This window comes from Hemitrygon akajei, chromosome 14, assembly GCF_048418815.1.
Source record: "Hemitrygon akajei chromosome 14, sHemAka1.3, whole genome shotgun sequence".
NCBI lineage: Eukaryota > Metazoa > Chordata > Chondrichthyes > Myliobatiformes > Dasyatidae > Hemitrygon > Hemitrygon akajei.
The window spans coordinates 62545742-62834099 of record NC_133137.1 but is presented as its reverse complement, the minus strand read 5'-3'; the positions used below and the strand labels follow the sequence as shown (position 1 = coordinate 62834099).

The 288358-nt window shown below is 40.7% G+C and overlaps 2 protein-coding genes across 5 annotated transcripts in view; both read right to left on the bottom strand.

The window, feature by feature from the left end:
• Nucleotides 1-129803, bottom strand: part of LOC140738636 (anoctamin-2-like) — a 134193-nt gene extending 4390 nt beyond the window's left edge. The window contains exons 1-26 of one of the 4 annotated variants that reach the window (XM_073066230.1): nt 129306-129803; nt 118810-119003; nt 114863-115189; nt 103993-104091; nt 90278-90426; nt 88977-89031; nt 88062-88113; nt 87371-87426; nt 86521-86562; nt 86169-86233; nt 81928-82062; nt 80363-80523; nt 66595-66677; nt 61639-61650; nt 60391-60462; nt 58636-58716; nt 26080-26154; nt 25678-25879; nt 23283-23394; nt 22268-22325; nt 22041-22141; nt 19446-19597; nt 16046-16198; nt 15878-15930; nt 13547-13725; nt 10220-10325 (exon numbers count right to left, since the gene is read on the bottom strand). In XM_073066230.1, the coding sequence (XP_072922331.1) occupies nt 10220-10325; nt 13547-13725; nt 15878-15930; nt 16046-16198; nt 19446-19597; nt 22041-22141; nt 22268-22325; nt 23283-23394; nt 25678-25879; nt 26080-26154; nt 58636-58716; nt 60391-60462; nt 61639-61650; nt 66595-66677; nt 80363-80523; nt 81928-82062; nt 86169-86233; nt 86521-86562; nt 87371-87426; nt 88062-88113; nt 88977-89031; nt 90278-90426; nt 103993-104091; nt 114863-115189; nt 118810-119003; nt 129306-129333 (2802 nt within the window). In that variant the 5' untranslated portion in view covers nt 129334-129803. The remainder of the gene's footprint in view (nt 1-10219; nt 10326-13546; nt 13726-15877; nt 15931-16045; nt 16199-19445; nt 19598-22040; nt 22142-22267; nt 22326-23282; nt 23395-25677; nt 25880-26079; nt 26155-58635; nt 58717-60390; nt 60463-61638; nt 61651-66594; nt 66678-80362; nt 80524-81927; nt 82063-86168; nt 86234-86520; nt 86563-87370; nt 87427-88061; nt 88114-88976; nt 89032-90277; nt 90427-103992; nt 104092-114862; nt 115190-118809; nt 119004-129305) is intronic. The other 3 variants (XM_073066231.1, XM_073066232.1, XM_073066234.1) reach the window with 3 other exon arrangements.
• A 33170-nt stretch (nt 129804-162973) lies between these two features.
• On the bottom strand, nt 162974-285581 carry vwf (von Willebrand factor). Its single transcript, XM_073066229.1, has 52 exons — nt 285450-285581; nt 285081-285138; nt 284630-284803; nt 284414-284516; nt 282495-282703; nt 275198-275322; nt 270790-271003; nt 267880-268002; nt 267671-267782; nt 266247-266293; nt 264140-264276; nt 263917-264055; nt 259644-259744; nt 259373-259568; nt 252486-252701; nt 250241-250481; nt 249426-249520; nt 246468-246628; nt 246284-246387; nt 239849-239987; nt 236449-236583; nt 236201-236347; nt 235336-235476; nt 235137-235235; nt 232053-232209; nt 231015-231173; nt 227739-227871; nt 225300-226657; nt 223546-223665; nt 218062-218205; nt 217785-217928; nt 216480-216641; nt 216299-216345; nt 215302-215479; nt 211838-212058; nt 209144-209336; nt 204030-204377; nt 201903-202114; nt 200122-200224; nt 198883-198957; nt 196553-196657; nt 193219-193421; nt 189400-189549; nt 187601-187714; nt 187135-187318; nt 186473-186513; nt 182505-182612; nt 178205-178303; nt 174268-174396; nt 172869-172908; nt 172000-172103; nt 162974-165226 (listed from the first exon to the last, which is right to left on the bottom strand). Exons 2-52 carry the CDS (start codon nt 285136-285138, stop codon nt 165041-165043), a joined length of 8433 nt encoding a protein of 2810 aa, XP_072922330.1. The 5' UTR covers nt 285450-285581; the 3' UTR covers nt 162974-165040.
• Nucleotides 285582-288358: the final 2777 nt, after the last annotated feature.

Genomic DNA, 288358 nt, shown 5'->3' with positions numbered 1-288358 from the left:
ACCAAAATCAAACATCTTGGCTTTAGTTTCACTCAGTCCTTTGATTTCTGTAGATTTGGACCACACATTGTCTTTATTTGTCAATGCACAGTTCCAAGCTTCCATCGGCAGATTAGCACTGGCAAGGAAATGTTAATGCACTCGTATTACTGATCTGGGTTTACTGCATCACAGCAGTCATCAGGGTCTGTCGCGTCACATGTAGCTACAGATGTGGATTTTCTTGTCATCAGGTTCTCAAGATCCTGGGTTCAATACTCTCTCAATAAACTTGAGCACTAATAATCTAGGCTATGGTGTGCATGCAGCCCAGCTAGCATTGTAAAAGACATTTTTTTAATTAAATGGAGACATGGGAAGCAACTTATGTGGTTGCCATACGCATAGCTCAGACTGCTGTAAATCTGATCCACTATGTTAAGTCGTTTGGGTTGATACTGCAGTGTAGTAGAGGTAGCAATGTACTACTAGGACTGCTGCCTCTAAAGAACTTGTGACATAAATTCAAAGAGATTTCACTTATGTAAGGCACATTGAAAGTGGCCCGTGGCCAAGGGAGAAGGACTAAACTAAATCAAAGATTAGGGTAAGCAGTAAGCTTCCCGATGAAATGGTCCATGAAAGGAGCCGAGATTAAGTAAGGAAAACAGATGGGATTTCTTTTTTTTTGTTTTCATTTTATCCTATTGGATAATCAAATCCAATATACCGATATATCAATCGGTGTATAGGAGGGATATTGAAAATCTGGCTGAATGGTGTCACAACAACAACCTCTCACTCAATATCAGCAAAATCAAAGAACTGTGGGCCGAAGGGCCTGTATTGTGCTGTAGGTGTTTTTAAACTGATTATTGATTACAGGAGGAAGAAACCAGAGGTCCATGAGCCAGTTTTCATTTGGGGATCAGAGGTGGAGAGGGTCCTTGGTGTTATTGTATCAGAAGATATGGGGCCACGTGGAAGTGTAGTGATTAGCACAACACACTACATACCAGTGACTCAATTCCCGCCGCTGCCTGTTCTCCTTGTGACTATGTAGGTTTCCTCTGGGTGCTCCAGTTTCCTCCCACAGTCAAAAGACGTACTGATTGGTAGGTTAACTGGTGATTGTAAATTGTCCTATGATTAGGCAACAGTTAAATTGGGGAAATTGCTAGGTAGGGCAGCTTGAAGATTTGTAAAAGTGTAGACCGTGCTGTATCTCAATTAAATAAAAGATCTACCCTGAGACTAGTATGTAGTCCCATTACAAAGAAAACACTACAGTGCCTTTACTTTCTTCTGCAGATTCAGCATATCACCTAAAACTTTCACTAACTGCTATAGATGTACAATGGAGAGCATCCTGACTGGTTACATCACAGCCTGCTATGGCAATAATGCACAAAACTGGAAAAGCCTACTAAAAGTAAGGGGCACAGCCCAGCACTTCATCGGCAAAGCCCTCCCCACCATTGAACACACCCTTATTACCCTTAAACCATAAGGGCTCCTGAACCAGTGTGGATAATTTCACTCATCTCCACTCAGAACTGATTCCACAACTCATTTTCAATGACTCCATGACTCATGCTCTTAGTTTAATCTATCTATCTGTATATCTTCTTCTGCACTTTGGTTGTTTGTGTCATGGTCCCTTCTGACAATCGCCCACCTGGCTATTTACCTCAGGAATTGGGCCTCAATCACCTCGTTTAGTTTCCAATCATTCCCAGCTTCCACTAATTACACACACCTGCTTTCCATCAGCAAATGCAGTATAAAAACCCTGTGACCACAACAAGGTGCTGCCAGTTCATTGGTTAACTCTGGTAAGAGTGACCTTGTTTCATGGTTCTTAGGACTGCCAGGTCTAGGTAAAGCATTGCTCCTGGATACTGACTCCATACTTGCTGTGTTAATAATGCCTCCTGACTCTGCCTCCACGCCTGTGTTCCGCACTTGGGTTTGTTCTACTGCCACACCCTTGCAACAGTTTGTCAGTCTTTGTGTGTAGTTCTCATTAATTCTATTGTATTTCTGTGTCCTACTTGGAATGCTTACAAGAAAATGAACCTGAAGGTACTTTATAGTACTTTTAGGTAAAGTCATGGTACTTTATATTGAACGTTGAACATTGACCATGCATACTAATCCTATTTTGTTATCAATCGTATTTTGTTATTCCCATAATCCTATCTAAACCTGCAAGATCCAGCCAGTTGCCTACCCAAATGCAATTGATAGTGGCCGATTAACCTACCAGCTGAATGTATGTGGGAGGTGGAGGGAGACTTCAGCAGCCAGAGGAAACCATGCAGTAATGGAATAAAGATGTAAGTTTCATATAAACTGCACCAGAGGTCAGGGTTAAAATTGGTTCTCTTAAAATGCAACTCGATTATGAGAAAATCTGCAGATGCTGGAACTCCAAAGCAACACTCACAAAATGCTGGAGGAACTCAGCAGGGCAGGCAGCATCCATAGAAAAAGAGAAAGCAGTTGACATTTCAGGCCAAGACACTTTATCAGGATTGGAAGAAAAGATGAGAAGACAGAGCAAGATGATGGTGGAAGGAGAGGAAGAAGTACAGGGTGGTAGGTGATAGATGAAACTGGGGGTGGTAGGGAGGGGGTGAGGGATGAAGTAAAGGGCTGGGGATTGTTTGGTGGAAAAGATGAAGGACTGGAGAAGGGTGAAGTGTATACGGTAGCTCTATTAGCTGAGCTGCCCCATAATTCTAAAAACATTAAAGGAGATATAGTTAAGAAACAATGGTACCCACCTTATCCTTTCCTTTCATCCCCGCAGTACCATAATCCCCAAAACTCGATTGTGAATAAATCCCCAAGCATATCATGAAGGATCACACCCACCATGCTTAAGGGCTGTTTGTCCCACTCCCATCAGAGAGGAGGCTACACAGATTTTACGCCAGGACCAGAAGACTTGGAAACTTCCACAAAGCCATCAGGCTATCAACAGCTCCACCATTAACTCACCCCACCACTACCACATACACATCACCTAGCACTGCATTATGTATATATCATCAGTGCAGCAGTCTTGAGCCTCAGGACTGGGTGTGTCTGCACCATGTTTTCTGGCATTCCAAGTTACAGACCAGGAAATTCAGGATTGATATGTCCATGTGAAAGTTTGTCTGCTAAATTCTAGCAACTCTACAGTATATGGAACTGCTGGCTGAACCTGGGAAAATGCTGACCTAGATGTGGCATTAGCTGCTTGAGAAGGTATAAAGCATTGGTCAAGAGAGAGTGCAGACAGAGCAGACTGTGAGATTGCCAACAGGTATTTATGTACATCTAGGTATTCAGAATGAGAGCTCAAGAAGTGACCCAAAATACACCCAAAGTGCTGGAGGAGCTCAGCAGGTCAGACTTCTATGGCAAGCAATGTTTTAGGCTGAGACCCTTCAACAGGACTGGAAAAAAAGAGATTAGAAGTCAGAATAAAAAGGTGGGGGGGGGGGAAGTAGTGGAATTTCAAGAAATTGACGTTAAGGTCACACAGGTCGGAGGAGCACCACCTTACATTCTGTCTGGGTAGCCTCCAACCTGATGGCATGAACATTGATTCCTCGAACTTCAGGTAATTACCCCCCCCCCCCACCCCCCACTTCTACTTTAGCATTCCCCATTCCTATTTCCCTTTCTCACCTAATCTCCTTATCTGCCCATCGCCTCCCTCAGGTGCTCCTCCCCCTTCCCTTTCTCCCATGGCCTTCTGTCCTCTCCTAACAGATTTCCCCCTTCTCCAGCTCTGTATCTCTTTCACCAATTGACTTCCCAGCTCTTTACTTCATCCCTCCCCCTCTCCTGGTTTCACCTTATATCAACTACCACCCTGTATCTCTTCCTTTCCTCCCTCCACCTTCTTACTCTAACTTCTAATTTTTTTTCCAGTCCTGATGAAGGTCCTCAGCCCAAAACATCATCTGTTTAATCTTTTCCACACGTAGTGTCTGGCCTGCTGAGCTCCTCCAGCATTTTGAGGGTATGACTTTCATTTCCAACATCTGCAGATTTTCTCTTGTTGCGATTCAAGAAGTGAATAACTTCTCCGCCCTGCATTCTGCACTACCAGTTTTCCATGTCAAAGTGACACCATCATTCACAAAGAATACTGCTTTACAGACAATCAGTTCCTTGCAGTTACCTGAATTACTGATACAAAGCACACTAAGGTAGCCTGCAAAACATTAATCACATTGATTCTCTCTCCACAAGTACTGATTCAACCTTCAAGAGATATCAGACAGTTGCCCACATTCTTTCTGAAATCAACAACAGCCTCAAATAACCTTCAGGAATAATCAACGATAATGGATCGTAGAAGCGATTAAGCCATAATTAAGGGCACACAGGCTGACTGAAGCATGAGCCCTTCAGTTAAACACTCTGCCCTAGGTAAATGACCTACTGTCAGAAAGTCCCATTATTAGCTTAGTAAACTGCAGAGCATTAGGAATCATGGGACAAAGGAGTTTGCAGCCCAGAAGCCCAATAGTTCTATGAATAGTTCACCAAACGCTTCCCCATAAACATTACTTCCTGCCATTTTCCCATTCTGCTGGATATTTTACATTTGCCTCAAACTCCATTTTTACATTTTGATTCTTCAACTAGATCTTAGAACAGTGGGGTATAACCATCCAATCCTGTTTTGACTTGTGCTCCCCTTCAGAGGAATGGAATGGAAAGGGATCACAACATTATTGACTGGCTACCCACACAAAATGCTGGTGGAACACAGCAGGCCAGGCAGCATCTATAGGAAGAAGTACAGTCGACGTTTCGGGCCAAGACCCTTCGTCAGGGCTAACTGAAAGAAGAGATAGTAAGAGATTTGAAAGGGGGAGGGGGAGATCCAAAATGATAGGAGAAGACATGAGGGGGAGGGATGAAGCTAAGAGCTGGAAAGTTGATTGGCAAAAGGGATACACTGCCGGAGAAGGGAAAGGATCATGGGACGGGAGGCCTAGGGAGAAAGAAAGGGGAGGGAAGCACCAGAGGGAGATGGAGAGCAGGCAAGGAGTGATTGTGAGAGGGGCAGAGAGAGAAATGAAAAAAGAGGGAAATAAAAGAGGGAAATAATAAATAAACAGACAGACAAATAAACAAACAAACAAATAAATAAATAGACAGACAGGTAGATAAATAAGGGATGGGGTAAGAAGGGGAGGAGGGGTATTATCAGAAGTTAATATTTATGCCATTAGGTTGGAGGCTACCCTGACGGAATATAAGGTGTTGTTCCTCCAACCTGAGTGTGGCTTCAGCTTGACAATAGAGGAGGCCATGGATAGACATATCAGAATGGGAATGGGAACTCACCACTGAAAAAAGCAATTGCAGTTATTGCTCATGCAATCCCTGAGTATGATAGATTGTTCATAACTAAAGTTGTTAAAGCCTATTACGTTAAAGAAATGGACATAGATCAACTATTATCTCACTGAATGGTCCAACAAATTCAATGTGCTGACTAGACTTTTTAAATATTACACACTGATTAACATGCCCCTTCAGCCAAGCCTGTGAAATGTTCCCCAGACAATAGTGATTGTCCAGATGAAGGATCTCGGCCAGAAACGTTGACTGTCTATTTACCTCCCTGCCTGACCTACTGAGTTCTTTCAGCATCTTGTGCGACACATCAGTGATTGTTCCATAGCAAAAACTGAGGAAGTATTCAACCAGGGGAGAATACTGCACTGAAGTGCAATTATACTAATCCACACAAGGAAAGCTCCCTGACTATAATCAGCTGATGCTGGGGACACATTTCTTAATGCTTAATAAATGGAAAACTGAAAGAAAAATCATCGAAGTCACTTTTCCACCAAGTCAAATATCAAGCAGATTGCAAACTCATCTGCTTTTAACCTGGCTGTGGTTGTAGTGAAACCCTTCGTCATTCTCTGCTACAATCAGTATGCTTGTGACAGCCTGTCAGGCCAAACAGTCACTTTCTGCTTCCAAGTGTGAATTGGTGATGGTGAAACAAGGTCAACAGAGCACCTAAAACCTGTGTGGAAGGTGTGGATGGCAAACAATTTCCCCAGTCAATTATATTTGAGGTCTATATTCTGTGAAGTGTACAAGACTTGGGGTTAAGTGACCTACAGTGTCCGATTTGGTGCATTCTTGTGCTTTACTGAGCAGAGTATATGACTAAGCAACATGACTAATATGACCATTGTCAAGTTATTTTGGTAATAATTATGATCTGAATTGAAGTTACCTCTCTGATTGGTTTGTCCTGCAATGGCTTGTACTGAGGATGGGAACCTCGAGAGAGGATGAGAAAAAAGAGCCAGGTTGCCTGGTGAAATGAAACACTTGTTCTGTGTTGCTCATTCTCTAGGTTATGTGTCAGGAACAATGAGTGACTGATTGCTTGAAAGGAAAACATTGATTTCATCTTGTTCGAAGTGAAACATGATGCTTTGCGTGATGAAATATGCAAAGTGCACCTTAAATGTGCACCTTAAAATGGCTGACTGGTGCAATTGGTTCCAATGAACCTTATCTTGAATTCCATGAGCAAATTTTCATTGCAAATTAAGAGTGGAATTCATTTGCTTTAAACATTAGCCCTTCAAAGCAACTGCCTACCCAATACTTCTCATGATCCATCTTCTCTTCCTATACCAAGTTCTCGTTTTATCTTTACTGAGTACTCAGGCCTATCATTATTTCTGGTAATTTAATTAGGGCTCTTTTGATTTCAAACTATCGTTAGTTTCTTCTATCAAAGACTTGATTACTTTTCCTTTGGGTTCTTGTGCTTGGTTGAATATTGATGCTGATGGTGACAATGGTCACAGTGTGGAGAGGTTATTTGGTTTGTATTGGGAATATGAATTCTCAGGCTGCTCATGTGAACTGTCTTTCAGTCATGGAGTCCATGTTGGACAGGTGTGTGACAATACCTCTCTCCCATGCTCAATCCATAGTCTCCATAGTCTTCTTCTGCCTATGGTCACTGCTGATCTTTATACTCTGCCTCGTGTCCCTCAGGCAGAGAAGAGAATGCCTGATCTTTTCAGGGATGCTCTTGAACTTCTAGGTTCCTCTGTTCTGTAACACCCTGTACAGATCTTTTCCTGGTTTGATCTCCCAAAGTTACGAGCATAAATGGAAAGGATCTTTGCACTGTTTTGTCCTTTGTGTGTATATATTATATTTTTAAAACCCTATTATCTGTATTGAAAGCCATTTGTCAATCTTCCCTTAGCCCACATACCCAGCTGATCAAAACCCTCTGCAACTTTTCATAACCTTCTACACTGTCTACTGCACCACCTATTTTAATATCATCCATAAGATTATTAATCGTGCCTTGGACATTCCTATCTAATTATTTGTATGTAAATTAAAAACCAGAAGTCCCTGAGGCACACTAGTAGACACAGGCTACCTGTCTAAGAAACACACACACACACACACACACACACACACACACACACACACACACACACACACACACACACACACACACACACACACACACACACACACACACACACACACACACACACCTACCTACCTACCTACCTACCTACCTGGTGGAACGCAGCAGGCCAGGCAACATCTATAGGAAGAAGTACAGTTGACGTTTCGGGCCGAGACCCTTCCTCAGGACTAACTCTGTTTCCTACTTCTGAGCCAATCATGAATCCAATCTGCTTTCTCCCCCAGAATCCCATGTGATCTTATCTTCTACACTAGCCTGCAATGGGGGAGCTTGTCAAAGGCTTTTTTAAGGTCCGTATCGACAACATCCACTTCCCTACCCTCATCTACACTGAACTCCAAGAGATTTTTCAGACATGACTTCCCACACACAAAGGTGTGCTGACTGTTCCATATGAAAACTTATCTCTCCAAGTATTGGTAGATGTTGTGCCTCAGAATCCCCCCCACCAAATTTCTCACTAGTGATGTCATTCTCAGTGGCCTGTGATGTCCTGGCTTGTTTTTAAAACCTCTTTTTAAACAAAGGAGCACATTAGCCACTCTCTAGTCCTCCAGAATCTGACCTGAGCCATCGATGAAGCAAAAGTCTTTGAAAGGGTCTCCACAACTTCTTCTCCATCTTCCCACAAGGTCCAAGAATGCACTAGGTCAGGCCCTGGGGATTTATCCACCTTAGGGCACTTTAAGGCTTCCAATACCTCCTCCCTGCTAATTCATATGTGGTCCAAGAAAACATCAGTTACATCCCTTATTTCCTTAACTTCTATTGTTCTCCCCACACTAAAAATTGAAAAGCAATAGTCATTAAAAATCTTACTTATTTCCTTCACTTCCACTTACAGATATCTATGCTGATCTTTAAGGGAACCCATTCTCCCCCTAGTTATGCTTTTAATCTTAATATACCCGTAAAATCACTTGGGATTTTGCTTCATTTTGCCTGCCAGATCTATCTCATATCATCTTCTTGCCCTCCTAACTTCCCTTTTACGTGCACTCGTTCATTGCTTGTCATCATTACGGCAATCACTAGTTTCCCCAGTGCTCATGCACAGTGTATGCCTTGAGCTTTTTCTTAACTAGAGTTCCAATACCGCTTATCAACCAGGTTTCTGAAACCTGTCAGCTTTGCTCTTCACCCTAACGGGTACATGCAGGCCCGGATCTCTTGACATCACATATTTAAAGGTATCCCACTTGGAAGACACTCCTTTCCTTTTAAAAAATATTGCCCAATCAAGCACTGCAAGATCATGTTTATTGGCTCCAAAATTTGCTCTGCTCCAGTTCAGGATCTTAATTGATCAATCAACCAATGACTTCTCTGTAATTATTTTAAACTAATAGAATTATGGCTACTAGACTCGCCAACAGCACTTTGCCTGCTCCATCCACCACAAGTGGAACTTTCCGGTGGTTAAACATTTTAATTCCGATTCCCTTCCCCATGCTGACACGTTAGTCCATGGTCTCCTCTTGTGCCAAGATAAGGCCATCCTCAGGGTGGAGGAGCTACACTTTATATTCTGTCTGGGTAGCTTCCAACCTGATGGCATGAATATTGACTTATCCTTCCAGAAAAAATATTACCCCCTCCCCCTTCTCACTCTGACCTCTTCTCACTTGCCTATTCCTTCCCTTGTGTTGCCTCCTCCTTCCCTTTCTCCTATGATCTACTCTCCTCTCCTATCAGATTCCTTCTTCTCCAGTCCTTGTCCTTTACCACCCACAAAGCTTCACCTATCACATTCTAACAGGCCGTTTTCCCCTCCCCCCACTTTTTTATTCCTCTTCTTTCTCTGTCCTGAGGCAGAGTCTTGGCCTGAACCATCTAAATTTAATTCCAGAGAGGCTACCCGTCAAGCTGAGGGCTGGTAATGGGGACAGGCTCCCATTACCTAAAAGTGTTCCTCATGGCGTGCACCTCAAATAGCCTTTGACAACCAAGTCCAACTCCTGGCCGTCTCGTGTGGCTTAGCCTCTAAGCCCAGCGGGACTGTTTCTACTGACAGGAGAATGGGTGAACGCGGATCCTGGTGCCTTAAAACCAGTGCTTCGGATAGATGGAGCTCATCAGCCTTGGAAGGAAGTCCATCTAAGAGAGGGAAAACTCTTATTTCAAACCTCCGTTGCCTTGCAGCCTTACGCACTCATGGGAAAGGCTTTGGGAGTAAACCCTGAGAACAAATCTGGAGCTAGAGTCCCTAAGGCAGTCTGACGTTGTCTTCAACCCCGCTATGGCAACTCCTGTGACGTCACCGGTGGCAAGCTGTATCGGCCCTTACCCTTCCCTTGGACAATATCGTTGTCATGGAGAGGGGAGACTTGCTGCTTGGGCAACTGCCGGTCTTCCATACAACCTTGCCCAGGCGTGTGCCCTGGAGAGGCTGAAGCAAGACTTTCCAGGTGCAGATCCATGGTCTCACGAGACTAATGGATGCCACCCACCTGACCAGCTGAGTTCCTCCAGCATTGTGTGTTTGTTACCTTTTCCAATTGCCCAACCTCATTTCCCAGGAGGATGATCAATATAGCATCCTCTCCAGTAGGTCCCTCTATATATTGATTAAGAAAGCTTTCTTGAACCCATTTAGTTTGAACTAAGTTCTAACCTACCTATAGCAATTGACCTCTTGAAAATACTTTTATTTTTAGAGAACCTTGTTGACTTTGCTACAATTATTGCTCCACTTATATACTTGTACTGTTAGTCTAACTACAAATCACTTACCTGGAAGATAATAACAAAGATCAAGCGAGCAGCCAGGATTGTCCAATACTGCTTGGAGTAGTCATATGCATGATCAGACCATGGTGGCTCTCTGTAATCCTTATACCTGTAGTAATGCATCAGCGTGGGAGAGAGTAAAGGTTCTACAATTAGTTAAACTAAACTGCAATATTATATAAGTAAGAAAGAATATTTACACAGTTGTATATTCACAGAAAAAATGTTCTTTTGAAGAAAAACAAAAAATATATGATTGTTGGTAGGATCAGATTCTGCAGTTTGAATCACCAAGAAAAACTGACAAATGGAGGTCAATTAGCATTAGCATGTGCAGTCTCAATACCAAATACACAAGTGATGGGATCTCCATCTCTTTTAAATGTTTTGCTGTGATTGCAGTCATTAGCAACTTGAATCGCAGATCACAGGCCCATCATTGATTGAAGAGCTATTTCTACAGCTCAATTAAAGTAAAATATTGCACAAAGCATTCCTTTTACCAGCTAAGTGAGAACTTCACATTGCTACACCAGTTAAGAAAAAGAATATGGAGGGAGACACTAACCCTGAGTGAAAATTTTTAAAAATATTCAATTACTGGAAATCTGGAATAAAAAGAGAAAATGGTGGAAAGCTCAGTGGTTAGACAGCACCTTTACAAAGAGAATCAGTTAATGTTTTAGATCAGAGACCCTTCCTCAACTCTGAGAAAGAAGTTAGTCCAGTCTGTATAATCTGGTCTACTGGGGGGGGGGGGCACATCCCAGTAACCAAACTATGCAACATTATACAGACTTTACAACATTGGCAACACATTACACCAAATAATGTGTCTGCCCCTTAAAATCTACATTTTTTCACCCTATCAGAAAACTTCCATATTCCACTCACTGCCATCTCCACCATCTGTAAAACATGAACTAACTTCTTTCCCACTCCTGATGAAAGATCTTGGAACTGAAACACGAACCTTTTCCACTCTTCGTAGATGCTGCACATGCTCTGTATTTAGTAGACACTGTGAACTTTAGATTTGGAGTTAGTACCATTGGGTGGGGACTGGGGTCGGACATCTTTGTACTTTTAGCATATCTCTAAATGTGAAAGCATAGTAGAGCTCTGAAGCTGTCCAGTCAAATTTATCATCACTGATGTGTGTCATGGAAGCTGTTGTTCTGTGGCAGCAGTACAGTGCAAGACATAATCATTACTATAAATTACAAAAGTGCTCTACAACAAAATGCCAGGACAACCAAACTCAAAGTCAGTTACTTTCCCCAAGCAGTAAAACTGATCAACACCTCCACCCCCACCACTACTACTTTATCATTTCCTCTCAGAGTCTCCTTATTTACAGAAAGACACTTCTGTGCCTAGCGACACTTTATGGGCATACAATCAATCTACGTACATATGTAATATCGTATGCATTTATATTTATTCTATTTTTTATTATTGCATTCTTTATAGTATTGTATTTTTTCTGTACTGCATCGGATCAAGAGTAGCAATTATTTTGTTCTCCTTTACACTTGTGCACTGGAAATAACATTAAACAATCTTGAAAACAAATAACTTGTGCAAAAGACAAATAACAAGGTGGTATTCCAGAGTCCAAGGATCATTCTGAAATCTGATGGCAAACAGGAAGAAACTGCTGTTAAAGTGTTGAGTGTGGGTGTTTGTGTTCCTGTAGTTGCTCCCTCTGGAGTAATAGCTTGGAAGCTTCAGAATAGCGACCAATTCTCTGCGGCAAACTCAAAAGGAATTTATGGTTCTGACTGAGAGTGCAGTTTCCTGGAATAGTCCAGTACTACTGGATAAAGAGTTGACAAGCAAATCTGGCAATGAACACTTCAGTATCAAAGCTCTTTCCTTGAATGTCAAGGAAGGGCTTCCCTCAAGATTGTTGACAGTCTATTTAGCAAAAGAGATATAAGCTCACTTATGAATTTTGCTATTCTTTTGCTAAATGAATTGATGGCTTTAGCCATTACTCTAGCAGTGAACAAAAACTGAACTTCCTTGACCCACCTCAGAACAATAATCTGAAGAGATGTAAGTGACCTGTTGTATCAAGTGGTGGCAAGATATCGGAATCAACCTTGATCAGAACCTGGTGGCTACATTTCATCGAGGTACCACTTGACCTTTTCTTAGCCTTATTGTCTTTCCAGCTCTTGGATGGAGATGTGCAAAAGAGATCATCTCCATCATCTCCTGATCATTGAGTCAGCCACACATAGAAGCCAAACTGCTTCATCTCCACCTGTGGAAGGGCAGAACTCAGCCACTGGGGCACGAGACAGGAACCGATAGTGAAGGTGAATAGAGGGCAGAGGACAGGTGTAACACCTTGAATCAGGTACCGACTTTGGTGTTCTCTGTTACCAGAGAGATGGTTATCGTCTTCAGGGGAACACGCACACTCACACTCCCCTCTACATTGGCGGCACAGCCATGGAGACTGCAAACAGTTTCAAATTCCTCAACCTCTCATTGTCCTAGAACCCATCCTACACAGTCAAGAAAGCTCACCAGGAGGAGGCTGAAGAGAGTTGGACTTTGCATATCAGTAATCATGTCATTCTACAGATGTGGAGTAGGGAGCATCCTTACAAACTGCATCACTGCTGGGTACAGAAACTGCAGTGCAGAGGACAGGAGTACTCCACAACTGATAATCAAAACTGCCCAATGCATCACTGGCACCACCCTACCCACCATCAAGGACGTATATACAGAAAGGTGCCTGAAAGGGCAAGTAGGCAGAATCCTACATACCCTGCTCATGGGCTGTTTGTCTCACTCCCATCAAGGTGGAGGCTATGTAACATCTAATCAGGACCACGAGACTCACAAACAGCAACTTTCCCCAGGCTGTAAGACTAATCAAACCACTAACTTCATCAGAAATTTACTATTTCCTGTCAGTATTCAATAGGTTTCAATGAGATCTCCCCTCATTCCTCTAAACTCTAGTGAGTATAGGCCAAGAATCAAATGTCATACATACATTAAGCCTTTCATGCACGCCCAGAATCGTTCTAATGAATCTCCTCCAGACTCTCTCCAATGCCAGCACATCCTTTCTTAGATAGGGGCCCAAAAATGCCCAGAATACTCCAGTGTGATCTGACCAATGCCCTACAAAGCCTCGGGATTACATCTTTGCTTCTAATGCTCTTGAAATGAATGTTAACATTGCATTTGCTAACACAGTATACTGGAAAGTTATATCTCAGCTTGAAGGTTAGAATAAGGCAGGCCTTTTCTGAGAAAGACAGTTATCAAGCATCAGCAACAGTTGAAAATATATTGAATTACCTGCAGACTTTAATGTTGGTGAAATGTGATGATTGGGGATGTGTACTCTGTTGAAATTCACTGATATTGAAGTATGACAAGGTATGATTCACAAAGCCATGCATACTGCCATCATCACTGTACATGTATTGGTAAGCAAGGCGTGGGATGAAGTCTGAGGTGATAGCGATTACAAATGCCTGGATGATACACAAATAAAATATTTTAATGCCATAATTCAACAGATGCAAGATAATTCCAATGTTAAACTAAATAGGGTTACTGTCCTCTCTCAGTAACGGACATTGATTTGTTGTACAATTATATGAGACAGGTATTCGCTAACAGTTGCAGACAGAAAAATCCCTTTCAGTCCATTGGGTCAGCAAGGGCACATTCAAATTTGTCCCTCTTCCCTGCATGTTCCTCCATTTATTTATCAAATTGCATTACAAAGATCTATTAAACATACACATCCACTGTCTGCTCAAGCACTACTTTCCACTTCCTCTCTGAAAGACATATATTCTGTTATTTGTTCTTTAGCCAATGCTCTTACGTCAGTGGTTATTGACATGTAAGTTATTGGAAGTAACTTGTCCGTATATACTCCATTTGCTCCTTCATAATTTTATGAATTATAGAGTCATAACAGCACAGAAGGTGAATATTTCATTGATTTTTATTTTTTACTCTAATAGTTAATTCATTTATCATGGTCCTACACTATTCCTTGGAGAACACCACTAATCACCATTTTCCTCTCCAAAAAACTACTTGCTTTTTGTTCATAAGCCAACTTTTTTGTTTACCTAAGCCGACACCGATCATTCCTTTGCATTTTTCTAACAATTTTTTTTTCTGTGGTACTTCATTAACACACTTTCTCAAAATCTATATAGACACAATGATTGCATTCCCTTCTATCAATTCTCTCTTGCCTTCTTTGATTTAGAGACAACCCCAACTACTTTATGACTAATCCATCACTTCTAGGACTTCTAATAAACATCCTTGTGCCATCTCCAAAGCCTTCATACTTTTTGCTAAAATGCCGTGCCCAAGATGGATCAAACCAGTATTTGTTATAAGTTTGTATAACGTTCAACCCTTTTTTTTGCTGTGCTTATATCATGTGGAATGATTGTTAATCATAGCACATATATCATTACAGAATCTGAATATCAACAATACACATCTGAAATTTTACATTTGAAAAGTTTGTTGGCAGGAAAGGCATGCTCTTCTTTTAATTGTCCACTCTGTTGTTTCTGTAAAATCCTTTCAATAGTCCAGAATTCTGGTGTGTGGATGCTGAATACTTTGGGAAGCCTGACCTAGAGCTTGATTATCTGAATAACTCAGGATTAGAGCCATTCTTCAGTTTCAAGCATAGTTCTCCCTCTGCCTTGAAGCATCAGATCACTAATAGGAAAAGGTGCATCCTCTAATACAACATTAAGGGGAGGTTTTCCACTGTACAATCTGCCTGAGGACATCTCAATTAGTCCTGAAATGAGATCAAGATTGTTGCTTTTTCACTAAGGAAGTTTACATTGAGCTCTGCCAATTTGTTAATGTTACTTTCACAAGGGAATATTTTCATTAAGTCAACAAATCTAAAATTGCCCTCGGTACATCAGTTGAGAGAATTCCTTAGAAATCAATGTTGGAAAATATAGCTTCCTGCACAATTTACTTGTGATTTTTGTTGATGGATACCACAACAGCATAAAAAACTATGAAGAAAGAAAGAAAATTAATGGACACATAACAGGTAGAGCCTGTGTTAAATTTGCTTCAAGTTAAACAAACACAGGAAGTTACTACTTGAACAGAGAGTCAACATTTCTAGAACTTTCAAATTAAACCTGCCATGTAAGCGTTACATCATTTGACTTTGAAGGAGGCTATTTGGCTCATCAGGTTCCATCCGTGAAACTTCCTGAGCCGCAAATTCATCTCTTCTTATTTCCCGGTATCTCTTCGACTTTTTCTATTTCATAATCAAATTTCCTTTGATTCTTTTACACTTACAGGAGTCAATTAACCTACCAGCACATCCTTGCAGGAGGGAAATGAAGCAACTGGTGAAAGCCCATACAGTCCCAGAAAAAAAACTCCACGTGTACAGCACTCCGGGACAAGTTAAACCCAGGATTCAGGGTTTATTAGTAGCACCAATAAGAGCAGAATTTTCCATTCACAGATTAGATAAATGATAATTATTCTGATTTTACTCTACAAATTGTTTAATAAAAAGACAATCACTTCAATTATGGCTAAACCCTGTGTAATATAAATGAAGATTCTATTTGTTTAGTGAAGTTAACAGGAAGTTTACTGACTTACATTGATGATAACTGAGAATTTCCCCAGTCCACTCAGAATGTTATACCAGATTCCTATTAGATAAAGAAGACACACTTATATAAAAACACAAGACCATCAGTGCAAGTCAAATTCACAGACATGATTTCCAATGAATTGCAAATGTATATTTTTTTAGTGCAGACGTACCTATGTCTTTTGCACGCTCTGCATTTGGCCTTCTTAGCTCAGTGACAAATTTTTTGGCATCCAGCCGTATTTCAATGATGTTGTTTAAAAGTGCAAACAATGGTGCCAAGGGAAAGGATGCGACAAAAAGCGTCACAAATCCAAACTGGACAACTGGAAAAAATAATGTTTATTAAAGCCTCTCAACGTACACAATTTCAGTTCTCTGTATCATTCAATTAAGTGTGGAGTGACGAGAAAAAAACGTTGATCTCTACACTACCAGCACACCACAATAATAGATACCATTTGTGAAATCTACACCATCAAATTACACGGCTTGTCCGACAGTATCTCCCAAATCTTTTATTTTTATCCGTCTAAAAAGAGAACAGGTGGTTGGGATTGAAATCAACTGTGTTCTCCTCCAAGTCATCCATCATTATGACAAAGAGATACACCAGCATTCCTCCAAGGTCACTGAGTCTACGTTGTGTAACCTACTGCTTAACAACTTTCAGACAGGCTGCAGTGATTCAACTTACCACTAGGTTCTCAAGGACAGTTGGATTTGTAGAATAAAAATTCCCCCGAAAATTATGTCTACATATGCTTAGCCAGCCTCTTCTTAAAAGTATTGGCACTATTCACTTCATCCACTGCCTGTGGTGGTGGTTTCCATATTCTCAAGATTTTTTGAATAAAGAAGTTCCTTTTGAATTCCCTGTTGGATTCCTGAGTGACCATCTAACATTGATGGCTTTTTGTTATGCTCTCATCTCATTGGCAAACATTTTCTCTCTATTCACTCTGTCAAAAAGCATTCATTATTTCCTTGATCTTTATCTGGTCATCCCTTGTCTTAAGAGGAAAGTGAGCCAATCTGTCCACCTTTCTCTGACCCTGATATATTTGGTATCATCCTTACATAACTTCTTTGCACCTTACTTAATGTTTCAATTTCCTCATATAAAACAGAAATCGACATTGTATGCAATAAACATAATCTAGCTTAACCATGGTTTACACAGATTAAGGAAAACTTCCATTCTTTATAATTACATACATAAACCCTGCTGCCCAGTTAACCTTGGCAACCAGTGATAAAAACTGTCAGTAATTAGTGTATTGTACTCCAATATCATTTATTCCACTATCCCACAAACTCACATCTTCCAAATTATATATGGTCTCTCAATTTTTCCTCCTGAAGTGCAGCAGGATGCACTTTTCAGTGCTGAACTTGTTTCCCACTATTCACCCATCCTGAGTATTCCCTCACATCCCAATTTGTTTTCATCCATAAATTCAGAAATTTAGAATGGGGTTTATCCTCTTTTAGGTTTTAGATTTTTTTTCCAGGAGAGGAGCATTGCTACCAATGTCAATATTTATTGTCCAATCTTCGTTGCCTCTAAAAATAATGGTGACGAGACAACTTCTCCAACCACTGCAATTGTTCTCATGGGAATTTCCTGGATTCTGTTGGGGTGGCAGTTCCAGGATTTACACCGGGCATTAACAATTTATTTCATAGTCAGGGTGGTGTCTAACTTGGTGAGAATATGTAAGCCTTCAGAACTGAAGCTGGTGTGTAATTTGGATGTAAGATTGGCTTCTGGGATGGTGAGTCAGGAGGAAGGTTATTTTGCTGAAGATGGTTGTGAATACTTCAGCTTTAGTTTCCATGTTCATGCAGGACCCCATCATTACAGAGACTGGGAAAGTTTTCAGAGATTTTTAATTGTCCCCTGCTTTTCACAATTAGACATAGCCGGGCAGCAAAGCTTTAATATGATGTTTATTGCATGTTCCCCCCCCCCTGTTTAGCATAAATCTACTCTTTGTGCTGCAGCTTCATCAGATTGGTAGTTTATTTTTATTTTATTTAATGCATACTGTTTCCCTCTTTTCAATTTGTTCATCACTCATCACACATTTTGTTTTGAATATCATGATATATAATTAATTTCTACAAATGTACCATGGAGATTCCAACTGGTTGCATCACCATCTGGTACAGAGGGGCCACCGCACAGGATTGGAAAAATCTGCAATAAATTGTAAACTCACTCAGCTCCATCATGGGCATTTACCTCCGCAGCACTGGGGGCATCTTCAAAAGGCAATGTCTCAAAAAGACAGCATCCGTCATTAAGGACCCCCATCACCCAGGACATACCCTCTTCTCATTGCTACCATCAAGTAGGAGATACAGGAGACTGAGGGCATACAGTCAAAGTTTTAGGATCAGTTTCACCTCACTATTTTGTTTATTTTGTTCTCTTTTTCTTGCTCTCTTTTTGCACTACTTATTTAACTTAATTAGATATATATATGTGTGTGTGTGTGTGTGTGTGTGTGTGTGTGTGTTTATATATATATTTCTTATTGTAATTTATAGTTTGTTATTGTTATGATGTATTGCAATTTACTGCTGCCACAGAACAACACATATCATGAGAAATGCCAGGGATATTAAATCTGATTCTGGTTCCGATTCTGCAACATTTAGGTCATTGTGCTTATCCCCCTATTTTTATTTCTTTTATTTTTTCTGCTTTATTTTTCATTATTAGATTCAAGAGGAGATCCTACTCTGTTGCTTTTTTTTGGTAAAAGGAGTAAATAAGAATCCTGTATATATTGTAGGAACTCGATTCTCTGATTGGCTTTATCCACCTCTTCTTGCCTATCAACAACAACAACAGCAATAGCACAGAATTATTACTTTACATTTTAAAAAAATAATGGATTTGTTTATTTATTCATAAGCCTTTAGATCATGTGTCCTCTTTGTTTATCAGCGTCATCTATGAATGGATTCAAGAATTGTCTTCCTTACAAGTTTCTCTGTTTCTACTACCTTATATTATCACCAAAGTATGCCTGTACTCCACTTCTGAAATGTATAGCTCACATTTCTAATTTCTCTGCACTTACATCTCTGTAATCCTAAGTATGTCTGGGATTCGTGATTTCCTCCAGCTCCCCTGCTTTATTATGGATATTGTACATTTTGCTACACCCACAATCTAATTCTTAATTCAAATCAAGTTATGGAACAGGAGACTAATAAGATGATGATCTTTCTTATTAGATGTCTATTCCATAACATGTTTTACACCCTTGCTATCAATGGCTTCCCAAACTTTACAGTGTTGTTGCTCTATTTCACTGAATTCAGTGGGAAAAAAATCACTCCTTCTCATTGTATACTGTCATGCAAAATTAAAGAAACCCCATCTTATCATGCAAAAAGCCTGAACAAGCTGTGAGTTTTTTTAATCTAATAATTAAATTTGTCTTATTCTGCAATGTTTCGTTCATCTCATGAGACAAACTTTCCAACCACATTTCGAAACTGGTAAATCCATTTGAAGGTATATAAGCAAGGTTCACAATCAATAAAAAAACTCACTCATCTCCATATACTCTGGCGTCAGGCCAGTAAAATGCTCCAAATTATAATCCAGATGCCATTGCTGTGGTTCTCTAATAGCATCTGGGCTACTCGATATGTTGGTTTCAGTCCTTTCATCCTTTAGTTTCCTGAACAATTTTTTCATCCTCCTGTGGAAAAGCCAAAATTAATATTTCCATAACTGAGGCACAAAATTGGAAACATGACCTTTGATAAGATCATGCATTTGGTGCAGCAGAATGTCAACTCCACTCTAAAATTATAGCAATCTAAACATTTATAAATTAAAATGGAATTAAAAGAGCATTTTAGAGTCAAATTCCTTCATGTGTGCAGTATAAAATGCTTGAGCACAGTGGGCCTTTTACCTACTAATTTGCCATTTAATTCAATTTTGCAAACATCCTATCAACTTTTGTGTGTAGCTGCATAAATAACCTTAAAACTTTCTGTCACTCATTATAAAATAATGTTTATCTTTCTCATATTTATAGTTTCCATCATGATTGCAACCTCATCATTGTTCAAGATCAAAACACGGTCCAGGACAACAGCCTATTTGCGTGGTCAGCCAGTCCAAATTCATTTCCTCCACCTTCAAATTGTTTTCAAGCTCGACAACACCATCCAAGCATATAATCTCTTATCTTGTAACAGATCGAGGAGAGTAGCAACTTGGAAACATCATCACCAGTAATTTCTCCTCTTACTCAGGCAACATCCTGACTTGGAAATGCGTCACTGTTACCGGCTCACAGCCCAGAATTCTGCTGGAGGATTTCTTCCACTGACAGCTTGTAGCAGATGAAGTTGGCAGATCATCAACAAGTGCACAATTAGCAACATTGCCAAATGGCCAGTGGTACTGATGGCTGCAACCCAAGCATCCTGAGTAATGAAAGGTGCTTGGCTCCTCTAATTTTGCCCAGCTTTCTGCTCCAGCACTATCTTTAATCAAAAAGATTCCATCCTGTGGCGCCTAGAATAGAACATTCTATGTAAAACTCCCAGTTTGCCAGTCTCCCAGATGGATGGATGGATTGAAAATACTCAGAGATTTTGCCCTCAAATAACCATTCTCCTTCACTCAGAATCCTTCACCACTATGATTACACAAGTGGGGCAGCACAGTAGCATAGTGGTTAGCACAAATCTGTACAGTACCTGCGACAGGGGTTCAATTCCTGCCGTTGCCTGTAAGAAGTTTGTACATTCTCCCTGTGACTATGTGGGTTTCCTTTGGGTGCTCCGGTTTCCTCCCACAGTCCAAAGACATACAGGCTGACAGATTAATTGGTCATTGTAAAGTATCCCATAATGTGTGTGTGTGTGTGTGTGTGTGTGTGTGTGTGAGTGAGTGTGTGTGTGTGTGTGTGTGTGTGTGAGTGTGTGTGTGTGAGTGTGTGTGTGTGTGTGTGTGAGTGAGTGTGTGTGTGTGTGTGTGTGTGTGTGAGTGTGTGTGTGTGTGTGTGTGTGAGTGTGTGTGTGTGTGTGTGTGTGTGTGTGTGTGTGTGTGTACACCCTTAACTCCTGGTGGAGTCATTGGGGCGCCGTCGTGACAAGCTTTTTGCACCGATCTTTTTGGTGATTGGTCATCATACAGTGTGTGTCTTGGGCGTCTGAAACCTGGCGGAGCCCATCCCTCTCCAGGTTTTTGGAGCCGGCTGGATTCGAACTCGGGAGACTTTGCTCTGAAGTCCGGCACTGATGCCACTACGCCACCAGCCGGCCTATCCCATGATTAGGCTCAGATTAAATCAGGGGATCGCTAGGTAGAGTGGCTCAAAAGGACAGAAAGGCCTATTCTATGCTATAAATAGATGGATGGATGGATAGATAAATAGATGAATAAATAAATAAAGAAGTAAATAAACAAATAAATAAATAAATAAAAAGCATTTTATTACATTAAAAAATGCCATGTAGTTGCAGTCTTAATCTTTCAGCTTGGAAGAAACATCTAGTCTGGCTTCAAATCTTACTGCTTATTTCAGTGTTCCTCCCAAATATGGCAAGATATAATCCAACAAGTTCCCACCAGTATTTAACACAGGTTGCAACTGTTTATGTCTGAGTGTTGACCAGGGTCCTCAACTCTGCTACACATTACTTAAATCAAGTCTAATCTTGTTCTCCCTGAAGAAGACAATACTATCATGACTGTAGGTAGAAACTTGGTCAAAGGATAGATCCCAAAGACAATAGACAATAGACAATAGGTGCAGAAGTAGACCATTCGGCCCCTCGAGCCTGCACCGCCATTTTGAGATCATGGCTGATCGACTACTATCAATACCCGGTTCCTGCCTTGTCCCCATATCCCTTGATTCCCCTATCCATAAGATACCTACCTAGCTCCTTCTTGAAAGGATATGAGACCAATTTTCCCCTCTATATTATTGTCCTGATTTAATGCCCATACATATCAAAGAGATATTTCAGGTCTATCGATATAGCTAGCAACTGGACAAGCTCACCAAGGCTTCCTTTGCTGTCTTGCATACAGAATATAAAGTTGCAATATGAGGTAAAGAAATATCCTTTTGGTTAGAAAACAGTTGAAGAACGAACAGAAGCAGTGACGGTACGTACGGAACTCCAATTTCGAAGAGATTGTTTTGAATAAGTTGCTTTCCGAGCATAATAATGCTGAGCTGGATACAGAGCTCAATCAGACAGCCTCCAGGGGCGCACTGGTTAGAAGTGAAGGGAAAGTGAAAGTATTTTATCTTAGAGCATATAAAGCATTAAATTTTATATAACAAATTCCATAGAATTATTCAATGTTGTAACACTATGCATAAAATTTGTCCTCCTACCTCTTCCATTCGATAGTTGTGAAAGACATAAACATATTTCCCAGGTCGACCAACAAACCTGCCACGAAAATATACTATTAACATGTACTTCAACACACAACTGTGCTTGTCACATTGTTTATTCATTTTAATATAAATGTCATATATACAATTATATATTATAATATAAATTTAATATTCATTTTAATAAATTTATTCACTTTAATACAAATGATGTATATAATTATATATTTTAATATAAATTTAATATTCATTTTAATAAAAGCAGTAAGTGCATCAGGTGGTCGGTTAAATCATAACATTGTGGCTTCACCCCAAGGTTAGACCGTCCACAACAATAGCAGCATACTGTACTATTACTTTCTAATGCACAGATACTCCTCAGTGAGACTAACAGCTGAGGATGAATAAGATGCTATTTTTGTGTTCCTTCTGAGAATATAAAATACAGCAGACACTCATCTTATGCAGTAATGTAAAGCAAATTTCCATCATATCAGCAGCCAATTATACTCCATATACAATTCCATTGACTTCAAGTGGCATGCATACCAACAAAAGCTTGTATTTATATAGCAGCAAGATATCCCTAAACAGGAAAACTATCAAGTAAAGGTGACCTGGGTAGCACTGCCAATTACCACTTCCTCATGAGAGAAATTTATATCAACAATTTGGTTCAAAACATAAAATCCTTAGAATTTCTTATTGCTCAGATCAATCACATCTAAATTGAGGAACAAAGTGCCAGTTCAGTTGAAACTGTACCAAGTTAAATAAGTCAATTATTTGGAATGGGCGATAAGCTTAGAGTCCAGGCAATCAATACAAGCACAGCCATTGCCAGCTTTCCATTCCTTTTAAGACTATTACCTGGAACGTCCTTGGTGGTTTTCCTGATCAACTTTATTGTGCAGGAAGTTTGAGATAAATCTCAGAAACACCAAATTAACAACCTTCTTTTAAGATTATACTATTTATTCTTTTCAAAGAATATGAAATCATTGAAATTTACCGTCCTTTAAAAAAGGCCACATAGAAAATAGGAGCATAAGAGTTGACAAATTTTAACAGGAATGCTTTCAGAATCAATCTTTCTTCAAAGATCTTTTCTGTTTTGGGGACTTCTGAAAAAACAAACAGATAACAGGTAACTCTAAGCATATTTAATAGGTTTTGATGAGGTATAAGTATCAGAAAATGTTTAAAAACTATTAATACTCATCTTTTAACTCTATTTGAATATCATGCTTCACAAGGCTTCCTACTTTGCATGAAAGTTGAGTCATGAGAGTGGGAAAGACTCTTTGAAGTTGTGCCAAGTCTGAGCCGGGGTTTCTATGGGCTTATCCCGTTCATTGACATACAATGCATTAGACTGTTAAGTATATTTCAATAGCAAACAAGTCATACAGCATGTTATTACCAGATATTTATCAGAGTTTTAGTAAACTTGGTCATTAATTTGGTTTAATTCTTTTCCCATCCACAAAGCCATAATCCAGTAGCCACTTTATGCTGAGATTATTATCTCAGTCTATTGAGATACTACGCAGAATAAGCCCTTCTGGCCCTCCGAGCCATACAACCCAGCAATCCTCCAATTTAATTCTAGTCAAAACATGAGGCAATTTACAATGACCAACAAACCTACCAACTGGTAGGTCTTTGGACTGTGGGAAGAAACCAGAGCACCTGGAGGAAACCCACATGGTCATTGGGAGAGCAAACAAACTCTTTATAGGCAGCACTGGGAAATGAACTCTAGTCAGCTGTACCACAAAGTATTGTGCTGACCACTATGCTACAGTGCCACTGTCATGGAGCACACTCCAGCACAGCCATCTGCCTCAGAGACAGAAATCTGGGGCTTCAGGTCCTACTCTAGAGACTAGAGGACAGATGTGCAGTCTTATACTAGAGTGGAACGCTGATGGCGCGTTGCAAAACGAAAGGTGTCATCTTGTAGATGAGGACTTAAATGAAAATTCAGTCTGCTCCTTCATTGAATACAAACATTCACATGGAACTTGTTCAGGAAGTGTAAAGGAGGTACTACCATTGTTCAAGCTGCAGTTAACCCTCAAAATTATTACATCTAAAGTGCACACAATTAAGCTCTGCTAATCCAGTGGAGCTGGACTGGTAACTTTTTGGACTATCTGATGTTATTTTCCTTTAACAACATTTCTAATGCATGTTTTTTTTAATACAACACAGCAGCAGAGAAAACCTCCCTGTGAACCTGGTTAATTTAAATGGAGAGAGGGAATCAAAACCAGATGAGCTTGGGAAACAGGACCCTGATGAGTTTGAAAGGATTACTGGATCCAATGCCCCAGTGTTTGAAAGGGAATGTGGAAACCAGTGGTCTGGTATGTTAAAAAGGAACACATGAAATAGGAAGCACCAAGTTTAAAGGGAGTTCAGGAACAAGAACTCCCGATGTGTCAAAGGGAATATAGAATCAGATGCCAAACCATTGGGATTTCTAAGCAATGGGAGAGAGAATGATCAGAGCTTGTCTGTAATAGTTCATTACTCTGATGCAGTATCTGAAGGAATGATGGCTACAGATTGTCTCCCACCTCACAGTGATAATTATCCTTTAAAGGTACAGCATTCGATACAGGCTGGTTTGGGACCTTGCAAAAGCAGTGACCTGGTGGCAAATCTTTTTTATAAGAAGAATCTGCATCTGTGCAGAGCCACGTCATATTCATAGTTTATGCCCAAGTGCTTCATGACGAGGAATTATCTCTAAAGTGCAGCCATTGTTGTTACGCAAGCAAAGCTGCCCACTGAACTAAGCTGAGTGGTGTGGGCCAATGGAGAAATGTTGAATCGGACACTAAGAATATTTTGCTTCGTTTCAGTGTCCTGCAAGCTTCATATCTGCGTGGACAGGTACACTGGACAGTGAGCTTTATTTTCATGTCTAAAATGAAGATCTACATAGTCTGGCCATCTTCTCCCTTTAACTCAGGTCTTCTGGCCCTATTAACCCGCTCTACACTCTTCCCAAGTTGGCCACATTTTAGCAATAAAAAGGCAACCAAAGCTGCACACTGTGCAATTCTCTTCATATTTAAAAACCATTCATTCTTTAACATATAAAAATACAGTGATCTCTAGTCTAGAATATAAACAGTGTGTAAACCTCCAGACTATAGCGTCAATGTCCCAGAAATAAACTTTAAAGAACTATAATCCTCTAGATGTGTTTTTATCCCATCTGAACAAAAAAACTTTTTAAAAACTGACATAATAATTTCCTTTATTGTTTTAGAAACATTAACCCCACTCATTACAATCTTAACAATGTGGACGAAGGAATGACCCCAGAAGGTTTCAGTGACACCTCACTGATTCTTTGGCTCCTTCTGGATGGACCTTGTCAGTGGGCATACCCATTTTAGTTAGCCACTCAGCAACAGCTCCGTAAATCTCATCCAGGATAAGGATCAGCAAAAGGTTAATGATGACGGCAGTTGTAGTCACCGTGACCCGGATGTTTGACTTGCTGCCCTCCGTTGCACTTATGGCCATGGCTGTGGCTATGGAGATTCGATATATAATGACTCCAAAGACAGCAGAAAATGTCAGACCGATCTGCACATAAAAGAAAAGCAGTCAGGAATATCGGCTTTCACAAACTTCACTCTGGGCAGCGTTACCTCCAACAACAGCCCTTGCTCGGCTTGAGGCACTTCTCATTTTCGACATTTTTTTAAAAACACAAATCTCAAATTCCATTTAGTAAAATGTTGCTTCAGACTGATACTGTAAAAAGAAAGTGCCGCTGATCCTACCATGAACAGAATTGAGACAAAGTTCCCCAGGTAGCCAAGAACTCGATCCCGCCAGGTCAGCTTGTCATTCTCAGCCTGTTGGTTGGAAAAGGTGTGGTTAGAGGGAAAGTAAAGTGTCAGTGGAGTAATTAACAAGCAGTCATGGAGAGGCTTTGCTATGATAGTCTGCTGTAGTTTCTGTATGTTGTGAGCATCCTCTCACCGTGTATAGAAATTACAGAAAAGGTCATTGTCTATCATCACTACAGGGCTTACAAAGTGACGGGCAGAAAAAAAAACATCCCAGATACTCAGCGAGCTGCCTGTTCTAAAAGCACCCTTCGGGAAAGTTCTAATGTTTTAAAATAAAAACTTTATTCCAACTTCAGTGTTACTTCACCAGGAAGCTAATCTGATCAACCATTCTAGTTACCTCCCCCACCCAGTTACCTCAGTTACTGCACTGTACTGTAAACACTTTAAACCAGTTTTCATAATGCTGTTTACATTGTAAATACCTCCATATCCATACTTCTAACTTTATTTTTATATCATTCATTATTCTTTGTAATTTCCAGCATTTGAGAAACTTTTATGTTTATAATTGTTGGATTTTTTGTTGTTGTTGCACCAACAGGCCTAAGCAAATTCCCAATACAGGTGAATGTATCTAGTGAATAAAGTTGATTCTTGATCCTTGATTTATATCAGAGCAAGGTTAGGGGATCAGTAGAAAATAAACTGGAGTTGCATTGGTATAGTTTCACTTCCACGTTGCAGTCCCATCTAGAGAGACTAACAATACCTCAGAAACTGTCCTAGCTGGGTCTCAATACCTCCTCCTGTAACTGGATCCTGGACTTCCTAACAGAAAGTCCGCGTGGGTAGCAATATCTCTAGCCCTTTATGCTGAGCACTGGCACTCCCCAGGGCCGTGAGCTCAGCCCACCACTGTTCACATTGCCGGTGCACGACTGCATCGCAGGATTCAGCTCAAACCGTATCATCAAGTTTGTGATGACACAACAGTGGTTGGCTTCATCAACAACGATGCTGAGTTGGAGTGCGGTGAGGAAGTGGAGCCATTGGCAAACTGCTGTGAGAGCAACCTAAATCTGAATGTAGGGAAGACCAAGGAAATGGTTGTGGACTTTAGGAAGGTGCAGATGAACCATCTCTCTCTGTGTATACATGGCTCCTCTGTAGACAATGTTAACTGCACCAAGATATGGGGATTCACATTGCAGACGACCTCATCTGGTCCTTCTATATCACCCTGCTGAATAAGAAAGCACAGCAGCACCTCCACTTCCTGTGGATATTGAGGCAAGTGAGGAACTTTCTCCCATTTTAACTGAATTTTACAGGAGCACGATTGAGAGTGCATCTACATCTGGTTTGGGAGCAGCCAAGCGTCAAACTTGAAGTCCTTACAAAGGACTGTGAGAATGGCCAAGAGGATCAGAGGAGTGTCCCTGCCATCCATCAGGGACATCGATCGGGAGCGCTGTGTACGCGAGGCTCTTAGTATTATTAAGGATCCCACCCATCCATCCAGTATCCTCTTTGACTTTCTACCAACAGGCAGGAGACTACAATTCATAAAAACAAGAATGGTCAGGATGAAAAACAGTTTCTTCCCCCAGGCCATTAGGCTTCTGAACTTCCTGCTGCATCGTATTTAAATTAACACTGAATAATTTCCACCGTACCCTACTATATGTAGACTCTGACATAGGCAAATAGTTGAATGATAAATGGAAAGTAATGAGGGAGGGAAGCTTTAATTGAGATTGGAGTAGGTGAGAAGTTTGGGTCGAAATGCCTGTACTGTTCTATGGTCTATGTAATTACAAGTATTCTTCAAGCCAAATTTGCAAGTTTTAATTGCAATACATCACCTGCCTGCTTATGTTTGACATTATCTACTGACTGTGTAATCATCACTGCTTGTCTGTCTGTCTACTGCATCTCAGAATCAGAATCAGGTTTATTATCACCGGCATGTGACATGAAATTTGTTAACTTAGCAGCAGCAGTTCAATGCAATACATAAACTAGCAGAGAAAATAATAATAATAATAATAATAATAAATAAAATAAAAACATAATAATAAATAAACGAGTAAATCAATTACATATATTGAATAGATTTTTTTAAATGTGCAAAAATAGAAATACTGTATATTTTAAAAAGTGAGGTAGTGTCCAAAGCTTCAATGTCCATTTAGGAATTGGATAGCAGAAGGGAAGAAGCTGTTCCTGAATCGCTGAGTGTGTGTCTTCAGGCTTCTGTATCCCCTACCTGATGGTAACAGAAAGAAAAGGGCATGCCCTGGGTGCTGGAGGTCCTTAATAATGGACGCTGCCTTTCTGAGACACCGTTTCCTAAAGATGTCCTGGGTACTTTGTAGGCTAGTGCCCAAGACGGAGCTGACTAGATTTACAATCTTCTGCAGCTTCTTTCAGTCCTATGCAGTAGCCCCTCCATACCAGACAGTGATGCAGCCTGTCAGAATGCTCTCCACGGTACAACTGTAGAAGTTTTTCAGTGTATTTGTTGATGTGCCAAATCTCTTTGAACTCCTATTAAAGTATAGCCGCTGTCTTGCCTTCTTTATGACTACATCAATATGTTGGGACCAGGTTAGATCCTCAGAGATCTTACATTAAAAATCAAAATTGCCGGAAACACTCAGCGGGTGAGGCCTCATCTGTGGGAAGAAAAACAGAGTTAACGTTTCAGATTGAAGTTTCTCTGCCCACAGGTGCTGTTTCGCCTCCTGAGTATTTCCAGCAAAAAGTTTTTATTAACTTTTATATTTGCAGCACTTGCAGTTTCATTTTGACTTTCTGTCTTATTTATTTTGCTTTCGTGTGTAGTTTGCTAACTATTACTTGTCTATTGCTGACTTCAGAAAACGTAGTCTGTTGATTACTACATTATACCCATGGAGACAATATAAAATTGGAGGAACATTATAAAGTCTGGACTCACATTGGCAGGACTGTATTAATAACTATTACAACAGTAATTCCGTGTTCACAGTAGTGGATTTTTCCATCTCTCAATTATCCTCCCTAAGACTATATTGTTTGGATGCATTTCCTTTCAAAAACCTTCCCACAGTCCAAGCCTACAGACTAACTTACATTCCACAATTTGTTCTTTAATAATTTTAAATAAAACCAGGAAATGTTCAGCAGGCCAAGCAGAATCAGTGGGAAGAGAAATAGAGTTAATGTTCCAGGTCAACTACCTTTCACTCAGAAGGAAGAAACACACCAGTTTGTTACTGGGCACTGAAGGCAGAAATTGTGAAGTACTGATAATGATTCATGTGTCTCTAAATGGGAGAAAATAGATGGCCTGGTCCATCTATTTTCTCCCATTTTGAGATACTCACGTCATTTTCAGTACTACATTCCTTCAAGTCTATACCATCATTCAGTATAATCGCGGCAGGTAGTCTACGTTCCTTATTTTAGCTGCCTTGCCATATTCTTTGATTTGTCTAGTTCCAATAAGTAATCTAACCCCACTTTGAATATATTTAACAAAGTCAAGTTCATTGTCATTTAACTATATACATGTGTACTGTCAATGGGACAATGTTTTTCCAGTCAAGGGTGTAAAGCACAGTAGTACACATAACACATCCATAACATACGATAACAGAGAAAAGTTACAAATGAATTACACACAGATAAACAAAGTGGTGCATAAATTAAGTATTGTAGGGTACAATACAAATTATCTGGTGACACTTTGAATTTGATGCAACAGGGAATTCAAGAGCCTAACTGGTTTGAACTACTTTAGGCAGCAGAGTAGGAAGCAGATGGAATTATAATTTTGTTTCCATTTTCTCATAGAGTATCATATAAGTCATGCAACATAAAAGCAGGCCTTTCAATCCACCAACTGCATTCAGACCATCAAGTACCTACTTACATTAACTCTCTTTTATTCCCCTCACGTTCCCATCAAATCTCACAGATCCCACCGTACACTTGCACACAAGTAGCATTTTTACAGTGGCCAGCTCATCTCTATGCAGCACATCTTTGTATGTGAGTTGAAACAGGAGCTACCAGGACAAACCTACGTACAGAGGCACAGAGAGAATGCACAAGCCTCAATGGGCAGCACGTGAGGCAGCAAATGGTCTCGAAAGTGTGGGGGTAATTTAGAACGAAGGTAATTGTGCATGCAACATTGAGAAAGGATTGAATTAGAAAATCATTAGTGGATGAAGAAGTGGATGAAGTCAGAGAGTAAAAGAGGATATAAAGTACAATAATATTTCCGTTTAAGAAACTCATCACAGAAAAAAAGATATTGGAAGTATGTGAAAGACGTAGAGATGGTGAGAAGGATATGGAACTACACTGGTCATTTCTTAATCCAGTTTTGGGCAGCATGGTAGCCTAATGGATAGCGACAGTGATCCAAGTTCAATTCCCACTACTTTGGGGAGGTTGTACACTCTCTCCCTGTGACCATGTGAGTTTCTTCTGGGTGCTCCAGTCACCTCACAGATTCTGAAGGCATACAGTCAATTGGTCATATGGGATGTAATTGGGCAGTATGGGCTTGTTAGGCCAGAAGGAAGTGTTACTGTGCTGTATCTCTAAATAAATCAATGAAATAGAATCAACGTCAAAGGCTATTTTGGCCATGGACCTGCTACTTCAATATTCAGCAATGGCTGATGCTCACGGTGTCAGTTAGCCTGGCAATGTGAAAGGCCCTCTTTTCCATGGCCCTTTTCAGTACCAATCTCAGGTGAGGCTGGGGTTTGGGAGGGTGGGAGGATTGTATGGTGAGTACTGGTGAGGCAGCTTTTTGGGGAAGAGGACAACTGAACTATGTGGAGGCTGGTAACAGGGATGCAAAGTTTCAGTGAGACAGATGGAGGTTACTTATTTGGCATAGGGCTGTCCCTGTTTTGTGTGAAGTCTGTCAAATGTATCTAACGAGGTCTGTGATTATATATACAAACTGAGGAAGATCTGTACCAGCAAGGCGGCTGGACCGGATGGAGTTTCCCCACGATTACTGAGGGCCTGTGCGACTGAGCTGGGAGAACCACTACAGCGCATCTTCAACATGAGCCTGGAGCAGAGAAGAGTACCCAGACAGTGGAAAACATCCTGTATTGTCCCGGTACCGAAGAAACCACAACCAAAGGAGTTGAATGACTTCAGACCTGTTGCCTTGACGTCGCACATTATGAAGACCATGGAGCGGCTGATAATACAGAATCTGAGGCCACAAACCAGGCACGCCCAGGATCCTCTTCAGTTTGTGTATAAGGAGAAGGTGGGAGTGGAGGATGCTATCACGTATTTGCTGCACAAATCACTCTCTCACCTAGAGGGGGTCAGTTGTGCTGTGAGGATTACATTCCTTGACTTCTCTAGTGCCTTTAACACCATCCAGCCCAAGATCTTAAGGCACAAACTAACGGAGATGGGAGTAGACTCTCACATGGTGGATTGGATAGTGGACTACTTGACAGATAGACCTCAGTATGTGCGGTTGGGAGACTGTAGGTCTGACACGGTGGTCAGCAGCACAGGAGCGCCGCAGGGAGCCGTACTCTCTCCGGTCCTGTTCACCCTGTACACATCAGACTTCCAATATAACTCGGAGTCCTGCCATGTGCAGAAGTTCGCTGATGACACGGCCATAGTGGGGTGTGTCAGGAATGGACAGGAGGAGGAGTATAGGAAACTAATACAGGACTTTGTGATATGGTGCAACTCAAACTACCTGCGTCTCAATATCACCAAGACCAAGGAGATGGTGGTGGACTTTAGGAGATCTAGGCCTCATATGGAGCCAGTGATCATTAATGGAGAATGTGTGGAGCAGGTTAAGACCTACAAGTATCTGGGAGTACAGTTAGACGAGAAGCTAGACTGGACTGCCAACACAGATGCCTTGTGCAGGAAGGCACAGAGTCGACTGTACTTCCTAAGAAGGTTGGCGTCATTCAATGTCTGTAGTGAGATGCTGAAGATGTTCTATAGGTCAGTTGTGGAGAGCGCCCTCTTCTTTGTGGTGGCGTGTTGGGGAGGAAGCATTAAGAAGAGGGACGCCTCACGTCTTAATAAGCTGGTAAGGAAGGCGGGCTCTGTTGTGGGCAAAGTACTGGAGAGTTTAACATCGGTAGCTGAGCGAAGGGCGCTGAGTAGGCTACGGTCAATTATGGATAACTCTGAACATCCTCTACATAGCACCATCCAGAGACAGAGAAGCAGTTTCAGCGACAGGTTACTATCGATGCAATGCTCCTCAGACAGGATGAAGAGGTCAATACTCCCCAATGCCATTAGGCTTTACAATTCTACCGCCAGGACTTAAGAACTTTTTAAAAGCTATTATTAATGCTTTTTGAGATAGTGATTTAGATGCATATCATATTTTTTACTGAGTTAAGTATTGTATATAATTAGTTTTGCTACAACAAGTGTATGGGACATTGGAAAAAAAGTTGAATTTTCCCATGGGGATGAATAAAGTATCTATCTATCTATCTATCTATCTATGTATTCTTCAAAAGTCACTGAAGACTGGTGAAATCCCTAAGACTGGAAATGGGCTAATGTTGTCCCAGTATATAAGAAGGGTGACCACACTGACCCTGGTAACTATAGACCAGTAAGCTTAACATGTATTGCAAGGAAGATAGTGAAAACAATAATAAAGAATGAGATGAACAGGCAGCTGATAAGAACAGGCATACTGGCAGAAAGCCAGCATGGGTTCAGAAAGGGGAAATCATGTTTTACTAATATGGTGGAGCCCTATGAAGAAGCAACAAAAAATTATGATAACAATAGTGTGGTTGATATCATCAACTTGATCTTTCAGATGGCTATTGACAAGGTACCCATGAGAGGTTAATAATCAATTTACAGGAGGTAGGCATTCAGGGTAAGATGTGCGAATGGAAAGAGTTGGCTCAAAAACAGGAAACGAATTATGATGAGAAAATCATTTTCACACCTAGAAGATGTTAAAGTGGGGTTCCGCAGGGATCAGCTTTGGGACTACTGCTGCTTCTAATTTACATTAATGATTTGGATAAACACATAACAAATAAACTAATAAAGTTTGCTGATGACATAGAATTAGGGGGACTGACTGATAACATTTAGACAGCAGAATCAGTACAGTTAGATCTGAACAAAATCCAGATGTGGGCAGATAAATGGCAAATGAAATGTAATGCAACTAAATGTAAAGTATTATATGTAGGACGTAGAAGTATTAGATATAAATATACAATGGGGGGTCTTGAGTTAAAAAGTGCACTGTATGAGAAAGATTTGGGCATCCTGATAGACTCATCACTATCAACATCTGGACAATGCACAGAAGTGATTAGGAAGGCTAATAGAACGTTGGGCTATATAATGCACAGTGCAGTTCTAGTCAAGAGAACTTCTTAAGCTGCATGATGTGTTTGTGAGACCACACCTTGAGTACTGTGTACAATTTTGGTCTCCATTTTGTGTGTGGGATTTGACGGCACTGGAGAGAGTCCAGAGAAGGGCGACTAGACTCATTCTAGGTTTGCAGGGTATCAGCTATAAAGAAAGATTGAAAGAATTAAACCTTTTAGCCTGAGTAGCTGGAGAATGAAAGGAGACATGATAGAAAGGTTCAAAATCATTAAGGGTATAATTAAGATAAATGCTACTTCAGAATTAATCCATCAATGTGGACACGGAGCCATAGGTGGAGACTGGTTAAAGGGAGATTTCAGACTAACATCAGGAAGCATTTCTTTACACAGCGAGTTGTGAACACATGGAACAAACTACCTAGTCATGTAGTTGAGAATAGAACCTTAGAGACTTTCAAATCTAAACTCAATAGTTATTTCAACACAATATGTGAATAGGAATTTGGCAGGCTTTGTTGGGCCAAATGGCCCATTTATGTCAAAAACTTTCTAATGTTCTAATGTTTTAAAAGTTTGAGAGGTGGAGGATCAACCAGTTGATGCTTTGGGAAGGAAGATAGGTTCGAGTCAGGAAACAAGAAAGCCAACATATTCTGTTCCTGGAAACATAAATCTATTATATACAGCCCTGGGGAAAACAGCGCCACATGTCAATACTGCTAGCCACAAAGTTTAACACAAACAGATAATTGATGAAGACAAACTTGAGTTGATTTATTTGGACTGGTGGAGGCTGAGTGGAGATCTGAAAGAGATTGAAAAGATTATGAGAGCATAGATAGAGAAACAATATCTTTTCCCCAGGGTTGAAATGTTTAATAACAGAGGGCATGCATTTAAGGTGAGGGGCAGTAAGCTCAAAGGAGATGTGAAGGGCAAGTTTATTTACACAGAGAGTGGTAGGTGACTGGCATATGCTGCCTGGGGTGATGACGCATTGGGGAATTTTAAGAGATTTGTAGATAGGCACGTGAATAAGAAGGTAATGGAAGGAAATTGACATCCTGTAGCCAGAAGTGATTAGTTTAGTTGTCCATTTGATTACTAATTCAATTGGTTCAGCACAAGATTGTGGGCCGATAGGTCTGTTCTTGTACTATACTGTACTGTTCTCTGTTTCGACCAGTATGGGGTTTCACTGTAAGTTGACTTTAGCTTGTTTGATCTACCGTAGATTCCGGATTTTAAGCCGCTACTTTTTTCCCACATTTTGAACTGCTTTGAACTTTGCGGCCTTTAATACGGAGCGGCTAATGCATTATTTTTTTTCATGCCGCCTCGTAAACATTTTGCCTCGTAACAGTAGACCAATAAAATTGATGAGTAGTTCACAGAGGTCCAATGAAATTGTACGATAAATCAAGTGCACTTTCACAATTAAATTATTGTAAATCAGTCATTTGTACTCACCCTCATCAACATGGAAAACACTCGAAGAAAAGCATTGTGCTGCCTTTATGGCAGTTATTTAGTTTATAATATTTTCGCTTAGTAATTCATTTTCTAGTTAAAGTTAGAAGAGTTTTAACTATATTTGTTTTCTGTACTACATCGCGGGATGCTATGACGTCACACCCGGTTTCGCCTCGTCTTGTGGGATACCAGTTTGCGATAAACGGAAAGGAGGGGGGGAGCGGCGGAGCCAAAACGCTGCTTTTAAGTTAAAGGCGATCAATAACTTTTCCTGGTAGGCTGCAGTATATATATTTTTTACCAGTCGTTAGGAGATATTGGAATGTTGTTCAGTAAAGAAGTATACGCAACGTATATTTAAAAGTAGCCGCGTTACGGGCACGGTTCGAAAAAAAGCATTTGCAATATGTATTTGTTTTTGTTACCATATGGATTTAATTAAAAGTTAAAAAATCCTCATGTGTAATATCTTTCTGTGTAAATATCTCATATTACAACGTGGGACACCTGCGGCCGAAAATCCGGTGCGGCCTAAAATCCGGTGCGGCCTTTACAAGTAAAAAATTGATTTTATTTCTAAAATTAGAGCCAGCGGCTTTTAATCAGGTGCGCTCTGTAGTCCGGAATCTACGGTATTTTTCACCTCTAAGCAGGTAACAGATCCACTGAGTGGAAGTGGCCATAATAATTAAAGATGCTTTTTGGGTCCAAAACAACACATACAAAATGCTGTAGAAATGAGACGACACTTGACATTTCGGGCCAAGCCCCTTCTTCAGACAATGAGTCCAAATCCCATTGGTTTCCCATTGCTCTTAACAAAATCTCTAAGATTCCTCTTGTTTGGCTTTTTAGTCTAACTTTATGAATTGCAGGGTGGTTGCAAAGAGAATTACTGTTTTCTGAGACACTGCATAATAACAGGAGTAAACAGGCAATCTTTATGGAAAAAAGGCTAATTCGCTTGGTTACAACTGATACAATTACACAATACAGAAAAAAGTGACTTCATTTTCCTCATATCACATGGTTGTTGGGAAGCTGTAAAGTAAATAAAAAACAACTGGAACAATCAGATGAAATAATATATTCTGGTTTTATAAACTGGATGATTCACTTTCCCTGTCCAAGCAGAACTGTTTAACCACAAGCAGGGTGCCCTTTGGTATCTCAATCATACAAAAATATCATTATGCATCTGTTGCCATTGCCAGCAAATTATTCATATTCAGTGAAGCATAACTAAGGCAACAAGTCAATTCTAAAGACCAGCCATTAATAAACCACAGTAGTGTCTCTGATTATTTTCCCTGCTAGGATCATCTCCCCGTCATTTACAGTATAGGAAAATCTACTTTCTAAGTCTTAGAGCACTTGAAGTTTATTGAGCCAGTGCTGACTCTTGGAAAGTGTTGCCCAAGCACTCACGGTCACGACCATTCACACGTTTCACTGTTCTTCTTCTTCATGCATTGACAGGGGGAGGGAGTGCTAATTTAGGAGTTACAGCTTGATCATAGAAATTATACTGTGGATTTGTGTGGGGAGATTGTTTTTCTCATGCGCTATGTGAATGGTTTGCATTTGACATATTTGAAACTAGCAGACAATGCGAAATATGGCAATGTGATCTCTAGTGTGAAAGATGGCCAACAAATTTAACCACAAGTGGTTCTGCATATGATGGAAATGCAGAGCAACACACATAAAATGCTGGAGGAATTTAACAAGTCAGGCAGCATCTATGGAGAGGAATAAACAGCAGGCATTTTCGGCCGAGGCCTTCACCAAGACTGGAAAGGAATGGGGGTGAAGCCAGAAAAAAAAAGTGGAGTGAGAAGCCAGGAATAGGTAGGTGGAAAAGATAAAGCCTGCAGAAGGAATCCAGTAGGGGAGCTGAGTGGACCAGGGCAAAAATGGAAGGAGGAGTGAACTAGCAGGAGGTGATAGGCTGGTGAGAAGAGAAGGGGTAAGAGGGAAGCCAGAAAAGGGAATGAAAGAAAGAGGGAGGGGTGAAGTTAGAGAATTCAATGTTCATGACATTAGGTTGGAGGCCACCTGAGGGTGGTTTCATTGTGGCAGTAGAGGAGGCCATGAACTGACATATCAGAATGGGCATGGGAAATGGAATTAAATGGGTGGCCGCCTGAAATCCTGCCTTTTGTGGTGGACAGAGCAGCGGTTCTCCATCAGCCCCAACTTTAGGAGCCTACAAATTTAGGATTGCAGACGGAGTTTATTGAAATGGGCAGACGCACCTCAGAGTTTGGTAATGCAAAGTATGAAGTGATGCACATCAGCATGGAGGGGTCATGTAAAATAAATGAATTGTTTCAGATAGGCTATAAGAGCAATGGAACATGGATGTGGATGATAAGTTACGCTTAAATTTTAGAAATCTAGATACAGCCAATGGGGAGAAATTATTAAGTATAGCAGGTAGCAAACATCACTGATCTACAAACAAAATTATCTGAAGAGAGATGAAGGAAAAGAGATAACATTTCTCCACCCAGTCAGCTCTCATGATTAGGAGCACATGTCCTGAAAGAGTGGTGAAAGCACATCCCACAGGAATTTTCAAAGGACAACTGAACTCAGGACTCAGAGTTCTAGAGGGATACCACATAGAAACTGGCCCTTTGCCAAAGCGTCAGTACCAATAATCAAACACTGATACAAAGTTCAAACTTGAAGGGAAGGTAAAGGTTTACAGGGAAAATCCAGAGACTCAGCTTTGATTTGGTACCACTTCCAATGATCCAGCAGAAACACTATAGGCCAAATCAATAGCTAGAGCGCTGCTGAAGCCAATATTTCTGTGATACACGTTTGTCCTTTACCAAAACAGATGAGTTAAAGATTTTTAAAAAAGCGTGAGGCTTTAGAGTTGTCATCTCACAAGTTCGATGACCTGAATCCAGTCCTCACTTCCTATGATCTGTGTTTGGGACTGGCACGCTGTCCCTGATACCTCATCAGCTTCCTGTGAGAGCACCATATCCTCCCACATCCCAGGTAACATAGATAGATAGATAGATAGATAGATAGATACTTTATTCATCCCCATGGGGAAATTCAACATTTTTTCCAATGTCCCATACACTTGTTGTAGCAAAACTAATTACATACAATACTTAACTCAGTAAAAATATGATATGCATCTAAATCACTCTCTCAAAAAGCATTAATAATAGCTTTTAAAAAGTTCTTAAGTAGTTTACTTAAATACATTAAATACAATCAACCCCGGCACTTTAACATATCTTACTCCTGGCGGTTGAATTGTAAAGCCTAATGGCATTGGGGAGTATTGACCTCTTCATCCTGTCTGAGGAGCATTGCATCGATAGCAACCTGTCGCTGAAACTGCTTCTCTGTCTCTGGATGGTCATAATTGACCGTAGCCTACTCAGCGCCCTTCGCTCAGCTACCGATGTTATACTCTCCAGTACTTTGCCCACGACAGAGCCCGCCTTCCTTACCAGCTTATTAAGACGTGAGGCGTCCCTCTTCTTAATGCTGCCTCTCCAACACGCCACCACAAAGAAGAGGGCGCAAAGAACATGGCCAATGTAAATTATACCTCAGTGCAGGTGAGTGTCGGGCAAGTTCAGAACAGATCACAGGGAAAGACCTACGGGAATGGGACAGACAGAATTAATCTAGTAATTAGTGGAGACTCAGTGGGCTGAATGGTATTGAGTATCATGGGGAAAAGAGAAGCAGCTTCTCCATCTGGAAAGGTGTGTAGTTATTCACTTTAAAAAGCTGGACTTGAAGGCAGAGTACCCAGGATTCCTACAGTGTGGAGGAACAGAGGGATTTTGGGGACAACACCTATAGATCCCTCAAAGCTGTTATACAGGTTAATAGGATCGATAGGATGGTATATTCAGGTTATACAGGTTGATAGGTTGACAGGCTGATGGGATGGGGAAGAGTGCCTGGTGTGTTAGCCTTCATTAGTCAGGGAAATTAATTTAAGAACAGCAAGGTAATGTTGCAGATCTATAAAACTCTGGTTAGACCATATGGCATACTGTGTTCAGTTCTGGTCACCTCATTATAGGAAGGATGCGGAAGCTTTAGAGGGGGTGCAGAAGAAATTTACCTGGATGCTACCTGGATTGGAGAACATGTCTTATAAGGAAAGACTGAGTGAGCTGGGGATCTTCTCTTTGGAGTGAAAGACGATGAGAAGCAACATGATAAAGATGAACAAGATGATACAAGGCATTGATAGAGTGGATAGCCAGAGACATTTTCCCAGGGTGGAAGTGGCTAATATAATTTTAAGTTGATTGGAGGGAAGTATAGACAGGATGTCAGATGTAGTTTTTTTTACGTGGAGTCCTGGGTACATAGAACGCCCTGTCAGGTGTGGTGATTGGGGTAGATACATTAGGGACATTTAAGGGACTGAGACAGGCACATGGGAAAAATGGAGGGCTCTAAGGGAGGGAGCAATTAGATTGAACTTGGAGCAGGTTGAATTTAGATTGAACTTGATACAACATTGCAAGCCGAAGAGCCTGTATTTTGTTTTACTGTTCTCCGTTCTAAATTGACCCTTTTTAATGAGTTTCTTGTAGTGACTAGCAGAAGCAGAATCAGAATCAGGTTTAACACATAGTGAAATTTGTTGTTTTGTGGCAGCAGTACACTGTGATACATAATAACATAAATTACAAATAAAAAATATATTTAAAAATTAAATTAGATAGGTTGTGCAAAAAGATTAGTAAAAATAGTGAGGTAGTGTTCCTAGGCTGATTCATTGTCCATTCAGAAATCTGATGGTGGAGGGAAAGAATCTGTTCCTAAAACTTTAAGTAACACATACAAAATGCTGGAGCAACTCAGCAGGTCAGGCAGCGTCTATGAAAATGAATAAACAGTCAAGAACTTGGGCTGGGACTCTTCATCAGGACTGGAAAAGAAGGGGGAAAAGCCAGAAGGAAAGGGTGGTGGGGGAAGGGGAAGCAGTACAAGCTAAAAGGTTACAGGTAAAGCCGGACTGGTCCACGTGTTCTCTACTGCCACTATGCGGCCACTCTCAGCTTGGAGCAGCAACCCCTCATATTTCGTCTGGGTAGCCTCTGGTTTGATGACATGGACATCAATTTCTCTAACTTCCGGTCATTTCTCGCCACACCCCCTTCCCTCTTCTTCCATTCTGCATGCCGGCTCTCCTCTTACCTCTTCTCTTCTCTTCACCTGCCCCTGGTGATCCATCTCCTTTTCTTTCCCCCATGACTCATTCTCCGCTCCTATCAGATTCCTTCTCCTTCAGCCCTTTGCCTTTTCCACTTATCACCTCCCAGCTTCATCAACCATTCAATTCGTTTCTTTCACAACTAATTTTCCTCTATGTATATCTGATTATTCTTATGACTTGATATTCTTAGTCGAGAGGTGGCTGTGCCCAAGGATATACTTGGTGTAGAGCTGAATAATGTTTAATGTTTCACCCGAAACAAGTCACCTCAAATATTGCAGCCCCTCAGTTCTTCATTATGTGTTGACATTCCAAGGTGAGTGCTTTTTTAACCAATGGCCTTTTAAGCTCCAAGATGCTAATTGCTAAAATCAATTACAATTTAAGTATTTCTGTCCCAGTAAATGAGACAGCAGTTGATGGGGTTTTTTGAAGAGGAAAATATTGGTCAGAAAACTGAATAAAATTCTGGGTGTTGCTTTAAAATAAATGCCAAGGGGCTTTTACATGTACCTATAACAGAAGAGATCAAGACTTTACCCCTTATCCAAAATTTCAAGTTTCTATGCAGATGGGTAGATTGTCTACACATGCACACCCCCTAGTGGCAACATTCACTTCAAAATACATCCTTCTGCATACTCAACTGTGACAATTACAAACTCCAGTGAACTGAAAACCTTTCTGTCATAAAATTCTAATATAATGTACAGAATCATGAATAACACGAGGTGGGGATTATAATTAAAAGGCATCTTGAGCTAAACATAACTGTGATTTCTCAAGTAATGGTGAAGAGTCTAGTGACATAAAAAGTGATTAGTCTGCAAACCAATACTTCTGATGTTGGTCACATCTTGTATTATTCATTACATGTGCATTCAGCAACCTCCTGTATGTTATAACTGCAACATAAAGGCTTGGGTTGATTGTGAAACACAGTGAGAATTCTACCTCCAGGGTGTCTCACTCAAGTCTAAACCTGAGTCCAGCCTCAGTCTTGAGTTAAACTAAGTTTACAAACTGTTAGGCTTGAAGTACAAGTTCAGCACATGGCAGGATTTCCCAAGATACCTCCTGGCAGCTGGTGCTACTGTTAGAAACACAGCTTTGTAAAACATTACTCCTTGGCTGAGAAGCAGAAAGTGGATTTAACACCATAAATTCCAAGAGCCAGTTCACTGGTGCTAGACCTCCCCAGGCTTGGCATACTCCACCAAAATAACAGCAGCTGTTTTTTGATTGAAATGCTTCCCTTCTTCGGTTCAAACCCGCTCAGACTGGTCTGGGTCCTATGGTGGTAATTAAAGGATTATTTGTCACATGAACACCAAGACATACAAGGAAATTGGTCACTTTGCATCAGGGACCAAGACATCCACACAGAAACAGCTGATTTGGTATCTGGCTGCTTTGAACTGTAGCAGAGGTACTAGAGGGAGTGAGTCTCAGAATGACACCTGCTGCACCCCAAGGGAATCAGTACAAAGAAGATAATTGATCTGAGTATCTCAACAACCGAGCATAGTTCCTCTAATACGAAGGCATACAATGGCTCCTACCCCAACAGTTTCCACTTCTTTCCTACCCATTGTTGCCCTTAATCTCCCAATCTCATTTTTAACACTACTTAAAATTCCCAAGCTGGTGGCAGAAAATACGTATTGTATTTCTCTCAACTCTGTTCAAGCTATGAAACTGAAACTATCTGTGCTGATACCTCTGTTCATGGCTGGCCTTGAACTCTATTCACAGATTAATGTGCTTACATTCAGAATCTTCTGTATTTGGGATGAGACTTCTCTACTAAACTATAGGGTATTGTGTTATAAGACCATAAGATATCGGAGCAGAAGTAAGCCATTTGGCCCATCAAGTCTGCTCTGCCATTCAGTCATGGGCTGCTCCAATTCTTCTGGCCATCCCGACTCCCCTCCCTTCTCCCCATACCCTTTGATGCCCTGGCTAACCAAGAACCTACCTACTTCTGCCTTAAATGCACCCAAGGACTCGGCCTCCACAGCCGCTCATGGCAACAAATTCCACAGATTTACCACCCTCTGACTAAAGTAATTTCTCCACATCTCTCTTCTAAAGGGACATCCTTCAATCCTGAAGTTGTGCCCTCATGTCCTATGTGTGCACAATAAAGAATTTTATTTCCCAGTAGGCAATGCGTATGGTTCACCCGGAACCGGAAGCTTCAATAGAGACCTGGCCGCATGCGCTCAGTGTTGAGGACAGCTCAGTAATAAAATTCTCTAGTGATTACCCATGGCAAGTTTATCTTTATTAAGACCAAACATAGCAGGTATGACTTAACTGTTGTGACTCTCAGTTTTGCATCACTCAATTCAAGCTTCAAGATGATAGTTTTAGCATATATCCTGCCTCAGATGATGTCACCAATTTAGCTCTGACTGGAGTTCTGCTTGACCCAATAGCTGCTCCATCACACACATCATCCCCTCATGACCCTGACTCCAACTATGCCTCTGTTCAAACTGACTTCCCTACTTTTGTCATCTTCACATTTCTAAAACTCTTTTGAACTGTTTCCCATCATCATTCTTCTGTAAATCTGACCTTGTCCAAAACTCCATTTTCCATGTCCTGGTCTAAGTCTTTTTCACCCACTACTCCAATATAGGTTCTCCTTTCTCCTTACATCACAAGAAACTGTAATACATACAGCTGGCCAGAAGATGTCACTGCACATGAACCCTCACAACATGGCTTTCAGTGTCTTTGAAGAAACCTTTTCAAAATTCTGGGATCGAGAGCAAAGTGTTCTCTAATAGACATCTGGCTAGTATTATACACAAAATGCTGGAGGAACTCAGCATTTCACCAATCAACTTCCCAGCTCTTTACTTCGCCCCTCCCCCTTCCTGATTTCACCCATCACCTTGGGATTCTTCCTCCCCTCCCCCCACCTTTTAACTCTACTCATCGTTTTTGTCTCCAGTCCTGCTGAAGGGTCTTGTCCAGAAACATCGACGGTTTACTCTTTTCCCAGCCTGCTGAGCTCCCCTAGCATTTTGCGTGTGTTGCTTGGATTTCCAACACCTGCAGATTTTCTCTTGTTTGTGATTGGCTACTACTATCTTTATTTTTGTCCCTTTTCTTTCCGCCCAGCTATTAATTCAGTGCACACATCAGATTGCTGCTGTGTGGAAGAGGATATTGCCAGGTTATTGCATGTTCCTTCTAACTGCGATGCCTCAAAGATCAGTTAGATCTTTCACTGAGAAAAAGGGCATTACTATCTCACAGCTTTCTGTGTCACCCACTCCACCTGTAATGAGAGAAAGCACAGCCATCCCTTGTTTCACTCCTTAGATGTGGACCTTTCATTTCTCAGATTCACAGGGACCCTCAGCAGCTGGAAGGGACCTACTAAACAGGATCAGAGCATGCATTTAATTCCTAAGCTTTGGTGGAGTCACATCTTCCTTTCATTTGGAGTCTCTTTGTCCCTATATCTTGGAGTACTGTATTCATTTCTGGTCACCTCACTACAGGAAGGATGTGGATACTATAGAGAGAGTGCAGGGGAGATTTACAAGGATTTTGCCTGGATTGGAGAGCATGCCTTATGATAATAGGTTGAGTGAGTTTGGCCTTTTCTCCTTGGATGAGAGGTGACCTGATAGAGGTGTATAAGATGATGAGGGGTATTGATCATGTGGATAGCCAGAGGCTTTTTCACAGGTCTGAAATGGCTAATACGAGGGGCATAGTTTTAAGGTGCTTGGAAATAGGTAATGAGGGGATGTCAGGGGTAAGTTTTTCATACAGAGTGGTGGGTGTGTGGAATGCACTGCAGGCGGCAGTGGTGGAGGTCGATACAATGGGGTCTTTTAAGAGACTCTTAGATAGGTACATGAAGCTTAGAAAAATAGAAGGCTCTGTGGTAGGGAAATTCTAGAGTAGGTTACATGGCCGAGGGGCCTGTAAAGTGTTGTAGAGTTCTATGTTTTATGTTCTATGTTCTATAATTTCTGCCATTATTAGGGTTATGGCACCTGTCACAAATTCTCAAAATACCACTTTGAATAACACCAATTTCTGACAGTTGAGGCCAATAACGCAACAGAAAGTGTTGTCACCTCACAGTAATCCGAGTTCCATCAGGGACAATTTTGTTAACTAGTGAAGAGTGAGCTTTGAAAATGGAGGTAAATTCCTACCTAATGACCTGCTGTTTACTTCATTTCCTTATAATTTCAAGTTTTAATTTATAAGCCATTCTGACCATGTTTCTCTCAAAAACTGAATATCCACAGATCTAACTGACACTTGTGATTTCAAAAGACTTTTGTTAAAAAAAAACATTCCTTAAAACAGGGGTTCCCAACCTGTGTCCAAGGACCCTTCGGTTAACGTTAGGGGTCCATGGCTTTAAAAAAAGCTGGGAACCCCTGCCTTAAAAGGAATTCAATCATGCTTCTTCAATGGGAGAGGAGTTTGATGGAAGATCAGAGATGAAATAGGCCACAAAGGCTCAGGAACAAAAGAAATCCAGGTAAATAATTAGAAGTTAATTCAGATTGTTGAGTTGATTTATTTTAAAATGTTAGCATTCTTGTCAGAAATATCATCCACCCCATACTGGGTGGAACTAGAACGTAAATGCCCCTTTCTGCTCATGTACTGTATCGTTCTGACAGATTTTGTGATCATTTTGTGGATTTGTATTTGGAGCGATCTTCACCGCCTTGGCATGTTCTCAGTGCTTCACAGCCAAAGCATTGTTTGAAATACAATCACTGTTATAATGTTGAATTGCATTCATTAAGCTCACAGAAACAGCAATAAATAATCATCAGCTAAGTGGTTTATTGATTCAGGCAGAGGGTTAAATAAAGTGTTAATGTCTCACTGGAAAGTTGGGACCTCTGGCCACATTACCCTCTCAATCTTGAATACAAAAAACTGGAGTTTCAGCCCACTTTAAAACACTGTAGTGAGTTGGAGATGGAAATGGTGTTAATGAGCTATGGCTGACACCCCAATGAAGGAGCTAGTCCCAAAGGCACTTCCAACATTATCCAGCAGTTTAATATCCTTCCCCAGAAGGATTTAGGAGATTGTCTACTAATTAAGCACTAATGTGACACCATGTCTCCATGGAAAATCTAACGTCGGGTCCTTGGACGTACTTGATAGAAGTTAGATTCTGAATTCCAATATCAATGGTGGCAATCAGTTTGAAACTGATTGGTAAAAAATATCGAGTGGCTACTTCACTGGCCAGAGATTTAAATCCTTTCTGCAGAACCTATTAGGGAGACAATCTTTCTTATGTTCTTGAAGAGTTCTGGGGAAGGTGCACTGGCAGGATTCTATTTCAAAGCAATTCCTTATTGCTGACACAATACACTTCATATTTCAGAAGTGTGGCAGTTATCATCTGCACCTGTGGCAGGATAAAGGATTATCAACAAACATCATAACACTTAACAGACCCATGAATACATCCTGGTTTTGATTTGAATAAGTCATGCATTTCCAATTACAGTAGAAATGTGCACCAAAGCAGGAGAGAAATCATTTTAACATGGTGTTACTGACTGCTTTCTGTTAGATGATTCTATTGCCTATGTAAGCACAAGCAGGTGAAGGTGGTTGGAAAGTGAGGAAGGCCCTGGGACAGGAATGACAAGTCTTTGGTTTATACACATACAGTTGAGGTGGAAATTTGTTCTATATGGTGCAAAAACTGGGTGGTGGGGTGGTACTACCAAAGGAGGTGTAAGGTGCTCCTTCCCTCTGCTAGCCTGAAGGTCACAATTGGGCAAGGTGTAGCACCTGCTTAGCACCCCAGTGATCAGGGTCACATGAAGCTATGGGAGCACGTGGTCAGATTTTGTTGTCTCTCCACTTGGGACATTGTCTCTCCTGTTGTGTCTTTCTTCTGGGCCTGAGGTTCCCTGTCTTCAAAGGCAACATAGGGTGGGAATAAACCTAATTGTTATCTGCTGCTCCAGTTCATGTGACTCAACTATTTAGAAAGATCGCGAGATAAATGAGTTGAAACTCCATGGGCTCTGAAGCGTCAGCATTGACTTACTCCTATACTGTCTCAATAGTTCTAGTAAAAACAATTTTCAAAAAAAGTCTAGAAACATCTCTTTCCATCAGACTCAGATATCCAATCCCACTTTTAGGAAAAGTTAACAAGTTTTTTGTCTTCATATAATCTTCTTCTTTGATGAACTTGACTGCAGTTGTTAGCACAAATTCGTCTAACACAGTTCTTAGTCCTGATGGAAGGTCTTGGCCCAAAACATCAACTGGTCATTTCCCTCCACAGATGCTGTCTGACTTGCTGTGTTCCTCCACACTTTGCTTGTGTTGCTCAATATTTCCAGCATCTGCAGAATCCGCTATGTTTATATATTGCCCAGCTCTCCATTTTGGTGCCGTAGGGTACATTATTTTATGCAAAAGTGGACCAGTTCTTGCTATGACACCACACTATACAGTTTCCATATACTGTAGGAACCAATGATTCGAATACGGAAGCAAACATTTTGTTTTGGAGAAGTATGAAGTACAGTACTGGCAAGAAGTTCAAATTGCATCATCTTATTGAGATCCCTCTTGGCCTACCAGCCAAATTAAATTTGCTTTTCTATTTAGTCGATTTATCCACACAGTTGAATTAGTATTTCTAATGTAAAGGAAGTCATTTGGTGAGCAAAATCAAACTGCCGGGGGAACTCAGTGAGTTGATGTGGAGAAACAGAACTGTTAACATTGTGGGTTGATACCTTGTGCCAGTACTGAGAGATGGGTCCTTGGCAGTTCTATCCCTCCTGACACATGCCAACAGACACTACTCAACCCACTGAGATCCTCCAGCAGTTTATTTTTGCTCCAGATTCCAGCATTTGCTCTCTTTTGTGAGAGCCTCACATAGCATTGATGAATTGCAAATCTATTACTGTTTTGGGGCATCTGGATTTCTATACAGCGATATAAGGAAAACATAATTCTATAGAATCGGGAATGGACTATCCTATTGGGGCATGTTCTATGATTCAGAGTCAAAGAGTAATAGAACTCTACGGCACAGAAACAAGGCCTTCTGCCCATCTAGTCCATGCCAAAACCACTTAAACTGACTTGTCCCATAGATCTTCACTCAGATCATAGCCATCCATACTTCTCCCATCCATATACTTATTCAAACTTCTTTTAAACTTTGAAATCAAAATCACATTCACCATTTGTGCTGGCAACTTGTTCCATACTCTCACGACCCACTGACTGAAGACATTTCCCCCCATGTTCCCTTTAAACTTTTCACCTCTCACCCTTAACCCATGACGTCTAGTTGAAGTTTCACTCAACCTCAGTGGAAAAGCCTGTTTGCATTTACCCTATCTATACCCCTCATAATTTTATATACCAAATCTCCCCTCAATCTTCTATGTTCTAGGGAATAACGTTCTAATCTGTTCAATCTTTCTATATGCCTCAGGTCCTCCAGTCCCAGCAGTATCCTTGTAAATTTTCTCTGTACTCTTTCAATCTCATGTGCATCTTTCCTCTGGATAGGTGATCAAAACTGCACACATTACTCCAAATTAGGCCCCACCAACACCTTATACAACTTCAACATAACATCCCAACTCCTGTACTTAATACTTTGATCTATCAAAGCCAATGTGCTAAAAGCTTTCTTTATGACTCTATCTACCTGTATTCCCAGATCCATTTGTTCTACTGCATCCTTAGTACCCTACAGTTCAATGTGTAAAACCTACCCTGGTAGGTCCTCCTACCAAAATGCAACACCTCACACTGTTCTGTGTTAAATTCCACCTGCCATTTTTCCAGCTGGTCCAGACCTCACTGCAAGCTCTGTTAGTCTTCCTCACTGTCCACTACAGCCCCAATCTTGGTGTCGTCTGCAAATTTGGTGATCCAGTTAACCACATTATCATCCAGATTATTGATATGGATGAGAAATAACAATGGACCCAGCACGGAACACTGTGGCATTCCACTAGTCACAGCCCTCCAGTCAGAGAGGCAACCATCTACTACCAATCTCTGGCTTCTCCTGCAAAGCCAATGTCCAATCCAATTTACTACCTCAACTTGAATGCCAAGCAACTGGACCTTTAGACCAACCTCCCATGTGGTACCTTGTCAAATGCCTTGCTAAAGTCCATGTGGACAACTGCCTTGCCTTCACCAACTTTGCTGGAAACTTTCTAAAAAAACTCTATAAGATTGGGTAGACATGACCTACCACCCACAAAGCCATGCTGACTATCCCTAATCAGTCTCTGTCTATCAAAATACTTATATATCCGGTCACTTAGAATACTTTACAATAACTTTCCCACAATTGATGTCAGGCTCACTGGCCTATAATTTTCTGGTTTATTTTTAGAGCCTTTCTTAAACAGCAAAACGACATTGTCTATCCTCCAATCCTCTAACACCTCACCTGTCACTAAGGATGATTTAAGTATTTCTGCTGGGCCCCTGTAATTTCTACACTTGTCCCCCTCGGGTTCTGAGGGAACACCTTGTCAAGCCCTGGGGATTTAACCACCCTAACTTGCCCCAAGACAGCAAACATCCCCTATTCTGTAATCCCTATGGGGTCCATGACTTTGTTGCTGCATTGCCTTAATTCTACAATATGTGTCCATCTCCTCAGTAAATGCAGATGCATTTAAGATCTACCCCTTCTCTTTTGGCTTCACACTTAGATTGCCATCTGATCTTCCTTTTCCAAATAACAATTTTTGCTCTCCTTTTGCTCTTAACGTATCTGAAGAAACCCTTAGGATTCTCCTTCACCTTGTCTGCTAGGGCAACCTCATGCCTTCTTTCAGCCCTCCTGATTTCTTTTTTAAGTGTTCTCATGCATTTCTTATATTCCGTAAGTATCTCATTTTTTCCTACCTGCCTATACCTGCTATGCTCCTCTTTTTTTCCTTAACCAGAGACGCAATATCTCTTGAAAATCAAGTTTCCTTAAACCTGTTATCTTTGCTTTTTATTCTGAGAGGTATATATAAGCTTTGTACTCCCACAATTTCACTTTTGAAGGCCTCCCACTTACCAAGTACACCTTTGCCAGTAAACAGCCTGTCCCAATCCACACTCGCCAGATCCCTTCTGATACCAAAATTAAATCAGCCTTTCTCTAATTTAGAATCTCAACCTATGGACCAGATCTATCTTTTTCCATATTTACTTGGAAACTAATGGCATGGTGATCACTAGATGCCAGGTGTTCCCCATAAAAAATTTTGTCAGCAGCCCTGTCTCATTCCCTAATAGGAGATCATGAATCACACATTCTCTCATTAGGACTTCCACGTACAGGATAAGAAAATATTTCTGAACACGTTTGACAAACTCTATCCCATCTAGTCCTTTTACTGTATTTGAGTCCCAGTCAACATGTGGAAAGACAAAATCATCTACTATAACAGCCTTATGTTTCTTGCAACAGACCATGATATCTCTGCAGATTTGTTCCTCTAACTCCCTCAGACCATTGGGTGGACTACAATACAGCCCAATTAACATAGTCATTCTTATTCCTCAGTTCCATCCATAAAACCTCATTAGATTAGTTCTCTGGCCTGTCCTGACTCAACACTGCTGTGACATTTTCCCTGACTAGTCACTAGAGTTCTATATTTAGTTCCCCTAGTGTGGGAAGGACAATGCATATTCGGGATTTGAAGGTAAAACCAATCAAGTTTACAACTTGCTTTGTTTTTCATTTTTAATAATTATTTTTTCATTTAATAAAAATGAAAAAAAGTCAGTAAAAATCAGTCAGTTAGTCTCCACATTCATATATTAAAACTGCTTTCCCTTTGTGCATCCCAAGAGCAATGAGTGTTAAATCAGTAAATTTACCCAACTTGTTGCCTCATTACTGAGAGAGTGTAAAAGCTGAAGAGAATCTAGCAAGGTCCATTGTGGTCGGGCAATGGTGAATGCAGTTTCCTCTTGTGTTTCATGGTGGGCAATGTATTCTACATCACAAATGGCACCATCATAATTGTCCACTCCCTAGTCTTAGCTGAAAACAGCTCATTTATTCTTTATGACCTATGGACTATTAACGTATATTTAAAAAAGCCCCTTAACCTGAATAAGCTTATAATCACATCAGGCCATTTTATGTTCTAATGTAAATCACTATACCAGCAAACACATGAACAGATCACCTCCACACAAAGAGTGTAGAATTTTCTTCAGAAATTAGGCATAAAGAGGTAGAAACACTAATCAGCTGACTACATTCCTTGGCAATAAGTTTTTAATTTATCAGCTGTGATAGCTAGTGTCAGTACTATGTTTCCCCATTAACTATGAATAGCCATGCTATCAAACTTCAAAGTACACTTATTATCAAAGTATGTATACTTTCTACAACCTTGAGATTTGTCTCCTAGCAGGCAGCCACAAAACAAGGAAACCCAACAGAACTCATTTAAACTAAGACTGTCAGCCAATGAGCAGAGAGAAAAAAATCATGCAAGCAATGAAAGTAAGCAAATAGCATTCAGAACTGAAGTTTATGAAGGTGAGCTGAAGTTTAAGAAAAGTTTTTAAACAGGAGAGTAAACAAGAGTACAGCACTTTATTGGTAGTGCTCAGAAAGATAATGAATCCAAGTTCCTCGTGTTCTATACAGTGCTTCCTGTCATTCAGTGCAGAGGTTTCATTGTGCTGAGGTTGCTGAAGGGTGTACATAATGCAAATCTTTTTTTAATATCCTTTCTGTTCCCCGGCCATTGCATCACATCTGCAAAAATGTAATCTCATTTTGTAATGTAATTCAGTAACACAAAAGACGATTATGACGTCTATTCTAATGCTGCTAATTAGATGTTTGCACCAGTTAAATGACTTGACTGTGATGGATGGAGATTTATAACTTTCTCCGAGTGATTGAGGCAGTAAATTCAGAAGCTTCACAAAGAAGCTTGGAGAGTATTTGTCACGTTTTATAGGGGGAGGATCAAAGAACAAACTGTAAATTACAGTTTTCTCATAAAGCTCATATGTGCTCATAAAATCAAACAGTTTTGATATTAACCGCAGGCATACCTCATGCACCAATCCCAGGAGAATGAAATTGCTTTGATGATTCACCACAACACCACAACACAACAGACAGATATTTACCAAGAGGGTGCTTCATTTATCAACCTTGGTATTCACAAACAAGGACTACAGCTGACTAACCAGCTAATAGGTATATTACAAATCACTCACTCTATTGAACAGTACAGCACTAAAACAGGCCCTTTGCCCGACAATGTCTGTACAGAATTCAATGCCAAATTAAACTAAACCTCTTCTGCCTGCATACGATGCATATCCTTCCATTGCTAGTCTATGCCCATTTACAGAGGAAACTCATTCCTTCATTAATTTTCCTTGAAGAACTGCTACCTTGACATTCCTCCGTCTCCGCCGCATCTGCTCCCAGAATGAGGCTTTCCGTTCCAGGACGTCTCAAATGTCCTCTTTCTTTAAGGATCATGGTTTCCTTTCTGCCGTCATCAATGATGCCCTCACCTGTATCTCCTCCATTTCCTACACTTCGGCCCTCACCCCATCCTCCCATCACCACAACAGGGACAGAGTTCCCCTTGTCCTCACCTACCACCCCACCAGCCTCCGGATCCAGCATATTATCCTCCACAACTTCCGCCACCTTCAACAGGACCCCACCACTAAGCTCATCTTTCCCTCTCTACCCCTCTCTGCTTTTCACAGGGATCGTTCCCTCCGCACCTCCCTGGTCCACATGTCCCTCCCCACAGATCTCCCACTTGGTACTTATCCCTGCAAGCATAAGTGCTACACCTGTCCCTACACCTCCTCTCTTACCACCATTCAGGGCCCCAAACAGTCCTTCCAGGTGAGGCAACACTTCACTTGTGAGTCTGTTGGGGTCATCTGTTGCATCTGATGTGGCCTCCTCTACATCAGCGAGACCTGACGCAGACTGGGGGACCACTTCATCAAGCACCTCCGCTCTGTCCACCACAACAGACAGGATCTCCTGGTTGCCACCCACTTCAACTCTGCTTCACATTCCTATTCGGACATGTCTATACATGGCCTCCTCTACTGCCATGATGTCTATACATGGCCTCCTCTACTTTCAAAGGAGAAAGTTTCAAAAGTTGAGTTAAGTATTGGGTAGGTCATGGCAGCTGAGATTGGCCCCATGGTTTGTTCATCCTGCAGCATGTGGGAAATCAGGGATACTTCCAGTGTTCCTGACGACTATGTGTGCAGGAAGTGTATCCAACTGCAGCTTCTGGCAGACCGCATTGAGCGTCTGGAGCTGCGATTGGTTTCATACTGGAACATCCGCGATGCTGAGAAAGTCGTGAATAGCACGTTCAGTGAGTTGGCCACACTGCAGGTAAAGGCTATACAGGCAGAAAGGGAAGGGGTGGCCACTAGACAGCGTAGCAGTAGGCAGGTAGTGCAGGAGTCCCCTGAGGTCATCTCCCTCCTAAACAGATATACTGTTTTGGATACTGTTGGGGGAGATGTCTCATCAGGGGAAGGCAGCAGCAGCCGAGTTCATTGCACCATGGGTGGCTCTGCGGCACAAGAGGGAAGAAAAAGGAGTGGGAGAGCTATAGTGATAGGGGATTCGATTGTAAGGGGAATAGATAGGTGTTTCTGCAGCCGCAAACGAGACTCCAGGATGGTATGTTGCCTCCCTGGTGCAAGGGTCAGGGATGTCTCTGAGCGGCTGCAGGACATTCTGGAATGGGAAGGTGAACAGCCAGTGGTCGTGGTGCACATAGGTACCAACGATATAGGTAAAAAATGGGATGAGGTCCTACAAGGTGAATTTAGGGAGTTAGGAGATAAACTAAAAAGTAGGACCACAAAGGTAATAATCTCTGAATTACTACCAGTGCCACGTGCTAGTCAGAGTAGAAATAGGAGGATATTTCAGATGAATACATGGCTTGAAAAATGGTGCAAGGGGGAGGGATTCAAATTTCTGGGGCATTGGAACCAGTTCTGGGGGAGGTGGGACCGGTATAAACAGGACGGTCTGCACCTGGGCTGAACTGGAACCAATGTCGTAGGGGGAGCGTCTGCTACTACTGTTCAGGAGGCTTTAAACTAATGTGGCAGGGGATGGGAACACGTGCAGAGAGACAGAGGGGTGTAAAATGAGGGTAGAAGCAAAAAGTAGTAAGGTGAAAAGTAAAAGTGGCAGGCAGGCAAAAAGCAAAAAGAGCCACTTTTCAACATAATTGTATAAGGGCTAAGAGTGTTGTAAAAACAAGCCTGAAGGCTTTGTGGGTCAATGTGAGGAGCATTCGTAACAAGGTGGATGAATTGAATGTGCAGATAGTTATTAATGAATATGATATAGTTGGGATCACAGAGACATGGCTCCAGGGTGACCAAGGATGGAGCTCAACATCCAGGGATATTCAATATTCAGGAGGGATAGACAGGAAAGAAAAGGAGGTGGGGTAGCATTGCTGGTTAGAGAGGAGATTAACACAATAGAAAGGAAGGACATTAGCCTGGAGGATGTGGAATCAATATGGGTAGAACTGCATAACACTAAGGGGCAGAAAATGCTGGTGGGAGTTGTGTACAGGCCACCTAACAGTAGTAGTGAGGTTGGGGATGGCATTAAACAGGAAATTAGAAATGCGTGCAAAAAAGAAACAGTAGTTATAATGGGTGACTTCAATCTACATATAGATTGGGTGAACCAAATTGGTAAGGGAGCTGAGGAAGAGGATTTCTTGGAATGTGTGTGGGATGGCTTTCTGAACCAACATGTCGAGGAACCAACTAGAGAGCAGGCCATTCTAGATTGGGTGTTGAGCAATGAGGAAGGGTTAGTTAGCAATCTTGTCGTGCGAGGCCCCTTGGGTAAGAGTGACCATAATATGGTGGAATTCTTCATTAAGATGGAGAGTGACATAGTTAATTCAGAAACAAAGGTTCTGAACTTAAAGAAGGGTAACTTTGAAGGTATGAGACGTGAATTAGCTAAGATAGACTCGCAAATGATACTTAAAGGGTTGACGGTGGATATGCAACGGCAAGCATTTAAAGATCGCATGGATGAACTATAACAATTGTTCATCCCAGTTTGGCAAAAGAATAAACCAGGGAAGGTAGTGCACCCGTGGCTGACAAGGGAAATTAGGGATAGTATCAAGTCCAAAGAAGAAACATATAAATTAGCAAAAAAAGCGGCACACCTGAGGACTGGGAGAAATTCAGAGACAAGCAGAGGAGGACAAAGGGCTTAATTAGGAAAGGGAAAAAAGATTATGAGAGAAAGGTGGCAGGAAACATAAAAACTGACTGTAAAAGCTTTTATAGATACGTGAAAAGAAAAAGATTGGTCAAGACAAATGTAGGTCCCTTACAGTCAGAAACAGGTGAATTTATCATAGGGAGCAAAGACATGGCAGACCAATTGAATAACTACTTTGGTTCTGTCTTCACTAAGGAGGACATAAATAATCTTCTGGAAATTGTAAGGGACCGAGGGTCTAGTGAGATGGAGGAACTGAGGGAAATACATGTTAGTAGGGAAGTGGTGTTAGGTAAATTGAAGGGATTAAAGGCAGATAAATCCCCAGGGCCAGATGGTCTGCATCCCAGAGTGCTTAAGGAAGTAGCCCAAGAAATAGTGGATGCATTAGTGATAATTTTTCAAAACTCCTTAGATTCTGGATTAGTTCCTGAGGATTGGAGGGTGGCTAATGTAACCCCACTTTTTAAAAAAGGAGGGAGAGAGAAACCGGGGAATTATAGACCGGTTAGTCTGACATCGGTGGTGGGGAAAATGCTAGAGTCGGTTATCAAAGATGTGATAACAGCACATTTGGAAAGAGGTGAAATCATCGGACAAAGTCAGCATGGATTTGTGAAAGGAAAATCATGTCTGACGAATCTTATAGAACTTTTTGAAGATGTAACTAGTAGAGTGGATAGGGGAGAGCCAGTGGATGTGGTATATTTAGATTTTCAAAAGGCTTTTGACAAGGGCCCACACAGGAGATTAGTGTGCAAACTTAATTGGGGGTATGGTATTGATGTGGATAGAGAATTGGTTGGCAGACAGGAAGCAAAGAGTGGGAGTAAACGGGACCTTTTCAGAATGGGAGGCAGTGACTAGTGGGGTACCGCAAGTGCTGGGACCCCAGTTGTTTACAATATATATTAATGATTTAGACAAGAGAATTAAATGCAGCATCTCCAAGTTTGCGGATGACACGAAGCTGGGCAGCGGTGTTAGCTGTGAGGAGGATGCTAAGAGGATGCAGGGTGACTTGGATAGGTTAGGTGAGTGGGCAAATTCATGGCAGATGCAACTTAATGTGGATAAATGTGAGGTTATCCACTTTGGTTGCAAGAACAGGAAAACAGATTATTATCTGAACGGTGGCCGATTAGGAAAAGGGGAGATGCAACGAGACCTGGGTGTCATTGTACACCAGTCATTGAAGGTGGGCATGCAGGTACAGTAGGCGGTGAAAATGGTATGTTGGCATTCATAGCAAAAGGATTTGAGTACAGGAGCAGGGAGGTTCTACTGCAGTTGTACAAGGCCTTGGTGAGACCGCACCTAGAGTATTGTGTGCAGTTTTGGTCCCCTAATCCGAGGAAAGACATTCTTGCCATAGAGGGAGTACAAAGAAGGTTCACCAGATTGATTCCTGGGATGGTAGGACTTTCATATGAAGAAAGACTGGATCAACTAAGCTTATACTCACTGGAATTTAGAAGATTGAGGGGGGATCTTATTGAAACGTACAAAATTCTAAAGGGATTCGACAGGCTAGATGCAGGAAGACTGTTTCCGATGTTGAGGAAGTCCAGAATGAGGGGTCACAGTTTAAGGATAAAGGGGAAGCCTTTTAGGACCGAGATGAGGAAAAACTTCTTCACACAGAGAGTGGTGAATCTGTGGAATTCCCTGCCACAGGAAACAGTTGAGGCCGGTTCATTGGCTATATTTAAGAGGAAGTTAGATATGGCCCTTGTGGCTAAAGGGATCAGCAGGTATGGAGAGAAAGCAGGTACAGGGTTTTGAGTTGGATGATCAGCCATGATCATACTGAATGGCGGTGCAGGCTCGAAGGGCCGAATGGCCTACTCCTGCACCTATTTTCTATGTTTCTATGATGAGGCCAAACTCAGGTTGGAGGAGTAACACCTCATCTAACATCTGGGTAGACTCTAGCCCCTTGGCATGAACATTGAATTCTCCAACTTCCGGTAATTCTCTCCCTCTCCCTTCCCCCATCCCAGTTTCACTCTGCCTCCACCTCCAGCTGCCTATCACCTCTCTCATGATTCTGCCTTTTTCTACTTCACATAGTGCTTTCCCCTTACATTCCTTCTTCACTTTTCCTGCCTATCCCCTCCCTGCTTCTCCTACCACCCCCCCCAATCTTTTCCTCTTATTGGTTTTTCACCTGGCACCTACCAGCCTTCTCCTTCCCACCCTCCCCCTACCTTCTTTCTAGGGCTCCTGCCCCATCCTTCTTCAGTCCTGATGAAGGGTCTCAGCCCAAAACGTTGACTGTTCGTTTCCACGGATGCTGCCCGACCTGCTGAGTTCCTCCAGTGTGTTGTACGAGTTGCTTTGTACTCAGACTTTTCAAGTTGTAAGGCGTGAACTTGTGCTACTGTGCCATCCTCTACACACAGATCTTTCTGGTTTGCAGAGTTCTGCATTCATTTGCCATGTAGATAATATGTTTCTTTATTTTTTTCTTGTCAAAATAGCCAATTTCCTATTTTCTCACATCATAGTTCATTTGTCAGATCTTTGTACACTCACTTAACCTATCCATGCACCTCTGTAGCCTCCTTGTTATCTTCACAACTTACTTTGTTACGTCATCAGCAATTTTAGCCAGCAGTCCTTCAATCCCTTTACCCAAATAATCTATAAACTGTGAACAAATTGATATCCTATTCCGAAACCCAGTGGTACATTAACCGCGCATTAAATTAAATGGAGGATTAGGGTTAACCTACCCAACCATAAACAAAATATTTATGCCTATTCTCTACTTCCTGTTAGCCAGCCAATCCTTAATCACACCAATAAGTCACACTTTTATTTTCTTCAACAACCTTTATCCGCAGCATGTTACTTCCTGGAAAAGTCCAAGAAACTGACCAAACATGCATTCCCTTTACTAAAACTCCAGTGACTTGGTCTGCACAGTAGGGTAGTGGTTAGCATAATGCTTTACAGTGCTAGCTACCCGGGTTCAATTCCTGCTGCTATCTGTAAGGAGTTTGTATGTTCTCCCTGTGACCGCGCGGGTTTCCTCCCACAGTTCAAAGGTAGGTAGGTTAATTGGACATTGTAAATTGTTCCATGATTAGGCGAAGGTTACATTGGAGGTTGCTGGGTGGCACAGCTCAAAAGGCAAAAATAACCTACTCTGTGTTGTACCACAATAAAAAAAATATTTCTTTTTCCCTTACGTGTGCTATTGTAATGTCTTTAGTAATAGTTCCTGATATTTTCCATAGACATACATTATTAAGCTAACTGGCCTGTGGCTTGCAGCTGCCTATCTAATTTTCTTTTAGAACAAAGAAGTTACATTTGATGTTTTCCAATTGAGGAATCCAGGGAATTTTAGAAATTTAGAACCTACTTATCAACTATCTCACTTGCCATTGGGATCTAGGCCCACGTGACTCCACGGCTCTAATGATATGTTCTGTGTAACTCCCCGCATGACCATAATCCTCCCACACTCCACAAATTCCTCCCTCGATCCTTTAATTGAATCCGCCAATGCACTTTAGTGAACTGGCAAATGCCCTCATAATTGCCTTACTTGAAATAAGTGTATTTGACTTGTTCTCTCCCTCACTGAACATAAGATTCAGTCACATTCAGATAGATAGTCCCTCAAGGTACCTTCTCTAATTCATTAGTCATTAATTCATTCTATTTCATGGCACAGTTGAATATACTTTACTTTCTAGTTGACTTTAGGATCTACTATTGTAAAAAAAACTACCTTGAAAATACTCAAAGAACTCTTCATCTAAGCTTCATTTTACCATCTGGACTTTCCACTCTCTGCAGATTAAATTCTTTCCCTGACTCCGGCTATGTTAGGCAGCACCTCAGAGCTATGACACAGTTTGTCCCCCTTATCTTCCCCAGGATCAAATTCTGTCTAGTATATTTGATTATAATTTAAACAAGGATGAATCTGAACCTCAACCATTAATTTATTCATCCCAATGAACCCAGGATGTAAAACAAGGAAAAGTAAATCTATTCCTTTCATCCCTTCAACATATAAATTACAAAAGAAGACCAAACATGGCCCAATAAATGTTGCAGTTAATTCAATTTAGGTTCAGCATTAGACAAGTATGATTATTATAAAGGGTTATAGTTACCAGGTTCAGCCCACCCATGGCTGACAGAACATTCTCCCTCCATTTGTTACTGTCTTTTGTACATTCTTCCTGCCCCTTTTCCTGTTGTAAAATAATGTTGTTTATCAGTATTGAAGGACAGACAGTGATCAAAGTCAAACAGGCATCAATAGCAATATGACAGACACTGATCTTATTAAAGCAAGGATTCATCACAGAAAGTTTTAAGCATGAGCCACAATCATACAAGCTCTGAATATTAATTTTACAGAATAAAGACGTCAAGCTAGAAACTCTCTAATGCGCAAAGATATATTGTTGAAACAACAGAGTGAGGTACGTAACAGCTCACTAAGGCTGTGGGAGCAGCAGCTTCATTGATGCTGTTCATTATAAAGGAAAACAAACCTGTCAGTTTTGCTACCCATGAGTTCCTCCCGAAGCCACACACTGTCCGAACTTGGCATTGCCAACGTCCAAAACCCCTACCCAACAGCTTTGTGCAAGTATCTTCTTCAGAATGACTGGTGTTGTAGAAAGTAGTGACTCATCACAACTTGTTTTAGACAATGAGGCAATGCCAACAATTAATATTCCAGCTTTTTAAAATAAACACGAGAAATTCTCTGGATGCTGGAAATCCAAAACAACACACACATCAGGCAGCATCTGTGGAAATATTTGGCTATGGACAATCGACATTTCAGGCCGAGACCCTTCTTCAGGACTGCGAAGAAAGGGGGAAGATGCCAGAATAGAAAGGAGGGGGGAAAGGGAAAAGGGCTGGCTGGAAGATGATAGGTGAAGCCAAGTGGGAGAAGGAAAGGTCAATGGCTGGAGAAGAAGGAATCTGATAGGAGAGAAGCATGGACCGTAGGAGAAAGGGAAAGCGTAAGGACCTCAAGGGGAAGTTATAGGCAGGTGAGAAGTTAAATGTCAGAGTGAGGAATAAAGTGGGGAGGGGAGAATTTGTTTATTAGAAGGAAAAATTGATACTCATGCCATCAGGCTGGAAGCTACCAGATGGAATAGAAGATATTGCTGAGGGTGTCCTCACCTTGGCACAGAAGGAGGTGATGGACCAACAAGACGGAATGGGAATGGGAATCATCATTAAAATGTTTGGTTATTCAGAATTCTGCTTGTGGTGGATGGTGTGGAGGTGCTTGACAAATCAGTCCCCAAATTTATTATGGGTCTCACCAATGTAGGTGAGGCTGCATCAGGAGCACTGGGCACAACAGACGGTTTATTTTGAATGGCCCAGCTGTCATCTAATGTGTACAGCATCACGGTGGGAGTTTGTTAGAGATTTTACCTCAAATGGCTGGTTGGGAATTTTTTTCTCCAGTCTTGCCGAAGGGTCTCGGCCCAAAACATCGACTGTACTTTTTTCCACATATGCTCCCTTGCCTGCTGAGTTCCTCCAGCATTTTGTGTGGGTTGGCTGGTTGGAATATGGTGACAGAATATGCTCATGTGAAGGCCATTGTCATCATGATGGATATCCAGGAAAGGCATTGTGGTGGCCAGGTGTGACAGATCTTGGGAAAAAGGCATTCTAAGAAGATCTATTTCTGCAGTTGGGTTGATGCCTTTCCCAAATCAATATTCTCTTACATGACAGCCCACTCCCAATAGCCTTTATGCCTGAGCATTTCTTGTTGGCAAGGGACGCAGAATGACGATCTCCCAAAACGTGCCACCCCTCCCAAAGTTATCTACAGGGCTTCAGATAAACTTCTTCTGCAGTAAAAATATAATCACGTAACTTACATGTAGTTCTTTTTTTTCTTTTAAAAGTTTCTTCTGTAAAAGCTTAGTTTCATATTCAGGTCTTGGATGTTCCTAAAACAAAAAAAAAACTTGTTAAGAACAATTCAAGTAAACTGAAACCGATGAAATATTATTCCCAGTCAGAAGCATCAAAGAGCTGGAAAATGGTTTCCCTGCACTGGTATATTTTTTTAATTTGAATTTTGCACTATTTTTGAAGGAAGGAAGGAAGTTTTAGGAAAATGTCTTTTTTCAGTAAAGATCCCGAAGAGGACATGGTTTCTATTCTATGATTTTAAGTAGGTGATGGTATTGCTGAGAAATTACCCCTAATCTTCCAAAATCTTAACAATGCAACAATTGATTTTGGAAAATTGTATATGCAACTCCTGAACACAACATTTGTGGGGCAAAAATTATGCACAAAGAACCTGACTGGAGGGAACCAATGTGGGTTTGTAAACAGGTTATATCTGTGACACTTCAGTAAAATCTTTGTGTAAGTAACCAAAGTGATAGAGAGGGGAATATCCATGCATTGACATAGTATTGAGTTCCACAATGTCTCATAAAAGCAAAAATGACTGAATTGAAGGTAAATGTTTAAAAAGGTTAGGCATTAGAAGACTAAGATTAGGTACAGTGTGTATCCACCCAGATAGGAAGGAAGGGGTTGCTGTAATCTTAATAGAATCTGTGCTGGACCTTCAAATATTTATATTTTTGTCTAGTGACAAGGATAACATAACCAAGTTTGCCACTGACACAAGGATGGTATTATAATTGGCATAAACAGAGAGAGAACATCACAAGGAACTAAGTGAATGGTCAAATTTGCGGCAGATGGTTTTCATCATGTTTAAGGTCATTCTGAATGGAGGGCTTCTTGTTTAAGAAAACTGTTTGAAAGTAGTAAACTGTTAATAGAAAATGAGGAGTTGCATAAAGATGGAGTCAATTTATACAGATCACTTAGACATTGTAGACAGATTCAAAATAATCAGGAAAAGGACAAAACAGACTTTCACATATACAAGGTACATTGTAAGTGCATGTTCAGCTCTGTGTAAAAGTCCAGTTAGATCATATATGGTGCTCTGTATACAATTCTGGACCACACATTACAATAAAAACATTCATCTGGGAAGGACAGCAGTACAGATTCTGCAGAATGATATAAGTACTAATGCTGCTGAAATGTACTAAAAGGCAAACAAAGGAAATGTCCACATTCAAACAATCTCAAACCTGTATGCGTTCCTTGATGCATAATTGGCAATAAAAGAGAGAAAGGAATCAAATTTAAAATAAAATCTTTCATAGAAGAAAAGAACATTTCTAGCACAGGGGATCATGTTAGTGGTAACAGTTCCAGAAACACATAATGGCTACAAAAGCTGCATAAATAAAGAATGAATGACAGAAGTAACCATATAACAATCACAGCACAGAAACAGGCCATTCCGGCCCTCCTAGTCCATGCCGAACTCTTAATCTCACCTAGTCCCACCTACCCGCACTCAGCCCATAACCCTCCACTCCTTTCCTGTCCATATACCTATCCAATTTTACCTTAAATGACACAACTGAACTGGCCTCTACTACTTCTACAGGAAGCTCATTCCATACAGCTATCACTCCCTGAGTAAAGAAATACCCCCTCATGTTTCCCTTAAACTTTTGCCCCCTAACTCTCAAATCATGTCCTCTCATTTGAATCTTCCCTACTCTCAATGGAAACAGCCTATTCACGTCAACTCTATCTATCCCTCTCAAAATTTTAAATACCTCGATCAAATCCCCCCTCAACCTTCTACGCTCCAATGAATAGAGACCTAACTTGTTCAACCTTTCTCTGTAACTTAAGTGCTGAAACCCAGGTAACATCCTAGTAAATCGTCTCTGCACTCTCTCTAATTTATTGATATCTTTCCTATAATTCGATGACCAGAACTGTACACAATATTCCAAATTTGGCCTTACCAATGCCTTGTACAATTTTAACATTACATCCCAACTTCTGTACTCAATGCTCTGATTTATAAAGGCCAGCGTTCCAAAAGCCTTCTTTACCACCCTATCTACATGAAACTCCACCTTCAGGGAATTATGCACTGTTATTCCTAGATCTCTCTGTTCCACTGCATTCCTCAATGCCCTACCATTTACCCTGTATGTTCTATTTGGATTATTCCTGCCAAAATGTAGAACCTCACACTTCTCAGCATTAAACTCCATCTGTCAACATTCAGCCCATTCTTCTAACCGGCATAAATCTCCCTGCAAGCTTTGAAAACCCACCTCTTTATCCACAACACCTCCTACCTTGGTATCATCGGCATACTTACTAATCCAATTTACCACCCCATCATCCAGATCATTTATGTATATTACAAACAACATTGGGCCCAAAACAGATCGCTGAAGCACCCCACTAGTCACCGGCCTCCATCCCGATAAACAATTATCCACCACTACTCTCTGGCATCTCCCATCTAGCCACTGTTGAATCCATTTTATTACTCCAGCATTAATACCTAATGACTGAACCTTCTTAACTAACCTTCCATGTGGAACTTTGTCAAAGGCCTTGCTGAAGTCCATATAGACTACATCCACTGCCTTACCCTCGTCAACATTCCTCGTAACTTCTTCAAAAAATTCAATAAGGTTTGTCAAACATGACCTTCCACGCACAAATCCATGCTGGCTACTCCTAATCAGATCCTGTCTATCCAGATAATTATAAATACTATCTCTAAGAATACTTTCCATTAATTTACCCACCACTGATGTCAAACTGACAGGTCTATAATTGCCAGGCTCACTTCTAGAACCCTTTTTAAACAATGGAACCACATGAGCAATACACCAATCCTCCGGCACAATCCCCGTTTCTAATGACATCTGAAAGATCTCCGTCAGAGCTCCTGCTATCTCTACACAAACTTCCCTCAAGGTCCTGAGAAATATCCTGTCAGGACCCGGAGATTTATCCACTTTTAAATTTCTTAAAAGCGCCAGTACTTCCACCTCTTTAATTGTCATAGGTTCCATAACTTCCTTACTTGTTTCCCACACCTTACACAATTCAATATCCTTCTCCTTAGTGAATACCGAAGAGAAGAAATCGTTCAAAATCTCTCCCATCTCCCTCGGCTCCACACATAGCTGACCACCCTGATTCTCTAAGGGACCAATTTTATCCCTCACTGTCCTCTTGCTTTTAATATAACTGTAGAAACCTTTCGGATTTACTTCCACCTTATTTGCCAAACCAAACTCGTATCTTCTTTTAGCTTTTCTAATCTCTTTCTTAAGATTCCTTTTACATTCTTTATATTCCTCAAGCAATTCCTTTACTCCATGCTGCCTATATCTATTGTAGACATCCCTCTTTTTCAGAACCAAGTTTCTAATATCCCTTGAAAACCACAGCACTTTCAAACCTTTAACCTTTCCTTTCAACCTAACAGGAACATAAAGATTATGTACCCTCATAATTCCTCCCTTAAATGACCTCCATTTCTCTATTACCTTCCCATAAAACAACTTGACCCAATCCACTCTCTCTAAATCCCTGCGCATCTCCTCAAAGTTAGCCTTTCTCCAATCAAAAATCTCAATTCTAGGTCCAGTCCTGTCCTTCTCCATAATTATATTGAAGCTAATGCTATTGTGATCACTGGACCTGAAGTGCTCCCCAACACATACATCTGCCAGCTGACCTATCGCATTCCCTAACAGGAGATCCAACACTGCCCCATCTCTAGTCGGTACTTCTATGTATTGTTGCAAAAAACTATCCTGCACACATTTCACAAACTCTAAACCGTCCAGCCCTTTTACAGAATGAGCTTCCCAATCTATGTGTGGAAAATTAAAATCTCCCACAATCACCACCTTGTGTTTACTACAAATATCTGCTATCTCCTTACACATTTGCTCTTCCAACTCACGCTCCCCATTAGGTGGCCTATAATACACTCCTATCAGTGTTACTACACCTTTCCCATTCCTCAATTCCACCCAAATAGCCTCCCTAGAGGAGCTCTCTAATCTATCCTTCCAAAGCACTGCCATAAGATTTTCTCGGACAAGCAATGCAACACCTCCTCCTCTGGCCCCTCCTACTCTATCACAACTGAAGCAACTAAATCCAGGAATATTTAGTTGAGGTTGGTGTAATTCAAGCATCCATTTTACAGTTCCATACATATTATCTCACCTCAATTGTTAATCAACATGTTAATACCTCTATAAATTTAGAACATAGCAGATATGGTGTGAATATGAATAACTTTACCAAGATGATTTTCATTACATTTTAATTAATCTTTCTGTCCTTTTAACCATGTAGCTGACACTTGCTACTTTGTTATATACTACAGCTACAAGAATTTTGTTAATGACTTAGTCCCATTTCTTCAGCCAATACAAGTCAGATACAGTGTAATGTTCTTCCTATTTTATTGCATTAAAGAACCCAACCCTAACCAGCTCACCATGATTAAAACTTCTTTTCATATTTCCAAAAGCACCACCATCACATATGAAGCACCAGTAGCATTATACTGTTTACTTTTAAACTTGTGTCATAAATGCCCCTTTTTTATTTGTGTTAATATTCCTTTATGTATTGTGTGTTTGTTGTATGAACTGTGTTGTGCACCTAGGTCCAGGGGAATGTTGGTTCGTTTGGTAGTATACACGTGAATGACAACAAACTGGAACAAGACCTTAAGGATCATTATAGCAGCTTACATGGACTGTCAATCTGATGTCAATTTAGTTCTGAGCTATGAGTAACACTGTGATAGGGATCCTCAGTCAATAGGAACAAATAATAATTGATTGTGTAAGAGGAATGCTTTTAGCTGACTGAACTATTCAATTTGCCTGGATGGATTGAACCTCAGATCCTGAGAATAAATAGACTTAATGCTCTATTCAGTTATTCAGATTTTTGAGATTTCTTTTGAAGTCTGGGGCATTTTAACTGGTTCGACAGATACTTCAAACATGTGTGAAGGATAACTCTGTGCTCTTGTAGTGAACTTCACCTGCAAACTAATGTCTGAAGGAAATAGGCCAGATAAGGTTACATCACTGAATCAATGGAGAATGGGAAATGCTAGAGGATCCAGTTTCTTTTCTTGCTTAAAAGCTAAAATCCATTCAATCTACTTTTAATCTCAGGATGGCCGTGGAATCCAGACCTTAAAATCAATCAGGCTGATGGAATTGCCAAGGACAGGTGCACCCACTGAAAACACACAGGAACAAGTGAGGGCAGCAGACCAGATCTACGGTTTGTAACTTGCTTAACAAAGTATAGATGTTAAGTGTTCATTGCATCCAATATTGTGCTAGAGTGGTTGAAAAGTGTTATTAACCCCTTATTACATTAATGCAAATAGTTTGGAGCTTAAAGTGACACCAAGAACGTGACAAGAATGTGACATGCAGGGCTGAAGGGTGGAAGATGTATCCAGGGAGGTTTGGCTTTTGTTAATATGCCCAAGTCTGATGAGACTTGGCTTTAGTTGAAGAACTCCATCGACATTTGTTGAGAGATTGATGGTATGAACAGAAATTAATTTAGAGAGGGAAAAAAATGAGGTTACCTCCCTCATGGAACTATAGGCATTATCTGCTACCTGTAACTCAGCAACCCCACCATTTCATGTGAGCACCGATGTTAAAGATGCTGGGTGAACCTCGAGCTGTTAAGTGCCACTAAGTATCACAACATTTACTTCATTACCGACCTGATTTGTACGGCAACTCGTGCTGCTTTTAGGAGTTTTATTATAATATTGGGATTATTCCACAATACTCACTCCCAGCGGGATGGTGATCTTAATGAGAGCACACAATCAGTGTTGCTCCACTAAAGAATATGAAACAAATGGAAACACTCAGCAGCTTCAGAGCATCTGTGGAAAGGGAGCTGACATTTTAACTCAAAGATCTATCTATATTATAATTCTACCACAAATGCTGCCTGACCTGCTGAGAGTTTTTGGATTTTATTGCCGTTATTTCCAATTTCCAGCAACTGCGGCACATTTGTTTTTAACTGTACCTTGCTGCATTATTTCCAACATTATTTCTCTCTGCCAAGGATTATTGAATTACTTAGTGTGGCTCTTAAATGCTAGATATATATTCAATGTCAAAAGAAATTTAACATTTCCTCACTTCTTCCTCTTCCAGACCAGTCAAATCCCATTGGTAACATAATCTCATCTGTCGTCGCTTCCAGCATTCCAGGAAAAAGGTTGCTGTGAAGAAAGCAATTTTAATGAAAGATGTTAATAAAAAGTAGTCAGATTATAAACACAATCGGCAGCTGCCGACTTTTTCATTTCTTTCCCAAATGCCAGTTCCAGGAACAGTTCAGCAAGACATTAATTCTATTTACTGCCTTTGGCACCTCTTATAGAACTGTGAGTGGGCCAAAAGAAACACCAGTGAATATGAAGTACAAATTCTTGTTCGTTCCGTATAGTGACAAACTTCTGAGGAAACATGAGTTCAAATAACAGCCATAGGTGTTAACCCAACTCAGATTATCACCAGTCAGTGAGTTTTACAAGTTACACATCTGTCTTTAGTGCACTAAAGTGCTATCTTCCAGACCCATGACCACTACCATCTAGAAGGACAAGAATAGTAAATACCTGGGAACACCACCACTTGGAAATCCCCCTCCAAGTCACTCACCGTCCTGACTTGGAAACATATCGCTGTTCCTACATTGTCGCTGGGTCAAAATCATGGAATTCCCTCCCTAACTGCACCATGGGTGTACCTACACCTCAGGGACTGCAGCAGTCCAAGAAGACAGCTCATCACCACCTTCTCATGGGCAACTAGGGCTGGGTAATAAATGCTGGCTTAGCTGGTGATCCCCTCATCCCGTAAATGAATGAATAAATAATGTTGAATTACACTGCATATTTATAAAAACAAACTGACATTTTTTTTACATTTCCACCTGAAACAATGACTGTACTCTTTTCCATAAATGCTGCCTGGCCTGTTGAGTTCCTCCAGCATTTTGTGTGTGTGGCTTACATTTTGTAATGCCTTTATCTTAAATCAGAGTTCTGTGAAAACTCATAGAACTCCTTACAGTAGAGTGACTGGCTTTTGCAAAAAGCTACACACTGCTTCACAGAACTCTGATTAGATAAAATGGACATCAAGTCAAAGAAGGTGACTGAAAACTTGCCAATGTTGCACAGAGAGGATCTCAGAGGTGGAGAATGGACTGAAAAGGCAGAGAGGTTTAGGGAAGAAATACATGAGCATTGGTGAACCAGAGATGCGACTGCCAATAGTGGGATGAAAGATGTGGAGATCCACAGGAAGTCAACAACAGAGGAATGCAGGGCTAGAGAGAAGTCTGGCCGGAATTTACTACAAAGGCAGCTGAAAGACTGGCAAGTAGAAAGTAAGGGAATAGCATTTGATATAGGTTAGGAGTTGGGCAACAGTTTTGCATGAGCTTAGATGTGTAAATGCCGAGGACAGGAGAATAGCAACACAAACAATAGACTGGCTGCACTTGGAGATGCCCAAGGAATGAATGTGAGTCTTAGAAATAGATTGGGAGAGACAGGCAATGTCATAAGATGGAATAAGTAGAATTTCTGATGGAGAAGAACTGGCTTCACATTTGCAATCACAACCTAATTCACTCTGTGGCCGGGAATCAGAACAGAAGGATATAAATTTATGGTTGGGACAGAAGGTGGAGAGTTAGGATATCTTGATCTTGATGAAAATGAGCAGTGATTCACCTGGTGCTGAATATTGTATGAACAATTAGACAGGGAAGAAATGCAAGAGTGAAGGCGTGGGTCTGTACTTTCCCAACAGGAGCAAATTAAGAAATCATTCTAGGGCTGAGGAGTAGATTGAAGACTCAAGAACAGAATGGAAATAAAGACTTGGGAGATGAGAATAGGAATTGGAAATGATTCTCATTGGAGAAAGTCATGTTTGCAAGGTCAATTTTTTAAAGCTGGGGTGTAACAATCAAAACTTAATGTGAGGGGATTTACGAGAAGAGTGCTCATAAAATGCTGCATGGGACTTCCAAATCCAGATGGTTATTGTTAAAATATTCTAATATATTGACTTTGAAAAGCCTGGCTATTAATCAAACTCTCTTAATTCATGGTAAATTAACTTAAATAAAAATGTGATGGCATAGTTCAATGCTCCTTAAGGTTTTAATATATAAAACAATTACTTACAGGAGATTATTATGTATTAGAAACATACAGGCATTCAACTGCTAGCCACTGCCTAATATCGTTTGGTTTCTGAAACTATTAACCAAATGTCATTATTTCTTTAAGCAGAGTTTAGTTATATTTATTTCAATATGTAGTCAGAAGAGGATGAGGTTGTTCATAAAATAAAGGTTTTTCCCCGAAACCTTTCTCTTTATGTGAGTCAAGAAAACAGATCTGCATGCACTGTGATTATATATCAATACTTGGAAAATTGGGAATGCTACAAATCAGGACCTGACTGACAGCAAGATGAGGACGAGATGAATTAATTAACAGTATTTCACAGTGGTAGGCTGATGCATTCCTGCTTCATGGAGAATGGCTAAAATCCTCCAAATTTCCAGACTCAAAGACCTATTCCACCAGATGTTCCATGGACAGAAAATCTAGATCGAGCTGAGATCACTTTTCAGAATGCCATGGCAGATGATTGTGATGTAACCAAATTCTCCCATGGCTACAATTTGCCGAAGCTCATCTTCTCATAAGACCAATACATACCATCTTATGACTATCAATGAACCCATTAGCTGACAAGTTGTTCCTCACTGCTCCTTGTGGCACACTGGGCAGCATTTGTGGCTGTTTCGTCTATTTTTTTTTGTGAGGCCGTGTTGCTAGTTCGATGCTTAACCCAGCACGGATGGAAAGCATACAAGGAGCCAACCGGATTCAAATGCAGGACCACTCACCGTGAAGTCCGGTATAGCTGTCACTACACCACCAGCTAGCTATGAGCTGCAAAATTGAACCTTTGGTACAGAATACTTTTCCTAACAAAATCATCTTGCCATCTCTGAGAAGAATTGTAATCGCTTGATATAAACTGAAAATGACATGATTATGATAGAATAACTGACCTGGCTAAAGCCATGAAATTTTGCTTACTTTTTTGGCACAGGTTTACAATACAAGTAAAAGAAGATTAATGTTTTTTAAAATTTCCCGTTGTCGCATTTTTCTCTTCATTATTCCAAGCTTTCCCCTATAATAATTCTCCTTTTGGGCTAGACTGAATGCAGAGTTCAATCACTCCAAATTTACACCTCCTTTCTCAGTGCTTGTGCTATTAATTTTACAATCCTTCAATCTGATCGAATAAGGGCTACACAGTCGGTTACCCCGTCCACTTTGGCTCCAAATTCCCTGATATCCCAGTACAATATAGTCAGCTTATATTTTTTAGTAACATAGCAGGCCAGAAAATAAAAATATGATCAAAAACCACTAGGCTTTACAACTCAAGGTGTATTAAGTAGACTAGGCCTAGGCATTCCTGAGTTTAGCAGAATGAGAGTTAATCTCACTGAAGAGCGAAACATGTTGACAGGGCAGGGGTGTAACTGATATTTCTCATGGATGTCATGAATCAAAGCAGGGCACAATCTCAAAGTAAGCCACTCCAGTCAGAGATTAGAAAAACTTTTCACCCAGGTGGTGGTGATGAATCTTTGGAATTTTACATCCAAGAGGCTGTAGAGGCTCAATCATTGAATATAATCTAGATAGAATCATAGAGTTGTAGAGCATAGAAAACAGGCCCTCAGCCTATTGTCTATTTTGCCCATCCACCCTAATCCTATTTATATGCATTAGGTCTGTATCATTCTATATTTTGCCAATTTAAAAGTCTGTCTAAATGTCTCTTAAACCTAGAACAGGGATACCAATCTTTTTTATGCCATGGACTAATACCATTAAGCAAGGGGACTATGGACCCCGGGTTGGGAACCCCTGGCCTATAAGAACATAAGGGAGCACAGCATTGGAATGTGATGTCTTTACCAGACAGAATGTCAAATTAAAATAATTCTCTTCTGCCTGCAGATAATCCATACCATATCCCTCTGTTCCCTAAATGTTCATATGTGTACTTAGCAGCTTCTTAAATGACACTATTGCATCTGCTTCCACCACCACTCCAGGCACCCTCCACTTTCTGTGTACAAAAAAATGTGGCATACGCACCTCCTTTAAACTTTCCCCTTTTCATCTTAAATGTGTGTCTCCTGGGGCTTCCATTTCTCCCCTGGGAAATATATACTGGTTGTCTACACTGCCTATGCGTCTTATAATCTTAGAAACCTCTATCAAGTCTTCTTTAGCCTCCAACACTCCAGACAAAACAACTCACATTTGCTCAAGCTCTCCTGAAAGCTCATATGCATCCTGGGAAATCTACTGTACATCCTTTCCAAAGCCCTAACATCCAGAATTGCACACAATTATATCTGATTTCACTGTCTCCTCTTACCACAAGTTCCAGGTAACAACCATCGTGTTTAAAATAACTTTCCCCTCAAATCCCCATTAAAACACCTTCTTCTGACATCAAACCCACACCCTCTTGTTTTTAATATCCCAAGCATGGCAAATAGTTCAATATTGAGAATTGAGAGATAGGATAATATATGAATGTGATGTTGAGAGAAAAAATCACCAATAATCATATTGAGTGGCAGAGTAAACACCAGCTGAATTTCCTACTCATAATGTTTCTTCTTATATTTTACTCTATATTAATTTGTTAGCATGTTAATTACCTTAACTGATGAACTCTTTGAAACTGGTGGGCTCGTAATTCCTAAACTTTATCTACTGGAAACTGCATCATTTCAGAAAATGATACTTATGCTTTAACTTTGAATTTATGATATTTTCATTGTGAAGAAAAAAATGATGTTGCTGCATATTTATTCCAAGTTTTAAATAATTAATCAATAATTCCTAACAAGTGATTTTTTTGCCATTTACTTCTGGACTATGAGCAGATCTGTGTTCACAGACTACTTTCAGGCTTCTAAACCTTTATTAACCATCTGTATTCTTAAAACAGGACTAGTGGTCTTCTGCTGCTATAGTCATTCCACTTCAAGGTTCGATGCTCTTCTGCATACCACTTTTTAAATGTGTGTTATTTGAGTTACTGTCACCCTCCTGTCAGCTTGAACCAGTCTGGCTATCCTCCTGTGACCTTCTCATAAACAAGATGTTTCACTCACAAAACTGCCGCTCACTGGATGTTTTTTTCTGTTTCTCGCACCAATCTCTATAAACTCTAGAGACTATTGTGCATGAAGATCCCAGGAGATCAGCAATTTCTGACATACTCAAACCACCCTGTCTGGCACCAACAACCATTTCACAGTCAAAATCACTTAGATCATATTTCTTCCCCATTCTGATGTTTGGTCTGAACAACAACTGACCCCCTTTCTTCTTCTTGTAAAGTTTAATGGCAGTTGGCAGACCAACATAAGATGCATTACTGCCACTTCCTGAGGTGTAGTGTAGAGTAAAGAGACAGGAAGTATACCCATTAAATTCTCCTCTCCACAATAAATTCAAACAATATCAAAGAGTCTAAAGCTTTTCAGAAAGTCAAACACACACTTATATACATAATGTGGCAGAGATATCCTAACAAACTTTTCATGTTAAACTGTGTCTGTCCAAAGATTAGCTGTTTCCTTTGCATCTCATAGGAATGACATTTAAACAATATACGCTGCACAATTTCTTGACAAGCACACTCTCTACAAATGCCCGTATCATGCATATTAATTCTGAACAAGGAATTATTCAAACTAGAATGTCTAATACATAAACGTATATGTATAACCTCTTCCCTCCTTTATACTCATCTCGAAGTTGAGTTCCCACCATCCCTCATCTGAATTTTGTATAAAAGCTGTCCTTTGTTTTCTTATCCCAACTTGGTTGCACAGTTTTTAATTATGAACTGACCCTCTTGACCATGTTTGCATACTTCTATGCGTTGAGTTGCTGCCACATGATTGGATGATTAGATGTTGCATTTACAAGCAGATGTACAGGTGTATCTAATGAAGTGGCCACTGAGTATATACATTGCCTGGAGTGATCGTGGTTCCCACAGGCAGTGAACCCAGATGAAGCAGTGTCTCCTGCTCAGAAGTGGACAATAGTACTAATACAAGACAGATTGCTTTTATAAGTACACTTTATAAAAAACTCCCCTCATTAGACAAACTGGAATAGCCGCACATCTGGCAATGAGTTCATCAGCTGTCCAATCAAATCCTAAGCATAAAGTAGAACACTTTGCTTTGAGGAGGGAAACATCTGAGGAAGATTGCAAGCCACTTGCTTTCAACCCAATGGGATGCCTGATTTGAAAATTCCACTGAAATGTTTCCTCTAGTTGTTTATTTTCATGTATAACATCAATCAATAAAGGATACTTATCTGCTCTGAAATATGGATTCCTTATCCTCAAGTACAAGATGAAACAAACAAAACAGCTGTTTTAAAATGAGTACGGACCACTGTACAAGCAGTTTACCCTCAAAGTGGTTTCGAGTTTGCCATGTAGACTATCATTGGCCAAGCATTTTGTCCGGTCATTGTAAGGTTCACCTGAACTTCTCTTCATTTGGGCTAGAACATCAGGATGACTAAGATTATTCTATGAATAAACACAAGAATCCAAGAAAGGAGAAGTAGACCCTCAAGCCTGACTCTGTCCTGTTACAAAGATAAAAGATGGTGGCGCGCAGAGTCGCAGTGGCTACTCTGGCTCCCAATAATGTTGTTAGCTTTCAATTCTTAGATAGTGTTTCAAAGCTTCTGGTCAGGGTTTCAGTCATCCAAAGCTCTACGAATACAGCATCACTGAACTCTTAGACAAAATGACATTTAATCCGTTTGCAGTGGAGTTAATAGACGAGGGAGTTTATGGACACCAGACCTGGCGACAGCAACCGGGCCTAAGTGGCTCAGCTGAGGAAGCGGCAGTCGCAGATGGTGTGAGAGGAAGCAGAAATATGGCAAGAGTGCTGGGGCTCTAACTCAGCTGAGAATCAACCCAACCAAACAGTTGGTACCATCACTTTTCCTGGCCAATGTCCATTCACTAGATGATGAAATGAACTTAATGAGACAGAGAATAAGCATATAGAAAGAGATGAGAAACTGCTATACTTTGGTTTTCACTGAAATGCGGCTAAACAATAACATGCGCAACACAGCGTTCCAACTCGATGGGATGACGCTGTTGCGTGCAGACAGAAACTCCCTGTCGGGGAAATTCAAGGGAGATGGCTCACAAACTCAACTGTAGCTAGCAGTCTCTGTTCTAGGAAAATTAGGCATCTTACCATTAAGTACTGGCCACAGTATCTGCTCAGGGAGTTTACTGTTGCGTTCATCAACGTTGAGCATGAACACCAAGGGCACATTGGGAGAGCTTTACAGTATCATCAGCTCTCTACAAAACAAGCATCCGTACAGTCTCTTCTGAATGCCCAGGATGCTGCCTTCATGTGCGGTGACAGAACAGTCTCAGAGTGCCCAGGTGAAACCTCATATTAGGCATCAAGAGGACAAAGGTGCATACATTCAAAAAGTTAAGGAACACCTGTCTGATAACGACCCCTGGTATATGTGGCAGGACATCGAGGGCATTATTGACTACACAAGGGAAAACAGTGTTGATTGTACCAGTGACGCTTCCCTCCCTGATACAATAAACAATGTTTTTACATGCTTTGACGAACCAACGTAATGCCAGCCACAAAAGCTAACCCACTCCCTAGTGAGCAGCCACCGTCTGTAGACAGTGAGATGGACTCTGCGGAGTCAACTACCATAACGCAGTCAGGCCAGACAACATCCCAGGCTAAGGACTCAGGGAGCATGCACACCAGCTCATTGACATCTTCAACACATCTTCACTCATCCAGTCTGCCATCCCCAATGTGCTACAAATCAGCCGCATCATCTCTATACCAAAGAACGCTACACCTTCAGAGCTAAATGACTAATGCTGGTTAGCATTGATGCCAATCATACACAAAGTGATTTGAACTGCTGATAATTGCACAAATCAAAAACTTCATTCCTGTCATGTTGAAAACTCACCAACATGCTTACCGACAGAACCACTCTCTGACAGATCTGTCATGTACCTGGCCCTGACACACCTAAGAAACAAGGATACTTTGTCAGTATGCTGTTTCTGGATTTCAGGTCAACACTATTACCCACAGATCCCTTGGGGAACAAACTCCTACTCCTTGCTCTAAATACACCTCTGTGCAACTGGCTGTTGCACTTCCTAACCAACAGACCTTAAATAGTCAGGATGCACAGCCACTACTCCCTCCCCATCATCCTCAACAAGGGTTTCCCCCAGGGCTATGAGCTGAGCCTTTTGCTGTACACTGCTCACACAGGACTGCAGGGCCAAACCCTCGAGCAGTCTCGTTGTAAAGTTTGCCGATGACATAGCAGTGGAACAACCATGAGACAGCCTACAGAGAGGAGGTGGAAGAGCTCGAGGCCCGGTGCCAGGCAAAAAACCTCTTCCTTAAAGTCAACAAGATAAAGGAGATGATTATCGACATCAGGAGACCTCGCACCACACACGGCTCCCTTTACGTTGCAAGCAGTTTCAAACTCTGGGGAGTAGTCATTACATACAACCTCTCACCATCTCAGAACACAGTCAAGAAAACTGAGCAATGACCCTACTTTCTGAGGAGGCTGAGGAGAGCTGGCCTTTGCACATCCACACTGACGTCATTCTACAGATACATAGATTGTGCATCCATAAATTGACGCTAGGCTGTACAGAAGGTGACTGACAGGGAATAATGCAATAGTGGTGGATTTAGTGGCTGGAGGTGTTCATCAGTCTTACTGCTTGTGGAAGGTAACTGTTTTTGAGTCTGGTGATCCTGGTGTGGATGCTATGTCAACTCATCCCTGATATCCATGAGTAGGGTGGGTCAGATGTTACTGGCTGTTCTCTGGCACTTTGAATTTATTGTGTGTTTTATTGTTTCTTATGTTCTGTATGTTTTTTTGTGCTGCATCTGATCTAAAGTAACAATGATTTTGATCCCTTTTCTTGGGCCGGCCGGTAATGTGGCTTCAGTACTGGACTTCGAGGCAGATGGTCTGGAGTTGTCACGGTCCGGTCCATGGACTCCAGACTCTGGGTCTTCTGGCGTTCCCTTGTCTCATTTGGGCTTAATCGTAGGTACCTGATTCTCGTCTTGGGGCCGGGAATATAAGTGGCCCTGGGTTTGAGGCTGGGTGTGGGTTTGCCCTGTCAGTATCATATCCTTGCCTCTGTGTGGGTTTGTCCTGTTGGTATCCTGTCCTCACCTCTGTGGGGTAAGTCAGGCTGTCTTTGCTGTTACCCTATGGTGGGATCTGTCCCCCTGGTCCTCACCTCTGTGGGGTAAGTCAGGCTGTCTTTGCTGTTACCCTGAGACTGGACTGTTCCCTTCCTTCCCTCTGGAGCCCTGCCCTGCGACCTGTGTCTGGAGCCCTGCCCTGTTTGGAACTGCCTGTCTGTGTCCACACATTTGCTAGGTAGGTCTGGCTGTTTTGCCACTACCTAGTGTTGGGAACTGTCTCATTGTGTTCAGTGTTTTGTGTAATGAGTCCTGGTCCTATGTCCTGTATCCAAGGAGGGGCCCTGGCTTGGTGTTGCATGTTCCTGTCTCTCCCTTGACCAGGGCTCTGTTCTTGTCTTGTCGATGTGCCTTGCCCAGCCTCGTGCTGGGATTCCCTTGTCCTGTCCAGGAGTCTCACGTCCAGTCCTGTGCCTCTCCTCGTCCTGCAACCATTTCTTGTCCTCGCCTGGTTCTGGAGTCCGAGCCCGAGTCAAGACCCAGGTTCTGGGTCCTTGTCCAGTCTCTGGCTCGGAGTCCAAGCCCAGGCTCCTAGTTCCCAGTTCCATGTCCTGGTTCTGCTATCCTTGTCAAGTCCTCGTCCAGGCCTGGAATCCTTGTCTGGAGCCTGTGTCATGTCCAGTGTCCGTCCTTTCTTCCTCACTTCTCTTGCTTCCTTGTCATGCCTAGTCCTGTTTCTGGTAGTTCAGTGTCTGTCTTACTCTTGGGTTCACTCCCTTTGCCCCCCCCCCCCCATTATGACAGGAGTTTGAATCCCATTCTGTTTGGAATCCCAGCTGGATCCTAATCTGGGCAGCAGCAGTATCTGCATGGAAGAAAGGGCTGGACAATGCAATCTATTTCTGTATGTACAAAAAAGCTGGATGAACTCAACAGGTCAGGCAGCATCCGTTGAAAGGAGCAGTCAATGTTTCGGGTCGAGACCCTTTGTCCTGACAAAGGGTCTCAACCCGAAACGTTGAATGCTCCTTTCAACGGATGCTGCCCGACCTGCTGAGTTCATCCAGCTTTTTTGTACGTCTTGATTTGACCACAGCATCTGCAGTGTACTTTGTGTAATCTATTTCTGTATCTTGCCACCAAAACCCTACTGACAACTACATGAGCAAACACGAGGAAATCTGCAGATGCTGGAAATTCAAACAACACACACAAAATGCTGGTGGAACACAGCAGGCCAGGCAGCATCTATATGAGAAGCATTGTCGACGTTTTGGGCCAAGACCCTTCATCAAGACTAACTGAAAGGAAAGATACTAAGAGATTTGAAAGTAGTGGGGGGACGGGGAAATGCGAAATGATAGGAGAAGACTGGAGGGGGTGGGACGAAGCTAAGAGCTGGAAAGGTGATTGGCGAAAGTGATACAGAGCTGGAGAAGGGAAAGGATCATGGGACGGGAGGCCTCAGGAGAAAGAAAGGGGGAGGGGGGAGCACCAGAGGGAGATGGAGAATAGGCAGGGTGATGGGCAGAGAGAGAGAAAAAAAACCAAACAACTAAATATGTCAGAGATGGTGTAAGAAAGGGAGGAGGGGCATTAACGGAAGTTAGAGAAGTCAATGTTCATGCCATCAGGTTGGAGGCTACCCAGCCGGTATATAAGGTGTTCCTCCAACCTGAGTTTGGATTCATCTTGACAGTAGAGGGGGCCATGGATAAACATATCAGAAGGGGAATGGGACGTGGAATTAAAATCAGTGGCCACTGGGAGATCCTGTTTTCTCTGGCGGACCGAGTGTAGGTGTTCAGCGAAATGGTCTCCCAGTCTGCGTCGGGTCTCACCAACATATAAAAGGCCACAATGGGAGCACCGGACACAGTATACCACACCAGCCGACTCACAGGTGAAGTGTCGCCTCACTTGGAAGGACTGTCTGGGGCCCTGAATGGTGGTGAGGGAGGAATTGTAAGGGCAGGTGTAGCACTTGTTCCGCTTACAAGGATAAGTGCCAGGAGGGAGATGAGTGGGAAGGGATGGGGGGGATGAGTGGACAAGGGAGTCACGTAGTGAGTGATCCTTGCGGAAAGCAGAAAGAGGGGGGAGGGAAAGATGTGCTTGATAGTGGGATCCCGTTGGAGGTGGCGGAGGTTACAGAGAATTATACGTTGAACCTGGAGGCTGGTGGAGTGGTAGGTGAGGACAATGTGACAACTACATGATCTGGCAACAATTCAATGGCACTCAACAACACTTGTGTTCAGGAAGTGATCTTGAATTGTATAGAATAAATTGTTGGTTTTAACTTGACAAATCCAAAAATGCTGGATCTCACTTTAGTTTAGACAGACTCACTGATTCTCCAGTACGTTTTATGACTTGGAGTATTGTGATAATATTTGGGCTCCACAACTATGTGCTGGCATTGGAGAGGGTCCAGAGAAGGTTAATGATGATGATCCTGGGGCTGAAAGTGTTAGCATATGAGGAGCATTTGATGGCTCTGGGCTTGTACTCACTGGAATTTAGAAGAATGAGTGGATATCATATTGAACTCTACCAAATATTGAAAGGCCTTGAGCAAGGGTTCCCAACCTTTTTTATGCCATGGAGCCTTACTGTTAACTGAGGAGTCCATGACCCCAGATTGGAAAACACTGGACTAGAGTATTTCCAAAAGTGGGCGAGTCTACGAGCAGAGGGCACAGCCTTAGAAAAGGATGTCCCTTTAGAATGGAGAAGAGGAGGGATTTCCTTAGGCAGCAAGTGGTGAATCTGTTGAATTCATTGCCACAGGGACTGTGGAGGGCAAGGCATGGCTCTATTTAAAGCAGAGTATGACAGGTTCTTGATTAGTAAGGGTGACAAAGGCTACAGAGAGAAGGAAAGGGAATGGGTTGAGAGGGAAAATAATTCAGACAAGATTGATTGGCAGAGCAAAGTCAATGGTCCTAAATGCCCTATTACTGCTCCTACGTCCTTATGAACTTGGTATACACATTACTTCATTAAAGATTAACAAACTTCAAGAGAGAATATCCCTTCACATCTTAGTCTTATCTTGAAACAGTGCTTCAACATTCAAACTCATCTACCGAAGGAAACATTCTCATAGCTTCCAGCTTGAGAAGGTCTTGCAAAACAATACACCTCAAAAAGAAATAACTTCTGATTCTTCCAAAACTTAATACAACATTCTTGACTCAAGATCAATCCAATACAAAAAAGATTAGTCCCAACTCTTTTATATTTCCAGAACACATTTACCCAGAACCCCTTGAATGTTGTTAAAAGCCTCCCATTGTTCCGAGACTTATTTACTTTGAAGTAGGTGCTTTCAATTCTCTTTTGTTAATGCTCCTCCCAGTAGAACTGGCCTTATCCTAATTTAAGGCTCTCACTCCTATTTTGCTTTTGCCTTTTTCCATAACTATGCTAATTCTAAAATAATTATGGCCACCACCACCAAAATGCACCCCCAGAGACACTCCTTTACCCGGCCCATCTTCATTCCCTGAACCAAATCAAGAATTCCCACCACCAACTGTTCCCTTGGACCAACTACATCCCTAATCCCGACTCTTACCTGATTTGCTATCCATCAGCTAAAAAAAACTTAGAATAAAGTTTAGGAATTCTAAAATTTAGGAATTCAATACATTCTGTAGTGTTAGTATTAGGGCTATTGTATTCTCTGCCCTCGAACACAATTTTTAGAAATAATACCTACACATTTATTCTTTCCTCTCCTTTGGATTGCCTGGAAGTCTGCAGCACATTACCAGCAGTGTGATTACCCATGTTCTTTACTTTAATCCATGTTGTCTCCTTAGGATGGTAATGACGTCACTCTGGCACACTGGGTGAGATATGCTGCTGAGAACGTAGGTGTTAAACTGTAGTACCACCTCTTCATGCTTTCAGTTAATAATTAATTTCCTTGAATAAAAGTGGCTAAATATCTATACAGTGCTGTTTTTCCTTGCATAGTCAATAATGCCCTCGATGCCCTGGCACTTATGCCAGGGATCGTTATCTGACAGGTGTTCATTAACTTTTTGAATGTATGCACCTTTGCGCTCTTCGTGCCTACACAAGCTGTTACACAGCTTGTAAAACAGTACCGAAATCCACAAGAAAGACTGCAGGTGCTGGAAACCTGGAGCAGCACACACACATTTTTGGAGGAATTCAGCAGGTCAAGCTAGTATCTACGGAGGGAAGTGAACCGTTGACATGACAGACTGAGACCCTTTATCAGGACACTTGAAGCCAAACTCCTGATGAATAACTGCAGCCTGAAACGTCGACTATTCCTTTCCCTCTATTGATGCTGCCTGACCTGCTGAGTTCTCCAGTACTTGGTATGTATTGCATAGGGAACCACATGCTCAATCTGCTTAAGAGATTCTGGAGAAGCTAACAAGTAGCCAATATGCACTTACGGTATCCAAAGGCTGAGCACCACTAGGCAGGAATTAGTACCACCTGCTATATAATTATTACTTAACTAAAAGCTGAACAGCAGATAATTCTTACCCCAGAGGACCATGAAGATAGAAAAAAAGACCGTAGCAGGATTATCAAACAAATGGCTGGCACGGGCCGTGGCACACGCTGTACTGAGATGCCAGTAGTCACAGGACTTGTCACAGAGTGGGCACATGGTGAAGTTATTCTGCTCATCACACATCTCCATACTGAAACAAAGAGAAAACCAAAGGATATTGAGGATTTGAACTTAGCTAACACAATCTTATTTCCATTTAAGTCAGTTATCTGTGATGCAAATTTTCAAAATGGGAAGAGTTTTTTTTTAATCACCTTCCTTTATTATTCCCATGATGAACCCCCAAGAATTCCCATCCTCTTAAGTGAGGTCTCAGGAGTTGTGGGTGTGATGGGCGAAGCCAAAGGGCCAAGGGAAAGCAGGGGACTTGCCTGAATGTTGTCTCACTTTAGCTCTAGATTGCACTGGGGATGCCCAATAAATGAAGTTAATGTCTCCATTGGCACTGCGTTCAGAATGGAGGCTGGTGAATTAAGTCATTCCATGCGCACTTCTCACAGAAATTGTGGCAGGCACACAAGGCTGAATTACATGAGGAATTGAATGTTTCTCTACTTAAAATGTCAACATTCCCCCCATTTCCATTGTAACTGAAGCTGGCCTGAACAAGTGCTTTCGGTGCTGAGTATAATGTACTTCAGCCTGAAAATATGTATGGTTCCTTGTCCTTTCAGCTGTCTAATGAAAGAAAGAGAAATGGCCACAGAACAGAACAATTTCCAGGCTGTATAATCAATCTAAACTGCTGCTTGTTATTACTGATCACAAGGATCTTTCAACTATATTCTGTATTCAAGGTGTGGAACTTTTATCAGTTGAGGTTATTGAGGTAAATGGATGTTTCGAGGGTGAAGCGTGATGAGTACAGTTCATACTCATGAACTGAGGCAAAGTATGGTAGGAGCAGATCTGTGCGGAGCATTAACACTTATATAGACCTCAGGGCTGAATGGCTTATTTCTCTGTCATCAATCTCCTATTATTCTATGTACCAATAGTTTTTGATGGGTATTACAAATCACTGATTCAATTGATAATCTTCTTCCTTTGCCCATTACACTGCTGGCGTTTAAGTCAGCAATGAATGTCCTCCATCTCTGGCGGCGTTCACAGCTTCCTTCACCGTGTCAATAGCTCCCTCTCGATTTACTGTCAGTCATGCAGGTCCCGGGTGGAGACTCAGGAATACCATCGTACAAAGATGTGGAAGGATTCTTTATTGCTGCTTCCCTAAAAGTTTTGTTTAACCAGTCCAGGTTGTTAGCCCTGAGCTGAACCCTGAACCCGGATGCCTCTGCCCTTTGACCTGTTTGGTGTGGGTGAACGTACCAGGAGCCAAAGCCAACTGATGGTTCAACAGCACTTTAAATGAACAATATTATACAACTGTGATTGTATAATATTATATAATTGTGTAATTTTGCTAGAATCAGACAATTCAATAATATTAAATGGATTAAATGCTCTTATTTCTTCTCAATAAATGATTAGGCATTAACAAATTTCTCTCATTTTGTTTATAGTAAAATCTTACCTTGGTATATCATTGCCCATAGTAACACAACCATAAAAAAATACTATGATTCCAACCAGTGATGCTGGCATCAGCAGTTCAGTGTATAGTCCCAACCATGCAAAATACAGGCCAATCTTCTCACCAAAGTACTTCCTATGAAAGATATGATAACAGATGACTAGAAGTTAAACTAGTAGAAAGTAGGATGCAATATTCAAGCTTTTCCCTGATTTCAGCAAGGGACCTTGCTCAAAGAGACCACACATCAAAAAATCAGTTTTAGATGTAGCACTCTCCCTAACATAATCTGTCTGAGATAGGCCCCTCAGTGGGCAAATGAATCCAACAAAAGAATCACAGGCAGATTATTGGGTTTTAAATGGTTCACTGAAATACATAACAGAAAGATCAATCTTATAATACCTAAACATGTCACAAATCATAATCGCAGGAGATTCTGCAGAAGCTGGCAATCCAGAGTAACACACACAAAATGCTGGAGGAACTCAGCAGGTCAGGGAGCATCTATGGAAGGATAAACAGTCGACAATTCAGACCAAGGCTTGCCATCAGGACTGATGAAGGGTCTTAGCCCGGAATGCTGACTGTTTATCCCCTTCCAGGCCTGCTGAGTTCCTCCAGCATACTCACAAATCACAATGCTGTTTTTAAACTAAAACACTTAATAATTATAAATTCAAATATTCCAGAGAGGAGTCATATTATACACAGAATGGCTTATAATTTTATGTAAAGATATTTAAGAAATAGTTATATGCATCAGGAATCCAGGTAAGTTCATTCTTTGGTCACACTCTTTAGGTTTTTAATTTTATTAGACAAAAGTTTATATCATCAGAAACCAGACACTCCAACCTCCATGACAGAGTACTAGATTTATTCTCCCACCAGATAAATACAGTGAGTGCATCACTTACAAGATAGACACCAATGATTTTTCAGTGAAGAATTTCTTTTTCCCCTCCACCAATGATTTGGTGCATGATGCTTTAGCACAGAACATTATTGATAGTATGGAAGCAAGGGCAGGTTAACAGAGGACAAATGAACTGTAGATGTTGAAGGAAAGGCCAATCCTTTCTTTGCTTCAGTGAAAGAAACAGTGGTTGCTTCGAATTGAGCTTCTGAGCATGCACAAATGCAACTCCTCTCTTGAGGTTTGGGCAACCTTGATTCTGGAGTGTAGTTGCCCTTGTCTGAAGAACTTCCTTTTAGAAATATAGAACACCTACAGGACAATACAGGCCCTTTGGCCCACAAAGCTGTGCTGAACATGTCCCTACCTTAAAAATTACCTAGTGTTACCCATAGCCCTCAATTTTTCTGAGCTCCATGTACCTGTCCAGGAGTCTCTTAAAAGACCCTATCGTATCTGCCTCCACCACCAGCACCGGCAGCCCATTCCACTCACTCACTACTCTCTGCATAAAAAACTTACCCCTGATGTCTCCTCTGTACCTACTACCAAGCATGTTAAAACTGTGCCCTCTCGTGCTAGCCTCTCATCATCTTATACACCTCTATCAGGTCACCTCTCATCCTCCATCACTCCAAGGAAAAAAGTCTGAGTTCACTCAACCTTTACCCATAAGGCATGCTCCCCAATCCAGGCAACATCCTTGTAAATCTCCACTGCATCCTTTCCATGGTTTCCACATCCTTCCTATAGTCAGGCGACCAAAACTGACCACAGTGCTCCAAGTGGGGTTTGACCAGGGTCCTATTTAGCTACAACATTACCTCTTGGCTCCTAAACTCAATCCTATGATTGATGAAGGCCAATGTACTGTATGCTTTCTTAACCACAGAGTCAACCTGCACAATAGCTTTGAGTGTCTTATGGACTCGGACCCCAAAATCCCACTGATCTTACCATTAATACTATATTCTGTCATTATCACCAACCAAAATGAACCACCTCACATTTACCTGGGTTGAACTCCATCCGCCACTTCTCAGCCCAGTCTTGCATCCTATCAATGTCCTACTGTACCTCTGACAGCCTTCCACACTATCCACAACACCTCCAACCTTTGTGACATCAGCAAATGTACTAACCTATCCCTCCATTTCCTCATCCAGGTCATTTATAAAAATCACGAAGAGTCGGGGTCCCAGAACAGATCCCCGAGGCACACCACTGGTCACCGACCTCCATGCAGAATATGACCCATCTACAACCACTCTTTGCCTTCTGTGGGCAAGCCAGTTCTGGATCCACAAAGCAATGTCCCCTTGGATCCCATGCCTCCTTACTTTCTCAATAAGCCTTGCATGGGGTACTTTGTCAAATGCCTTGCTGAAATCCATATGCAGTGCATCTACTGCTCTACCTTCATCAATGTGTTTAGTTACATCCTCAAAAAATTCAATCAGGCTCGTAAGGCACAACTTGCCTTTGGAAAGGCCATGCTGACTATTCCTAATCATATTATGCCTCTCCAAATGTTCATAAATCCTGCCTCTCAGGATCTTCTCCATCAACTTACTAACCTCTGAAGTAAGACTCACTGGTCTGTAATTTCCTGGGCTATTTCTACCCCCTTTCTTGAATAATGGAACAATATCCACAACCTTCCAATCCTCCAGAACCTCTCCCATCCCCATTGGTGATGCAAAGTTCATCGTCAGAGGCTCAGCAATCTCCTCCCTCACCTCCCATAGTAGCCTGGGGTACATCGCATTCCGTCCCGGGAGCTTATCCAACTTGATACTTTCCAAAAGCTCCAGCACATCCTCTTTCTTAATATCTACAAGCTCAAGCTTTTCAGTCCACTGTTGAAGAGTAGCTTCAATCTTCAGAGAAGTTCAGTGGAGGTAAAATATAATGCCATGGCAAGGAAGATGGAGAAAATTTCTGGGGCAACGAGGCAACGTTCATTGACATTGGCATTTACTGATAATGGATCTGTGGAGGATCTATTGGTTAGTACCATGGTTTGTATATTCTTGCTTGCAAGAGTAAGATAGAGATGAGTTTCCATAAACAGATGAATTTGAGGAGGGGGTTCCATCATCTGATTGATGAAAGAAATTGCTTGGTGAGATTGAGAACTAGTCCAGTGATAATAAAAGTTCACAGACCCTGGAAAAAAACATCTTGGGAGCCTTCTCTCAGCAAGGGAAAACATTAATGATGAAACTCACCACTACCTTCAATGAGCGAACAGAGCCTTTGGTCAATTAAGGAAAGGGGTATTTGAAGAAGCTGTGATTCTCACTGGAATATAGCAGGCTGTTTTGAGGGTTATAAATTTATGAGGGACATGGATAGAATAGATAGTAAAAGAAATTTCTACTAGAAGAGTCTAGAACTAGAAGGCATTGCTTAGGGTGAGAAGGGAAAATTTTAAAGGAGATCTGAGGTTTTCCACACAGAGGGCAATGAATCCCTGGAACAAGCTACTAGAGGAGCTGGTGGTGGCAGATTCAATTAAAATGTTTAAAAAGGTAGGTACTTGGAAATGAAAGGTGCAGAGAGATATGGGGCTATTGCCGACAAATGGGATTAATGTAGACAGAGATCATAGTCAGCGTGAACAGGAGGTACTAAAAGTGCACAATTATATGATTCTAAGTTCAAGACCTCAGGTCTGGCATAAAACTAATTGTCCTTTGGCTACCCACCTATAAGCTATTAAATGCCACAGTGGAAGTCACAGTGGCAAGTCACTGGAAAATACCTTAAAATCCTTTACATTTACAGAAAGGACAAGAAAATCAATGGCAGTACCTTCTCCGGGCTAAAATTCCTACTACTGTGGCTGTAGTTAGCATTTTGGCCATTTTGGGTAGGTTACATCTTTTGCATGATAGGAACCAGATTTTTCAGCTAGCTATGATATAACAAGATCATTCAGAGGAAGAGACTTCCAAGTAAACGAAAGAAAAAATTTTAGGATGTGCTCAAAGCTCCTGGAAGAATTACAACTCCACAATCCCACTGGGGAGAACTGCTCAATGTACGTTCAGGATGGTCTGGAAAACCTCTAATCCGTGAAGTGGCAGCACAAAGACTCCCTGGGTGAGTGGTGAAAGATACAGACCGTATCACAGACTACTCACCCATCTCCCACTAGCTACCATTCTGTGATTCCCTCATTGGCTTCAGAAGCCACTGATGAACCCACAAAACTACAGAGAAAGTTATCTACAATCCTAATGATTGTCTGAGATGATTATTACAATTAAGGAAAAAATATATTTCAGGAATCTGAAAAGAATATGTCAGAAACTACCTTATGAGATCAATTGGCTGGTATTTATAAAACGCTCCATATTGTGCCCACTCTTGGTACAGCAGCTGTAATATCAAAAGACAGTATTAATACATTGGAAGGCATCTTAGTATTTTAACAGATATTGTGTTATCTCAAGCTAGCAACACAAATCTATCAAGCAAAATGAAGTTAGTGGTATTTAGTTTTGTGCTGCTCACTGTATTGAACCTGCAACAGCCAGCACACTTAGTAAAGTTACAAAAGAATTGATCAGTGTAACTATTATCAATACATTTCCACCTATTTCTATTCTAACCTTTAAAGTGCAAGAGCTGGTATTAGTAAAGAATATTATAGATGACTCCCTTACCCTGCGCTCATTCTCGTCTGGGTCAGGTCTGTCATAATCACCCTTTGTAAAAACAAATATTACATGGAATTATACAGAATAGTGCAAAGATCATTTCACTCATTAAGTCCACACTAGTTTTAGAGTTCCATACATTTCTCCTCCTTCACTTTTTCATTTAATCTTATTGGAGTAATCCTTTCCTCAACATCTGGGGTTCCTAATCTTTTGTTTATGCCATGGACCCTCTGCCATTAACTAAGGAGTCCAAGGACCCCAGGTTTGGACCCCTGCTCTACATACAATTATCCAGCCCCCTCTTAAAATCTTACATATTCTTTGTCTCAACTGCTACCTGAGGCAGTATGTTCCATGATTGGCAGTAAGTTCCTATATTAAGTCCTTATATTAAACATATTATTTAATGTGCATTAATATTGCTCATGACAGTCTGAACATGATTGTTATTATTTACTGCCTTTGCTTGTTTTCTATATAACTTTTCTTTCCCATAATTAAGCAACCTTATTTTTTCAGATATCTGATTTTCATTATCTTCAAATTGTTACATTTAAAATGCTGGCCTCAATAGAGCTGAAAATCAGACGAATTACGTTGCAGAAATCTGATTTCTGCTGTCTATCTTACATTCCCAAAGTCAGAATACCCCTTTTGCCTTAAGCATTGCTTCTGAACTCCATCCACTTTCCCACTCTCTTTCAGCACATACTTGTGGTAAGTAACTCAGTTGTTGTCTGATCACTTTGTTTCCCTGTATTGTACTGCAACAAGAAACTCCACCACCAAATAATGTATTATTGTGCAGTGATCCCTTTTAGAAAACAGATTAAACAGCAAGTGTCAGACTTACATCATGAAGTGGATAAGCTGAGTCATAGACACCATTTGCTATTAAAGTTGTTATACCTGAAAAGCAAATTTACAATATCAATTTCTACCACACAGCACCTTGTAATGACAATTGAACCAGCTGATAAAGACAGCATCACGTTGCCATTTTTTGGCATCATGCTGTCATGACAGCAATGCTCCCCACTAATGCCCTTCCCCCAATGGTCCCCACCCCTAGCGGGTCCGTAGCTTCCTAACCACAAGCCCCATCATCCTCCTGCACCCACCGCCAGGACTTGCACCTACCTGGGCCTCCCTACCGATATCGCTCTTTTGGCTGCTGTGAAGAACAGCACAAATTCCCCCAAAAGCATAGTTTTAACTCAACATTTTAGCCGCGACAGAATTTTTAGGCCAGATATTTTGGTATGAAAACAGTGTGGAGTTTGATTATCAACACAAGAGATTCTGCAGCTACTGGAAATCCTCTGCAACACACATAAAATGCTGGAGGAACTCAGCAAGTCAGGCAGCATCTATGGGGGAGAATAAACTATCGATGTTTCAGGCCAAGACTCTTTATCTGGACTGGAAAGGAAGAGAGCAGAAACCAAAATAAGAATAATACAAATTGCCCCCGTAAATACCTGTATCCAGCTACTTAAAGATTACCCTGAAAGAAGCTTTCATGGATTGTGAAGCAATCTTACCCATGTTATATCGGGCTCTTGCACATGATGTTCGTTTTAAAATTTCATAAACCTTTATGGAAATTAAAAAAAAGTCAATAATCCAAAGTCAAGCTGCATTAGCATCATCAGAAGAGAATATTAATGTCTTCAAGTGCTACCGTGACGCACAATCTACTTTTGGGCCCAGGTAATTAAAATATTGAGTATTAAGGTCACAGAACATATGGAAATGTATATAAATTAAAAACTGGCTCATTTCCAACTCTTGTATCACCATGTACATTTTGATTTCAATGTGTTTTTAACATAGACAGAATTAAGTCACTGTGATATTGAAAGTTTTTAGAGTTGCTTGTTGAGTTGCTTTTGGTACAGCAAACTTTGTTTTTGAAATAATGGGAATTGGGCTAAGTTTTTCAGTCATGATTCAAAGGGAGGAATGAGAAGTACGATTTTGTTTTTGAAAGAGTCTTCCTATATCGTATTGAAGCAATCCCATTGAATCACTGTATAGTCTGGAAATAATATTTACCAATTAAAATAAATGCCCCCCACCCCCAGACATCCCAAAAAAAAGTGAGCACTAAGTCAACAAATTCATGGAATTCCAGCCAGACAGAAATAAATACCAATCAAAAGTAATTAGTTCAATAGTAACTTTCACAAGCACTTAGGCTGATTCATCAATCTGGCCATTGGCAGGAACTAGGCTGTGTGGACAAACTGTAAATTGAAATTTGGATTCATCTTGATTGCTGGAATGTAGATGTAAAATATGTAAAAATATGGAATCAAGGTCCATCACAGATACACAGTGGGTATACTGGCAGCTTTTTTCAAACCAAGCAATAAGTTAGAATGGACTCCAACTGGTGCTTTCATGGTCAAGTATTTGTAATGAGATTTACTATTCATTTTGATAATTTGACTTACTATTCGACTCCGAGTTGCATTGTCAAAAAATGTTTCCTTATTTGTTATGTTGTACCTGTAAATAACAGAGAGGTTGTTAACTATTTATGCATCTGGTATAGGAGTATTCTGCCACTGTACCACCCTCTCCTTTGCTTCTTGACACCCAAACTTATCGCCCTCCCTGCACTCTGTACTACACAATCACCATTGCAACTAAGACTCAACCCACACACTATTCTCCATTTCTTTATTTCTTTGTTTATTGCTTCATCAGTTCTTACTACATTATTATAACAATAACAGCTCCAGAGCAATGGTACCAAGAAAATTTCCACCAAGTTTGGTGCCCAAGTTTAACTTGGGCAGATAACCATACAGTCCACTGGAAAACAAGGTAGGACAGGATAGGATAACAAGATTGAGTCAACTCCATCAACAACACCTTCAAGGGGCAGTGCCTCAAAAAGGCTGCATTCATCAGCAAGGACCCTCTCCATCCAGGACATGGCCTCTTCCCATTCCTACCATCAGGGAGGTGATACAGGAGCCTGAAGGAGGAAGGGCACCAGAGGGAGATGACAGGCAGTTGAGGAGAAGGGGTGAGAGGGGAATCAAAATGGAGAATGGAAAAAGAGAGGAGGGAGGAAGAGAAATTACTGGAAGTTCGAAAAAGCCATGTTCATGCCACCAGATTGCATGCTACCCTGACAGAAGATGAGGTGTTGCTCCTCCAAGCTGAGAGTGGCCTCATCATGACAGACATATCGGAATGGGAATGGGAATTGGAATTGAAATGGTTGGCCACAAGGAAGTCCTGCTTGTTACGGACAGAGTAGAGGTGCAGCCTTTCTCTCCCTACTTTCTCATGGTGCAGTGATACAAAGCAGTATATCCAGGAGCTTTGAAAAGTGCAGGGAAGGGAAGTTGCCTCTGGGACACTGAGTTCCCTGGAGGCCTGGCTCTCAGTCATTGCCCTGGCATTGGTGATCACTGAATTAGAAGCCTGTCATTCCAGCTCAGGCGTAAACACCAACACAACTCTGAAACTTCCACTATACTGCTAGTGTCTTCCACAGTGAAGACTGATGCAACGTACATATTCAGTTTGTCTGACATTTCCTTGACCCCCATCACTACCTCTCCAGCATCACATTATGCATGTGAAGAAACTTCTAGTGTCCTCTTTAATATTGGGCCAAGAACCTTCATCAGGATCATGGCAATGATCATTCATTCACTTTCCTCCATCTGCTAATATGCATGCCTGGACCCCTAAATGTTAGTATTATTAAAATCATGGACTTCCATGCAGTACTTACAAATGGATCTTGTCTCTGCTGAAGGGGTGTGATAGGTGCTTGCTGCTCCGGTTCATCTGTCCAACCCTGGGTTGAAAAGGCTTTGTGAATTTCTGCAAAACTGAGTTCATTTTTGCTGTGATTCCACTATCGTGTTTTATTTCAAATGTCTGGGAAAGAAGTGAGAGCGACTCAGGTTAAACACTGAAGTAAAATCCAGTCAATAGATCTGCTGAGATTCATCAGAGTATTTCTTCATGAAGGAGATTTCTTTACTAGGATTTTCTAATTATTAATTATGAGTGCAAAGCTTCACATTGAATTTGAATCTGAATAACTTCTCCTTCCTACCTTCCAAGCCTTGAAAGGGCATGGTTAATGTGTATAACAACTCCTTAACCAAGCTGGATATTTTCTGTGGTAGAACAAAGAATCATAAAGAAACACTCTTCAGAATAACGTGTTCAGTGTCAGAACAAGAATATTAATTGATGCATTCCTGAAATCCAGCCTTGTTAATCACAGATTGCACCTTTTACAAATGTTTGCCAAGATGGTTGAAGAAGTTTGGGCAGTCTGTTCTATCACTAACTCGAGAGAAGATTTTCAATTGAAACATATTATGTCATTTACAAGATGGCGCTGGTGAACTTTTGCAATTTTCTACAGGCTACATATAATACTTATTTATCGAGTATGCCTGCAAGAAAATTAATCTCAGGGTTACTTTTGATGACATGTATGTACTTAGATAATAAACATTTAAATTTTTTTTATAAATATGCTATATCTCGCAGAATATTTAAAGCAGAGAATTTCAATTTTATTGACTGTGGTTAATAGTCTACATCCTGAGATTTAAAAGAGAATACATTATCATCACAAAACTTCCACCAAAATAAATAACTTCAGACACAGGTCCTTTTGTGACCCCCATCTCTTGCCAATCTCACTGATTAAAGTGCCAAGGAAGATTGAAATCATCCAGGCGGGTGCGGAAGGCAAGTGATTGTTTAGTGCCATCATCCTCTCGCTCACTGCTGCTGGAGAAGGTGTCTGCGTGTGATGGTTTCTCATTTACTCTCGCATGTTGTTCCTAAGGGAAGGTGCTTGCATTTGAGTGATCTCTCTCTCTCTCTCTCAATGCTGTCAGCGTATGATGCCAGGGCAGAGGGAAATTTAATCAATGGCTTGCAGATTTGGACTCTGATACAGTTTTAATGACGTGTTCTAGTTTTCTGTTCTAGTTCTGATTGTTCTTTTTTGTTACTAATTTTGGGTGATTTTTGAATTGGAGAAGCCTGCAGATAATACACACTGAGATGATCTGAACTGAAATGTGACTTTTGATTTTGAGTTTTATATTCTGTACTTGTTGATCGTTTAATTTTTGCTGCCATTTGTTAATTTCTTTGTGTGTGGGGGGAGGGAAATTTAATGTTTGAAGTTTTTCTTTGAACTGGTTGGTTCTATGATTCTTCCTTTTTTCATGTCTGTCTGTGAGGAATTCTAATTTCAGGGTTGTATACTGCAGGTATACTTTGATAATTAATGCATGTTGAATCTATGAATCTTGAATCATGGAAACTCAGCTATTCAGTAGCAGTAGCTACAGCACAGAGAAATTAGTAACACAAGTGAGATTATTATCCTCGCAGCCAGAATTAATCCAGAGATGCAAGTTTGAGTCCACCATGGCTGTTAGGGATTTTAAGTTAGTCTTAATAAAGTAATCATGAAACTCCTGGATGATCAGCTAAACCCATAGGGTTCATTCAAAGCACTGAAGGAACTCTGTGAGTCAGGCAGCATCTATGGAAGGAAATGGACAGTTGACATTTCCGGTCAAGACATTTATCTGTACTTGAAGAGACTTTGTAGTGAGCAGCATATTGGAGATATTAGAGGCTAGGAATGCTAGGATCTGAAGCAACACAAAAGCATCTGAGGAACCCAAAGGATCAGGCAGTATCTGTGGAGGGAAATGGACAGTTGACATCCTTCTTCTTTGCCGAAACAAGTGTGCCTGCCTTACTCAGTCTACCTATATCCATTTCTTGGATTGGATCTCAAATGCCTGCTCAGTTCAGAGGCAAATAGGGATGAGGAATAAATGGCCACATTGTCAGAGAAGGGCATATCCCATGCATAAATTACTAATCGGTATCCATGATTCTCATCATATCAATTAATCAAAAGTATGATCTCAAAATATTTTGTTTTAAACCTGAGAGACAAATAAATATGTAATGAGATGCAAATTGTGGCACAATGATTATTTTAATTCCTGGTTTTTGACACCATAGTCCAAAATGTCATCTTTTTCTTTCAGCTTTCAGATTAATATTGTTCTGTTGCAGAAAAATGCACTTTTATGTTGTTCCAAAGGTTTTTGTCAAACAAAGGTTTGAAAGTTTGACCCGAATTGATGATTTTCTCTCAGTGTTCAGATATACAAAGAGCTTCAGCATTGCAGAGATGCCTGACTTGGCCTGACCTCCTCACACTTGTGATACTGGCTGAGAAATCATCTATCAAACTGGCACAATCTGATAACATCATCATTTAATGAAGATGCTGGAGTTCATCCTCACAGTAGTGTCTATTACATGCACTTGTATCCTCAAAACTCCTGACTGATTGCCACGAGCTGGCCCTGAACAAAGAGGCTGGAAGTGGGAGCCAAACATTGCTAGTCCGTCAAATTTAAACTGCAGTCGCAATAGCTGATGGCAAATACATTTGATTGAACATTTTAAGATGCTTTTCAGATAATTGCAACATTACAGCTAGCACAGACCAGAGGGGTTTTAGTAAATCCAGAGCAACTGTTTGGTCTGGCAAGATTGCAGATAATTAGAGATTCCAGATCCAAAATAATTGAAGCAAAGGGGAGATGAGGAACCAAAATATGCAGCAATATGAGACTTGAAACAGATGTAGAATGTTTATTCTTACTATTTTGGGGATAAGACATGGCAGTGGAGGTCACTGATTCAGTTCGTCAAAGGTTTGGTATGGTAATGATAGGCTCATTGATCAACCTGATCAATTCAACTCCCTTTAGGTTCTTTGCTGTGTGGATAAACATCCTGAAAACTTAGTATTTTCATAAATATTTAACTCAACTGTACAAAGTTTTATTATTGAACTATACAAAGCAGAGGATTGATGCTTCCTTGTACTAGCCGTGACCTAGGTCCTAATCTCTGGCACTACTGGAGTGAAGCTTGGTTGTTGTCCCCAAGCCAGTCTGGGTTTTCCCTGGGAGCTCCACTTGCTCCCCACATCTAAAAAGCTGGGTAAGCTAATGAGCTACTGTCAACTACCCCAGGTGTATGCGGGTGGCAGGAGAATAAGGGGAAGTTAATGGATACATGAGAGGAAAGAGCTTACAGGGAAATGGGATTTCTCAGTCAGTCCTTTGGGATTCAATTTGATTTGCTTCCACTTGAGTTTTGTGGATTCTGAAGTAGCTAATGAGGGTGGTGTGGGAAGTGTAGGCTCCGACCTTGTTCTCATTATTACCGTCAGGAAGGAGGTTCAGAAATCTGAAGACACACACTCAATGATTCAGGAACAGCTTCTTCCCCTGTGCCATCTGATTTCTGAATGGACATTGAACCCGTAAATGCTACTTTTTTATTTCTATTTTTGCGCTACTTATTTAACTATCAATTTCTATTATTATGCATTGCATGGTATTGCTGCCACAAAAACAACACATTTCACAACAAATGCTGGTGATATTAAACCTGATTCTGAGACGGGGCAGATCAGATGGCTGATGGTCATCAATAATGTGGTATTGTCCTCCCGTTACAAGCTTCCAATATGTGGTCACAAGGTTCTCAATCTGCACTTTGCTGATGCACCAGGAAGTCCCTGGAGCTCTGAGCACATCCTCAAATCTTCTCCTTATTACTTCAGGGGTTGTGGACAATAGCAATAGCCCATTCTTCATTTCTATTCCTCTTAACTGAATAAGAATCCATCAAAAAGACTGGGAACTACTAAAATCTGGAAATACCAAGTATCCTGTAGCAAATGATCAAATGATGCATTCTGGAGCTGGAATTTCTGAACACCAGCACAGGAAGGACTTAGGTCATAACTCTAGCATAATAATGTGTGTGTGTGTGTGTGTGTGTGTGTGAGAGAGAGAGAGAGAGAGAGAATGAGAGAGAGTGGTGTATGTCCATGAGAAAGAGAATAACCATGTGGTTTATGTGAAAGAGTGTGCGGGCGTGCGGTACATGAGAGAGGGAAAGCCAGCGTGTGGTGTGTGTGACAGCGTGTGCATACACTGTTAATTGTAGTGCATAAATGAGTGCTAGGATTTGGAGAGAGTTAACAGGAATCTGGATAGAATAAGGCGGATTAGAGTGGGATTAGTGTAAATAGGTGCTACATGGTCAGAACAGGCTTAGTGGGTCAAAAGGCTCATTTGTTTTGGACGTCTGTATGCCATGGAAAACTACTAAATGACCATAAGACATAGGAGCAGAATTAGGCCATTCAGCCCATCAAGTCTGCTCCACCACTCCATCATGGCTGATCCTGGATACCACTCAACCCCGTACACCTGCCTTCTCACCCTATCCTTTGATGCCTTGATGCCTTGATGAATCAGGAAATGATCAACTTCCGCTTTAAATATACCCACGGACTTAGCCTCCACCACAGTCTGTGCCAGAGCATTTCACTGATTTACTACTCTCTGGCTAAAAGCACTCCTCTTTACCACTGTTCTAAAGGGTCACCCTTCAATTTTGAGGCTGTGCCCTCTAGTTCTGGATACCCCACCATAGGAAACATCCTCTCCACATCCACCCATCTAATCCTTTCAACATTTAGTAGGTTTCAATGAGATCCACACCCCCCCCCCACATTCTTCTACATTCCAGTGAGTACAGGCCTAAAGCTGCCAAACACTCCTCATTCCCGGAATCACTCCTCAACCCCTTCATTCCCGGAATCATCTTCATGAATCTCCTCTGGACCCTCTCCAATCACACCTCCTTTCTGAGACATGGGACCCAAAACTGTTGACGATACTCTAAGTGCAGCCTAGCTAGTGTCTTATAAAGCCACAACATCATCTCCTTGCTTTTATATTCTATTCCCCTTGAATTAAATGCCAACACTGTATTTGCCTTCTGTACCACAAATTTGACTTGTAAATTAAGCTTCAGGGAGTCTTGCACAGGATTCCTAAGTTCCTCTGCACCTCTGATCTTTGAAGTTTCTCCCCATTTAAATAATAGTCTGCATTTTTGTTCCTCTTACCAAATTGCATTATAACTCATTTCCCAACGCTGTATTCCAGTGCCACTTTTTTTGCACATTCCTCCAATTAGTCTAAGTCTTGCTGCAATCGCATTGCTTCTTCAATACTACCTATCCCTCCAACTATCTTTGAATTATCTGCAAACTTTGCCACAAAACTATCAATTCCATTATCTAAATCATTAATATGAAAAGTAGTGGTCCCAATACTAACCACTGAGGGACACCGCTAGTCTCCAGCAGCCAACCAGAAAAGGCCCCTTTTATTCCCTCTCGCTGCCTCCTGCCCGCCAGTCATTCCGTTTCTTCCCTGTAACACCATGGGATTTTGCCTTGTTAAGCAGCCTCATGTGTGGCACCTTATCAAACGCCTTCTGAAAATCCAAGTAAATGACATCCACTGCCTCTCCTTTGTCCACCCTGCTTGTTACTTCCTCGAAGAACTCTAACAGATTTGTCAGGCAAGATTTCCCTTCACAGAAACCATGCCGACTTTGCTTATTTTATCATTAGTCTCCAAGTACCTTGAAACCTCCAACACTTTCTCATCCACTGAGGTTAGATTAACTGGCCTATAATTTCCTTTGTTTTGCCTTCCTCCCTTCTTAAAGAGTGGAGTGACATTTGCAATCTTCCAGCCCTTTGGGACCAAGTCAGAATCAAGCGATCTTGAAAGATCATGACCAATGCATCCATTACCTCTTCAGCAACCTCTCTCAGGACTCTGGGATGTAGTCCATCGGGCCCAGGTAACTTATCCACCTTAAGAACTTTCAGTTTGCCTAGTACTGTTTCCTTTGCAATAGCAATGGCACACACTCCTGCTCCCTGACACTCACAGACCTCTGGCACACTGCTAATGTCTTCCACGGTAAAGACACTATTGTCATAGATGAACACAAAAACACTGAATAACATGTCCCCTTCGGGCCATTCATTGGTTTCCACTTATGGTCATTGTGGAGTTGCACACTGTCCAGATTGCAGATTTTTATGTGATGCGATGAGTTACTGCAGATCCAAGTAATTATTGGCTAATGTCCCCAATAATGGATAGGAGATTAAGAGATACATCTGAACTTAAGCACGACAAATGCCAGCAATTAAGCCTGGTTTTTGGCAGTGATCGATGGGGAAGGAAGTGGTTAAAAGATGCCCAGCCAAATACTGGATGTTCCTTTTCAATTGCAATGGCAGCCAAGGTCAAGGTGCTACAATAGCAAGAGTTAGCCCTTTTGCTTTTTCAGGCTTTAGTATAATGAGCTACAAGCTGGAGTTAATAATCCAAGAAATATCTCAGGCTAGATGCCAGAGATGGAACTATTAATCTAAATTTTCTTTCAGTGAAGCATTCACCTTCAAATATCTCCATGTTCGATTCTACAATAGCTATTGCCGTTATTAATAAACCAGCTAACCGATTGCAGGGGCAGCCAATGGCTGAGACCGCTGTTGGTCTATCCCACAATAACAATCATTCCTACTGATGAACCTTAAAGTGGCCATCCTTTCTAACAGCCTCTGACAATGTCATTTACACAAATTCAAAGTACCCTTATGCAGCAAATATTGTGGAAGAACATAGGAGACAATTAAGTAACTCTTTGAAACAGTAAGTATGCTGCAGCTGGCAATGTTACACAACTATGAAGGCAATTTCTCAGTGGATTCAACGACAGAATTCAGGTTCAAACTGGAGGTAATACCCATGAGATATGACCTATATCTTTATTAAATAAATTGCCTCAAGCTGCTTAGAGGCCCGGCTTCTTGATCCAATAACAAAGGAATTGCTCAGCTGAGGACTCAAACAATGTCTTTAGTTGAGACATTTAATAAACATGCAGTAGTAGGGCTATTCAAAAACCCCTGGAAAATGCTTCATCTTATCCTTTATTGATTTCTCTGCCTTTTTTTTTGCACATTAGCCACGGCTACAAATTTAAATTAAATCAGTGTAATCAGATGAAGGCCTTTCAAATTAATGGCAATCCAGAACATTAACAACAGCTGACTGACTGCTTGTGGAATGCGAGACAAAGAGTAAGACAGGATGCACTGTAACCTGAGCTACAGGAATATATGTGTTTCATCAAAAATACTGAAGGAATTAGTTAATGTTTTAGGAACAGCTTTTTCCGCTCCACCGTCAGTTTTCTGAACAGATGATGAACCAACACAAGAACACTACCTCAGTATATTTGCATTTCTTACTTAATTTATTTTATACATATTTCTTATTGTAATTTTTAACATTTTTACAAATTGCACTGTACCACAGCCACTAAACCAAAACTTTCTTAACCTATTCCAGTGATATTAAACCTGATTCTGATAAAAGTTGGCTCTCGTGAGCAAGGTAAAAGAGACCAGGTTCATTTTCAAGGGAGTATGAAAACAGGAAATGCTGGAAAGACCCAGCAGCTCAAGCAATATGTGGAGCAAGAAACAGAGTTAATGTCACAGATCACAGATTTTTCTATAGGTCTCGCACATGCTCCTTATCCTGAGTTAACCAAAGGAGAAAATGTCTCTCAATTTCACTTGCCCCATCACTGAAATGTTCCCGGAACCTATGGACTCACTTTCAATGACTCTTCATCTTTTGTTCTCAATATTTATTGCTTATTATTATTATTATATCTTTCTCTTTTTATTTGTAGTTTGTTGTCTTTTACACACTGGTTTACCCCTTGTTGGAAAAGCCTTTCATTCATTCTGTTACAGTTATTGGATTTATTGTGTATGCCAGCAAGAAAGTTCTGACATATATGTACTTTGATAATAAATTTACTTTGAACTTTTAACTTTGAGAAAATTTCCATCTTTAGAGATACTTCACAGAAACAAGTGACTAAAGATGCTGGGATCTGGAGCAAGAACCTGCTGGTAGATCTCAGCAGATTGATTGATATATGTGAGAGGAAGTGAACTGGCAATGATTTGGGTCAAAACCTGCATCATGAGACTTGGTGCAGGGTCCCGACCTGAAATGTTAGCAGCTCCTTTCCTCCGATGCTCCAACAGACTGTCTGTTGCTTTAAAAGTTTTACTCCTGGTATTAGGTCAAAAATATTAGGATCAGTTTTACTTTTTTTTTGTTATTTTGTGAAGAACAATTACTGAATGGCAATAGGAAATTTAAGTCCCAAGGCATCAGCCACCATGGCCTTTGGAGGCTTGTATGAAAAGTTTGCATTGCATATATTCAATTAAGCTTTACAATAAAACAAAGGGATTCAACATTTTTATTGAAAGTTATAGATCACAAACTGATTCCCGTTTCCCAAGATCTCTCAACGTTCGTTCAGCCCTTTCTCTCCGCCCCCGCTGAGGGCAGCACCTCACCCTCCTTCCTTGACATAGGCAGATCTCCAGGATCTTGCGTGTACTATTTCCTTACCATTCCATTTAGCCTGACCTACCTCTCTCTTACTTTTGTGGGATCATTTCCTCATAAGTCAATATCATCCTGGATCCTAGCAGCCTGTTGCCATTGATTGTGAAATAGATCTTACAAGAGTTTTCAGCCACTCTGTCCATTGGAATTCGAAGCTGGTCAGGTATCTGAAAGGGCATTGGAGAAGTTGTCTGCACCATCAGTTTCATGCCACTTACAGACCTTGCCATGCAAGTTTTGTATGAGACAGTTTTTAAAGAATAGCAGTAATCTCCCTCAGCAGTGTTCATTTTGAAAACATTTAAAAACTAATCTGATTTCTTTAGCTTCTATCCTCATTGCTCAGCCCATTTCCTCCATGTTCTCACCATGCCATATTGAAGGCACCGGATATCTGTATGAAAAGTTATGTTTATATTAAATTGAATCCTATCAAATCAGAATCAGAATCAGGTTTAATATTACCGGCATATGCTGTGACACTTGTTAACATTTTAGCTATAGCACAATGAAATACATGTTAAATAAATATAGAGAAAAAAGCTGAATTACTATGTATATCTATTAAATAGTTAAGTTAAAAATAAGTAGTGCAAAAAAACAGAAATTTAAAAAAATAGTGAGGTAGTGTTTATGCATTCAATGTCCATTTAGAAATCGGATTGCAGAAGGAAAGAAGCTGTTCCTTAATCGCTGAGTGTGTGTCTTCAGGCTTCCGTACCTGTTTTCTGATGGTTATGATGAAAAGAGGGTATGTCCTAGGTTATGGGGGTCTTAATGATGAACACCACATTCCTAAGGAAACGCTCCTTGATGACGTCTTGGAAATTATGGATGCTAGTACCCATGATGGAGCTGATTAATTTTACAAGTCTCTGCAACTTACTTCGATCCTGTGCAGTAGCTCCCCCCCCCATACAGACGGTGTTGCAGCCTGCCAGAATGCTCTTAATAGTACATTTGCAGAAGTTTTCGAGTGTTTTAGTTGACAAACCAAATCTCCTCAAACTCTGAATAAAATATAGCCAATGTCTTGCCTTTTATAGCTGCATCAATATTTTGCGTCCAAGTTAGGTCCTCAGATATTGAAACCAAGATCTTGAAATTGCACACTCTCTACACTGCTGATTAGAATTCATAAGCTTCTATTAATTTTATCTACTTGTTTAAATTTATCTTCTGGTTCTGAAGGCCAGGATTCTTTCCATTTTGTAATCAGCAGGTATATTGGAAGTTATATGCGGCAGCACTCAACAAGATGTAGTCTCACTGCCTAGTGGACCTTCAAACTACTTGAGCAAGGTGGATGGACAGGCCGAAGGGTGAAATGTTTTGCAGAGCTGTGGCTGAAACACTGAACATCACTCATACAACAGGCTTGGATCTGAAACTCTAAGGTAAGAGGGGGTAAACTGGGTTTCAACTAACTCGCTATGCTTCTCTGCCCGGTCTGGATCTTTTCATCTCTAATTGCCAACGAGCCATAACCATTTCGATTTCAACGCTCCTCTCTCCTCCTGCAACCTGATCCCTTCAAAACGCACTGGCCTCCACTCTCCCAGCACCAATCCCAAACTTAACATAAACCTGCAGAAGAAGGGGGGTGATGGCGGCAACCCTCAGACACCTCCTCACACCTACACCTCGAGGAGGACCCCACTCCACACCATCAAAACTGTCTCCGACACCATCTCTGACCTCATCCACTCTGGAGAACTCCCAACCACTGCCACCAAACTCATAGTTCCCTTACCCCGCCTGCTCACTTCTACCTCCTGCCCAAGATCTACAGACCAGTCTGTCTGGGTAGGCCCATTGTCTCTGCCTGCTCCTGAACTAGTGTCCACATATCTCAATTCTATGCTATTGCCCTTTGTTCAGTCCCTTCTAACCACATCCACAACACTTCCCATGGTCTCAATCTTCTCAGTGACTTTAAATCCCCAGGGCCTGACCGCTTCATCTTCACCATGGACATTCTGTCCCTATATACTTCTATCCCCCATCAGGAAGTTGTCAAAGCTCTCTGCTTCTTTCTTGACAAAAGAACTAACCAATCCCCTAACACCACTACCCTCCTCCATCTGGCAGAGCTGGTCCTCACCCTCAACAATTTTTCCTTTGGCTTCTCCCACATTCTCCAAACCGAAGGGTAGCCATGGTCACTCACATGGGTCCAGGCAATGCCTATCTCTATGTCGGCTTTGTAGAACAGTCTTTGCCGGTTATACTCACCTACTCTTCCTCCACTACATTAATAACTGCATTGGTGCTGCTTCATGCACCCATGCTGAGCTCATCAATTTTATCTCTAACTTCCACCCTCCCCTTAAATTCATTTGGGTCATCTCTGAGACCCTCCCCTTTCCTGCTCTCTCCATCTCCACCTCTGGAAACAAACTGTCAAAAGACATCTTTTATAAACCTACTGACTCCCATGGTTATCTCAACTACACCTCTTCCCACCCTATCTCCCGTAAAAATGCTATTCTTTTTTCTCAGTCTCTTTGCCTCCACCAGATCTGTTCCCAGGATATGGCTTTCATTTCCAGGACATCAGAGATGTCTTCCTTCTTCAAAGAACAGAATTTCCCTCCCTCTACTATTGATGCTGCCCTCACCTGCTTCTCCTCTGTTTCCAGTACATCTGCACTCACTCCATCTTCCTGCTGCCATAATAGTGATAGAGCCCCCCTTGTCCTTACCTGCCACTCTATCAGCCTCTGCATTCAACACATTATCCTCTGCAACTTCCACCAAAGGGATCCTACCACTAGATATCTTTACCTTCTTTCCTCCCAGCTTTCTTCAGGGATCGCTCCCTCCATGATTCCCTTATCCATTCATCCTTCACCTCTGCTCCCTCTAGGCACATCTCTGCAAGCAGCAGAGATCTGCTGTGCTACATTTGCCCATACACTTCCTTCCTCACCTCCATTCAGGGCCCCAACAGTCCTTTGAGGTGAGGCAACAATTTACCCGTGAATCTGCTGGGGTCATCTATTGTGTCCGTGCTCTCAACACAGCCTTCTCTACGTTGGTGAGACTTGTCGGAAATTGGGGGACCACTTCATCGAGCATCTCCACACCATCGGCCCCAAGGGTGACTTCCTGGTTTCCAAATGTTTTAACTCTGATTCCCATTCCTGTTCCAATGTATTGATCCATGATGTCCTCTTGTACCAAGATGAGGCCAGCCTCAGAGTAGAGGAGCAATACACTATATTCCATCTGGGTACCCTCCAATCTGATGTCATGAATATTGATTTCTCTTTCCAGTGAGCAAATTCTTCCCTCTCTCTATTCCCCACTCTGAGCTTTCACTTCTTCTCACTTGCCTGTTACTTTCCACTGTGTCCCCTCCTCCTTCCCTTTCTCCTGTTGTCCACTCTTATCTCTATCAGATTCTTTCTGCTCCTGTCTTTGACCTTTCCCACTCACTTCGCTTCACCAATCACCTTCCAGCTAGCTTCCTTCCCCTCCCCCCAGCTTTATATTCAAGCACCTTCCCCCTTCCTTACCAGTCCCGATATAGGGTCTCGGCCCAAAACGTTGACTGTTTGCTCTTTTTCATAGGTGCTGCCTGACATGCTGAGCTCCTCCAGCCTTTATGTGTGTGCTGGTTTGGATTTCTCATGTTTTCAACTAGACTGGCCGGACATAACTTAAAACCAAAATGCAATGGAGGGGTCAATGGATGACTAATTTTAAGTGACTCAATGCCAGTTTAAGCAGCACTGGGGAGTCCTCTGTGTTCACCAGCATTAGGGAGCAATAGACGGTGGACAATGGGATCTAGAGACCAAAAGAAACGGGAGGGAAACAAGCCAATAAATTCTGTCCCAGACTATTACCATCCCAGCTGAAGTGGTCTACACATTTATTCCTGCCTGCCTTACTGATCTTTCTCAAGCCTTCTAGGGCTCATTATTGGCATAACACTTGTTCATTATTTAACAGGTTGATTCACTTGGTGCAGATGAAATGGGAAGGGTGTTAAGGCATGTATAGACAACAACAAAAGATGCAAGTTTCAAAAGTTCATTAAGAATGATTTTTGAACATGCAATGGAGCAGGGCAACAAAATTTGCTTTCATTTTCAAGTGGGTATATTCAAAGACTAGAGGATAAAACATTAAGACTTGGGGAAATTTTAAAAGCAAGCTGTGCTACAGTTTTAAACTATTTTGCTATTTGGTTACTAGGTTCTGAAGAGTTGCAACAAAAATAATTTCAAAATATCAAGTTTGCAATGTTCTGTGTTATTTGTACATTTTGGTTCAATTATTTAATTCTCTTGGGTAAAGTAAAATCAGAGTAATTCAAAAATGAGAAATTCTGGCAACTATGGTCAGAAAATAATACCTTTTTAATATTGATTTATTACCATGATACGCTAAAAATTACTGGCCCTTTAAAAGTATAAAACCATTCCACATGAAACATGCTGTACTTTAAAACACTGAATACGCATGGGAGAATCTTCATGAATCTACTACAAATCAGAAATGCTTTTGGACATCTCTCCACCATCATAAATTGAAGTAACCAACTTTCTTAATTGTATACTGTATTGGCAAGGCAGATAACGTTTGCAATTTAAGTCATTTATGAGCCAGTGAAATGGAAATCCAAATGCTAATTACACAAAAGGTACACAGCATCATTCAATAATACATAACAATAATACTCCAAAAGAATAACTTCCATAACCATTAAATCTGCAGCCCAAGTTTACTAAAGCAGAACTCATGACTCCCATTCGTACAAGACTCTGACATTACAAACTCCTCTGTGTGCGCACCATCACAATAACTCACAATATCAAATATCCTCCCTTTATAAAACTACAAGATTACAATATCATAAAATAACAATGTTAGATTATTTTCAATAAACATGTTATTGTATGTCAATATCATAATTATATTTATCTGTCTTTCTATTCAGTCACCTCGGATAATTGTAGCAGCTGCTCAACTTCAAAACAAAAACTCACTTTGATTCTTTCTGACAGATAAAGTGTTTCATTGAATCATACCATACCTTTCTGGTCTGAACCTTTATTTTTAAAAACTCTGCCTCTCGACTGAGGACCTGCCAAGGGGCATGTATCCTGACATAGCCAATGCCATGGGAGTTACACTGAAAGAATAAAACAAAGTAAATTAAAATTACAAGTAAGTGTTCAGAAGAGTTCAAGGAAGTTAAAAAATCAATACAGAAAATTCACACATCCCATTCTTTAAGATATTAATGTCACCCACCAAAACATCTGTTCTCCCAATTTTCCAAAGGCTCAGATTGGTAGAGGAATCATGCATATTATTCCTTCATTCCTCTAAATCTGCATTCTCCTTTGATGCTACCATAATCATCCCAAAAATCCTCGCTGTTCTAAATTACTCATCCAAGTTTAAGATGAGTACCTCAGCCTTTCCATCACCGTTTAAACACAAAGAACATCAACAGGCTGAAGCCAAAGTGGAATTTTAGAACAGATTACTGCAAACAGAGAAGAGGATAATTTATCTTACGATCAATGCCAATCAAGGTACCTCCTCTACCTCTCTCATCAAACTTTCTCCAAAGCAAGGCTTTTTTTTGCCCACAGAATGCCACTCACTAGATTTTTTTGTTTGTTTTTGCACCATTCTCTATAAACTCTAAAGACTGTTGCATGTGAAAATCCCAAATCAGCAGCCTGTGAGATACTCAAACCACCCCATCTGGCACCAACAATCATTCCATGCTCATAGTCACTTAGATCACATATCTTTCTCATTTTAATATTTGGTCTGAACAACAACTGAAGTTTTTGACCATGTCTGCATGCTTTTATGCATCAAGTTGCTGCCATGTGATTGGCTGATTAGATATTTGCAATATCAAGGAGGTGTACAGGTGTAGCTAATAAAGTGGCCACAGAGTGTATATTGTCATTTTCCAGAGAAACATGAAGGAACAAAGAAGGAATGGCACTGTAGAAGCAAGTTGCTAAAGAGATATTGGAAGAAGGTATAATCAATGTTTTCAAAAGCAGTTTTATTGAGATGGTAAGTATGAGGAGTTCATATCAGAGTCACAGAGGAGGATATGCATATTCTTGGCCTGTTCAGAAAGGTTGTATTAAGAAGAAATTCGCTAGAATACTCCTCCTGGATGTCAACTATCTCAGTTATGAGGAGAGACTGGTTTGTTTTCTTCAGAGCAGTGGTGGTTGAGGGAGAACCTGGGAGATGTACAAATCAATGATGGTCATAAACAAGATGTATAGTGAGAAATTTTAACTGATCAGAGGTTTTTAAAATCGGGGGCATAGATTGAAGGTGAGAAATATGAAGTTTAGATGGAATAAGCAGATTTTCCCCCTCACTCGGAAAATGAATGTGATCCGGACCACACTAGCCGAGAAGGTGAAGGAGGCAGGCACCCTTTCAACAGTTAAAACACATCGAGATGAGCACTTGCAATCTCCAAGGCACAGAACTTAAGGCTATGGAACAAGTGAGATTAGTAGAGATTGGTATTTGATGGTCAGCACATACATGATGGGCTGAATGGCCTGCTTCCTTGCTGCAGCTCAATAACTCTAAGAAGGCCAGAAACCAAACAATGGCAATGCAAATGGTGTGCTGGGAAGCAAGGTTGAAGGTAAAGTTAGAATCAGGAGGAAGTGTTAATTGTAAAATGGTGAATTGAGAAACTTTAAGTACTTAATATGTAGAATGTACGTACAAAACAAGGGATCGAGAGGTTACCACCACGAAGAACAATGATTCTATGCATACAATGGATGGATACCAGTTCCAAAGGTGGGGAAATACCTCAGGTAAAAGTACTTTATCAAATGCAGGAAGCATAACACTTCAGGAGCTCAAAAGGATCAGAGTTTGAGGAGCATTATTGATGATTCCTACCACCTATTCCACAATCTCTTTGACCCACTATCATCAGGAAGGAGGTACAGAAGCACGAGGACTAGGAATGCCAGAGTGAGTCCTGAGGCTCCTGTACCACCTTCCTGATGGCAGCAATGAGAAGAGAACGTGTTCTGGATGGTAGGAGACCTGATGATGGTTGCTGCTTTCCTGTGACAATGTGACAATGTTTCATACAGATGTGCTCAACGGTGGAGAGGGCTTTACCTGTGATGGACTGGGCCGTATACACTACATTTTGTAGGATTTTCCGTTTGAAAGCATTAGTGTTTTCATGCCAGGCTGTGGTGCAGCCCAGTCAATATACTCTCAACTACACATTTACAGAAGTTTTTCAAAGTTTTAGATGTTATGACGAATCTCCGCAAACTCATAAGGAAGTATAGGCGCTGCTGTGCTTTCTTTGTAATTGAACTTATGTACTGGATCCAGGAGAGGGTCATCTTAAGCTTGAACATGAGCACTCAGCTGAATGATTCTCAAAAGGATGACGAATGAAACTGAGAGCAGCAAGGTCAGATAGTTTTCAACTGGTAAGGAAATCCAAACGTAAAGACAATAACCCTTAATTCTGTGCTTTCCATTTCTCAGCATGTGTCCTGTCAATCTATTTCAAAGTCTTGTATCTTTGAAATGGTGATGAACATCATTAGGTGTAGAAATTGACACTCTTTTGTTGGTATAAAATAACAAATGTGTATTCCACTTCAGAAACTCAATTCTATAAAAACCAATGAACTCAATCTTGGAAGTACAATGACAGCACTAACTACGAGTACATCTAGGGGCTTGTTTAATTACAGCAGATGTTTATTTGGCCCATCAGAACAATTCTAGCTCCCAGCAGGACAATCCTATCAGTCCTATCCTCCTTCCCCTGGCCCACTTAACATAAATGACCGGACACGAAGAGCTTGCTTCAGGAAGTCAAGTCAATCAGCCATTCCCTCAATTCCAAATATCCTACTGGATGACTGGAGCATCAAAGGACTAATGAATCAGGGCTGCCTCCCACATAACATGCATTTATGTGGATGAAATTGGACATGGTGATTCAGCATTAATTAAATCCCCTTTGGTTGAATTAATATCATAGGCCAGGGAAGGAGCACCAATGGCCACCTGAGGACAACCTAAAGCTTCAAGCACTCATGAATGCCCCCAATCTACCAAAAATTAAAAGATCTGCTCATTCAACTGTCTCTCCCATGTGAATAACTTCACCCTGTTACAATGGTCTGCTTGAAGAATAGTGATTAATTAATTAGTTCATTTGAAACTGCACACAAGCTGCTCGAACCGGTTGGTTCTCCCTGGAATTTCCATAGCACTGGCTAATTAGGTGGACTAATGATGTTATGAACTACAGCAAATGTTGCCCTCTTCCTTCAGAAAGTTTACATCTCTTCATGTAAAATTGTACAACGCATTTTCAGAACTTCAGGAAAGAAGCAGAACCAAATAGCACAAGTGCTCAGAGATTGCCAACCAGGTTTCCAGGTCTATACACACTAGGACCACTCATGGTTTCCGCATCTCTGCCTTCCAAGTCCAATAACCCAGTCTCTGCTATTCATCCATTTCTTCTTGCTAAGAGGAAGCCACACTGAAAATCTGCACTGTGGCTAAACTAGGTATGCTAGAGATATTATCAAAGGTAAATATTAAAGGTACTTTATAAATAAAGTGAAAATCAAAACTGAGAAGGGCCAATACAAAACAGGTCTTAAACAACAATCACTGTAGATCCTGGTTACCACAAGAATAATAATAATGGTTATAATAATATTGTTTGTGTAGGGTGGGAGCCTCAAAAATTGCTCATGTTAATGTAGGCTCAATCTTTCAGACCCAGAATCTAAAACTACATGTATGTACCCCTAACCAAGCTCTAAACAGTCATTGTTTAAAATCATTACCCGTATATGGCTTGCCTCTATGAGTAGAGCAACTCCAACTCAGTCAATGTTCTCTGATTAATACATTCCAACTATTTGCCCATCACCTCCTTCTGGTGCCTGTCCTCCTTCCCTTACTTCCATGGACCACTGCCCTCTCCTATCAGATTCCTTCTTCTTCAGCCCTTTGCCTTGTCCACCTATCACGTCCCAGCTTGTACTTCAACCACCCAACTCTCGCCCACCCACCTTCCCCCTCACATGTTTCGTCAATTGCTTGCCAGCTTGTCCTCCTTCTCCTCCATCCACCTTCCTATTCAAACTTCTCCTCTTCCTTTTCCCCCTTTGGCTTTTTAAGTGTCTTTTTTATGGTCACAAGACCATAATGCTGTACATTAGGAACGTCAAGTACTGCAGGTCTACCCCGTTAGCGAGTTGCTCATTGGCAGAGCAGCTGGACTGGTGCAGACTGCGTTGCAGCCTGCTACTCAAGGGCATCGGGGTTCGTACACGAAGGTGGTGTGCAATCTCACAGCGAATGATCATCTCAGATAGTTTTCTTGTGATTGCAAGACCCTGTTGGACATTGGTAATGTAGAATACGGCAAGTCTGGTTCACTGGTTTATTGAAAAGACCAATGGCGGGGGAGCTGTGTGGCCTCACTAATAGTGTGGACTGGGCCTCATGCCAGGGGGTCTCCTGTTGTAGCCTCCCAGGAAAGGATATGTCAGAGGTTGGTGTGCAGTGGTGTCCGTACGGTACTGGGGGCTGCCCCCTTCCATTGGTGCTTCCATCCAGTGTTCGTTCGCTGGGTTGTGTTCATCTCAGAGTGCTGTGGGCCCTTTCTTGCTGACAACATCCATGTAGCATCAAACTACAGGAAATGACTCTCAGAGGCGTGAGCTAGATTATATTTTTCTGTGTGACTGTATACTCACTACTATTTTATATGTGCTACACATGTTTGTACTATGTATGACTGTTGGTACAGTGCTTTACACCTTAGCCCAGAGGAACACAGTGTCAATTGCTTGTTTATACATATATAAAACATGCATAAAGAGAGTATCGGCTATTTCCTCACTCAATTCATGTCATTACCAGTCTCCCCTCTCTCAATTTCCTGTGGGTGGGAGCAATGGACTGAGAGGTCTGTTTCTCTGTAAATTTAAATTTAGTAGTTAAATAAAAGTGGGTACTGAAGCAGACAGGTACAGAGTTTTCTGAAATAAATTGTTCACCTAATAGTTTATTTCTTTCCAATATATGCAATGGAGGTGAAATGTTTAAAAGCTCTGTATTTGATTAAGTGTATCTTCAACGTCACTCAAAGAGGTCAACCCTGTGAGTATGGTACTGTTGGCTAACTTACTAGACTAGTAACCTAGGCTTTATCATTGAGGTTCCCTGTAATCCATCATTAAGGACTCCCACCACCCAGGCCATGCCCTCTTCTCATTGCTACCATCAGGGAGGGAGTGCAGGAGCCTGAAGACACACACACACACATATAATGTTTTCAGAACAGCTTCTTCTCCTCTACCTTCATATTTCTGAATAGACAATAAACTATCAACCCATGAACACTACCTCAGTATTTTTGCATGTTTTGCTAACGGAAAAATACATATCTTTGCCTGTGGAGACTTTGCAAAGCGCCACTTAAAAGATATTATGAAGACGTGGAAGGTCATGTGATCAGGTGAGACTAAAGTGAAAAATTTTGGCCTCAACACTAAACAGTACATATAGCGGAAATTTAATACTGTGCATCAGCCAGATAACAGCATTACTACTGTGAAGTATGGTGGAGGTGGCTTCATGCTATGGGGATGCTTTTCAGAAGAAGGGACTGGAAATTTAGTCAGGATTGATGGGAGGATAAATGCTGCTAAATACACAGAGAGATCCTGGATAAAAACCTTCTAGCCTCTGCCGGAAAACTTAAACTGGGAAGAAGTTCATCTTTCAGCAGGACAACAACCCAAAGCACACTGCCCGAACAACCATGGATGGTTTCAAATGAAGAAAATTGATGAACTTGCATGGCCAGTCAGAGCCTTGAGATTAACCTGATTGATAATCTCTGTGAAGACCTCGAGGTTACTGTCCATCACCACTCCCCAAATAACCAGGCACAGCATGAGCAAGTTTGCAAGGAGGACTGGGCAAATCTTGTTCCACCACTTTGTGCAAAGCTAATAGAGACTTATTCAAAAAGACTACTGGCTGTAATAGCTGCGAAAGGTGGTTCTACTAAGTACTGAGAAAAGAGGGATGAATAGCTTGAACTGCTGACATTTCAGTTTTTGAATTTTTAGTATTTTATGCTTCCCTGTTTTTGGCTTTTACTGTGAAAAATGGAGCATGAAGCATATTCACAAACAAAAATTCTCAGTTACATTGATCAAAATTTCTCATTCATTTATGTGAACCAAGGTTTGGGAGCTGCATACTTTTTCAAGGCACTGAATACCTGGATAATTACCTCAATTCTCCAAAAGAACCACAAGTGTAGTTTGGAGGCTGGAGTGCTATGCGGCTGGAGTCATGGCCTCATACTTTGGCTGTTGGTAGGGTCACCCATGACAAAAAGGCCAAAAGGTAAAGGTCAAGCTAAGGTGGCCCACCAGTCCTCTAGATTTGAGGGTTCAGCTCAGACAAAACTGTTATGGAAACAGCACTGAAGTATCCTTCTACATCTGTGTGAAACTGTATTCCTGAGTCTCCACCCAGACTTGCATGGCTGACAAATGAGAAAACCAAAAGGAAGCAACAGGCATGATGAAGGAAGCCCTGAAAATGCCATCAAGAACATGGCAAACTTTGGCTTAGGACCCTAAGCTTGCACTTGTGGCATAATAGAAAAGATGGCCAAGGACAGACAGTGATGAGGAATTTTCACTGCTGCCCTTAAATGCCAGCAGGCTTCACAGGCAGTAAATAAGCAAATAGGACATGACCTCCATGTTTACACAAGAAAATGGGAGAGCTGGGTGCAAGAGCAGTGGTAATATATTAGGTGGAAAAGGGTGCTATTACTGGGTACAGTGGTAATACACTGGGAAGTTTGGAGGTGCCAAGATTCTATCTTAAGAAAATGTAATTCATTTTTAAAAATTTTATGCCTCTGCACATATATGTGCATATGTCTGCATGTATATCTACGTTAAATTTCAACAATTAAATGTTACAAACAGAAGGAATCAGAGATTTATTTGTTGGAATGGTATGTGTGCCCTTCACTTCCTACTGACCCATCAGGATGCTCAATTGAATACTTGCCTTCAAGAGCCAGCTGCATCCCCTCCAGGCTCTGGAAAATCTAACTACCAGCTGTTAATTTAAAATTAGGTTGCCAATTGCACAACAGGGATCTGGTATAAATGTTATAATGAAGTCTTTCACAATCCAGGATGGGACAACCCATCACTAAAAATATCCTTGCACATCCTTCATTTTTAACTCCATCTTGTGCGACATTGTTGTCAGCCAACATTTGTTTCAGTCTCTCAGTGCACAGAGATCATTGTAATTAATGTACTGTATTTCTTCAAGGACAAACCTTACTTTGCTTATTCCTAATAATTAATCTATTGTCAGCCATCAATGTATTATGATGATGAATTGCGTGAATGTTCTTGGTTTGAGACATTGCCAAGCTAAAGTTAAGTATGGCAGCCAGAAAGGACCACAAATCATCTCAATGTCCAGGATCAAATAAAAAGTACAAAAGGTTTTCACTTTTTTAAAAAAGATGAATTTAATTACAAGTCACGAGTCTCATGAGCTAGACCAGCAGCCAACATCCATCCTTAAAAAGGTTTTCACTTTTTTAAAAAAGATGAATTTAATTACAAGTCGCGAATCTCATGAGCTAGACCAGCAGCCAACATCCATCCTTAAATGCCTCTGAACAGAGTGGTTCATTGAGCTTAGAGTGCAGAAAGGCTTGCCAGCAGCTCTACCAGATAATCGGGCCTAATGAAGCTCCGTTAAAGGACTACATGGATGTGAAACAGAAAATGGTCAGAGCTGGACAATCTCACTGTATGACAACAGAACCAAACAGCACAGAAACAGGCCCACCACATCAATGCCAACCATTTTGCCCATCTATTCTAATCCTATATGCTTATGCAAGATTCACACCATTATGCCTTGCCTTTTCAAGAGACTGTCTAAAAGTCTCAAAAAGATAATAACCACCCCCTCCTGCAGCAAGAGTTTCTGATATCAACCAAACTAAAACATATTTGAAACAAAGGCAAAAAACAAGCTGAAAACACTCATCAGGTCAGGCAGCAAAGGCAGAGAGACAAGAGTAACCGCTTCGGACTCGAGACAGAGAATGTGCTTATCTTTTCGGAGATGTTGCCTGAGTTGCTGAGTACTTCCATTTATCTTTCTACTTTTGTATTCCTTTAAATAGTGCAGGTACAAAGTCTATTCCCACTCTCCAGACTTGATTTCTACATGTAGGTCACTCTGGTGTTGACTGGATTGAATAGAGGTGAATTAAGTACACAGCAGGGTATTAAATTTGTATCACACACGGAACAAGAACAGCTCTGCACATAGGTCAAGCAAGAGAAAACACAACTTAGTCATGTCATTGTTTACACTTCCTGATCAATTTTTCGGGTCAGCGTAGTGCTTAGGACTATGCACTATACCACTGATCTTCTCACCCACTGCTTATATACGAAACCTTACCTGTTCAATAACAAAGGACAGATAAATTGACCTTTCCCTTAACTGAGCCCATGTGAAAGTTTCCCTTTGTTTATATTTCATTTTGTTGTTTGTGAATGGAAAATATTTAGTATTTAAATTGAGTATTAAAAAAATCTGTCATCCATAGCCCGCCTCACTATTGTGTAACACTAAACCCACTAATGTGGGCAACTCTAACTTCCATCTTGGAGACTTTGAGAATGGTGAAAAGCAAAATCAAATTACCTTTATGCAAGTTTACAAGAATGTGAACTTAAGAAGATTAAAAATAAATTTATTCAGTTATTCAAATAAGAGTGTTTCACAAAATTTTACAAGTTGGTATTTTCTTTTCTCCTCATGAAATAGAAAATCCAGATAACTATTTTCATTAAAAGGAACAGACCCTCAATAATTGGTGATCGTTCTTGGGGATGTGGGTGAACAAATAGGTTATTCGACTCTGAATATGAGAAAGAAATTTAATGGGGTATTATAGATTCAGATTATAAGATACAGATTCAGACTTGGATTTATTTATCACAAGTAGATAGAAGCATTGTTACGCCTTGTGCCCGACCGCACCAGCCTCCGGGTTTAGATGCTCTGAATATCTGGAGTATGGATACTGGCACAGTCACTTAAAGATTTTGGCCTGCTTGGCTAATTGGCGGCCACATTTTGGTGCCAAGATTTGGATACTTAATGAGCATTTGAAATCAGGTTCAGTGCTCAATCATCAATCCAACTTTGAGTCTGTCTGCGATTGTGCTGAGGAATTCTGTGTTGTTCAGATTCTTGTCTAGTCTCGTCAGGTTCTCATTTAGCATCTAGTCAAGAACCCTGTTCCTGTCTCAGTTTTCAAATCGAGCCTTCGTACTAATCTCGGATACTCCAGCACTTGGGTCGTTACCATCCACGCCTAGGCCTCTTGTCACAAGCATACTGTGAAATGTATCATTTCATTAATGCACCTAAGAATGTGCTGGGGACAGCCCACAATGTGATGTTACAGAAGTTCCTGACAGCAAAAATAGAGAAATTATTTCCACCAGTGAAAGGAATGAAAATTATGGGACTCAATATTTTAAATAACTCTCAAAAGAACTAGGTTGAATTTGTGTAACAAATTGTTATTGTGCAGACAAGCTGCAAAAGCATTTTTGACAATAACTTTCGAAGAATTGAATATATAATTGCAACAAATTTTAAGAGCTACTGGGGAAGATTGTGGATTGGGACTGATCCTGTAATTGTACAAAATCTGTTGAAGCAGGTAATCTTTTTATGTCTCTTTATCCCATCGAAATACTGAAATGCAACTTATAAATTAATGTCTCTGCTATTTGTTTCTGCACAGGAAGCTTGGCTTAATTTAATGAATAGTTAGTCGAAATCAGCTATGAGAACTAACATCTGGTTAAACATAAATGGATGACTGGTTTACTGAAACAGAGATGCAGCGAATTAGAAAGAGATGTATTTAACATTCCTGCATATTACCCTTCAGTAGAAATTTGAAGACCTTTCTAATTATAGAGTTCCATGTTTTATTTTCTAATTTTAATTGACCACAAATGTTTATCTTAGATTTAGGAAAGAATTTTGTAATAACTAGAATTGAGCCTGAGGAAGGGTCTCAGCCTGAAACATTGACTGTTTATTCATTCCCATAGATGCTGCCTGAGCTGCTGAGCTCCTCCAGCATTTTGTGTGTGTTGCTCTAAAATTCTAGGAATTTGAACAGAGTTTAAAAACAAAATCCAATCCGATTGTCCAAGAGCTATCAAAATAAAAAAAACACACTTTATATTGCATTCACTTGCATATTAGCTCGTTGCACACAAAAAGATACTGACCCCAGTACAAATTAAGAAATGCCACAGCATTCATTGTATTACTTATTACACAAGTTTAAATACAAAGAAACTGGAATTAATTGTCCCAATTTGGCATTATAGGTTCAAAATAAAATATGTAGTTTATTCTATCAGATTACTTTTGGTGAGTCTGAGATTAACTGTCCCACTAACAAAATGTAGGTGGGAATGTGCTGATAGAACAGAAGACTTCTATAGCATACAGTACAGTACATACATACAGTGATCTGCGGGATTTCTAACGATAGATTGCTTTCCAATAGGCTGCTCAAGGTCTGGATATTACTGCACAAACATCTTTGCCCATGGCCCACCTTTGTTTTTTTTTAAACTCTTAAGATATGGTGAGGGCACGACACCTAAATTGTTGGGTAAATAATCCAGAAGCCTGTACCAATAATCCAGAGACTAAAGTTCAAATCCCAAACTCAAATTTAAGGTTTAATAAATTTCTTATCAGAGGAAAATTCATATTCTCACCTTTTTGTCTTTCTCTATCTCCAGCCCGCTCTCCATGAGGTTCTTCTCAAATTCTTCTCTACGAGCTCTCTTTTCTTCCTCCACAGACCCATACGGAATGCCAGTCTCCAACACATCCTCTTGCTTGCACTCCTGATGTTCTGCGTGGTCTTTCATTTTGTGCAAAATTGTTGCAGATCCATTCAGGACGAAAGCTCCTGTGGACAACGAAGTAACTTTTTTGTTTTGATAAACTAAGACATAGTCTACCTTTCTCTTCCCATCTCTGAAGTACAAGCCTTTCTTACTGTCTTGTTTTTCATTATCTTCGATGTAGTTGTTAACAACCTAAGAGAAGAGAAAAAAGCAGCACCCATTAAGTTTTTACCTGCAACTTCCCATTTTTTATAACTAGTAATGACTATTTAACGAATCTAAACAAACCAAAACCACGACAAAACATTGTTTTGTTAATATTGTTATTCGTACAATTTGTGTTTCTATAGTTTCAGTATTTGTAAGATATACACCAGCAAGCCTTTGTATAAAGAAATAAACTTTGATTTTCTTCAGGGTGAGGAAAATGAAACGAGTCATTACAAGTGTAACTAATTTTTAAATCTCATGAATATCCCTGGCACCTTGTTGTCTGATATTCAGATCCATTGAATTCAGTAGAATTGACGGCAAAGTGTAAGATATAATAGACAGCACAGGTATTTGCTTAGTGTTTCTTTGCAAAGCAAACTACAACCTAGGACTCTATCAAAACTAACTGCAAATGAGTTCTAAGCAATATTATTCATAAACTTGTACAGAGGGAAAGGTAAAGACAGAAATTATCCAACAAACTCATGCATTTGTTAATGCAAATGCATCCACAACCCAATGAAGCACAGATGAAGAGACAAATAAAGATATGACATCTTTCACCTGAAACAGGCTTTCTGGTATTATACTCACAACACAACCGGGAGGAGTAAGAAGATCCATGAGGCAGTTCCAATGTTAGTTAAACAAACAACGTGAAGACAGCTGGCGCAGAACAACTCAGCAATCCTTCTTTGCCAAAAGAAGCAGCTTATTTCCATCAACTTTCAATTGAGCAGAGCAGACATTTTTCTTACACCTCTCCTCCCCAAAAGAAGATCTGCTGAGGTATGGAAACCAAATGGAAGAGCCAGCACTTAACATTGCAAGTGCTAACCATTAACCACTGCTTTGTTCTGGTTAGGTGTTTTTTATAGTCAGCCTGTTACAGGCAAATCCAGGGAGACATACTCTGCATTTACTGTTGCCAAGACAACCCTGGTAACAAGCTACTGTTTAATTATACACAGCAGGAGATACTCAGTGGGTCAGACATCATCTATGGAGAAAAATGGACAGACCAAATTTCAGGTTAAGACCCTTCATCTGCACTGAAAGATAGTGGGAGAAGGGCAGGATAGAAGAGTAGTACAAGTGCTGGCAGGTGATAGGTGGATCCAGGTGAGCGAGGGTGATAGGCAGATAGGGAGGTGCATCAGGAGACAGGTGGAAGTGACAAAGGGCGGGCAATGGTGGAATCTGATAGGAAGGAAAGTTGGAGCATAAAATGGAGAAATGAGAAGTGGGTAGGTCAGAGTGGAACTAGTGGGCAAAGTGTATGGGTGATGGGCATATGGAGGGTGCAGGAAGGTGGATGAGGGGAAGGAGACATGGTGATGGGGGCCAGGTAGATCGGAATGTGAGGAAAACGGACAGACTGGGAGCCGTTACCAGAAGTTGGAGAATTCAACGTTCATGTCAACAGTTTATACTCTACACAGGTGGAATACAAGGTGATGTTCTTCTAGATTGTGTTTAGTTTCAGCTTGGCAGCGGTGGTGGAGGAGTACAGATATGTTGGTGAAGGAATGGGGAGTTGAATTAAACTAGGATCCCCGGGCAGCCACGGCAGACAGAGCACAGGGGCTCAGTGAAGCTGTTTCTTAGTTTCTCTTTGGACTCATTGAAGTAGAGTAAGCCACAACAGATGCATTTGATGCCTGGGGACTTGCTGTCTGGAGCCCTGCAGGGTGATGAGGGAGGAGTTGCAGGGACTGGTGATAGATCACTTGTGATTACAGTGGAAGGAGGTTGGGAATGAAGAGGGATGGGTGGGCAGGGCCGAGCAGACCAAGGAGCCACAGAAAAACTGGTCCCAGCAGAAAGCAGAAAAAGGTGGGGAGGAGAAGATATGGCTGGTAATGGGATCCTATAGCTGCCGAAGGTTACAGAAAATAATATGTTGGATGCAAAAGGCTTGTGGGGTGATAGATGAGGACCAAAGCAACTCAATCCTTGTTCTGCCTGAGGCCAGGGGTAAGGGCAGATGCAAGTGGGGGAGTAGTCAATAACAGAGAGGGGAAAGCCCTACTTCTGAAGAAGAAATACATCTCAATTGACCGTAAGACCATCAGACATAGGAGAAAAATTAGCCAATCAGCCATCGAGTCTCCTCTGCCCTTTGATCATGGTTGATTTATTCTACCTTCCAACACCAGTCTCCTTCCTTCGTCCTGTAAGTTTTGATGCCCTTACTACTCAAGACCCTATCAATCTCCACTTTAACTATATCCAATGATTTAGCCTCCACAGACATGCGTGGCAATGAATTCCAATGATTCACCACTGTCTGGTGAAAGACATTCCTCCTGAAGTGGAAATCATCATCACTGGCACACTTCAGGGGTGTGTGCTTAGCCCACTGCTCTACCCTCTATATACACATGACTGTGCGGCTAGGCATAGCTCAAAGACCATCTATAAATTTGCTGACAATACAACCATTGTTGGTAGAATCTCAGGTGGTGATAAGAGGGCATACAGGAGTGAGATAAGCCAACTAGTGGAGTGGTGCCGCAGCAACAATCTGGCACTCAACGTCAGTAAGATGAAAGAGCTGATTGTGAACTTCAGGCCGTGTAAGATGAAGGAACTCATACCAATCCTCACAGAGGGATCAGAAGTGGAGAGAGTGAGCAGCTTCAAGTTCCTGGGTGTCAAGATATCTGAGGATCTAACCTGGTCTTAACATATTGATGTAATCATAAAGAAGGCAAGACAACAGCTATACTTTCTTAAGAGTTTTAAACAAATTGGCATGTCAACAAATACACTCAAAAAATTCTATAGTTGCACTGTGGAGAGCATTCTGACAGGCTGCATCACTGCCTGGTATGGAGGGGCTATTGCACAGGATCGAAAGAAGCTGCAGAAAGTTGTAAATCTAGTCAGCTCCATCTTGGGTACTAGCCTACAAAGTACCCAGGACATCTTCAGGGAGCAGTGTCTTAGAAAGACAGTGTCCATTATTAAGGACCTCCAGCACCCAGGGCATGCCCTTTTCTCACTGTTACCATCAGGTAGGAGATACAGAAGCCTGAAGACACACACTCAGTGGTTCAGTAAAGGCTTCTTTCCCTCTTCCATCCGATCCCTAAATAGACATTGAAGCTTTGGACACGACCTCACTGTTTTTTTAAATATACAGTATTGCTGTTTTTGCACATTTTTTAAAAATCTATTCAATATATGTAATTGATTTTCTTGTTTATTTATTATTATTATGGTTCACTTAATTTATTTTTTTCTCTGCTAGATTATGTATTGCATTGAACTGCTGCTGCGAAGTTAACAAATTTCACGACACATGCCAGTGATAATTAACCTGATTCTGATTCTGAAAAAAAGAAATGGTGGAGATGGAAAACCTGAGTCAAAAGAATGGTATCCTTTTACAAGTGACAGGGTAGGAGGAGGCGAGGTAGAGGTAGCTGTGGATATCAGTGGGTCTGTAATACCACACACACACACACACACACACACACACACACACACACACACACACACACACACACACACACACACACACACACACACACACACACACACACACACACACACACACACACACACACACACACACACACACACACACTTACCAGTGGGAATTCTGGCTCCTCCTGACTGAATGAGTTTGAGGTTGCATGGTACACAACTCGCTCAGAGTCTTTGAAATGTTTCCTGGGCAAAACCTGGGGAACTGTCAAATATTTCTCAAACTGCGCTGGTCCAGCCCTTGGCACTTCTACAGGTTTTTGATGTGAGCAGGGTGGTAGAATCACAGGGCTACCTGCTGGCAAAAGAATTAAAGAAATTGTTTACATTTACTCATATGCAAAATGTATTTTGGTTTCTCAAGTATATGGGACAGCATAACCTTTTTGATTTAAAGTCTGACCATGTCAAGTAAATTAACAAATATTAACCTGCTCAGTTGATGAAAAACACCAGAGACACGAAATTACCTCTGAAACGGTTTTTATTCAGAGAGGAGTTCGCAGCCCCACGCACTTCGGGTGTAAGGTAGCCTACTCCCAATTTGTAGGTTTACAAAGGTCAGACTTATACCCAAAAGCAGGGTACTACATTCGCAAATATGGTTACCGATTCAAATTCATCGATTGGCTATTGCATAGCTAGGCATGCGAAATACTCGGAATAAGTATAGACACAAGTGTAATACTTGGAATGGGTATGGACGCAAGCAAAACACTCAAAATAGGTATATAGCTCAAAATACTTTGCCAAACACATTGTCTTGTGGTCGCAGGTTCCCTTTTTTTTGTTGTTTCCACATGCTGTCTGGCATCTTATTTTAGCTACTTCCCCAATAACGTATCCTCCCCCTGGTCCTGTCTACATATTTTGCTACACTTACCCCTCGCCCACCCCTTCTACATGTACCCCTTACCCTCTTCACATTCTCAACTTTGCTTTTAAAGAAGGAAGAGAATTATAGTCTGGTTAACCTGACGTCAGTGCTTGGGAAGATGTTACAGTCCAATAATAAGGATGCGATTTCGGGGTACTTGCAGGCACACAACCAAATATATTGAAGTCAGTATGGTTTTCATCAGGAGACATCTTAACTGGCAAATCTTTTGGGATTTTTTGAGGAGGTAACAGGCAGGATAGACAAAATAGAGTCTATAGATGTTGCTCACTTAGATTTTCAGAAGGTCTTTGACAAATTTTTTTTGACATGAAGCCGCTAAACAAGATTTACCATGCTATTACGGTAAAGATACTAGTATGGACAGAAGACTGGCTGACTGGCAGGAGGCAAAGAGTGGGAATAAACATGTAACTTTCTGGCTGACTAGTGGTGTTCCTCAGGGGCTGGTGGTAGGTATACTTGCAGGTTTTTGCAAATAAAATGGCGGAGGCATTTTATGTTTCAGAAAAGCCATAGCAACTCATTTACTGAAAAACAAAAAGCTGAATTCAAAGCGCTCTAAAAACCCTTTATGTTATTACATCATCACGTCAGACCCGACTCTTAAAGTGAAACCCAACTCAATGTTGGTGGATGTGAGAATTATGTACATTTCCACCAATTATGTTACCCACACAGGTGCCCCCCAGAATTCACTAAAACTGGCATTGAGAGCCTGCCCGGAGCATGGATAAGACAGCTGGCTTAGGTACAACATTCCAAGGGTTACAGCTGGTGCCTCTGGCTCATCCAGAGGTGCATTGACACGCTCATGGTCATGTTCTAAGGATGGAGGCATGGTAGTGGCATTTTCCCAATCTAGGCTGCTCGGTCAGCCTGGACATCTGTGTCAGTAACTTGGTCGGCTGCCAAGCTAGCACAGTCAATCCCTATGGGTATGGCCTCAATGGCTGGCCATGAGAGGGAATCAGCCATGGAATTAATATTCCCCTTAAAATGTTGTATATCAGTTGTGAACTCGGATATGTAGGCCAGGTGGTACTGCTGCCATGCAGACCAAAGGCCTGATATTTTGGCCATCACGTGCATGAGGGGTTTGTGGTCAAAGAACGCTGTGAAATGGCAACCCTCTAAAAGAAAGTGAGTGGCTGCCACACGCCTCCAACCAACTGTTTGTGCACAGCACCCACAACATAGTCTGAAACATCAGTAGTAATGGCGATGGGTGTGTTGGGGAGTGGGTGCACCAGTTGGGATGCCTTCTCATCAACAGGCGTTGCTGGCAGTGCACTCAGTTGACCTCACGCCATAAATCCAGGGAAACCTTTGACCTCACCAAACTCCTGCAGGAATATCAAGACTTAGCCAGCACCCTGCTGCCTCACAGGCCACATGAATGTGTGATCGACCTCCTCCCAGCACCACCCCTCCCCTGGGAGCTTGTCTGGTATCATGAAATGCCCTGGTCATGTCCACTGACCAGTCAAGAACTTGATTAGCGATATTGCCTTTAAGCACCCTATAAATTCAGCAGCTCGCGGAATGAAGCAATAATAGAAATTCACCATGCCTAAAAACTCCTGTAGCTTTTTGGTAGTGCAGGGTGGTGGGAAATCCATAATAGTAGCTACTTTTGATGGAAGGGGTTTCACACCTTCTGCAGAGATGCAATAGCCGAGAAAGCCAATGGTTGACAACTCAATCTGCCATTTAGCAGGATTAATAATCAACCCGTATTGGTTTAAGCACTTAAGAAGTCTTAGATGTGTGGGACAGGGTAGCAATCGAGGGTGGTGATCTCGTTAAAGCGTCAGTAATGGGCATGCTACCCATGGGCAGCAACTGACATCGGACTTAGGGACCATATGGAGTGGTGAAGCCCAGGGGGTATTTGACTGGCATACAACGCTAAGTCTTTTTAAGTTGGCAAACTCAGCCTTCATGGCAGCCAGCTTTTCTGGGTCTAGTCTATGTGCATGGGCATGTTCTAGTGGGACAATCGTGGAAAATTTTCCCAGTGTCAGTAACTGTAATGGAGAGTATGGCTTGGTGAGGTTTGCAAATTCGCCCAGCAATTGAGTAAACTCACATGCAGTGGCACAGGCGCTTGACAGAGTTGTTGTAGGTAACTTACTGGGGGAGCAGTGTAACGATCCAAAGTCCTTGACATCCATAAGCCGGCAGCTCTTAAGATCAACCAACAGTCTTGGGCACACAGGAAGTTTGCACTGAGCAAAGGCCTAGCCACTTTAGCCAGGACAAAGTCCCAGGTGTAATGTCGTCCACTGAAACACAGTGTCACCCACTGTGTCCCATAAGTCTAGATCTTACTGCCATTGAAGGTCTCCAGCAAGGTTTCATCACTCTTTCCCCTCTCATCAATAGCCAATGCTGACAGCAAACTCTCTTGAGCATCCGTGTCACATAAGGAATGTCTCCCTCAAAAGCAGTCCATAATGAATAGTAGCCAAACCTGGCAGATGAAACCTATGGTGTTCACCGATCTGTTGGTACTATTGAAGCTACAAAACAGTCGGCACTTTGTTGCATTCCTACCAGAGTGAGCATGGTAAAAGCACAGGTCTGTTTCACAGGCATGGGTGTCCTTATGTTGGGACCTTGCTGACTGGAGTTATTGAGGTAGAGAAAGGAGCAGGCATGAGGTTCCGCTGCCTAGCTAAACATAGACATTCAGCCATTTTTAGCAAGCTCCCTATAGTCCATCATGGGTGCATTAGTGAGGGCTGTGTGAACTTGCTCAGGCATTTGCCGCATGAAGAGTTCTTAAAAATAAAACAAGTATGATGAATTCCCAGGAGAGACATTAGCTCTGAGGAATACCATCAGCAAGGCTGGGTACGGAGAGCAGCTGTTTGGCACACTCAGACTCTGACAGTCCGAAAGCCTGTAAAAGCTGAGTTTTCAGTAATCGGTATTTATCGTGTGCAGGCGGATGTTCTAGTCGTCTCTCCACCCTTGCAGAGCAATGCCGGCCGCTACCTAGAAATATTTGGTGGTGTTGGCAGAAATTTCTCAAAGAGCAAATTGAGCCTCAGTTTGTACAAACCAAGGGACAGAATTTTGCTCCCAAAATTCTGGCAGTTTCAAAACAACCATGTTGGCCGACATGTTCAATAACTCTGGAAACGTCCTGGAGTATTGGGGTCACCAGTGCAGGATTTCACAAATAAATAGCAAAGGCACTTTTTGTTTCAGAAAAGCCATAGCAACTCACTTATTGAAGACCAAAAAAACTAGGAACTCAAAGTGTGCTAAAAAACCCTTTATGTAAAGTTATTAATGCAATGTTATTATTTATTTCGAGATGACAAGAATATTCCTCTCAAAAAATTCAGGAGTATCTGTCCAATAGCGTATGTGGCTGGGCATCAAGGGGATCACTGACTATGCAAGGAAGAACAGATCATTTGTACCAGTGATGCCTCCCTCCCTGACACTTGAAGCAACTTTTCTGCACACTTTGAGGCATGTAATATAGCAGCTACCCCTCTCCCAGGTGAGCACCCACTGTCCGTAACAACAACAAACACAAGAAGGACTCTGCAGGGAGCAACAAACATGAGAAAATCTGCAGACACTGGAAATACAAAGCAACACACACAAATTACTTGAGGAACTCAGCAGGCCAGACAGCATTCGTGGAAAGGAGCAAACAATTGATGTTTTGAGCTGAGACCTTTCATCAGAACTCACGATGAAGAGTCACGGCCTGAAAAGTTGACTGTTTGCTCTTTTCTGTGGATGCTGCCTGGCCTGCTGAGTTCCTCCAGCAATTTGTGTGTGTTTCTCTGCAGAGAGTCAACCCCTATAAGGTGGCTGGGCAGGAATCGTCCCAAGCCAAGTACTCAGGGAGTGTGCAAAACAGCTCACTGACATCTTCAAGGACTTTTCCAACACATTATTCAACCAGGCTGCTGTCTCCATATTCTTCAATCAGTCAATATCATCCTTTTACTGAATTAAAGAACTCTTAGACGTTCATAACTAAAAGACTACTGCCCAATGGTACAGACACCAGTCATTATGAAGTGTCTTGAACGGCTATTAATGGCACACATCAAGAACTTCATTCCTGCCAAAATGGACACTCACCAATACGTTTATAGCATCTGTCATGTACTTAGTCCTGACGCACCTCAAATGCTGCTTCTGGATTTCAGTTTGGCATTCAACACTTTTGTCCCATTGACCTTGGCGACCAAACTCCTACTCCTTGCTCTAAAGACATTACTGTGCAACTGGCTGTTGCACTTCCTAACCAACAGACCTTACGAGAGACAAGATGCACAGCCACTCCGCCCTCCCCATCATCCACACCATGGTTGCCCCTCAGGATTTTCAGCTAAGCCTATTGCTGTACGCTCTGCTCATATATTACTGCATGGCCTGTTGCCTAAATAATCACAAAGTCAAGTTCACCAATGACACAACAGTGGTGAGGTTCATCACCAACAACAATGAGATGGCCTACAGAGAGGAGGTGGAAGAGGCCAAGGCCTGGAACCAGGCAAGTCACCTCCTCCTCAATGTCAAAAAGACAAAGGAGATGGTTATCAACTTCAAGAGAACTTGGACCATTCACACCCCGCTTTACATTAGCAGCCCAGTGGAGTAAATTGTGAGCAGTTTCAATCTTCTGGCAGTGCACATCTCACACAATCTCTCATGGTCGCAGAACACATTCCACACAATCAGGCAAACTCAGAATGCTTCTACTTTCTGCGGAGGCTGAAGAGAGTTAGACTATGCACATCTATACTCATGACCTTCTACCGATGCGGAATAGAGAGCTTCCCAACAAGCTGATCACTGCATGGTACAGCAACTACATTGCAGCAGACAAAAAGGCTCTACAATGGGTACTCCAAACTGCCCCACACATCAAAGGTACTAGCCCACCAGCCATCAAGGATGTATATACAGATAGGTGCTGGACAAAGGCCAGTAACAACATGAAGGATCTCATCCAACCTGCTGATAGACTATTCGCCTCACTTCCATCAGGAAGGAGGCCATGTAGCACCTATGCCAGGGCAACCAGACTCAAAGACAGTCACTTTCCCCAAGAAGTATGACTGACCAACACCTCCATCCATTAATCCACCCCATCACCACTACTTTAGTTTTTCCTGTCAGTCACCTTATGTATAAACATTCCTGTGCCTAGCATCACTTTATGGACATACAATCAATCTACGTATAGAAGTTATCATATGCACTTATATTTATTGTGTTTTATTATTATTGTTCTGTTTCTTATCTTATTGTGTGTTCTTTTTGAGTTGCATTGGTTCAAGAGTTAAAATTATTTCATTCTCCTTAACACTTGTGTACTGGAAATAGCATTAAACAATCCTGAAGTTTGCGTTTTGAATAACGGTAAGAATGTAATGCTGAGACTTTATAAGGCACTGGTCTGGCCGCACTTGGGGTACTGTGAGTAGTGTTGGGCCCTATATCTAAGAAACAATGTGCTGACATTGGAGAGGGCCCAGAGGATGCTTACAAGAATGATTCCAGGGATGAAAGGGTTAATGTATGAGAGTGTTTGATGGTTCTGGGCCTATACTCGCTGGTTTTTAAAGAATGGAGGAGAATCTCATTGAAGCCTACTGAATATTTAAAGACACAGGTAAAGTGGACTCGAAGCAGATGTTTCCAATAGTGGGAGAGTCTAGGCCCGGAAGAGAAGGGTGTTTCTTTAGAAAGAGATGAGGAGGAACTTATTTAATCAGGGGTGGTGAATCTGTGGGAAAGATGGGAAGGGAGGCCAAGTCACATGGTATACTTAAAGCAAAGTTTGCTATGTTCTTGATTAATCATGGTGTCATAGGTTACAGGAGAGAGCAGGAGAATAGGGTTGAGAGGGAAAATAATATAGCTATGATTGAACAGTGGAGCAAACTCGATAGGCCGAATGTTCCCATTTCATACATTTTTGGCAGGATGGTTATGTCAGTAAGGCTAACATTTATTGCACATTCCCAATTGCCTTATGGGTAGTGATGCAAAACCATCTTCAAATACTACATTCATCTGGCGAATGTATTCCAAATGCACTGTGTAGGGAGCTCTAGAAATAGATACTGTGACCATGAAAGAATGGTATTATATCCCCAAGTCCATAGGGCTAAAAGACTTGGAGGGAGTGCAGAATCTGGTGTTACCATGCACCTGCTGTCTTTGACCAACTTGCAGCTTGACATTACGGTTTTGTGAAGCGCTGTCAGTTATCCTTGTACCGTTAGTGTACACACTGTGTCCCTAATGGAAGGATTGAATGTGGAGCAGGCTGCTTTCTCCTAAAGAAAGTGGAACTTGAGTGCTGTTGGAGCAGATGTACTCATTCAGGCAAGTACAGAGTTTTCCATCACACTCCAGATTTTAGCTTGGAGGACCTGCCTGGCTCTTCAGGATTTACACACTTGGTGGCCGCTTTATTAGGACCTGCTAATAAAGTGGCACTGAGTGCACGCTCATGGACTCCTGCTGCTGTAGCCCATTCACTTCAAGTTTAATGTGTTGTGCATTCTGAGATGTTCGTCTGCACACCACTGTTATAGCATGTGCTCATTTGAATTACTGTCACCTTCCCTTCAGCTTGAACCAGTTTGGCCATTCTCCTCTAACCCCCTATTAACAAGGCATTTTTGTCCACAGAATTTCTGCTGTTCACAAGATTTTTTTTTGTTTATCGCACGGATCAATTTATGTATTTATATTGTTATTGTGCCCTTTATCTTGTATTTTTGCACTGCATTGGAGCCAGAGTAACAATTGTTTCATTTTCCTTTACAATTGTGTACTGAAAATGATATTAAACAATCTTGATTGCCTCATTTTATGTAAACTCCAGACTCATAAACACAAGACATTCTGTAGATGCTAAAAATCCATGAATGAAAATGAATAAACTGTCTATGTTTCAGCTTGAGCCACTTTATCAGGACTCCAAAGACTGCTATGTGTTAAAATCCCAGGAGACCAGCAGTTTCTGAGATACACAAGCCACCCAGTCTGGCACCAACAAACATTTTACAGTCAAAAGTCACTTAGATCACATTTCTTCCCCATTCTGATGTTTGGTCTGAAGAACAAATGAACTTCTTGACTATGCCTGTATGTTTTTATACATTGACTTGCTGCCACTTGATATATTTCCGTTAACGAGGAGGTATAGTGACGTACCTAATAAAGTGGAAGCTGAGTGTATATCTCAACAATCAGACACTGTCAGAATTAGCACAACACACACAAAATACTGTAGGAACTCAGCAAGTCTGGCAGCATCCATGGAAGGGAAAAACAATCAAAGTTCCAGGCCAAGACCCTTCATCAGAATGATTTTTCTATAGGAATTACAGTATCCTCTCATACAAATGTATAATAAAATGAAAATGTAGCATTGATTTGAATCATTTTCTTTTCCTGCTAAGAGACTGTCTGTTACTTCTACAGAGATTTGGTATCGACAACAAAGGGATTTCAAGGTTATCTGCTGAGGGATTACAAACTTCTTTTTATAGCCACCTCATTTGCTGCAGACATCTAATCCTAACATATTAGTGTCCAATCTTCTTCATTATTAAGTCTACCTAAGTTAACAGGTATGAAGCTTTGTTTAAATAAATTTAAATAGTAACAAATGAAATATTGTTGTAGATGCCATTTTATATTAAATTTATTATAACTGAGGGCACTTTGTGCAAGTTCACGTGTCAAGATGTTCAAAAGGGCAAGATAAACATTAGGATAAAAAAATTGTGCTCACATTTCACACCCAAACCAGATGAAGTTCAAACACAGGGAAATGCAGAGATAAGGATGATGAATGATGGGGAAAAGGGAATATAGGAATCCTGCTTTACCTCTCTGAACCAGATCAAAAACCAGACCTGGACCAAAACGCCTCTTTGCCCCAATTCCACAAGGGGTCTAGAGAAGAGCATTTCAAAAGAGACGAACCAGTTCTAAAACAACAGTGCTTCACTGTGTAATGCATTTAAAGGTGTGAAACCATCTGAGAAAGATAAACCCACTTTACTCAATGTATGTTATTCAGACTCAGAACAGGATTAAACCTAGGATTCCAACTATCAGTCTGGTGTCAGAGATCTGGCCCAAGGCTGTGGTCTCCAATCAATCAAACTGTGCTTTTACAACAGAACAATGAATACAAGGTGTCCACTCTGTGGTGAGGTACCACCCTCACTCACAAGAAAGATTGTCCCGTGATTAGGTTAGGATGAAATCGGGGGATTGCGAGGAGTCCTACCTCAAAGGGCTAGAAGTGCCTATTCTGTGCTCTGTCTTAATAAATAAATATCCCACAGTAATGGAAAGTCTGGATTGCATGGTTGTCCTTTGATGACATCAAGGTCAATACTATGTATTGTAACAAGAACCACAATGTTAATTCACAAACAGCAAGATCTCACAAACCATTATGCCAGAGCATCCATTTCAAGCTTGGACTCCAATGAGTCCATATGAGTTCTATGGTCTCACTTTCAAGGACTCTTCATCTCATGGTCTCATAATTTATTATTAATATTATTTCATTGTTTTCTTTCTTTTTGTATTTGCACATTGGTTGTTCACCCCATTGGAGCGACCTTTCATTAACTCTATTACGACTATTTTTTGATCTATTGAGTATGCCTACAAGAAAATGAATCTCAGGGTTGCATATAGCAGCGTATATGTACTTTGATACTAAATTTACTTGTAAGTCCTGGTTAACTGAAGATTGGCCAGAAGCCCAAGGGAACTCTCCTGCTCTACCAACAGGGCCATGGGAATATCCCGTGTTACTTGGTAGGGCAGCTGGGGACTCAATTTTAGAAATCTGATGGAGTATAATATTGCACTCACTGTCACCAGGTGCTCAACCTTTGGAAGCAGGGCTTGAATCCACAATCCCCTAACCTCGTGGTGGGGGAGTGCATCACGGAGCCACGCGTGCACCAGCAAGCAAACCCACGCTTCATACGAGTACGATGTTTACACGTTGCCCCTCATGTTAAAATCGCTTCATGTGTCACCGCAGTTGCTTTGTTTACACTAGAATTATAACTGTGATTTGGATTACGCAGAAACAGCACTGCTTATTGAAAGCGCTTATCTAGACGAACTCTCCATTTTTGTTAGCCTAACTCCGTTCGGCGGGAAATCGGGTTCGTCGAGCGACCGCTGTTTAAACAACTTAAAACATGGTCGCAAAGTTCAAATGAATACGTTGCTAAAAGAAAGTAAAGAGAACATTTAGTTGCAACCAGAGTGTTGCGGTGTACTTATGTAGTAAATGTTGACTTTTTTTTGCGCGTACTTCACTGTCAGCGCACCGTGGATTGCCATTGTGCATATTCAAATCGCATTCAGTACAAAGAACTGTCGATATCATTATAAACCTCACGCAGCGGGAGCAAGGCCATGTCATGCCTTTAAGCATTTATTAAAGTCCTCATTTGTTAGCTTGGGGTGGCTTGGAGTTCGTCCTAGAATTAATATTCACTGAGAAAATACAAATTGCTGACAACATTGATACACTTATTGTGTTCTTGCAACGGGTTCCGCCAGTCTGCTAAGTCACAGACGCTTCACACACATCCACCCCCAACAACTGAGCCATCCACTGCTGATTCTCCCCTCCACAGTGAACGTAACGCGGAGACCTACCTGGTGCTGGCCGGCTGCGATCTGCCATGTTGACCCCGGGAGCATCTGTGCGTACTACAGACGATCCACAGAGGATTGATCAGTCCCGGCGAGGATATCACAACGTGGGAAGCATTCTGTGCACTGAGTGAACAAGCGAGCGCTTCTTGCAGCTAATTCCACCTCCCGGTACCCCGTGTTGGGTGAGCGAGGAAGTCATAATTAGGTAAACTTCGCGCCCCACGAATCTCTTGAAAATAACAGACGTCCAAGATGACCGTCAATCCGCTTTTCTACAACATCTTTTAGTTTCCATAGGGACAGGGGTAATCTTCATATGAGAAGCAGGATATTAAGTTACGAAGTCGATCTTCTTCGGGAGTTTAACTCTGGGAGATAATTAAACCTGTCAGACCACAGGTGGATGAATTTCAGTGAGGTGGCAGACTCAAATGAAGAAGAACGAATGGGGATAGGTACCATAAAGTCAACAGCGGAGCGATTTCCCTCTATGCTGAGGAGGAGTATCTCAAATGGGCCATAGCTTATTGGGTATTAAGTAATCATTCCAATTACTCGGCTCTGTTCCATAATCCCTTGATAGATTTAACGAAAATAGGGCAATCTCAATCCTGAGCATGTCAATTTTACACTCACTTGGGCTCCGCAAACATTTGAGCCAAGTTTCTATGCTAAGCATTCTTTAAGTGAGAGAAGTGGAAATGCTCAATGAAGGTAAATGAATATACTTAAAATTACCCGGTTGAGAAGCACACCACCTGAGAGACTGCTAATTTATCAATCGGAAAGAGAATGATTTTTAAAAATGAACTTATCATTATTCTCAATCATATTTTTTCAATAACCTCATAAGGCTTCTCGTGATCATGCTCGACTTCAAAGAGAACAACAGATAATGTCTATATGAAATACTCTCCATTTGTGCTGTCCAATCAGATAATGATTTAAGGAATTGTCTTTGTATAAAAAGCTGAGGATGGCTTCCAAGATGTGTTTGCATGCTATGCAGATGACCTAGATATTTAGACTGAAATTTGGCACACCCATTTGACTATTCATTGAAAACTGTTCCTAACTCTAAGTCCTGATCTTTTTAAAGAATAACTAAGTTTCCTTCTGACAGAAAGTCTACTTTCTGGAATAATTTTGCAACTTGGGAATTGTTGTTTTGACAATGGAGTCATGTGTAATTGGAATCACAATTCATGTCTAAGTCATATGTAACTGATTCACAAGATAAGGCATCTGTGTGTTAATTTCCTTCTTTCCAGATTCCTTCTTCTCCAGCTCTTTACCTTTTCTCCCTATGAGCTCCCAGCTTCTTACTTCATCCCTCCTCCCCAACCCACCTGGCTTCACCTATTAACCTTTTAGCTTGTCCTCCTTCCCCTCTCCCTTTTTATTCTGGTATCTTCCCCCTTCCTTTCCAGTCCTGATGAAAGGTCTTCATTTAAGAACCTAAGACCATAAGATACAGGAGCAGAAGTAGGCCATTCAGCCCATCAAGTCTGTTCCACCATTCAATCATGGCTGATTCCGTGTTTTCAGTTATCCCTACTCCCCTGCCTTCTCCTCGTACCCTTTTCATAGATGCTGCTTGTCCTGCTGTGTTGCTGCATCATTTTGTGTGTGTTGTGTGTTAATTACATCCTGCTTATTGTGCCTCTGTGAATTTTACATAGAACTAAGAATATAGAATAGTTCAGCATAGAAACTGGTCCCTTTGCCCACAATGTTGTGCTGCACTAATTAAATAAGTAATTATATGTCTAACTAAACTAATCCTTTCTACTGACACAATGTCCATATCCCTCCATTTTCTTCATATTCACTAAAGAGGATAGAACATCACCCTCCATTCCAATAGCTTCCGATACATCTACATCCACAAATACCATTGTGGATGTAAGATCAGTCTTCCAGGAAACTCATTGGAAAGCAATTGGCCTGGATGGAGTACCTGGTCCTTATATCCAGGGCAGATCATCTGGTGAGAGTATATCTGTAACCTCTCCCTGCTTTAGTCTGAAGTTCCCATCTGCTTTAAGAAGACCACTATCAGTTCATAAGAAAAACAATGTGACGTGTTTTATTGACTACTGGCCTGTTGCGCTACCATCCAACATTGTAAAGTGCTTCAAGAGGCTGTTCATGAGACATATTAACTCCGGCCTCCCAGACAATGTGGACTTGCTGTAAATCTTCTACCACTGAAAGAGGTCTATGGCAGGTGGCATTTCCCTAGCCCTACACTCATCTTTGGAGCATCTGGACAGTAAAACCACTTATGTTAGACTATCATTTATTGACTACAGTTATGCGTTCAATAGCATAATTCCAAGCAAACTCATCTCCAAGCTCCTAAAACTGACTCAATGCCTCCCTCTGCAAATGGCTCCTTGACTTTCTGATCAACAGACTACAATCAGTAAGATCAGTAAGATAGCCTGTTCTGGTCCAACCACTTTGATGCCACAGCTGAGAAAACTTTCCAGTGCTTCTACTTCATCAGGAAGCTGAAGAAATTTGCCATGTCCTTTTTAACCCACACCAATTATTAATGATGAACCATAAAAGCATCAAGTATTGTTAAACCAAGAGACTGCAGAGATTTGTAGAGATAGGTCAGTGCATTCCTCCATAAACACTATCTACACTTCTCATTGCCTCAGTGAACACAATCAAAGATCCCACCCACACATTGGGCATTAGATACAAAGGCCAGAAAGCACAAGGCTCAGAACCACAACTTCTACTGTCCTGTTATAAAACTATTGAACGTCTCCTTGTCTATCTTCGATCCTCTATGAGCAAGTCAATTCTGAATCCAAATGCCCAAGTCACCACGGATACCACGCAATGTAATCTGGATGAGCCTCCTGTGAGAGACCTTGTCAAACTCCATGTAGATGGCTCTACCTTCATCACTCAATTGCATCACCTCTGCAAAAAAACTTGATCAAATAAAACATGCTTACCCTGCAAGCTTTGCTGACTGTCCATAATTGTTTCAAATTGCTCATAAATACTAAGAATCCTCTCCAAAAACTTTGTAAAAATAATTTTGAATATGCTGAGACTTTCTTGCAGTTACAGTAATAGAATGTCTCAAGACATTTCCCAAGTCTTGAGATTATTTATTAGATATGACTATCACTATAAGTGGCTGCTGATATATTCCACTCCACTTCTCAGTAGCATCACTAAACAATGCTTAATGTCAAGTAATGTAAGGAAGTACTAAAACAGCAGATGAAAATCAAAATCAGAGATCAGAATCACATTTATGAATGTGATGTGAAATTTGTTAACTTAGCAGCAGCAGTTCAACGCAATACATAATCTAGCAGAAAGAGAAAATAATAATAATAAACAAAATAAGACATAATAATAAATAAAGAAGTAAATTATGTATATTGAAGAGATAATCTTAAAAAGTGCAAAAACAGAAATACTATATATTAAGCAAGTGAGGTAGTGTCCAAAGGTTCAAAGTCCATTCAGGAATCGGACAGCTGAGGAGAAAAAGCTGTTCCTGAATCACTGAGTGTGTGCCTTCAGGCTTCTGTATCCCCTACCTGATGGTAACAGTGAGAAAAGGGCATGTCCTGGGTGTTGGAGGTCTTTAATAATGGACACTGCCTTTCAGAGACACCACTCCCTAAAGATGTCCTGGGTACTTTGTAGGTTAGTACCCAAGATGGAACCGACTAGATTTACAACTTTCTGCAGCTTCTTTCGATCCTGTGCAATAGCCCCTCCATACCAGGTAGTGATGCAGCCTGTCAGAATGCTCTCCACAGTACAACTATAGAATTTTTTGAGTGTATTTGTTGACATGCCAAATTGTTTCAAGCTCTCATTCCTCTCTGAATAAAAACCGTTTCAGAGGTAATTTCGTGTCTCTGGTGTTTTTCATCAACTGAGCAGGTTAATATTTGTTAATTTACTTGACGTGGTCAGACTTTAAATCAAAAAGGTTATGCTGTCCCATATACTTGAGAAACCAAAATACATTTTGCATATGAGTAAATGTAAACAATTTCTTTAATTCTCTTGCCAGCAGGTAGCCCTGTGATTCTACCACCCTGCTCACATCAAAAACCTGTAGAAGTGTCAAGGGCTGGACCAGCGCAGTTTGAGAAATATTTGACAGTTCCCCAGGTTTTGCCCAGGAAACATTTCAAAGACTCTGAGCGAGTTGTGTACCATGCAACCTCAAACTCATTCAGTCAGGAGGAGCCAGAATTCCCACTGGTAAGAGTGTGTGTGTGTGTGTGTGTGTGTGTGTGTGTGTGTGTGTGTGTGTGTGTGTGTGTGTGTGTGTGTGTGTGTGTGTGTGTGTGTGTGTGTGTGTGTGTGTGTGTGTGTGTGTGTGTGTGTGTGTGTGTGTGTGTGTGTGTGGTATTACAGACCCACTGATATCCACAGCTACCTCTACCTCGCCTCCTCCTACCCTGTCACTTGTAAAAGGATACCATTCCTTTGACTCAGGTTTTCCATCTCCACCATTTCTTTTTTTCAGAATCAGAATCAGGTTTATTATCACTGGCATGTGACGTGAAATTTGTTAACTTCGCAGCAGCAGTTCAATGCAATACATAATCTAGCAGAGAAAAAAATAAATTAAGTGAACCATAATAATAATAAATAAACAAGAAAATCAATTACATATATTGAATAGATTTTTTAAAAATGTGCAAAAACAGCAATACTGTATATTTAAAAAAACAGTGAGGTCGTGTCCAAAGCTTCAATGTCTATTTAGGGATCAGATGGAAGAGGGGAAGAAGCCTTTACTGAATCACTGAGTGTGTGTCTTCAGGCTTCTGTATCTCCTACCTGATGGTAACAGTGAGAAAAGGGCATGCCCTGGGTGCTGGAGGTCCTTAATAATGGACACTGCCTTTATGAGACACCACTCCCTAAAGATGTCCTGGGTACTTTGTAGGTTAGTGCCCAGGATGGAGCAGACTAGATTTACAACCTTCTGCAGCTTCTTTTGGTCCTGTGCAGTAGCCCTCCATACCAGACAATGATGCAGCCTGTCAGAATGCTCTCCACGGTACAACTATAGAAGTCTTTGAGTGTATTTGTTAACATGCCAAATTGTTTCAAACTCTTAAGAATGTATAGCCGTTGTCCTGCCTTCTTTATAATTACATCAATGTGTTAAGACCAAGTTAGATCCTCAGATATCCTGACACCCAAGAACTTAAAGCTACTCACTCTCTCCACTTCTGATCCCTCTATGAGGATTGGTATGTGTTCCTTCGTCTTACCCTTTGTGAAGTCCACAATCAGCTCGTTCGTCTTACTGACATTGAGTGCCAGGTTGTTGCTGCGGCACCATTCCACTAGTTGGCATATCTCACTCCTGTACGCCCTCGCATCACCACCTGAGATTCTGCCAACAATGGTTGTATCATCAACAAATTTGTAGATGGCCTTTGAGCTATGCCTAGCCACACAGTCATGTGTAGACAGAGAGTAGAGCAGTGGGCTAAGCACACACCCCTGAGTTGTATCAGCATTGATCGTCAGCGAAGAGGATATGTTATTACCAATCTGCACAAACTGTGGTCTTCCTGTGAGGAAGTCGAAGATCCAATTACAGAAGGAGGTACAGAGGCCCAGATTCTACAACTTCTCATCAGGAATGATGGTATTAAATGCTGAGCTATAGTCGATGAACAGCATCCTGATGTAGGTGTTCTGTTGTCTCGGTGGTCTAAAGCCACGTGAAGAGCCACGGAGTTTGCGTTTGCGACCTATTGTGGTGATAGGCAAATTGCAATGGGTCCAGGTCCTTGCTCACGCAGGAGTTCAGTCTAGTCATGACCTTTCAAAGCATTTCATCACTGTCAATGTGAGTACTACTGGGTGATAGTCATTAAGGCAGCTCACATTATTCTTCTTTGGTACTAGAATAATTGTTGCCTTTTTGAAGCAAGTGGGAACTTCTGCCTGTAGCACTGAGAGGTTGAAAATGTCCTTGATACTCCCTCTAGTTGGTTGGCCCTGTTTTTCAGGGCCTTACCAGGTACTCCATCGGGACCTTCTGCCTTGCGGGGGTTCACTCTCTTTAAAGACTGTCTAACATCGGCCTCTGAGACAGAGATCACAGGGTCATCAGGTGCAGCAGGGATCTTCACAGCTGTAGTTGTGTTCTCCCTTTCAAAGCTGGCATAGAAGGTGTTGAGTTCATTTGGTAGTGAAGCATAGCTGCCATTCATACTGTTGGGTTTCGCTTTCTAGGAAGTAACATCTTGCAGTCCTTGCCAGAGTTGCCATGCTTCTGATATTACCTCCAAACTCATTCGAAATTGTTCCTTCGCCCTTTGAAATAGCCCTCTGCAAATCATGCTGGCCTGGGTTGCCAGACTTGAATGCCACAGATCTATCCTTCAGCAGACGACATACCTCCTGGTTCATCCACGGCTTTTGGTTTGGGAATGCACAGTAAGTCTTTGTGGGCACACACTCATCCACACAGGTTTTAATTATGTCAGTAACAACTGCAGCATACTCATCCAGATTCGAAGATGAATCCCTGAATACAGTCCAATCCACTAATTCAAAGCAGTCCTGTAGGTGCTCCTGTGCTTCCCTTGTCCAAACCTTCTTGGTCCAGGGAGTAGAAGCACAGCTAGGTGCTCAGACTTCCCTAAGTGAGGGCATGGAAGAGCACGTTAGGCATTCTTGATGGTGGTGGAACAATGGTCCAGTGTGTTGTTTCTTCTGGAATTGCAAGTTATCTGTTGATGGTAATTGCTTAGTGATTTTTTCAGACTGGCCTTATTAAAATCTCCAAAAATGATGGTGAAGGCATTAGGATGGGTTGTTTTGTGTATGTTGATCCCATTGCTCAGATCATCTAAAGCCTGCTTGACATTGGCCAGAGGTGGAAAGTAAACTGCTACCAGAATGACCTCAGAGAACTCCCGTGGTAAGTAAAAAGGATGTGTGCAGTTGTTAAGATACATATTGAGGAAGAAATTGGAGGGAGGTCTCGAGGGATATGGGGAGGGAGTTCTAAAGTCCAGCCTCTGTAATGGAGACAAAGCATCTAATGGTGTGAGATTACGAGTTTTAAATTATTTGTTGTTTCTGGTAAGAATGAGCATATTCAAAAATTGTAGCAAACCTCAAGCAAAATAAGACAGAGTTTGATTTCATCAGCTCACTGGAATGTCTCAATGTGCCCTGTAACTAATCAAACAATGATTGTTATAAACCCATGTGGTGAAAACTTAAAATGCTCTCCAGAATGGCCTAGCATACTGTTAGATGACTTGCCACATCTTCCTGAGAGCAATTTAGGATGAACAATAAACACAGGGCTAGACGGCAATGCCAAGGTTCTTCAAAGACTGATTGTTTTAAGAAATGATGGAAGCAGTGCTGTTTATTTTCTGTTAAGAATGGATTAATCAAATTGTGAGTGACTCTCAAAATAGAAAGGACATTTATACTTAATCCTGGTTCTTACAAGCACTCTAAAATGCCATTAAAGTATTTTGTAAAATGTAATACTATAACTATCACAAATATTAAAAAGTCACAAAATAGAATATTAAATAATTGAATAAGATCTAGCAAATTTAATAAAAGACAGCAGAGCTCAAATACTTTTAAAAGACAATAAACATTCAAATTGATTAAAGCACTTCAGCGCTGAACTGACTGCAGCTGAGGCCTACGACCATTGGCACAGCACAAAGGATTTACTTTTGGGGACTTTGTGATTAATGTTATTCATTTATATATTCTTGTAAATAATCTTGTATTTGCTAGATTGGCTCTTTTTTCACACATTAGGTATTTGATGGTCTTGTGTGGGGATTTTCTTTGAACGGGTTCTATTGGGCTTCTTTGTTTTGTGGCTGCCAACAGAAGACAGATCTCAAGGTTGTATACTGTATACACACTTTAATAATAAATGTACTTTGAACTTTGAACTACAAGTAGTTCTTCTTGTGTATTTAATATTTCAGAGGTACTTGAGTAATAATACAAAGATATTGTTTGATTAAACATTCTTGTTTGTTTAAATAACTCACAAAAATTTATACGTAAAAATAAGTGAATTCCATATGTCATGATGCTGCCACATTATACATGTGTACCTTGTTTAAAGTAAAAGACGAACCAAAACTCACATCTCTTGGCTCTCTTGTTTCCCTTTAGATTACCCCTAACAGTGGCAATGAGATATTTTTCTTTCTTTTTCAATATTTTTATTGATTTCTTACATAAAAGAATACAAAGTACAGTAGGATATATAATATATATCGATTACAATATATTGGAATCAAAAATATAGTCTCATTACCCCATATCCATATAAATTAAATTTAAACATAATACTGAAAAAAGATAATTTTATTATATAAAAACATTTAAACCCACTAGCAGAAAAAAACAGCTGTTTAGTTAAAAGGAAAAAAATCATTAACATATGGTAAAACATATTATTAACCAACATCTGTGCTTAATAGCAAATCAAAAATTTTGAAAATAATTCAAAAAAGGTCCCCACAATGTTAAAAAATATTGTCTAGGTTCAGAAATTGAACAGCATATCTTCTCCAAATTTAAACATGACATAACATCATGTAACCGATGAGTATGAGTAGGCGGTGTGGCATCTTTCCATTTAAGCAACAATGCCCTCCTGGCTATAAGAGAAATAAAAGCCAAAATGTGCAAATCATGTGTCCACAAAATAATATAATTTCTTCCAACAATACTAAATAAGGCAGTCAAAGGATTAGGTTTAAAATTTACTTTAAAAAGCACCGAAAAAGTTTGGAATACTTCCTTCCAATATTTTTCAAGACTCAGACAAGTCCAGAACATATGATTTAGTGAAGCTTTTCCATTGTTACATCTATCACAGTAGGGAGATATATCAGAATAAAAAAGAGACAGCTTATCTTTAGTCATATGGACTCTGTGAACCACTTTAAATTGTAGAAGGGAATCACGAGCACATAACGATGCGGTATTAACCAATTTAAAAATTTCATTCCAAATATTCTCAGAAATTGGAATCTGTAACTCTTGTTCCCAGAGATTTTAATTTTGTCTAAAGGAATATTTCTCATTCCCAACAGCATACGATAAATGTTAGATATAGATCCATTATGAAAGGTTTTCAAATTAAAAATTGTATCAAGTAAATTCTTACCTGGACTTTTAGGAAATGTATGTACTTGAGAACACAAAAAAGTCTCTAATTTGTAAATATCAAAAAAAGTGGGTTTTGGGTAGGTTATACTTCACTAACAGTTGTTCAAATGAAGAGAGACTATCTCCAAGAAACAAATCCTGAAAGCATTTAATACCCAATCTATTCCACTCTTTAAAAACTATATCAGACATAAAAGGTTTTAAAAAAAGTTAGAAAAATGGGACTTGAAAGTGAAAAACTCAATAAACCAAAATATTTTCTAAATTGTACCCAAATCCTCAAAGTGTTTTTAACTACAAAATTATCAGTTAAATTACTTAAAGATAAAGGAATTGAGGATCTGAGAAGAGAAATGATAGAAAATTTATTAACAGAATTGGCTTCTAAAGAAACCCAGACCTGACAGTCATCTCGATTAATATAATACAAACAAAATGTAAGATTCCATATATTGACTGCCGAGTAATAAAACCTAAAGTTAGGTAAGGCTAAACCTCCATTCTTTTTAGCTTTTTGAAGTTGAACTTTATTTAATCAAGAAATTTTATTTTTCCATATATAAGAAGATATAATAGAATCCAGAGAATCAAAAGAGGATTTGGGAATAAAAACAGGTACAGCCTGAAATAAATATAAAAATTTAGGCAAAATATTCATTTCAATAGAATTAATTCAGCCAATTAATGATAAAGAGAGGGGGGACCAATTTGATAGTGCCTTCTTAACATAATTCAGAAGTATAAAAAAATTCCATAAAAAGGAGTTTATAATTCCTTGTAACTGTTACATCCAAATAAGTAAAATGATTTCTTGCAATTTTAAAAGGAAGGTTAGTATTAACTAATAACAAATTATTCAAAGCAAAAAGTTCACTTTTATGAAAGTTAAGTTTGTATCCTGGAAACTGACTAAAGCAGGAGAGTAAAGAAAGTATGGAATGTAAAGAAGATTCTACATCAGAAATGTAGAGCAAAAGGTCATCAGCAAAAAGTGAAACTTCATGGGTAATATCCCTCCTCAAAATACCAGTGATATCATTAGATTCCCGGAAAGCAATAGCTAAAGGTTCTAAGACCAAATCAAATAACAACGGACTCAAAGGACAACCTTGTCTAGATCCACATTGAAGTTTAAAAGGTTTAGAATTCTGAGAGTTAGTAAGAACCTGAGGGGAGGGAGATAGATAAAGTAATTTAATCCATTGAATAAAATCGGGCCCAAAGTTAAATTTTTCTAAAGTTTTAAATAAATAATTCTATTCAACCTGATCAAAAGCTTTCTCAGCATCTAAGGATATCACACATTCTGATATCTCTTTAGAAGGAGAATAAATAACTTTCAATAAACAATGAATATTAAAGTGGGAGTATCGATTTTTGATAGATCCAGTCTGGTCATCAGAAATAATAGATGTCAAAATATTTTCAATCCTATGAGCCAAAAGTTTAGATAAAATTTTAGTATCAACATTAAGTAAGGAAATTGGTCTATAAGAAGAACATTCAGTTGAATCCTTATTCTTTTTGAGAATAAGCAAAATAGAGGCTTCATAAAAAGATTGTGGCAACCTACCTAATTTAAAATAATTTGAAAGGACTGAATATAAGTGAGGTATAAGCAAAGAGGAAGAAGCATTATAAAACTCTCCAGAAAATGCATCAGTACCCGAGGCTTTCCCCGAGTGCAAAGAGTGAACAACCTTGGCGATTTCCTCAAAGAAATGGGTTGATCCAGCAATTTTCAATTATCATCAGGAAGTGTAGGAATGTTTAATTGATCTAAGAAATTATTCATTACAGCATTATCTTTAGGAGGATCAGAACTATAAAGTTTACAATACAATTCTCTAAAAGTATCATTTATTTCTAAATGATCAGATGTTTTATCACCATTAGCTTTACAAATTTCTTTAATTTGGCATTTAGCTATAAAGGACTTTAATTGGTTAGCCAATAGTTTACCTGTTTTATCTCCATGAACATAAAACTGACTTTTATCTTTTAAAAGTTGAGTTTCAATTGAATAAGTTAAAAGCTGATTGTATTTAGTTTTAATTTCAATGCATCCTTTTTTTTAAACAGGATCTGGAGCCAAAGCAAATTTTTGGTCTAATTGCTTCAGCTGATTGGCTAATTCAATTCTCTCCTTATTAGCTTTTTTCTTAACACTTGCGGTAAAAGAAATAATTTGCCCTCTAATATAAGCCTTAAAAGCATTCCACAAAATAAGACTAGAAGTCTCTTCTAGTGTATTCTTTATATAAAAAAAGAGTAATTTGTCTCTCCAAATTTTTTTTTAATCCTTATCAGATAATAGAGTTGGATTAAAATGCCAAAATCTGTTTATTTTGGAGACACCCAGAAGATTTAAAGATAAAAACACAGGAGCATGATCTGAAATAGCAATTTCTTTATATTCACAGGATCAAACCAATGGAATCAATTGACTATCAACAAAAAAATAATCATTCCTGGAATACGTACGATGAACATGAGAAAAAAATGAGTACTCTTTATCTGTTGGATACAAAAAGTGACAAGTATCAACAATATCACATTTCATTAGAAAAGATTGGATAAAGGAGGCAGATCTACCAAAGTCAATCGATCTAAATCAGGATCTAAACAACAGTTGAAGTCTCCTCTAAAACCAGAAAATATAGACTTAAATCAGGTAAAAGCAAAAAAATAGCATTAAAAAAAAACTGGATCATCTGTATTTGGGGCATACAAATTAGCAAAGGCCATTGATTTATTACCTAATTTCCCTGAGACTATAACAAAATGCCCATTGGTTTCAGACACTACATTATGTTGAACGAAAGAAACTGAATTGGCTATAAGAATCGAAACTCCTCTTACCTTAGCCTGAAAGAAGGAATGAAAAGACAAGCCCTTCCAATGGCTGAAAAGAGCTAAACTATCACTGTAGGGTTCTCAGTACCAGTAACAGTGGTGTTAACTGTTCAGGCTAACAAAATGGCTTCTCTGTAATGCTGTAATGGGATTCTGTGTCTCGTTTGTTTGGGTTATGGTTCTGATAAGGGGAAATATAACCAATGGAGAATTGTTAAGCTATCTTGTGGGTGTAAACTGAGTGAGAGTTCACCGTCTTTTATTGGAAGAGAGCGAGGAGGACGGACTTGTGTGGAGCAGGCAGCGGTTCCAGAGCGACGGATACTGGACGTCAGCAGTTCAGACAGTGGCCGAAGGCTTGCAAGGTCGTTGTGGAATGAACCAGAGGCGTGAGCTCCAACGTATTAAAATATGTGCACAAACTGACAAATTGATTATTACTTTGGCGCCTTTAGGTTACCTGTCTCTACTAACCCATCACTAAAAAATCACTATATAGTTGCAATTATTTACTCGCTTTTGGGTATTGTCTGGTATTAGTATTGTGAGCGTGTACTGGGGGGGGGCATTACACCGTATTTACACTGAAGTATTGCACTACTGGCAGGGCAATGATGGTTTACCCTAGGCAAACGGGGGTCAACTGGGGGCATGGAGGCTACATCACATTTACGAACATGTGTTTCTTGTAAAAAAATAATTGAGACATACAATTTCTTAATATAATTAAATATCTTATTACATTTCAAAGGATGGTTTAATCCTTTCACATTAAAACTAAATAAATTAATAGCATGATCCATTTTAAATATTACTTAAAAGAGAGGTTAGAATAAAAACTGCAGGAATATATATTAAATCCAAACAATGAGCTTTAAGATACAGTAACCAAGCAACAAATGAAGCTAAGAGAACCAAACAGCTGATAGAAAAGAAGAAATCCAACCCTACCCCCCACCCAAAGAGAGAAAGTCGACCAAAGGGCAAACGACAGCTAAATCTATCCACATTACCTCCCAAAACAATCTACTGGCTGAGCTCCAAAAAATTTTCAAGGCTAACTGCAGTCCAATAAGATGCAACAAAAGACAGAACAAAATTAAACTTATTTTAGAAACCTCATGAAAAAATATAGTATAAAATATTAAAAAGAACTAAGAAAATTCAGAACATATTAACTTGGAAAGCATTAACTCAATGAAAACTTACTAATGTTAAATCCTCAATTTTCCAAGCAAAGAAATAAAAGTACAAAAAAATTAGATATGATGGCATACCAAAAGTAAAAAAAAACAATTATTCATAAAAGAAAGTAATGAACAGTTAGACTGCTGATTTTAAAAACAGGATCCATCAGACAGATACAACATAGAGTTATGTAGGGAATTATTGAACAGTTAAACTTCTGATACTGATTCAGAAATTGAAAAATCCTGCACCTCTTCAGTCAAAAGGAACCATTTCTGAGAGCCATTTTTCAAAATGATTCTAAGACGAGCGGGGTAACAAAGAGAGGGTTTAAAACCTCTATTATACAATTCGGACATAACCTTTTTACACTTGAAGCGTCCATTCAACACCTTGGGTGAAAAATCCTCCACAGTTCTGATCTTCTGGCCTTCATAATCAATTATACCTTTCTGATGAGATTCATGAATTAAAAGTTCCTTTACTTGAAAGTCATGAAGACAGATTATCACTGAACAGGGTCGTTCTTCTGGAGGAGGTCTTGGTACTGGCGATATATGAGCTCGATCTATTTTAGGTAGAGATTTTAAAATATTCGGAAATAAGTTAGCCAAAAAGTTTGCAAAAAACTCTGAGGGCTGATTACCTTCCATTAACTCTTTATAACCCAGAACTTGTATATTATTTCTTCTGCTTCTATTTTTCTAAGTTGATAATCTTCTGTCTTAATTTTTCAGTAACCTTTGACTGTTTATCACCGATCTTTTCCAGGTCATCAATCTTCGTATCCAACATCGGCAAAGTGTCTTCATTCTCTTTTATCCATTTATTGTGTTCACTTAAAGTTTTTTGAATAGAATCCAATTTTACATCCATTTGTTTAAATTCAGCGCTGTTGCTAGAATTTCTGCTGGAACTCCTCCAAAAGTTCATTTTTATGCTTCCAAAGTGCCTCCATAATAGAAAACAAAGTTATAGGAGGGTTCTCTTCTTGTTTAGTAGCTTTGGAACCGCTCATCGTAAAACAATATTGTGTTTAAAAGTATGTTTTCAAAACAAGTTGGAAACAGTAGAATAGAGTAGGAGCAGTTAAAAAACACTGCTACTTCATTGGCAGCCAGTAGAGTTCTACATGAGGTATTTTTAAAATGAACCAGAGATAGCAACCGACCCGTTGAAGCACAGCAAGACATTCAAAATTTTAAAAAGCGTATTGAGGAATAGTTGAATAAAAAAGAAAATAGCACAGCACGTGCAGAGACATTTGAGTTAAAATCAGGGAGAAGAACGGAAAAATTCATGCATTCAGAAGCAGTGAGTACTAGGTGATGATAATCATAAAAAAGAGCAGGATTTGATTGCTGAATGGGTAACTGGCTCATGTATATTGAGCTAATTGAACAGTATTTTGAAGCAAATGAAATAGCCAATGAAAACAAGCACCAATTTTGCTGAATGCATGGTATATAAAGGCATACAGTTTGCTTCAAAGTTTAACAGCTCCAACCAAACCAGCCAAAGTGAACTTTTCTGATATTGTGAAAGTCATGCAGAGACATTTAGAACTGAAACCATTGATGATTTCAGGATGCTTTATGTTACATAAATGGAATTAAAAAGAAGGGTAAGTTCATTTCAGCATACGCGGCTGTATTAAGGAGATGGTATGAGTATTATCAGTTCAATGATGGATTATTGTTGCACTAAGGCAGAGGTGTCGAACTCAATTGCACATGGGGCCAAAACTCAAAGCACACTTTAGGTCGCGGGCCGAACAGGATAAACATTTATTGAACACACTAAAACTAAACATTTTTTGAACATAAATATGAATAAAAACAGACAGGAATATTATTCCAGAAAAAATAAACTAAAACTTTAAATAACTTAAATATTTTGCTCTCCATAAAAATATCTCCTGTCAGTATTATACAAGTTAGAAACATGAGCATGCTGCAAAAAAACCCTGAAAATATAAATAAAATTTGTGCTTTTCAGCAAAAGTTAAAACAGCAACAAATCAAAACACTCAGTTTTCTTTGCTCTTATGCCGTTTTGTCAGAGCTGGATGCTTGGCATCTTTTCTTGGCAATAAGTTCATTTAGGTTTGGTGTAAGGTTCTGTGTTGTGGAGAATCTCAGGATGGACTGCAGGTGTTCATCAGTGAGACGACTCCTGTGTGATGTTTTGTTAATCTTCATCACTGAGAAAAGCTTCTCACACAGATATGTGCTACCAAACATGCACAAGGTTCGAGCCGCATGTAGATGGAGCTGAGGCATTGCTTCAGGAATGGAGCGAATAAACTGTACGGGCCCTGCAGTGTCGTACTTTGCCTTTAGTGTCCCATTACACTGCAGCTCTATCAGCTCCATCTGAATCTGTACAGGTGCAGTTTCCACGTCGACGACAAATGGGTTGTGAAGCAGCTCGAAATTAATTTTTTGTGCTTCAAAGTCACCAAAGCGCCGTGCGAACTTAGTGCGAAGTGCGCTCAGTTTATCAGCAAAGTGCGCATTTGGGAACATCATTGCACCGACCTGGTTCAACATTACTTGGCAACAGGGAAAATGAGGCAAGTTGCACTGGTGCATTTGTGTCTCCCATAAGAGCAGCTTCACTTGAAATGCCTTCACTGCATCATACATGTCAGTGATCATGCGGTCACGTCCCTGAAGCTGAAGGTTTAAGACGCTGAGATGTGTTGTTATGTCAGCCAGAAATGCCAACTCACATTTCCACTTTTCATCCCGCAAAACTGTGGAGTCTTTTCCTTTACTGTCCATGAACTGATAGATTTCCTTGTTGAGCTTAAAAACTCTATTGAGAACTTTTCCCCGACTCAGCTAACGCACCTCTGTATGATAAGGAATGTCAGCAAACTCTGAATCTATTTCCCGCATAAAAGACTGAAATTGCCGGTGATTTAAACCTTTAGCTCGGATAAAGTTTACGGCTTGTGTTACAGTGCTCATTACATGTTCCATCTTTAGGACTTTACCACACAGTGTTTCTTGGTGTATGATGCAGTGATATGTTGTTAACTCACCAGTACAGTTCTCCTCCTGCATCTTTACCCGCATCCTTCCCACTGGTCCACTTTTTTCACCGCACATCGCCGGTGCTCCATCTGTTGTAAGTCCAATAAGTTTGTCCCAGGGCAATTTCATGTCCGTTACACTTTGACATACATTTTCAAAAATGTCTTTTCCTGTCGTTGTCCCGTGCATCGATTTAATGTTCAATATTTCCTCTGTAACGCACAAATTGGAGTCCACTCCTTGGATGAAGATAGCCAGCTGTGCAGTGTCCGTCATATCAGCACTTTCATCCACAGCAAGCGAGTATGCAATAAATGGGTTGCTTTTTTCAATCAACTGTGTTCTTAAATCAGTGGCTATCTACAAACTATACTCAGCAACTCATCGGTTTTGAAAGACTTTTTTTCAGAATCAACTTTTCTCTTCGCCATTGTTAGGGGTTAGCTTTGACTTCAGAATAGCGTTGTATACAGCAACAGACGCTTGACGCGGGAATGTTCCCGGGTAGCCTATCGGCAGCTGTTGCGCTGCATTATGGGATCTGTAGTTTGTGTGTTATCAGCGCTTCATATTGCCGGGCCATTAATAATTAAAATAATAGATCTATCTAAAATGATCTTGCGGGCCGGATATAATTGTACGCCGGGCCGGATATGGCCTGCGGGCCTTGTGTTTGACACCTATGCACTAAGGTATCATTTAATTTGTAGAATCTTACAAGAAACCATTCAAAAACAGCTCCTAACTGAAGCACAATTTACACTTAAAAGAGCAATTGAAATAGTTCTATCAATAGAAACGACAGACAGAGAATCAATTGAGTTGCAGTCAGGAATAAAAGTGAGTGTAAGCATAATTGCATCTCTGAACAGAAACTGGGCTGGCTGAAGAAGTTGTGTTACTGTGGTGGGAGGGGCTCACATACACCAGATCAATGCAGATTTAAATGTGAAACTTGTAGAAAATGCAACAAAGTAAGACACATACAGAATGTCTGGCAGACAAGAATAAATGGACTGCACAGGGAAATGAAAATGATAAAAGTCAAGCTGAAGTTTCAAAAGGAGCACTAATCTGCTATTGATGAAAAATTGATGATAATGGTGAGAGTGTCACAGGACTGGGTAGCCTCAATATTTACAATGTGAAAACTAACAACAGACAAGCAATATGTCTTACAACAAAAGTGAATGGCAAATTAATTAAAATGGAATTGAACACTAGCTCAGATGTTTCAGTCATTCCACAAATTGAGCTTGAATGGCATTTTAAAGATACTAAACTGAAGCCTGGAGATAGCCAAACAAGAACTTATACTGGCATATAGATAACTCCTGTGGGAATGACATTCATGACAATGAAATCCAACAACTGACAAGCCACATTGGGCTTGTCTGTGGTAAAAGTAGGAGAGCCAGCACTGTGGGAGTCTGATTGGCTGGGGCAACTACAATTTGATAGGAGATCCATTCACCATTTGCATGCCACATCCCCAGCTATAAAGCAAATTAAGAATGGTTATGGCTGTTGCCACAATAGTCTTCAAAAGTGGCATGGAAAAACTCAAGCATATTAAGTGTTAAATGGCTTGATCGCTATAAAAGACTTATTTTTGGAGAAGCATCTGCACCTGCACTCTGGCAGAAACCTATGGACCAGGGGCTGCAAGGCTGCCCAGACACTAAGTATTACCTGGATGACATCATATTTACCCATAAGGATAACAAGGAACATCCCAAAACCTCAAGAGAGTGTTAAAACAATTAGAAAATTATGGACACGGAGCACAATGCAACAAGTGTGAATTCTTTAAACCAATCATCACTTACTGTGATCACGTGATTGACACGCAAGGATTACACAAGTGTGCTGAGAAAATACAAGCAATGGCCACGGTATGTGTCGCAATTGCAGAAACTTCTAGGATTTGACAATTACTATAAAAGGTTCCTGCAAAACCTGGCTAATGTGTTCCACCTGTTGAACGTATTACAGCAGATTGGGAAAAATTGGCAATGGACAAAGCAGTGTGATGTGGCTTTCAGAAAGGTAAAGGAAGCAGTGATGTTAGACACTGTACTCACACATTAGGATCCACATCGTCCAGTGAAGCCTGCCCGTGATGCTTCGATTTATTGTTAGGTGTAGTAATGTCACATGTTAGGAGTGATGGAAATGAATGTCTTTGCATTACATTGTCTTACTGCTGCAGAGAAAAGTTATGCACAGATTGGCAGAGAAACTGGCTTACAATCTAAAACATTTCAACCAGTACTTGTAAGGGAGAAAATTTACCCTCATTACTGATCATCAACCACTAGTGTTCACTTTCAATTCACAGAAGTGTGTTCCACTTCCAGCAACAGCACAAGAAAAGAGATGGGCTCTGAATCAAGATCGTATTCAAGAGGACGACGAATCATGGAAATGCTGATGGATTGTCCCATTTACCCTTGGAAAGGAAATACTGGAAAACTTTATCAAAAAGGACACTTCTCTGATATATTCTCCCTCGAGCAAATTGAAAGTCTCCCTGTGACGGCGGAGATGAGCCAAAGGGAAGCCAACACTGTCTCAGGTCTATATGGCCACCCAAAATGGCTGGAATATGCAGCAGAAACTCCAGTTTCCCCATTCTTACTAGTGCTGAGATGAACGTGACCTTAATGGAGGTTGCCTTTTTTGGAGATGGAGAGTTGTTGTACCATCCAAGCTACGAGTTAAAGTATTAGAGGAGCTACATGCCGGTCATCTAGGCATTCTTAAAATGGAAGAGTTGGCTCAGAGCTTTGTCTGTTGGCCTGGAATAGATCAGCAGATTGAGCAGTTCGTGGGATACAAACACATCCAGAAAATGCCAAGGGCCATACTTCTCCATTCCTGATACTGGCCTGCATTCCCCTGAGGATTCTTGTGGAATTTGTTGCACCATTCATGGGCACAAGTTTCTTGATAGTAATGGATGCAGGTACAAAGTGACCAGAAGTGTTCCTACTGGCCCCCGCTACAGCCTCATACACTTTTGATGTGTTGAGAAGCCTCTTCACAAGAAGTTATCATGGTGTTGTCTGGCAATTCCCCATCTTGCTATTACCTCCTCAATTGGGCCTTAATCCCCTCGTCTGATTTCCAATCATTCCCAGTTCCACTAATTACCACACACCTGGTTCCCATTAGCGAACATAGGATAAAACTCAGGCATCACAGCCATGCTTTGCCAGTTTGTTATTTGACTCTAGAGTGAGTAAACCCTGTTTCCTGATTCCTTAGGTCTGTCAGTTCTAAGCTCTGCATCATTTCCTGGATACTCTATGTAAACCTTGTCTCTGGGTAAAGACTCTCCTGGAAAGCAGTTCCCTGTTCGCGATGATGTTAACGCCTCACTGTTCTGCCTCTGCGCCTGTGTCCTGCACATGGGTTCTTAGCCTCATCCTTGCAACAGAAGTGATGTTCTAGGACACTTAGTCAGTGAGAATGGACCACAGTTTGTGATTGAACAGTTTCAGTCATTCCTAAAAATGAATGAAATAAGATATATTACATCTGCACCATACCACCCAGATACAAATGGCTTGATGGAAAGCTTTGCCCAGAGTCTAAGGAATGCACTGCGAGTAATGTCAACAGAACACACTACGCTGACACTGAATTGCTCACCGATTTCCTTCTTACATATCACAATGCAACACATGAAGGCTAGGAGCTGGATTTGGTTGTCAGAGGCTATTTGAGGTGCACACCATTGAGAGCATTTAATAGCATTTAATTGGGAGCTCATGCTCATTAGCACCGCTAGCTATAACAACCTTAAGGAACTTGTGTACTGGAAATGATAAACAATCTTGGAACAGGATTGAAATAAACATGCTAATTAATCTTCAATGATTATCTAACAGAATGACCAGGTAAGTATTCTGAAGATTTAATTTTACATTTTCACATTGCGATTTTTTCTGTATACATTGAAAAGTAATGAGGTTTTGTAACTTGATGCTATTTGCTCTGCCTCAACACTATCATTTCTTTATTGTGCTTTATATACAGAATATGACATTGAATTTGTTATCTCTGTATATCAGAATGCTTCATTAGAGATTGTTCAATCTGAATGATTAAAGAGAATTACATATGCTTGACTGTTCACTGGAGTTCAGCTTCCATGTAGAAGGTGCCCTCCTGTTTCAGCTTCCATATCCCCGATGGTTCCATTGCATTAGCTCTTTGAATTGGTCATTCATTGACAAGCATAGTTGTAAAAATGAGTGTCTGTTCATTTACTGCTATACTCAAAATCATGCCCAATATTTAGTATACATCCCCTGTGTATTGCATAGTACATTGCCTCTAACAGCTGTATCTGCTTCCTGTGAACCTGGACACTCTCCCAACCCAGCTCCCACTCAATGGCTAACACAGTACGTCAATATCCAGAGTCAAGGTCAATCCCACATCCACTCTGACTTTGGGGTATCTTAAATACTTGGCACCTATAGGCGATTCTCAGCCAATGTGACCAGGTAAGCCTTTTGTATCTGGTGGTGTAGCTGAGCTGGAATCACCTTCGATCAGATGGCATCAATCATTTCTAGATGATACTGGTCACTGTGGACAGCAGACAGACGAATAACTTTACTGTCCAAAGCTCATTCTTTCATTGTGCGAATGAACAAAAGAGTGCAGCTGCTGGGAATTTGAATTTCCCTGTTAAGCTGACCTAGCAAGAATTCTTTGGGGTAGCCTGTAACAAACAGGTGTGACCCTCAGATTCTGTCGGCAGCGTAAGTCCAGGGAGGACAATTGCTGGCCCCACCAAACATGTGAAATTGAGGTACAAAACCCCTGTGTGGGTGGATGCTGTGTGATTTGTTCCCCTGTTACAAATCAGTACCACAAAATAACAGACAGTTCACCATATGCAATTAAACAATTTAGCTTCATAATTCTTAAATTGAGTAAAGGGTTAGTAAAAAAAAAAAACAAAAAGAAAAGGGCCCATTTTAATGAAACAGTCTGATGTGCACAAGTTGGAGCTCACGGTCCCGGTTCTGTTGGTCCTCCATCGGTTTCCCCAGGCTTCGTTGACTCCCAGCCCCACTCCAAGTCCACTACTTTCGGGTGTCTACAACTTCTCCTTTCTGGCATCTTCTCTCTCCATCTCACGCCAAACAAAAAGCCCCAGTCACCTCGGTGTCAGGCACACAGCACGAAAACACACCTGTCATTGGACAGCTCAGATTCCAAAGCACCCGTTATCTCTAACCATAACCCAAACACTGCTTCTACAGAAAGACCATTGCGTTAGCAGTGAAACCCTTCCCAGGGTGTTACACTGGGTTAAGATGTCAAAGAAGTGGAAGGAAGAAAACAATTAAAAAACATTAATTGAAAAACAGCTCAATAATAGACAAGTGGAAAGCAGACTGGACTGGGCACCACTTGGTGGTATGGCTGAATTGTCTGGTTATTGTTGAAACAAGTATAATTAGAAGTAATATTTTGTTTATATAAAAGCTTATGAAGCTCTAAAGATACTTACCTGTGTACTGCATTTCTGATTAATACACCCCAGACAACCAATCGCTTTGCCAGCCTAATATATAACATTACATTTTATCTCAACAGAACAACCTTCCAAGTAGCTGACCAGCATAGGGTCATTAATTTAATTTTGTACGGTACTGCTTTTAAATAATTTCTACTCAGTACATTATAATACAGACAAAGTCTAAAGTCGGGGGAGCTCGAGCAGACCTGGGAGGAAGATGGTGGAGCGAAGCTCACGAGGATCTGGAAGGGAGATGGCCTAATGGGCTGTGTAGGGTGAACGATAAGGGTGGGCGGTGTAAGGAAATGTGCCACAGTAATTGGCTGCGGAGAGAGCAGAGTGACTGGCAATGGATCAGGAAATGCGAAGAGGTGGAGGGTGATGAGCCAGTTCACCAGTTATGGGGGGGGGCATGAACATCCTGAGAAAGGCAGAACAAAGTGTGAGTGCATTTCGAGGGCAGAAAGGGACGAGGCAGAAGGGGAAAGTACAGAGGCAACAAGATGGCCTGAGGTAGAAATGTCGAAGTGGGAGCAGACGTGAAAGGGAGAAGGCAGGGTGTGACAGCCGGATTTGAGAGAAAGACAGCAGGTAGGAGCTGAAGCTGACTGTGTAGGGTAAACCTGGGATAGGATGGGTGGAAAACTAAGCCCATAATGGGCTTCAAAGACAACAGCGAGACTAAAGTAGATGTGGAAGATGAAGAAGTGCAGCGTGTTGAGCCAGTATGTCGAGCAGGAAGTGGTAAACTTGGAGGGAACTGGCAGGAGCTCATGGGGATCTGAGAGGGAGAGGTCAGGATGTGGATCTTAAAGAAGATGGCACTGAAGTAGAAGTGAGAAGACAGGACAGGGCTGAAGTGAAAGGAGTATTTACAAGTGCTTTAGTCTCATTCCGGTACCCACGTGCTGGTCCTCGTCATCAATGTGATGCTCTTGAAGCTTTTTCGTCTCATTAACTGTTCAGTGCTGGATCACAGAGCTCCAATCTGTTTCATAGGTGGTACGATATCTTAACTCTGTTGATTGGCATTCAGAGGCATTTGGAAACTTAGAATTGATGTTGGTTCTTAAAGTTTTAAAAATGATTAATTATGAAAGAGCATGTAAGATTACTTATAAATGATTAAAATCATAAAATTAAACTGATTTTTCAAAGGGAACACTATTCATTCTTATCCTTCCCCATATTATCAACAATGAAATTAATGTGGTCTCAAATCATGTGCCAGGTCAGACCACCGGATCTTAAGGGCAATATCTCAAAGCTCCCTGGCAGATTCAGCATTCCATTGTTAACAGCAACTGACAGTGAGCTTGACCTAATGTCTACTCAGAATGCAAGTTTATATTATTATAGACTTAAACTGCTCTTCATAGGGTGAAGAAGTTCAAGCACATTTTCATGCAAGAAATACATAGTCAACATTGTGTGTTTGTGTTTTTTTAAAGAAGCTAATTTCTCAACATGTTGTTGAGAAATTCATTTAAAATTCTAAATCTAACCTAATGCTTCGATATATTTACAGATCAGAGAATGCAGTAATTGTAATTGACTTGAAAGTTTTTTTCACATAATTACAAGTTCTGTGCAGGACTGAACCATCTTGTGCTTCAATGTAGTTTTGAATAATGAACTTCTGTTAAACATTTAAGGTCTGGGCACAGCCAGCACCAATAAAACTTAGTAATCATATTCATTGAAGTGAAGCTGGCATATATCAACTCTGATGACATAAGCTAAATCACTTTAGTTTCAATCCATTCCACAGGCGATTGTTATACGAGATTACTTGCCCTTTGTAGAGACACACTGGCATTTCTGAAACATGGATTACTCTAAGTTGCAAAAAGTATTAAACCAAGCCAGGCTAGATCTGGTGTGTTTTACAATGCCTTCAAAGACTTTTATGGACAAATTTATTTCTGGAAATAACATTACTTGCTACTTTTAATAACCTTCTGATTATGATGAAACTGTGAAGTTTTAATTGCATTCAGCTAAGATCTGCAAAATTACCAGCTTGTTCAGCAACAGAGTAAAGCATGCAATTCAATAATATTCAAAGTGCGAAAAGTTAAGTTGTCAGTATATTAGGCCTCTGCCCATTCTCTTTGATGATCTGTAACTTAAGTAGTATGACAGTAGCTTACAGTAACTGGCACTCCACAATATATCAGTGGCCCAATTCCAACACTGCAAAGGGATGTACTGATTAGAAATGGAAAAGGTAATCCTGCAATACTACTCAATGTTATTTTCTCCCTAATAATTTTCACTTTATACATTTCTTATGGGTGTCTGATATGTTCAGTGGATAATATTACAATTCAAAACGCAAGAAAAAAACAAGACGCTGGAAATCCAAAATAAATACAGAAAATGTGAGCAGTTCTCAGCAGGCCAGCCTGCATCTGTGAAGAGAAAAGTGGAAGTGACTTTTCAGGGAATAACTTTTCATTAGAATCTAGCCAATATTCTAACTGCACCATTTGTCATGTACATGGTCTAGAGCAACCTTTCTCAACCTTTTTGCCCTGGAGGAACCCTTGAAATGATTTTCAGGTCTCAGGGAACCGCTGCATAAAAGTGATTAAATCTACAGTTCCCGGTACATAGGCGCAGCAGTCCCCAAGCACCGGACTGCGAGGAACCAATATGATTTGGCGATATGAAACAATATGAGTCAGCTGCACCTTTCCTCATTCCGTCAAGCCCACTGTTGAACTTGAACGCACGCATGGTCATTACCCACGCGAGGTCATCAGTCGCCTGAATGCAGTGATACACTAGCGCCAGGGATCACTGGTTGGCCTCGGGTAACCAGCCAGCAAGAAGTGCCATTGCTACTGGCCTGGAGCGCGGACAGATGGGCGCCGCCTCTAAACCTGTTTAGCACGCCGAATTTTCGTGCTAAAATATTTGCAGACGACCTAATTCGGGCTCAGGGTTTCGTAAGTAGCAGAGCAGCTACCTCGCTGCAATCTACTGAAAGTCATCCCTCGAGCCAAACTTTTGTCGGCCGATAGATCCTACAAGGGGGTCGGGCGTGTGCCCTGTCGCACTCCTCGCTCGGTCAGTCGCTGTCTCTGGACTGCGACCACTGCGGCCTAGGCATGGGGACCTCCGGTCCTTACCTTGTCCTCTCACCGCCCCCCACCCACGACCAGCCGCACCTGGCCAAGGCAGCGGGCGGGTGGGAGGCTGGAGTTCAGCCCCAGTGGCTGTCTAATGAGGCAATGAAGCCCTCAAAACTGCTTCAGCACCTTGAGTCCAAGCACCCTGCACTTAAAGACAAACCCATTGAATTTTTTGAGCGGAAAAGACGTGAGCAAGCAGGACAGAAACAAGCGCTGAGAGCCACGAAAATTGCGGAATAGAGTGGATATAAGAAACCCCCTTCAGGTATCGCTGAATTCCCGTCGTGATTAACACTACCCCTCCCCCACCCCCCGTTGGCTGGTCTGTAAGAATATTGTCAATATTAAACCGGTCTGCGGTGCAAAAAAGGTTGGTGACCCCCTGCATTAGTGATCAGAAAGTTGTAGATATAATAATCCAAAAATAATTGCCAATGTTCTTTTGAGTAGAGAATGAAATTTTAGCCAACCTTTCTTGAAAATTAAAGGTAGTTAGGCTTTCTTGAATTTAATCTCTTTCTTTCCCTTTCATAAATTTTTAAAACTCATAAAGCAACCATAATGAATTTAAGTTAAATAACTGGCTTAAGCCAAAATGGGATTTAATTTTTCTGAAGGCAGACACGGTAGATTTACAGGTAGTCCCTAAGTTACGAACGTCCGACTTACAGACAACTCATACTTACGAACCGAGGAAGGAGAACGCCGTCCGCCATTTTAAGTCAGATCGCGACGCCGTCTGCCATTTTAAGTCGTTGCCGTTGACACTGTATTGAGTAACTTTGTATTTGGCTTAAATGTTTCTTAGTAAGATTCACTTGACTCCGCCCTCACTGTTCCAGTCGGTCTCGAGAACAGAGGTTTCTGAGTTCAATCTAGTGACAGGCCTCTCCCGTGCCGGGTAGATGTCGAGCTCGCAACTCGACCTCGTTAAAAAAAACACTGCCACCTCCAGTTTAAATTCCCACGCGGAATATTGTGGATGATCAAATACCCAAACCCAGCACAGCCTCCACTTGTCCCATTTAACCTGTCTCAGTGCGGTGGTCCTTAGGACCCAGCAGACCTTGGGAGCCAGCGGAGCTCGGGACCGGCCACCCGCAGTGTTTCTGTTCCATTGACAGGAAGCGATCGCGATTGAAAATAAAGTGGAAATAATAAAGTGTTTGGAAAGAGGTGAAATGCCATCGGTCATTGATAAAGTGTTAGGCTACAGTTGGCCAACGATTGGAACAATTTTAAAGGATAACGGATAAAGTGAGAATAATGGAGCATGTGAAAGGCCCTGCCCCGATGAAAGCTACAATTATTACTAAGCAACTCAGTGGTTTAATTATTGGAATACGTATGTTTCTTAAGTGTTTTATATGCATAGAAAGGTAAAATATATACTATATACTAAGACAAACGTTTGACTAACTGACACTAAATAATACCGGATGTACTTGTTCCGACTTATGTACAAATCCGACTTAAAGATGGACTCAGGAACGGAACTCGTACATAACCCGGGGACTGTAATTTAAATAAAGGTTGTGAATTGATTTTAATTCATGCTATTTACAACATGAAAATTTATTGACCATGTTAATAAATAAAGTTGCTAAAAACCATTAGTCAAAGCAATAGGAATAAAAATACAGCTTAAGACTCAATTTTATACAAAGCTTTGAAAGAAACACCTCCTTACTAAGTGACATGATCAGGCTCAAATATAGGCCTAGCATGTGAAACGTGTGCTTGCTTTTTGCTTCATAAATACTCAATTCTGAATTGAATGAAATAAGGACACACAGGTTTCAGCTTCAGCTGAAATGAGACAATCTCTATCCTTGCTCTTGATGCTTATTAAACAAGAGAAAGCTTGCTCACATAAGTAGGAAGTTGAAAACTGCAGCAAATTTTTCATTGCTTTACTATGAATTGCAGGATACTCTTCTTTCACAGAAATCCAGAACTTGTCCAGGAGCAGGTCAATAATTCTCATCTTGAGAGCATGATCAGACTGCATCTCACGAAGTTTTTTCTCTTCTCTCAAAGTCAAGTTCTCAGGCTGAGCAGAAGATTCGGAGAAAGGATCCCTCAACCAGTCATACACTTGTGTTGAAACAGAGAAAAATTACTGTTCAATTTTCTGTAGTTCTTCCAGGTTGTTTTCAATGGGATGTGAGACTTTCTGATCCTTCCTCACTCTCAAGTCCAAGCAGTACCAATTTCCTTTTGCAACATGATTTTTCCAAAGATTCCGTTTCCCTTTAAATCTAAGAGTTTTGTCATTTGAAGTCAAAATATTTTCTCCAGGGCCTTGCAGAGACTTGTTCAACTGGTTCATATGATGAGAAATGTCTGCTAAGTAGGCTAGTTTCTGCAGCCATTCTTCATCTTCAAAGCACTCAGCAATATCTGGCTGAGCAATATCTGGTCTTAAAAGTACTCCTACAATTCACCTTTCATCTCAAACACCTTGTTGAGAACTCTTCCTCTGCTAAACCACCATAGTTCTCTATGTAGTGGAAGACTGGTGTGCTCTTTGTCCAGGTTTTCACACAGTTTCTTAAACATTCTCGAGTGAGGTGATCTTTGTTTAATAAAGCTAACCAGTTTTGTAGCATCATCCAGAATTCTTTTCATTTCATCTCCAAGAGTTTTTGACATCAGCACCTCTCTGTGAAGAAAGTGGTGGGCTGTGACAATGTCAGAATTTTTTACAAGAGAAATGAAACCTCTTATGGAGTCAACCATTAATGGGGCACCATCAGTACAGATGGCAGCACAATTCCTCCAAGACAGACCTTTTCTTTCCAGATATGAAGAAAAAATATTAAATATATCTTGGCCTTTCCTTGTTTCAGGCAACTCTTTGCAACAGAAAATGTTTTCTTGAATTTCATTTACATTCATTTACAAATCTTACAAATGCTACAACATGACATTTATTGGTGAAATCTGTTGACTCATTAAATTGGATAAAGAAGCTGTTGTTTTTCAGTTTATCACAAAAAACCTCTTCAGCATCCTGTGACATGCCATCAATATGTCAACTTATCATACTGTTTGAGAATGGCTGCCTTCTCACCTGAACCAGAACATGCAAGAACCCATTCTGGAGCCTCTCTATGTGGATTACTGTGCTCTTCTGTCACACAAAGGACATGTTACAAACTGCAATTACAGTTCACCAAGGTGTCAAGAGCTTTTGGCTTAACAGTCAGTCTGACGAAAACAATGATCCTCCATCAGAAGCCCCTCATGGCATTTACCAACCATGTCAGATCACTATTGACGACCACACTCTCACCACGGTTGAGCAGTTCACCTACCTGGGCAGCGTCTTCTCCAAAGACGCTACGGTAGTAAGGGACAGTGATAATCAACTTGCCAGAGCTAGCAGTGCTTTTGGGCACCTCCAGAAACACGTGCGGAAGAATTACCAGCTGATCCTGTCCACAAAAATCCAGGTGTACAGAGCTGCCATTGTCACAACACTGCTGTACAGCTCCGAAGCCTGGATCTTGTACCCAAATCCGGTTGCTCGAGCACTTCCATGACTGTTGCCTTCGCTCCATCGTGGGTATCAACCGGCAAGGATCATGTCTCCAAAAGCAAGGTCCCGGAGAAAGCTCAACTTCCAAGCAATCAAATCACTTTGCTGCTCAGGCAGCATCGCTGGCCAGGCCACATGTCCCACACGGACAGCTCCGGGTTACCGAAAGCAGTACTCTACAGAGAACTCTATCAGGGCTCGAGAGATCGTGGTGCCTCATGCAGGAGGTACAAAGACCAACTTAAGCAGGAGCTTGCAGGCAAATGTTGAGGTCCACCAGCGGCAGCAGCTAGCTTGTGACAGAAACCGTAGGAGAATACTGATCCACGGCGTAGCCAAGAACTTTGAGGAATCCAGAAAAGTGACTGCTGAAGAGAAGAGGAGACATACAGAAAGCACCCACATCCAGCTGTTCCCATGTCCCTACTCTTCCAGTGTCTGCAGATCCAGAATTGGCCTCTACAGTCACCAATGATCGTGCCATCACTCCTGAGGACTTTTCTTCCCTCCTGATCTTCACAAGTGAAGAACCAGCCATCATTATCATTGAGAGTGAAACCCTTTTCAATTTCTCAAACTGCATCTTGTCCTAGCATTTTACCCACTATAATTTTCCATGCTGGCATTATTAGGTTATCATCAACTGTGTGACTTTTCCTTTTCTGGGTAATAAATTCTGCTACTAAATATCTTGCTCCTTGGGTCTTTTTACTGACTACGACTATATTAACAAAGCTTTACTCCGTTTGTTTTGAGATTCCAACAGCCATTTAAAATAATCAGCACATTAATGAGTTATATGGCTGTGATTTACAGTTAAGTGTCTTTTCAATTTTTCTGGAGCCATTGCTACATTTGTAACTTGTTTGCTACAGAGTAGGCACAATGGAACAGGACGACTTGGATCACTAGTACATGTAAAACCCGTTGATAAGTAGCTTTCATAGTAAAGACAGATTTGCTTTGTGTCCATTATTGCACTAGTGCAGTGAAATGACTCAGCAGATTGTAATTCAAAAATCGCTACATTGGACCATCAGACATGTCTGTCAAACAGGGGTTAATAAAAATAAAAATAGACAAGTCCATTCAATGCTTAGAAATTGCACTTCATGCTCCTCATTAGCCTACCGTCCTCCCTTCCGTGCAGTGCAGCACTCACCAATTATCAACAGCCTCCCCATCTCCCCATCAAAAACCGAGAGTGGACTCAATGAAATAAACATGGTCTAACTGCACACTGCCATACCAGGCTGAGAGACCTCTAACGAGATTACTTCTGGGTCTGCTCAACCACTACCAGTTTTAGCATTGCATGTTCAAAAAATATTGTTTACTTTTTTTAAATCACAATCTCTCGCAGAACCCCAATTGAGAAACCCTGGTATAAGGTATTATTCAAAAAAAGTAGCAAACCAAAAGTAAACATTTGTAACAATAACACAAAGTAATAATGCTTCAGGATAATCCGATAGGAATTACCTTAAGTATGGCTCATTGAATGGGTTACTGTTATTGCAGAAGGCAACACACAGTAGGTAATCTTTTAGATTGATAAGGGAGTGACACTGAGAGAGCTCTATTCTTCAGAAAGTACTACTGGAAAACTTTCAGGAGACAACTTGTTTTTCATACCTCATAGGATGGCAGTAAGCGGTCCCTAATAATTTTCACTATTTACATTTTCTTAGTGAACCACCGATTTCAGTAACTTCTGAAAGGCTTGGTGGACTTAACTGTTAAGCAAGCAGGTACGGCACCTATAAGCAGACAAATGTTCATTGTCATGGCTGGAAATGAAGTGGGTGGTGGGAGGGGACTCCAAGCCAGACTGAAACACAGAAGGAGACTCCCACTATCCAGCATTGCCAGAGAACAAGATTGAGGACCTAAGTGCAAGTGTGCTGTATTGGAAGGAAATGAGAAATTGCTGTCTTCGGTCTTTTACCGAGACATGGCTCACTCCAAGCATGCTGGATTCAGTGATCAGACCCAAAGGTTTCGCTATACACATAATGGACCAAACTGTTGATTTGGAAAGGGCAAAAGATGTGAGTATGTGTTTCATGATAAACCCTCTTTGGTGCTCTGATGTAGTGGTTTTACTCATGTTGTCCCGGCCTGAAATATTTAATGATTAAGTGATGACCATTCTATTTACCAAGAGCTTTTTCCTCCGTGATCCTGAGTGTGGTTTACGTACCTCCATCTGGCACTGGAGTTACCGCCTGCTGCCATTACCAAACAAGGAACAGTCCATCCTGACACATTTCACATCATTGTCAGGGATTTCAATCAAGCTTGTATGGAGAAATCTCTGCCCAATTACCATCAGTATTTAACCTGTAGCACCGAGTAGGACACCACTGTAACTGGGATTCTGGCGCAGATGAACACAAAGCAGGCATGAGAATTTTTTAGAAGTGTTGTTCTTTTCTGATAACTCCATAAACAAATATATCAAATAGATGCCATCTTTGAACTCCAATGAGCCAAGGAAACGTGAGCCTATAGAATTCAAAGGTCAACAGAAGGGGTAGCCAATCAGGACCGAGGCAAGTGTACAGGGGTGTGGAGGCAATATAAACGTGAGCACTCCTGGAGAGGAACATCAACAACTGCACACTGAGGATATTATTTCAACTGGCGATGAAACATTTACAAACTAATTGCTGAGCTCAATGAATACTGCTACATCAAAGCCCTCATCCCAAGTTCCCAAGTGACCAATATTCACGATCGTTGTAAACTGACATATAGTAGCACTTACATTCAACGTGATGAAGTGTTTTGGGAAGTTGGTAATGAAACACATCAGCCCAGAGCTAATGCCATCTCATTGGCTCTTCACTTAACCCTGAAACATCTGGACATCAAAAATGCAAACATCAGGATGCTCTTTATTGACTACAGCTCAGCATCCAATAACATCATCCCCTCAAAAAGAACTAACAAGCTTCAAGACCTTGGCCTCAATAGCTCCTTGTACAATTGTATCCTGATTTCCTCACTTGCAGACCCTATTTAGTTCAAATTAGCAACAACATCTCCTCCATGATCTCCATCAGCACAGATGCACCTCAAGGCTGTGTGCTTTGTCCCCTGCTCTTCTCGCTTTACACTTATGACTGTGAGGCTAAGCAAAAGCTCCAATACCATCTTTAAATTTTCTGACAACACCACTGCCATTGACCAAATCAAAGGTGGTGATGAATCAGCATATAGGAAAGAGATTGAAAATCTGGTGATTATTGACTACAGGAGGAAGAAATCGGGGGAGAGATCAGAGGTAGAAAGGGTCAGAAACTTCAAATTCTTCAGTGTTATCAATTCAGAGCATGTAAGTGAAATTACGAAGAAAGCACAGCCATAGAAATTTGTGAAGATTCAGTATGACACCTAAAACTTTGACAAACTTGTATAGATGTGTAGTGGAGAGTATATTGACTGGTTGCATCACGGTCTGGTATGGAAAGAAGTGCAATATCAATGCCCTTGAATGGAGAATCCTACAAGTAGTGGATATGGCCCAGTCCATCACAGGTAAAGCCCTCCCCATCATTGAGCACATCTACGTGGAACACTGCCGCAGGAAAGCAGCATCCATTATCAAGGACTCCCACCATCCAAGTCATGTTTCCTTCTCACTGCTGCCATCAAGAAGAAGATACAGGAGCCTCAGGACTCACACCAGCAGGTTCAAGAACAGATATTAACCCTCAACCATCATGCTCCTGAGCCAGTGGAGATAGCATCACTGAACTTCACTTGCCCATTACCAAACTGTTCCCACAACCTATGTACTCATTTTTAAGGACTTGATATTCTTGAGTTCTCTTGTTCTCAATATTTATTGCTGGTTTATTTATTATTATTATTATTATTGTTATTATTATTATTATTATTATTATTATTATCATTATTTCTTTTTTCTTCTGCATTTGCAGAGTTGAATTTTGCATATTGCTTGTTTGTCTGTCTAGTTGGGTGTGGTTCTTCATCGATTCCATTATGGTTCCTGTAATTACTGAGTATGCCCACAAGAAAACAAATATCAGGACGGTATATGATGGCATATATGTATTTTGATATTCAATTCACTTTGAACTTTGAACTCAAAACTTCATTGTAATATTGGCAGAGAATGGGGTCCATTGAAAACGGCTACCAGCAAGATAAATAGGATGTTCTGGTCACAACTGGGACTCTAGGGGCAACTGAAGATCAAATGACTATAGTGCTGCTTCAGCAAAATGTCCAACCTACCAACAGTACGGCTATGGACTGCGGGAGCAAACCGGAGCAGCCGAAGGAAACCCACGCGGTCATGGGGAGAGCATAAAAACTCCTTACAGGCAGTGGTGGGAATTGAACCCGGATCCCCTGTACAGTAAAGCATTGTGCAAACCATTATGCTACTGTGCCACTGAGTTAAAATGCCATTTTAGTCACTGGGTTTAAGAGGATTTCCAGTCAAGTACTGAGGATTGGATATAAGATTTACTGGGCATTGGATTTAAGGTGAGATCTCTGCCTTTACATATTTCTGCCTCACACTCTCAATAAATGCCAAGGCACATGTGGAGCAGTCATTAGAATATGGGTGCAATTAAATACAAAATATAGCTCCAAAGGACTTTGCAATGTTCTTGATGTCTGATTTCATTAATCCGCTCTTGGTGTTTCCAAAGCAGCCTACATGCAAGCATCTTACTGTTCATTGTTGTTCCTCTCTGAGCCTTGTGGTGCGTTAGGTGGCAACCTTGCCATTACTTTAGCATCTGGCTGTCTCTGTTTCAACCCAGCATGGATGGAAAGTGTGCAAGGGGCCGGCTGGATTCGACCCGGGGCCACGCGCCTTGAAGTCCATGTGCAGAGGCCGCTACACCATCGACCAGCTAATCTTATTGTCTGCTGATTTGAATGCTCGTTGTGTGCTGCCAAAACTAACCACACACATCTGTACAGGGCCAAGCCAACACTGTGCATGTCTAGCTTTACTTAACAAAGACTGCATTGCTTGAAGGGAAGTAGCAATGTGGTTGCAAGCAAAAACAGGAGTTTTGAAGTTAATCTGGTCTGTGAATATTTTTGGACAAAGAAAGAGGCTCCAAAATTTTCTGTTGTCATTTTGACAGTGGTTGTTCAAAGAACAGCGATGAGGAAAAATGTCATTCTTTATTAGGATGCATTTTGAAAGCCACATGTGACATTCTTGAAGCCAGATAGATGATAGCTTCTATATTATTAGCAAGCATGAAGTTTTATCAATGGGTAAAATAAATGCAAATAGACTTACATATCTGTTTCATTTTTACAATTGATTGAAACCAATAAATTCAAGCCTGCTTATCATATCCAACTCCTCCCCACTTCAGCCCACCACTCCATGCCCTCATTTCATCTTTATCTTCCATTTCACCCAAAGTCTGCTGCTCTCCATCCCCTCCCCTCTCCCAGGTTCACCTTGTCCTTCTTCCTCTCCTTCCCCACCTTCTTATTCTGGCTTCTTCCCCCTTCCTTTCCAGACCTGATGTACGGTCTCGGCCCGATATGTTGACTATTTATTCCCATCTATAGATGCTGCCTGAACTGCTGAGCTCCTCCAGCATGTTGTGTGAATTGCCGTAAATACATAATATTTTCAGAATTCTTCCTTTCATTCTGTTAACAACACTCTTACATTTTTCTATGCTGTCTTCTTTTCTTTCTCATTGCAAGTAGCACAAGTGTGTGCAAGCATGTACATCCAAGGGATTTTAATGACTGCATAACTTCTCTACCTAAAGGCCTAGAATGTTTAAGACATCCCAATAATGTTTGCAAGCTACTTTGTCATATTTAGTGGGTGGCACAAAACTCAATAGATGTAACACCCTTTCAAACCATTTAAGGGCAAAAAGTTAAACTAAATGGCATGATTAATTCACTATTTTTTATGTTTTAATTTAGCCTGCCAAATATAAGCACTGGAACAAAAAGAAAAGCACATTTATTTTCTAATTAGTCTGTGATCTATGGAATGAAAGCCACGCCACTGCTCAAGTGCAGTAGATTAACTTTTTACAGACCTTTAAGTTTGACAAGCTCCATAAATAAAACAACTAACTGCAACCAGAACAACCTTGACCTTGACCAGTTTAAAGCTTTGATGTGCCTTTATACCATAGATAGCAGTTAAAGGGGAAAAGCTAAAGGAATCTGGTTTTGGGATGTTGGACAATGAGAAATTTTAATGTTAATGTGACTTTGAACATATTATTACTGATGTTTTTAATTCAGCTGAGTTTTATCAAGACCAAAAACTGATGCTTGCTTCTCCTGACTGAACTGTTTTTAATAACCAAAAAAAGCACAATTTTGTCAAATACTATTTAGCCTGTAATACTTGAACTAAATTAATAATGTAAGCATAAATTCAATTTGAGCAATAATGAGCATTTTTATAAATGGATTCATTGTCATCTACAATCCCAGTAGAACTATGGTAAAATTTCAGCTACTTAGAGAAGTTTAAGTAATGTTGAAGCCATTTAGTGAAACATTAGCCACAGACACTCCACATTAGTCCTGATTCCAGCTTGTGCTGATACTTCACCAAGTCTCTATCTAAGAGCGTGTATCAAATGCCACAAAATGGAGCCAGCCTGTCATTATTTGAAGAGTTCAAAGGTGGGAAACTCACTCATCTATGTCTCAATCCAAAGCCTACATTCTAGTTTGTGCTGCTGAACTCAAACAAATAGCAGAAAGACATTGCAGTAGTGGCTCTCTAAACGGTTTAATTCACACATCAAAAGGAAAGTTTGAGCTGCATGTGTAGGAGAGTGTGATGTAAAGGTAACTCTGTGAGCTCATTTGCGCCAATGGTGGCTTCAGGTGTTTGAAATGACCTTAACGCTTCCTTAATACCAAACTAAAGATCTACTGATCACTACTTGTGGTTCAACCCTACAGATGAGTTTTATTTGCATTCATTTGTGTAAATTTGAAACCAACATAGTTTATATGGTGAATAGGACATTAATTCAGAACTGTTACTTCAGCAACAAAGCAAGAATTTGCAATTAGTCATATTTACAATGAATGTTTTCCATGCAAGAGACATTAGGTTGGATACTATCACTTGTAAAGCAACAAGGAACTGGGAGTTAAACTCTGAACTTGAAATAATAGAATTTCTTGCTCAAAAGGTCCGGTAATGCCTTCAACATGTTTCAGTTCATTTATTTACAGTTATGAGCAGCACATCCACATTCCTGCACGTCCATTACTGTGTGTTGAATCAGGGTTCCGTTCTGACATCGCAGAGGCACCAGGATGGGCACAGTTGCTTTTGCTGAGCAGCAGGTGCATTCGCTTTCAATCTCATTCTTCTGCAAGGAGTAGCCATATGTACTCAGACAGTGCCCCTGAAAAACAGAAGGAATCACCAGCTGAACAGCTGCAAGGTAAAGGCTTTGATATGGTAAAGACTGAATCCAGTTTTGTTATTGGAGATAGGACCGTAATTGAATTATTCCATCCACAAGTTTGTTATTTTTCTGAAATGAATCTTGAAACTAATTGGACTGCTTTTGGTGTTATAGAATATTGGAGATGCAGATATGATCACCCAACTGAAGGAAGATTATAGAAACAAAAGGAGGCTATATGGAAACTTAAACCTGTTCACACCATTGAATGGAATCACCAATGTAAAGTATCAAGCCTCATCCTTATGTCCTCTGTTTATACAGGTAACCAAAATTGACTCAGCTTGAAGCACCTTTAACAACTGAGGACCCTGAGGAAATGAAGAAATCTAATAGTTTACAACATCTGTATAAACCCTCTACCCGCCTCAGTTTTAAATGGCTCATCATTCAGGTGAGCCATAATCTGAGATCCCATATTCTGTCTCAGAATTTCAAAGAGCAGGGGAGTTTTCCCATCTGATATTTATCCACCAACTTCCTCAGGAAGAAAAAAATTGTTTGGTTATTATCACTAAACTGTTGCAGTCTGCTGCCTGAATTGGTGTCATTAGTCACCATCTCCCACACCAGTGATTACATCTGAGACCTACAGTACTTTATTAGTTGTAAGATACTTCGGGACACCTGATTAGAGACATGGAATACAATGTAGGTTGTCTTTCTGTCATCATTTTACTTTAATCTAGATTTCAAAATTTTGTTTTGATACAGAATTTGATTTTGTACCTTAATGCAGATTTCAGAATGTATATACCTAGTGGAAAGTTGAAGTTTGCACTTGCATGTATGAATAATAGATACACAATTTTGTGCACGAGTGAGAGAGAGAGAGCGACAGGGAATGGGAGAGTGTGTGCGAGTGTCTATGAATGACTGTGTTTGTACGTAACGAGAAAGAGGGAACGTGGAAGAATATGTGTGTCAATAAGTTTTGTGCATGGTTGTAAGAGTGGTAGTGCATGTGTGTGCTGTCAAGTGAGAAAAGTTTGTGTGTCAGACACTGCTTGTGAGGATGAATGTGTATATATTAAAGAGTGTATGTGCACAAAACTAGGTGTGTGTATCGTTGTACTTGTATGAATACACATGAGTCTGTATGCATTTCTGTGTGTGTACATTTGAGTATATGCAAGTGTCTGTATTAGTGACTGAGTGTGCACAAATGATTCTGCATTTGTGTGCACACTCATTTATGGCATGTATGTGTGAAGAAGTGGGGACTGGGATTGCAGGTTGCAGAGTGGGTGATTGTGATTCAAGATTCATGAATGTCACTTCCAGCACACACGAGTAGAAGAGAATGAAGTAATTCTTACTCTGGATCTGATTCAGCACAAAAAAACCATAATATAAATATCACAATAATAAAAAGGCCCAATAAATGTAAATACATAAGATGCTTATATACAAGCTTGATCAATTATGGCTGCTAAAACCAAGTTTAATTTGCATTGCTCTTGTCCTGTGTTAGATAGATGCAGTCCAACAGCTAGTAAGTAATGTTTAGCAAGGACGAACACCACCGATACATGCTCTGAAAAATTCAACTGAACTAATAATGTGAGGTACACTAGAATTTTGTAATTATGTTTTGGATATGAACAGAGAGAAAATCAGCACCTGTATCTCCAAATAAATTGGAATATCTGCTCACATTTCCAGTTGATCCCTCGTAATGATATTAGCTGTGAGGTACAACTTGCTCTCTTCATTAAACAGTGCCAAGTATCAGTGCTTTGATTGGCTACGTACATAAAAAAGCAACATCTCTAATGTAAACCGAATGTTCCATAGTGCTGGAACATATGGTTAAATACATGTGTGAACAGGCATGCACTTACACATGGACATGTCTATGTGTGAATGAATGGGAAGAAAAAGATTTACAATTAGTTTTTATCATCTCCATATTGAATAATATCCAGTTTTATCATCCCATTGACCTTGCACAGTGCCCCTCACTGGTAAGATCTGGTAGTGCGTCGTGTAACAAGGCATCTTTATGGGTCTGAATAATTACCCAGCAAAATATGCAGCACAGTCACAAGTCTCGCTAAAAATAGCACATCTGGAACATTTAAAATAAAGTCATATTCCAAGGTGAAGCAGCGAACGTGAAACGACTTTGAAGCACTTTAAAAGACATGGGCCTTTTTGCTGTGGCATTTGGATGTAAGTGGTTGAATTGTGTTGATGATGTTGATATAACCGAATTAATTTTTTTACCTACAGAAGTTTTACTTCAAACAGCTTGCCAAAAAATGAGGAATGGCATCCAGTATAAATTTATAGCATGCCAGTGAGGTACAAAATGGTTGTAACATGAATGGAAATATTCTTAAAAGGGTAGAGAGAGGTTAAATTTTCTCACCCATACTCCTGTTGCAAATTAGTGCTTGGAGGGAGAACTGAAATTAAGGTCATCAACTGTACAGGGTTGTCCTGGATTCAATTACTTTAGAAATAAACCCTGGATACCGCTACGGGCATATCCAAGAGAAAATCATAGGATCATGAGAAACACCGGATTTTTTTTTTTTGAAAATTGACTGGAAAAAAAACGGAGATTAGGAAATTCTGGACTGGTTGTGAAAAGCAGATGCTGGAAATCTGAATCAAAAACAGAAACTTGTATGTGTCTTAGAGCTGCAATTGTAACTGATGCAACACACACAGAACGCTGGGGGAACTCAGCAGATCAGGAATTATCTATGGAAAAGAATAAGCAGTTGACGTCTTGGCCTGAAACATCGACTGTTTGTTCCTCTCCATAGATGCTGCCTGACCTGCTGAGTTCCACCAGCATTCTGCGGGTGTTGCTCTGGATTTCAAGCATCTGCAAATCTTCTTGTGGTTGTGGTAACTCTGATTCTCTTTTCAGATGATGCCTGACCTACTGACTGCTTCCAGCATTTTCTCTTTTACTCTTGGACTGGGTGTGGTGGCAGTATGTGGGAACCCATGTTATGACACATTCAATCATTTTTGGCAACACCGTTATATGTAGGACTATGGTACTCAAGTTAATTTCTCTGGAACACATTACTATTGAGCATTGCTTCCCATTGGGAACACAATAGAATAAAAATACTCTGTAATTTAAGTAAAACACTGAAAGATAAAGAGGCCAGAATTTGCCGTCAGCGGCTACCTGCCTGGTATTTAGCAACAACCTGATCAAGACCCTTTACATCTACAGGGCCATTACTGGATCATGTGGTGGGTCCAGGAATAAATCCCATAGCCACCGTCACGATATTCTGCAGATGCTGGAAATCCAGAGTAACACCCATAAAATGCTGCTGGAGGAGCTCAGGAGGTCAGGCAACATCTTTGGAGATGAATAAAGAGTCCATGTTTCAGGAAGAGTCGCGATGGAGGGTCTCAATGCGAAACATTGGCTCTTTATTCCTCTCCCTAGATGCAACCACGACCTGCTGATTTCCTCTATAACTTTGTGTGTGTAACTCTGAAAGGAATCTTCAATAGCCAACAAAGCCAGGCCCATGACTTAGCTGGAACTACCAAAGGCCCCAGACATTTATTAAAGAATTGCTCAAGAAACATTTAAAGCATTTAAACTTGTAAACCATTCTGAAAAGTAATTAAAATATTCAAAGAAATAAAATAAAAAGTAATAAAAAACTATTAAAACATGAACTATTTAGCAGCCAAACAATAGAAAAGATCTAAAATTAATTGATTCTCAACTTGGCCCCCTTCTAGGCTTTCTTGTCTATTGAACTGAATGGGGAAACACTTCCTGAGTTTCATTCATCCTGGGATATCTGTGTTTCTGCAGAAAAATCCTGGTTTTCCAGCAGTTATGTAGAATCATTGATGCCTTCACAATATTTCTTAGGAAAGTTCAGGTCAAATCATCACTTGAGACTATTGTCCAGTTCACTGGGTTGATGTTGCAGATTTTGTTTATTATCTGCTAAAATACCAGAAACAGTACCAGACAGTTCCGATGAACTGTCCCAACTGAAATGTCACCTCTGCTTCTCTACTCATGGATGCTGCCTGACCTGATGACTCTCTCCAACACTTCCTGGTTTTAATTTTCATTCCAACATCTGCACTTTTTCCTATCAACTGTCTATGCTGAAATAGCCCGATAAGCATTTACAACATTCACTTTGCTCAGTAGCTAAACAGAACCCAAGCCTTTTTCTGGATTATTACAATGTTATAAATTGGTAATATATTGGTCGTTTCTACAGTGATAAATTTCACACAGAGGTGACGTGGTGTACTGAAGCAGGGACATACAATGGTACAGTGCAATGGAACGTGACTGATGTTCCTCACTGTCTCTTTCCTCTGAGATGTGTGAATCAGTGACCCACAGAGGGTGGTCCAGTGCCAAGTGCTCCTTGGAGATGGCATTTGCAAGAGAAACAGTTTATCAACCCCTCCATTAAAATTGCTGTGTGGAAACCTAAGAGAATTGAAGACTAAATTATGGTGTATAAATATAGCGCTAAATCTATGGAACATGTGCAAGCAAGTGGACTTAATAGCCCTCAGTTTCTTCCAATTAAGCCATCATAGGTGGAGAACAAACAGATGATTCTGGTTGTTGAATTTAATTACTGAAGGGAGTTTGACTCTTCAAATAAAACTCTCAATTATAGATATATAACTTTGTGCTTTAATATTGCTGAAAACTGGTTGTCTTTCATTTCTTTAATGAACTCCATGCACATTATCGACTGTATTATCGGGAATAGAAAAAAGTCATTTGCATTACCTAAACCTGCTAACAGGGTTAGGAAAAAGAACTTATTTATTGCCTAAAAGAATTCCACTAACACAAAGAACAGTCTGTTGAGAATTCAGTTCCATCAGTAATAATCTCTTTTAATCTGATCATCTAAAGACTTGTGGTTGTTTTCAACTTTCCTGAGGTAAATCCAGAGTGGAAGAGTTCTATTAAAGTGAATGCTAATAACCTGTATTTGTGCATGTTAAAATGGTCCCTTTGATACCGAGTATACTTGCAAGCTGTCACTGTTAGCAGTGGGTGTGCTTTGCCATTGCACTACACACTACTGCTATGTGCACAATACACCCTTCACTGTAACATGCACTGCAAAAATTGTCCTTTGTGGAGTCCAGCAAGTTCAGGGCTTCCATGTGTGCATGCCCTGGGAATTCAACTTAAGTCAGAAATCTCTGGAACTTAGTTTGTGGGGGATATCACAGGGTGTTCTACACCCAGATCTAGAGGATAATATGCACATAGAGAAATTCTGATGAAGGATATTCAACTTGAAACTTTAACTCTGCTTCTCTTCCCAGAGATGCTGCCTGACCTACAGAGTACTTTCAACATTTTTTAAAAATTGTATCTAGTATAGAACCTGCAATACACAAGTTCCTGCTTACTACAGGCTTAATTAAATACAGCTGTCCATAATTTACATGCTTGGCAGTCTGTCTGTCAGAAGACAATTTGTGTCTGCGGTAGGAGAGGGTCAATAGCCTGCACCAGGGAAGTTATACAAAGAGCATCCATTTATGCATACTTAATCATTATTTGCATGGCAGCTAGAAGGAACTTGCGATTGTTGCATATTGAATCTAAGGTGTGGTTAAAGCCCAGGTTAACTAGTGATTTAGTGATGAGTACCATATGTTTGCAGAAATGCTGTTGTGGCCGTGTTTGTGCATATCCTGATTATATTGTATTATTAGTTATTTATGTGTTCATTATTTGATATAGTACTTTGTTTCTAATAAAATTATTTAATTTCAAATTTGATTTTTCTGCAACGTGATCTCAGAAAAATAATGTATGTATTATCTTGAATAATGCACCCAAACTGCTGGAGAAACTCAGCAGGTCAGGCAGCATCTGTGGAGATAAATAAGCACTCAACGTTTTGGGTCGAGTATTTCTGGAGAAGGGAAAAGGGTCTCAGCCAGAAATACCAGCTGTTCATTTCCCTCTATTTTGTGCGTGTTGCTCAAGATTTCCAGCATCTGCATAGTATCTTGTACAACCAAAGATTTAAGAATGGCTATTGGGGAAAACAGATCAGACAGCAAAGCAGTTAAAGAACAGATTTCTCAACGTAGATGAAAGAATTGACTAATGACAGCACGAATAGCATAATAAACAATTGCAACTTTTTCCACCCAAAGAGTGATCACTGTATGGAATAAGCTGGTTGAGGCAGGTACATCAACAGCATTTGGAGCCATAGGGTCACGGAAAAGTCCAGCATAGAAACAGGCTATTCAGCCCATCTAGTCTGTGCTGAGCCATTTACATTGCCTATTCACATCACCCTCCATACCATCCATGAATCTATCCAAACTTCTCTTAAACATTGAAAAATGTTAAATTTAAGAAGCATTTGGGCAGGTGGATGAAGAGGAAACATTTGAAAGGATATGGGGCAAATACAGACAAATGGGATTAAGTGACATGGAAATCTTGAGTCAGTGGGCTGAAGGACCTATGTTGATGCTGTATCACTCTGTAACTATGGCTCAATGTACAAGCAGTTGGATATTCCAGCTCATTCTATATTTATTCAATACTTCTGGAAAAGATGTGGAAGTAGGAAGGCAAACTTTCAAAAACAGTCATAACTCCACTTGCTGGCAGTGTACCCAACTCAATGCCCGATATTGTAGTGCAAAGAGAAAAGTGACATAACCAAAAAAGTAGTAAACTATATAGGAAGTAGTACCTCACAATGATGGATGTTGACATCGCCTTCAGTTACACAGTTGTCCTTGACAATCCTTTTAATCAAACGATTTATTTTTTTGCACAGTTCTGACTTGTATTTGCCTGAATGCAAAAATATTAGGAATTTTAAAATCCATCATGATATATAATAAGTGGATATTGTCATTAAGATATCAGAAGGTAAAATATATCATGTCATAGGGACTAAGTTTTTGGAAATCCCACCATATCAATGACGTTTGTAAACTAGTGCTTTGTTTGGGATGTGATCACAATCACATAGGGGCATTAAGCCCATTCTCATGAAATCATATCTTCATGACCAGAAGGTGGCCACCAGTAGGGTGAAACATTATCCAGGAAGGGCAGCAAGGATGGTTCCAGTTCTTGAAAGGCAAAGTGTAACCATTGTGCAAAGATAATTAACCTTCATGAACAATTGATTCTCTAGTGGTGCTTTATGCAAACACGGCAGGACCTGTAAACAAAGACGTCAGATCTCAAGATAATCGAGAAAGCTGATGTGACCCTAGAACACCAGAAGACTCTTTGATGTGGGAGTAGATTTTTCTTTCCCCTTGCTGAAAAACAGCATAGGTAACCTGGAAACAGTAGTCTAAACATAACTTTCAGTCATTTTGAAGACCTTAATACAGTTTTCCTTTGTTTTTCCTGTAACTTCCTCCATTTTAATGAGGAAATCTCTAACCACTCAATTCTCTCTTCACAATGGTGACCCACAATTATCCAATATACTAAATAATGCCTACTGCTCAATATGTGTGAAGTTTATAAATGTATAGAGTTTTAAATACAGTTTTATACAACAAAACATCATAGCTACAAAATGATTGCATAATTACTCACAGGTGAAGCAGCAGGAACTGTCCACACGTACTTTCTCACCCTACAAGCCAAGAGAGAGAACAAATGTATTAAAGTTTATAAAATGTAATCCATCAGCTTTACTTAAAAAGAAAGTGAAAAGCAAACAATGCAAATGCTACAATTCTCAAATAAAAGTTCTAACAAAAAGTCACAAAGCCAAAGCATCAATTCTGTTCCATCTCCTCAGATGCTGACCAACCTCCTGAGTATTACTATTACAATTTAGAAATCAATTCCTTGCTTGCTAGTATTGGGACTGTTCTCAGAACCCCTTGGTTAATGGTAGGGGTCCATGCTATAAAAAAGGTTGGGAACCCCTGGTAAACACAGTTATGATTAGATGGCAATTGCAAGCTGTTACACAGTTGGAAAGCAATGCTACTGTGGGTGAAGTAAAAGTGGTGCCATCTGTTTCCATTACTGAAATACTCTGAGGCTGATATTCATTACAGTTAGCATGCCAACACAAAAACTTGAGTGTACTCTCTGGTGCTTCCTCACTATGATGTAGAGGATCTGCAAAGGGAGCCTCTCTGCCACAAGATATGGGGTGACTGACCACCTGAACAGACTCAATATATTGATGGATGGAGTTCCACTTCGTGAGGTAGGGATTGTGCAGGCATTGATATTCCCAAACCAAAAGTCTGCAACCAATCAGATTCATATATAAGAGGCAGCAAAATAAATGTTTACCTTTACTTAACTATTTGGCATGAGGACTTGATTCTAAAGATGGCCCCTCCATGCACTTCAGTCATTTCAAACTCTAAGGTTTCATCATGCCTCTGTGCAGGTAAACCTACTGGCTTCCACAGCACACAGCATCCACACCTGCTTGAAACCTTTGCTGTTTGGAAGAAACTTAATTTAGCACCAGTCCACTGCATTAATTATTAAGACTGCCAGAGTGGACCATGGGAGCTATTGGATTGGCTGAGTTTTAACCCTGCCACCAGGATAGCCAATGAAAAAACACTTCAGAGTAAATATTCCCTTTACGTCAAGAAACATCAAAGCTGAAGACACAATCATGTTTCAGAAATTTAGCTTGTTTCTACTGAACAGGGTCAAAACAGGGTTAAACATCCAAATTGTAAGGACTGGAGGATTAAAACTGATGTCAGGAAACTCTTCCAACAACTTGCAAATTCAGGTCTCAGCCAGGTAAGTAAATATTGGATTCTCCCAAAAACAATTCTGAGAGGCTTTTCCTGAAATGAATGATCTACAGCCGTCGAACTGATCGCTTTACCTAACCTTCTACAGTGATGGACACAAGCCAGTCGCAATGCTAACACTGAACAGTTTTCTGTCTGACAGACTGAGTTTCGCCAAGTCCTGTCATCTGCAGATACTGAGCACATTGATTCCTTACCCCTCCTGATTTGCATCCTTGCTCATCAAAAGGCATGCAGAGTGTTGTTCGCTTTTCTGTCGAAAATTCTCCTCTTTCATTCACTTTGCATCTGTACGAGTCACAGTTATCTTGGAAGCTTTCATCCGACTGTTGAAACAAGATGCTTTCTTCATATACATATTAAAACCTCCAGTTGAAGCTCTGAAAGTTTATAACTGAATGATTTTGTTTTAAGTTTACATAGTGAATGTTAACATAATGTTATTCATGTTTATCAAAAAAAAAATCCATGGGGCCTTACAGGATATTTCAAAGTTATTGCCAGATAAGTAATTTTTTAAATAAGTATAACTATTTTTTGGTAATAAATTGAAAAATTTGCATACAAGAAAATTTCTCAAGGAATAATGTAAGAGCTCAAAAGGTTGATTTTAGTCATGTTGGATGGGAAATAAATATTGAACTTGATACCAATGGTAGAGCGCCAGAGAGAGAAAGAAGTAAGTGGAGCCTGGCAGGATTTCCGAAGATCATTTGAGTTATTAGGCACTTGGCAAGGGCCAATAAAAATATTGGGTTTAACTGGAGCAGCCATTGCTGGAGCAGCTGTAGTGTTACTGTGGGCAGCTGAGGCTTTGGCTCAAGAGGCTTTGGCGAGGAGAGGCAGATGCTAAGGTAAGTTCCCTTCATTCTTGTAGCACACTTAGAACAGTATCAGGATAGTTGAGATGTAGGAATGCAGGGAGACGTCCAGTATGCCTGACAACTACACCTGCAAAAAGTGCATCCAGTTGCAGCTTCTTACTGACCATGTTAAAGAAGTAGACCTGGAGCTGAATGAACGCTGGACCATTCGGGAGATGGAGGGGTTGATTAATAGGACATAGAGGGAGGTGGCTGCACATAACTGAAGCACACGGGTAACTGGATGTCCGGCAAGAGAGGGAAGTTGTGCAGGCAGCCAGAGTAGGATATCCTTGTAGCCATTCTCCTCAATAACAAATATATATTGTTTTGGATACTGTTGTTGGGGGATGGAAGGTGGTTAGACTTAGTAGAGAAAAGCCACAAGTCTCTGATAATGAGTCTGGCTCTGTGACTCAGAAGGGAAGGTAGGATAAGAGGCAAGTAGTAGTGTTAGGGGATTCATTGGATAGGGAACTAACAGGGGGTTCTGTGGATGAGATGGAGATTGCTGGTTGGCATGTTACCAGGGTCAGGAACATCTCGATTGAGTCTTTAGGAGGAGGGTAAGCAGTCAGAGCCTGTGGCCTTTGTCAGTACCAACAACATAGGCAGGAAGGATGACAAGGTCCCAAAAAGTAAACTCAGTGCTAAATTAATGGACAGGACCTCTAAGGTGGTGATCTCAGGATTGCTACTCATGCCATTCTGCTAGTGAGGCTTTAAATAGGAAGATAGTATAATTTAACAAGTGGTTAAGGAACTGATACGGGGGGAGGGCTTCAGAACTTTGGATTGTTGAGCTCTCTTCCAGGCAAGGTGGGACCTGAGCTGGGGTAGGGGACAAATAGCCTTGTGAGAAGGTTGGCTAGGGCTGCACTGGGGTGAGGGTGGGGTGTTTAAACTAGAGGTTTAGGGGGATGGGAACCAGAGTACCAGGGCAGATAGTGGATGGTTAGTGGGAAAAGTGCACGTTAAACCTACATACAAAGACAGGAACTGAAAGGTTGACCAACAAAGGCTGTTCTGACTTTCAATGCAGGGAGTATTGTAGGCAAGGCAGATGATCTTAGATCATTGATCAGTATGTGGAATTCTGATATTGTAGCCGTTAGCGAGACTTGGAAGGAAGGGCAAGACTAGCAGCTGAGTGTCCCTGGGTTCCGTGTTTTGGAGCGGGAGGGAATAATGAGTTGTTAGAAGAAAAGGCAAGGCCGACAGGTTTAGTTACCCTTGGTTCTCAAGGGATATTAAGGACTTGGTTAAGAAGTAAAAGGAGGTGCTTAGTGGGTATAGACAGCAAGGAAAAAAAAAAAGAGGCATGTAAGGAGTATAAGAAATGTAAGAGAACACTTAGGAAGGAAATCAGGAGGGCTAAAAGAAAGCAAGAGGTTGCTCTGGCAGATAAGTTGAACGAGAATCCCAAGAATTTCTGTGGATACATTAAGAATAAAAGGATCGCAAGGGACAAAATTGGTCCACTTGAATATCAGCATACAAATCTACAGTATGTATGGATTTGAATGGGGGAGATCTTAAATGGATTTCTTGCATCTGTATTTTCTCGGGAAACAGGCTCAGAGTCTATGGAACTGAGATAAAACGGTAGCGGCGTTATGGACTGAATCCGGATTATAGAAGAGGTGCTGCTTACAGTCCTGAAAATTTTCCCTACTAAATGTAATAAGTGTATACAAAAGTTCATCTCTGTGCAACAGAGAACGCACATCATAGTGCAATAGTCTGTGTTTTATTATTTTGTACATTATTATTGCACATTGGTAAATTATTGTGTATATTATTATTATGTACTTTATAATGATTTAATATTGTTGTATTTATTATTATTATTGCTAAGTCTGTTTTTAAATATTGCCGCTGTACCAAAATAATTTCCCACTCAGGATCAATAAAGTACTTATTATCATTATTTATTATTATTAAATAAGGTAGATAAGACCTTAGGATCTGACAAGGTGTCCCTATGGATCTTCTGGGAGGCTAGTGCGGAAATTTCAGGGGCCCTGGCAGAGCTATTTAACATGTTCTTAACCACAGGAGAGCTGCTAGAGGACCAGAGGATAGCTAATGTAGTTCCGTTATTTAAGAAATGCTCTAAGAATAAGCCAAGGAATCATAGGCTGGTGAGCCTGATGTCAGTAGTGGGAAAATTATTGTAAGGTACTCTAAGAGATAGGATATACCTCTAGAAGTACTTGGACGGACAGAGCCTGGTTAGGATAATCAACATAGCTTTGTGCATGGTAGTTTGAGTCAAACCAACCTTTTTTGAAGGAGGTTACAGAGAAAGTTATTGAAGGAAAGGCAGTGAGAAGCTAGTCCAGAAGGTTCAGTTTCTTGGCATTCAGGATGAAGTATATATTGGATTCAACATTGGCTTAGCGGGAGAAGACAGAGAGTGGTACTGGGTAGTTGCCCCTCTGAATGGAAGTGTATAACTATTGGTACGCTACAGGGGTCAGTGCTGGGTCGATTGCTTGCATCTATATTAATGATTTGGATGATAACGTAGTGAACTGGATCAATAAATTTGTGGAAAACACCAAGTTTGGGAGCATAGTGGACAGCAAGGAAAGCTATCAAGCCTTGCAGCTGGAGAAGTGGGCTCAAAAATGACAGAAGCGCTTTGGGAGGACAAACCAGGATAGGACTTCCAAAGTGAACAGCAGGGTAGAACACAGAGATCTGGGAATACAGATCTATACTTCTTTGAAAAGTGTTGTCATGAGTAGATAGAGTGGTAAAGAAATCTTTTGGCATATTGGCCTTAATATATCAGAACGCTGGATACAGGAGCTGGGATGTTATGTTGAAATTGGATAAGACATTGGTGGGACCATTTGTGTGCAGTTCTCAAACATGTACAGGAAAGTTATCAATAAGATTAAAAGAGTACTGGGAGAATTTACAATGATGTTTCTGGGACTTAAAGAAGTGATGTGTAGGGAACGATTAAATTTATATATTTATTGAGATGCAGCATGTAATAGGCCCAACCAGCTCCTCGAATCATGACATCCACCAGCATCCCGATTTAGTCCCACTCTGATCATGGAAAAATTCACAACGACCGATTAACCTACCAACCAGTGTATCTTTGGACTGTGGGAGGAAACCAAAGCATCAGGAGAAAACCCATGTAGTCATGGGGAGAATGTACGCATTCATTACAGACAGCAGCAGGAAGGGTTAAATCCACAGTTTTCTAACTTTGAAGTAAAGCATTTAAATCATGCCTATGGTTACTAACCTTTAACTTAACCAACGTCCCATTTCTCAGACTAATAATACACATGGTGGCCACACATGTCCCACAGCAAGAATCATCTTCTTTTCTCATTATGTAACCCTGGAACAAAAGAAAAATAACAGTTGTAAAATATTACAGACATTTTCTTTATAATGATAGTTGCCTGTGAACACTAATATTATTAACTGCATGCAGTGGTCATATTAACTACCATGGGCTAGATCTTGGTAGAGTAGAATAGTACTCCCACAAGAATCACTCCCTGGATGAAGATTAGTCTCACTGTCTCCCTACATGTTTTTAGCACTGAAAGGATTTTCCACAGTGTAGTCAAGAGGCTGAATTGCTGATCTATCTTGGACATTTTCAAACTGCTTCAGATAACCAATGACACTGGGAACAAGGCTTTAAAAGTATCATTAATGCTATGCTTTAAAATTCCTTTGACTTTCAGGAACACAAGAGAACTTAAAATTGAATTAATTAAAACAAATAAAATCAAATAAATAATTAAAATGAAGAATAATATTTTACAAATCTGCTTTTATTTCACTTGAAAATCTATTTAAGATATATTTATATATACATAATGTAATTCACATTTTTTTCTATTATTATGTATTGCATTGTCCTGCTGCCACAAAGACAACAAATTTCATGACATATGCCAATGATATTAAACCTGATTCTGATTCTGAAATCTTTGCTCTATAATTTGGAGAGGAACAGGATCAGAGAGGCAATGCTTTAGTATGAGGGTGAGACTGAGGCCAGGCTCCATTGCTGGTATCCAGGAGGACCCCTGCAACAGGGGTCAGAATGACAGAACTGACAGAATGAGCCATCGGATTGTTCTGTGGGGCTTTGGGCTACAACATGTCATGACACATTTGTCCAAGTGTAGATTTCCCAGAGTTTCAAAGTCAGTACAATGGCCTTTCTTTGCAGAAGCGTTGGCATTGATCAGCAAATCTGGTACCCTAATCCAGTCTAATTATTGCATCAAATTAATATTATACTGGTATAAAGTAAAAGGAGAAATGTTTAATTAGTGACATAAAACCAGATTTGCAGTCTGAACATTATAAAAATATGACTTGGCCTATGCTATATTCAGGCATTATGATCCATTTATGTCAATGGGCTTGCAAGTCTATACTGTATATGTGTTGGAGTTGGAGCAGTGTTAGAGTCTGGCTTTGACAAGAACAGGTGGAGGTTCAAGATAAGTAAATTTCTAATAAGTTTTTTCTCTGTTAGTACATAGCTAATGTGCTGAGAATGGATCCGGAGGTGGTGGTTTGTTCCTTGTGAGAAATGTGGGAAATTTGGGAAACCTCCAGTCTCCCTGATAACTACATCTGCACAAAGTGCATCGAGCTGCAGCTCCTTAGAGGCCATTTTAAGGAACTAGAGCTGCAGCTGAATGACCTTCGACTTGCACAAGAACATGAAGATGTGACAGATAGGAGCTACAGGGAGGTAGACACCTTTAAGTTGCAGGAAGCAGGTACCTGGGTGACAGTCAGGAGAGGGAAAGGGGAGAGGCAGCCAGTGTAGAGTGTAGACTACACCTGTGGCCATTCCCCTCAATATCAAAATGACAAGTATACCACTTTGGATACTGTTGGGGGGACCCGGGAGCCTACTGGGGGAAACCGCTGGATCAGAAGGTAAGGGGAGGAGAGAAGAGGAGTGCAGTATTGATAGGGGATTCCATAACTAGAGGAGCAGACTGTGGACGTGAATGGGACACCCGGATGGTATGTTGCCTCCCAGGTGCCAGGGTCGGGGATGTCACAGACTGATCCATTGCATTCTATAGGGGGAGTTCAATGGCCAGAAGTCGTGATACATATTGGTATCAATGACATAGGTAGGAAAAGAGATGAGGTCCTGAAGAGAGAATATACGGAGCAACACACACAAAATGCTAAAGGAACTCAGCAGGCCGGGCAGCATCTATGGAAAAGAGTACTGTCGACGTTTCGGGCCAAAACCTTTCAACAGTCCTGCCGAATGATTTCAGCCTGAAACATTGACTGTACTCTTTCCCATAGGTGTTGCCTGGCCTGCTCAGTTCCTCCAGCATTTGGTGTGTGTGTTGCTGGGATTTCCAGAATCTGCAGATTTTCTCTTGTTTGTGAGAGCATATAGGGAGTTAGTAAGCTGAACAGCAGGACCTCCAGGTTAGTAATCTTTGGATCGCTGCCTGTGCCACATGCCAGTGAGGGTAAAAATAGGATGATTTGGCAGATAAATTCATGGCTGAGGAATTGGTGCACAGGGCAGGGTTTCAGATATTTGGATCATAGGTATCTTTTCTGGGGCAGATATGACCTGTACAAAAAGGACAGGTTACACCTGAATCCAAGTGAACCAGTACTCTTGCAGGCAGGTTTGTTAAAACTGTTCAGGATGGGCTAAACTAATTTGGCAGGAGAATGGGAACTGGTACGATTTTGGTGAGGATGGGGCAGTTGGTGTACAGTAGTGAGGATATGAGGAAGGACAGGCACTATAAAAGGCAACATTTCAGTCAGTGGGATGGGTTCAAAGTGTAACATGGGACCAAAATCTAAAATGGTGATGAATACAGGACAGAAGGTGTTATATTTGAATGCACACAATATGCAGAATAAAATAGATGATCTTGTGGCACAGATAGAGATTTGCATGTATGATGTTGTGGGCATCCCTAAGTCATTCAAGATTACTGAAAAGAAAAGCAGGTAGGCAAAGGGGTGGAGGAGTTCTATTGTAAAAAAATAAAATCAACGACTTTGAAAGAGATGACATAGGATCAGAAGATTTAGAATTCTTGCGGATGAAGGTAAGAAACTGCAAAGGTAAAAGACCTTGATGGGAGTTTTGTACAGTCCTCCAAACGGAGGAAGTTCATGAGAGTAACCCCAGGAATGAAAGAGTTACCATAGGGTTTTATAGCTCTGGGATGTACTCACTGGAGTTTAGAAGAATGAGGGAGGATCTCATTTCAACTCATCAGTTATTGAAATGTCTGAATAAAGCAGCTGTGGAGGGGATGTCTAGGACCAGGGGACACAGTCTCAGAATTAGGAGGCATCCACTTGGAACAGAGATGAGGAATAATTTCTTTAACCAGAGGGTTGTGACTGTGGAATTAATTGCCACAGATGGCTATGCAAGCCAAGTCATTGGGTATATTTAAGATGAAGGTTGATAATTTCAAGATTAATCAGGACATCAAAGGTTACGGGGAGAAGGCAGGAGAATAGTCTTGAGAGGGATAATAAATCTGCCATGATGGAATGGTGGAGCAGACTTGATGGGCTGAATGGCCTAATTCTGCTCCAATGTCTAATGGTCTAATGACTGATAGTGAAAACATTCAATCAATCACAAAATCTTTGAAATGGCCATCTTTTAACGCTTCACAAGATAATAAAGATTTCTTAGGCTGTGAAGAGAGCACTTATGCCTGAAGTTATAACATATACTCCCACCACAAGTACAATCCATCCATTCCCATGTTCTCTTAATAAGGTGAAATGCTGTTGTTACATGTACTATATCTACAAGGGCTGAGGTACAACTTGGGGTAAAGTTGATTGGAAAGGCTTGTTTGGCAATGTAGCCATGCAATCAACGAGAATGTCTGAAACATTCGAATCCAGACTTGTCTTGGGTCATCACCTTCGTTGATCTTGTGAGTGACAGTATTTATCTTTGGGTGCCAGCATTAACATACTGTATGCAACAGTATCAATCATTGAAGAAACTCAGCTCTCGAAGTTTCATCCTGTGGGATTAGCTAGTGTTGTCGTATACATTTAGCATCATTAGTACTTAACATAAACCAGCTTCATATTTAATTTTGGGAGATCATTTTTCTGCAGAAAGACCTCCCTATCCCATCCAAAATGGCATTTTTAAGAATTCACTATTTCTTGTTTCTTTTCTATTGGCAATGATCTGAATATCTATAAATTTCCAGATTAATGATTCATCAAGTAGATTACTGCTCTGTGTCAGGGTATTCCCCTCTCCAGCTGGCATATTCAGCATAAACACGCCTTATATTGATTCCCCAACAATCTGAGTAGCAACCCTGATATTTTTTAAGGAAATAAAGGGATCTGATAATCACACACACGCTACATTGTGCGGCTATTTGATAAATAGCCACCTAATTTAATATGCTATCCATTCCTTTGACTGGCCAGTTTGAATTAGGCTACTCTCCTTTTCTACCTCCCCATGCATTAAGGACACTAGAATGAAATCGTTAATAGAAATAAACAATGAAGTGTTATCTTACATCAGGGCAACTTGCACAACGTGTAGTTCTACACTGGAGCGTATATTTGTTCAAAATCTCTGAGCAACTACACAATGTGCAGTCATCGACCTTCACAGATTCTCCCACCTAGGAAAAGATGAAGAAGTTAATTTACTAATGTTAATGTGAAGCACTCAAGCATAGGAGCTTGTCGTTTTGATAGGTTAAGGCTTCCCTATCTGCTTTGAATGGCTGGTTAATATACATTTGTATTTATTTAATAACAGCATCTTAATTTTTCAGTAAACCTCCATGATTATTGTGGTTAGCCAATTATAACTTGTCCTATGGTCAAATTAGCTGCTAAGCTTTATAAGTTATGCAGGGCCTACAAATTTAAAATTCCACTGAGAGAGCAATGCTGTTAAAATTTGCAGGGTGGAAAGGTAGCTATAAAATACATAGAAGATAGAAATCTACAGCACATTACAGGCCCTTCAGCCCACAATGTTGTGCCAACCATGTAACCTACTCTAAAAGCTGCCGAGAATTACCCTATCACGTAGCCCTCAATTTTTCTAACCTCCATTTACCTATCTAAGAGTCTCTTAAAAGACCCTATTGTGTCCACTTCTACCACCATCACTAGCAGCACATTCCACACACTCACCTCTCTCTGTGTAAGAACTTCCCTCTGACATCCCCTTTGTGCCTACTTCCAAGCACCTTAAAACTATGCCCTCTCATGTTAACCATTTCAGCTGTGGGAAAAAGCCTCTGGCTATCCACACGATCAATACCAATGCAAATAATGAAAATTATTTTAGAACTTGCAGTGGCAAAACCAAATATCAATATTCTTCAATATGATTGTCTTCCTGAATTTCTGACTGTAATTGATTCTGAAAGTCTCTATGACTAGGAAATTTAAACAAAGGAACAAAGGTAGACTCTTAATAATTAGAATAAAAAAGTGAAAACTTTTAGAGGATTTAAGGCCGTGGTTTCTCCTCAGCTTGAGATCATGGCAATGAACTACATTAAGCTTCGGTCTCTTTTCACCTCCTGCATGAGGTTATCTTTGTGTAAATGAAGTTTCATTGAGCTGTTATTTCTGCAGAATAAAACAGCACTTCCAAAGAAATAGTTGAAGTTTGCCTGTTAGGAAATTCTGGACCCTGCGCATCTGTGTACAAATGTGGGTGATTAGTGTGTCCCTCCAAAACCACTCAGATTTAAGCTTTGGTGCATGATCGTCAGAAGTACTGTATGGGATTGTCAGACTGCTAATCACATCAGATGCAGGGCATAAATGCTCTCCTAGTGGGAAGTTGACCAACTGGAAGCAAGAAGTTACTAAACTCCATTCATAGCAGTAATAGAACAAATAGTGATTTTAAAAGTGCAAGTCTCTGCTCATATTAAATATGTGTTTCATACTTCTCAATTTAGTGAATCAATTTCCAAAATGTGTTGTAGAAAATCTCCTCTATGCAGAGATGTTTGTTCAGAAACCACCCACGCATTGCACTGAAACGTGTAACAAGTAAACAAGTTTGTTGCGCTGTTTCGGTAATTTCAATGGTGAGAACTCCATGTAGTCAGTTAAAAAAACCGGTCCTTCTCATTCTAATGATAGTAAAACTGTGAGGCAAATTCAAATGAAGCAAGATCCCAGAATCACAAAGAACAAAATCAACGCGAGTTCTGGAAACACACAGCTGGTCAGGCGTCATTTTTGAAGAGAGAGATAAAAAGTTAACATTTCTTGTAGATGAACTTCCAATCAGAACCCGAAATGTGAAATGCTGACTTATCTACTCACTGGATGCAGCATGGACATTCAAAAAAACATTCTTTTTTTTAATGTCAGATTTCCATCATCTGCAGTATTTTGATTTTATAGTAGGCAAGATCACCTTATTTCAGAAGACTATTTATTTTAAAAGATTTGAGTGTCTGACAACCCTTGTCCACTTCATCGCATTCTGTCTGCTTAGAGCAGTACAGTCCAAAGAGGACTTTAAACTGCAGCAGTTATTGATAGCTCACATAAGGAGGAATGAAAAAAAAACTTGCAAGATAAAACATTTCCTTGCCCTGTACTCATGTCTGCTTGGACACGGTTATTTTATTTCCTTACATGACTTCTTACCTCTGACTGCCTGCCGTCCATCCAAGCAGGAGGTGTTTTGTTTTTACCTTCTGAGTATTTTCAGCTTTTCCAGTTTTTACTTTTTTACCTTTCATATTTTCATGAAAAAAATATTCAAAGAGAAACATGGACTTGTTTTTAATTCTCTATGACATGTTGCTTGTAGAAATTCCCAAGAGATGAATTGTTAATTCCTGGAGAATGCTGGACATCAGAGAATGGGCATTTTGATGGGAAACACCAGAAGTGATGGAGATAGACATTACTTCCACAGAGAAACCAGTATCAAACAGACAAAATCAAGCATTGAAACTGAGCAACACACATGAGATGCTGGAGGAACTCAGCAGGCCAGGCAGCATCTATGGAAAAAGAGTACAGTTAATGTTTCAGGCTGAGACCCCTCAGCAGGACTAGAGAAAAAAAGATGAGGAGTCAGAGTAAGAAGGTGGGGTAGGGAAGGAAGAAACACAATGCGATAGGTGAAACTGGGAGGAGGGGGTGTTTCGTAACTTCCGCCATCTCCAACGGGATCCCACCACCAAGCACATCTTTCCCTCCCCCCCCTCTCCCCCCTCACTTTCCACAGGGATCACTCCCAATGTGACTCCCTTGTCCATTCGTTTCTCCCCACAGATCTTCCTCTTGGCGCTTATCCTTGCAAGCGGAACAAATGCTGCACCTGCCCCTACACCTCCTCCTCCACTACCATTCAGGGCCCCAAACAGTCCTTTCAGGTGAGGCACACTTCACCTGTGAGTCTGTTGGGGTTATCTACTGTATCCAGTGCCCCCGGTGTGACCTTCTGTATATCGATGAGACCCGATGTAGATTAGGAGACAGCTATGCCGAGCACTTACGTTCCGTCCGCCAGAAAAAATGGGATTTCCCAATGGCCACCCATTTTAATACCCCTTCCCATTCCCATTCCGATATGTCAGTCTATGGTTTCCTCTACTGTCGTGATGAGGCCACACTCAGGTTGGAGGAGCAACACCTTGTATTCTGTCTGGGTAGCCTCCAACCTAATGGCATACATTCAATTTCTTGAACTTTTGGTAATGAAACCCCCCTCCCCCTTTCACCATTCCCCATTTCCTTTTCCTTGTCTCACCTTCTCTCCTTACCTGCCCATCACCTCCCTCTGGTGCTCCTCCCCCTTCCCTTTCCTTCCATGGCCTTCTGTCCTCTCCTATCAGATTCCTCCTTATCCATCCCTGTATCTCTTTCACCAAACAATTTCCCATCTCTTTACTTCACCCCTCCCAGTTTCACCTATCACCTTGTGTTTCTTCCATCCCCCCAAATTTTTACTTCGACTCCTCATCGTTTTTTCTCCAGTCCTGATGAAGAGTCTCGTCCTGAAACACTGTTTGCTCTTTCCCATAGATGCTGCCTGGCCTGCTGCGTTTCTCCAGCATTTTTTGTGTCTTGCTTGGATTTCCAGCATCTGCAGGTTTTCTCTTGTTTGTGATTGATACTGAGCTTTCAAAATATTGGGGGCCAAATGTAGTAAAGAACGTTGTTTATCTCAAGTTGAAGTCTTCTCCATACCAGTCTTTAATATATTGTTTCCGCCTGCTTTACCTTTGCCTGTTGTACAGTTCTACTACCAGTTGTGTGCCTTTACATTGTCATCTAACCTTCATCTCATTCTTTCCTGTAAGCCACAGCTTTCTGAACTCAAAGTTGCTGTCAGACAGCTACTGTTGCCTGATTCATACCTTCACTTATTCTTTTCCATCGAGACTCACATTTCAACGTTCAACACTTCATTCCAAAGCACAGCTATTGTTGCATTATGTACAACAGAGCAATGGTAAACAAATAATTTAAACAGCTTTTCTCTTACCCCAATGGTGGATCCATTTAGCAAGCAAACACTTCCTGGAACTGAAACATAAATATTAATTAACAGAAATGTTATTAATAGTACTTGCGCAAATTCCCTATGACATCCTAATGGCATCCACATTTAACCTGTGAATTCTACACAATTTTCCCTCTGGTATGCTAATATTAATAACTGAATGTTATTGATTGAACAAGTTGTAATGAAATAGGCTTAGGAGGGGTCATGATTTGTAATTATGTCCTTCATTATTTTATGCATTTAATATTGATGCTATAATTGCAAGACCAATTTATGGGGGAGAGGAATGAGTGCAGTTTTTAGTTGGTGCAAAATAATTGTGCTTACATCCCTGGGAGCAGCTGAGGTCTCGTCACTTCCCAAGAACCCATTCCGCCTGAAGGTTTTAAAGGATTTGGAAGATTGAAAATCTAACTTCCATTCATTAACCTGAAACATTTCAGCTGAAGACGCTTGTGCCATTTATAACGGATCAACCCCTGTAACTCAGTCCAGCTAAATTTTCCTAATAACGCCATGAACAAACAATGCCTTATATAAATAAGTGACAGTCAGCAGAAGTGAAGGGAACTTGGGCTAGTACCAATTCCCTGTGTCAACGCTGTCTCTGTATTATAATGAGCCTATATTATAATGCTCACCGCATTGGCATACAGGACAGCAGTCTATGAATTGGTCACACTGCAGCTCATAACCCAGAGGACACTTTGGCACATCAATATGGGAGCAGGACCGATTCTTTTCATGTAGAACCGCTTCCCCGTTGACTTCCAAGCACTCATTCATAATGCATGGATCTTTAGAGGATATCCACTGATCACCAGCCTGTAAGGTAACAACAAGATGTTACATTCCACAGGCGTAAGAAGTAAGTGTCAAAAGATGTGCCCGTGAATACATTGAAGGAGTATTATTTTTCAAATTAATATCAGCTATGCAAAATTAAGCACAGAATAGTCTGCCCAAAAATATTTAAACATTATGGACTTGACCTCCTCAGACTCGTGTGTAAAAGGATACTTAAATGTCAAAATAAAAATTACTTCAACATATTGTGGAACATGTCTTAAAGGTCCTATTACTAATGAAAGGGTCCTGCCCACTCACCCGATGCATAATTTTGATAAGATCTGCATCGCCTCTTGGTAAGATAGTTTCTTCACACACTGCATGTTTGCATTTTCCACAGCAAGCGCCCTCCTCTTCTCTGTAGCTGTAGCCCTATGGAAGAAAGGTTACCCACAATGGAATCAATCTAAGCTCTGGGTCAATTGTTTTAATCAGAGCATATGATTGTATTGACTCAGATTCAACATTTCTTTCTGAGGACCAATCTAAATGCTCTTTTTAAATCAAAATGTATTCAGCTGTCAGATCCACGCTCCTGATAGTTGAGCTTGGAGATGGAGAACATCAAGATAATGAATGCTGCATTATTCTTTTGTTTTTCATTTGCTTACCTTAACTGTCATATTCTGCTATCGTGGGCTACAATATACCAAACACCAGTACCTTTCATCTCAGTACGCATCTCATAGACAACCTGTCATCTCCCAACCAAAAGAGACCACAAGTATTCATGGTGCTTAATCTACTCCCGACCAACAGAGGCCACTATATGCCCACAGTGACCTGAAGTCCACTATTATTAGGAATTATGAAAAGTTACGCAAAACTTCTCTATTGGAAAGCACCAAGGCCTATTTAGTGAGAATGATCAGGAAAGCCAGAAGTTAATTAATTAAGAATGTGTGGTGTGTCTGGATTGAAAATTTTACCACACCTTATTGAAAATAAAACAAGCCTGTAGTCATTTGAAGGATGAGGTCCTACAGATAGCTTAGGATTTAAAAACAGGTGGTGAGTGAAAAGAGCACAAGATACCAGTAATAAACTAATAAACATAATAAGCATGGACTTTCAGCACAGTCAAAAGCAGTAGTTTAAATATTCAAGGCCCCTCCTTCCGAGAAGCAAGGAAGGACAGAAAAGTGGGCAAGCCCCAGTAAAGGAACACTTTGAGGAATCTCTGCACTGACCCAGAATTTTGGATGCAGCCATCTTTCTCTTGGCTCTACAGCACAAATCTGCACTCATTTTACAGTCAACTATTGACCAACAAGAGGTTGAAAAGGGCTATGCCAATGAAAGGGAACAAGGAGCAGATTGTTATCCTGCTGAGGCTCTAAATTTTGGTGGAGAGAAACTTTCTGATATAAGTTCATAGCTTCATCTTCCTGGTCTGGGAGGGGGACATAGATTAGAGTTAGATTAGCTTTATTTGTCATATGTACATCAAAACATACCGTGAAATGTACAGTGAAGTGAGATATCAAGTGGGCACCTCACAGATGTCAAACTTGCGACAAACTCAAAAAAGAAGATATCATCCTGATATGGGATGTCATTCTACATTCTATCAAATGGACTGTCATCACTAAAACCGTCATCAACCATTTCCTCTTGTTGGTCAAGGAGGTGCTTCCAAAATTGACAATCTGTGATTACATTGAATCTTAAAAACCTTATCAAACAAAATTAGGGGCAGGAAGTGAGGCCAATAACTCTCTTGTCACACATACCATATGCTGTTTTTAGAGAGAATGTCCTTACACGAATACCAAAGATTTAGAGACAATCTTCACCTCATACTCAGGATACACAAATGGAGTCATTGCTATTTAGCCAAAAAATACTTACGATAAATTTTCTTTGAAGTCTTTGTTATACATGTTGATCGCAAATCTCACGTATGACCTTGTCTAATACTGACAGCTCTGGTTTTTGATTTTGCATGAATTGAATATTCAGCTATAATTTGCTAACAGGCTACAGCATCCTAAACCATATATACCCTCCAAGTTCAAATTAAGTCAAATTAAGAAGTCAGATATGTTCTTACTTACAATTGGACAATTTGTGTTACAGGTTTTAGCAACACACTGCACCTCATGAAGCCCTGTGATGACGTCCTTTGTGTTGGTACAGGAACATTCCTTACAAGATTCCTCCCAAGTTCTCCCAACTAGGTAGGCAACATCATTATGAACACAAACCTGTTCAGGAAAAGTAACAAATGCCATGTATCTTAATAACCTTGGAACATAAGAAGCGAAGAAACAACAGAAGTATTCCGCCATCTGGCCCATTGTGCCTGTTTCATCATTCAGTAAGATCGTAGCTGATCTGGTTGTGGGCTCAGCTGCACCCACCTGCCTTTTCCCCATAACTTTTAATTCGTTTGCTACTCAAACCTCTACTTAACTGTATCATAAATATATTTAATATGGTAGCCTCTTCTGCTTTCTTGGGCATAGAATTCCACACATTTACTACTACCTGGGAAAAACAGCTTCTCTGCATTTCCATCCTAAATGTACTTCCCCAAGTCTTGAGGCTCTGTCCTCCAGTTCTAATCTCACTTACCAGAGAAAATAACTTCCCTACCTCTATCTTATCTATCCCTTTCACGATCTTATATATTTCTATAAGATCCCCTCTCATTCTGACTTTCAGCAAGTATAGTCCCATGTGACTCAAGTTTCCCCTCATGGGCTAATCCATCATCTCCGGAATAAACCTAGTGAACCTCTTCTGCATTGCCTCCAAAGTCAGCATATCTTTCCTCAATTAGGAAGAATGGAACTGCATGCAATACTTGAGGTATGGCCTCACCAGTCTCCTGTACAATTGTAACATAGACACCCTACTCATAAATTCACTCACTCTGGCAATGAAGGTCAGCATTGCACCTACTTTCCTGATAGCCCGTTGTAAACTGCAAATCAGCCTTTTTAAATTCATGCACAAGCAATCACAAGTCCCTCTGCGCAACATCATGCGGCAATCTTTCATGATTTAAATAATAATCTGATCTTCTATTTTTCCTTCCCAAAGTGGTGACCTCACATCTATCAATGCTGTTCTCTATCTGCCAGATCCTTGCCCAATCACTTAACCTGTCTATATCTCTCAGCAGACTTTCTGTATCCACTGTACAAGTTGCTTTCCTGACTTAATTTAGTGTCATTAGCAAACTTAAATACGCTACCCTCAGACTCTCTTCTAAATTGTTAATGTCCATCATGAACATTTACAGGCGCAGCTCCAACCACTGTGGTACTCTGCTACCGAATGACTGTCAACCAGAGAAACACCCATTTATCCAACTCTCTGCCATTTATTGGTTAACTGATCCTTTATCTGTGCTAATGCATTATCCCCAAGTCTGTGCATCCTTAGCTTATCATCAAGTTTTTCATGCAGTACCTTATCTGGGAATCCAAATATACCACATCCTCCTGTTCTCCCCATCCATCCTACTCATTATATCCTCAAAGAACTCTCATAAGTTTGTGAAACAGGACATGCCTTCCATAAATCCATGCAGTATCTGCCTAGTAGAATTATTTCTATTCAGATATCTAGCTATTTTTTCCTTAATGATATCTTTAAGTATTTTCCCCACTACAGATATTAAAACTTACTGGCCTAATGTTACCAACCTTTTGATTACGCCCTTTTTTAAACAGTGACGTGACATTCACTGTTTTCTAATCATCCAGGTACTGTCCAGAGTTCAGAGACTTTTGGTAAATTATTTCAAATGGAACTATAACTTCCTCCATTTATTTCATTTTCCTGGGATGTACCCCATCAGGACCAGGGACTCTTCTACTTTTAGGTCTAGTAGTTTGCTTATTACTAACTCTTCAGCGACAGCAATTGCATCAAGGTCAAGGTCAAGGTCTCTTGGCATGTTGGATATGTGCTCCTTCACCATGACGGCTGGCACAAAAAAGTAATTCAAGGTTGGCCATTTTCACATTACCCAATATTAATTGAGTCCTGACGAAGGGTCTTGGCCCGAAACGTCGACATCGCTTCTCCCTACAGATGCTGTCTAGCCTGCTGTGTTCCACCAGCATTTTGTGTGTGTTGTTGACCTAATATTAATTCCTCCTTCTCATCTTCCAAGGCACTTACATTCACTTGAGCCACCCTTTTCTGCTTTATATTATTATAAAAACTTTAACTCTTGTTTCTATATTTTGTGCTAGAGTAACATGTAATACATAGGCGCAGTAATATCTCAGCTCAAGATGGTTTAATCCAATATTTCACTATTAAGTTGGCAACGAAGGGTCACTATTGAAGAAGCGCATGAGTCGAGCTTAAGCCCACAGCCTTCTAACTCTCTGTTATCCTGACCCACAGTTGACACGTAGAGAATATCTCCGCAGTGACCTACATTTCAGATAATCCAATGCTACCAGTAATACACATCCACAGTAATACTCATTCAATATAATGTTACCATAACATGCAGTAAATTTTATCTCTTCACAATATATCTCATGGTGACTTGCACATTATTAACTGATGGTAATAATCTCAGAGTCCCCTCACAGTTGCATTGCCACTTCACAAAAATTGGACCCCTTGCGCCCACACACCTCTCAAAGTCACACAACCCTACAGTCATCCTGCCACACAGTCATAAAACCTTCACATTCACACTGTCCTACAGTCAGTCCACCCTACAGTCATAACCCCATAGTAACATACCCTCTCCGTTCACATCCCTCTAGGTCATAATACACCCACACCGTCACAACCCTCATGGTTACACCTGTCTAGAGACATCCCATTCCATTGAAACTATCAAGAGCCTCATCTCCAAAGTCACACCCACTCATGGGAACATCCCTTTATAGAGTAACTTCCAGACAGGTTATTTTTTTCTCTATTCACTTTGATGAGTAACTTGAGGGGATCAACAAGTGGGTAGGGGTAGGGGTCATGGGTTTGCAGGAGCTGTCAGGAGATACACAGGTGAATAACTTCAGTGTATTTAGTACATGATACACACTGCACTGCATAATAATAACCTGCCTTATTATAATAGGTTATTACCATATAAGAAGCTGTTTAGGAACAGCTTTTTCCTCTCCGTCATCAGATTTCTGAATGGATAATGAACCAGCCCACGATCACTATTTTCGCACTACTTATTTAATTTATTTTTTGATATATTTCTTACTGTAATTTATAGTATTTTTATATATTGCACTGCTGCAAAGCTACACATTTCATGGCATATGCAAGTGATAATAAACCTAATTCCGATTCTGATCCAGTGGGAGTAGCTCCCTGTCAGAATAAGCTACTCTCACAGTATTATCCCCACTGAATAAGCACTACTGGAGAATCAGAATCAGGTTTACTATCACTGGCATATGTCGTGCAATTTGTTGTTATGCTGCTGCAGTACATTGCAATGCATAACAATGAAGAAAAGCTGTAAATTACAGTAAGTGTATGTAAAAGAGTTAAATTAAATAAGTAGTGCAAAAAAAAGTAGTGAGGTAGTGTTCATATGTTCAATGCCCATTCAGAAATCTGTGGCGAGAGGGGAAGAAGCTGTTCCTGAATCCTTCAGTGTGTTCCTGGGGAGGCCAGTGCCCATGATGGAGCTGACAGAGTTTACAACTTTCTGCAGGTTACTTTGATCCTGTGCAGTGCCCCTCCCTCCCCCATACGAGACAGTAATGCAGCCAGTAGAATGCTCTACGTGGTACGTCAATAGAAATTTGTGGCAGGCTTTGGCGACATACCATTCAATCTCTTAAAGGTACATTTGCTTGAAAGTATCACCAGTAAGATACCCATTTGGCTCAACATGCAGAAGCTACATTCAGGAAGTAGCATACAGCTTCAGTTACCTCATTAGGTTCACAGTAGGACGTAGTACAGTTGCAATCGTTGATCACTGACTTGACCGAATATCCAACAGGGCAGCTCACAATTTGATTACTACAACTGCAAGCACATTCGTATCTGTCGCAACATTTTGTTTCTACTCTTCTCAATTCACGATGTGGTGGACATCTTATAGGTCGGCTCGTACACGCAGCCCTTTTGCAGACTGAGAAGAATAGAACATTTGGATTAGAAGTTATCAGCTACTTCCATTCAAACACTGTGATCCTCAAATGTTTGCAACTCAGTGCCACTCGTACAGTAAATGGAATTATTTAAGGCGGGGTTTACAGTACCTCAATTGGACCAATTTTGTCCAGGCCTGAAGTTAGGATATAGATTTTTTGTTTCCTACAGGAAAACAAAACTGACTTGCAGGCTAGCAATGCTGAACAGATGTAATTACCTCTCCCAATTTTCCAATCTATCATTGTTGTATGTGCCTTCTTCAGGCTTATTCACAAAGGGCAAAGCCATACTGAGCATTTCCACATTTAATTCCTGTCCGATTGCAAGTCAGTGAATCTCTGGACAAACCATATTGCTTTAGATCCAAAGGGGTGACATGAGGAAGGGCACATTGGCATCTTATCATCTGATTGGCACAGGGTAGCATAGCATATTACCACAGACTAGTGGTAACTGGCCTCTTGAAAACCATGTTTTTATGGGATTGGTTTATTTTGTATTGTTTGAGGAGTTCAATTTTCTTAGTACAAATTTAAGCGAAATTTTCAACATATTCAGACACAAAAAGAAAAATCCACCAAGATGACTGTCTTAAATTGACTTCTGATGCAGTGTAAAATATTGATCTTGACAAAAGAATGGAAGTTTTTAGTGGAATTGTCTCATAGAAGCTTACTATGATTGACCTTTTCCAAGCTGTCATTAGCGGACCAATGGTGATTTGTTGCTCTCTGAGCAGTAATCAGCTGTATATGGGAAAGTACAACAGTGAGATACAATCTTAATAATGTCCTGGAGCTGTGCAAATCAAGACAGAGGTCAGAAGGCTTTCTGAAACATCAGTATTTTGACAGCAGTGAAGGAAGTAAAAGGAATGGCACAGTCATATAGCTGGTAGAGTTACCAGCTCACATTCCAACAACCTGGGTTCAGTCCTGACCACTGGTTAGTTTGTGTGGAGCTTGCAGGTTCTCCCTTTAAGTGTGTGGCTTTTCTCCATGTGCTCCAGTTACCTGTGATCCTTGGTGTGTAGGTGAGTGGTAATTGTTGGCTGATGATGGGGTTGTTCCTGGTAATGAGGGGAGAATAAGTGGAACTAGCATAGGATTGATGCAATAGGATGCTTCAAAGTCAAAGTAAATTTATTATCAAAGTACATAAATGTCACTGTATACTGCCTTGAGATTCCTATTCTTGCAGGCATTTACATGATAATAAAGAAATGCAATAGAATTTATGAAAAGCATACATAAAGAGTGACAAGCAATGTGCAAAAGACAGATTGTGCAAATAAATAATATAAAATAACAAATAATATTATATACAGTATATCATTCTGATAGCATGAGTTGCAGAGTCCTTGAATGTGAGTTCTGTGAAATCAGTTCAGAGTTGAGGTGAGTGAAGTTATCCATGCTGTTTCAGGAGTCTGATGTACTTTGTTGTTCTTGGTGATCTCTTGTACTTTCATGGGTTGCCAGTCCTGAACACCACTGACTTAGCCCTCAGCAGCCTGTGAATCTCTTGTTTCATCCAAGATTTCTGGTTGGTAAAGACTGAATGACTTTGTGGGGACACACTCATCCACAAGTTTCTTTGAAAAGCATTGTAGCAGGTCAAAAGGCCTCTTTCTCTACGATCTTTTTGAAAACTCTAGCAAGTTTTCACCTAAAACTGTTGTGCTGGTCCATTTTATAGGAATCACAGAGTGAAAAAGGGTATGTTTGGTCATTGGATTATGGCTAGTGATCACCATTAGTTTGGTTAATGAAAGGAAAGAGGCCAGTCATTCTCCACTGGTCTCTCAGTCATCCAGCAACATAATACAGTCAGGCACACACGATGATTTCACAGGAAGCAGGCATATAGAATCTACATTCTGTGTATTGTTCCAACCAGGTTCCATCTAACCAGGGCTATGAGTTAAATGCAGGCAGATAAAGCTGGTTCACTGAGCAACACAGTCAGCATGGATGCACTGGGATGAAGGGCCTTTTTCAATGCCGTATGTCTCTATAACCAGCCAAGAGCCACAATTTTCTGATTTAGAACCTTTGGGCAAGTTCAAAAGATGGCAATCCACAAATAGGATCAAAATTGAGTGCTAAAAATACACTTCCAAACTGTTAGGCTTATTAGCACAGCAATCAATTAGTGCCTGCTTTACCCTTCGGCAAATAACTTTCTGTAATGTTCAGCCACCCAGGTGGAGCAGTAGTTCGCGATGAGAAAATATGAATGTGAAGTTCACAAATACTTGCAAGGCCAGCCGACTATCTATCCTGCCCTGTTAACAACAATACGTGCTGCCTTCGCTGATAACAGTGAGAAGTGTAAAAGGGTGTGAAATACTCCCACAATGTTTTCTTTGGTTAGGAGCATGTATTCAATAAATGGAAACTATAGTCATTTCTCTGAAATACAGCAGATACCTCTGAATTATCTACTTGTGTTCAAATACATGTCACATATAGAAAAGAAACCTATAGAATATTGGAAGGCCTACATAGAGTGGATATGGGGAGGATGTTTCCTATATTGGAGGAGTCTAGGACCAATGGGCATGGCCTCATGATATCTCTTTAGAACAAACATGAGGAGGGATTTCTTTAGTGAAAGTGTGGTGAACCTGTGGAATTCATTGCCAGACGGCTGTGGAGGCCAAGTCATTGGGTATATTTAAAGCACAGGTTAACAGGTTCTTAATTATAAAGGATGTCATAGGTTATGGGGAGAAGGCAGGAGAATGGGGTTTGAGAGGGCAAGTAAATCGACCATGATGGAATGGCGAAGCAGACTCAATGGGCTGAATGGCCTACTTCTGCTCCTATGACTTATGGCTTTTGGCTCTGTGGTTAAACGCAAATACGATACATCACACTGACTTGCAAACTGCTAATTTTCAGGCCACTGCATGTCAAAAATGAGCAGAAAAACAGAAGTAAACATTTCTTTCCTATGTCTCACTCTTCTGATGCAATCAACCAGAAAGCAACACCAAAGCTGTTTATGCTGTGACTCCATGTGATGCCAAGTGCATCAACCCTACTGTCACTAAGAATGAAAGAACAGTTTACTAGAGAGTTACTAACTTCCACAATAACTCACCACATTCGTAAATTGCCCTGCATTCGCCTGGATTTTTCAGCGAAAGTGAGCTTCCATCCTCACAGTCTGGGATAGGTTGTAAATCGCAGGATTGAAAATCACAAACTACAGAAATGAAGAGTATTGATTATTAGAGAAAGGTGACATTCCGCTAAACTTTAAGTAAGCATGCACAATGCTTGAAGCATTAAAGAAAAAGCACTATCATTCATCAGCAAAATATGTTGCTTTTAAATTTATTTTACATGACACTGACACGTACCAACATGTAACTAGAGATTTCCTTCTATGCTGGAGGAACTCAGCAGGTCAGACAGAGGAATAAAGAGTCAATGTTTTGGGCCAAGACCCTCATCAGAACATTCTATGTTCCTTTGGAAGGCAGCAAACTTCAAACTGAAATGACACAGAAGCTGTTTCACCCACGATTTTCCTCCAGTAGATTGTTAGTTGCTCCAGATTCCAGCATCTACAATCTCTTGTGTCTCCAAGTTCAAATACGATACTTTAGTATCCAAAAGCATAGCTTGAAATCCTTTTGCTCTGTACTTGCTTAAACCTGTAAATCTTAGTGTCTTCCATTTGAAGTAAGGTCATCAACCTGAAATACTATCACTGTTTCTCTCACTATGCTCTATCGCCAGAAAAAGTGGGATCTCCCGGCAGCCACTCATTTCAATCCTACGTCCCATTCCCATTCCGACATGTCAGTCCATAGCCTTGTCTGCTGCTGCAATGTGGCCACACTCAGGGTGGAAGATGGACACCTGATATTCTGCCTCCAACCTGATGGCATGGACATCAGTTACTTGAACTTCCGGTAATTGCCCCCCCCCCCCCCGCTTCACCTTTCCCATTCCTTTTTCTCTCTTACACCTTATTCCCTTACCTGTGCATCACCTTCTTCTGGTGCTTCTTCCACTTTCCTCTGTTTCATGGTCTTCGGTCCTGTCTTATCAGATTCCCTCTTCTCCAGCCCTTTATCATTTTCATCAATTAACTTCCCAACTCTTTACTTCACCGTCTCCCCCCTCCTAATTTCACCTATCACCTGCCATCTTGTACTTCTTCCTCCCCTCGCTCCACCCTCTACCTCTGACTTCCTCCCGCCCCTTCCAGTCCTGATGAAGGGTCTCAGCCTGAAATGTCAACTATTTAATTAATCTCTTCCACGGATGCAGCCTGGTCTGCTGAGTTCTTCCAGCATTTTGTGTGTGTTGCTTTGGATTTTAAGTAGCTGCAGATTTTCTTGTGCTTGTGCAACAGTTGCCTAAGCCAATAACCATTTCCTGTCAGTTTCTGTTTTATTTCAGGTTATCTTACTCTGCTTTTGTGCTTAAAAAAATCACTTCATTCCTATTATTGAATGAACTACTTTGTAAGGATGTGTCTGCCTAAATTCCCGTAAACCATAACACAATGAGGGTGATTTCTTTTGAATTCTGAGGGTAAAATGGAAATGGAACAACTCACACGTATTATCATGGCAATAAGGGGCTGGTGAGAGGGTACTGTTACATCCTGTTATAGTCTGTTGCTTGAATAGAACTGCTGTTTCAATTCATAGCTTTTATAAATGAATAAACTATAACGGTGTCACATCTAAGATTTAATTACAAATCTTCACGTAAACATCCTTTACACAACAACATTTTTGCATTGATATAGAGCGTTTATCATTCCAAGCTGTAGCAAGATGTTTTGGAAGAACTTTAAACAAAATTGATATATTAGGACTAGTAACGTTCATCAAAGCTGTAGGTTTTAAGGAGCAACTTGATGGAAGCGATAATAATTTAGAATTAATGGTGTTCAGGACTATATAATGGGAGTGTAAAACTTAGAAATATGCATGTGGGTAGAACTGGAAGTGGTCGTAATGTCAGATGGCTACATAGTGTACAGATAAAGAACGTAGACATAGGCAATAAATGTAACAATTTTCATTTGAAGTGAGGAATTTCAAAGTACAAACACACCACACAAAGTATTTTTAACAAAATATACACACCAGGTTGCGAGAGTAAATTGTACTTCCCTTCATACTCTTAAGCATTCATTGTTCAACATCACAACATCATGCCAGCAGTACAACTTGTTAAATAATCCAGAAAATAGCATCCATTTAAGTGAAGTATTTTTGTATTTAACTCAATGAGGGGAAAAATCCTTTCACTTAGTGGTAAACGAAGTAAAAACATATATAAAAGAAATTTTTGCACCAATTTCTTACACAAATAGAACCCAAAGTGCTCTATTTTTTGCAGAAATCATAAAGCATGAATGCATTCTGAATATTACAGTCAAGTGCCAGGAATATTTATACGTACTGCATTCATACTGTGGACAACATTCATCCGTGACCCGTCTTAACACTGGACTCTCACAGGGGCCACACGTGGGTACTAGAGAGGGAAAGAGAAAAAAATATATTAGACCAAGCCTTTTTGTTTTGGAAATTATGCATGAATTTTGAAAAAGTAACACACGCATTATGCTGGAGGAACTCAGAAGGTCAGGCAGCATCAATAGAAATGAATAAGCAGCTGACATTTTGGACTGAGAATCTTCTTCAGGACTGGTAAGAAAGGGGGAAGACTCCAGAATAAAAAAATGGGGAGGGGAACCCTAACACTGTTAATGCACCAGGATAGTGGGATGTGATTGGATGTTCAGGAAATGGAGGATTTGCAGGTGAAGGCAGCATCAGTTGTGGAGGAAGGGAACCCCTGTTCTTTGAAGGAGAACATCTTTGATGTCCTGGAACGGAAAGCCATCTCCTGGGGACAGATGCAGGAGAGGTGAATTTTTTTGAAGAATCAGTTACATGCATTATACCGTCATAATTTATAGTTCTGTTAACTCATACAAGGATGAGTTTGGAATATTAGAGTACTGATATGTAAGCATTCGTGCTGACAAGGTGAGGCTGCTGATGGTGTGGAGTTTCAGTGTTCAAACTTTAAAAGAGGATTTCAGGTGTTAAAATATACAGCAATGTGAGGATTAGATGTTCAGATTACTCACTGATCCAACAGTCATTTTAACAAACTTGTTAAAATATACCTCCATGTTAATGGTATTAATGACTTTCCAAGTAAGTTAGAAAATAATTGGAAATCACTGTTCCAATAATAGTCATTTTATTGAGAAACTGAAACCCTGAAAAAGCTGCATATTTTAAGTAGAGCTATGTTCCGTCGCAGGGACGGGGTGGAGATACATCTCTACCAAAGGAAGTGTAAGGTGCTCTTTCCCTCCACACATGGTCATATGAGCAGCTGGTACATATCACAACTGACCACTGATGTCAGGCAGAGTATAGATAATGGCCGGGGTCACCCGTATTGTAAAGACACTGCCCAGAAGAAGGCAAAGGCAAGCCACTTCTGAAGAAAAACTTGCCAAGAGCAATCATGGTCATGGAAAGACCATGATTACCCACGTCATACAACACGGCACATAACGAATGAACGAATGCTTCCCTAGCAAAGAAGATAATGCAAAACAACTAGTTCATTCACTCAAATGCCCAGAGGTTTCTAATGCAGCTGACAGTTGTTTTTCACCTGTGATAGTTGGGCAGGGTCTGCTCGTGCAGTTGATCTGTCTGTTGTCTAAGCACATGCACAGCTGGCACGGATCATGTTGTGGTATCCATGTATCCAAATACTACAAAATAAAGCACGTTAGAGATATGTTAAAGGCTTTCCACTGGTCCGTGTAATGACATTTTTGCTCAAGTTATTGTCTTTCCTGTCATAAAAATGTCAAAACAAGGTATTCTTCACAACACACACAAAATGCTGAAGGAACTCAACAGGCCAGGAAACATCCACAGAGGGAAGAGAGCAGTCTACATTTCGGGCTGAGGGACTGCAAAGGAAGAGGGCAGAAGCCAGAATAAAAAGGTGGTGGGGGAAGAGAGACAAGCCGGCAGATGATAGCTGAGATCAGATGGGTGTGTGGTGCAATGGTTTGAGAAGCTGGGCAGTGACAGGTGTAAGAGGCAAAGGTCTGAAGAAGGAGGAAACTGATAGGAGAGAGCACTGGAATAAAGAGAAGGAGGTGGGGCAACCAGAGGGAGGTGAAGGGCATCTCATGTATGCATGATAGTGGAAGAGAAGAGGTGAGAGGGGCACAGAATGAGGGAAAATAAAGAAGATGGACAGAAGAGGAGGAACCAGAATTTAGAGAAATTGATGTTCATGCCATGAGGTTGGAGATTACTAAGGCAGAATATGAGGTTTTGATCCTGCCTCTATTCTGTCAATCTGTTATATATTTGATTAAGGTCACTCCTCATTCTTCTAAACTCAAAGGAATACAGACCCAAACTATCCTGTCTTGACTCATCATCCGAAGACTTATCCTGATGAATCTCCTTTCGACTGCCCCTAATGTTATCATATCCTTTTGTAGGTAAAGGGATCAAAACTGTACAGGGGTCCAGAACATAAACATGAGAAATTCTGTAGACACTGGACACCCAAAGCAAAACACACAAAATGCTGGAGAAACACAACATGTCAGGCAGCATCTATTGAAATGAATAAACAATTGATGCTTTGGGCCATAACCAACTCCCCCAATATATCTCTAATAAAATTTCCATCGTGTTAAACTTCAACCCTTTTTCAATAATTGCCAACATGCCATTTGCCTTCTTAACCACTTGACAGATCTGCCCGTTAGTTTTGTGTGATTCATTCTCCAGAATGCCTAGATACCTTTGAACTTTATCTATTTGCATTCTGTTTCCATTTAGATAATAATCTGCCTTTTGTCTCCTTTTACAAAAGTGCATGATCTCACACTGCCCCACACTACACTGCACTTGCCAAGTTTACAGCTGGTCACTCAAACCGTGGACTTCAGCACAGTCTGAGCCTCTGCGCCTGTGCAGTGTTGTGCAGGAGTACACAATAGCATGCTAAAGGTAGATGTCAGAAGGATATCAGGGAGGTCTATGGCAGGACGCAGGTTTCCACTGGCTTGCGGCCTAATGGCCCATTGTGGATTATTGTGTTTCATGAAGTCACCACTCAGGTAGGACTTCAAGATGTGCGTGCAGGAAAATACTCATGCAACCATGGGAATGCTATCAGAGGCAAAACCCAAGGCATGAGCTAGGTTGAAGGTGAATCTGTTCATGAATCTCCTCTGATTTGCACAAATCCATCAAGTTAACAATGGGTAACTTCAGGTTAAAATTGCCACATTATGAATAGTGTTGAGAAGTGCCATATTCAATACCTCTGATCTGAGGTTTCCAAAGACTGCATTAGTTTTATTTGCTTCCACAAAAACACGAACATCTTAATTTTACTTCCTGTGGTCACACTTGTACCTGATGATGAACTTGCTGCTCATCCGAGCACTGAGTACAGACGTTGTCAGTGACACATTTCCCTTCCAATAGCAGTTTGCCTCTTGGACAGAAGCAGCCTTCATTTGGAGAGCCCAGGCAACGTGTAGTGTTGGGGTTTGCAATCTTTTTGCAGTGCTGGATGCAGTCTACCCCGCAAGGTTCATACACAAAGGAGTCGGGGCAATGGATGGCTAAAAAGAAGAAGGGAAAAGAAAGACGGTGATGGATAAAATCAAAACGTACTATAAGTTGCATCAATTGGATATCAATTTAGTTGCCAAATCAGTTCTAATTTGGTGGCTAATGTAGATGTGTATATATGGTAAAATCATGTCAGTGACACACTAGAGTATGTGCATCTAATGTATCTAGAGAGCAGGATTTTCACAGGGTGGTGTGGTGGCACAGTCATTAGAAACACTGCTAATTCTGTTTCTGCTCCACTGTTCTATAGAGCTGGATTCAATCCTGACCTTGGGTGCAGCCTACTTTGCATGTTCTGGGGAGGGAGGGAGAGGGAGGGAGGGAGAGGGAAAGGGAGAGGGAAAGGGAGAGAGGGAGAGGGAGAGAGAGAGAGAGAGAGAGAGAGAGAGAGAGAGAGAGAGAGAGAGAGAATGGGACATGGAATTTCACTGCTGGGAGTTGGCAGGGATCTGATAGTTTGAATGGCCTCCCTTTTATATTGTGATAAATATGCCGAGCAAAACAAGATGCCGATTTAACACCAGCAATGATAAAGGAGCTCAAACTTGCAACTCTGCGTAGCTGAACACAGACATTAGTCAGTAGCTCAAGGTCTTCACAGAATGTTGCCCTAAAAATGCAGACCATGTATTGTTCAGTCCAATGTTGATGCCTAATCTCAGTGAATTACAATATAAAGAGCAGGACAACATTGTGTGTACATGACTACACCAAGGGAGGAATTACTGATGTACCACTTTGTCACTTCTTGGGTTAACCAATGGTATTGAACATTTTGGTCTGGGTAAAAGAGAGCTGCTATTCTCTCTGTATATGCCACTCATAATTTTATAAAATTTTAGTAGGTCTCCCCTCAGCTCATGCACTTCATCTTAAAAAGCGAGAATTAAAGGGCGAGTGGGAAAGATTCAAAGTGTATATCTAAATAAATAAAAGTGAAGATGCATCCATGCGAGAAAAAGGAGAAGATAGAAACTTTCAGTTCCTCAGACTCACTTCTCCAAGCAATGAGACAATGACTAACCTTTATTTATCATCATCTCTATATTCTCTGACACTCTTAAAAAACAAAGATTGGTAAATCCCCTTATTGAATGCTCCAATTATTTTATCATCCACCATCTTTTGCAGAAAGGATTCCAAATTTAATTTTCTCTTTACTTGCTAATATACTTTCTGATTTCACTCCCAGGTGGTCACTGTAGTAAATGTTTGCACTGGATTCTCCCACCTTTGGAATTTGTTTGTCTTTAATCAAGTTTACAGATAATGTTGACTCCATGTACTTTTTTTTATATGGAAACCCCTTGCTTCGTATCATTGCTGCCTACTAGTATATTCTTCCTAGTGTGTAGGTAGTGGTAGAATGTGGATCTACCACTGGTAGGGGTAGTGGCTGATGAGGATCTGGAAATATAAAACATGAGATTATTTTGGGGTAAAATTGGGTCGTTGATAGCTGATGTTAACTTTAAAGTTTAAAAACTAACTTTATTTATAACATGTACATTGAGACGCAGAGTGAATTATGCCATTTTGTGTCAAGTTAAATCAGCGAAGATTTGCTGGGCAGCTTTCAAGTGTTACCACATTCTGCCGCCAATATGGCATGGTCACAACTCACTGACCCTAACCATATGTCTTTGGAATGTGGGTGGAAACCAGAGCACTCAGAGGAAACCCGTGCAGCCGTGGGAAATAACTCATTACAGCCAGAGGCAGGAATCGAACCCCCATCAGTTGGCAACTGTAATGAATTGCACTACCGCTACACAGTCATTCCAGCCACACGGTGGGCCGAGAGGCCTGTTTCTATGCTGTATCTCTCTATGGCGCTGTGCCGTCAGATCTCCTGTGAGGGCGCTGAGAAAGAGGGACTAAATGCACAAAGTGATTACTCACGGCAAAACCTCTCTGACCTCCATCTGACGCAGATGCCCTGAAGTCTGCACCTGAAGCTATATGCAGAAATGGAGCTGCACACTTCACCGCCATCACAAGCCTTTTCCTGGCAGAGTCTGAGGTATGGCTGTGGGTCAACAGCGTTGTGGCATTGCTCAAATACCGAGGAGAGGAGAACGTTACACTGATTTCCTGGCGACACACATTCATGGACCATCGGCACTTCTTCAGTACAATTCTGCAATGATGGTTCCTCCAGAATCCACTCATTTACAAACGAGAGTTCACTTTCAGCAATAGATCCATCTCGAAGTTCAAAGTCATTTAACCGATTGTTGTCACATGTTCCTGAAAATAAAGAAAAAAACAGGTAATGGGGTGGGTGGTTGATGTTAACATGTTCTCTGGCACCTGAATGTACTATATACCAAGGTACAGAATAAGATGTGTATAAGTTAGGGATCACCCCCAAAATAAAATGAGTAACTCAAGAAAATCACCATGAAATATATGGATGATTTTATTATTTTGTTGTTCACTAAATACTTTTACTACTCTTCTTCAGATGGCTTCTTCAGTTTGTCATTTACTCTCTGTTGTCATCCACCCAAGCACAGAACTGTCTTTGTCTTTTCTCTCTGTTGTCCTTCACTCAAGTACTGAACTATTCTTGCTATTTTCTGCCCACTAGGGTGTCACAGTGGCGTAGTGGTTAGCACAACGCTTTACAGTTCCAGTGACCCGGGTTCAAATCCTGCTGCTGCCTGTAAGGAGTGTGTGACAGTGTGTGTTTCCTCCGGATGCTCCGGTTTCCTACTACATTTCAAAGACATGCGGTTGCTAGGTTAATTGCTCATGATTAGGCTACGAGTAAATCAGGGTTGCTGGGTGGCATGGCTCAAAGTGCCAGAAGAACCTATTACATGCTGTAGCTCAATAGATAAAGTAATTAATTAACCATTCTTATCACCTGGTGTAGGTCTAATTTGTCTTGCTTTCTCTCTCAAGACATGCTGCTTGCCCTTCTGTTTTTATTTCATATACGGAAGGTTAAGTTAACCTAAGCTTCACTTGTCACAGGTACATTGAGATCTGCAGGGAAATGCATCGCTTGCATCAAATCAGATCAACAGGGATTGTGCTGGGCAGCTCACAGGCGCCAACAAAGAATGCCCACAAATCACTCACCCTAACCAAATGCTCTTGGAACGTCAAAGGAAATCGGGGCACTCAGAGGAAACCCACACAGTTACGGGGAGAACGTACAAACTCCTTACAGACAGTGGTAAGAATTGAACCCCAACCTTACAGCTAGTGCTGTAAAATGTTGTGCTAACTATTGTACTACCATGCTTTGCAGTATCATGGAGTGGCCAACAGACTGCTCAAAGAGCATTAGAAAACATCTTAAAAAGGGAAGAGATGAAGAAGCAGAGACCTTTAGGGGCACAGTTCCAACAGAAGAGTTGCTACAAGCCACAGAGAAATGAAAATCACAGGTGGAATTTTCCAATCTACGTGCTATCCCAGTTAAGGAAATAAAATAAAGCACTTAATTAAATTCAATACATTTGTCACAACTCAAAAATAGCACTTAGGAACAGTTTAGTCTCCATTAGGTAGACTCTTGCTGTCTTTGCAGCTGCCGAGCTTTTGTTCCATGACTTGTTCCGTTGGAAACAGCATTCAATTCACACGAGGTTTCTTCCCCTTAGGACTACTGGCTCATCTCTTACTCAATTCCATAAATGGGTAACAGAATGGCAACAGTGGAGATCTGGGATATACGGACACGTGATTATAGAGAGGTACAAACATGAGATCAATGAGAAACTCTGTCAACACAGGCGTGGAGTCAGAATCAGGTTTAATGTCACTGGCATATGTCGTGAAACTTGTTAAATTTGCGGCAGCAGTACAATACAATACATGATAACAGAGAGAAAAAAAAATGTGAATTACAGTAGTTAAATAAGTAGTGCAAAAAAACAGGAAATAAAAATTATGGGTTCAATGACCATTCAGAAATCAGACGGCCAAGGGGAAGAAGCTGTTCCTGAATCACTGAGTGTGTGTGCCTTCAGACCTCTGTACCTCCTTCCTAATGGCTGCAATGAGAAGAGGGCTTGTCCTGGGTGGTGGGGATCTTTAATGATTGATTTCTATTAATTAACTACTATTAAAATATGTAAAGCATATATAAAAATACAGGTTATCAAACCCCTCAAGATCCTTATCACTACTGATGTTTTTTCCAGTAAGAAAAAAAGCAGGCCTAAAAGAAAATTCCTTCCATTTCCCATTTTACGTTACAAACTATCCACATTCATTTCTTTCAGTGACTCTTGCATGGTACATGCATCATACAGAACGTTCAGTCTAGCTGCAATCATTCAACCCACTTTTGCTAGAAACCCAAGACTACTTTTTGCATCAAGAGCCACTTTTCACAACATGCACAGACCAGAAAATGAAGAATAAACTATTCATTATGTGTTGTCATGATCTTCAAGCAGAAACTTTTACTATAATACAGATAGATTCAGGCTCATACCAGGACCAAACAAGCTAAACATTGTTGTATTATCCTGATTGCAAGATAATATAGCAGCAAATGTTGAGAGACACCTGCTTACAACGAAGTCCCACGCATAATATAAATAAGTCCTATGTATTTTCATATCAAAAATAAGTTAATCAAATTTTTAATGATATTTGATACAATGAGTTCACCTATGCAATGGAATGAAATTGATTACACGTTAAACCCAGACCTTCTCTCCTTGGAGGACTCTTAACCATTCCTAATTGATCTCATAAGTGCTTACAACAGATATGTCTAACACACCTGAATAGCTTGACATCACACGCCAACCAGAAAACCCATGCACTGAGCAGACATTTTAAAACTTTGGAGCTCTCTGCAATGGTTTTTGTTTAAAATTCTGATCATTGGTTAACAATAACTGCAACAATCCACCTGCTTCAAAAAGGTGATGATCATACCAGTTCTCAAGAAAAACAGGGTGAGCTGCCTCAATGGCACTCACATCAAGTCCTTTGAGAGGTTGGTCATGGCTAGAATCAACTCCTGCCTGAGCAAGGACCTAGACCTGCTGCAATTTGCCTATCGCCGCAATAGGTCTACAGAGATGCAATCTCACTGGTCTCCACTCAGCCTTGGATCACCTGGACAATAGCAATACCTATGTCAGGCTGCTGTTTATTGATTACAGATTAGCATTCAACATCAGCATATCCTCAGTTCTAATCAACAAGCTCCAAAACCTGAGCCTCTGGACCTCCCTATGCTCCTGAATCCTTGACTTCCTGACCATGAGACCACAGTTAGAGCAGATCAGAAATGACGTCTTCTCCTCATGGACATTCAACACGGGTGCACCTCAAGAATGCATGCTTAGCCCACTGCTCTATTCTCTGTACACCTGTGATTGTGTGCTTAGTCACAGGTCAAACAGCAGCTATTGTTATGGTCTGGTCCGGAGCCCGCATTCCTGGTCTTGATCCGGTCTGCAGGTTCCGGACTCTGGGTCTTGTAGCCGTCCCTCCTTTCATCCTTAAGCCCAAATAGGATCATCTTGGATTAAGGAGGTACCCCTGATGGCTATCAGCTGGCAGGTGTATATAAGGGGCTCTGGGATTGAGTCTAGTTGGGGGTGGTGGTGTTGCTGTCTGTTTTTGCCTGGCTATCCTATTTTGACTGGGTTGTCCTGTTTGCCAAGTTTTGTTCTGATTGTCCTGGCTTAGAGTACCCACTGTTAATCAACTAGTTCTGTAAGTCTGTTCTTGTAGTCACTCTGGACTGAGCTCCCTTCTGATCCCTTGCCTCTGTTGGGTAAGCCTGGCTGGACTGCTGTTGCCCAGTGGGGCGACTCTGACCCTTTCCTACCCCTTGCTTCTGATGGGTTGTGACCTGCATCCTGCTCAGGTGCCCTGTGACCTGCCCAGGCCCTTGTGTTCCTGCCTGGGAGGCTGGGCCCTGCCCAGGAGTTATGTGGCCTGCCCAGGGGGCTATCCTCCCAGCATTCCTTGTCCCATAGACCCATCCTCTAGCCTAGCCAAGATCCTGCCTTTCCATGAACTCCAGGATCCTGCCTTGCCTAAACTATCTCTGAACCCCAGGATCGCCTTTGCATCCCATGGTCTCCCCATCTTGTTCTATCCTTTAGTTGTTCCTATCCTACCCCTGGTACTTCAGTGCTTGCGTCCTGTACTTGGGTCCAGCCTCATGTCCCCTTGTGACATCTATAAATTTGCCAAAAACATAACTATTGATTTCAGTGGGTGTTAATGAGGCATACAAGAGTGAGATAGATCAGCTGGTTGAGTGGTGTCACCACAACAACAACCTTACACTTAACATTGGTCTGACCAAAAAATTGATTGTGAAAGGGGAAGTCTTTGTCAAAAGGTATCAGCAGTGGTAAGGGTGAGCAGCTGCAAATTCCTGAGAGTCAGCATCTCTGAAAACATATCCTGGGTCCAACATATTGAAGCAATTATGATGAAGGCACAACAATGACTGTATTTCATTTGGAATTTGAGGAGAGTTGATTTTGTCACCAAAGACACAAATTTCCACAGATATACTGTGGAGAGCATTCTTCCTGGTTGCATCACCATCTGGTATGGAGGGGGCACTGCTGAGTTTGGGGAAAAAACTGCAGAAAGTTGTAAATTCAGCCAACTCCATCATGGGCAGTAGCTGCCCCAGCATCAAGGATACCTTCAAAAGGTGATGCTTCAAAAAAAGTGACATCCATCATTAAGGATACCCATCACCCACAACATGCCCTCTTCCCATCGCTACCATCAAGGAGGAAGTACAGGATCCTGAAGACACACATTTGAAGTTTCATGAACAGCTTCTAACCCTCCACCACTGGATTTCTGAATGGACAATGAACTCATGAGCATTACCTTACTATGTTATTCCTCTCCTTTTACATTACTTTTTTGATAGTTTTTTTATTATGTATTGCAATGTACTGAAACAGCAAATCAAATTTCACAACATATGCCAGTGGTATTAACCCTGATTCTGATTCGAAATTGCAACAAAAGCTGTCTAACCCACAAATTATAGTACTCACCACAAAGTCCAGATACTCGAGCAAAGAACAGTGAAGGAGAAACCCAAAGCCCAAAAAGATTGCTCAGTGGACTGAAGATGAGAACTAATCCCAGATTAGGAATATTTGCTACAAAATTACTGGACCCATGGTCAGTAATATCCATATTTCCAATAGTTAATGGAGGATAGGCAGGTTTTCCATTGATTGTAACCTAGTGGAGAGGAATGGAGAATTAATTAAAATTCATGATACATCTAAGAGATACAATTTAAAAAGCCTTTCCATGTCAATCAAAGAGCATGATACTCAATTTGTAATTTTTAGCTTACGAATTGGAAAAAAAAAGAAAAAAAATATATCGATCCTGCCCATGAGTAGAGGTGTTCTAAAGGGGTTGGCGTTAGGATGGGTCCTTTTCAAGCTATACATCAATGATCTGGATGACGGAGTTGATAGCTCTGTGGCCAAGTTTGTGGATGATATGAAGATAGGTGGAGCCGCTGGTCATGTCGAGGAAGCAGGGAGTCTACAGAAAGATTTGGACAGATTAGGTGAGTGGGCAAAACATTGCCAGGTGGAACACGGTGTAGAGGAGTGTATGGTTGTAAACTTTGTTAGAAGGAATAAAGCTGTGGATAATTTCTAAATTAAGAACAAATTCAAAAATCAGTCATGCCCAAGGACTTGGGAGTCCTAGTGCAGGATTCCCTTAAGGTGAACTTGCAGGTTGTGTTGGTAGTACAGAAAGCAAATGCATTGTTAACATTCATTTCAAGAGGGCTAGTATATAAAAGCAAGGATAGAATGTCGAGGCTTTAAAAGGCATTGATTAGTCAGATCACACTTGGAATATGGTGAGTAGATTTGGGCTCTTTAACTCAGAATAGATGAGCTGACATTGGAGATGGTCCAGAGAAGGCTCACTATAATGATTCCAGGAATGAAAGGGTTAACTTATGGGCACCAATGGCTCCAGGCCTGTACTCACCGGTGTTTATAAGAATGAAGGAAGATCTCATTGAATCTACCGCATAGTGAAAGGCCTGGATAGAGTGGACATGAAGAGGGTGTTTCCTATAGTGGGGGAGTGTGGGAGCAGGCGACACATGTTCAGAATGCAGGGACGTCATCTTAGAGCTGAGATGAGGAGGAATGTCTTTAGCCCGAGCTTGGAGAGTCTGTGAAATTCACTGCCATGGACGGCTGTGGAGGCCAAATCATTGGGTATATTTAAAGCATAGATTGATAGGTTCTTGATTCGGAAGGGAGAAGGCAGGAGATTTGGGTTGAGGGAGATAATAAATCAGCCATGACTTATACTTATATAATAATATAAATCAGCCATGATAGAATAGCAGAGCAGATTGTTGGGCTGGGTAGACTAATTCTGCTCCTATTTCTTATGGTTTTATGGCCTAGTCCATCCACAAAATGTTCAGATGGAAGTCCAGGTGACTTAAGCAAAACGACATACCACAATAAAAATCTCATTGGTCTATCATGATGCACAGTGGCAGTGCTGGTAGAGCAGTGCCTGACACCTTCACTGACCCAGGTTCCATCCTGACCTCCAGTGTGTATGTGTTTCCTCTGGATACTCCAATCTCTTTCCACACCCCGCAGTTGCGTAAGCTGGTAGACTAATTGGACCATAGATAAATCGCTGCTAGTGTGAGTGCCAGTATTTTGAGGAGGAAGGAGAGATCATAGAGACTAGAAAACAGGACTAAAGTAGCATAGATGTAAATGACTGGTTGATGTGGATGTAGTGCACCACTAGGTCTGTTTCTATGCTGCATGTCTCTATTTCACATGATGTTTCTAAATATAACGTGGCTATAATTAGCAGAGATTTTACCTTAATCAAATGAGCACTTTCAAACTCTTACGTAGAACTCTGCTCAATATTTTAAAATCTAATTGTGGTTACTATTTCCAGCTGAGGTCCACGGAGGGCTAGTACCTTGTTGAGGAGGTTTGTCATGTCCATTCCTGGGCAGCTCACTCACCTTTGGGCCCTGCCAGACACATAACTCCAAGTAGCCTTTTGCGTGTGTGATAGCAGCCACATCCTGGTACACTGCTTTAACAGGTGGGATAAACCAGATGAGGGTAGCTAGCAGGCTTCATATCCTAACGAGATAAGGGCATTCCTGTCCTAGCAGACAAAGTTATCTCTGGTGGACTTGGTGGATGAGATTAACAGTGAGATCTGGTGGCCGGGAAGGCAGTTCTTCAACACCTCGCAAGAGCAAAGTGATTGGCAGGGCACAGAAGAAATTATGGCCATCCACTGCAACCAAGGAAGACCCCAGTTGTGATGATTGCTTCTACCACTGAACCGGGACTTCTGAGGTTGAGAAAGTGAGACTGCCACAGTGCAATGGCTTTACCACTTTAAAAGCTCTCCCACACAGGTTTCTTTGTGCCTGTCATTGTTGGATACGATAGGCAACAACCAATATTTCAAGGTCTGCCTGACCAGCAGCTGCAAGAAAGTTCTTCCCTCAGGAATGACTAACTCTTTGTGGACAACCTCCATTGAGGTCAACAGCACCATGCTTTGCTCAGGCAACAAATTCTGGAACATTTATACTGTTCCACATCACATTATTCAATCTGTAAAACGGTTGTATGTTTAAAAAATTTAACAGTGGCATCCTCATCTATTGAAAACAGAAATTCAATCAAAGTCAACATGTTCAGACTTACTGTCATATTTTCATGCAGCAAAGTTGAACTGCTGTACTGCCTGATTTCAATTGCCTTGATGCAATTTCCTCTGGAAACCACCTGGCATGGACCCTTATGCAGAATTATTTTTGTATCTTGGTCTTCAATTTGTAGCAATACATATGAGCACCTTCCAGTTAATGAGAACTCGAGCCCATCAAAACTAGTAATCTGCGTCTGTGCCGTCATTGTGCAAAGACCTGTTAATAGAATAAGAAAACAAAGTCAAATTTGCTTTGCATAATATTTTAATATTTTTAGCACTGTGAGAACAATTGTTTATGCTTCACTTTAAGATCCTCTTATCTCATTTTAACAACATATCCTTTTTATTTCCATTTGTGTGTTTATCCAGCTTCTCCAGAACAATTAATCTCATTGTAGTGGAAATTTCAACATTTGACAAGTAGTGATGAATGTATAAATTTGGTTTAGACTTCCCCTGAAATGGAACAATTTCTATGTCTGACATTTGAAATCCTTTCGTAATTTAAGATAATGAAATTATGATAAAGTTTATTGGTAGGCCGGCCGGTGGTGTAGTGGTATCAGCGTAGGACATTGAGGTCCTGTGTTCGAATCCAGCAGGGGCCCAACCTGGGCAGCAGCAGTATCTGCACAGAAGAAAGACCTGTATCTTGCCACAAAAACCCTAAACAACTATACTACTCATAGGGTTGCCATGAGTTAACAACGACTCAACAACATTCATTCAGAACAACAATCAAACTTATTGGAAAATTTAGCACTATGGCTAAATATCAATCCCAATATGTTAAGGCATGTGGCACCAGTTTAATTCAGAGTTAGAAGATTAGGTGTTCATGATCTGCAATAAATGAGTTACACAGAACACTCAGTTACACAGTAACACTCAGTGGCTATTTTATTAGGTAGTTAACCTGTACACTTGCTCATTAATGCAAATATCTAATCTGCCAATCATGAGGCAGCAACTCAGTGCATAAAAACATGCAGACATGGTTAAAAGGGTCAGTTGTTGTTCAGACCAACTATTAGAATGGGGAAGAAATATGATCTAAGTAACTTTGATCATGGAATGACTGTTGGTGCCAGATGGGCTGGATTGATTATCTCTGAAACTACTGATCTCCTGGGGTTTTCGTGCATGACAATCTCTAGACTTTACAGAGAATGGTGTGATAAACAAAACACTGGCTGGCAGGAAGGCAACAGTAACTCAAATAACCATGTATAATAACAGTGTTGTGCAGAAGAGCACCTCTGAATGCACAACGTGTTGAACATTTAAATGGACGGGCTACAATAGCAGAAGAACACAAAACATACACTCAGTAGCCGCTTTATTAGGTACCTCCCGTAGCCACTTAGTGCATATTTCTTGATCATGAGACCCAATTCTACATATATATTTTTAAGCCATATTTTTCTGAATCATGAATTATTTTTGACATGCAATCACTGTTTTATTTTGCTGCCTGGAAGAGGACTCATTTTGTGATAGTCAAACCCACCATGCCCATGACACACACATCAAATACCATTCCCTATCAGCAATTGGCCTGTAACCGACTATGCCATGGTGACTCAAGTGCTCATCCAGATGCCCCTTTAATCTAATCTCCACAAGATTTGTCAGGCATGACTCCCCACTTACAAAACCGTGCTGTCTTGAATCAGACCCTGTTACTTAAAATGTTGTCCCTCAGAATCCTCTCCAGAAAACTACCCACCACCAATATCTGGCTCACTGGCCTGTAGTTTCCTGGCTTCTCTGTGCAACTCTTTTTTTAAACAAATGTCCTATATTAGCCCCCCTCCAGTCCTCCAGAGTCTCACTGTGGCCAGAGGTGAAGTCAAAGTCTTTGAAAAGGCCTCTGCAATTTCTTCTCTAGCTTCCCACAAGGTCTGAGGATGCACCGTCAGGCCCTAGGGATTTATGCAACCCAATGAGCTTTAAAGCCTTCAGTACCTCCTCCCTGCTCATTTGTTTGTGGTCCAAGACAACATAAATATTTCCCTTATTTTCCTAGCTTCTATTGTTTTCTCCACAGTAAAAACTGAAGAGAAATGTTTATTAAAAACTTCACCCATTTCCTTTGGCTACAAACACAGACAGCTATACCTTTTAATCTTAATGTACATATAGAATCTCTTGGGAGTTTGCCTCACCTTGCCTGCCAGATCCTTCGCATAAGGTTCTTTTACCCTCCCAACCTCTCTCCTACACTCCTTTCACCATCAAGAGATTCACTAGTTCCCAGTTGCTTATTTGCAGTATATACATCCCTCTTTTGCTGAATCAGAGCCTCAATATCTCTCATCAGCCAGGTTTCCTGAAAGCAGCCAGCCTTGCCCTTCACTGCAGGCCCTGAACTATTATACTTGTAAAGGTGTTCCTCCAACCAGATGGCACGAACACTGAATTCTCTTTCCAATATATTTTTCTTCCCATTTCCCTTTTCTTCTATTCTGGCCTCTGGCCTCTTACTTCTTCTGCTCATCTTCCTATCACCACCCCATGACTCCCCACCCCTGGTGCCCCTCCTTTTTCCCTTTCTCCCATGGTCTACTCTCCTTTCCTATCCTCCAGCCCTTTACCTTTCCCACCCACCTGGCTTCACCTATCACCTTCTAGCTAGCCTCCTTCTCCTTCCCTACCTTTTTATTCTGGCATCTTCCCCCTTCCTTTCCAGTCCTGAAGTGAGGTTTCAGCCAGAAACATCAACTGTTTATTAATTTCCACAGATGCTGCCTGACCTGCTGAGCTCCTCCAGCATTTTAAGTGTTGCTCCAGGCATTTACAATATTCGGTTTTCCCTTGTAAGAAGAATTGACCTGCAAACCGTACCATAGTTGGCGTACATCCAGTTTTGTCTATAACATCACTTGGAATTCCTTTCTCACATTTAAGATGGCCTTTGGAGTGTTGTACTCGGGCTTCTTGTAGAGTATTAAAATTACCAGTCTTAAATACCACAGTTTATGGCCATGTGGTAAAGATGAAGATTTAGCCCTATATACCTCTAGGTCTGCCAGCTCAGAAATTGTTTTAATAATCATTTATAAATGGGAATCTAGGACCTCATGTTCAGAATTCATCGCAGATCTGCTGACTGTTGAATTTTCTGGGACATGTCCCAGAAAATAGAATTTACTAAATAAGGACTCAATTCCAAAAATCTGAATCTGAAGATCAGCATAAAGGAAAGAAATGGAAAATAAACAGTTGTAGATTAAACCAAAAGTAAATACCCTTCTTGATAATACTTGAAGAAAAGTCCACTACTATATAATTGTACAGAATGGTTTGTTTAGATATGGAGAGGGAGTGTGTCTTTACTGAAGGACACCATGATTCTGTGAGCACTGTTAGTCAATGAAACAAAACACTCTTTAACTGAGATCAGTGCTCTGCCTTTAGATAACATTGAATCACTGTTGTATTGTTTCATACTTACAGGGACATAGCCATCTACAGCCACACGTTTCCTCAATTTTGATGCTGGGCAGGTTGTTACTGCAGGTTGGTTTATGCAGATTCTCACAACTTACTTTATGATTTATAGAAACAACTTCTCCATTCATTTTGCATATAAAGGTGTGACATTTGTCAGGTAGCATCCACTTCTCCCCAGCCTGGAAACATTGCAATTGAATCAGAATTAATTTCAGTTATCACAAAAATTGAGATTTGCTTAAAACCTTATAACTGATTAATGAGAATGGCTTAAAACTGCTAAAATTTTAGAAAACAGGATCCATTAAATAACGTCTTTGTTGTAGATTCGGTGTGCATATTGTATTGTAAATCACTTGAACATTAACGTCTGATGTAAAACTATTGTTCAATGTACAAGATGAATTTTAATCGTGGAGTTGAGAATACTTCAAACTCCTGAAGATGAACTAGGGATCATAAGTTTAGGTAAACCAGTGGTGCAAGCTATTAGTTGAAAATGTGCTGAATGACTGTCAATAAGTGAGAAAAAGTCCTGCGAATTATTAGACTGCAAAAAGGATCTGATGCTTTCCCGGCATATATGACAAATAAACTCTTCTCGGGCTTCCAGCCGAGTACAAGCATCGATTTTAACCAGCGTTTCGATCCTGATGAAGATGGCAGAGCTTGTCATCAAAAGATCAGTTATAATTGATACCTGTAACCAGTTGGAAGCCCAAGAAGAGTTTATTCGCTTTTAGAGTGCAATCCAAAGAGCTGAAGTGAAAATCCCATACACTTCTTCTTGGTGGGGCTGTGATTTTCTTTGCTTCCTTTCGCTGGAAAATGGGGACAGAAGCCATGTAACATATATATGTGAAGTTGCTGCTGCACTTCTGTCCAAATTATTTTGACAAGGTGGGAGTAATTCTCTGAAAGCTCAATGCCTATAGTGCTCATACTGCAGAGAAAATGTGAGTTAGCTTGGAGATAGGGACCAGCTTTGAAACATCTACCTGTCGCCGATTTCCTTGGTCGTCTATGCATTCCTGAGGAGAAGTTGCTGTAAAAGAAAAAAAAACTGTAATAAAACCTGTGAGATTTGCTGCAATAAATCATAATTTAAATCATGCTTATTCTTTATTTTTCTGACCCTACATTTATACATGTGATTTCAAGATTCATTTTGAGACTCACCTGTGCAGACTTTTTCTATAAATTCATTACTAAGTTCCACCATCATGGGCAAAGTGTCCATATTCTGCAGCTGAATCACATTTTTAGGGTTGGGCCCAGCCAATGTTAAAAGTTGTTGCTTATCATATCTTTTCCCCATTCCTATTGGGATCACTGTAACACCTACAGTAGAGAAAGTTAGTTTAATATTGGATCTTTCAAGACTTTGGGATTTCTCAAATAAGCAAAAAGCAGAAGTGTCTAAGATAAAAATAATGGAAACAGCACAAATCATAATCTAGTTTATTGGCTTCTTACATTAAGTTTGTCACATCATTCTAACGATTATTTAATGAAAATTCCTTGTAATATTCCTTAATACTGTTACGTTATTTCTTTAAGGAAGTAATCAAATAAATGGCATTATTCCAGATTCTGACAGAATTTGTGTCTGATCAACTAACAGAGTCACAAAAAACAGAGTCTGGTGTATGAGAACAATTTTATGCTTGTCTTCTGATTATGCTAAAATATAAGCAGAGGTTTTATTCAACCAAATATTACTGACACTAATGCTGCAGAGAGTTTACAAGTGAATTTAACATAGAAGATGGTTGTGCAAATATTTATTTTCCTTCTCCAGAACCATCAGGTCTATGCCAGCTCCCAGTGAACCAATGCCATCAACCCCCTCTCCCACTTAATCCCTGCTTAGGCCACTATCTCAAAGATGCACAAAGAGCTTGTCAGCTAACAAAGTAATGCGGAAGTGTAGTAGCTGTTTAACTCCACCAAGGACAGTCCCAAGCATGGCTACAAAAGAAGGAGGGTTCTGTATGGGCCTGGCAACCCCATCCATTTAAAATCCAGTGCTATAGAAACAATAACAGAAGTTCCAAATACCTCACGGCCGGGAGAGGAATGATACACCAAAGACATGGGCTACACCTAGGAACAATTTAGAAGACTGGCCCAGGACAGAGGACACTGCTGAGCTGCTGTTGCTGGCCTAAGCCCAAGTAGGGTGATTGGTTTAAGTAAATAGTAACCGTTTAATATTGGAAATGTAGGATCAATTATGCATGAAACACATTCTACAAAGAAGCCACATAATGGTGGCTACATAAACTGTTTGAGTGAGATTTTTTTTGAGGAATAAATATTTGCAAGGACATTAGAACTTACTCTTCACAGTAGACTGCCAAAGGATCAATTACATCCACTTGAGGACAGCAAGGGCGTCAATTTAACTAAGAGGCAGCATTCCTCAGTGTTCCATGTCTGAAGATCATTTTAGTTTCAGTACAATATATTATAATGGCATACCTGTTATGATTGCTTCTTGTGATGCCAATTCAACATTGTCCACGGAGGTATCAGTAACTAACACCACAGCAATCTTTGGAACCCCAGCCCTTGCTCCATTTGCTTCAGTGATGCCATATTGAACAGCAAAGGAAAGTGCCCTTCCTACAGAAGATTATAAAGATATTATTGGGATGTGCTTTCTCATTTGCAAGCACTTATCTGAAGACATATTAAACACAAAAATAATATTTGTGACAAGTTCAAGCACAGATGACTTTAATACTGGAGATGCTACCTATTTTACTTGGCCCAGGGTCCCTTTGTCGGATATTGTTGATCAGATCCAAAAGATTATCCTTTTCCTGGTTTTTGTTGAAAATCATTTCCAGTGTGTTCACCCGTCCATACTGCAGGATGGAGATATGAGTCGCATTTGACCCTGCAACAGGAAAAAGGGAGATAAAATTGTAAAATAGATAGGTCAAACAAGCAAGATGTTAAAAACACAGGATTAGCAGTTTAATATGTGGCTAAAGAGTTGGTGTAGGAGGAAGGGCATAAGATTTTTGGATCATTGGGCTCTCTTCCAGGGAAGGTGGGAACTGTACAGAAGGGATGGCTTGCAGTTGAACTGGAGGGGGTCTACTCTCCTACCAGGAAGGTTTGCTTACTGCATGGTGGGACTTAAACTAGAGTTGCTGAGGGATGGGAACCAAAGGGCCAGAACAGTTAATGGAGAGATTGTCGGGGCAAATGTTGGTAAGATCTCAAAGTTAGAAATCATGGTACAGCCAGTGTCCTGAGCTGCCTATATTTAAATGCAAGAAGTATCACAGGGAAGGGGAATAATAGTGCTGAAGATAAGATGGCTGGTTTGTAAACAGAGGCAATGTGTAGAAAGGAGAGGCTGTTAAAAGGACAAAATTGCTGTCAACAGGATGAGTTGCAACATAAAAAGTGGATGAAATCGAAAAGGGTGAATACAGGACTGAAGGTGTTGTATCTGAACGCGCGGAGTGTACGGAATGAGGTAGATGAACTAGCAGCGAAGTTGCAGATTAATAGGTATGATGTTCTAGGCATCAGTGAATCATGGCTGAAAGATTATATAACATCCAAGGATACACGTTGTATTGAAAGGACAGGCAAGAAGGCAGAAGAGACAGCACTGTTCTGTTGGTAAAAAAAAATTAAATCAAGTCATTAGAAAGAGGTGACATGGGGTCAGAAGGTGTTGAATCATTGTGGATAGAACTGAGGAACTGCAAAGGTAAAAAGACCCTGATGGGAGCTGTATACAGACACCCCCCCCCCCAAACTGTAGTAAGGATGTGGTCTACAAATTACAAAGGGACATAGAAAATGGACGCCAAAAGGGTAATGTTACAATAGTCATGGCAGACTTCAATATGCAGGTAGATTGGGAAAATCAAGCTGGTGCTGGATTACAGGAAGAGGAATTTCTAGACTGTGTACAAGATAGCTTTTTTGAACAGCTTGTAGTTGAGCCTACAAGAGGATCAGCTATACTGGATTAGGTGTTGTTCAATGAACCGGAATTGATTAAGGACCTTAAGGTAAAAAAAAACATAATACGGTCAAATTCACCCTGAGATTGGAGTAGGAGAAACAAAAGTCATAGATATCAATATTACAGTGGAGTAAAGGGAATTACAGAGCCATGAAAGAGGAGTTGTCCAGAATTGAGTGGAAAAGAACACTGGCGGGGATGATGGCAGGACAGCAATGGCTGGAATTTCTGGAAGCAATTAGGAAAGTACAGGATATATACATCCCAAAGAGGAAGAAGTATTCTAAAGGCAAGATGACACAACCATGGCTACCAAGAGAAATCAAGGCCAACAAAAAAGACAAAAAGAGTGCATATAATACAGTAAAAATTAATGGGAAGTTAGAGGATTTTTGGAAGCTTTTGAAAACTAACAGAAGGCAATTACAAAGTCATTAAAAAAGATAAAGATGGAATACGAAAGTGATCTAGCCAATGATATTAAAGAGGATACCAAAAGTTTTTTCAGATACCTGAAGTATGAAAGAGAGGTGAGAGTGAATATCGGACTAATGGAAAAAGATGGTGGAGAGTTAGTAATGGGGGACAACAAGAAAGTGGATGAACTGAATAAGTAGTTTGCATTAGTCTTTTCTGCGGTGGATATTAGCAATATGATGGAACTTCCAGGTGTTAGGGGTCATGAAGTGTGTAAATTTACCACAACTAGAGAGAATGTTCTTGGGAAACTAAAAGGTCTGAAGGTAGATAAGTCATCTGAACCAGATGGTGTACACCCCAGAGTTCTGAAAGAGGTAGCTGAAGAGATCATGGAGGCATTAGTAATGATCTTTCAAGAATCACTGGATTCTGGAATGGTTCTGGAAGACTGGAAAATTGCAAATGTCACCAAGAAGGGAGAGAAGCAGAAGAAAGTAAACTATATGCCAGTTAGTCTGACCTCAGTGGTTGGGATGATGTTGGAGTCGATTATTAAGGATGAGATCTCAGGGTACTTGGAGGCACATATTAAAAAGGCTGTAGTCAGTGGTTTCTTCAAGGGAACATCTTGCCTGACAAATCAGTTGGAACTCTTTGAAGAAGTAGTAAGCAGAATAAACAAATGAGAATGAGTTGATGTCGTGTACTTGGATTTTCAGGATTTCTTTGATAAGGTGCGACACATGAGGCTGCCTAATAAGGTAAGAGGCCATGTATTACACGAAAGATTCTAGCAGTAGCTGCTTGGCAAAAGGCAAAGAGTGGGAATAAAGTGAGCATTTTCTGACTGGCTGCTGGGAACTAGTGGTGTTCCACAGGGTACTGTGTTGGGACCGCTTCATTTTACATTACATGTTAACGAGTTGGATGATGGAATTGATGGGTTTGTTGCAAAGTTTGCAGTCAATATTAAGACAGGTGGCAGGGCAGTTAGTTTTGAGGAAGTAAATAAACTACAGAAGGAATTAGACAGATTAGAAGACTGGGCAAAGAAATGACAGATGGAATATAGTGTTGGGCAGTGTATGGTCATGCCTTTTGCTAGAAAAAGTAAAAGAATGGATTATTTCCTAAATGGAGAGAAAATTGAAAGTCTGAGGGACTTGGCAGTTCTTGTGCAGGATCACCTAAAGTTTAATTTACAGGTTGAGTCTGTGATTAGGAAGGCAAATGCAATGTTAGCATTTATTTCAAGAGGAATAGAATATAACAGCAAGGATATAATGTTGAAACTTTATAAAGCACTGGTGAGGCCTCACATGGAGTATTGTGAGCAGGTTTGGGCCCCTTATCTTGGAGATGTTTCAAAGGAGGTTTGTCAAAAATGAATCCAGGATTGAATGGCTTGTCATGTGAAAAGCATTTGATGGTCTGGGCCAGTATTCACTAGAATTCATAAGAATGAGGGGTGACCTCACTGAAACCTATCAAATACTGGAAGGCCTTGATGGAGTGGATGTGGAGAGGATGTTTCCTATGGTGGGAGAGTCTAAGACCAGAGGACACAGCCTCAGAATAGAGGGGCGTCCTTCTAGAATGGAGATGAGGAAGAATTTCTTTAGAAAAGAGTGGTGAATCTGTGGAATTCTTTGACATAGACCACTATGAAGGCCAAGTGTTTATGTGTACTTAAGGCAGAGGTTGATAGATCCTTGATTGGTCAGGGCATGAAATGATACAAGGAGAAGGCAGGAGATTGGAGCTGAGAGGAAAATTGGATCAGCCATGATGAAATGGTGGATCAAACTCGATGGGCCAAATGGCCTAATTCTGCTCCTATATCTTATGGTTTTCATGCAGGACACCAATGAAGGCAGTACGTTATCTGCACCAGATGTCTACGCTAATTTTGTTCATTTTTCAGTCAATCAGAAGACCTTGGCAGCATACACTGGATAAATTCTTCCATCAATAAATATTAGGAAATAACACAATTTTATAGTACTGTAGTATTATTTGGTAGTGTTCTAATTTGCTCTGTATTTTCTTTAAATGCATAATTTGTTTCTCGGTTAAATGGTAATTTTTCTTTTTTATACCTTTTTAATTATATCCATGAACCTTTGGCTAATTGTGGGAGCTACTTAATTGGGTCAAAATATACTGGCCCCAACTGCCCTAATTAACCAGAATCCCAATATACATATAAATTACTGAGACTGAGGGTTGCAGAGCTCTTGAAAGTGAGTCTGTAGTTTGTGGTATCAGAGTTGAGGTGAATGAAATTATCAACATCACCCGATGGCCATCGGGTAATAACTGTTCCTGAACCTGGATGTGTCGGACCTAAAGCTGCGTACAAAGCATCACCGTGTATCTTAATGGCACACTGAATAGCAGCAAGCTGACATGTAGAGAGGTAGGATGGAAGGATAAACTCACAGAAAGTGATTGCTTGTTACATGGAAAGGTCGACAATAGGGGTGGGCTAATCAGCTCTTTGAGCAGTCACTGGCACTTAGAGCAATTATGGCCAATCACCTGTCTCATCTCCTTATTCCCATTCTCTCCCCATGCCCTTTCATACTTGTTGCATTAAAGAATTTACCTGCATCCTTTTTTTTTCAAGTATTTAGTAGTGTGGCCTCAACTGCCTTCTGTAGTAGCAAATACTTCAGCCTTAGCACCCTCTGAGAGAAGTTAGTTCCTCCATCTCTCAGTCCTAACTGTCTTGCACTGTAACCTGAGGCTGTGGCTGCTCTTTCTTGCCCACCCAGCTTGGAAAAACATCAATGAATCATGCAGTTTATCTAGCCCAGTCAGAATTTAATCAAATTCTTTGAGAATCCCCCTGCATTCTTGCAAATTCTAGTGAATACAAACCTAATTGGCTTAATCACCCTTTATACAGCAGACATGCCAGACCGGGAATCAGTCTGGCGAACCTCGGATGCAATCCTTCTACGATAAAAATATCCCTCCTCAGGCTAAGGAAATCAAATTTTCATGCAGTCCTCCAAGTATGGTCTCAGCAAGATCCAATATTCTTGTTCCTCTACACAAATTCTCTTGAGAGGAACAACAGCAAAGCATTTGGCTTCTTGTTTTTTTTACATAATAACACAGAAGAATGCTGTCCAGTACAAACTGACAGCAGACAGAAACAATTGCTTGCAGTTCTTTAACATTTTCTTTCAGTGACTGGTATGCAAAAACACCCAAATCTCCTTGTTCATTGAAACCTTCAGTCCAGCTCAGCTTAATAAATACATCACTTTTCTGTTCCTCACTGAGGAGAATGCTGCGTGTTAGTAGTACTTTTGATTATAAGTAAAGAGGGTTGCAGTGTTTAAGAGTAACACACACAAAATGCTGGAGGAACTCAGCAGGTCAGGCATAGAGAGAATTAGACTGTTGATATTTCAGACCATGCCCCTTTGTCACAATCCTGATGCAGGGTTTCAGCAAGAAACGTTGGCTGTCTATTCCTGACCTGCTGAATTTCTCCAGCATTCTGGGTGTGTTACCCTGGATTTCCAGCATCTGCAGAATCTCATGTTAATGTTCAAGAGTACAGCTTTCATATCAATGAGATACTAATCCAATTTTATTGGTTAGACAAGAGAGGAAGGATACTTGGAGCCTTCAAAATGCTCTAAGTTTTAGGACACTGGAACTTGAAGAACAAAATCTAATGTCATGTTTGATTAAAGAAAAACGTCCTTAAGATACTTCCATTGCCTGTTTCACTGCTCATTAATTTTACTGTTTTACTGCTTCGATTTGTAGTTTGTTCTGATGCGCAATACTGTTATTCCTTTCACTGACCTCTTTTCACCTTCTTGACCAAAGACCTCAGAAAGCTTTTCATTTCTTCGAACTGCGTTTTTCTGATGTTTTCACTGCCATCAAGAAGGATGATAATATCCATTGGCTCAGCACATAAATCTATGGAAAAATAATAGAATTATACTTCCAAATATTCTACAACCAGCTAATCTTGGATCAGGCACTTCTGATAAAACAACATTCATCTTTCACACCGATGCGTTTTAAAGATGTACCATACACTTAACAAGATTTAAAGCATGTATAATCAATATTAAATTTACATATAAAAATGTCTGAGCCAGTTTAGATCTACATGGTGTGGGAATAGGAGGAGGCTCTATTTTATATGACATTTGAAGGTATTGGACAATTTTGACAACAGTAAATATTTACATTAACAATGGCAGAAAATTGAGATTCAAGATTTCTCTTTAGGTTATTTTTAATCATTTCCTCCATGGTTTCAATGACTTGGTGGTTTGATGTTTTGTATTTTGCTTTATTCACTCATATTTTTTGCTATTTGTGCGACCTGTTCTTGCTGTTGCACTTTGGATTCTGAATGCTTTTTTTGAGGGGTCCCATGGTGTCTCTTTGTTTCATGGCTGTCTGTGGGAAGATGAATCTCAGGGTTGTGCACTGCATACATACCTTGATAACAAATGTACTTTGAATCTTTGAACCTAAGATGTGTGGACAAAACTCCATAGCTGCTCTACCCAATGAAATTACAATCTCTGTTATTAAACAGGAAGGTAACATCAATAAAACACAAATTTCTCCCACGTGTATTAACCAATTGCTAATATTAATTCATAGAGGACTGCTGGGCCAAATTAGTTATTATTGCTCCATAGCACACTGCAATAATGCTCCAATACTAGACCAGGACAAAAGACCTTTCAGTTCCCCCAATTAAACATTTTCATTTTATTGGATGTTTTAACTTTGAAATGAAAAATAATTGGTCATAATTATTACACTGTCCCAGGAACCCTAAGTTTATTAAAGACCATAAAATGCACACCGGTGTCTCATAACATGCAACATATGCTCCACTTGTGAAAGTCTGAAAACCTGCAATCTCAAGGCTGATTTACTGTATACATGTTGAGTGCAGATACAAATATTTCTAGATCAAGGGAGGCTTTATATTTTATATTTTACTTTAAAAATATTTTATATTTTCACTCCCGCCTTTCATTTTCTGCTACCATGCAGGAACCACATTTTATTTCCACTGCAGTTTTGAGTCTGTCCATGACTGATTATCACATCCCTCTGTCAGGACTTTTTCAGACCGACATTCTCTACCTTTACACTTGTTTAGAGGCTGTTTTCTTTGGCAATGGCTGGTTGTGGTGAAAATCCATCAGCCTAAAACTATCCACTGAAATTTTCCCCAGTAAACAAGCGAATTGCAGTCGAAGTGAATGAGCATTAAAAAAAAGTCCAAAACACAGTCTATAGTGTTTTGAACCTGCCCAGCTCCAGGATAAACAGGTGTGAATGGAGGAGTGGATTTCCAATCTTATCAGAGGAAACAAATTATTTTCCTGCACCTATCAAGCAGTCATTTGATCAGTGAATAATTATATGGGTCATTTATTCATTACATAGTTTACTCACCACTGCAAGTATTAGTAAGTTGATGCATTTCTGGTATAGTATTTGCAGATAGGGTTAGATAAAACACCTTTAGTGGAATATAAACTAGTAAATGGCAAAATGCCGTTATTAACAGATCTCACCTGACGATGGCAGTATTGCACCTTCTGTAATAGCGATGGTGGTGGCTAGGGTAGTACTTTCTGACTGACAACACTCTTTATAAACAGTGCTAGCTATTTCAAGAATATTGTCGTAGGTAGCCTTCACAATGGGAGGTGGGAATACATTCACATCAATGTCAGGACCAACAACGATTGGGAGCAATTCCACACCATGTTCTTTGACTGTGTTGAAAGGATTTGTAATACTGTCTGTTGGAGGGTTGCTGGTTATCATAAACACCAGGTCGGGCGCCTCTTCCCTTGCACCGTTATGAGTGGTTAACGTCGACTCGATGAGGTGTTGTAGGGCTCTGCCTGTGTTGGTCTGCTCTCCTCCATGGAAATGCATTTGCTTTATTCTTTCAATCACTTCCCAGTTACTCTGAATTTTTGTAAAATGAAGCTCTTCGCTCACAGTATCTGCGTACTGGATGACAAATACATTTGTGGTGTCTTCTGACACTTTGAACTGTTCAATCATTTTAATAACAAATTCTTTGGTCCTGTTGAAGTTATCTTCTCCCACCTTATCCGAAGCTTCCAGGAGGAAGACAACATCACGCATTTTTTGTTCACCAGAGTCTGGGGTGGTGACCACTGCATGGGTAACTGATGGTGATGTGGTTGATGCTGTTGTTGGAGCTACGGTTACCACAGGAGCAGGGGTTGATGGCCTGGCTCCACGACTGCACATATAATCTAAGATATCTGTCCTGAATTCTTTAAGCTCAGCAACACTTTTCAGAATAAACGATTTCCCTCCAGGAGACTTGGCAGTGATCAAGTCTATTTCCTTCAGGTTTATATTTGGTCCAATCCCCACTGTGATCACAGAGACTTTTCTCTTGGAAATTAATTGTGAAGCTCCTTTAACCACAGTAGATGAGGGGCTTGCTGTCACAAGTATGGCTACCCTGGGCACTTTCTTCCTCGAATCCTTTCCAAACACAAGAACTGACGTATACTTCAAGGCTTCAGCCAGGTTTGATTTGGAACCACCGATGTATCTCATGGTCCTCACCAATGTTTTCAGTTCTCTTACACTCTTCTTCTCCCACAGGTCAAATTGTTTGCTGATGCTGGAGTGGAATTGTAACATGGCGACTCGTATGTTGGACTGACCAATCTGCATCTGCTCCATCATGGACAGCACAAACTTCTTGACATCGGCAAACTCTTTCTTTGAGAATGATTTACTGCCATCAATCAAGAATGCCAGCTCCATAACCCTGTGGCAGCCATCGACTATTTCAATAGCTTCCTCTGTCGGGGTTGGAATTGGCTCTGGTGTTGGCTCAGCACAATGGGTACAGTACAAGGATACTCCAGTACACAGGCTGATGAAGCACACATGAAAAGGAAAGAGCGTAAATTATACATTACATCACCACCACTTACACTGTTACAAATAGACATTCAATGAACAGAGCCCTTTGCACAGCATGAGGTGTGTTTACTAGTTCTTTCTGGTATCAGTGATCCTTCTGATCATATCTGATATCCCATTAAGAGCACAGTATTAAAACCCTGCAATAACCTTTGATGGGCTTGGCCTGGCAGGTTTGCTGCAGTATTGGCTGTCCTCCAATCAATACTTGAAAATACGTTTTTTTAAGATGATACAGAGTATGACAAAAAGCTTTCCAGTAAGCACGCTAATGTTAAAGAGAGTACTAGGCATGTGGCCCTGATGAGTTTAAAGAGAGCACAGGAACTGTGCTTAAAGTGAGTGCATGTACAAGAGCACCAGTGGATTATGTGGGAAGCATTACCTCATGAGTAACATGCTGAAACACTGGGGGTCCAAAATCATTGGAAAGAGGATTAATCAAAGTTTTACAGTGGTACTGAGTAAATCTAACAAAGAAAAAGATTCTGGCATTACTCAGAAAAGTGCGTCCATTTACAGTTGTTCAAAATCTGCAGCTACTGGGCTCATTCAACTGTTCATGACTTGATGACCTGGCGTTGGTTTGACCAGTGATCGGGAGGGATGGAGAATGTGGTGTACCTGTGCCTTTTTAAAAAATCTCAGGAACTCTCATCTTAATCAGAGATACACATATTATCCAATTACACTTATTAGTGCAGCAGCATATACAAAAAGCCACACACACAGAATAATAAAAATTCTAAACTGCTGATTGATACTCAATGCACTTAGTCTCATAAAATCAATTTTAGCAATAACTTTCCAGAAGTAGTAAATGAAGAAAAGGGTGCTAGAAAATGATTAAGTATGTTCCCTTGCCAAGACACTATATGGCTACAAAAGTAAATACTGGCCTCTCCCAGAGTCAAGAGTCTTAAAGATATGTTAAATGGAGTTACTCGTAATCTTAAATTAGTAATCCCAATCAGCAGACTGAAGTAAGCATCTGGAAGTGTTTGCAACTTAGTCAAAGGGAGTGAGCATACCAGTTCTGACAACGTTCTGTTCCATTGTTGAGAACGACTGTCTTTCCATCTGGAATGCGTAGTCCATCCATGACACAAACTGGACACAATCCAGGATCAATACATTTCTGTGAATTTTCATCCAGTATGGTTCCTATACATGATAGCAAAACAAAAAGATGTATTACTTTACTGCCAATGGCTTGTCAAACCATTCTGTTTATGGTAATATGAGAGTGAAAATCTGCAAAAGTTTGTATTAGTTCTACCATCAGGCTTTTTCTTTATTTTCATTTTACTGCTGAGTATGTGAAAATGCTTTTGTTAATTCTCAGTCCTGGAGATATCAAACTCCTCAATCTTTCAGGTCTGATGAACAAGCAATAATTGGAGCTTCCCTCCCCACATGTGCAAAATGGCCCTCTCAGTACCTGACTTCCGGTTTAAGAAGGTGTTACCAAAGATGAGTGACAGCTCACTGGTAAATCATAAGGCAAGAGATTCGACTAAAAGCATGACTTGTTTCATGAAGCAAATTGTGGCGAACCATTGGCACAGACAGTGAGAAGGTAGGCAGAAGTAAGGATGGTTCCGGGGATTTGCCGTTGGGCCAAGTTTGAACCGCTGGGGTCACAAACGGAGCTTGTACTGCCACCAGAGATGGAGCAAGTAATTTGGAGAGGAGTTCATGCAGAAGAGTTTCAATTCTTGTCCACCTAATCTGGGTGCAAGGTTAGATCACTCCAATCACCAAGCCGACTTGGTGAGATCGAGAACAGCTTCGGACCCAGGCATATTAGGGCACCTAGATCCAGACCCATTACTCAGTGCTTCGGCAATTTAAATGCCAGCACAGACAGACTGGAAGCCCATAGTGTCAGATATGGAGGTGAGGGTCGAGCTGATTTCGCTCACTGTCCTGCGAATGTTCATTCCTTTCTCTGCTCCGCCAAGGCTGTAAACTGGTCTGGCTTCTCTGCGTTCCTGCCCCACTGGTGTGAAAACTGGGGACTGAGGCTTGAACTGGGCCTAATCCAACCGCTCCGGGAGTGGAGTTGTGACTCAGTCTGGTTCAGGATGCTGTTAGCTTGCCTTTTTTGTTTGCACAGTGTGTGTTTTATCGCTCTCATTCTCTGTGCAGTAGCTTTTGATTTTTTTTAAGTTGGATTATTCAAGTTCCTTGCTTTGTGGCTGCCTGTAAGCAGACAAATCTCAAGCTGACTAATTTATACATTCTTTGATAATATTGTGTTTTGAATCTTTGAATCTTAAAATAATATCTTCAGCATGATCAGTTTTATTTCAGATTTCCAGTACCAACAACCTTTTGCTGTTGTCTTCAGATTCTAAACTTTCCGTAATGAGGAGTTGATTTTGACATTAAAAGTTCATTTTAGTTATGCTGTTGTGAAAATGTTGTAATATTACTGGGATAATCTAACGGTAGAGACGTCTGGAGTTCTGCTATACCCCAATGCCCAAATCTTTGGTCAAGAAACACCATGTTTTGACAGCATAGGTTCAAAGAGATCTTCAAATACATCTTTTTGCTTAAGCACCTGAACCTGAAATAAACTTTATAGCACTACAAATGTCCTGGATAGTATTCTTATAACTTGGATGCCAAAAGAAGGTGGGAAGTGCTTTTTCATAGTTGGCTGGCAACTTTATTTGAATGAATCAGGCTAAATGGGAGGAATTGGCTGTAGAATGTGGTACATCTATTTTTATTCTCATGCTTTCAGTTCTGTGTGAAAATTTTTTGCATTATACCAGCAGCAAGGACAGAAATACCAGAAGAACCAGTAAGGCATTGAGGTGCTATGAACCATTGCCTTGCAGCACTTCCACTTTACCTTTTCATGACGAATCTCAGGCTGATTCCTGGCATCTACTATTGGGTGAACTTTCTCCACTTCCCAGTTTTGTCAAACCACCAATTTCTCTCTCCTGGACCAACACTTTCAGCAGAAGCAAAATATTTGCTTGACATCCAGTTGAACTCCAGCTTAAGCTTCTGGGCATAAATGCTCTCAACCTTGCCTGCCAACCTCCATTCCTCTAAAATCACCTACCTTTTCCCTGATTCATCTCATCTGTTGACAAAAACCTTATTCTCAGCTTCACCGCAGAACTGACTTCTGGTCTAGTCTGCATTACAGTCTTGACCCTTAAGGACATTATTTCAAAGTTCAAAGTAAACTTATTATCAAAGTATGTATGTGTTTCCGTATACTAACCTGAGATTCATTTCCTTGTGGGCATTCACAATAGAATCAATTAAAAACTACACACAAAGATGGACAAACAACCAATATACCCTCTTTGTGTGTAATTTTTCATTGAGTCTTTTGTGTTACTTTGCACCTGCTAGAAAATGAATCATCCAGTATATGGTGACATACACATATATTGATAATAAATTTACTTTGAACTTTGAAATATTTTCTTTATGGATCAAGACTGTGATGCAGATTCGATCCAGTCTAACAAATAACACTTAAAGAAATGGCAAAATAGATATTTCAGCTTTTTAGAATACTGCATCTATATACCTTCCTCCTCTGGCGGGTGTCCATATTAAACTGCGAGTTCTCTGGGCAGCCGCCGGTGATGTCAAAATGAGAATCAATCCCCCAACATGACTTCCGTGCCAGACTGAGGCACAGATCTCATTTCCAGATTTACCTCTTTTACCACTCAGGGTAATGAGATGCAGGCTATCAGTCTCTAAATCTGTTAAAAACTGTGAGCAGTTAAAAATAGTGGGGGCTAAGTTGTTTTCACCCATCCTAAGCATTGGATGGTGTGGTACTTTTTAGGGAGATAGGTTTTAATGGAAATGAGCACAGTGCCACCTGGAAAACAACAGCATATCCATACTAACTCTTGGGAACCCCTGGTCCATGACTGTTCAAGGTAGAGAAGTATTTCAGATGGGACTGAAAATCTCAGGCATAAGGCCACACAGATTTCCAATATAAAGAATGGAAGGAGTGCAACATTTCACAAACTCTGTGCCTCTGGTCCCATTGGACACCTGCTCCAACTGTGGAACAATCCCCATTGTCCACTTCAGCCACCTCACACATTTAGAATGGAGTCAGCAGTCTCCCGTGGTCTTAAGGGTGCCTACAGCAGACATGCTAATTGTTCAGTGTGTTTGTGGGACTATGTTTATGATAAATTTATATGGTGTACATGGCAAGGGTTAACAAAAACCTCAGAGGTTATTCCATAGCTTAAAACATTTTGAAATTACTGCATTTTGAATTCACGATTCATTTGCAAACCGACCTGAAGGACAATGTGCGTGGCATCCTTCCACACACACCACAGGGCACTCTTGCGGTTCTGGATGTTGACAGGTCCGAGGGCAGGCAGATGCACACACGTTATATCTCCACTCACACACATGTTCTGCCTGTCCAGAATTTAGATCTTCACAACTCATAGCTTCAATGAACAGAAGAAAAAACAGACGCCAGTCAATTAGGCTGTACTGCAACTCAAGAACTTACCAATATTTTGCCAAACCCGTCCGAATTTCCACAAATGTGCCTCCATTAAGTCCCATATAAACAACGTGAACAACAAAATTAAAGGGCTACCGCTGGAGGTAATAATTTCTGTTTTAGGGTCTCCATGACCAGGAACATGTTTTTGTGGCTACATTTCTTTGGTATAAAGAATCCCTTCCTATCAGGAATTTAAAATTGTGATGCTCTCATCTGTTCCAGTGCAGTGAAAAAAATCATGTAGTTATAGAGCACCAAAGCCTACAGTCCATGTTCAACTGTAATCCCATGGACCCACACATGGACCATAGCCCTCCGTAACCCTCTCAACCATTTACTTAACTAAATTTCTCTTAAATGTTAAAACCAAGCCCACATCTACCACTTCCATTGGCAGCTCCTTCCTCACTCTCAGGACCCTGAATGAAGGTGTCCTCCCTCAGATTCCTCTTAAAATATTTCACCTCTCACCCTTAACCTATCCCCTCTATTTCTGTTAAGAACTCATCAAATAATTAAGGCGAACTTATTCTTTTTAAGTTTATTTACGTAACTTGGGGTAAACAGAACATTCATGTTTTATCATCAACATTACGCATTCTACTTTATAAATAACAGATCCCTTGACAATTGTATTTACTTAATATATCATAGTTACCTTTCAAAACTTTTCAAAAATGTCAAACTAGTTTGACATGCATTATGATCCACTACCATTGTTTGTTGCCAATGTTAGGCCACATTAAAGAGACTGAGCCATGTTTTATATAACAAGTAATTCTAATTCAAAATCTATTTTTAAATCAGTTTTACTTACGACACAGATTATCTGCCCTCCACTGGACAAGAATGCCTTGCTGTGCACATTCATGTGCATAGGCTGCTATAGCATTGCAAAGACAAAGACAGTCTCCTGTGGAATCACAGGAACAGGCATCAAATACACAGATTTCCCAGAAAGGTTGGGGGTCAATCTAAGAAAAGCATAGAATTAAAGAATGGAAAGATTACATCAGTAGTTCATTATAATAGGAAAAAGCACAGATCCTTTACTGAATTCCCGTTGGTCTTTTTTGAATATAAGTACGAGAAAATAAGTGCACTGTTCTGCCACCTATTCCCTTAAAGCTGCTTTGGTATTTAATATGATATCTGATTCTCTACTGTAGGCCTCATCTCCTTTTCAATTCCCCATAGCCAACCACCCCGCCCCCCATCTCAAGACTTTCCCAGTCTGTCAAAAAAAATCTACCTTCATTTTAAATATTTTTAAAGATCTACTCTCCATAAGTTCTTTTTTTAGTTTCAAATATTCATCTGTAGTCAGAGAACATCCTTTAAAGCTAAAAACGTTAGTAACTGTTCTGGGTTCACTGGAAACCACCTCTTTTTTCAAGTAAAATGGTTATCAACTGCATATTGGGTTCCATCAGCAGATCTGATTGGGTTTCACTGAGCTATGGTGTTGGTGACAGTTAGGTATAAGACCACAGGAGCAAATTCCATTTCTGCTGTCAGCCCCAACATCCTGCCTTACCTCGGTATCCCTTTATGTCCTGATTAAGAATGAATCTGTCAATGTCTGCCTTAAACATAAAGACTTGGCCTCCATCGCTGCTTATTGCAATGAATTCCAGAGATTCACCACTCTCTGGCTAAAGAGATTTTTCCACATCTCTGTTCTAAAAGGATGCCTCTCTATTTTGAGGCTGTGTCCTTTGGTCTTAGACACTCCCACCATTCTAACTTCCCACTAATTTTTGCTCTATTATATGCCCTCTTTGTCTTTTATGTTTGCTTTGACTTCTCTTGTTATCCATGCTTGTGTAACCTTGCCTTTGGAATAATTCTTCCTCTTTGGGAGGTATATATCCTGTGCCTTCTGAATTGCTTCCGGAAATTCCAACCATTGTTGCTCTGCCATCATCCCTGCCAGTGTTCTTTTCCAATCAATTCTGGCCAACTCCTCTCTCATGTCTCTGTAATTTCCTTTACTTTGGGATGCTGCCCTTTCCTGCCCTGTGCTCAGTGTATCTTCAGCTTCCACATCTGACCTTCTGGGTTGTACTGAGCTAATGCTCTTTGTTTTACCTTTATGCTTTTTCATTAATTTGCACTCATTTCCCATATTTCAAATTAAATGCTTTCTAATTTTACATTTAATTAGTATTCAAGTTGAATTTATTATATAAATCCATTAAGCTGTTTGCAAATGGTAAATGATGTAGACTGTCGGAAGCTATCAAGGAGATGCCTAGGGTACAGTGCAGAGACCTTCAGCCTGGCCCACCCTATGTGTACCACAGGAGGCAGGATTAGTCACATCCCAATGTCAATCAATTTGTAGGTTGAACTTATCACAAATTTTGAGGCTTATTTAATTGTACAATATGAAATTGTGACCTGCCTTCCCATTAACAGTATTTAAAGCATATTTCAAGATTCAAGTTTATTCAAGACTCAAGTGTATTTATCGCACGTACACCAAAGCATACAGTCGATTGCGCTATTTGCACTCACGATTGACACTAGGGTATGTTGCGGGCAGCCCGCTAGTGTCACCACACATTCTGATGCCAACCTAGCATACCAATAAAGCTCGACAGAACAGCACAGAACACAACAAGCAACAAAACGACATCAACAAAACAAACACAAGAAAATGTACAGATGCTGGAAATCTGAAGCTACACACACAAATTGCTGGAGGCACTCAGCAGAACAGGCAGCACCTACGGAAAAGAAGGATCAGTCGACCTTTTGGGCTGAGATCCTTCTTCAGATTCTTTACTCTTTTCCATCGATGCTACCTGGGCTGCTGGGTTGAACATTGGTGAATATTATGCTTGAGTGCACACTTGTAAACCTCAGTGTTAATGTGTATTAGTGTAGGTACATTGGGATGCTGCTCACTAAGCAATTGAACATTCAAAGAGCAGTTAGCCATTTAGCTCTAGTAAACCATACCATTGTATCCAAGGATCTGCTCAGCCACATAATTGTTGTTGATAACTCATCAAACTTTGAGACATCCATTGGTACTTGTGTCATTTACATTAAACTCGAATCAGAATCAGGTTTAAAATTACCAGCATATGCTACTGTATTTGTTAACTTAGCGGCAGCAGGACAATGCAATACATGATAAATATAGAAAAAATAAATGAATTACAGTAAGTATTTATATGTATACTAAATAGTTAAACTAAACATAATGCAAAAACAAATAATAAGAAAGTGAGGTATTGTTCATTGGCTCAATGTCCATTTAGAAATTCGATGGCAGAGGGGAAGGATGGTAAAGAAGAAAATTGATTGAGAGGATACAGGCAACATTAATAATAGATGGGACCTTTTCCTCTTCTCTCCATATGTTAATCTTGAGCCTGCAAAGCTAATTCCCCTTGCTCATATGACAGGAAAAGAGGGCTAAGTCATGTAGGCATGGCTAATAACGTATGTGGAAGTGCAAACTGTCTGGTATCTGCTCAACTCTGGGCACAGCTTTGTTCACCCACTTCGAGCTCCAAAGGCTATTGGTGGAGCATAAATTGCTATTAATAAATTGACTTTAGGAACTCTCAGCTGTCGTGGTTACAGTGCTTGACCACACTGTCTGCTTTGAACAGGTTGAAATATCAATGCCAAGGTTAAGAGGGCCTTTAGCTAAAGCACAAAATGTAGTATATATTAGTGGTGTTCTTTTGCAACTGTAATAAGTTTGCATTATAATTTTTTCACTGGTAGAAATATGCTTTGGGAAATGACGCTGCACATACTTAAGAGAAAACAATCTCAGGATGAAACAATTTCACAGTTCCTCTCTGTAGAATTATTCTGCCAGAGCAAACTATTTGTGAAGTATTAATGCAATCAGTTTAAACTAAGGAAGGATTCTTACCAGCTGTGCACACTCACTGAACAGGCTACTTTTTATGAGGTCGCACTTATTTTCAACATTCTCTAGCTTCAAGCTGTTTCCATTGCATGGAGGGGGTGGCTGGGAAGTGGAATAAGATCAAAACAATCAGTTTGAACGTAGTTTTTTTGTTCTAAGCACATTAACAGAATTCCATTGTTAGTGTAGATTAAGAGATTACCTGAATGGCATCGGCACATAAATGTTTCACTGTCCATGAATTCCCAAAATCAATGGGGTCAATTTCCAGCTGATTGGCACTGCCCAGCAGATCATTATTTTTATTTCCATCAAAATTACCACACAATCCACAGAGTTTACCCTGTTTCACAGAATGACAATGGAATAAACAACGATGGAGAAAAAATACATTAATATTTTATTCAAAACCATTGGATTAGATAGCCTAAAGTAAAGAATTACTAGAACAGTAAAACAATAAATTGTTCACATTTATTTTATGCTGTCCGACATCTGACTCTATGATATAGAATTGCACAGAGTATAACATATTAGCTCTTATAACAACCTTGAATGAATCAAGGCTTATCACCTGTCGTGACTGTTCCCTCTAACTTCAAAGAATTCAAACTGCTCTCTGGGTAATGAAGGTTAACTCCTTATTAAATTTATTATGTTACAGCTTACATTTATAGACATTACATTTTTCACTCAATTGCACGTGAAAACATTTTCTCTCTATTTATCCTTTGATAATCTCTATCTGGTCATTTATCAGCATTTTATTGTTTAGAGAATTTAGACTATTAATGAAACCACTTCCATATAAAAATACAAAGAATTTACAGACAGTTAAAATGTTCAAGATGGTGGGCATTTGTTTGTTGCTAAATAAAAGACTATTTAAATAATTTCCAGTTTATTAGAGAAACAATATAAGAAAAGAATAAAGAGAAAAAGAAGAGGTGGGTGGAAAAAATGATGGATAGCTGGAAGGAAAAAATGGGAGTCTAGAAGATAGAGAGAGGAAAGAGAAAGGAGGGAAGAAACCAGGAAATAAAAACTAATCAGTGACATCAACTCACCATATACTGGCCCTGAACTTGAACTGAAATTCGAGTGCCCTTATCCCACAGTATCGAAATTGTATTACCCAGTACAATGATGTAGTAAAGATCAGAATTAAATATCTGCAAGTCTGCTCCATTCTTAAATGGTTTTTTGATTGTCACCTAATTAAAGAAATTCAAATGTTAGCATGACCTTAAATAAGAAATGTTTAATTATCACAAGCTGCTTCATTTATCTAAGAAGCAGTGATCTCCATACACACCTCTCGATCATATAGTTCCACCACTCCTTCATCATATAATATGGTGATATCTTTTAAACATTCTTCTCCTGGCAATCCACAGCCACTGTGTTCTACTAAGATGCGAAATGTTCCTTTATTTGCACCACAGCTATCCTAAAGATTAAGAGAAATTTTAAAAGTCAATGAAACATTCAAAAACTATGTACAGGCAGACCTTAGTAGAGGATGGATTCCACTTTTACAGCTATCCATAAGTCAACTCATGAGTCAATTCATGAGAACATAGACATAGATCACTCAATATGGTAACCATACCTCATATGGATTATAGTGAATGGCGTCAAAAGCATATAGACCAATAAGAAATAACCATTTCTAAAAGTGGCAAGAGGAAGCTGGTTCTTCAGTCCGTACAAATGAACATATGTAAGTATGTCATACTTCTGAATTTAATAATATTACAGGAACCCATTCTATGTCTGGGTGTCCATAAATCTATACTCATAACCTGGGGATGGTCTGCAAACAAGTGCAACTCCTTAAGATATTCACAGGTAAGGAAAATCTGAATCACAGGAAACTCCTTTTGGGTAGGGACAAGATGGAAGTATACGATGAATGGCTGGACTCTGAGGAGCGTTAATGTACAAAGGAATCTTGGGGTGCAAGTCCATAACTCCGTGAAAGAGGTAACAGGAGGAGACAGGGTGGCAAAGAAGGTGTGCGGCCGACTTGCCTTCATCGGCAGTGTGCTGAATGTAAATGCTGGGAAGTCATGTTGCTGCGATATAAAACCTTGGTCCAGTCGTCAGATTTCATGTACTGTGTGCAGTTTTGAGAGCTGTATTATCGGAAGGATGTGGTGACTTTGGAGAGATTCACCTGGATATAACTTGGATTAAAGAATATTAGCTGTAAGGAGAGGTTGGACACATTTAGATTTGTTTTCTCTGGAACTTCATGGGCTGAGGGGTGACTTGATTGTGTTTATAAAATTCTGAGTGGCATAGCTAGAGTAGCTAGTTGGGGACTTTTACCCAGGTTGGAAAAAGGTCAAAAACTACAGGGCAGAGGTTTAAAGTGAGAGGGAACTGGTTGAAAGGAAATGTTTTAGGTAGCATTTTTTTCCCCACACAGAAAAAGGTATGTGTCTGGAATGCGCTGCTGGGGGAGTAGAGGAAGCAGATGCAATAACAGTGTTTAAGACACACCTAGACGGATATATGAAAAAGCAAGGAATGGAGGAATATACAGTAGATTACATCAAACAGAAGTGTAGTTTAAATTAGCATCATTGTCAGCACAGACATCAGAGACCAAAGAGCCTACTCTTGTGCTGTAGTTGTTAATCAACAAGCTTCACAACCTGGGCCTCCATACATCCCTCTGCAAATGGATCCTTGACTGTCTCATCGGGAAACCGTAGTCTGTGCAAATCAGAAATAGCACCTCTTCCTCACTGACAATCAACATCAGTGCACCTCAAGGATTTGTGCATAACCCGCTGTTTCACTCCCTCTACACCCACGCCTGTGTGGCTAGGCACTGCAAAGAGTGAGATAGATCAGCTTCTTGAATGGTCACGCAACATCGGCCTTGCACTCAAAATCAGTAAGACCAAGGAATTGATTGAAGACTTCAGGAAGGGAACGTCGAGGGAACACACACCAGTCCTCATCAAGGGATCAGCAGTGGAAAGAGTGAGCAGTTTCAAGTTCCTGCGTGTTTCTTCATTTTTGAAGATTTATCCTGTGTCTAAGGATTTGATTTCATTTTTTACCGATAGAGCCATCCTATCCCCTCTGCCTATTTGTCTGCCCTTTTGACACAATGAAGGTCATAGCTCCCAGATATGATCTTCTTTTAGCCACAACTCAGTGACGCCCTCGATGTCATACATTCCAATCTCTAACTACAAGATCATCTGCCTTATTCTGTATACAGTGTGCATTCAAATATAACGCCTTCAGTCCTATATCTATCTCCCTTTATGATTTTGTCCCCATGTTACACTTCAACTCAATCCTACTAACTGCAAGTTGCCCTATCATCTGCCTGTCCTTCCTCACAGTTTCTCTGCACAGTGCATCGACTTGTATACCAACTGTCCCATTGTGAGCTCTATCACTACAGTTCCCATTCCCCTGCCAAATCAGTTTAACCCCTCCCCCCCACCAAGCTCTAACAAACTTGCCTGCAGTGAGATTGGTTCCTCTCAGGTTCAGGTATAAACTTTCGTTTTTGTGCAGGTCATACCTTCCCTAGAAGAGGTCCCAATGATCCAGAAATCTGAAACCCTAGTTCCCTGCACCCGTTCCTCAGCCATTCATTCATCTGTGCTATCATCCTATTCCTGCCCTGACTAACATGTGGTACTGGGAGTAATCCAGATGTTACTACCTTTCGAGGCCCTCTCTTCAGCCTCTTCCTTTGTTACCTATACTCACTGCACAGGACCTCTTCCCCATTTCTACCAGTGTGCACCATGATCTCTGGCTCCTCACCCTCTCCCTTGAGAATTTTCTGCAGCTGCCCTGAGACGTCCTGGAGCCTAGCACCCGGGAGGCAACTCACCATATTGGCGTCTCTCTCACAGTCACAGAATCCGCTGCCTGTCCCCCTTACTATCGCGTTTCCTACCTCAAGCTTAAGTTCTAGCCTGCACCTCTTCTAGTCTATGCCCACCGATCCAAAGCCTGGCCACTAACACTGCCATCAGATTTCTGAATGGACATTGAACCCATGTACTCTACTGCACTATTTTCTGCTCTCTTTTTGCACTACTAATTTTTTTTGCATTGTTTTGCATTTATATATATACAAGATATATATTTCTTATTGTAATTTGTTTTATTATTATGTATTTCAATGTACTGCTGCCCTGCCAGAACAAATTTCATGATATGTGCCAGTGATGGTAAACCAGATTCTGGTTACATACCTTGTCAGATTGTTCTGTGTAAGACTGGGCTATGTTCCACGTAAGACCGTAGACTAAGGTGGCATAATTGAGAGCATCAAAAAAATATACATTTGGAAAGCATCTCTATCTAATTTACAGATAACCAGTGGGAGTGATGCATTAAGACTTATGACAATATTTAATTTATCTGAGATAAAGGGATGCATAGTATTTCAAATACAAACTGAAAATGCTGGTCAGACAGCATCTGTGGAAAGAGAAGCAGAGTTAACCTTTCAGGTTGGGGAGGTACTGATATCTGTTTCAGAGCTCTACAAGAAAACCATAGATTGGTGTGGCAAGGAAAGCTAGAATAAATAATTGTTCATCCTGCTCAAGATATTACTGTTACTACAATGTTTGTACAAATATTTGCTGCTCAGTGGGGACCTTGTGTTTTTGGTGCATAATTCCTTGGTCTGCTACTCACCATAAAACCATTAAAGATGTCCTTACCTGAGCCAGGACATACTGACATTTGCCTGGGAATGTATACTTGAGCCCATCGAAAGTGATGTAGTGGGCCTCACCGATCCCGAGGCAGGTGCCATCGCAGACTCTTTCCGTGCAGTGCCATTTGCGATTGAGACATTTGCTGTAAAAACAAATGGCAACAAAAGATTATTCTTAATGTCACTGAATCGTATCAGCCATCACCTTAAATAAAGGGGTTGCATTTAATTCTGAAGCTGTCACAAGAGGTCAATCAGTAAACATGTTTTTCTTCCTAAGTCTGGAAGCACAGCAGTCAATTGGTTTCTCTCGAAAGCTCATTGCATCTCAAGCATCCGAGTAATGAAATTCATATTACAGTTTATTTCTACCCTACAAAAGCACTATTACCAGCAAGGACAGGGATGCAATGAAAACCTTTACAGATAGCAGTACGCTCATATTTACAATGGTTTAATGCCACACAGCTTATCACAATTTAACCCTTTATATCCCCGGAGAAACTTGTAATTCTACCCATTTAGCACTAGTCTCATTCCCCTTCACTAGTGTTCCTGTAGCAAACAGTCATGGTAACCAATGAGAACTCTGGAAAACTAATTATCTGGAGAAGTTCATTACATTAGAACTATTTATACTGAAACACAATAGCCTCAGAAGTGATCTGACAAAGTATTTTGAGATTATGATGAGCTCTGATAACACTCTATTGAGGAAGACCTTTTCCTGTGATTGGAATGTCAGTGACAAAGTGTCATGCTTCTTAAATCATCAACAAGAATGTGAAGTTGGTCAGTAAGTGAGGTGTTGTTATACTAAAGTAGGGGTTCACAATCTGGTGTCCACAGACCCCTTGCTTCATGGTATTGGCATTAAAAAGTTTGGGAACCCCTGTACTAAAGGTGATTGGATTATGGATCATCTTGCCATAGCGCAACAGAAGATAATTCAATTTTAAATGGAAATTAAATATATATTTGAAAAGGGATTGATACAATATCAGGTGGGTTAGGTTTGCATCAGTGCAGCGAACTCTTCTCCTATCACACAGTAGCACCTTAATTAATGGACTAATTCATCTGCTTCATTCATAGTCCAATGTGAGAAAGATAATGGAAAAATAATAGCGTCTCATCATTCTACTTCTGCACTCTGACTGGACCTGGTTTAATGTCCTAACCAGAAAGTTCTCCAACAATGCAACTTATTTTCAATTCTAGTAGCTCTTGTATAGACATACGTACGTTTCAAACTGTTAAGCCATTGTTCCTAACCAAGTACTTTGATTATAAAACTGGACAACAAAGATTTTGCTTCTTGAACACCTTTGGATGGATCTCTTATGGATTTTGGGCTGATGAGCATGAAAATCACCATGAGATTTCCCTATCACACAGTTTTTTAATGAAATCACCCATATTTGTTTTTTTTCAATTATTTGAGCCAGAATAACAGATGCAAAGATTAAAGAAACATTTTTGGTGGCCCACAAATCAAACAGGTCATCAATGAAGAATTTTTAGTGGGACTGGAGAAAATCACATGGAAGGCATTCAAGGATGTTGTTGAAAATTTTCTTGGCAACTACAGAGCACCAAACTACGTGTAGATGGTTGACAACGAGCGTCAAGCATACAAAACCATGAAGTGCAGTATGTCACTAAAGATTCTGTTTCTGCATTCTCAGACTTCTTCCCTGCAAATCTTGCGCCGTCAGTGATGAGCACGATAAAAGGTTTCACCAGGACATTGCGGTCATGGAGAAATGGTATCAGGGCAACTGGAATCCATCAATGTTGGCAGATTATTGTTGAACACTAAAGAGAATCCTTATAAACTGAGTGTAAATGGAATTTATCAACAAAACCTTTTTAGCTTAGTTGAACGATTGCAAAGTGTCAGCACCATAATTAAATGCATTAGATTCAATAAATGTTAATTTCTTGTTTCTCAAATTTCCTGCATGATATACACAGCCTAAAATTATAGTTGTATTCAGATTCAAGTGGTCCATCATAACCACAAAAAAATTCCGAGGAAGCAACACCTTAAAAAAAATTACTGTCCAATGTATTCAAACTTTGGATTCCAACAAACATTCTTAAAGGAGTTAAATTTATCACCATATTAGAGCCAAGGAATTAGCTGCTATCAGCTATGGTTCACATCCAATTTTCCTGAAATGGGAGAGATCCCTGGGCTATTCAGGTATCACACACTACACCACTACGTAGTGCATGTTATCTGATACACTATATATAATCCACTACAATGTACTGCTCAATTCAACACAATCATGTTGCTCAGTACATTGATTGTCTGAATGATTTAAAATGGAGGCATGGCCCTGCCCCCACTGTGGACTCATGCCAGCCAACTGGTCAGTATTTACAGTCAGTCTTCAGGATGTAAGATAAAAGTCAGTCCTCTTAACTTTAAAGACATAACCAGATGTATCCACTTACCTTGATTGCTGGCAGGAGCAATGTTTACCAATATAAAATGCCTAATTCCTACCAGCAGTGAACTCAGGTATCTAACGAAAGCTGTTTATGAGTGTGCAAAAGTGTTTGTTATTAGGAACACTTTGAAAATGCTAATCTCTCCTCTGTCCAGCTGACTTAACCCTGAGCTGAAAGACTAGGCAGAAGGCAGGCATAAATGTTGTCATAACAACTATATTTATTGGCAAGCACACAATAAAAAGTGGAATTTCATTGTTATATTATGAATCGATGAAGGGGTAGAAAATGGGAGGTTTGATGCAGGAGGACAATAGTGCATAGGTCTGTTTGGGGGAGAGTGGTGAGTAGAAGACTCAAGGTTCTCTTTGTTAACAGTGGAGAACCAACACTCTGCAAACGAACTTTAACCTTTGTCATTTTGAAAGTGGTTGTGATGTACTCAGAAAGCCCGCTAAAGTTAAAGTGCAGCAGGATTTCTAAATGCAAGACACAAGATGGCAAACCAGCTTTGGTGCACAGGGCAAGACTGTGGTGGAGCAAGCAGAGGGGCACTAGTGACCCAGAATGGACTGTGACCTCTGATGCTGCCTGCCTGGTGTCTGCACGGTCTCCCTTTTTCCTCTGCGGACTCCAGTTTCCCTAAAGCATGCGGGTTGGGAGTTTAATTGGCAACCATACAATTGTTTCTACAAGCACAGCAGATGAGTGGCAAAATCTGGGATGAGTTGATGGAAGCGTGGGGAGAATAGGCTGGAGAAGAAAATTAGTGGGGGTCATGCAGCCAACGTAGATTTGATGAGTTGAGTCATCTCCTTCTGTCATATTTAATACCTGTGAAATTGTAGTGGCATTCTCAGTGACGCAATGGAATTGTGGAAAGTCAGCTAAGGTAAATGAGCAGTGGGATTTCTAAATTCAGGCTTGCATGACAATGAAAGTCATGCCTTCAATAGACTGGGGCATGTAAATCACAATGAACAACTGGGTTTGTGGCCGGATTTAACAAAGAAAGCATTGTTTATTTATGTATGTGTTGTGATACATGGCAGAATTGGCCCTGCCAGCCCTTCGAGCCACATGGCCCAGCAACCCTCATTTAGAAGAAGAAGATTAACCCTTGACTCGGCAGTGGAGCTATTGGGGCACCGTCATGACGGTGTTTCCGTAGCAAGCTGTTCTTGTTTTGACGAGGCCGAGTTGCTAGCTCGGCACTCCACCCGACTTGGATTCGAACTCGGGAATCTTCGCTCCGGAGTCCGGCGCTGATATTATTGCACCACCAGGTGGGACAAACTCCCAATTTAACCCTAGCCTAATCATGGGACAATTTACAATAACCAATTAACCTACAAACTGGTAGGTCTTTGGGCTGTGGGAAAAAACTGGAGCACCCGGAGGAAACCCACACAACCATGGAGAGAAAGTATGAAGCTCATACAGACAGCGGCGGGAATTGTACCAGGGTTCCAGGTACCAGGTGCTACAAGGCGTTATGCTAACCACTACACTACTGTGCTGCCCCAAGGGTTTTAAAGGTGTTAAGCAGTCAGTGTTTCAAGCCAACCCCCTTCATCGGGTCTCAGCTCAAAACGTCAGCTGTTTATTCCTCTCCATAGATGCTGCATAACCCGTTGAGTCCCTCCAACGTTTTATGTATCTTTCTACCATTTATGTCCCTTCCTTATCATAGTATTGTTTCTTCATTCACCTCTTTGCTATACTCTCTCACCTCATGCTATTCCTACTTTTCTCATTAGATTTGTCCTGTTTTCTATCCTTTCATAGGCAATCCCTTTGATTACCTAGTCCCCTCATCACTGCATTTTAAAATCTGCTTGTTCCTGATTTTTGATCTGAAAGGTCAACTGCATCTCCTCCTCGCCACCAATGGTGCCTGGCATGTTGATCATGTTGTAACGTAATGAACATTTAAACTCAGCAGGAAAAGCACCCCCATAGTACAAATTAATATGTCTGAACAATGGCAGCCAACACCCCACAGGCAATAGCAAAAAAACAGATTATTCAGCAGGGAGGATTATGACTCCTCATCACTATAATTTTCAATCTGATAGACAAGAATTTATAGGGATAGCAATTACCATCAGTGATTGTGTAATAACGCGCCAAAAGCTGCCTTTTGTTCTTTTGACAGAGGGCGCCATGTTATTCCTTTTCAATCATAAAGGTAAGCTGACAAGTCAATTCATATGACTCGGTACTTTGGATTGAATTTGAAGATGCTGTGTTCAACTCTACACTTTGCTTGCAGCATGCATTTTATAGATCTATTAAATCGTGAACAGAATTAAATCTACAAAACTTTCCAGTTAAAATATTTCTCCCGTATTTATCCTGACAATTATGCGCTGAGCTGTAAAATGACTGTGAAAAGCATTATTGCATGCAATCTTGTGTGTCTGGACTTTTCAAAGGATGGCTGTACTAATCTACTTTAGATAAATAGGGCAATGTTTCAATTAACATACCAGAGATAAGTTTTGAAAACCCCTGTTAAATGCTCAGATGAAGTTAACCACCAATGACTTTCAAACTCACGCCCGGACAAGCTGCCAGAGAAGTAATGTTGCCATTTGAAAATAAAAAGCTACAAGCACTCAATTTAAGCCTTACAGAGGCTCCTCACAATCACCGGGAAGCATGCATACTTGGGCATGTTTTTACATTGCATATTAAATAATAGAAAGGAATTTGTGGCAGGAAGGTGGTGCTGGATGATTGCTCTTGTTTATTAAACAGAAGTCATGTGGAGACAAGCAGTAACATGCAGACAACTTTCTGAAAGTTGTTAACTTTATGGTAAAGTTAGCACAATACGTTTTTGAGTACAGCTTCCGGGACAAATCAAAATTGGGCTATTTTTCAGGTTATATTATTTTGTTTGTCTTTTTTGCACAATGGTTGTTTGTCAGTCTTGTGTAGTTTTTCATTGAATCTGTTGTTCTCTGTTCTACTGCAAATGCCTACAAGAAAATGGATCTCAAGGTAGTATATCATGACATATCCCTCCTTTGATAATAAATATACTTTGAAATTTAAAATCTAACTACCTGAAAAAACTATTCATTAGCTTATGGCCGACTCTAAGTTTTGTATTTCTGCCAACTTGCTAAATAAAGTTTAATACAGTTATGTGAAATCTTAATTGTTGCAAAGAATAAACAAATGGCAGGAAGAACTAACAAGATTTCTTGAAATGTCACGAAGCACAGTCTTGCTAAAATATAAACAATGGTGGCAGGAAATATGTATGAGCAACAAGCATAAATATTCCTTTGTTATGGTTTCTCACAACTCCCTCTGCACCGCCAGCACAATCCTCGCTGATCTGATTTGATGCAAATGACACATTTTACTGTACGTTTTGATGTTTTGATGCACATGTACCAAATAAAACTTAATCTTTTAAACCTTCCACCATGTTCACTACTGTGGACTCCAAGTTTCCATTCCCACACAGTGGACAGTTAATAGTGATTGTTGGAATCAGGTGGATCAACAGGAAATTCTTTGGTAATGAAGGTCAATACTTAGTCATAGGAGTCATTATATTTGCGCACGTACTGACTGACAGACATCCACTGGAGTCTGTATCGATCACTAAATGGGATTCCTTATTAACCCACAGCTAAGCCGGTCCCAGCCATCTTCCAGGCTGAGAGTGCAGTGCCTACCTTGGACCAAGCTTGCCAAGTTCCTGAACTATTTGGCTTGTCTGTAATACTTTGATTGCTATCGCTATGTAAATAAAACTCAGTCGAGCATTGCCCACAAACTTTAAATGGTCAGAAGTTCAAAAGTTGATCTCCAATCAATATTCCCAGAGGCAAAGAGTTAGGAAATTCACCATAATATAAACAGGTCCAATTATTGTTTTGGATCCAAAACCATTCTGACAGTAATTTTGCAATGAATATGCCAGCATTAATGAAGGCAAGTAAAAAGACATTACCAGGTATTGCAGCCTTGCTTTATGGTTTCTCCAGGACCATATTCTTTTCCATTGTGTAGACATGAACACATTTCTGGAGAAATACACATGGTTCCCACTTGTACCTAAATCACAGAACATATGTAAGGCATGTATTTATGTCTAGATGCAGAGTACTTTTCATTCTGTGAATCACGGCTCTCACCTTGCCAGGAGGACACATGCAACCCGACATACACTTTGAGCTCACACAATCCAAGTCATAGTTCTGACATGTCTTCACACATTCAATGCCCTTTGCTGTCGGGTCATCTTCTGGACAATCAAATCTTCTCATTGGTGGCTGACAACTTGTCTCCCGCTTGACTGAAGGAAAATAGTTGTTCAATCAGATGTACTTAAAAATAAAGCTGAGGAATTTTGTGCCATTTTCACATGTAAATTGGGGCAAACTCTAGCTGTGTGTGTCTTAACAATCCAACAAACATAACGGTTAATTACTTATGGTATTAAACATTTAAAGCACATTACTCAGGTAATGTGGTATACAGGCCATCAAACTACAATTTCAGCTCAGAAACCACTCACTGAGTAATGCGTCTAACTGACCCTAAATTAAAAAGTAGTAAAAGTGTAGGAGACTGAGGGTTGATCATATGGAACTGTATAATATTATGAGGCCATAGATAGGGAAAGGAATACAAAATACTAGAGAGCACAGGTTTAAGGTGAGGAGGGTAAGATTTAAAAGGGACAGAGGGGTTATTTCTTCATGCAGAGGATGGGCTGATCTCCCAGAGGAAGTGCTTGAGGCAGGTGCATTTAAAAGACTCTTGGACACGTACATAGATGGGAAACATTCAGAGGTATAGACAGGTGTGGGTAAATAGGACTAGCTTAGGTGTTCATCTTAATTGACATGGACCAATTGGGCCAAAGGGCCCATTTTTGTGCTATATTAGTCTATAACTCTGTGATTCTAAATTGTACTTATGCAGTGCCTTTCACAACCCAAAACATCCCTAAACGATTACGCAGCCAACTGCGTCATTGCAGTAATACCATCAGCAGCATCTTTCTTCAAAGAGATATCAGTGATAACAACAAATTACATGCCATACAACTCAGTGATAATAAATCTGATTCCAACAGACTGCAGCAAGACAACTCTTCTAACTGTGAGCCTGAGCTACATTATTGCAGCACTGGATCTAAACCGTTCAATGTCTGACCGGGTGACGGACATCATGGGCCCCCACTACATGATTCTTGTGATCGGTAAAGGAAGCTCAAATAAACAGCAAGCTTATCCTAGAAAAACATCACGTGACATGGATTATAAAAATCTTGTATATGTGATCCCACACAAAGTGTTACTTTAAACTGAAATGGGTCCGGCTATTCTAAATAGGAAAATCTAGGAGCAGATAACACAGGGATCCAAATGCACCATCAACCGCATTGATGGGCTCCATTCCTGACTGTTCCCTCTTCATTGTTCACTCTCCCCGAGGGTCACAGGACCAGCTTCCACATCCACTGCCCCTCATCCTGCAAAATCAACACCCAGACCATCAACTCCTTGTCTAACATCAAGGCATGGACAACCAAAAATGTATCCCAATTAAGTATCAGCAAAATGAAGCAGCTGTTTGACATCTACAAATGATGAGCTACAATTAGTGTTTTACTACCACTCCCCAACCTCCTCGCAAGACGGTGAGACATTATGACCCGCAGGGCACCATATTTCATCTCACATCTCTGGTGTGTTGCCAACCTAGAATATAGTAAGGCCAAAGAGCTAATGAGGGTCACTGTCTTGGGGTCACAACTTGTTCCAGCTGGGAACTGGTTGATTTAACCAGACGTCCCATTTAGCTTTGGTCCACAAGTACTGTAATGTCAATGTTGGCTTAGTGTAAAGTTTTTTGACATTGGACAGTAAGATTGATTTGCAGGACACCATTGCCACTCCTATCTACTTTCCACTTCCAAAACACAATCTAATCACGAATGCAAGGTTATCCAAACATAAATTTATCTTATCAACTCTCTCCCCGCCAACCCTACTATAAACTATGATTCATCTATAATGCCACAGGCATTATGACAGAGATAAGGGGACACTGCTTCTCTCAGGAGATTGCAAGCACTTGGAGTTTACTAACACGGAGAGTTATGAGAATGAAACATTGAATATATCCAAGACTGAGAAAGTCTGCCTTGGTCTACAGGGTCTTAAGAAACAGAGAGTAAAGTGGGTTTGAGACCATGACCAGGTCATCCATGATTGTATTGGCTAGCTGAACAGGATATCGCTGTAATGTTCCTATTTCTTGTCTCCTTATGATGAGACTCAAACTTACGTCTATTAGCTTGCTGATTATTATTTAGTGAACACCACAACTGTTGAGGCAGATGTGGCTTCTAGGATCTGTTCTAAATGAACAATTTGATCCTAGTAGCAAAGGTTATGGGGCGTAAGCAGGAGACTGGAACTGAGAGGGAAATGGATCAGCCTTGATGGAATGGCAGAGCAGACTTGATGGGCCAGATGACCTAATTCTGATCCCATATCTTATAGCCTTATAGTTAAATTGATGGGCAACCACATGAATAGACAGGGCTAACACACGCAAGTGATACCTGTGAACTACCTGATAAATAAAGCCTACCAAACAAGTGCAGAATCTGTCAATGGCTCTGCCAATCATTTGTTCACCCCTCCAGGTAGACTTGCAGATCAATGGAAACAGCATTGATTAAATAGTGAACAAGTACTGATTAGAAATTTATCAGCACATGTTACTGACATTGTTTCATCTAGTTAAAGTCCTTTCTTATCACTATAAATTCTTGGGTCTCCTTCAAGTTTAGTCTGTTTCCTATGAATTAATGGTTCTGCAGTACAAGAAGCACCTCATCAATATTGAGTAAAGGCCATACTTGAATGGATTTCTCAGGAGCTTAGGCAGAAATGTACTGAGCACGGTGGTGTATTCTATGCAGGTCAGATAGCAGCTGATAGAACATATCCCTTGGAAGTCTCAAGGTTGTGAAAACACCATGGTATTGGGAATATCTGGACTCCTTGCCTATAGCTCTCACTATAAATACCTGTTCCAGCAAATATTGGGTTTCTTAACACTCCAGTTCTCACCTCTGCTAATCCCTTCAGCAACTGAGAAAATGCTTGGTGGGTAATGATGGATCATATCAATTGCACTGCAATGCATCACACCATTTTCACAGTAACTGTAAAGGGAAACAAAATGATATTTAAAGATAAATCAAAGCCAGACTCTAAGCATTTTAAGTAAGGAAACTAATATTGATATTGGTTTGAATATTGAGGTAGAATGTGAGGTCAAGAGTCCATCTTATCATACTAGGAAACCATTCAGTAGTCCTCTAACAATGGGGGTAGAAACTGTCCTCGAAGCTGGTGGTACATGCTTTCAGGTTTTTGTATCTTCTGCTTGATTGGAGAGGGGAGAAGGCAGAATGTCTGGGGTGGGGAGTGTCTTTGATTATACTAGCTGCTTCACTAAGGCAGTCAGAATTGTAGAGAGAATCCATACAGAGCAAGGTTGGTTTCCACGATGTGCTGAGCTGTGTCCACAGCTCTCTGCAATTTCTGGAGATCATGTGCAGAATAAAAATTTCAAACAGAGAATCTTTCACGTGACTTAATTTAAACAGAACTTAGTCTGTTTCTGTTACTTGGGAGTTAGCACCCAAGCAGGCACAGACTGGGAGATTATTTCCTGAACTGGTATGTGCCTGGCAATATTGCAGCTGCTCAAAAGCATCCACAGCATCACCTCTGGGCATTTGTACTGTGTTGATCTATCTGCGAGTATGAGATCTTCTTTACAACAGGTAATGAAGTGTTATGTGAAATTTCAATTAATATTGTTCCGATTATAGATTGCTATATTTTGTATATTTAGAATCACCCATTGTTGAACTTACCAGATGACGTTTTCAAATGCTATGTTCTCGTGGGGTTTGTAGATTTCATCGTTAAAGTAGCAGGGACATTCTGATTTGGGAACACACTGCCCATCCTCATCGGCAAACTGATTAAATGGACAGTAGCAACCTTCCAGACAAAATTCAGTGCATTCTGTTTCCGGACTGGAGATTGATCTGCAGGTCCTGTTACAAGGCGTGCTGCACTGCTCATAAATTTGCCCATCAGGGCAGGTCATTTCTGCCAGAATAATTTGAAAAAGAAAGCAAAAGGGTGAACATCCTCTGAGAAACATCACAGCTCTGCCATTAGAAATAAAATGAGTTATCTGATGGAGGTCCTCTTCTCATTGCTACCATCAGGAAGGAGATACAGAAGCCTGAAGTCATACAATTTCTGAATGGGCACTGAAGCCATGAACACTACCTCACTACTTTTATATTTTCTACTTTAGCACTACTTACTTAACTATTATACATGTATACATATTTACTGTCATTCACAGTATTTTTTCATTCTCCTTTATCATGCATTGGATTCACAAGTTTCACGACATATGCCGGTGATATTAAACCTGATTCTGATTCTGATACTGGACTGGTTTCCTTAATGGAATCTACTTTCCCCATATGCGATGGTCCAACCCATTTGCAGCACAATTATCAGTGCACTCTTTCTGGTAGCCTTCCACATCTCAGAATCTAGAAGTGTGCTCTCAGTAATGTCAGGACCTCAGCAGCAACAATGTGGTGGCTCTCTACTCAGGACCAAGGCTGGCAGAGGGCTTTGCCTGCTCTTAGAACTGTCATCATTTTTAACTCAATTACAGATTTTATGCAGGTTGAACATTCAAAGTATTAAAGGTATTAAAAATGAATAATTTAAGCTACTAGAAATAATAATACATATATATATAGCTAATAAAAATATGTAATTTTTGCCTTGGATTTGTGCCTTGGGAAGTTTCCAGGGCACAGGCCTGGGCAGGGTTGTATGGGAGACTGGCAGTTGCCCATGCTGCAAGTCTCCCCTCCCCACACCACCGATGTTGTCCAAGTAAAGGGCAAGGCAAATACAGCTTGGCACCAGTGTTGTCGCAGAGCAATGTGTGGTTAAGTGCCTTGCTCAAGGACACAACACGCTGCCTTAGCTGAGGCTCAAACTAGCGATCTTCAGATTACTAGACCAATGCCTTAACCACTTGGCCACACACCAACACTACAGAGAATCTGTGAACTTTTATAAATAACTAAAAACCTGGCAGCAAAGGCTGTTAGACCAGATAGACAGAGTCATCCTCCTACTCATGCATCAAGGACCTCTGCATTTGACAGCAAGTGCAGAAGCCACATATCTCAGTTTGAGCTGTTCAGCTGCTGGCAATATAATAATGAGGGTGAGCCAGAAAAGATGACCCGACAGCAAAACGCAATGGAAGTATGAAGACTTGATGGAACTGTGACGTTGATTGTGTGTGTTCAAGGTGCATGCCAGGTCACATGTCCTCATGAGAAGGTGAGAAACATGACTGAGCTACAGGACACTATAATTTCAACTAGAACACACAATTGGATCATCATGTACAAAGAATGGTACCTCTGACAATGCACCAGTTCCAGTAATACTGATGTTTGTTTTATTTTAGAGTTACACCACAGTAACGGTTTTCCTGACCCAATGAGCCCATGCCGCCTAATTACACCCATGTAATTAATTAACTTACTAGTCCATACTTTTATTTATTTATTGAGTTATGGTGTGGAAAACGCCCTTCCGGCCCCTCAAGCTGTGCCACCCAGCAATCACCAACTTAACCCTATCCTAATCATTTACAATGACCAATTAACCTGCCAACTGGTACATCTGAGAACTGTGGGAGAAAAACAGAGCACCCAGAGAAAACCCAGCGGTCACGGAGAGAACGTACAAACTCCTTACAGATTGCAGGGGCTGGGGGGGGGGGGGGGGGGGAATGAACCCAGGTACTGGTACTGTAAAGCATTGTGCTAACCACTATGCTACCGTACACCTTTGGATTGTAGGGGAAAACCTGAGCACCTGGACGAAACCCACACAGACACTGGGAGAAACTAATAGACAGTAGCTGGAATTAAACCCAAGTCACTTGCACTGTGATACTGTTATGCTAACTGCTGGCATTAACATGCTGCCATCAAGAATAACATATTGATTTTTTTTCCTCATGGTTAAAAGATAAAGGAATGGGAAAGCAGAACCTCTTACCACAGAAATCTGGAGACCTCCAGTTAATTAAGACACCTTTCTTGGTGCACAATGCAGCGTAACTGGCAATGGCAGAGCACAGGCATTCATCGCCTTCTTTGCAGGCACATACATCATAGTGACAGATCTTGAGGAATGGAGCAGGATTTACTTCATGGTGACATGGTTCAAACTCAGTTAACAGAAAAACAGAGCACACCTCCGCAGCATACCTCGCTGAAATACAAACATCATAAAATGGTGACAATCATAGAAATGCTCGAAAGGTTCATGTTATTGTCAAAGTAAGATCTACAATACAACTCTGATATTTGAACAAGCAGCCAAGAAATACAGGAAGACCATGGAAGCTGCTGAAAGGAAAGACATCAAAATCCACCCCCCCTCACGAAAAAGAAATAAAACAAAATCAATAAACCCCAAAATTCCTCTCCCACTCCCTGTAGAAAATAATACTGACAATAGCATCAAATCTCCAACCCCTCCCCTGCAGGAAAAAGCAATAACAATCCGTGACCCTCTCACTCACAGAAAAAAAACAACAATTCCTGATCCCCTCACTCGCTGAAAAAAAAACAGCAACAACACCTCTTCCTCCTTTTGCAACCTCCCTGTCTCCATTTCTGGAGATGTTTACTGACATCTTTTATAAAGCTACCGATTGCCATGACTATTTTGATTATACCTCTTCCCACAATGTCTCCCATAAAAGTGCTATTCCCTTTCCTCAGTTCCTTCCTTTCCACTGCATCTACTCTTGGGATGAAGCTTTCCTTTCCAGGTCACAAGAGATGTCCTTCTTCTCAAAGAACGGGGTTTCCCTTCCTCTACCATTGATGCTGCTCTCACCTGCTCTTCTCCATTTCCTGGGCATCCACACTCTCTCATCTTCCCACCACTTTAACAGAAAGAGAGTTCCCCTGTGTTCACCTACCACTCCATGAGCCTCTGCATCCAATACATCATTCCCTGTGACTTCCGTCACCTTCACTGGGATCCTATCACAAAATATGTTGTTATTTCCCCCCTCTCACCGTTTTCCGAAGGGATCACTGCATCTGCCCATTCACTTGCTTCCTCACCTCCGTTCAGGGCCCCAAACAACCTGTCCACGTGAGACACTTCACTAGTGAATTTGTTGGGGTCATCTATTGAATCCAGAGCTCTGATGCGGCCTCCGGTACACTGGTGAGACCCAACGTAAATTGGGGTACTGCTTTGTTCAGTACCTCCACTCCATTCACCAAAAGTGGAATTTCCTTAGCATCAACCACTTAAATACCTATCCCCATTCCCACTCTGATGCGTCAGTCTCTGGCATCCTCTTCTGCCGTGATGAGGCCACTCTCAAGTTGGAGAATCAATACTTCATATTCCACCTAGGCAGCCTCCAACCTGAGGGCATGAACATCGATTTTTCCTGCCCGTATTTTTTTAAGTTATTTTTTTTTCCTTTTCCCTTCCTCTTCCATCTCCTTTGATTCTCCACTCTGCCTTCTTACCTCCTCTCCTCACCTGCCTATCACCTCCACTTGGTGCCCCTCCTTCTTCCCTTTCTCTCATGGTCCACTCTGCTCTCCTATCAGATTAGCCCTTGATCTTTCCCACCCTCTTGGCTTCACCTATCACCTTCGAGTTGGTCCTCCTTCCCCTGCCCCTACCTTTTTATTCTGGTGTCTTCCCACTTCATTTCCAACTGTGATGAAAGGTCTTGGCCTAGAACGTTTCATAAAAGCTGCCTGATCTGCTGAGTTTCTCCAGCATTTTGTGTTTGTTGCCTGAGAAATGATTGGTTTAAAAACAGTAATCCCAAAAACTTTAGGGATACAGGTAGAATTTTAATTTTACACCATCCACAAAACTATTTTCCATTGACTCAAATGAAGAAGGCAAAAAGCTAGCAGTGCCCTCAGTCTCGTAAGCTTCCCCTCTGAGGGAAAATTAGGTAAAAATTACACCTGCAATTAATGGACTGGGAAAGGAAGTGGTGACTATGAGATTCTGTTTTAAAACATAAGGTAAAGAGCTTGTGCACTATTTCAGCAATGCAATAAGTGCTGTGTTTGCCACCTAGATAACTCCCAAGAACAACAATCCTGAGATGTTCGTATGCCAGCTCAAATCAATTCTTTCTAATTATGTGTATTAGCCACAAACTTTACTGAGAATTCATATCTAGTACATTGAAATGCACCAAAGGCGGGAGAGATTTTCATGGTTAAAACATATATTAGTATAAAGCCAGTTCCATTAACGTATGACTCACTTGCTCCTACTGTCTGTAAACACAAATTGTAACTTCAGTTAGGGACCCCTTACTTCTAGCAAGTTAATCAAGAGGTTGCATTCAAAATACAAGATACAAGATTGTTTATTGTCATTCATCAGTACTCGTGTGTGTAGAAGGAAACGATTGTTACTCCAGATCCGATGCAGTATGAAAAATAACAGTAAGTATAAAGAACACAGTAAGAATCTATACATAAGATTAGCTTATATACATAGACTGATTGTATGTACATAACATGCCGTTAGGTACAGGAGTATCTGTACATAAGATGATTCTGTCAGGAAATGGTGAAGTATTGGTAGTGGGGTGGGTTAATGGGTAGAGGTGTTGATCTGCTGGTCCTGGTGTGGATGCTGTGTAGCCTCCTCCCCAGTGGGAGAGGAGCATAAGCAGGGTGATTAGGATCCTTCATGCTATTGTTGGCTTTTTCCCATCACCTTTCTATATTTATGTCCTTGATGATGCGTTTACTAGTGTTGGTGATGCATTGGGTATCAAGTACCAGAGTAGATCCCTCTTGTCTACCACAGTGAAGTTTCCATACCACACATCAATACAGCATGTTAGGATGCTCTCAGCCGCGAATCTGTAGAAGGCTGTGAGTATTGATGTGCACAATCCAACTCTCTTCAGTCTCTTCAGAAAGTAGAGGCGTTGGTGAGTTTCTTGACTGTTCTGGGACCATGAGACTTTCTGTGAGATATGCACTCCTGGAAGTTTGAATCTGCTCACAGTTTACACTGCTGTGCCACCAGTGTAAAGAGGAATATGGGTATCTCCTGAAGTCGATAACTATCTTCTTTGTCTTGTTGACAAGAGACATACTCAAATAGTTAGTGGGGTAAACCAATCCAGGAAAGGTGGGAATGCCTCTTCTTTCACTTCACCGATGTGTCCAAGATTCCACAGAGCATCACGTATCTTACCTAATTGTAAAAAGTGTCTCTGCCTGCATTAAATATATCTGCATATTTGTTTTAATAACTGGATGGAGGAACTGCATAAATTTATTAGCTATTATCATACATGTGGTTTTACCCCATAAAACAATGAACATCATAACACTTCCTTCTCAGTACAATGTGGAAGGATTCAGCTGTTAAAATCTAAAGATGGAAATCAATTATTAAAGATGTCATGAACACTTTGGGAAATCAAGCTAAATATGGCCATTTGAAGATATGATTGCAAGTTTTGCCTTGAATAAAAAATTATTTAAAACAAAGATAGATTTTTTTAAATGTCTGATATCTTGTAAGGACAAAATATAACTGCAAAGTTTTTTACATCTCAATATTATGAAATCACATGAACAACTGTAGAAGAAGATCAATTATTTATTCTTTACAAACAAGAGAAAATCTGCAGATGCTGGAGATCCAAAGCAACACATACAAAATGCTGGAGGAACTCCGCAGGTCTGGCAACATCTGTGGAAAAGAATAAACAGGACTGGAGAAGGGTCGCAGCCCGAAATATTGACTGTTTACTCCTTTCCATAGATGCTGCCTTGCCTGCTGAGTTCCTCCAACATTTTGTGTGTGTTGCTTAATTATTCTTTGTTAATTTCTTGCCATTATGCCTGTTTAAAGGTTTGAAGTGTGAAATATGTACCCTTCAAAATCAAAAGCATTAATCTGGGAAATTGTTTCTAAGTTATCACAGCATTGAGATCTTGAAGTCAGATAAAACAGAATGATTTTCTCTAAATAAAGAGTGAAACTTGGTTTATTCTGTTGCAGCCAGATATTCACCAGAAATCCATATAGCAGTCAGAGTCAGATTCACAATTATTTATCACATCTTCTTCAAAGCATACAGTGAGATATGTCATTTGCATTAACAACTAACACACCAAAGGGTGTGCTGGGGTCAGTCACACAAGTGTGGCCACACAGAGCATGCCCACAATGTTAAACACAACAGCACACCACAAAACAGCACAAACAGCAGCAACAGAACAAAACAAGTCCCTTTTCCTCCCTCCAACCCCCTGAGACAAACAGGCATTCAAACCCAGTACAGGCCACCACTGGGCCTCCAGTCCTTGTCCCTGGAGTCTCAAACTCACAGACATTGGGCCTCCAACCTTCATTCTCTCTCTCATCTGGACTCGCCCTCTGCTTCAGGACTTCAGTCTTTAACATTTCAGGCTTTCTATCTGTCGAGCTTTATTATTCATTTTTAACAAATAGTGTTAAGTCAAAGACCAATTGGAAAAAAAAAGTTGAAACCACACAACTTCAGTTCAAAAATAACATTTTGCTGGTGAAGAGTGTGTTATTCCATAAGAGAGAGAATTGGTCAAGATGCCAGAAAAGATACTGTCATGCCAAGGTCTGCCACGCAGGATATAGCTTGTGTTGCCAGCATCATCCTTATCTGGTGTCATCGTCACTGTTTGGATTTTGAGCCTTGGCTTCAAGTTGCAAGGCAAAGAGAAAATGTGACTAACAACTGACGCAGGCTCACTAAATGATTGTATGAGTTAGACTTAGTGAAAAACTCAGCTAATAATCTGGCAGGGTCAACTGTTATAGAAACTGACTGATTTTCAATACGTTGATTTTAAATTACAGATTGTGTTATCATACAAGTTTCCTGCTGCAGATAAATGAATCAATACCCTGTCTTGACCTACTTGATCTGTTGTGTACCTAAAGTAAGTGATATTGTGCTGGTATTTTGCATCCTGATGGAGATACCTTTGGGGTGCTTCTGGGTGTTTGCTCCACAATAACTGCCTGATGGATAGTTGTGATTCTCTGAGATTAAATAATTTGGGTAGTAGGACAGTTCAATCTGCCTATAGAGTGACGAAGTTGGCCAGTCAGCATATGGGGGTTGTGCCCAAGAGTGTGTACTGTGTTTATATAACTGTGCAAAAGTCTTAGGTACATATATTTAGCTAGAGGCCTAAAACTTTGCATAGTACTATAATAATTTTATGCATTGCACTGTCCTCTTGCTGCAAAAAAAAATTCATGACATATATAAGAGAGGATAAACCTGATTCTGATATGGGTCTCTATTGTGGACTGAGAGTGAAAAGGGAGCAGGGAGAGGGGAATCATGTTTGGGAAAAGGGGAAGGGAGACGGGAGTGAGTAGGAAGCACGAGAGATACATTCTGTCGTGATAAAAAAATTGTTTGGAATCAAATGACCTTGTCTGGTCTCTCAAGGCTGGGTGTGTCTGTATCCGTACCAGCTGCCACCCCTGGCAATCCTCTCCCACCTGTGTCACACAACTCCCATGGCGTAACACCCTCACCATTCCCAACATCATTTGCTCCTACCAGATATACAAACTCGCTCTCCGCTCCACATTGACAAATACACTACCGTGCAAAAGTCTTAGGCACCTGGCTATACACATGTGTCAAAGACTTTTGCACAGTACTGTCCCTGTACGTAACGTATCTGCTTTATAACAGGTAGTTAAAACTGGCCAGTGTATCACTGGCAACAGCCTAACTGCCGTCAAGGGCATAGATACATACAGAAAGGTGCTGGAAAAAGGCCAGCAATATCATGAAGGATCCCACCTACCCTGCTCATGGACTATTTGTCCCACTCTCACCAATGAAAAAGCTAACTAACATTCATGCCAGGACCACTTGACTCAAAAGCAGTTAGTTACCCAGGACGTCAGGCTGATCAACATCTCCAGCTATTATACACTTCACCATACCCCCCACCACCACTACTTTATCATTTCCTGACAGAGTCATCTTATGTACAGGTTCTCCTGCACCTAGCGTCACTTTATGTACATACAATCAGTCTATGTATATAAGCTAATCTATACCTATTGGGTTTTATTGTGTTCTTTATGCTTATGGTATTTTTTATGGTGCAATAGTTGTAGGCTAGCAATTATTTTGTTCTCCTTTACACTTGTGTATTGATGAATGACAGAAGCAATCTTGAATTCTGAAATCTTGAAGGTCACGTTTGATTATGCATTGGTAATCAACAGGCAGATTCCCCTGTATCTAGCTCCATGCAATCAATCTACACTCAGTGGGCACTTTATTTGGTATACCTGTACACTGCTCGTTAATGCAAATATCAAGATAGCCAATCATGTGGCAGCAACTCAATGCACAAAAGCTTGCAGACATGGTCTAAAGGTTCAGTTGTTGTTCAGATCAAGCATCCGAATGGGGAAGAGATGTGATTTAAGTGACTTTGACCATGGAATGATCGTTGGTGCCAGGTGGAGTGGTTTGCCTATCTCAAAATCCACTCAGATTTTCACGCACAGAGTTTACAGAGAATGATATGCAAAACAAATTTTAAAATCTAGTGAGTGACAATTCTGTGGGTGAAAATGCCTTATTAAAGAGAGAGATCAGAGGAAAATGGTCAGACTGATTCTAGCTGACAGGGAGGTGACAGTAACTCAAATAACCATGTGTTACAACAGTGATGTGCAGGAGAAATTTCTGAATCGAGCCTTGAATTGGCTGAACTACAGCAGCAGAAGACCATCTTGGAGTCCACTCCTGTACCTAATGAAGTGGCCACTGAATGTATTTCAAAACCCATATCAAATTAAGCACAGCATCCTAAAATGAAAGGAAACCTATTTACCTCTCTTGGGATTTAACTTGCATGGGTCAGCATGTATCTGTTTCAAGTCAGCACAGCCTCCGTTGATCTTCCAGGAGTTTCCAAAATTGACCATCTCAGGTTCAACAAGTCCAGATGGTGTGAGGAAGTCATCTCCTTGATTCCCATTAAAATTTCCACAGAGGCCACAGGTTAATCCTGTGTACACAGCACTCAGCTACAGAAAAGTACAAGTTAGTTCAGTGCCAGAATAAAATTAAATCTGTTATTATTCTGTATGTGTTGGGTCTACCTTGAGATTAACTTTTCCATACCCATCCCAGTCAAACTGGAAATCTTCATCATATGTCACACGAATTGATGACTGAACTGTGCGCTGAATACGAAGAGCACCTGGAAGAAAGTTTAACTCAATAAGAATGAATAGATTTACAAGAATACTGTGCTATTAATAAAGTATTCTTAGGAAACACACCCAGCATGCCTCCTAAACTAAATTCATACTGCTTAAACTGGGGTCAGCTTTTCAAATGGAGTTAATTGCAGGTGTTTCAAACTCGGTGACTTCAATCATTTTGAATCTAAATAAACTTTATACTTAATAAAAATTATTTACTAGAATAGATTGTGCAATGCCTTTTTCATTCTTTACGCTCACTCGTGTTTCCCCATTGGGTGGTTTGTTACTACAATAATTGAGGGGGTTCCTCACCCAACCTGGCCCCTTCCACTCTGGTAGCAGGAGAACCCTACACTGTGGTCCTTCCATAACCAAGCCCTTGTGGAGGCTGTACCAAGCTGCAGTGTGTCTCTCAGCACATACTCTTGCAGCCTGGAACATGCCAGTCATCTGCATTCCTTCACGGACATCTCAAAGTGGTGGCAGACCAACAACTTCCAGGCAGACCAAAGGGCGTCTTTCACCGACTTGACGATCTGCCAGCAGCACTTCTTGTTTGTCTCTCTGTGTGTCCCTGGGAATAGCTCGTAGATCAGGGAGTTCTGTCACGCATCTGCTTGGGGTGAACCTTTTCACTGCCCCTTACATCTTGCTCTACACCATTGTAAAACCACAGTCTTCAGCGATGAGCTACTGTCTCCCCCCCCCCCCGCCCCCACCCCACCACTGACTTCAAAAATATTGCTGTTGGAGAAAAGAATGCACCCAGAGCTAAACATGCAGTGACACAAGTGCTTTTAGAGGTTAGACAATCAGAAGCATAATACACTAAAAAAAAATGAATAATCCTTTGGATCTTGCATCTTGTCCAGCTATATAGAACTTAGAGCAGTATGGAACAGGATCAGGCTCTTTGACGCCAAAAGTGCTGAACACAATGCCAAACTAAGCTGTGGTAATTCTCTTCTGCCTGCATCTGCTCCATCTCCCTCCAACGGATGTATCTTCATGTGTTTATCTACCAGCATCTTAACCATTACTATCATATCTGCTTCTACCACTACATCTGGCAACCAATTTCAGGCATCTAATACTCTCTGTAAAAAACTTGCCCTGCACTTCTCCTTTAAACTGTTTCCCCTCACCTTGACACAATACGTCAACCCCACGCCTCACCTGATGCACAGTACATCTCCCTCTCTCTAAACCCCACAGATATTATCTCATGTCACTTTTCTCAATGTCTAACAACCGTTGTTGCTGATGATTGCAATCCATTCAATTTAAGCAACTGCTTCAGACCAGGTCACTGAAGTCTAAATGGTGTACAAATGTACTTCAAATGCCAGCCAAGCAATAAGCAGATGAAGAAGCCCTCATCCTTCATTCAGAGTAATGCATACAAAGTGCTGGAGGAACCCAGCAGGTCAGGCAGCACCCATCAGGAGCACTGCAGAACCTCAGCAAAGAATCTGCCACCTTCTCAATGAGGGAAGGGCAATAAAGAATCAGCCATCTCCCAAACAATATGCAAGAGAAAAAAACTTCACCTGCTAGGAATTAAAATTGTCCTTTATGCCTCCTGCCCTCACCCACCACCTCCCCAGGTGCTACTGCTAGAACATGGAGTGCAGTGGGCTGCAAGTAGTTCCTGGGTGGCTACACTATACAGGAGGTCAAAGTAAAGTTATTATCAAAATAAGAATATTTCTCCATATGCTATCTTGAGATGTATTTTCCTCCAGGCATTTACAGGAAAATAAAGAAATATAATAGAATTTATGGAAAAAAACAAAGGCTAACAAACAACTAATGTGCTAAAGGACACAAATCGTGCAAATAAATTGTATAGTCTTTGAAAGTGAAACTAAAGGTTGTGGAGTCAGTTCCATGCTGGGGTGAGTGAAGTTATCCATGCTGGTTCAGGAGCCTCATGTTTGAGGAGTAATAACTGGTGATTTCCTGAATCTGGTGGTGTGGGATTTAAGGCTGCTGTACCTTCTGCCCAATGGTATTAGTGAGAAGAGACCCTGGTCTGGATGGTGAGGACCTCCCAATGGTATTAGCAAAAAGAGACCCTGGTCTGGATGGTGAGGATCTCCCAATGGTATTAGCAAGAAGAGAGCCTGATCTGAATGGTGAGGACCTCCCAATGGTATTAGCAAAAAGAGACCCTGGTCTGGATGGTGAGGATCTCCCAATGGTATTAGCAAGAAGAGAGCCTGATCTGAATGGTGAGGACCTCCCAATGGTATTAGCAAAAAGAGACCCTGGTCTGGATGGTGAGGACCTCCCAATGGTATTAGCAAGAAGAGACCCTGGTCTGGATGGTGAAGACCTCCCAATGGCATTAGCAAGAAGAGAGCCTGGTCTGGATGGTGAAGACCTCCCAATGGTATTAGCAAGAAGAGAGCCTGGTCTGGATGGTAAGGATCTCCCAATGGTATTAGCAAGAAGAGACCCTGGTCTGGATGGTGAAGATCTCCCAATGGTATTAACAAGAAGAGAGCCTGGTCTGAATGGTGAGGATCTCCCAATGGTATTAGCAAGAAGAGACCCTGGTCTGAATGGTGAGGATCTCCCAATGGTACTAGCAAGAAGAGACCCTGGTCTGAATGGTGAGGATCTCCCAATGGTATTAGCAAGAAGAGAGCCTGATCTGAATGGTGAGGACCTCCCAATGGTATTAGCAAGAAGAGAGCCTGGTCTGGATGGTGAGGATCTCCCAATGGTATTAGCAAGAAGAGAGCCTGGTCTGGATGGTGAGGACCTCCCAATGGTATTAGCAAGAAGAGAGCCTGATCTGAATGGTGAGGACCTCCCAATGGTATTAGCAAGAAGAGAGCCTGGTCTGGATGGTGAGGATCTCCCAATGGTATTAGCAAGAAGAGAGCCTGATCTGAATGGTGAGGACCTCCCAATGGTATTAGCAAGAAGAGAGCCTGGTCTGGATGGTGAGGATCTCCCAATGGTATTAGCAAGAAGAGAGCCTGGTCTGGATGGTGAGGACCTCCCAATGGTATTAGCAAGAAGAGACCCTGGTCTGAATGGTGAGGATCTCCCAATGGTATTAGCAAGAAGAGACCCTGGTCTGGATGGTGAGGACCTCCCAATGGTATTAGCAAGAAGAGAGCCTGATCTGAATGGTGAGGATCTCCCAATGGTACTAGCAAGAAGAGAGCCTGGTCTGGATGGTGAGGATCTCCCAATGGTATTAGCAAGAAGAGACCCTGGTCTGGATGGTGAGGATCTCCCAATGGTATTAGCAAGAAGAGACCCTGGTCTGAATGGTGAGGATCTCCCAATGGTATTAGCAAGAAGAGACCCTGGTCTGAATGGTGAGGATCTCCCAATGGTATTAGCAAGAAGAGACCCTGGTCTGAATGGTGAGGATCTCCCAATGGTATTAGCAAGAAGAGACCCTGGTCTGAATGGTGAGGATCTCCCAATGGTATTAGCAAGAAGAGACCCTGGTCTGAATGGTGAGGATCTCCCAATGGTATTAGCAAGAAGAGACCCTGGTCTGAATGGTGAGGATCTCCCAATGGTATTAGCAAGAAGAGACCCTGGTCTGAATGGTGAGGATCTCCCAATGGTATTAGCAAGAAGAGACCCTGGTCTGAATGGTGAGGATCTCCCAATGGTATTAGCAAGAAGAGACCCTGATCTGGATGTGGCGATCCTTGCTGATGGAAGCTGCTTTCTTGTGGCAGTACTCCATGTAAATGTGAGCATGTAAGAGTAAAGCAGGAGAGAAATAAATTCCATTTCAGATCCAGATTCAGATTCACTTATCACATGTACATTGAAACATACAGTGAAATGCATTGTTTGTGCTATCAACCAACACACAAGGAAGTGCTGGGGGCAGCCCACAGGTGCTGCCACACGTTCCAGTGCCAACATAACATGCCCCTAACATTTTTCTGCTGAGCACTTCTTATCGGGTAGCCAGATTAATGAAAAAAAGCAAAATTTTGTATCATTTGAACATCATAAAGTAAATCAGGGAGAAAGCAGTAAGGCAAAATGAGGCCATATTTTATAAATTTTCCATTTCTTTTGACTTGTTGACAGAACTAAACAGAAACTTAGGTGATTTTTCATTGTACAAAACTCTAAGAGCCTCAAAAAGCAGTTTTGATAGGTAACAATAAGTATGAACCTTGGATTAGAGGTGGTTGTATGTCCATGCCATTCACTGAAACTCTGCCACCATGTTTAAGTTTAATGGTCATGCTTTGCAGCTCCTTGAACCTCAGTGTGGCCGATCTTATGCAAACAGCGTCAGGATCATCTGCGCACTAGGGAAGAAAGTTCAAAGCACTGAGTATTGCTGAGAAATATCCTTCAGCATTCGATAGCGTAAAAATATTGATTGGCTGTACCTGCACTTTCTCAATGAAAACCGCAAACGTGTCTTCCCCACAGTCCTTTGCCAGCAAGTATTGGCACATTCCAGCAAAGGTGAAGTACTTATCATCAAAGCTCTTGAAGTGTGATTGCCCAATGACAAAACATTCCCCTAAATGTACAAGAGTTAAACATGACAAAGAATTATTGGCACCCCCATAGCATGGTATTATATTTCATTTAATAACAGGTAGAGTTATAGAAAAGTACAGCACAGAAACAGGCCCTACAGCCCATCTAGTCCATGCTGAAACTACTTAAACTGCCTACTCCCATCAAACTGCATTGGGACCATAGCCCTCCATGTCCCTACCATCCATGTACCTATCTAAACTTCACTTAAATGCTGAAATTCAACCCATATGCACAACTTGTGCTGGCAGCTCATTCCACACTTTCATGACCCTCAGAGTGAAGAAGTTTTCTTTCTTGTTCTTATGCCGTGCTTAAAGAATTTATCTTTTATGTCCTGTCATACGTCCATTCATGGTGGAACTCTTTAACTACAACTGTTATGTGTCCCTATTCAAATTGGACTAGTATGCAGACACTGCAAATTATTGTTTCTTGCTGTAGAGATTGAATACAACCTAATTTATACTAAATCCAATCATTTCTGCAAGGGCAAAGAGTGTTCTATTTCCTCCAAGATTATGCCCCACCTTGTCTCTGAAATCTCCACTCCTACAGTCCTCTGAGATCTTCATCCTACTCCAATTCTGATTCTTCTTTCAATTCTGATTTTAATTACTCCACAGTGGTTCAGCAGGTGCCTTCAGTGCCAACTTGGGAGGCCCAAGAATTCCCTCCTTGAATCTTTCTATGGTTTTTCCACTTTTTCATCACTAAGGTTGCTCCATACAATCGTCTGTGTGTGAGCTGATGCCCCCTTTATTTAGGGCACTGGTAAAACCATATCTAGAGTAACGTGCACTAATTAATCTATGTGCCTGTAATGCTCTTGCAAGCATATTTAGCACTGTACCTGAACCTTACTGTACTTGTGTAGATGACAGGAAACTTGACTTGACTACAGGTCTCCTTATTTAATTAGGGATATGAATAACCTAAAAAGTTTGCTGGAATTGGTGAATTTTCTCAGGAAAAAAAGATTGGGTAAGCTAGTCTTATATCTGCTAGAGTTTAGAAGAGAGCTGAATGAAATATATATTCAAATTTGTGAAATCATGACAAATTGCACAAGATGATAAGAGGCATAGATCGAGTGGGTAGTCAAGACTTTTCCCAAAGGCAAAATGGCTAATACAAGGGGGCATAATTTTGCAGTGTTTGAAGGAAAGTACAGGGAGTAGGTCAGAGATAAGTTTTTTTAGACAGCGAGTGGAGGGGACATGGAACACTGCCAGGGGTGGTGGCAAAGGCAGATATATTGAAGCATTTAAGAAACTCTTAGATAGACGTGGATGAAAGAAAGATGGACTATGTAGAAGGGAAGGATTGAATTGATCTTAGAGTAGGTTAAAAGATTGGCACTACATTGCTGTAGTGTTTTATGTCTATGTTCTAACCTCTTCCATGGCACACCCTTGGGTGAATACCTCAGTCATTCCACCAGATCCTACATTTTGGAGTCATGTGTACATTTTCCACATTACATTGCAGTATATTTATGAACATCTATTTCAGCATTTCCATTGTGAGATCATCAAAAAGAAAACACTTTGTTCCCTTTACTGCTGATTCAGGCGGCACAGTTCAAAGTAGTTAAACTGATGTCTACAAGTAAGGACTTTGTAATTGGCTGGCTGAGACACAATAGAATCAAAGGAAGATTACTGTAGATAAGGAGACCATTTGATCCATCAAATCCATGGTTGTGCTCTATGCACAACCTATCCAGCTTATCCCATTCTCCCAAATTCTGTCTGTAAACTTGCAGCGTGTATTCTCTGCGTACTTTATCGAGATTCTTTGACTCTACCTGATATCAAAAGATCAACCGCATCTTTCAAAATTCATTTGGCTAACGAAACTCTTGACTACAAGAAAATGAATAAAATTACCCCATAAACCAATTTCGCTCAGATTGTTAAAACTTACAAGATAAAATAAAAATCATACCTGGACAATCCTCGTGGCTACATTCCCATTTTCCGTGGCTGCAAATGCTGCAAAATAAAATCTGGAATATAGAAACTTATAGATCTGGTGAATAACCTCCCCTAAGCAGTGTGAGGGGGCTGATAATATCATTGAATTGGAATTTTCATGCAGATTTTAGAAGAATATTTAGGTTTGGGGTAAACCAAATGAGCAAATTGAAAATGGACATTGTGTCACTGAATCCATTTCCCCAGCCCTTCTTACAAATGCAATATACACAAGATGGGCATAAAATTAAAGAAAAATTAGTATTCTATGCTTAATACAAAATAATAGCATACGTGTTTTCTAAAAGGGACAGTGCCTGATAAATATTTTTTAACCAATACCATTGTTGAAAACTTAAGGTACACTGTTAGTGGTTACACTGTTTTAACAAATTTGTATCTGTTAAAATTACTTTTTTTGAAGTTCCTTTCTAAACAATTAAATATAAATTCTTCCTTCAGTTCAAATATTTCCTGACAATTTGCTTATCCTATATTGGACACATGACTTAGCATAAATGCTGGTAACTCCTTACCCTATCACAAAAGTCCCAAAATCTTTGGCCAAGCTCAAGATTCTGCCACACCTGGAGATTGCAGAGTTTCTCTCTGGAACCGTCTGGCCCATTGACGACAGCTTGGTGGATTCAGAGAAGGTAAGTTCGAGGGAATAAGGAACGTGGGTGGTGAATACAGGTAGAGGGACTCACTTGGGGAAACCTCGGCCTTTAGACCCGGACTGGGAAACCTGATTGTGATTTGTGTTTCACTATATTACACTAATTAATTCAGAACAATTATAGTTTCAATGATGCATATTTCTGAAATGGACTACCACTGCATTTAATTCTTGACTATCATCTAATTTTTGCACACCACCACACCTAACATGATCTCTTTGTTTCCGACATGTTACAAAAAACATAAATAGATAATAAAGTTAGAAGTAATCTAAGATCTAAATATATTACCATTTTGTGGGCAGGATAAGTAAAATATAATGAAACAGAGATATAGATATTGGCATAGGGAACATTAATAAGGTATGATAGATTATTTCAGTATATAATCATTGATTAAGATTGATATGTAAAAAAGTACCATTTAAATTTAGGAGAATATTCATTTATATAATTTGAATAGGAAATGTAAAATAGTTTATTTGGATATTAAGCCAACAACAGATTACAGTAGTCTAACGCAGAGGCAGGTGTACGGAAGGCAAAGAAGACACAGAACCATTGACACTAGAATTAATAAAATGTGTGCGGTAAGCCTCATGCTTTTGTTTACAGTGAATGGTAATGCTTAATTGGACCCCCAACTGCTAGCTTGATGCATCCCACAACTAAGGTCTCAGTGGTGGTCATCATAGACATTACTTTCAGCACTAACCATTCATGGCAGCCCTGGGAGATGCTTGAACCAGCTGGGTACTGCTTTCCCATGTGCATACAGGAGCATTCTGAAGAGGCTACGCATGTGTCCCCATCCAGTAGTTTCCCATCTGAAATCCAAACAGTTCATCAGAATGAATAGAATGCATCTTTTTCAGGCGACTCATCTCATTAAACATCTGAGATGTAATAAGTGTGAACAATCACCTCCACAGGTGCAGCCATCCATGCATTGGCTATGGCACAGCTGATTGATGTTTAAACTCTTGCATGTTTGGTCGCAGGCTGGCACACACGTTTTGTATTCCATTCCAGGTGGACATTTCAGTACTTGTTAAATAAAAAAAAATCTTCGTTTAAGACAATCCATCCAAAAGAAAAACATCCATAAAGACTATACCTCAACTCATGACTTCTGAAGGATTAGGAAGATCACCATAATGTTTCCCGGGCTTCCAATGCACCACATTGCATATGATCAAATCATGGTTGAAGACCCCAAATATTTTTGAATAAAATACTTACTTTCACTGGGGCTTACATTTAAATCAACTGTCTGGGATTAAGTCTGAACTTCAGAAAAGTTTTTTTTTGCAGTATGCAAGTATTTATTAGCAGAAGTTCAATTGCTATATAAACCAACAAATGAAGCTTTAAAGAATGATTTGAACTGGCAATAACGGAATAATTTCAGTTTCCAATCTTATTTACTTTCCAATTGACTGTCCATAAAAATAGCATTATGATTCTATCCAGCAGCCTTAACAATAAGTTACTTGAACATTCCAAGTAAAAGCAAATAGGAAGTGTGATGGTATTGGGCTTACAGACTATAAAGTTACAAACTGAAATGAAAACTTTAAACCTCATTGGATATAAATAGCCTTGAGTCCTCTCACTAAAGGGAGATTATACGGTAATTATACAATCTTCAAAGACTGGATTACTTCACTGTTTATTCTCCATGGTGAGCTTAGTTGCCAAGACCCACTATTTGAGTGGTGGGTTCCCCCTCCCTACCAAGGAGATACTTTGAGCTAACAAAGTGGTTTAAACACAATCCATTTATTTTCAATAATGCAGGTTTAAATCCATACCACAATCTTAAAACACATTTAAATTTCACAGAAGATTTTTATCTTAAACATTTCCAAATTACAAACCATTTGTAAAACACAAACTATTTCCTAAACACAAAAAGAGTTCTTAAACATGCAGCATTTCTAAAACACAAAGGATAAAACATAAAGCATAAATCACAAAAGATTTCCAAAAGACAGGCACAATCCCTATAGACTAAAAAGACATACCTCAATGCAGATAACAAATCGCCAGTCGCAGAAAGCAAAGCCTGAGGAATAGATTCTAGTTCACCTTGTATTTCTTCAATATTTTCTCTTGATATTCCTATCCCAGTCCTAATAAGCCTAAATTGCTTTCTACATTTATACCCCTTTTCTCCCACTTGGGTGACTTCACATGGATATGATATTTCCTCAGATATCCTTTCAACATGAACTATCTGAAAGCATTTTGGAGACATAGACCTCTGAGTGTACACAGTTCAAAATTAATGCTGTAAAGCTATGATGCTAATTTCTTTGAAAATGTAAAACTCTTCCAACTATGAACACATCAATTATTGATATCCTAAATGATATTATCCATCTGTTCTGCAAGCCTCCTTGAGCTAAGCAACTTAAGAGTCCGCTTGTCTGCTTGAAACCATCCAAATTTTACAACCCTTTGTCTTATACTGCATCTTAAAGAACTAGTCACCTCATGCCTATTTTTCTACAGGCAGAGCATCTTCAAAGCTGTTCTATACACAATACGTCCTTTGACGTCAAGCTGATTACTGCTTTTCTTTTACATTTTAAGAACTGAAGACTAACTCTCAATTACAACCAGAAGTTAAACAAAGGAATATTAGTTGGAAGTTTATTTACAACTGCTTTTGATCTTGTGAGAGGCAGGTTCTGTTTGATAGATAGATAGATAGATAGATAGATAGATAGATAGATAGATAGATAGATAGATAGATAGATAGATAGATACTTTATTCATCCCCATGGGGAAATTCAACTTTTTTCCAATGTCCCATACACTTGTTGTAGCAAAACTAATTACATACAATACTTAACTCAGTAAAAAAATATGATATGCATCTAAATCACTATCTCAAAAAGCATTAATAATAGCTTTTAAAAAGTTCTTAAGTCCTGGCGGTTGAATTGTAAAGCCGAATGGCATTGGGGAGAATTGACCTCTTCATCCTGTCTGAGGAGCATTGCATCGATAGTAACCTGTCGCTGAAACTGCTTCTCTGTCTCTGGATGGTGCTATGTAGAGGATGTTCAGAGTTATCCATAATTGACCGTAGCCTACTCAGCGCCCTTCGCTCAGCTACCGATGTTAAACTCTCCAGTACTTTGCCCACGACAGAGCTCGCCTTCCTTACCAGCTTATTAAGACGTGAGGCATCCCTCTTCTTAATGCTTCCTCCCCAACACTCCACCACAAAGAAGAGGGCTCTCTCCACAACTGACCTATAGAACATCTTCAGCATCTCACTACAGACATTGAATGACGCCAACCTTCTAAGGAAGTACATTCGACTCTGTGCCTTCCTGCACAAGGCATCTGTGTTGGCAGTCCAGTCTAGCTTCTCGTCTAACTGTACTCCCAGATATTTGTAGGTCTTAACCTGCTCCACACATTCTCCATTAATGATCACTGGCTCCATATGAGGCCTAGATCTCCTAAAGTCCACCACCATCTCCTTGGTCTTGGTGATATTGAGATGCAGGTAGTTTGAGTTGCACCATATCACAAAGTCCTGTATCAGTTTCCTATACTCCTCCTCCTGTCCATTCCTGACACACCCCACTATGGCCGTGTCGTCAGCGAACTTCTGCACATCAAGCTTAGCAAACATGAGGAAGAGGCCTAAGGCAGTGAATATCCATCACGGAAGAGCAATTCAGTCCATAAAATATAATTTCATAATTGATTCTATAATAATAAAATAATATTTTGTTGAAATTGAAAAATTAAATATTACATTGCTAATGGAAGAAAGTCACAAATAGAACAAATAATCTTTACTGTACTTACTGCAGTTACTTTCTGTAGTCCAATCTTTGAGGACTAAACCCTTTTGAGCACAAGACCTTGCATATTCCAGAAATGCTTGGCAGTGACAATTCTTTCCTTCACAGTGGCATGCGTCATCCTCACAACTAGCAATGAACGGCTCTGGATCCACAAGATCATTACATTTCTTGAACACTTGTTGTATTTTGAGCATTTTGCACTTTCCAATCAAGTTCTGTATTCAAATAAAAGTTTAATTCATGTAAGTGTGTTTTCCAGCTCTCTCTCTCACACGCATGGTGCACTGTTGTTTCTTATTTCTCTCTTTCATTAAAGCTCTTCAGCACTTGCTACAAATTTAAACTCGCGCAGTCAAATATGATAATTAAAACCGAAACTGCAGTGAGCTGGGAAACTTATCATTGCAACTTTAATTTCATATTTCAAAACCCAAGCTATAAATATTCGAGGTAATGCTTCAGGGTCAAAATTTTAATGCAAAATTTTTCAAGTTTGTTTTGAGTGCAGATATTTGTCTATAGGTTAACATTTCAGTGTCACATTGCCACCTTTCTGATATAATCCATTTCCATGATCAGGGAAATGTATATTTATCCAGGATTTCAAATAGGGTTCCATTGTGTAGTGGGTATTATGACTAATAATGGACCTACTCTTAATTAAGTAAGTTCTGTGATACTTATAAAAGGTTACATGTGTAAGTGTTTGCCTGTTGATTACTAATGAACAATCAAGTGTAACCTTCAAGTTTTCAAGATTCAAGATTGCCAGTACAGAAGTGTAAAGGAGGGTGAAATAATTGTTACACCAGACATGATGCAGCATGAAATAAACAGCATGAGCATAAAGAACACAATAAATATAAATACATAAGATTCATTTATATACATAGACTGATTGTATATCCATAAAGTAATGGTAGGTACTGGAGTATCCATACATAAGATGACTCTGACAGGAAATTATAAATTAGTTATGGTGTGGGGGCTGTTGGGGAATAACCTATATATTATTCTATCTGTTATGTTCCAACTTCATTTGCATTGAACATATATGCAGAAATAAAGAGTGCTTTGTGTGTAAAAGTCAACATAAACGTATAAATGTAGGAACATTCAAGATGACGAATAGGCTACCGAACACCACAAACCTGCTCCACCATCCAAACAAGATCATGACTGATCTGACGGTGATCTAAACTCTACGTTCCAAGCTACCCATGACAATCGGCCTCCTTCTTGCTTACCAACAACCTATCAGTCTCTATCTATATTCTTTGATTACAAAGTGTTCCAAAGACTCATGTAACATGCTGTAGGGCTTCACTGCTGTGTAACATGCTGTAAGGTTTCACTGATAATGTAATGGTTTCTCTGTAGCAGCAATGTTTGTGTTATGACTAGAGATAATGGGGTTAGGAATGCTGTTGTTCTTTCTTGTGAGCTGGAAGAGAGATTTTCGCGGGCTTTTGCCGGGAAGAGATGAAGAGAGAAGACGCGAATGGAAAGAGTTGGTAGACCGCCAGACGGGGTGGGCTTGGAGTAAGGGTCCGAAGGGCAGCAACGATCGGAGGAGGTCGATGGTGAACGATCAACTTATCAGTGATCTCCAACGATGTGCAACAGACTGTTTAATAAGATTGAGCCCTTTTTTCTTTTTTCGTTTCTTTACTAACCATATAGTCAAAGTAAGAATTATAAAGTTGAATCATTTAATCACATCTTGTGTACTGTTTGTCATTTCGGGGAACCGATTTGTAACAGGGGACACATCGCGCAGCATCCACCCAAACGAGATTTCTTAAGTTTGGCTGGGCCAGGGGTTACACCCCCTATATTAAGCCAGTAGCCAAAGTGAGAGTTGCACTCACAACCCTCTGAGGGGAAAAAACATTGTCACAAAGCTGTCTTAAATAAGGGTCCACTTCTCTACATACAGTTGCCAGCAAACCTAATTATTCACTCTCCCCCACCATTCCTACCAGAGGAAACATCCCTTGCACGTCCACCATGTCAAGACCCCACTGGTTTAATCTCTTATTATTCTATACTCCTGCAGATAGAAGCCTAGCCTATCCATTATTTCTTCGTTTCTTCATTCAGGGTTCAAAGGAGGTTCACAAAAATGATTCCAGGATTGAATAGCTTCTCATATGAACATTTTTTTTATGGCTCTGGGCCTGTATTCACTAGAATTCTAAAGAATGATGGGTGATCTCATTGAAACTTATTGAATGGTGAAAATTCTTGATAGAGTGGACGTGGAGAGGATGTTTCCTATGGTGGGAGAGTCCAAGACCAAAGGACACAGCCTCAGAATAGAGGGGTGTCCTTTTAGAACGGAGATGAGAAGGAATTTATTTAGTCAGAGAGTGGTGAGTCTGTGGAATTCATTCCCATAGATGACTGTGGAGGCCAAGTCTTGATGCATGTTCAAGGCAGAGCTTGATAGATTCTTGATTGGTCTGAGCATGAATTGAATTGACTATTACTTACACCTTCGTATACATGAGGAGTAAAAATCTTTGCGTACGTCTCTGTCTAAATGAGCAATGTGCAATTTATAGTAATTCATAATAAATAGTTTGTACAACAAGACAATCAATATAAGATAGAAATACAATTGTATCAGCATGAGTTAGTCAGTCTGATGGCCTGGTGGAAGAAGCTGTCCTGAAGCCTCTTGGTCCTTTCAGTTATGCTACGGTACCGCTTCCCGGATGGTAGCAGCTGGAATAGATTGTGGATGGGGTGACTCGGGTCCCTTATGATCCTTCAGGCCTTTTTTCACACACCTGTCTTTGTAATTGTCCTGAATAGTGGAAAGTTCGCATCTACAGATGCACGGTACTTGTCCGTACCACTCTCTGCAGAGAACTGCGATTAAAGGAGGTACAGTTTCTATATCAGGCACCAGTCAGGATGCTCTCAATTGTGCCCCTGTGGAAAGTTCTTAAGATTCGGGGGCCCATGCAAGATTTGGAGGTGTTCTGGGATCCTTACTTTTTGAGATTTTTATAAATGACCTGGATGAGGAAGTGGAGAGATGGGTTAGTAAGTTTGCTGATGACACTAAGGTTAGACGTGTCATGGACAGTGTGGAGGGCTGTCAGAGGTTACAGTGGAACATCGATAGGATGCAAAACAGAGCTGAGAAGTGGCAGATGGAGTTCAACCCAGATAAGTGTGAAGTGGTTCATTTTGGTAGGTCAAATATGATGGCAGAATATATTATTAATGGTAAGACTTTTGGCAGTGTGGAGGATCAGAGGGATCTTGGGGTCTGAGTCCATAGGACGCTCAAAGCAGCTGCGCAGGTTGACTCAGTGGTTATGAAGGTGTATGGTGTATTGGCCTTTATCGACCGTGGAATTGAATTTAGGAGCCGAGAGGTAATGTTACAGCTATATAGGATCCTGGGCAGACCCCACTTGGAGTACTGTGCTCAGTTTTGGTCGCCTCACTACAGGAAGGATGTGGAAGCCATAGAAAGGGTGCAGAGGAGATTTACAAGGATGCTGCCTGGATTGGGGAGCATGCCCTGTGAGAATAGGTTGAGTGAACTTAGCCTTTTCTCCTTGGAGTGACGGAGGATGAGAGGTGACCTGATAGAGGTGTATAAGATGATGAGAGGCATTGATCGTGTGGATAGTCAGAGGCTTTTTCCCAGGGCTGAAATGGTTGCCACAAGAGGACACAGGCTTAAGGTGCTGGGGAGTAGGTACAGAGGAGATGTCAGGGGTAAGTTTTTACTCAGAGAATGGTGAGTGGGTGGAATGGGCTGCCGGAAACGGTGATGGAGGCAGATACGATAGGGTCTTTTAAGAGACTTTTAGATAGCTACATGGAGCTTAGTAAAATAGAGGGCTATAGGTAAGCCTAGTAATTTCTAGGGTAGGGACATGTTCGGCACAACCTTGTGGGCCGAAGGGCCTGTATTGTGCTGTAGGTTTTCTATGTTTCTATGTTTCTTCAACCGTCAAAGCCAGTATGTACAGGTCATGTGAGATCCTCAGTGATGTGTATGCCGAGAAACTTGAAGCTGTTCTCCCTCTCAACCCCAGATCCATCGATATCAATGCGGTTAGCCCGTCTCCATTCGTCCTGTAGTCCACAACCAGCTCCTTTGTTTTTGCAACATCGAAGGAGAGGTTGTTTGCTTGACACCACTGTGTCAGGGTGATGACTTCTCTGTAGGGATACGGGGAGAAGGCAGGAGACTGTGGCTGAGAGGAAGATTGGATCTGCTAAGATGAAATGGTGATGCAGACTTGATGGGCCAAATGTCCTCATTCTGCTCCTATAGCTTATGGTTTTCTGGACAAACTACCTACTCAAAATATTTCCCCAAAAATATCTATAATTCACTGTTCTTATACACATGGCACTTTTACTTTATTGGAACTTACCATTTTGATTGCTTCACCAGACATGTTGCAGGTTTTACTGGGAGCAGACACTCTGCTGCACAGCTCCTCAGCACCACCCATTGCCCAAGAGTTAGCAAAATCAAAGCTGCTCTTCACTTGGAAACCTGAGAGAGGGAAATAAGATATCGAGGTTTTTGACATATGCAAAAGTACATGCATATACAGGTGTAGTAAAAACATACTTGCAGCAGGTTCACAGACACAGAGCATCAAGTACATAACATCTACAAGGAAAACTTAAGTTATGAAAAACTAGCAAAATCAAGTTAATATCACCGGCATGCGCCATGAAATAGATAGATAGATACTTTATTGATCCCAAAGGAAATTACAGTGTCACAGTAGCATTACAAAAGCACAGATATACAAACATAAAGATAGTAGAAGAGAAATAAGAAAGAATAAAAAATAAGTTGGGGCAGCACAGTTGTCTTAGTTGATTACTAAAGTGCTCCTCTGTTCAGCCAGGGATGCATGCAGAGTGTGAGAGACATTGGCCAAAATTGTCAGGATTTCCCATAGGGTCCTTTGTTCTACTACAGACTCCAGTATGTCCATTTTGACTCCAATAACACAGCCAGTCTTTCTAATCAGTTTATTGAACCTGTTGGCTTCACGCGTGTGATGCCATTGCCTCAGCACACTACTGCACAGAAGATTGTACTGGTGTCAACAGATTGGTAGAACATGTGAAGAAGAGGCCTGTCTACTCCAAAGGACCTCAGTCATCTCGGGAAGAAGAGGTGACTCTGGCCCTTCTTGTACACAGTCTCTGTGTTGGTGCTCCACTCAAGTCTGTCATCCAGGTGCACCCCAGGTACTTCTAGGTACTCCCCTCATCCAAGTCCTTGCCATCAATAGTAACAGGGAGCAGTGCAGCCTTGGTCTTCCCATGTTATTCTGCAGCAGCAGCAGTACATTGCAATGGATAACAAAAAGCTATATGATAGCAATGAGAAGAGGACATGTCCTGGGTGATGTAGATCCTGAACGATAGATGTCACCTTTTTCAGGCATCACTTTTTGAAGATATCATTAATGTTGGGGAGGCTAGTGCTCACGATGGAGCAGGCTGAGTTTACATCTTTCTGCAGCTTTTCTGAATCTTGTGCAGTGGCCCCTCCATACCAGATGGTGATGCAACCAGTGAGAGGGCTCTCCCTGGTGCAAGAATGTTTGGTGACATACCAAGTCTCACTCAAACTCCAAATGAAACATAGCTGCTGTTGTGCCTTCTTTGTAACAGCATCAACTGGGCCCAGGACAGATCCTCAGATACTGTATGCCAGCACCCAGGAACTTGCAATTGCTCAGCCTTTCTAGTGCTGACCTCTCAATGAGGACTAGTGTGTCTTCCCTCAACTTCTCTTTTCTGAAGTCAACAATGAAATTCTTGGTCTTACCGATGCTGAGTGCTAGACTGTTGTTGTGATACTACACAGCTATCTCATTCATGTATGTCTCCTCATCACCATCTGATATTTGGCCAACAATAGTTGTGTCATCCACAGTCATGTAGATTGTAAATGTCACAACTACTGTCATGAGTAGAGCAGTGAGATAATCACGCACCATGGAGATGTGCCATTGTTGACTGTCAGTGAGGAGGAGATGTTGTTTTTGATTTACATTGACTGTGATCTCCAAATTTGGTCTCCAAATTTGAGGAAGTACATTCTTGCTATTGAGGGAGTGCAGCGTAGGTTCACAAGGTTAATTCCCGGAATGGCGGAACTGTCATATGTTGAAAGATTGGAGCAACTGGGCTTGTATACACTGGAATTTAGAAGGATGAGAGGGGATCTGATTGAAACATATAAGATTATTAAGGGATTGGACACACTAGAGGCAGGAAGCATGTTCCCGCTGATGGGTGAGTCCAGAACTAGAGGCCACAATTTAAGAATAAGGGGTAGGCCATTTAGAACAGAGATGCGGAAAAACTTTTTCACCTAGAGAGTGGTGGATATGTGGAATGCTCTGCCCCAGAAGGTAGTGGAGGCCAAGTCTCTGGATGCATTCAAGAGAGAGTTAGATAGAGCTCTTATAGATAGTGGGGTCAAGGGATATCGGGAGAGGGCAGGAACGGGGTACTGATTGTGTATAATCAGCCATGATCACAGTGAATGGCTTGAAGGGCCGAATGGCCTACTCCTGCACCTACTGTCTATTGTCTGTTGTCTACTGAACATGATGAACTGCTTCTCCAATGCCTGCCTGAGGCGGATTGTACTCCACTGCCAGGATGATGGTGTAAAGCTCCCTTGATTGCTAGATGTTCCAGGTCAGATGATCAGGACTAAGACAGAACCAACACATCTCTGCACATCAATGTGTTAATCATGAAGCATTCTCCCTCTCCCCTACCTTTAAAAGACTCAGCTGACCTACCTTATGGTGAATGGTGGAGCCATTGGCCTGCGGCACTGTGCCTGAAGTGGCAGGGACAGCCATGTTTCCATGAAGCAAAGTGCACAGCAGCTCCTGCTGCCCCTCTGATACTGCAATCTTGCTCTAAATTCTTTAGTTTTATTTTACAGTGACTGTACATTTGCCAGCAAGATAATCAGGATTGGGGGTCTAAGGCCTTTGCCCTTCAGTCGTATCTGTGGCTCAACACGCTTTCCCCACTTCCATTTTCTTAAAGGGGAACTGCACCTGTGACTTGAGTCTGCCATTCGGGGTCCATCGATATTGAAGGTCAATAGATATTTGAAACATCTTAAAACAATGTTGCTTACTGAAGACCCATGGCTGTGACTGTGGAATTTAGCTGTAGCAGTCCTTAATGGAAACACTTGATGATTCCCATCAGTGCTGCAAGCAAAGACTTGCCGCTTACTGGTGCCATCAAGTTGGCATTGACTATACAAGAAATAACCAAATTAGAACAAAAAAAGTCTACTGCAGAGCAAACTGGTCATAGTGAGGAAGGTGATTACCGTGGTGCAGGTTGCTTCAAGACTGAATGGTTGAAGAGAAATGGCTTTTCTTGAACCTGCAAGAGTGGGACTTCAGGCTTCGTCACATCCTGCCCAATGACAGCTACAAGAGGTGGCATCCCCGATGGATACTTGATGATAAATATTGCCTTCTTGAGACAGCACCTCATGTAGAAACTTCTGATGGAGGGGATAAATGTGCCCATGACACACTGGGCTGAGTCCATTATCCTATGCAGCTTCTTATGTTCCTGCATTAATTTTAACATTCAGGGGAAAAATGACCATCCTAGGCTTCAACCAATTTCTGATGCATAGAGGCTTTTTTTTGTTAAAGAGATAAATTTAAGGGTAAAATCTACTTCTGTATTTTTGATAAAGCAAGACAGAAAGCATTAAATCACTGACGTTAAAGATCACCTCTTTTTTTTGCACAGTGACAATTTATCCCAACCCATACACACAAGCAATGGCATTTACAATGTGAATATGACTTGTGTTATTAAGTTAGCAATTCATTTCTACTTTGTTTAGACTTTCATTTTCTGTCATTATTACAATTCTTACTGATGTGTTTGATCGGAGGCCATCATTTTCCAGTAATCTGAGCTCATATTTCAGCACAGTAATGAAGGGAATACTACCTCACTGGAGTTGGGACATTCTACAGTGATGTGATTGCCTGTTCTTTGGATGTTATAGATTGCATTAATCTATTAAAAGAAATGCTAGTAGGTTCTTGTCATAATGACATTTTTTTGCTTTGATCAATACCCACAAATGATAAACAATTCATCACTACCCTTTTCTTGCTCGTGGATCTTATTGTCCAAATTAACCACTGTATTTAACTACGTATTTGACGTCTTCAATGTATTGTTAAGGCCTTTGCGTTCCATATCAGAGGATCTGTCCTGGGTCAAGCACGCAAGTGCCAATGCAAAGAAGGCATTATTTTTACCTTTTCTAATTGTTTGTATAGTAACTGTGTACCAGTCTTTGCGAATTATGTACCGGGATACACAGATCCCTCTGCATCTCAAAACTCTGCACTCCCACCATTTAAATAATAGGCTTCTATTTTTTTTACCAAAACTGACTTTTTCATATTTTCCCACGTTTTTGCATTTTCCAGATCGTTGTGCATTTACTAAACCTAATTATATCCCTTTATAGCCCCTTCATGCTCTCTTCACAGCTTACCCACCTATATTTGTGTCATGTTCAAATTTAGCAACTATTCGTTTGTGTTTTTGTCCAAGGCATTTATAAAAATTACAAAAAAGTTAAAGAAAAACTAAAGCAAGGAGTAGATAATTTAATGCACCAGTTAAAGTTGCCAATGACGCTGGATTTCCAGAGCATAAAACATTGTTTATATTGTTAGTTTATTTTTTTTATGGAATGTGGGTGTAACTGACATCCTGAATTGACTTCTTACTGAGAAAAAAGTTCAAATCGCATTAGTGGCTAGATATAACCTAATAGAATAGACCAAGGAAGTTGCTAAATCCCTTCCCTACAGTTCTTTCTCTGAAGTGGAGTGGTAACCCTGTTGCATTTTATTGACAACTGGTTGGTTTTACAATTGCTATTATGTCAATCATTATTATATAGTAGAAACTGATTTAATTTAATCACTTATATCAATTGTATTCTCCCGATAACATAGATTTCCTAATTAGTAATTAATTTGAAAGTTAGGCCCAGCAGATGTACTGAGAGATCTGCACTGTTCCCCAAAGTTGTCAGAATTTCATACATTCATTTATTTACCTGCAAACCACTTCTGTTGTTACTCATGTGAATAATAACTCCGGGGGAAAATAAAATCTATAAAGTCCGCCCTATCTGACACCAGCATTTTCAGGGGAGAAGGGTCTTCGGCAGTATTTTCAGGAGCAGATCAGAATTTTAAATGGATTTCTTGGAGCATTTGCAGGAAATCCGCACTATTGTGTCAAAGTGCTAAGAGCATAATAGTTTTTACAGAAGTCCCTTGAAGATAGCCAGGAAATCCTTAATATTTGCAAAAGATCCTCAGGAGCATATCAATTAATAGAAGGACTTACTGGAGGCAAGTCAATATTTGAGGAATATTTCTAGTGGATCCCAAGACAATCTTAGTTTTTGTGGATTATTTCCAGGAGTGTTACAGTTTTCCAGGAAGATATTTAGAGTAGAGAAGTAAGCCTTAATCACAAAGCATTTATAGTGCAGAATCAGAATCTGGCCTATTACCACTGACATTTGTCATGAAATTTGTTGTTTCTCCGCAGCATTACAGTGCAATACGTAAAATAGAATAAGAAATACAAATAAAAATAAATAACTAATACAAATAGAGAGCAAAAATAGTGAGGTAGTGTTCATGGATTCATTCTCCGTTCAGTAATCTGATGGTGGATTGTGTTCCTAAAATGTTGCGTGTGTGTAGAAGTGAGATTAGCAAGTAGGATAAAGTAGGTAAGAATGTAATGTATTCATAATTAGAGTGAACAGTTGGTATAACAACATTTACAGATTATAGTAATATTTGTATGGAGTACCCAGAGCAACAACATTCACTGGTAAAGCCTGGATAACAATAGTTACAGGGAGCACCTGAGATAGGAATATACACAGGAAGTTCTCAGGATTAATAGGAATTAACTTGGGATATCATGTTTGCTTTGAAAAATTAAGATGATAATGTCAACCGGGAAGGAGGAAGGTCACCATCTTGGAACATTAAATCTGTTTCTCTTTTCATGGATGCCGCCTGACCTGGTGAATATTTCCAGTATGACTTGTCTATCATAAAATCGTTGGCATAATGCCACAGCAAGTAAAGCTGCTGCACAGATCGAGTGGTCCAGGTTCATTACATTAAACAGCTGTGATGTTTCTGCTGCTGGACTGTCAAGTCATCAGCTGGGTCCATCCGTCTCCAGACGTTTCATCCCCTAACCCGGAACATCCTCGGGATGGTAGGACAGGAGAAAGTGATCAATCTTCTACCCCCGACGGTCAGATTTCCAGCTACTATCGTCCCTTCGAGCCAAAGCCAACTGGACGCTCTCTCTGCTGCTTGTGCATGGTGTTAACGGCTCTCTCCCTGGTTCTCCCTCGTATCCCTAAAGCTGCCATCATCTTCCAGCATGACACAGCGGGAAATCCTCTTGCCCCCACTTCGACAGGGAAGTTCCACATCTGCTAGCCTTGCTGTCTGCAGTCCGCCACCAGGTCTTCAGACCCCGCAAGCTTCCTCTTGTCGCCTCTTGGCATCATGTCTCCCATCGTACTGCTAGCTCTATCACCACGAGCTTCTTTGCACTCTCTGACAATAGTAGAATGTCTGGTCGAAGTGTGGTCTCTACTATTGGTGGGAACACCAACTTCTTTTCAAGATCAACCTTCATCTCCCAGTCCTTTGCCATGCTCAGGATTCTAACTTCAACTGCGGGCTGTGTAGAGTCTGAAATTCTGCAAGTGACAGTTTGACCTTCCCTGGCTGCTCCAGTTTCAAAGTGCAAAGTTCAAAGTCAACTTAATATCGAAGAACATATATGGCACCATATACTCCATGAGATTTATTTTCTTGCAGGTATTTAAAGGAAAATAACAAAATACATTTTTTGTTTGAAAAACTACAGTATATATAACAAAGTCTGACAAACATCCAATGTGCAAAAGAGGACAAATCATGCCAATAAATAAATAAATAAATATTTTTAAAAAGGCAACAAATAAATAAATAATATGGAGTGCTCAAGTTATAGAGTCCCTGAAAGTGAGTCTGTAGGTTGTGGAATCAGTTCAGTGTTGAGGTGGGTGAAGTTATCCATGCTGGTTCAGGAGCCTAATTGTTAAAGGGTAATACCTGTTCCCAAACCTGGTGGTGTGGGACCTAAGGCTCTCGAGCCTCCTGCCTGATGGCAGGAGCAAGAAGAGAACATGGCCTGGATGGAGTGAAATTTCCTCCACGTTCCAGAGCTGCAGCCATAGGTTAACTGCCTAATGTAAACACCCAAAGTGTAAGTGGGTAGGTGTTAGAATAATTAAAGTTTCAATAGGGATGTGAGACAGATTGGAATACAGGGAAATAATGAGAGAGTAGATTAATGGGAATACTCTGAGAACTGGCATACATTAGATAGACCAGATACATTAGATACATTATACAGATACATTAGATAGACCAGATGGCCTTCTTACATGTCAGGAGAAATATGCAATGTGAATTATGATATGAGATGATCTCAGGAGATGATCACAACAGCACACCAGCATCGGTTGTTAGCTCACAAATGTTTGAAAAGTTAATGATTTCTTGTTAGCAATCATTCCATTACCTTCTTGAGTCAAGTAATCGTCTTGGGGGAAGTGATTGTAATTGCCACAGAGTCCGCAGGTCCTACTGAAATATTTTTTAGACAACGTGATGGCTACATTTTCATTGGTATCAATCCTGGCGGTGAACCCATATTCATTGCTTGACATAATATAGTAGCCTGCTTCTGTCCCAATGTACACACCATAAGTTGTAAATGGGAGCTGGATCCTAAGCAAAATAAAAACAGACAAACTAGTTCAGAATTATAGGCATGGAGTTCACTTATACTGTAATCCCTACAGTCAGTATCTACTGAGAAGGAAATACTTCAAATTAACCTGTGCTAGGTTGAGAAGATTGACCCAAGTCTGAATGTGAAGAACACCAAGGGCATGATTTTGAGCTTTAGGAAAGTGTAGACAACCCAACCCTTTCTGCGAGTATGACTCCTCCATAGAGAGAGTTAAGTGCACCAAGTTCCTGGGAGTTCACATCATGGATGACCTCAGCTGGTCCCTCCCTGAACAAGAAGGCACAGCAGTGCCTCCACTTCCTACAGAGATTGAGGCAAGCAAGGCTCCCACTCGAACCCCCCCGCCTCCATCTTCTGCATTTTACAGGGGCACTATTGAGAGTGTCCTGACAAGCTACATCTCCATCTGGTATGGGAACGGCCAAGCATCAGATCAGAAGTGCCTACAAAGGACTGTGAGGATGACTGAGAGGATCATAGGGGTTCTCCCTACCATCCATCAGGGACATTTAACAGGAGAACTGCGTATGCAGCGCCCTTAGTATCATCAAGAATCCCACCCATCCGTCCAGCATCCTCTTTGACTTTCTACCCTCAGGCCGTAGGCTCCGATGCATAAAACAAGAATGGTCAGAATGAGGAACAGTTTCTTCCCTCTGTGTTAGGCTTCTGAAATCCCTACTGTATCGCATTCAAAGTTTCACCAGCTAATCTATTTTGTACCTTACAACAATTAAATTATGTACTTTACTTTGTTTATTTATGTGTAATTCATCTGTAGATTTTATCCTTACTTTGCTAAATTTTTGTGCGTTATATGTGTGTTATGTGCTTTACACCCTGGTCTGGGGGAAAGTTGTCTCTTTTGACTGTATCCATGTATATACTTAAATGACAATAAAACCTGACTTGTCTTGACTTCACATCTAGGGTACGGATAGTTTTGAAGCTAATAGCAAAAGTGAAATTGGCAATTTACCTAACCTGTGAATTTTCCCATCCTCTATTCAGAATGAAGTTCTCCCAATGTGTGTCACCATAAAATTACCGATGCTCAGATATATCAGACCAAAGTAGATCCTGTTTTCTTTAAGTCTTCTCTTCAGCTAATTGCAATGTAAACATCACTGGTATAAAATCCAAATTTGGGCCATGCTTACAGCCAGGCTTCCAACCTGATAGGACTTGATGTATGTTGCTTGAGCATTGCCTGGTTCGAGTCTGAACTGCTTTGCTTTGGTTCAGATCTACATGTCCCTGCGTATATGAATGGATAGTTGTTTTTGAAAAAGCCAGAAACACAAATATTAAGCAACTGGGGAGGGGACCTTCCCTCTCTGTTCTGGGTTGTACTCAGAGAGATCTATTGGGTGCCAAAGGCCCCAAAATCACATTGGTTTGAGTAGCGAAAGCCCTTCCCGGTTCCCAAAATCATAGAAGCATGAGTCATATGATCGTGATACTGAATGGAACAGGAAGCCATTAGACCTCAGGCAATCTGAGAGCTGACTTTGGCAATACTTCACAGGAGATATTGCAACATAACAAGTCAAAACAGGAATAACATCATGACAATGGTGTTTACAATTTTAAAATCTGTAAACCAAAGAACAATTGGCCACACTATCAGTCTGTGAAGCAGGGTCAGTGGGACCGATGAACCCAGGATTAGTGAGATCCATTACCTTTTCTTCCCTACTGACACTTCTCCTTTTAAAGTGAGAGTGACCTCAAAGTATTCACCCAGGTACAGAGTAATGCTTTTCCGTTTTCCATTCTGGTAGTTACCTGTAAAAGATGGGACACTATCACTTGCCAAGCATTGCCCGGGAAGTCAATCTCATGCAAATTAAATATGCTTGAATACAAAGGCTGCAAGTGAAAAAGATGAAGTGAGATACCTAAAACTGAGAAGGAGTTTTTGATGCAGTCGCCAGCCAGCTTGTAACTGCAGTGCCCTGGGAACTCGTAAAACTTCCCATCGAAGGTTTGGATGCGGTCGTGTCCGAAGAGACTACATCGGGCATCCTGAGACGGTTTGTTCCGGACCTCAGTGAGCGATCGTTTCCCTTGTCCTGGTAAACAAACACATGGAGCTCCATATCATTCACTGCCACATTCTGATTACCTCCCTGCACCGTTACCCTTCAGTTTGATTCCCACTCCCTATTGTTGGAAGTTGAGTCACCTGTGACAAGTTAAACTATTCTTCGTCCAAGAGGTGGGAGGAAAACAGAATAAGTTTGTCCAGCAGCAGAAGTTCCACTTAGAAAAAAACAAATCTATATATCAGCGACTCACAGCTTAACATGCACTACAACCCCTTGTTAGAAGACAAACTGCCCCTCATACCTTGAGAGCAGAGCGCCAACGCAAAGACCAGAAACAGTGACAGGTAACAGCTCACCATCTGTGTGAAGCCAAGAGAAAAACAATTAGCAAAGCTCCGAACAACATCACTGAACATTTTCTCACGTTTTCATCATAGGCAATGTAATTCCCAATTCCTTCTCAAGTTCCTTCCAAAAATAATTTTCCACTTCAAGTAGCCTCATTCACTGAAGGCAAGGGAGACTGCAGATCCAGTCTGTTGCTGAAGTAGTCTTGTTCATTTCTTTTTTAACTCTCTGGTCTATGCTTTGAAACATGTTTGAATTCCACTCCCCCCCCCCCCCCACTGAAGTGCCCTACAGAGAGGCTAAGGATACAAACAGCAGTTACCTCAGCTCCTACAGGCAACAATTTTTGAGACAAGCAAAGCGACTTCAATGCAATGTCATATCAGCAGTTCTGAACTTCAGGAGCAACCACTTCCAAGAGCTGTGAAGTGTCTTCTTGGGAAAACAGGACAATTTATAGAGGGCAGGAACTGTGCAATAATCAACAATGAAGACACGGGGAGGGAGACTTTGCATGTTATATCCGTTTGCTGAATTATGGTATCAGATTCAATAGAAACTGCACAGCCTTAATTGCCCAAAAGGAAACAATGGAAGGAAACTAGATAAAACACGCTGACAGACTTACCAGAACTGAAAGTATCAGACAGCTCCTAAAACAACCATTCTCCCCCCACCACCTCCTGCGATCCGCTACGTGACCGGGACATATTTCACACTTCATATCATGATTCTGCCAGTAATTTTATTTAGTTGATAATGTCTGGAATTAACTTATATTTTGAGCTGACTTTTATAACAATTGTACAGCGGTTAAGAATTTTATTGCAATAATTTTTGCTGTATATCTGAAAATATTTGTTAGTTTTCCAAATGACGTACTTTTTTTTATTTTAGAATAATTAATGCGTACTCTGAAATAACTTCAGACACAGGGAAAGTCTTTCACTTGAACCGGATAGGTATTAATATCTTTTCCAAGAAAATAAATGGATCCAGGCTGCAGGGGCGTAACCGATTTCACACACAGTGAGAAACTTCATGTTAAAGCCCAAAAAGAGGAAGAATAGGATTATTAAATTAGGAGGCACACTAATATAGCTGTTTGCAAAATGCCAATATAGTGCCAGCAATCCAGGTTCAATGCTGCTAACGTCTGTAAGGAGTTTGCAAATCATCTGGATTTCCTCCCCATGATCTGGTTTCCTCCCACAATCCAAAGACATACAAGTTAACAGGTTAATGGATTCCTTGGGTGTAATTGTATTACAGTGTTACAGTATTACAGCGGAGTAAAGGGAATTACAGAGGCATGAGAGAGGAGTAGGCTTGAACTGATTGGAAAAGAACACTGGTAAGGATGATGACAGAGTAGCAATGGCTGAAATTTCTGGAAGCAATTCAGAAGGCACATGAAACACAGTCACGGCTAATAAGAGAATTCAAAGCCAACATAAAAGCCAAAGAGAGGGCATATAATAGAGCAAAAATTAGTTGGAAGTTAGATTGGGAGCTTTTAAAATCGAATGGAAGGCAACTAAAAAAGTAATTAAGAAGGTCAAGATGGAATACAAAAGTAAGCTAGCCAATAATATTAAAGAAGATACCAAAAGTTTCTTCAGATACCTAAAGTGTAGATATCGGACCACTGGAAAATGATGCTGGAGAGGTAGTAATGGGGGACAATGAAATGGCAGATAAACTGAATAAGTATATTGTATCAGTCTTCACTGTGGAAGACACTAGCACATAGCACTCCTCCTTGCTTAGCTATAAACTCCAACTCAAGATGGAATGCATCTCAACTCAAATATGCTACACATAGCTCTCTAATCATCATATATATAGTATATATATACATCCAGACAAAGTTTCAAACCAATGTTTTCACTTTGACCATGCCTAGATGACTGGCATGTAGGTCCTCCAACACTTCAGCTCTCAGCTTGGATGGTACAACACCTCTCAATCCCCACATAAGGCAACCCCAGGGCAAGTGCATCCCAGTACTGGTGACAATAGGGGAACTAGAATTTCTGCTGCACATTCCAGCCAATGTGAATAACCCACTACTATAAAGGGAAGACTTTTGATTTGCATTAGGGAGAATACGTCAAGAGGAGTGTCCTATCCTGTAAATTTTTCAGGTATTTTCTTTACCAAGGGTAAATGGGACAATCCATCAGCATTTCTATTATTGAATTCCTTTTCAATTTAATCATGTAAATGTATCCTCCAAGAAACACAGCCCATCTCTGCATTTCTGCTGCTGCTGTCAGAGGAACACCATTCCGTGGATTGGAAATGGACTGCAGTTATTGATGATCAGTAATGAGGGTAAACTCTCTTCCATACAATTACTGGTTGAAACATTTTCACACCCCAAACCAGACTCATGGCCTGTCTATCAATCTGTAGTTAACTTATTTCTGCAATGGTAAGGGAACGTAATGCAAAAGCTATGCGGCGTTCACTTCCATCATTCATAAAATGTGACTTGACTGCACCTATACCTTAAAGCAAGATGTCACTGGCAAGCTTCATTGGATGATATGGATCATAATGTGTGAGTACAATTTCTGTCGTTACCATTTTGTTTGTCTTTTGGTATGCTATCTCACACTGCTATGCCCATTGCCACTTCTTCCCACTTTGTAATAATGACTTCAAGGGTGGAGCACAGCTGCAAAGTTTGGCAGGAACCTGTTATAGTAATTAACAAATCCTAAAAAGGACCCTAACTATGACCTGTCCTTTGGCCTTGTCATCGTTACCGGTAACAATGATGTCATCCAGGTAACACTGAGTGCCTGGGCTGCCCTGCAGCACCTGGTCCATAGCTTTCTGCCAGAGTGCAGGTGCAGATGCCTCTCCAGAAATAAACCTATCATAGCAATAAATTCATTTGTGAATGTTTATGGTGAGAAACACTTTGGACTCTACTTCCATCGCTGCCTCAGATGGAATACTAGAGATCAGGAAGGAAAGGCAATGGACAAAGCAGTGTGTGATGGATTTCCAAAGGTCAGAGGAAATGGTGATGTCAAGAACTGTCCACTTTGCTGAAGTGAGTCCCTCTAGAAAGTTTTGCAAAGATATCCTCTATCCTGGGCAGAGGGTATTGACCTACAGTGGGTATTGGATTGATGGTGACCTTAAAGTCACCACAGATCCTGACAGATCCATTCCGCTTGCCCACTGGTAACACTGGTGTTGCCCATGGGCCCCACT

Bases quoted from the DNA above. Each gene is read 5' to 3' on its own strand.
- vwf (XM_073066229.1), bottom strand. From the start codon at position 285,138: ATGGTGAGCTGTTACCTGTCACTGTTTCTGGTCTTTGCGTTGGCGCTC. The intron at 271,004-275,197 runs GTAAGTTCCAAT...ATTTGAATACAG, and splicing joins CTGGTGAAGCAATCAAAATG to AACTTGATTGGAAAGTGCAA. The intron at 226,658-227,738 runs GTATGCTCACTC...GTGCTTCATCAG, and splicing joins ACAGAACGTTGTCAGAACTG to CCTGTGTACTGGAGTATCCT.